The 288,358-nt window shown below is 38.6% G+C and overlaps 1 protein-coding gene across 1 annotated transcript; it reads left to right on the forward strand.

Moving 5' to 3' along the window:
* The first annotated feature begins 24,555 nt into the window (after nt 1-24,555).
* TRHDE (thyrotropin releasing hormone degrading enzyme) lies at nt 24,556-237,787 on the forward strand. Its single transcript, XM_066183262.1, has 19 exons — nt 24,556-25,567; nt 31,089-31,362; nt 69,325-69,451; nt 111,588-111,742; nt 117,571-117,684; nt 129,314-129,451; nt 145,529-145,594; nt 162,267-162,332; nt 164,774-164,961; nt 184,850-184,938; nt 193,990-194,123; nt 194,222-194,277; nt 211,238-211,385; nt 213,477-213,574; nt 214,049-214,156; nt 225,429-225,596; nt 226,131-226,271; nt 232,612-232,693; nt 234,547-237,787. Exons 1-19 carry the CDS (start codon nt 24,759-24,761, stop codon nt 234,688-234,690), a joined length of 3,105 nt encoding a protein of 1,034 aa, XP_066039359.1. The 5' UTR covers nt 24,556-24,758; the 3' UTR covers nt 234,691-237,787.
* The last annotated feature ends 50,571 nt before the right edge of the window (nt 237,788-288,358 follow it).

The following is a 288,358-nucleotide window of genomic DNA, read 5'->3' on the forward strand; positions in this document are numbered from 1 at the left end:
CTTGTATTTTTCCACCTGAATGTCAATACTGAGAGATACAAAATATGTACACGGACTCATTCAGTGCACCTCTGGCAAGATTGTACTCAGTGAGGCTGGCTATCTTCACAGATAAATTAGCTGTGCATGCCTGTCTGGCACAGAAAACCTTTCTTAAACCTTTCTTCCAGTCACTGCATGACTGCGTTGTTAAATACAGAATATCTGACTGTGTAAGATGAGTTTAGCTTCAGAAGGGAGGTTTGCTTCTACCAAACTCATTCCATTCCTTAAACTACCATAAACTTGAATGGGGTGAGGGGGATGAAGAAGAAATGAAACAGTGGCTCAGTTCTTCCCTGCCTCTTCCCCTCTCCTGCACACCCAGGTTTGTGGGATGGGAACTGCACACTCTGTTCCTTGAGATTTGTTGGAGAAGCTCCATTCCCTTGGAGTTCCTACTGCTAAGTATATGCAGATTGCTTAGTTAACACGTTTCTCTAGTACTCACTGTAACTGCTCCCATACAGCAGTACCCTGCAGCTTTCTGAGAGCTCATCTTGTAAAAACTCAATGAACATCTGAGGGGACATAGCAATTTTTTGCACCTGTCAAAATTTTATTCCGTTGCCAATGCACAGCATGTCGCAGACTCATTTTCAGTGGTGGGAAGTAAAGTCTGGTTAATCTCTGAAAAGCCCAAAAATAGTTCTCAAATCATCCCAATTTAATGGGTGATTCTTATGCAAGGATAGCAATGTCTACAAATTTAAGGTAGCTGTGGATTCAACAGAGATACAGGGGTTTTTGTGTCACAATTTAGTGAAGCATAAAGATATGCATATACAGCAGGTTTTAAATTTCAGTTGAAACATCAAATTGCCATGCGACATCCACATGACTTTGTCACAATGTTTAGTGGGAAACACTTAGGGCAAAATATAACCCTCTCCGCTAAATACATGTCAGAGAGAAATATTCATGTCTTTCAGTATGGCTATAGAGGCAAACTGGAGTTAAGGAAAAACAACATTTTTAATAGAAGTATTTATTTTTGGGTAGATTTTTTAATGAAATATTTGAAAGCCCTGGAGTAAAATCGTAATTATTTACTGCAGGATTTAATTAAAACATGCTTATTTTTGGAAGAAAAAAATTACATCTGTCCTGAGATGTCAGTGCTACACTATGCAGGCAAAATAAATAAGGCAACAAAATTTTGAAGTTCCCATTTATTGTGTGCATGCTTTGAAGTACTATTTATGGGTCAAATTCAAGAAGCACTAGAGGAGATCCCTGTGGATGAGGAGTTTGTGCTGTGGGAGGGAGAAGCAAGTAACATTCACATGCGACTGACTCCTCTATCTCTCAATGCCACCTTCTTTTCTCCCATGGGGAATGGCTGGTTGATCCACATAGTCACAGAATTTCATTAAAAACCTGCAAGTTTTTATTTTCTTTCAATATAAAACCAGCAAAAAAGCCATTTCTGCCTTAGCTTAGCCATGCATTTCGCTGCCACTGGGTTAGAGGCATGCATGTGAGAGATTGGCACGGTTTGGCCCAAAACAGTTGGTGCAATAACCTGCCTATAACTTGCACTCAATTTTGGACAGATGACTTCACAGAGCTTTGGGTCAGGATTGAGGTTACCATGGGTCCGCAGAAGATTCTGTTAGAGGGAGATGGACCTCCTGATGGACTCACGTTGTAAAGGCAAATGGAAGACTGCCCACATATCCCTGACACTGCATGTCCCAAATGATAAAATATATTATCAATAAAAATAAATATAATAGTAATTAATATTGATGGACTATTATTGTAAAATGCAATATTTAACTGATAAGATGATGGAATTGGCTGGCATTTGTAAGAGATGTGGCCCTCTCAGTGACCTTACCTGTTCCAGCAATAATCTGGTGAAGTTCTCCACTGATGTCTTTAAAGTGATTGCTGGACAGAAATGTTTGTTATGCAGAAAACCCAGATATGATAGGAAAGTATATGTGTGACTCACAACTTCAAATTGATTTCATGTATCATGTGTGATGTATATCTTCCCTAGAAAATAATCATAGCATCATTTAGTTTGGAAAAGGCCTTTAGGATCCTGGCATTCAACCATCAATCCAGCACTGCCAAGTCCACCAACAAATCATGTCTTGAAGTTCCACATCTACACAGCTTGTAAATACATCCAGGTTTGGTGATTCTACCACTCCCCTGAGCAGCCTGTTCCAGTTATTGACAATCCTTTCTATCCAATCTAAATCTCTCTAAGTGCAGCTTGAAGCCATTTCCTCATGTCCTGTCATTTGTTCTCTGGGAGAAGGAACCAACCTCCACCTGGCTACAGCCTCCTTTCAGGCAGTTGTATAGAGTGATAGGGTCTCTCCTGAGCCTCCTTTCCTCCAGATTAAACCTCAATTCCCTCAGCTGCCTCTCATCAGACTTGTTCTCCAGAGTCTTCACCAGCTTTGTTGCCCTTCTCCAGACTTGCTTCAGCATGCTGATGTCCTTCTTGTAGTGAGGAATCCAAAACAATATTCAAGGTGTGGCCTCACCAGTGCCAAGTATAGGGGACAGTCACTGCCCTGGTCCTGCTGGTGTCACTATTGCTTATTCAGGCCAGGATGCCATTTGCCTTCTTGGACACCTGGGCATATGCTAGTTCATGTTCAGCTGCTGTGAACCAGTGCCCCAAGGTCCTTTTCTGCCATACAACTTCCCAGCCACTCTGCATCAAGCCTGTAGTATTGCGAATGCCACGCTGCAGGTGTGCAAAAAGCTAGTGTTTTCAAACTTTTCTGATTAAAGTGCATAACTGCAAGAGTAGGCTGTATGCATGCATGGGAAAAATGTGAAACACTGCCATCAGCTATGGGAGAGTCAGGGGTTCCCAGAACTCCTCTCTAAGTGACCCTGTTGGCTGAATACCACAAATTTCCTCCTCTGCCCCTTCCAGGTGTTTTTTCAATAATGCTGATGGAGAGAAAAGCTTTTCTTCACACAAGTGGCCTCAGTTTCCAGTAAATACTGCCCATGAGGATACCCTGAAGGGGAATCTGAAAGAAGAATCTGTTTCTACCTGTCCTTAGCTTGCACATATGTTGCTGTCTGCACCAGGTTAAGAGAGTATAAAAATGCTTCTGACAAGTCCCCTTAGGGATACCCTTAGGAATTCTTACCATGTGGAATAACTATCAGGGTGCTGGGGAGGTTGTGGGGGAATCTCAGGGACTCTGTTGAATAACTCAGGCTCCCTCAGTATTTGCACAGCTCTCTCTGTATGAAGGACTAGGATTGAAGGCGAACAAGCAGGTAGCTACGAAGAGAAAAAATGATCAAAAAACAATCTAGCCATGTCTAAACAGAGGATCCTGCAGCCAGACCTAGACAAGAAAATAAGTGATGTTGTTAAGGGTGCATGTTCCCAGAGCAGCTCCTGGCAGGTTCAGTGGGAATCATTACCTCCTTCGTGCGATGAAAATCAGGTCATTCACTGAGTGCCTGAACATGGATTTAATAGCCTCACTGTGGTGGACGTGCTTTTCCTCCAAGGAGCTTTCGGCCTTATGTTACATGTTTTGAAAAGGACACAATTCTCCCTGCCCCATCCCTAAAAAAAAAAAAAAAAAAAAAAAAAAATTAAAAAACCCAACTGCTGTAAATCAAGGAAAATTCATAACTTGCTTGAGGTATCACAGCTGTTGATTAAAGACTCAACATCTTTGGGAGCGCATTGCTGCTAGGAAGATAAAAATCTTTTTGACAAAGTTGTGACCATAAAAATTTCAAGGCTTTAGTCAACAGTTAGAGAGGATTTGCATATCCCTTATAATAAATAACAATAATAATAGCTCACATTTATACGATGCTTCCCAGATTCAAAATGTTTTACAAACATCAGCTAATTAATCTTATTGAAATACTTTCTCTTGCAATACAGTGATATACAGTCCAAAATGTATCTCATAAAGGGGGCTAATGACTCATAAAATGCAGCATTTTCCTCGCTGTGTGACTATCACTGTTTTTTTAAATGGCAAATATAAAAATCACACACCTTTATATTTATGCAGCCTATTCTTCAATTATTACATCTCTGCAGTGGCCACTGTGGTTAATTTGGGTTGGGAACGTGACTGGAATTTGGATATCCAATTGGAGTCTCTGGTATCTTCATTCTCTTCTGTGGGATTTGTTCACCTTACAGAGGGTTTGTGTCAGTCATCAGCAGCCTGACAAAACTAATGGTACCCAGCTTCTGCCCAAGGTCTGTGGGCAAAAGGGGCTGGTCAAGGGGCCAGGTCAGAGCAGGCACCAGTCTGTGGGGCAGAATGGGGGTTGCGTCCCTCTCTGCAAGGTCTGCAGAGACTATGGAGGCAGAACAGAATTGGCAGCTCTTGTAAATACTCCCTAAAGTCTTTCTTATTGTGTTTGGGAGACCTGAAAGGAATATGCACCAAATTTTCACTCCTTCTGTATCCCTTTCCTTGTATACCCCATGTCATACAATGTCTCTGAAGGACGCGGATGAAACCTGTGATGGTGCAAAGGTGTTCTTGACAGCACAGTTTTTAGCACATATTTCCTGATCAACAGTGTATTTGGTTTGCATGGCTAGGTTTTGGTAGTGGGTGTCTGCATGGTTGACTTCTGTGAGAAGCTGCCAGAAGCTTTCTCCATGTCCAGCAGAGCCAACACCAGCTGCAGGATGGACCAAGGCCAAGCACATCAGTGACATGGTAGCACCTTTGGGGTGACAGATTTAAGAAGGGAGGAAACAAAGCCTGTGCATCATCATCCAGAGGGCAGAGTGAGAAAATGTGAGAGCAAGAACCCTGCAGACACCATGGTCAGAGAAGAAGAAGGGGCAGGAAGCGCTCCAGGCACTGAAGCAGAGATACCTCTGCAGCCCGTGGTGCAGCCCATGGTGAGACAGGCTGTCACACTGTCCTCACGGAAGGTCTGCAGGGGAGCAGAGATCCACTCACAGCCCATGGAAAACCCCACAGTGGAGCAGGTGGAGGCCTGATGGAGGTGACCCAGTGGGAAGCCCATGCTGGAGAAGGGTCCTGGCAGGACCCAAGGGCCTGTGGAAAGAGGAGCTCACAATGGAGCAGGTTTGCTGGCAGGACTTGTGAAATTGTGAGGGACTCAGGCTGGAGCAGTGTGTTCCTGAAGTCAAGTCTGTGAGACGGATTCATGCCAGAGCAGTTCTTGAAGAACTCCTGCCCACAGGGAGGGCTCAGGTTGATGTCTGTGAAGGACTGTCTCCCATGGGAGGAAGCCCATGCTAGAGTAGGGGAAGAGTGTGAGGGATCCTTCCCCTGAGGAGGAAGGAGTAGAGACAATGTGTGATGGACTGACCACAGCCCCAGCTCCCTGTTTCTCTGCACCACTCATGGGGAGGAGGTAGAGAAAATGGGCAGTAAAGTTAAGCCCTGGGAGAAGGAAGGAGTTGGAGGAAGGCATTTTAAGATTTGGTTTTTATTTTCTCATTGTCCTACTTCGATTTGATCATTTATAAATTTAACTAATTTCCCCAGGTCTGTTCTGCCCATAACTGGTAAGTGATCTTTCCCTGTCCTTACCTAGACCCACAAGCCTTTGGGGTCTCTCCCCTGCCCAGCTGAAGAGGAAGGATAGAGCAGCTTTAGTGGGCACCTGACATCCAGCCAGGGTCAGTCCACCACAGACAGTCAATATTTTTGTGAGAATCCTACCAGTTAAACCATATTGTTGACATATTGATGAGAGTGGCAACAGAGTTTTTCCTGTGGTTTCCTGGGAAAAAAATCTCCTTTTCCCCAGTGCAGAGGATGTGGTTTCAAAAGCTGGAAGCATAAAATAGTGTTGTAACTAGGGATTTTCTTCCTCCATCATGTGGAGTACCTTTATTCAAAAAGATTGGGTAATTTTACAGCTTTCACCACTGCTTACTGTTTCTGACCCGAAGACAAATCTAGGCAAAAATCCACTAATATTTAAACTAACTAAAGATGGAGCTGAACTCAAGCTAACCCTTTGCACCAGAAAAATATACTACTCGCTTTTCATTCTAATATATTTTACTTTCTCTTTGACTTACTAATTACTGCCACAACTGTGGTAGCAATTTTTACAGTAAGAGTTAAGACTGATTGCATGGCTATGGGATTATTGTGCGGGATGAGATAATTTTTCAGGGCTTTTGTTTTCTCTCTCTAAAAATCTTGAAAGACTGCATTTTAGGTCTTTTAGGTCATTTAGGTGTCATAAATAACTCTTATTTATATGAATGCTGCTTTATTCCTTAGACATAATATCAGAAACATTACAGGGAATACTAAAATAGTTTACTAAGTCTACAAGGCCCATTTAAGCTGATGGAATGATACAAGGTGTCCTTAAACATTTATGCAAATCAGACTGTTGGGGCTTTTGTTTAACACAGATCCATGCTTCGTTTAAATCAGTTTGTTGACTGAAAAAAAACCTGTGGAGTTTGCTCTCCTGTCACAGGCAAGTCTTTTTGCCTGACAGTACATGAGATGATGGCATCCTAAAATCTTTTCAGCAATTTCCAGTATGTGTCTTTCAGAGCACTGGCTGTGACACTCAGTCCTGCCAGGCCCAGCCTAGCACAGATCCTCAGTCAGCTCTGAATTCAAAACCTCACCCTCCCTAAGAGCCTTGCTGTGACTTCAGGAGAGGAGCAATCATCTCCATTATGGAAAGCCTCTCTAAATCAGCACTGGGAAGAAAGGACCCGGAGGCATCCAGCCATGGCTGCCAGCTGCTGGCATGTAGCCCTAACCTGCCCCTTTCCTCCATTACTGTGTTCCACAGTCCCGCCTTCCATGGCATAGCTTTAGGTTTTCTAGCAGAAACCCTTACCTGAATAAGCAGACTTAGAGGACTTGGAACACTCCAATGGATCTGGAAATGCTTTGCCTAAACTGTGAAAGGTCACTTTGAATAAAGGGATAATTGTCCTCCCCTTGCATATTCGATGCATAAACGGTGACTCTGATGACAATATCTGCTTGCTGCTTTTTCTTTCTGTTACCACTGAAGAGCCACCATTATCATGGAAGCGTGAGGCAGGTAATCTCTGGTTTGTGCTTGGTCAGCAGGGAAGCTGAATGCTTGATGATGATGCGTGATATCAGATGCATGGAACCAGTTTTCTGCTCCAAGACTCGCTTTGTAGGATCGCCCAATAGCAGAATGTAATTTTTCTTTGGAACTTCATCAGATTTAAGCTGACAGTTGTCAACATGTGAGATGTAAATACGGAACCTTTATGGTCAAAGTTATAAAAAGTTTGTTTTTAGGCTTGAAACCAAACTTCAGGCAGTAACACATGATGCTTCAGTGAAAGGTATGTTTTTCAGATCATACCTTGCTTCTAGCAAGGTATTTTTTGTATGTTATCACCTCACATGAACAATGTTTATATCACCACTGAAACAGTATCATCATACTTACAAGAGTAAACTCTGCTTTATTTACTCATCTGAGAATAATTGTGTTTAGCTATAATTTCCAAGTAAGCCTAAAAATAAATGTTTGAGACACCTGAGTGTGAGTTTGTTTTTCTGACTATTCTTTACATTCAATATTGAGCATGGAGCTCTTCTTACATTTTTAAACTGAACCACAAGATAGATCAGACTAATATTTTACAACAATTGTAGCACGGTGTGGAATGAACAGAAATAAATAAATCAGTTGGTGAGCCACTATCATTCACTTTACATAGTAAAAACCAAATACAGCTGTCATTTCCTAACTTTCATTGAAAAGAAATTGAAAAAGTATATCATTCTTTAACCTAGCAAGGAAAGAGAGAAATGTCTAATATAATGCAGTGCACACTGCTTTTGTAATATATATATTACAAAGGGCGGGGGGAGGAAAACAGAATGAAAGCATGAGGTGACATAAAGTTGTAAAAGTAGATTATCATACCCCAGAATCATAAAAGACTCATTTGAAAGACATAGAGAATAAAGAAGAAAAAAAATCAATTAAGAGTAAGCAAAATAAATAGTAATTGTTTCTGTCTTCCTACACTGCTTTGCAGCTCCTCTATCAAGCAGATAACAGGCTAGGTGAGTGTGGGTGTTGTAAAGGTCCAATTGACTCAAACCCTCAGATTTCTGAAATAGTGTCTAACACTGAAGCATTACTTTTCAAGGATGCCAACATAATAACATAGACTTTTCATCTGGAAAGTAAAAGAAACCCACTATCATTTTTTTTCCAGCTCGGTGGATTGAAGTCACAAAAGTAGAGCAAAAAGTAAGCTCAAAGCAAGCTTTGCATGGCTCTTTTTCGGTGTGCTCAGGGACATATGAAGCTTTGGTAGCCTAGACGGATGAGCAGGGCTGCCCTCCATAAGACATCATCCTTTTCCCAAACAGCTGACCTGGGAGTCAGTCATGCTGAACACAGTTTTGATCTTCACTCCTCATTGACCAGACTAAGTACTGAACCTGGTAATTTGGTGAGCTCAACCATGTGACTAATGCTTGCCCTCCTACATCTGGCCACACCAACAAAACTAATTCCCAGAGCAAAGAAATAATGATCAATGTTTTCAGTAAGTGTCCTCCGACAAAACAGGAAGTTTTGGACCAAGCAGCTATGCAGAAAGACTTCTTAATTTATCCCTTCTACTGCTCAAAGGTGGTTCATCCCAGATTCTGTCACTTTGTGACTAATTACTACTGAAATCTGTAAGAATTTCATATTCACAGTTTTGGATTTCTAAAACAACTCTATTGAGGCTTTCCATCTTAAGGGCCCCCTGTGCTGGAGGATGATTGATGGCCAGCTGACATGTCTGGGGTGCTGAGAGCTAGTGAAATGCACACTGATGAGAAATCTGCTTACAAAGATAAAGGGGCTTTTTTGCAATTATACATAAAAAAACACTGTCCAGTTTTCCTTGGAGCAGCTGCTGGTCACACATTAATTACCCTTTAGAAAAAACCATTACCAAAGGCTAATAAGGTTTAACCCTGTTGAGGAGAAAATACTTGTCCTATAAAATATTTTTCAATAATCAAGATGTAATGACTTCCCTCAGAAAAAAATGGCAGATTCTGTATTTAGGGGAAAGTAAAGAGTTACATAGTATTCAGCTCCTTCAAAGGACCTCATGAGACACAGGACACGAATTATATTCTAATTGGTTATATCCTAATTGTGTCAGATTACACGGAGAAATAAACAAAGCCTTTTCCATGTAATATACCTGACAAGCATCTATTATAGCATTCCCCAGAAGCAATTTCCAGCAAGCCGTATTTTTGTGCACAGTCTTATTAAAAAGTAAAGGAAATTGGAGAGCATATTTGACAGATAAAATGAGAAAATTATTGGACACAGATAATCCACTCAGGTATTCAGAACAGGTGTATGAAGAACCAAATTCAAAGGCACAGGAGAGGAAATACATGAAGAGAAAAGTGAATGGTACTATAGGTTTGCTTTCTTATTCCTTAGCATTATTAACTTACATACATGCATACAGTAGCTCCAATAAGTACTGACCAAAACTGGAAACATTTTTGGTCAAATCCTTTATATAGACTAAATCTGACACAGTCTGATTCTCCCTTCTTCTCCCTCCTTCCCAAAAATATCCATTTATACATTGTACTCAGACTAAAAAGCATGCAAATTTTAACTGAATGCTAAATACAATGATCATCACAATAATATTGCTTTGTCCATAGACATATGCACATAATGTGAATAGTTTCCTGGTTTGTGAATAAAGTCATATAATAATTTTTTCACTTTAAACTGTCTGCTATTTCTTGCAGCAGTCTTGAAAAATGTACGAAATAGTTCATATTTTTCCTCAACTCTTTTTAAATGCAAAACTTAAAGTGGATGTAAGATGTACATATCTGTGCATACTTTAAATGTCACTATACTGAGTTCTATGCTATATGACTGTTCATTTTGGAACCACTGGCAAAGCTCAAACTGATTTTGAACTTTATATCTGCCATAGGAATGCGTATTAACAGAGGATGCACAAATCTGCAACTTCACATAGTGGCTACTGTGTAAGTGACAGGTCTTATATCTGCTGAGAATAGTGGCATTCAAGATTATTGTCAACAGATTGTGTTCTAAAGGATGCTTTGTTTTCATTGTATTGAGCATATTCTACCCAAGGATATATTTTTTACATAATTTCCTTAATTAATTTTTATTGAGCAAAAAGCCATTTGCAAGAAATTATTTTCAAAATTTGGCACTGGATAAAATACTCTTTTGATGATGATTATGACATTTATCTTCAGTTTGGGAAGACAGTACAAGAAGACAGCAATAAAATAAACCACAGTCTGTGGTATGCCTTAGATGTGGCATTGATTATGCAGCTGTGACTTTTCCATTGTGCCCCCGTTCCTGCCACCCAGTCAAGCTCCTGACAGTAATGATTCAGGTTCTCATTCTTATTGAGCATCCCTTTCTATTTCTGCAAAATGCTTTTGGCTTCTAAACAGGTGTAACCCTTTTTTCTGTACCTCATTAGGCACTTTGCCAAGGAGAGAAAGGCTGATTCAACTTTCCTGTCAAACCATCTCTTTTAAAGTGGCACCTTTGAAAGTGAGATCTGATATTTTGCTCATGTGTCTGGGCTCAAGTTTGGAAGGCAACAGAGCGTTCCTGGTTATCCCAGAAATAAAATTCTTAAGCTTTAAGGCTGACATTGGAACATGGGGTTTTGTTTCTGCATTTCTCACTGAAAAATATATATTGTGTTTCAAATATTTCCAGTAAATTTGACCACAGATAAATAGACCTGTCATGGTTTTCTTAAGGTGTAATTATTCACAGGAAAAAAGCTTTCAGAAGATCAATTCTGATCATTTTTGTTTGGGGAAGATTTGCTTTGGAGTAAAAGGGCTTCAGCCCATGCAGAAGCTGAAAAAAAATAGATTCTTCATGTTAATATGGTTATATCTGGTGTGTTCCACTGCCCACAGTCTACAGAGCTCCGTTTCTTGAGGAATGATGCCTTGCATGGCCTTTGTTTTGATTCTGTCAAGCTGCCTTGCCAAGTCATTTAAGATCCCTTCTGATTCAAAGACTTATTGGTGAACAAAAGGCCACCTCACTCTATTTTCATCCTTTCCAAGATAGTTTTGCTAGCAGAAGGCCTAGGCACAAATGTGCTGCATTGGAATTCTGGCCTCCAACCTGCTTGCAAGTTGGGGAAAATTTTACACCTATAAAGATCACCATTAAATGATGAATGTTAAGGCTGAGGTTATGCAACCAGCCACAATATTTAGCTGGACCACACCATGTGAAATAAATAGTGATTACATGAAACCTTTTCTAACTAGTTTTAGTTACAAAATGTGGATGCAAGTGTGGATGTGCTGAATGCACAGATAATAATTTGAAAAAGAATCACCATTTTTTTCTTGCTTTTTTTTAGTTTGTTAAATCTCTACTGTAGCTGTCATATGTCAAAGCTGTGTGTTCAACACAGGATTTCAACAATCACTTCCTGATTTCAATAATTACTTCCTAAACTAAAGTTAAGCTTATTTTGCACGTTTGATCTTAGTCTCAGTCTATTTATGCTCTTAGTTGCCTGTTTTTCCACCCAGTCAGTCCCTACACTTTGCTCCCCTCACCCTGCACTCAATCCAGCTTAGGAAACGAGATCTCCTGTGCTTTTGCTGTTGGAATTGCATGCCATATGAACAGTGACCAGCTACCTCCAGCAAAGCACTGAGGGCCTGACCAATGGGTCACAGCTGCTGCAAGGTGCCACGTTGGGAATCATCCCCTTGGCTGGTGAGGCTCTCAGCTGGGAGGCAGGAGCTGGCAGTCATCACTGCCTGGCAGTGGGCCAAGGTGGGCTGACCTCAGCTGCGGGTCAGCCCACCTTGCCTGGGTCCAAATCCCAGCTCAGCACTATGAAACAGCTTCCTTGGCTTCCAGCCTCAACCAAAAAGGATGTATGGGAACATCACACTCATCCAAGAGCATGTGCAGTTTTGTCATCATAACAACTGTACCACTATAATCTCCCTTAGACTGCTACCATACAGGCTTAAAATTAGTAATGTTTAAAAAAAAAAAAAAAAAAAAAAAGGAAGAAATTAAAAAGCTCCTGATGATGCCAGCTAATGTGCCCACCTATCCAGAAAAATAAGTTTATATATACAAGTTACAAAGAATGTTTGCAAACATTATCGTTAATGTGCACACCGTATCAACATACATTGATTTTATACACATCCTTTAATTTAAATAGCTTTGATTTTCTGTCTGGAAGACAAAAGAGAACATTAATAGCCATCGCTTACTGAATTTACAGAGTTGTGCATTAGCTCCTCTAAAATGATCTTGTGTTTGTTATGCTTTAAATATTAATATTTAAAAGAATATTACAAATGCTGCTAACCTGAGTCATGTACACATTATAGAAATAAATTGCATATTTGATGTTAATTCACCCTGTTACATCCTATCATCCTCCATAAAATAGTACACTTCCTGCAAAACTACCAATAGCAATCTCTGTGTGCCAGTTTATTACCTGTATAGATATCATTATTCCCCTGTGACAGCAAAGTCAAATTCAAGGCGTTTTTCATAAACTAGGAAAAATTATCTTTCCAGTGACATATGACACAACCTTCAACTACTAAATGAATCCAAGAAAAATTCTCTTTTGGGAAAAGACCTTGCATATAATATGTCAGCCTTAAAAATATTTCTTGAGAAAGTTAATTTGGAGAGACTTTACAACTGAGCATGTTTTCTGTTTATATTTAAACTGTACTCTGCTATGATGCATTTCAGAAACAGAACTACAGGACAAAAATTTGCTTTGCAATATTTCAGTTGTTCAAAGACTGTTAGGCCCTCGTGGCAAAATCTGAGACCTTATTGGAAATCTCACATAAAAACTGTATTTATAAATGTCATTTCATGATTTTCAGCACCGAGGTGTTCCAAGAGATTGATGCCATGATGAGGAGCCTGAGGAATGGAGACTAAAACCGAGGTGAGGTGTCTGGGGATTGACAGGGGAGTTAAAGTAGAATGAAGTGGTAGAAGCAAAAAGCATCAGCTTTGGGAAGGAGGGGAGGACAGAAGGACAATCATAAGAAGAACACATTCTTTCCAAACTCTTGCACAGATTTAACCTTTTAGCTGTTGCTAAAGATGCGTCTGTAAAGCTGACTGGTACCTGGGCTCCTTAGTGCTGGCTCATATGTGGGGTGATAACTCAGAGATGCTACTGCACCCCACAGTTACTGAGAGGGAGTAGGTACACCATGCCTGCCCACAGCCCAAGGAAGGGTTAATGGCTTTATTACCTCCCCTAGCCGAGATCAAGCTGTGGATCTAAACCAGCTGCTGTAAGAGACAGCTGCCTGGGCATTATGGAGCAGCAAATGGTGAGGCTGCAGGCTGCCCTGGAGGCTTCAGAGATACAGGCTGACAGGAGTGCTAGAAAAAGCTATGTGGAGAGAAAAACTGCCAAGCAGGGAGCTAGGAAGTTGCAACAGAAGAATGAGAGGTAGGAAAGGGTGATCTGCTGTTGCTTGCTCTAAAGCTGTCAGGAAAGAACATCTCTGGACAACCTACCTGAATGGGCTAGAGTGTTCAAAGTTAGAGTCAGGGCCCATAACTGAGATTGAAAGCCCTTGTACAGGGTCACAGGGTGGTGCTCTTATGATTGGGTAGGGTGGCATGGAATGGGGATGCTTATCTTCACTGCAAGCTTGTACAGCAGGCTTCTGCCGCCTTGGCGAGATTCAGCTGTACAATACAGCTCAGTGGTGTGCAGAGACCCTGAGGCTACTTTTGACGGCAGCACTGTGTGACAACTTTGTCGTGCTTGCTCTTGCACAGGTGATCTTGCTGAAAAACATGTTGGAGCAGTCTGAACAGCACAGTGTTTAAAGCAGCTAAATCTCTTCACCCCAGCTGGATCACAGCTCTTCCAGGTGATGGTGTGCTATATAGACCTACTGAAAATACTGCAAAAGCAGGGCTCTGGGGTTTGCTGAAACAGGGTGACACCACTAGTCTTCCCTATCCTGCAGACTTGGAAAATTAAGTTTGCCATCTGTATATTCATATAGTCTTAGAATTGGAATTTCCTGGGGTCTGGAGAACTTGCATTTCAAATAAAACCATGGGAAATTACTTATGTATGTAACTTTTCAAAAGCAAATCTAGCAGCTTCTTTAGGAAGGGAGCTACATGAAGATTGTCCCAGGAGTGGGGTGGGCAAGAAGGCTACATCCCTTCAAAACTGGTGTCTGTATTCTGTCACTGTCTGACTCAAACCTGGTTGTACATAAGCACAGCCACCAGTGAGAAGGTCAGACTGCACCCAGCTGGGGCTGAAGGGGTGTTTGGGGTGTTTGGTAGGAGACTGACCTGGCAGAAGCATAGCTCATGGAGTATGCCTATTGTTTCTGATAAAGCAGGAGCTAAAAACCCCTCATAGAAAATGGGGGTTCCATTCAATGAAGTACTTCCCAAAAATAACACAAGGACTTTCTCTATGAACAATGGTTGCAGTCCTGGGTATGCCATTATTTTTTTTCTTTAGAGTATTTGTTTTGTGCCATTACACTCATTCTCATCATTGATATTTTTTCAGAATTTCAGAATGTCAGGATTTCAAGTGTGTAAAAACGCCCCAAACATATATTCATATCTCATTTTTAAGCATGCAGCCATTTCTCAGTACAGTAAGCACAATGTTCCAACAGGCAGGATGCCAGTCTATGTCTTCTGGTGCTGGTAATTATGTAGAAGCACCTGGTAAGTGATCATAGTCTGGTGTTTGTGAAGGCTTGGGAAGGAAAATTGGGGAAAGAGTGATAAGAATAACTGATGCATGGTGGAGTCATGCAGAGATGGCTCTCTGTAGCTGTATCCTCTGTAACTGCTGAAATGTGAGCACAGGGTGAAAGCTCTCTCCCTTGCTGTGTGTCATTCTTCACTCAACCTTATTGTAACTCCTTTCCCTCCCCGTCTTCTCAGTAGAGAAGCATTTGCCCATTGTTGTTTTGCAGTGGGTGACTGTACAGCTCACAGTGAATTTTGGAACATGATCGGCTATCCCAGACGTTGCTATCTTAGTGTTTCCATGGGGTGTAGCATCCAGACACCATACAGTCATCAACAGCTCTTTTCCTCAAAGGGTTTACAGTGTAGGGAGGGGTGAAGATAGCATGCTTGGAAAATCTCCTTGAACTTCAATGCCTGCTGTGGCATATGCTTCTGTGAAGTTCCTTAGTCTCGTTCCATCTAAGAAATAGCTATATCTGATCATGGGAAATGGCATTTTCTTCTGTCTTATATTTTTTGTCACTTGTTCTCATCATATGTCTTAAGGTTGATACCAAATTTCAGTAAAACCCAAGGCAACCATTTAAAAGAACCCCTCTCCTTACCAGCAAGATTACCTGATATGTGACTGTTTGATTAAATTTAAGAGATTTTCAGGGATGACTTATTTTGCTTTATAAGCCTGTATTTAGTAAGAAAGAATGCAAAGAAGCTGACTAGATAAAAAAACAGAATCTGTCCATTTGAAGTGCTTCTAATGTGTATGCAGAACAAAATGGGGGCCTATAATGTACAAAAAAATATTTTTCTTGTAGCTTTCAAAACTGTCAGCATTAAGACAAGCAACAAAAAGGATTAATGAAAGTAACAAAAAGGGCTCTTTAAAAATTGGAAACATCAGAAACATTCTCTCTGCTCCTTTCAAGAAGACAAACTGACCATAATTCTACTGTCCACAGTCATCCAAGTAATGAATGAGCAGTGTTTGAGCTGTTCTGTAAGGTGAAGGGACAGCTGAGTCATTAGTGTTGTATTAAAGAATGCTTATTGTGTCTACACTCCAGCCAAGTTTTGATCTGAATGTCCTTTGCAGGACACATCCCCTGACACTTTTAATTTTTATATATGCTTTTTAATTTCTGTGCTTTATCACCAGAATGAAAAGCTTGTGTGTGCAAATCCACCCTGAATTTAAGCAAGTATGCTATGGATGCTGTATCTGATCATTCATCTTTTCCAAAAGTGGGATTAGGGGGAGTTTACAATTATCTAGCTTTACTTCTCTTGAAAAGGTGTTGCAAAATTAATGTCACTAACATACAAAACCATTTTTCTTGTGGCAAAAATCACACAAGCCAGAGCTTACCACTTACATTTTCAGGGTAAGTTTGATGATTATCCTTTAAATGAGCATTGATTTTTTTTTTTTCTGTAGATCCCATTATTTTCAATCCAGAGAGATTGTTCTGTCTTCTTGCATACCTATTATAAATTAATAGAAAACATTTTCACCATACATTACTGCTTTTTTTTCTTAAAAAAAGAGCTGCCTTAAACCCTTACCTAAACCTCCCCCCTTCCCCATGATGTCCTGAATGCCAGATCCAGACTATTCTTAGTGCAGGAGATATTTCTGTGCTTTTATAACTGGCTGACCCACAAGGTGGCACTAAAGAGAAAAGTGACAACTTGGCTAATAAAAAGTGAAAACCAAAGGCAAAATACCATATGCTGAATCAATATTATTTTAATTAGGAGCATAGTTCCTTTATTGTCAGTAAAATTTGATTTTGTGAAAAGCCTTAAAGCTATATAGCAGCAAGGATTGTTCATTGCCCCCATCCCACATCAAAAGTTAAGTTTTTAAAAGAATAAGCAAGACATAGGTTGTCTGCTTATCACAGCTCCAGAATCTTAAGGAAGGTCATTGTAATCAAAATGTAGTTTAATTAATTTTCTTCTCTAAGTAATAAGGAATTCAAATGAACTAAACCCTGAAAACTTCTTTTCAGTCATTAGTCATGTTGGTAAGAGATAAGACACCAGGAATTATTTATTGCCTGAAATGTGAAGGTATTTTCTACTGGAATGTTTTGATTGTTTAATTTTTGTGGTTTTGTTGTTGAGTGTTTTGGTCTTACTTTGTGAGCAAATTATTTGAAACACTGAGTTCTGTGATCACAAATGTTATACCAACAGGGGTTAAATCTTACCACTTTGATGATGAATATGAATCCTTACCAAAAACATCTTAATAGTGAAACTCTTTTTGAGATCCAAGTTTTACGTGAGTAGTTAGATTAACTCTTTTCTAACAAAAAAGTAGCAGCCATGACTGCTGTAGACTGTTCTGTAGACTGCTGATGTGAAGCTTACAGCATAATGAAAAAATTATATCTGAGTCATTTTTAGACCTTTAAAACCAGACTAGTTATAGTAATTTTCCTGAGATGCATGCCTATGGTATCAGTACTATTATGGGCGATAGGGGGCAGGAGTTTACTTGCAGAAACAAACTCAAAACAGTTCTAATGCACTAAGAAGAAAATCCTTAAAACTATTATGAAATATTTTTCTCTGAATTGAGCAGTGTTACAGAATACCTGGTAGTGGGCTCTGGGGCCCATCAAAAGATCAGATATGGTATTCGTAATATATTTTGATCCTTAAGGAAATTGCAACTTTACAACCACCCTGGAAATCAAGAGTCACTGTAGGTAGCTTGAAAGACTTGGATCTAGAATTATTACTAACTAGGATATTTTAATTTATTTTAAATGTTGGGTAAAATATCAATGCTGCTGCTGCATTTAGAATAGTTTTATCACTACAAATAGTTACTTGTTTTGTTTTTGGTTTAAGTTTTTTTTAATCAACAACTGGTATTCTACATTCAAAGACCTTGTTTGATTTGCTCACTTTACTCATTTTGTGAGGAAATTGAAGCATCTAATCCTCAGAATCCCAGTAAAATCAAACCCAGCCAAATTTTGGCTGAAAAGAGCACTGAGACAAACAATCTTGCCAACTCAGCTGAACTCCTCTTTCCTTTCATAATTTGTGCCCCCTGTTTATGACTCCCCTTCGGCACTTGCTCAATTTTAAAGGCCAACCCAAAGAAAATCATGTTCTGGCATGTACCAAAGTGCTTTCTTGGAATGAATTGTAAAATCACAGCAACCATAAAACCACTGACGTTTTTCCTTGCAGCCCTTATTCAGAGGAAGTTTGGATCAATCAGCATTTAGACTGAGGAATCTCACAGTGATTCTGTTTGTAGATGCCTGTGATTATTTTAACAGATCATTCTTTTTGAAGGATTAGGATTGTTGTGGGCTGTACTTCCCCCAGCTGTAAAATTTTGGCCGCATTTCTGAATAAAATTCCCTATTTTATGCTTATGCTGGACATTTGGCAAATCAAAGATCTCTAAGGTACTTTGATTGTGAAGATCAGTGGAGGTGATCATTCAAGACTGACATATCAATGCACATATCCTTTCTTAGGGAGTCCATAGCAGGATACAAAAGGTTACGATGGAGCCGACCAAATATATTCATATTCTCATATAATGTCTGCCGGACACAAATACGGGCCCGAGGCAGGTGATGGTGAAGCACAAGTATTCTTGCATAAGATGGGACTCTATAGATAAGCTGAATCAGGAGACCCACAAGGAAACATCCATATTTTTGCCTTCTAGAATGGAAATGGGATATTGAAAGAAACAAAAGAGCACTTTATCTTTCTAATGACTATAATGATACAAAATACACAGAACTCTGTGTTGAAATCCAGTTCCACAAGCCTGAATATTTATTTATAGAGTTTAAAGGATGAAGAGATTATCCACAGATGTTTTTAAAAATGAGGTTTAATCTAAATTTTAATGGAAGTAAACCCTTGCCTTGCCCACTACAATGTTCCTTGTATTTTTAATGAAAAAGGTTCAGTAGATAAGACACAACTGAGACATGTAAATGCTGGTTCTTAATACAATCTGGAGTTCCCACAAATAATAATTCTTTTCTCCTGAGACTAACTTCTTACTACTAATTGATTCCAATTAGCCAGTTTTAAGTGTAATTATTCAGTGGAAGAAACAAACACTATTATATCTATGCTCTACATTCCACTACTAAAAACATGGCATTACTGAACTTGTGGAATTGAAATGGTTCATGCTTGGAAAAAAGATATCTTCAAGAAACTGTGTTTAAAAATACTGAGAAAAAAAACTTTGTAAATAAGCTGGAATATACTTTAACTAAAACTTGCTAGTGGAGAATGAGGACACTTGTTTTCCTTCTTAAATTACTGCTGTAATGACGAAAAAGAAATGTAAGGAAGAAAAAGAAAAATCAGTTGCTGAGTAGATGTGGATAAATATGAAAACAGAACATCTGGGGAAAAGAATACATCTCAGGCATCCAAACTGAAAATTTAAAATATTTAGGACTCATATGAAAGTAGATACTCTTATCCTAAAACTTGAGAAAAAAACATGCTGACTTTCGAAAAATGGAAAAGTATTATGACTTTGTAGGCTAGTACTGAGCAGTTTAAAAGGGCTGGAATATAAAGGAAGTAAATTTCCCGACAAAGCGTGGCAATGGTGTGGTTTCAAGGCACAAGGTGAATGGAAAGCAGCAGGTGGTCACTGGGGCCTGGTGGTGCACAATTGCTCTATTGATGCCCCCTCTGATTCAACTCCAGAGGTGACAGGAAAGCAAGAGGTGATGATAAGAGAAAAAGGAAGGAGGGGAAGAGAATGATCAAGGTTATGAGGGAGCCTCTCTGTCCTGTGGCAAACCTCCATCTTTTCATTCCACAGGACTTTACCCACAGCACCAAGCCCCTGCCTCATGTATCTGTTCCTTTAAAAAAGAAAAGACAAAACTTGTCCAAGATAAAGCCATACCTAGACATCTGGATATCTCTAGTTATAAACTAAACATAAATAGTGCTTGCTGCCACTGAACTCAAGTAAAAAAGGTCATTTATACAGGTAACATGAGGGTGAAGGACCAGGAAACAATGGAAGAAATGCTTCTTTTCTTGGGATGTTTAAGCCAGCACAAATCACTGTGTGTCAGCTTGTTTTACAATCCAGTGTTTTCACTTTTAAAGTCTTTTCCTTAGCATTTTTCTTAGGAGCAATTTTTAAACTTAACAGAAGGTGTATTCCCCAATGCCATATGTTAAACCTGACATGTTACAGAAAATGTCTTTTGGAAAAAACAAAACAAAAGAAAACCAACTAAAAAACCACTAAAATAGGACCACTGTCCCATTCCACTCTCTTTGGCCTACTTGTAAGCATCAAGAGCACACATCTGTCCCATTAGGCAGTGTCAATTCTTTGAGGAATTAGTCATAACTGGAAAGCCAATCATGAAAGACTGATAATTTCCTCTTTGCTTCAGTGGCAACCTGCGTGCTTGGAAACAGTTATCCCCCACTTGGTCTTGTAACAGCTAGACGGAAGCTGTGTCTGTGAGGAGTGAGTAGTTCATAATGCTTTGAGAGGTCACCTTGTTGATGTTTTTTGACCAATACATTAGTAGGCTATGAAGTGTAGAACATTTTAGGACTTAAACAGGTGGGATTAAGACCTATGGGTATCCTTGACTATAAAGTACACAAGGAGAATCCAGCTATGACCAGAGAAATGCCTGACTGAGGCTGAAAGGGTCAGTGGAGCACTGACTGATGTGGGCTGATGCAGTCTTTTTTCCTCTGTAATTTTTCCCAGTATAAATTCCAGTAGATTTTGGGCTTTGCATAGAAGGACATTTTCTGAGCTTTTTTTTTTTTTTTTTTTTTTTTTTTTGAATAGTGCCAGTATGATAAAGTCTGTCTGCAAACCACTGCTATATCCAGATGAAGGATGGATCACTTGGATTAAAAAGCAGCAATAGTTAGGCAGACTCAGAAAAATGTAATGTGCCAATCCCTGGGTTGGATGAACTGTACCCAGCTGCATGATACACAATGAAGTCAGTAATTTGTAGCGCTTTTCTTCCAAGACTGTACAGCACCAGTGTGAATACTGAGAGGTGCTGTGTGCAATCTTAACATAACATAAACTACAGCTTTATGCAGGTCCCTCATCAGCTCTTTGGGAGCCAACCTATAAGCTGGTATAGAATTGGAAAATGTGCTATCTGAAGCTTATCCATGTTTCTTCTGATACTTGTCTAGGGAGGGCCATCTCCATAGAAATTCAGTTAAGGTGAGACACACTATTTTATTTTCTATGAGTACCTGAAACCCTAGGCTATAAGCTCATAAAATGAGATTGCATGCAAGATGTTGATGGCCTAGGGGAAGTTTTGAACAACAAGGAGTCATTATCAGGATCTGGCTGAAAAAATGATTCATGATCTGATGTATTTTGAAATGGTCTTTGCAGAAAGACCAAAGGAGTTGCAAGCTTCAGAGGCAACACCCACGAAATCCATGTCTATGTTTATAACTGTGGACAAGTGGAAAACCAGGAATTTTTCCTAGATGTACACACAAGTTTTTTTTAGGAGCCCCATGCCTTTGCATTTTCTTCAGCAAAATGGCTATATATAACAGTCTGTATTTGAAACTAATTGCAGAGAGTAGCATTTGAGAACAAATTACTAAGTTAAAGCCTTCTTTGACCTGTATCTGGTCAAGGTATATTTTAGAAACCTGTCATTACTAATATTAAGAAGAGGTTAATCTGGTAATGTGAAGTTTCAGAATGACGGATGAATCAAGACACATGAGCTATTTAACGCAATACCTAGCTGCACCTTCTTATTGTAAGTCTCCAGACTGACATGCCCAAAGAGGAGGGGTTGCAAACCTCTCAATGCTTTGTTTCAGCAATGATGAAATTTGGAGGTGAATCTAGACAGCCTTAATTCCCATCAGTCATGGCTGTGCCAGTTCTTGGAGTGCTATTCCAACTTGGCTTAAAAGGAATCAGCCTCATGGCTCCTTACTAGCATGCATGTTAAACCTTTTACATCCCCTCTCTCATATTGACCCTTCAATTTATAGACTAATATTGTTGAAGTGAAACTGTGTGACTGACTCCCTCAGAAGGGATTGGAAGATCTCAGCCTGGGCAGTTATGTATTTGTTATCTGTACATCAAGAATGACGTTCCTGTGCTGTCACACACACACTGTCGTACCTCCCTCTTTAAAAGTGGCAGAGTGGGTTAGCCCAACTGCCTGCTATCCACCGCTTTTCTGAGAAAGCTTCACAAAAACCTTAACCTGTGAAACTTGTAACTATCCAACTGTATTTAATTAAAAATTATTAGAAATGTTTATAAATGGGACATACTGTACCACTTTATTCCAGGTAACTTCTACTCTGGAATCACATCTTTGCCTAAACGTCTCCCAGCACTGCTGACAGAAACTAACATAACTGAAAGGGCAGTACAGAGAGAGGGAAACACTGCCTATTTTACTAATCCCTGATACTGACAGCCTGCACAGAAAATCTTAAAAGCACTCAGGCACTTCCTTTTGTGCCCACTTTTAAAGGGTTTAATGAAACATACAGAAACTGACATTTTAAACCTGTAGCTTTGGATGTTATTTTGCCATGTCAGTTTTTTTTTTTTTTTTCCAAATCACATAGCAATAGTTTTCTACCTTTCTGCATCAAACTTCAGTCAACAAATAATGAAGGCTGTTTTCAGATAAAAAAAGTGTTTCTGTTCTTTGACCTGTTCTAACAGGTGGGCAGCCAAATATCACCACAGGAAATATGTGGCAATGCTAGTTACTGAGCAAAATCTTAGTCCTCCTAGGACATACAAACACAATTAGCAAGTGTATCAACATAGTCCTAATTTAAAATTGTTCAGATTAAAAACCTTTTTTAGAGTGTGCCGTAAGATAGAAATAAAGGCTCATTTCTTTCCTGAGGCAGTAGACCTGAATACAATCCTTCTATAGGAATATATAAGGAAGCTAATAAACTCCTTATACTGAAACTGGTAATCCTTAAACTGGTTTGAGTGTCAATAAATGTTCATTTGTATTCTGCAACAGAGTGCAAAATGATGTAACACTTCTTGAAGATGTCGAAGATTCAGGACAAAGAAAGATTAGGCATTTCCTCTTGAAGTAAAATGGCTAATATATCACATTTCATGAAACTCTTCAGATTTGCTTTGCTTATGCAAGAAGTGTAGGACTTGATTTTTATTTTTTGTTCTTTTTCTTCACTATGGAAAGTAAGGCCTTTATTCTGCGAATTGTTATGTATGCATTTAACTTGATGTACAGCATATATTCCCATAGATTCCACAGGACTGAATGCCAAAGATAGACACATCTGTGACTGCTTACAAGATTGGAGCTAAAGAGCTTCAAAAAAGAAAATGAACAGAGATAGTTTTTGAAGTATGCAAGCAAAATAAAGGGAACAGAGACGCTTTCAGACATTGATCTAGATCCTTGCTGTATATATTAATTCTGTGTGTTTGCAGATCCTATGTAGAAAAGTTCGGGCACAGGTAGAAAAAGTAGGCTGATTCGGTTTTCCAGACAGGGGTTCACTCCTAGGGGTACTCAAGCCAAGTGTTGCTGTATTATCGCAGGCAGCATTTAACAATCACCTCTTTAAATCCCTCCAGCTGAGGAGTGGGGGTTCAGCACCGGCAGGAAGGAGAGTAAGAGAGAGTCCTGGGGCCGCGGAGTAACGGCAGGGGGATTTCTGAAAGTACCAGCCAACGCTTACTGCGCGATTTTTTTTTCTGGGCATATTAATCCTATCGATTTAAGTAGGAGTATTTATCCTTTTCTGAGCTCCATCCTCACGTTAGTATGACAGCACTATTGTCGTTCAAGCACGTAGTCGGCGGTTCTTTATTAAGTCTCTATAAATATGACACAGTAAGGGCATTCAGTATTTACGTGGAGAGCACACGCATTCGTGTGTAATCCCGGGCAGTCCTGCGGCTCGGAGCCTTTGCAGCCTCCCCACTCCCGGCGAACCCGGCCCTCGCCCTCCGCCCGCCCCAGCCGGGGCTCCCGCCGCCGCCTCAGCGACCTCCCCCGGAGCCGCCGCGTGTGACACACCGGAGAAGAGCCTCCCTCGTCCCCGCGTCGCCCCCGCCCGCTCCCCCGGGGCGCCGCCGTCACCGCCGGCAGCCGGAGCAGCCGCTGAAGCCGAGGGGCGGCGGGGCTTGCCCGCCTCTCCCCCCTTTCCATCCTTTCCCTTCCCTTCCCTCGCCTCTCCCCGGTGCCTATATATAGCCGCCTCTGCTAGAGCCAGCCGGGAGATTGCTCTGTACCTGCAGGAGACAGGAAAGAGAAAATAAGAGGAACGACTCTCCGAAGCCTGACCCGCTACCAGTAAGAGGAGGTGGGGCCCGGCCCGCGCCGCTGTCCGGTGCCACAGCCCCCGGTGCCGGGCGAGCCCCGCGGGGACGGGCCGACCTGCGCGCCGGCGCCCCGGGGGCGCGCATGGCTCAGGCGCTGCCGGGGCCGGGCAAGGAGCCCGACCCCGGCCCCGGCGACTCGGGACGCGGGGCAAAGAGAGCTCCCTGCGGACGGCGGCGCTAGCGGGGGGGTCGGGGCGGCAGAGCCCTCCCCCTTGGCGCCGAGGTGCGCTCGGCGGCATGTGCTGAAGTGCCCCGCAGAAGCCACACAAGTTGCCTGCGCGGCGTGGCCCGGCGGCCGGACGGCGGGGAGCGCCCGCCGCCTCTTGACTGACCCGACCCGACCTCGTCCCGTTCCCCTCCCCGAGGGCTGCTGCTCCCCCGCGGGGCTCCCGGCGGCCAGGGTGATGCGGCTCGTCGGGAAGTGAGAGACGGTGCGTCCCACGCGGGCCGAGGGCCCCCCTGCCTCGGAGTCTCCCATGCTTTCGGGGCCCCCTCGGGTGGCGGCGGCCCCGCGGGAGGCGGGGGCGGCGCTGCCGTGATGGCCCTGGAGGAGAAGCGCCCGCCCGTCACCCCCATGATGATCGAGGAGGAGGCCGCCTTGCGGAACGGCAGCCGGGGGCTGCCGCCGGGACCCTGGGCCGAGGCGGCGGGGCCAAGACCCCGCACCACGGAGCGGCACATCGCCGTGCACAAGCGCCTGGTGCTGGGCTTCGCCGTCTCCATCCTAGCGCTTCTGGCGGTGACCATGATCGCCGTGCTGCTCACCGTCCGCTTCGAGGAGTGCGGCGGCGCCGCCGCCGACGGTCCGCCGCGGGCCGGCGGCAACGGGAGCCTCTCGGGGGCAGCCCGGCAGCCGCCCGGTGCGGGGCAGCCCCCCGGCAGGCCGGAGGAGGAGGCGCGGGGCGGGGAAGCGGCGGAGGAAGAGGAGGAGGAGGAGGAGGAGGAGTGGCAGCGGCGGCGGGAGCTGCCGCCCTGGGCCCGGCCGCGGCTGCCGCGGCACCTGCGGCCGCTGCATTACAACCTGATGCTGTGCGCCTTCATGGAGAACTTCACCTTCAGCGGGGAGGTTAACGTGCAGCTGGAGGTGCGGAACGCCAGCCGCTACATCGTGCTGCACGCCCACCGTATGCACATCGAGGCGGTCCGTGTGGCCGAGGACAAGCTGGCCGGCGGTGTGCGGGTGGCCCGCACCTTCTTCTATCCCCAGACCCAGGTGTTCGTCGTGGTCCTCAACCGCAGCCTGGAAGTGCAGAGAAGTTACAACCTTAAGATCATCTACAGCGCCCTCATCGAGAACGAGCTGCTGGGCTTCTTCCGCAGCTCCTACGTCCTTCACGGCGAGCGAAGGTAGCGGAGGGGCCGAGTCGCTTCAAACGCAACTCGGTCCGAAGTTGGCGGCCCCCGCGCCGAACTTCGGGTAGGGCGGCGCTAGGACCCGGCGGCCGCCGCGCCGCCAGGCGGGTGATGCCGCGGGCTCCGCGCTGCCCGGCCCCGGCGGTCCCGCCGAAGGCTGCGGGTCTCGGCCGGCTGCCCGGGGAGGGGGCTACGGCAGGGGGAGCGGCCGGCCGGCTGGTAAGCGCGGACCAGGCCTCGCATCCCCCGCCACCTCTGTCTGGACATCTCTGTAGGGCTCGGCTGTCAGGGCAGAGATGCGGAGGTTCTCGGGGACCGCGAACCCTTTCCCGCTCCAAGCCACCGGCCGGTGTCGTGAGACAGCCGTGAGAGCGGCTGGTGGGCGGCCGAGGCTGAGGCACTAGGCGGGAGCGAGCGTGGCGGGCGGAGCTGCCTCGGGCTGCGGGGCGGTCCGGGCTGGGGCCGTGCGGGAGGCCGGGCCGGGGTTAGCCGGGGCCGCCGGCAGGTGAGCGGAGCGCTCCGCCTGCGCGCCCCGCCTGGGCGGGGAGGGCTGCGGGGAGCGGGCGGCGGGCCGGGAGATGCCCCAGCGCAGCTTGGGGACGGACGGGTGCAAGGAGCAAACTTGCAAGGGTGGCACCCGTGAAGCAGACCGTCCGCTCGGTCCTTGTCAGGGCAGGCCCGGAGCGGAGACTCCGGGTCTGTTTCACACAGGCTCTGTGTCCGGCTGCCGCGTGCCCTTGTGTGACAGAGCCATGTCAGGTTACAAATAGCAGCGTGTGGGGCAGCGAGACTTCTGTTTTGTTTTTATTCTATTAGGTAAAGCAGAAACCTGGTGGGATGCGTTTTCACATAAGTTGAATACGTTTACGCTTGCTGCAGCTGGGTCGCTGAAGATTTACACCCTGTGACCGCGCAAAACCTGATACGTTTGCGGGCAGAGCGAGATTCAGTCTTGATCTGTATTTACTCATGTGGTTAAAGCCCCTTGGGTCCCCCTCGAGGCCCCTGTTGCAGGCAACCCTTGTAGGCAGGGTTACTGTGGAGGATCCCGTTTAGCTAGATACAGAGGCTTTATTTTTAAAGAAGGTGTTTTCTAACAACATTGAGGCTTTGTAATGGAAAAGAAGGTGGGATAGACTTCTTGATAGTTCTGGCATGGTTTATAATGGTAGAATTGGATTCTTTTTAACCTGTTCTTTCTTGAAATATCTGTGCTGTGACAGGTTTTCTTTTCCTGAATCTTACTGTTTTAGATTGTGAAAACAATCTTAAGTGAAACAAAGATTTTATAGTTGGAAGAACTGGGCAAAAATATTAAGACATGAAAAGCATCCTCACCAACTGAATTAAGTCAAATTAAGTCAATTTTCATTACTGTGATTACTGACAATTTAAGAAAGCCTGATATGAGGACTGCAAGCAGGATCAAAGTTAAGTTCTTGGAATTTGTCATCACAGTGAAATAAAAAGGAAATTTGAAAAAAGCACAGTTGTAAGAAAAGGTGCGGATAAAACACCTTTTTTCGTGGTTGACTGAATGTTTGGGGTAATTGGAAGTTCTTACAGACCTGTGTTGAAATGGGCAGATCAGAAAACAAAATACCGTTAACAGCAGGGGGTATAATTCACTTTACAAATCTGAGAAGTTATTTAAGCTGTTATTATTCTCGTGTACTTTGACTCTGTGTAGGAATAATTGAACTGTCAAATAGGTGTGGCAGTGACATTTCTCCAGAGTTACTGTACTACACTTCAATACCAATCCCCTAGTTAAGATTTAGAAACCATCACCAACAAAAAAAGGTCTATTCACTGTTTCAGTCATCAGGATAGTTTAAGACACAGAGTGGAAGGCAATGGTGAAATGTTTTTCTCAGTGCTCTGTGTGTAACTTTTCAGACATAAATTACTTTGTTTTTAATACGTTTAAGTATAGTGATGGGCAGAATACTTACCTTACGTAAGGTAGCCTTGCTGTATTGAAATCAGTGGCATGTTTTTCCTTTACACCAGCTCACATATTTCTGTCAGTAAAACATTTTTAAAGCTGTAGTCATTGCATGGTTGTAGTTTCCGGTATTAAAGAGAAAAAGTGTTTTTTTCCTTTTCAACTGTCACAGGCTTAATGACTCACTATAGTGTAAAGTGAATAATACCCGTTCTAAATCAGGGGACTTTTTTGATCAGAGAGTGCTCTTACAGTAACAATTTGCATTCTGATTAATAACCCATTTTTTAAAATATGATACAAATAGCAATTTTTAGTCCTCAAACATGGCCAGCTTCTGTTATGATAGACAGACTTGCACGCTCTAGGAGACCTTGCTGTTCCAGCAGGGCTTTGATTTTTTGACACCTTTTGTTCAATTAAAATACAGCAGCCTCATTGGAGTAGTACTTGCTGTAAAAGGGTCTAAACCATCATTTTTCAGTTTTGTTGTACATGAGGAGCCGATAACTCTGCTGTGAGGTGTCACAAACATACCAATGCTTTCACTTTATGATTTTTTCCCCCTAAAGTTAGTTCCTCTGGCCTTCACAGGTGAATGTTGTAAATCAGCCTGAAATGTAAAGGCTGCGTAAAAGTATTTATTTTCTGACTGAAATCTTTCCTATGGTACTTGAAATGTATAATCCAGGTGATATGCTACAAATTTACTTTGCATTATGTGCTAGAATTTGCTGACAGTAATCAACAGAAATACAATACAGAGCTACTGTAGAGTACTGTATGAGTATGCAGGCGTAATATGAATGAACCTTAAACTTTGGCGTAAGTTAAAAGGAAAAAGATCTTCTATCACGCAGACAAAACAAAGACATATTCTTTAGTCTTGTAAAAACTAAGATGTCAAAATTGATAAGGTTGTTGAGGAAACACGTCTTCCTTTAATAGACAAGATGCAATTAAAACATCTGCAAGTTTCTGCCATGGGTATTCTGAGAAGACAGACTGTGAGCCTGTCATTCCCTCAAGTACAGCTTTTTATGGTGATATTTTTGGGAACAGGAGATAAAAGTGTTGGTATCCAGAGAGGTATGTAAAGGGAAGGATGAAACAGTCAACCTGTCCCTTCACTTTTGGCATGCTGTAGAAGTCTGCTTGTTTTACTTGAACACAGAGTGAAATAGATAAACAGAGACAATGTTTTGGGTTTAGCTTGTTTGTTTTCTTTAAAACTAAATGGTTAGGTTTTTTTAAGCAGTTTTAAGATTTTGTTTGTTTTGCTTCATGGCACAACAAGCAATTCGTTCGATAGTAATGCACATGTTATAAATATCACTATTATTGGTATTTGATGTATTTTTAGTATGAAATATTGACTGCCCTGTGTTTGCCCAGTTATGCCTATGTGGATATATCTGTCTATCTGTGAAACCACAGAAGATGAAGAGTTTACCAGGGTTTATTAGCTGGGGATGAAGGGATTGTTTCAGTGGCCTAATATGTAATAAAAGATGACTGATAAGATCTCTGAGAAGTGGGCTGAAGATGTGGAGAGGGGACAAGGGGAAGCTTCCTTATTTAGAGTATCACAGTATGACCAGTATTTCCTAAGTATGTGTTTACATGTGTGTTGGAGCTCATGAAAATTAATTGCAGAGGAAAGTTCATCATTCTTGCTTTATTAATAACAGGCCAGTACGGTTTTCCATGCTCACTTGAAGCTTCTGTTGATGTCTGTAGCAGTTTAGAATGTGCCTAGATTGCAGAATCAGGTCCACTTGAAATACTTTGCATATAAATTAAGTTGCTTTGGTTCATTTAATTGGCTGATTTGCCTTTGTTGCCGTGGTGCAAATCCACTGATAATACGGGATTCTTTTTGGATTAACACTGGGATATCTGGCACCAATTTTTTACCTTAGATTTAGCAACCTTATCCAAAATGATGGTTTTAATAATCCATGATTTCTAATGAAACAAGACAAATATAATGAATTCCTTCACTAATTTTCAGCCAAAAAAGGCTTTTTATTTTAGAAAAAAGACTGGTAGTAACTGCTCCAGTGGAGGAAAATTTTTTAAAGTTTTTAAAAAGTCATCCTTATTTGCAAGAGGTGATAATTCACTGGAAAATATATATCTAGCTCTGTCATGCGCTATAGCAGGAAAAAGGTGTAACATTTCAATAAACTTATTTCTTCATTGCCTCCAAGATATGTGTAAAATCCAAAAAGTTTTAGAAGAAGTTAATTAGAGACTTTATTTTCCCTATGGGCTACGTATGTTTTTTGTTCCATCAGTGTTAGTGTCATATTGCAGATTAATGGTTATAGAACGACTAATAATAGGTGCCACCATTTTCATTACATCAAAGATATCCACCCATCCTTTTCCCTCAGAGGAATAACAGATGATTAGTCAGCCTCTAAAATTTTCATAAAGGTTTGCCTGGTATCTAAAACTGCACAGTTTTTTCCACAGATGAATCCTTGGAAAGTAAGACATGAATCAATACCATTCAAAAAGCCTACATACATGCTACCTTCACATTTAATTGGTTGGCCCATGGTAATTTTCTCGTTCTACATGTCTCCAGAAGGTACTCTTACCAAACTCCATAATTCAACCTTTTAAGTGTAGCTTCTTGTTTCTGCAAAAAGATCATGGGTTTTCTCCAAATGTGTAAATATAAGTCTCCATCTCGAAAGCTTTCTATTCTGTGTCTGGATCAAAATTTATTTAGTTCCAATGAAAACAGCTACAGGTTTTATTGTCAAGCTAAAGCCTTCCCATTCTTCCCATATGTGCTTAATAGATACCTTTACCTCCTTCAGAGATGTTTTCAGAATTTGACCCATTAACTGAGAACATGGATTTGCTCTCTGTAAAATACACCAAAAAAGAAAGGCACATGTAGAAGAATGGTGAAATACTTTGTGGTGGTTTAATCGTTTGCTAGCATTTGTGATTCTGCAAAGCTCACGGAATGTTTTTTTTTTTGGATGTGCACAGACACAGCAGTGCTATATAGTACTGTATCCCAGACCTACATGCAGCTGGTAGAGAAGTAATCAGCAGTGGAAAACAATGACCCTCCTGAGTGCACTGTGTGGCTGTGAGTTCTCATGCCCCAAGAAAGGTAAAGCGCCCTGTCAGTGTTTCAGGGCAGAGTGAATTCCCTGAAGGCTGTTAAACCCTGGTTTGAACTGAGTGTGCTTATTTTACGTTGTATAACCAACAGTGGCTCCCTTTTTTCCCCACATATTGATGAACAATACTGCTAGAACCTGAAGTTTGATGCAAGGTGAGGGTTGATTTATTTAACGTCAGTGTGGTGTCTACAAATTTGTAAGAAATTTGTGGACTATGAATTTGTATCTATTGCATTGCACTAGAGGTAGTAAGAAAATGGTCAAGCAGTGTTCAAACACTGTGTATTTTGTACAGCTGTAATTTTTTCCTCCTTTAAACCACAATGGTCAAGCAGTGTCTTATTCGGTATGTCTATGAATCAAGTGCTAGGCACAGTTAGTAATCAATTTTTATTTTTGTTTCCTGCTTTTCTAGGTTTCTTGGTGTTACGCAGTTTTCTCCTACTCATGCCAGAAAAGCCTTTCCTTGCTTTGACGAGCCTATCTACAAGGCCACGTTCAAAATCAGCATCAGACATCAAGCGACTTACTTATCTTTGTCCAACATGCCAGTTGAAACTTCTGTTTTTGAAGAAGATGGTTGGGTTACAGATCACTTTTCACAGACCCCTCTCATGTCCACCTATTACCTGGCTTGGGCAGTGTGCAATTTTACATACCGGGAAACTGTCACCAAGAGTGGAGTAGTTGTAAGTATCTCTAATGTACCAAATCCATTTCATTATCTTGAAAACCCTCACTTTTTGTAAAGGGATTGTACCAGCAAATGCTTAAAATATTTTCTTGATTAGTATTTTTAAAATTTGCTGATCTGTTTAATGATTATGTGTATTATTTGGGACCTTTCCTGGAGGTTTGTCTGACGTTTTTGGTTGTCATGTGCCTTTTCTAAATGGTTAGCTTAGTCGGTGTAGTTATCTGATGAAATTTTAAACTGACAGACATGCTGTTAAACTACACTTTGGTTTTCTTGGGAAGTTTTTTCTTGTTTTCCTGTACCCTTTTCATTACCAGTGTTCATGAGATTATTAAAGCGGTAATACTGGTAAGATTTCCAGTCTCCTTCCTTTGATACTGGTGTGTCCCTTGGTGTGCTGTATGCTGGCTCAGGAGGCTGATACAGTAATTTCTCTCTTAGATCTTTCACTCAGGAGCAGGACTTTGCAACCTATCCACTTCTTGAGGTTGATGGAAGCCCTCAGTTTCTGGAGCTGGTTTTTGCAAGTATGGCATGATTCCAGGAGTAAAGCCTTGAAAAAAAACCAAGAGAGAAAATCCTTTATTTATGTCAGTTTTGGTTTTGTGTACAAATATCAAGCTCTGAACTATGTAACAAGCCAAAACATACATGAGAAATGCCGTCAACTTAATAGAATATTTCACAGCACTGTCGTCTTGATTTTTCAGGTGAACATACAGAGAAGCCCTTCCTACTTGTTAGTGTGAATAGCAAAGCAGAGCTGGTTCTGGAAGTAGAGGACTAGATAACAGTTTGAGCTGTGAACCTGAGCAAAGGGGTGTTTTTACCTTATACTTTGGCAAATGCCATGTGATTTTGTGCTGTAGCCTGGGGGCACGAGGAAGGGCTGCAGACTGCTCATATCAGGAAATATCCCCTTAAACGCTTTGAGTCAGTGTAAGCATTGTGCTGCAGTGGAGGGAGCTGATCCGCCTTCTCAGAGCCAAAGGTATTCTTGGCCTTCCTGGTGCCAGCCATCAGCTCTGTTACCGCCATATGATCTGGCTGAAAACTGACCTGAAAAATAACTGAAAATGTGGTAAGTTTTCAGCCAAAACAGTTCACTGATCTGACTTTTTGTGCTACTGGCAGAGTCCTAGCATGGATTTGAGGCTTTGCTGATGGAAGGTAGACCCAGGACAGCACTGGCATATCTCATTTAAGCCATCCTGAAGGGATCAACAAATAAGTCTTTTTTTTTTTTTACTGGAACAGCTGGGTAGGACACTGGAGACCATTCTTCATCCCTTTTATACCATGACCAGCAGACTGTGACACTATTCTTTGGCACCACACGAGGAGGAAATATGACTAGGAAGTGGTTGTCCTGAGGTGCTTTAACCTATAATGATATGGGAACTGCTGAGACCTATGTAATAGTCATAGGATCATAGAACAGTTTGGGTTGACAGGGACCGTAAAGACCACCTAGTTCTGAATCCCCCTGCCACAGGCAAATGCGCCTTCCACTAGACCAAGTTGCTCAAAACCCGTATCCACCCTGGCCTTGAGCACTTTCAGGGATGGGTCATCCACAGCTTTTCTGAGCAAACAGTTCCAGTGTATCACCACCCTTGCAGTAAAGAATTTCTTCATAACACCTAATCTAAACCTGCCCACTTGTTTTGAAACTGTTACTCCCTGTCCTGTCACTATTATTGGCATAATCAGTTATTTGAAACGTGGGGGATGGACCTCAGGACCATCAGTTTGAAACACGCAACCTACTTCTTTAGCTAATTTTCTCGTAGTATTGTTTAGAGCTCATATCCTGTAGATGTTTGCTGCTTGAATATATTCTATGCCTTGAAAAGAGAGGCCCACTTCAGTCTTGTCAAACACTTTATGCTGTTCTTGTGTTTCCCAAAACTGTTCTCAAGACTTTCTATTTACCTGGAATCTGAAGAAAAAAACCCAAGTATTCTTTTGTTAGAAATTTGTGGTTATAAAGAGCCTTATAGTTATGCTTGAGTCTGTTGGTTCAGCACATGTAGGAGATACATGTATATCCCTTCCACCAGCTTGACAGTACCACTGTACAGAACTTTGCCAACCATTATGAAAATTAGTAGGTTAATCTTTGTGAAAACTTGGAAGACCAAAATCCTATATAGATTGAGATTGTCTCTATCCCATGAAATTGTTTGGTTAGTCTAGAGGTTTAGCTCTTGTTTTTTTTTTTTTAATAAAGCCCTTACAACAGAGGTATATTAACGCCCAGGAATACTGAAATAATTTGCACTGGGTTAAATATATCTTACTATTTTTCAGTTCCATTTGGGATCTGATCATCTTTTATCATGGTTCAGTTTTGTTGAAAGAGTGTCTTTTAAGGTATGAACTCATGGCAAGTACTTCAGTTCAGAGCTGCATTCTTTCAGATGAATTGCTGAGGTAATCCATCATTTTGAGTCTCTTATATTGCAGTGCCAGGAGTTCATGGACACTACTGAGTGAATTTGAAATTATCTGAATCCTTGCACACAAAATTTCAAATTTCTTGGTTTCCTTCAAAGCCACTTTTTACTAAAATATAGTTACCCTCATATCCATGACAGTTAACTTAAATACATAATAAGTTTGCTTCTAAAAATGAATGGATTTTCATGAAAATTACCCAAACCTTCAGCTGAAGCATCTTGTTAGGCTGTTTCTTATATTGGTCAATCTTCATTTTAATTAATGCAGTGTATATTATATTTGTTTGTGGACACCTAAAATACTCCAGCTTGCATATAGTTTTGCTTTTCTTTTGACACTTCCACAAACTTGGTTTTTGTTCACAAAACATTTTGGGGGCAGTGGGCTGTCCCTTCAAATTTTGACAGCATGCTAATGATTATAATCTCACTTCTCTTCCAGCTGACCAGTATTAATAAAGTGCTGTGGTCAAAGGTGGATAAACTCTGAGGAACAGAAGTAGCTATAAGATGAAAAGCAGATTTTTTCCCTCAAAATTGCTTAAATGTTAACTGTTCATTTTTTCTCAAAGAATGCCACTGACCTCAAAAATTAGTTTAAACCTAAGAATGACATTCAATACAAGTCAAGTTTTAAATAGGAACTGCCTTTTGGAAAGCTTAGGTAGCCAGTCAAAATACTTATGTGGCTATAGAGTATATAATTCTTGCATGAAGGTGTTTTGTATTTCATACACTAAAATTAATTGGGAAAACGGAATTAAGACAAGCAGTTCTTTTTTGGGAGCATCCTATAGTGGATGTGAACCATTATCACATCCATAACTCTTTAGTCCATATGGGTCTGATCCAAATCCCTTCCAGATCAGGTAATGTAAAAGCAGAGCTGACGTTTTATGTATTACAAGTATATAATGTTATTCAGGTTCAGCTGGGGTTGCAGGAAATCACTGCATCTGCCTTTGTCTTTAGGCAGGGACTTTATTCCTGTGGGAAGGACAGTGGTGCAGTTATCTATGCTGCTATGGACTAGGGAGCAATGTAGTTCTGCCACGGTGGTGCCCCAGGTAATGCTGTTTTGAAGGGAGGAGGGGTGCCCTTGCAGGCAGGCTTAGCTGATCAGTGTATGGCTCTGCTAGCAGTTGTACCAGCTGCAGCTGGGGAAAATCATGGGATCTGTATACTGTCATCTTTGAACAGTACAATAATCCAGAAAACTCCACTTACCTCCACATGCTTTCTTGCTTCTAGTTTTATGTTGCTTTTCCTAATCATGCATCATATGTTCTTTGTCAATAATTCCTAAAAGCAAAATATTGCTCGTTGGATTATGTTGTCTGTCACATCATCTCTGTGTCTCTTTCCTTCGTTGTTGCCTTTATTTGTGCTTTCAATCCACCAGGCCTTTTCCTACTATTGCTTTATTTTTTTCCCTGCTTGGATTAGTGCTTCTATTCTCCAAACCCTCTGTTTCTCATTCCTTTGTCAGGTGAACATGGAAAACTTGCTATTTCCTGCATGGCTTTTCAGTGTCTCTTAAGTTATTTTAATTCATTTTTTTCCCTGTAAATTCTTTCTCTTTTTGAGTTAGTGGAAGGAGGGAGTACATAGTGTATCAGTGGAGATGCTTGTGTTGCTGGAAAAGATGTTTCTGGGAGATTCATCTTCTACTATTCTTCCTTTTTGCTGTGGATGGGATGTGGAGATAGGTATGGAAATAAAATGCCAACTGGCAGTGCTAAAGTGTTTTTCTTGTCAGGGGGAGTATCTGCTAAAAACAGAAAAAGCAAGTGTATGGAAGGGAGTGAAGTCAGGAGGAATTGTGGGTGCAGGGGTTAAAGAGACAAGTGCAGACAGTACCAGAGCAGATGGGAACGAGCAGCTGTGAAGGAAAATGGCTATCTAGCTGTGTGGTGGTGAGTGGGAGGAGAAATGCTGAAAGAAGGCAGTACCCAAAGGGGAATTTTGCGTGGTTTCACTTTTCCAACCCCTGCTTCTATTTCAAAGTGGTGGCAGCACCTTTTGCAGGACTGGCAGTGTTTGCGTGACAACAGCTGGGACAACTGCTCAGGGTAGGACCTCTGTTGTCTGACTGAACCAATGCGCATTCCATTTTGAAGAGACCTTTATGACGAGGTGTGTCTTGGTTTCAGCTGTATTAAAAGTTATTGTAGTGCCATCGATGCTGAGTACTTTGTCATGATACAGACGCCTTAAGGCTAAGAAAGGTCTTAACTAATTATACCAGAATAAAGTCAACCTTTACTGGGTTTCTTGTTTTGGTATTTATCTAAGATGTAATTAATGTTCACAAGCTTTACAGTACATTTAAGTCTTACCCTCGCCAATGAGGAGCAGCTCTAATAAACTGGCTAAGGGAAAGTAAGATAATTGCTGTTTCTGTAGTGCTTTCTGGCTTGCAGAGAGCCTGCATAAAGGTCTTGGCATTGAATTCTCTCAGGCATGTGCTTGGGGAGCTCAGTCAGTCAGTTATGTTTGGCTTAATGTAACTAAAAAAAGTATAGTAGTCTCAAAAATGGCATCCATGTAGTAGTGGTTGCTTGATTCTGCGCAAGTGAAAAAATTATTTTTGTCCAGGAAGAGCTAATGAGCAGAGTCATGTAAGCAGATCTGGGTCAGAATCAGTAGATGTCCAGCAGCTCATGTTGGTTTACTTCCAGCATGGGACCATGGTTTTATTCACATCCTTAAGACAAGGTGATTGGATATAGTACAGTGCTTCCAGCTGGACAGCTGTCTTGGGCATTTCCTTGTCTGAAGTGTGGTGATCAGTCTGAGGAGACTAAAGTGCTGACTTTCAGTAATAATCTAAGAAAAAGAAAAAAAAACCCCATGTTGAACAGCAGAATAACTTTTTTCACAGTGAGTTTTGTCATTTGTTAGTTGCTAGAAAAAACTGAAAATATCAGTCTTGTTTAAAATAACTACGCACTGACTATGCAGTTCGGCCAGTAACTTTTACATAATTATTTTGTATTTGAAAAATGTATTAATATTTTTATCGAATAGCGAGAATGACCTCAAGACTAAGCAATTTCTGTCAGTTAATGACTACCTGGGTTAAGGCCTGAGGCTCTTCCTTAGGACCTCTCTTCAGCTGATGGTAGTAACTGCCAGCAAAGTCTCTTCATCAGTTATTATTTATTAATCGGTATTGAAGCAATTATACATGAGATAATTCTTTGTGGGTGAGCATATTGGTTACAGCAGAATGGTTTTGCTATCAAAAGTAGAACTGGTCTTCAATTAAAATTTTCTTCCTCTGGAACCTGAATTTAAGTCCAGCTCCAGAGTTCTGCACTACTTTTGAAGTCCTGCAAAGTAACTTTTGTTAGCCCATCACTGACCACTGGGAGGCCACACGTTTATCTGATAAACAGGTAACAGCTAACACAGGAAGTACCAGGCATATTTCTAAAGCCTAGTATGATGCAGACTTGTACTGTTTAATCTTTATATGTCTGTGAATCTTATAATGGTACACATTTGTTTTTGCTTTTTATTACTAATGTCCCAGACTTGCCTTCTTCAGAACAGCTTTCATCGAACAGTTAAAAATAAAATGCATGTTAGGTAGAGTGTATTGGGAAGTATGCAATTACATTGAGCTTGAAAAGCACACATGGTTATAGATAGGTGTGTTTGTGCTTTCTTTTTTGTGTGTGAAATTTTCTCTGTAGTAACAACAGGCTTGTTCTGAAACTATCTTTTACTCAGTTCAGTGCTTACTACTGTGAATTATTTTAAGTGGGAAGCTGTGTTATAATACAATAGGAATCCAAAGAAATTGTAGCGTTTTCAGATTCTCCGCATCAATATTTACCCGTTCTGTTTCAGATTTGTATATTGAAAGTAACTTCTAGTTTATTAATTTTTAAATAGTGTAGCTACAAATCATGCTACAAACAAACAGAAACCTATGTAATCAGCATCCACGCTAAACTGAATATGCCAGGGAATTTGTTAAAAACATAAATTGCAAACTTGCACTCCATTGTTATTGATTTCTGGTTGAATTTGCAAGTTGAATGCACTGGGAAAACACTGTACATCTATTGTGCTTACTGCTTTAAAAATTACTCTCCATCAGCACTTGTAGTACATGCTGTATTTAAATGTGATATTTGTTTTACTAATGTCAATGCCCAGGTGCACTCTGCAAATAATGCTATTGAATTGAAAGACTTGAGTTTGCAAGCATTGTTTTGTTTTGTTTTAGGCTAGGAAGATCACCTGTAAGTATCTGGGGGCAGTGGTGTACTTCGTATGTAGTAGCAAGAAGACTGTCAAAAAGCACAAATCAGTTTCTTAATTTGTGGCTGTTTTGTAGGTTTATGGCTTGCTGAAATTACAGTGAGGAGAGAGAGGCAGCACGATTCCTGGCCTGATGGTTGTCAGAACAGCTTCCTAATCGTAGTCATGTACATTCAAGAGCAGTTCAGCCTGTAGCTGCTTCATTTGGGGTCTCTGCTGGCTAATGTAAGAAAAGAAAGGTCTGAGACTTAGCATTTCCCACTCCTTCCCTGCCGTTTGCCCAGAGGAGAGCAAAGTGCCTGCAGTTTCTCCTGCTTCCCACATTATGAGCAAGGAAAGGAGGGAGATAGAAGAGACTCTATTTCCCTTCCCTTTCATGTGCTAATGAGCATATGCTTAGTAGTATGTGCTATGACAATGCAACTCATAGTCAAGACTGAACACTTGAGCTGCACTCTGCGTTTTGCACTATGTTGTTTCATGTCTCCTTATGCTTCTTATGTTGTGCTGTCATACTCGACTTCATTAACTCGTTCGTTTATCCTTGGCATCAACATGAATTCTGCTTTCTGACATCCAAGGAAGTAGCAGGAGTCTATTAGTGTGTTTCTGTAAGAGTCATGCTTTTGCTATAAAAGTAAAAACGATGTGCCAAATAATCTGTAGGAGGTATCTCACTCCAGAACAACGTAAAGGTGAACACATTCCTGCACCAGCCTGAACATCTGTCAGTCAAGCCAGTGCTTTCCTGCGTACCTACTGTAGTAACTCTGCTCTATTGCAGTGAAAATGGATTACAGACTTAGTTGACATCTAGCTGAGTGGCAGATACAGTATTTGTTGATGGAGAAGAGTGATGTGTGCTTTTATATATTTATGGACCAGTGTCTCCTCCTGGGTTTAGGTAAATTTTAATCGTATTTTTCTTACAGGAACAAGAAATTTAGCCTGTTTGTTCCCAGTTTTTATAGCCAGTGGTGGGAAAGTAACCACTCATTTTGGAGATTCATGCGTGTTGCTAGTCCAAGCCATCCTTTTTGGGGACAGTCAGTCAGGTGTCTGTACTGTTCACCTTTTAGGCCTGTTTTTGTGTTGGAAAACCTGCACAAATGCCGCCTTATTTTTGCCTTTGTCCCACTATTTTTTGCTGCCTGGAGGTTTATAGTATTTACCCCCATTTGTACTGGTAGAATATCTTGCCAATTTGATTTTCTTCTAAGGTATTATAGGTTTGACAGATCACTTTTGCTCTTCCGGTGAGGTACTTTCACACTTTGGTATCTTTTTTGAAAGTTTTTGTTAATCAGGTGCTGGAATAGAATGAGAAGCTGGAAAGCAGTGCTGTGGAAAGAACCTTGGGGGTCCTGGTTGATGTCAAATTGAACATGAGTCAGCAGTGCCCTGGCAGCCAGGAAAGGCCAAGCCTGTCGTGGCCAGCTGGGCAAGGGAGCGAATTGTCCTTGTCTTGCTCTGCTCTGCACTGAGGCAGCCTCACCTCAAGTCCTGGGGGCAGTTTTGGCTGCCACAATATAAAACAGATATTAAACTTTTAGAGAGTGTCCAAAGAAGAGCTGTGAGGATGGTGAAGGGCCTTGAGGGGAAGCCTTGTGAGGAGTGGCTGACATCACTTGGTCTGTTCAGCCTGGAGAAGAGACTGAGGAGAGACCTCATTTTATCTTCAACATTATCATGAAGGGTAGCAGAGAGGAAGGTACTGATCTCTTCACTCTCATGACCAGTGACAGGACTCGAGGAAATGACATGAAGCCGAGTCAGGGAGATTTAGGTTGGATATCTGGAAAAAGTTTTTTCCCTGAAGTGTGCTTGAACACTGCAACAGGCTCCCCAGGGTCACAGCACCAAACCTGACAAGAGTTCAAGAAGCATTTTTACATTGCTTTCAGGTACTTGGAGTGATTCTTGGGGATGGTGCTGTGCAGGGCCAGGAGCTGGACTCAGTGATTCTGTGGGATCCCTTCCAACTCAGCATATTCTGTAACTTTGTAAATATGCTTTTCCAGGGTCTAGCCTCCATGGCTTCACATGTCCTTTCCTGCTACTCTCCAGGGGTGTTGTTTGCACAGGACGAACTGCAGCAGTGGAAATAGCGAGGCTGATTGACTGCCTTGCAGGCAATGCTCTCATTCTCAAGTTTATTCCATCTCGTAGTGATTGCTGTGACTGTCCAACTGCTCGAGCTGGGCACGTGGCCCCATCCCCTGGCACGCCTCTCATGCGCTGGGGTGGGGACAGGTGCCAGAGAACCAGCTCTGTTGGCATGGTTCCACTGAATGGTACCCCTAGGAGATCCTCTGCTGCTCCTGCCTGGCAGCTTTCTGGCTGCTGCATGCTGTTGAGACCTAGCAAGAGCAGTTAGAAATGAGAACTGAGCGTGTTATCTTTGTATTTGGAGCAGCATAATTTGAAAGCAGATTATGTTTCTCTTTGAAGGGTAAATGACCTAAAGTTTATTAAAAAAAGTTGTCCCACAGTGGATTATCATGAAAAATGTTTAGCAATGCATTTTGTTTCACAGCATGCAGTGGCGCTGTGTGGCAATGTGGGACAGAACAAGAAAACTTACATAAATAAAAAAAATATTTTATTTATTTGAAATGACTGAGTGGGGAAGGGGATAAAAGCAAAAGGTGGTTATTAGCATTTACCTCTGGGGGTACCCACACTTTTTTCCCTCTCACCTCCTTTTCCCAAGCATGGTGATAGGTTGGTAGTCACAGCAGCTTGGAACCTCAGTTAAGGGTTCATATCCTCAGGACGGCAAGTAATGCCTCAGTTAATAAAGGTGTAAAAGGAAATAAAAGGCGGAGGAAATAAAAGCTGGAGGAGAAAGAAGGGAAATGGATTCCTATAGAATAATTTCAAAGAAAGTATACCTACTGAGTCATTTGCATACCACATGCATTTCTTGTAGCTCTTCAGTCCCCTGGCTAAGTAAATCACAGACCATTGCTGAACAATAATATCATGCTGTGTTTTGTTTTACTGAAAAGTGTTTCTATATATTTGAAATTTGATAATGTTGTTTTAAGTTCATTCTTGCACTTTAAATACCATGGGAAAAAGGGAAACTTTATACCTGATTTATATATTATTTATATATGATTTATACCTGATGAGAAAGCTTGATAGTTTTAGTTTTTTTGTCTGATAGATGGGTGTCTTTTTCAGACAGAAGTCCAAATCTGTATGTGGCAATGCCAGTGAGTGATGAGATGTACTGCTTAATTCAAACTCATATATATGAATGCATATGCATTCATAAATACTTAAATTTTTGGCTACTGCTACATCAGAGATGACATACTTTTTTTTTTTATTTTTTTTTTTTTTCCCCTCTCACAAGACTAAAGGAATAATTCTTCTCATTCTTCTCTCAATTTCTTACTGAAATTCTACTAACGGTGTTTGGGGGATAGAAAAGGAGTGATGCCCAAACTTGCTTTTCTTTTCATCATTAACCTTTGCTTTTTATTCCTGAGTTATTCTGTATGTTTAACACATTAAATACACAGCTCTGAAGTAAAAGAACAGAGTGATCACAGGGAATATCTGATTTATTTCAGTCCACAGTACTTTTATTATGCAACCTTTCTGCAATAGGTGCCAGCAGAGGTAGGAGTAGCATTCTGCCCTTCTTTGGAAGTCTCCTATCATGCCATGCTCAGGTTGTATTCAATCTTCATTGTGATCTCTTACTGTAACTATAAAACGTGGAGTGGTCATTTGCACTTGTGTTCTATTTTACTTCCTCTGGGACTCTTGAATGTTTATTCTTGAGCCAAGATCATTAGGTCTGCAGTGGAAATTTAAACAGTTAATATGAGCCATTCTAAAACAGCATTGCAGTCACCTGCGGACCCTGATGATCACTTTAGAAAAAGTTTTAATGGGCTGAAGATTAGGAAATACACTGTATTAACTTTCTTACTTAAGAATATTACTTCTCTTGTGAACAGCATAACAATGATTATATTAAAGTTAATAGCTCCCAAGAGAGCAGAAAGATGAATGCCTTGGGAATATGTGTCCTGATGTAGAAACAGGAAGTTTGAAACTTTTCTTTGTGTCTCTGTATTGCTTGGCTTGTGATGATCCACAGAAGACCTGTCATTCACAGTTGCTGAGGCAAGAACTGTATAGTCTGCCAAGGGAGCTTACATTAACTTCCATCCACAGGAAACATGTGAGGCATACAGAGGGGATTGGATGGTAGCTTAAGAATTAAGAACCTAGCGTAAACCTTTCCAAAATAGTGATGTGTAAAGCATAAGGAAGCTTGAGAAAGTGAAAGGGGATGAAGAAGGTCATCTCTTGGAAAACTTGGGACTCCTTGCTATGAAACAACTTCGAAATGCTGAACTAGCTTGGAACATGAGAGCTGCCTGAGCAGCAGAAAAAGTTCAGCGAAAGCATAATTTAGGTATGGAAATGAAGATAAGTAATTTACATGGTTACAATAGGGCATATTATAACGTTTGTCTTTACTACAAAATACTTTGATGAATCACACAGGACTAGGAATGATTATACTACCATGAAGTATTGTGAGGATAAAAAGGATCTGTGAATCATAGTGCAGCTGGTAGTGTAGAGTTGCCTGGCTTCACAGTTCTGTTATTCAGGGTTGATGGCTAAGAAGAAATATCCTGAGTGCTTTTTTGTATGTACATTTGTGCTTTAGCAGCATTTGAAGTATTTAAATACATTTAATTATACATTCTGTTCCGTAACTGATCTCACCAGTACAATGACACCTTGCAATACCTACATGAGGAAGTCCGGAAAAGAACAAAACTGATTTCCCAGCAGAATCTATCTGCTCCGAAAGATACTTCCTCTTAAATGCAGACATGATTTACTGATGCTGGGATGTTCTCATTCAGTTGAGCTGGTGTTGCAATTGCAATTACAAGTTGAAGTGCTTTTCCGTATTTTTTGAGTTCTGTCGCTTGACTTTGGACAAGCTCTGCTCTAACATCCTCTAACCACAGATTTTAATGTAATTTTCTTTCTTTTTTGGTGACTGCTTTGTGGCTTCTAGTCACTTCAGACTCACTGTCTTTTAGATCCAAGGAATTGTGTGTTTTCCATTCCTCAGACTAAGTTCAAATGGTGCTGGTGAAACATAGATTGCATTTTACTGTTTTGAGTAAAGCAGTGTAGCTGAAAGCTGCTACTGAACAGTTTTGTGTTGTTCCTTCCTCTCCCTGGCCTGCACACTTTGCTGTATCATTTCTGTCAAATCTAGTGACCTGTGGTTGGGCAGTGAGCCTGTAATTATCCAGTGGGAGACAAAAAAAATTTAATGACCTTTTGACTGAACCATCTTGTCCAATATGTGGATAGTCTGTGGATCTAATTTGAGAGGAGAAGGAAATGCACAACTGTCCTTTTTAGTGATATGCCATCATAAATCTGGAGAAAGAACAGTATAAAACTCTGTGAAGATATTTTGCCACTCTTGATGACTCGTGGAGGTGCCATTGAGAAATATGACTAACCATAACTCTAACTTTGTGGAGCATCCCTCTAACCATGAGTCTTTCACATCCAAGCTGCTGTCATCATTGCCCAGGTGGAGATGTTAATGCCAGTGTTTGGTATGTGTTAATTACAAGCAGGATCCTTCAGAAGAGTGAGATGTTACCATTTCTTTATCTGTACATCATCTTGATTATTAAGAACCTGTTATCATTTATTTTCTGGAGTCTAACTGTGTTGGTCACTACAGTTGAAGGAAAATGTCCTATTATCCACAAGGAAGGGGCACTGTTTAAGGGACTCACAGCCAGAGCTGGTCTTTGACTCGTGTTAGTTTACACTGATTTTTTTTTTCCCCAGTATTTACTAAAAAGCGCAACATATCTAATGTAAGAACAGACAGAGGAAAATATTTTCCTATGTCCTATATGGAGACCAGTTTAGAGAAGACAATCAGTGGAGTATTACTCCTAAACTCTAGTTTGTCAGTGACTCTGACCTGGAGTTGCACATGGGCCACTGGCTTAATAGCTGCCAAAGGACCTGCTCTGTGAATGTACATTATCTGGACTGGAAGCTGTTGCACTTCACACTGACATTTGGTGGCAACAAGATCTGTGTTTTACTTACATGTCTCATTTACTTAATGCATTGATTCCACATTTTCATTGTCTTCTCTCTCTTTTTTCTGTGATGATCAGTGACTGACTGTTCTCTATTTGCTGTGTGCCAGTCCTGAGTCTATAGATAGTTTAGCTGTCCTTTTTCAGAATTCAGAAGTACTTAATCTCTCTTTGCATGGGATTCACTTCCCATCTCTTCTTATTCTTATCACCTTTCTCTGTGCATTTTAAGTTCTACAGTGCCTGTTTGAAACACTGAACAAGAGAGAGGGGTGGTGCCACAACTGCCTACAGTGCTCAGAGTTTATATGCTTGAGTTTGTTCTGTGGCATAATAATTTTTTGCGTTTTTTTCTTTCCTTAATCTGTTGTAACTTAGTGTTTGCCTGTTGAATATTTTTTGAGCACTGAGCTGATAATTTCAGAGAGCTGGCCACAGAGCTTCCCAGGAACTCTTCTCTGAGTTATAGCTAATGTAGACTACTAATCTGTATGCATAGTTGGGGTTATGTTTTTCTGTTAACATTTCTTCACACTGACTGATGTTAGTGCATATGACTGTTCTGAATAATTCTGTATAGACTGGATACTTTTCTGCTTATTTGTCCACATTGGTTCTGGATACATTCCTTGTTGCTTATCCCTGCTGGTGTGGCAGGGTTTGTGACACTCAGAAGAATTCATGACTGACAAGAAGATGGCAGTTGATTCTTCTGTTTTGTGGCAGGGAACTTTTATGGAAGGTGACTAAAATGTCTTGCTGAAAATGATGCTGATTATGTGGTAATATATACGCCTAATCAGGTGAATAGAGAACATAAAGGTTGTTGTTGTTAGAAGTCATGGGTAATTATGGTTCAGGTCGCTGTTATGTAAGAAGTCAAACATTAATAGTTGCAGTTGTTGTGCTGAGATTAACCAACAGCTTCAACTCTTCTGAGTGCATTTTAGCCTGTGTATCAGGAGTGTTCAGGAGTATTCTGAATCCTTCTTAAGGTTCTATTAAGTTTGCTAGACAGACTGCCATTGCCTGACAGCAGAGGTACAGATACCATCTTGTGTACAGACATGCACAGCATAGAGACCTTTGGGATCTGAAATGCAACTGAAGTGTCTGCTTTGTGAAGCATCAGGTAGAGTGTTTCAACTGTAATTCTGTTTGATTTGTTTTTTTAACAAATTTTCATTCCACTTTATTTCAAGAGGGATGTATTGTCTCTCATGACATTAAATACTTAGGTTTTGTTTTGGTGACAAACAGGGTTACAGCAATCCTGATTCAATACTAACAAACCAATAATGGCAAGTTCAGCTGGTGAGTTGATAGTTGTCGGTAGTATGCGCCTGATGAGATGCTAACGTGTAAAGGATAAGTACCATCAGGCTAGGAAGATTTTTTTCTTTATATTGCCATTTTTCCTGATTTTTATGGAGTGCTAGCAATCTAAAAATATAACAAGTTGAATGAAAAAAAAAAGTTAAAAAATCATGGCTCTGGTATGTGGAAAACTGGTTTTTAAAAATTACTTGTTTTATGATTTGTTTAAATATCCAAGGCTACAGTGACAGGAGTATACTTTCTGTTTTTAATGGGAAAGATATTAGAACTATGAGTGAAACATCATTAATTGTTTGAAAGTCTGTCTGTTCTAGAGAAGAACCACCCAATTAAGTTTTTAACTGATCTTTATATACCCGGACAATGCCAAATATACAGCTTCTTTGGAAACCCCAAAATGGAAAAAGTTGGACCTTCTGTACCTGAACTTTAATCTGAAAGAGGTTGTCTGTGGTTTTGTGCCATTTTCTGCTCATCAGCATTCAGCAACACTGCAGGATAGAGGAAAAGTACAGAAGCATACGGAAAAGATAAAAGGAGACTGGGAGCAGAAAAGATAAATGACTCTGCTGTCAGTGCAGTATAATGAAAATCAAATCAGTGCTTGGCAATGCACAATTGCCCAGTATGGCTAACTGCAGACAGTGTTTTGAATAAAGTACATACCTTTTGTATTTTATTCTTGTATTTATATAAAGAAAAATTACTTTGTTATTAGTTGATTTCAGGGGAAAGAGATGTCCTGATTCTGTAAAATCCTGAGAATGAGTGTGACTTAGATATTTAGTGCCTCTTTAGTGATTGGCTTTTCCAATAATGAAATTTTTTTGTTGCCAAGGTAAAGCCTGTTTCAGCCACTCTTACATTGTTTGAGCAGGGTATAGAAAGGATTCTGCATATATGATACATTCATCTTAAAAGTGTAAAGGAATTATTTGCTTGATAATGCATACATAAGATATGTAGGAGTTAATGAGCTGCTAGGTTGTGTTTCAGTGTGCTCACTGCTGCTCACAGTCCTTGCTGGCCTGGCAGGCATTGGCTGGATAGCATTGTCCAGTGTGGCTCCAATCTAGAGACTGTGTTGCTGCCATCTTCCACCAGCTCTGTCAACTCTGTTGATGGTCATGACTGTAGGTGATGATTCCCAGTGGGGCCAGCTAACCACGCTCTGTGATTTTATACCTTTGTGTTGGTACTTTCTTCTTGATTCGTTGACCTGATGATGATATCTCAGTAGTCTTAAACTCTGTAACTTTCTGTACTGACAACAGTGTGTAGCTGTTGTTATCTCCACCCAGGCTTCCTTTAAACTCTGTTTCAGTAGTTATACAGCTAGGCAGTATCAGAGATGGACCTGGGCATGCAGGCAGCTGAACTTCTGGGTGGTGAAAGCAGAGCTGTCACTGAGGGTTGTAGATTGTAGTGGTGGTATCTACATTGAAAGTAAAAGTAGTAATAGTAAAAAAAAAAAAAAAAAAAAAAAAAAAAAATTTGCAAACTTACCAATTTCATTTTAGCAAAAAAAAAAAAAAAGAAAAAAAAAAGAAAAAAAAGTATATTTTCTGTTTTATTTCCAAAAAAATTTTTCAAGTTATTATGCATTAGCACAGTGCTGTACTGTTTGTAGTAAACTCACAATGGAAATGGAAGTTGTTTTGGGATATGCCTACACTGGAATCAAAACACAAAAAGGAATCCACAACAGCTCTGAAAGACTTCTGCAAACTTGCATTTTGTTCCCAGTTGGGTCTGAGAATGCATTTTTAATGAAATCTTGAACATCTGCAAACTGTTTGCAAGCTGGAATTTTCTTCTTGAATTCCACAGCTGACTGTGGAATCACAGACTCTGTAATCATGAATGCTGTGTCTCCACAGTACCTATAGTACTGTGTATAAAGTATAATACTGTTTGCAGTATAGTAATATAATAATCATAATAATAGCAATAATGAAATCCCTTCCCTCCCAGTTAAAATTCAACATTCTGGATAGCATTTCATACTAGTATAATGTGCTACTAGCTGTTTATGATGACTCAAAATTACTTCAAATGGCCTCTAAACACCTTGTGCAGCTGAAAATACATTTGTTTTCTGGGTTGTTCTTCTCCAGCTTCTTAATTTCAGTAAATGAATCTTGGAATCCACAAGTGTACAGGAAACTTCTGAACCAGAGCTCGTTTTTAGATTAGATTGCAATATACAAACCTATTGGGAACTGTGGTTTTGTGTCCACAGAATGATCTTAATTTGTTGCTAACTCTTATCACAGGAGTTAAATGAGTCAGAAATTTTCTCATCCATTCCTTTACTTTCTAAATATTTGTGTTGATATTAATTGTTGTAAGTTTTGAGTCCTTGAATATGTTCATATGAATGCAGTGCAATATACAGCTAGGAAAGCTGCTGTTACTTAAACGTGTAGGGCTAGATAATATATCCACTCAGGTCAGGTCTAGAAATTCCACTGATTTAATTGGAGAGACTGTGTAATTGTGGTGGTGCAGTGTAAAGTGGGACTGAATGCCCTGCAGATCAACTATTAAAACATTGCAGCATTCAATGCAGACAAACCCTTATATTTGTCTTTGCTTTCTTATCTCAGTTTTCTTCTGAAGCTGCAGGACCAAAATGGCAGGAAGTGTTGTCACATTTCTTCTTTACTGTGCTTACCGGTTTTCTTATGTGAGCAACCTTGTAAATCGATCCACTTCCATAATTCCCAGGCCTTCAGTGATCTAGAATTTGGAGTTTGTTCCCAAATGTCTGCACTTTCCTGAGTGTGATGAAGATGCTTTGGTTTTTGTGAGCTCAGAGGCCACCACCTATTAAACTGTTTTTTTAACATTCATAGAGCTTTCAGGATGCCTATTGCTCAAGAGTGTGAAAAGCCCTTAGCCATCTCAGCACAAATGACAGTAAAAATCAACATTCAATCAAGAGTAATTTCTCAGAGTCTTGAGTGTGCTTTGCAGAACGTGCATCATCAGTGAAACTTGGGTTAGAGAAGATCATTGGAGTGGCCTTTGCTGCTACTTAGGGGTCTGTGTTACAGTGTCCAGATACAGAAAATAATGGAGAAGAATGTGGAGAATGATACCTGTTCAGCTGACTTACAGCTATTGCACAGCTCATACTTGACCTCATTCCTGTGTTGGCATAAAATGAATGAAGCTCATTTGCTCTTTTTAGGGAGTGATGAGTAGTCCTCAGTGGAGTACAGTGCAGGTACAAGCATGAGGATCCCTTAATGGGATCTGGAATGGAAAGTGGGATAGCATTGTCAGCAGAGCATCGTGTCCCAGGTCATTTGCTGTGTTGCAGGTCAAGATTTCTTAGGTCAAGACACGGTTCTGCCTCTGCCATACACGTCTCTGAGTGGTGCTGGATGACAACGCACAGCGATGCTGGTGTGCCTGCCAGCTCCTCTGTGCTATGCCTGCTCTTGAGAGGAGCTCTCCTCACAAGCAAGGTCAATTGAAGTTGCTGAAGTTGCTCTCATCTCTGTGCGTCTTCTCTTCAAAAGCTTACCATTTTATGAGCTCACCACCTACAGGCCTGCAGTGATCTTGTGTTAGTTTGGGTTTCTTTCTTTTGTGGGTGAATGAGACCCTTCCATTCTGTTAGGGGAAAAAAACAGAGGTGGAGTTTTCCAATAACTGTTTAACATAATTTGTGACTATTGACCTTTCCTATTTTGTTTTTTTCATGAGCAAGCTGGGCAGTGGTAAAGTGCAGTACAAATCAGTAGACCTGTTTGAATTTGTAAGCGTAATGCACGGAGGTGCATGGGCTGGATAGCATTTGGGAGGCCCTGAAGTACAGCAGCTGAAGTTGCCTGTCTCATAGCCTTAATCCCTTGGGTTGGGTTAATGAGATTGACTGATTCTTGAACCAGGGAACATTTTAAGCTTTGGCCTTCCATTTAAGAATGAGTCAGTCAGTGCTGTGAGCATGCAATCCAGCAGCAGTACTTCTCCCTGGGATTTCTTTCTTATTCCCTCATCTTTTTTTTCCCCTTGCTCTACCTAATAGAAAATGGCAGCTTTGAACACTCTCATGGGAAAAGTATAGTAGATATTTTAGAGGCAGTAGCCTCTACTTGAGAGCTTTAGGGAAAACTGGCAACCGAATATTAGTCAATGATATTTATACAAATGTTTTTCATGGAAGCTTCTGGTAGCAGTTTCCTACACTTCATAGACTGATCTGAAGGCTCTCAAATTTTTATTAGTTTAATTTTCTCAGCCTAACTTCTTTAGTCTGCTTTTGTTCTTACTAGTCTTCTCACATCTGCGTGGTGTGGCAGTTTGTTTCTTGTGGAAATCAAATTTTCAAGCTTAGGGATTCCAGTCTTCTTAGATATTTTGTTGCACATATTAAGAATACAGGAACTGTGGGACAGATCTTGTATTTCTTTGTCCTGCCAAGAACACTCAAACACTAGAAACTTTGGGGAAAAGGGCTATTTGACATGCTGTTTTGATATGTTAAACTTAGAGGAACCTTCCTTGCAAAGTCCCGTTTTATCCTTTCCAGTGCTTTTATCCTATGGAAGCTTCCAAAAATTTTTGCATTTGTTTGGTGTCTATTTGCTAAAGTGTACAAATGCTGTAGCTGCCCATGCACTGTTGATATTGTTGCAGTAATTGTTCTCAGGGATGGTTAATCTGCAGATCCTCCAGTTGCAGACACAGGTTATGCTGTGGGTGGAGATACGACAAGAGCAAATAAAGGCTGCCATTTTAAAGGTTTACCTTGCACTGTGTGGTCAGGCTGTGTCTCATGAGAGGGAAGGCTATCTTAGACTCTAAGAAAATGTTAAAAAGAGAGCGACTAATGAAGGTGTTATATTGATGTGAATGTCAGCTGAAAGCTAAGCAAGGGAATAGTTTTCTTCATCAGCTAGAAAAAAGGGAAGGACTGTTAAAACCACAGTGATCTGCTCCACTGTCAGCAAAGAAACATATTTGTGCAGTCCATTTTATTATGCTAGGAACTGAAGTAATGATGGTGGTAAAAATGTTTTTGTATTCCTATTTCCCCAACTGACATGCTATTTAAGACTTAAACCTTTAGTGCAAGTTCAGTTTTGCCTGTGATATGATCACTGTGCTTGATACTGAGTGTCAGAAAATTTTCTCCTCTTTCCATCTTCTCATAATCCATTGGACCATGTTGTTGCTTTGTGCTAGTTAGCTTCCTGGGAAAGGAATTGCCTTGACTTTTTGGTAAGAAAGGGTTTCTTATAATTGATCCGGTCTTAACACACTATTTTAACCTGATGCTAACCAGCACATTGATATGAATGGGGGGGTCAGCACTCAGCAAATTGTTTTGTTTTAGGAAACTTGTATGACAGTCATCCAGACCTAGTTTAACCTCAGCTGCTTGGCTGTTTGGATGTAAACCAGATATGGTGTTTGAGCTGTGACTGATGAGGAAGGGCAAGCAAATTGGCCTTTTCCATAGGCATGCAGAGGACGTTGCTGATTAATTCACATCTTCCAGACGGGAAATATGTCCTGAGTAGTGGAAGTTTTAAGGTGAGGAGTGTAATTTGAATGGTAAAATGTGCAAAAATATTTTTCATAGTCATCTGAGCATTTCATATATTGGAAGGGATTTGATAAATAACCCTGCAGTTAAACATTTTATAGTATTTTAATTCAAACAGTTCACATGTTACATTAATGTGTATTTTGTAGACTAAAACCAGCATACTTCAGTCATCACATTTACTTGCTTTAGTCATTAAGTGTCAGAGTACTTAAATTTTTCAGCTTCTTTTATCTTAAGGTGCAGGAACTTCAGTTTGGTACTTAATTGTATCTCCTGGCTAGTGGTCAGGTAGTGAATCACTTTGTTTCCTGTCTGTGGCCTTGATCTTTCTCAGATGGGAGTCCTGACGCGGGAATAATGTTCTGCTTGATTCAGCCCTCTTATTTTGTTTTCTCTATTTATAATCGCAATTTGCCTTTGAACTTTTTATTTTTTTGGTTTTCATGTTTTACACTGAGATTGATGTTCTCAGAAGGGGGCTGAAATCCTTCCAGTTGGAGATGTTAATGATAGATAACTACCTTTCTCCTAATTTGCCCATGGTTTTATCAGAGGTGTTTGAGAGCAAAAGCGTTTAAATATTATTAGTGCATTTAGGTTTTTTTGTTTATTTTTGTATTGTTCTGTCAATTTGGAGATTTACAGAAAAGATTTGAAACGTTAGTTGAGAGTGAGAACCAGAGCTCTTAATGAAGTTTTTGATTACATTTTAGTGTGTGTTCATACAAAAATTTTGATTTCTTTATTCCCTATTTCATGGTTTATGGTTTTTGTTTTCACTGGCCGAATTGCTTGTCTCTTTGCTTCTTTTAGCCTGAAGGAGCTCTCACTGTTAATATGGTTGTTGCTCTTATTGATGAAACCTGTTTTTGGTTGTGTTATGGCTTTTGTACCAGTCAGAGCACAAAATTTCCCATGTGCATATTTTTCTCTCTCCTAAGGGCTAGGTACAATTTTTCACAAAATCTCCAGCTCAATCCAGCACAGTGCAGACTTTGCAAAGTGCTGTTTCCTCAATGCCTAAAAGTTCTAAAGGATACTTTAAAATTTAGCACCCTATAGCTCTAATCTGTTTTCCTTGCACACAGTTTTTCTATTAAGTTTACATGTGCCTCACAAGATACTTTGCTGTGTTTCTCTTGCTTATTGCTGCTGTTAAAAAGCGTTGCATTGAGTAAATGCTCGAGTTCGCAGGTGAGCTGTGCTTCTGCTTTGCTTTTCTTGTGATTGCTTTTTGTCAGTGGTTCCCTTCATTTACCACAGCTTATTTTTTTTTCCCTAATACTGGTCAAGATTACTTCAAACATACGATGAGTAGGGTGAAATGTATGTCTGCCAGACTTGAGTTTCCACTATGGTTGTGCAGAATCTGTGTGGAACAGGAGAGTACTGACATGCCCTTGCATTCCATTCGTCTTTGATATATCCTGTACAGTCTGTCTCTGTCTCCTCCCAGCTTTTTTTGTTATGCTCTGGACAAGTACAGCACTTTACTCAGTAGCTGTTTTGTAGGGGACCACTATCTTGACATCTCTTAACATAATTACTTTTAAGTGAATGATAAAATAACCATTGCCTTTAAACAAACCTAAATAAGTCTCAGCATGGTAGCCACTTGAGAAAAGTTGTTATGGGAGTGGGATGGTTACTCTTAGACATGAGTTAATGTGGGGAATTTCAGTGTTCAGAATGCTTCTAAGTTAAGCAATTTCAGGGATTCAGGTCTACAGTTTGGAATGAAGTTCAGGTTTGGTTTTTGATAAAACGTGTTGTGACTGAGTAACCTAAAAACAGGATTTAAATTTTTTTTTTTTTTAATTTGTGATGGAAAAGGTGGTGTTTTTTAGAAAATGCATTTTGGGAATAGTAATTTGTTGATTTATGACGAAAAGATGATTCATCAGTTTGAGGAAGTGATATTCAAGTTCTATTTCTGGCTCTTTCTTAGACTTTCTTCCTGATATTAAGCTCATCTTTCTGTAACTTTCATTTATAAAATAGAGATGATAACAGTTCATTTTCCCCATGTTTTTGCCTGTTACTCTTTAGTCAGAAAGACTGACAATAACAAACACCTCTTACTTCTATTTATGTAGTTGACTAAGCACAGGGGGATTGTGCTGTCACATTGACAGTCTCTAAGCAATGCCAAAATATAAATAAGCAGTTATGGTGTTTTCATATTATCATTTGAAATGAAATTACTCTATGGTAACATCTGTGTGCTTGTGCCAAAGCAGTCTCTAGCCAGGTGAAACTGGGCATTCTATAGTGCTGCTGAACATTGTAGGCCGCTTGTTAGCACTCTCTTTAAACTTGTGTGCTTCTTAAACTCTTATTTTTTAACCAAGAGTAGATGAAGTTATTTATGAATGATGTGTGATATGAATGCTTTGACCATAAAATAGGGAATAAATAGTACAAGAGAATTAAATCCAATCCCAGACCAACCAAAGGAAATCAAAATTGGTGTTAACCATTGGGATATAGCTACTGCAGATACTTTTTTCTGGAGGAAAAAGCCATTCTCACATTATCTTACCACTGGGGTTGTGATACAGAACTTTTATGTGTAATAGGTAAAAAATGTAAATCTTTGTGCCTTGTTACTTGAAACTATGTTGATTTTTCACCACCTACAAAGGACTGGAAGGAGCTTTGAGCACTGTGAACCTTAACAATTTAGACACTGAATTCCCTACAACAGCACTTTGGAAGAACTTTAGTCTTGCTCTTAGGTTAAAGTTCTCTAATAACTCATGTTTATCTGTAACCAGGCTGTCATGATCCTCTCTTCTCTCCACAAATGTTTTCTCTTGCTGTTTCTAGCACTGAACTCATGGTGGCCAGGTGAGGAAGCTGGGCTACCTGGACACGACCCACCTGGTGTAGTTAGCTGACTCATCTGGCTGGCGGGTTGCTGTGAGGGGAGATGAACTCCAGTGCTGATGTAATAGAAGAGTTGAGCCCAAATGACTGAGTATGTGGTGGTGAGATTGTGGCAGTCTTAGTTGGCTGAAATGTCTTTGAAATGGTGTCTGTAATTACATTTGTTCTACATTAGTTGTTAACATGTTCACTTTCTGTCCCTGAGCCATTTCAACAAGATGATAGAGATCCTGAGTACTCTAAATTAATCTTAATGGCACTGTGGTCAGTGACATAGCCAGTATTTTATTGTATGCCAGTTGAGCACTGGTTGGATATATATGTGAGTCCAGCTCATTAACTTTCCAAAGTATTTTATGATCTCAAGTTAGAAAATGCAGCATGTCTGCATGACGGTTTTGCCTCCTGTTAGAATATATGTTTGCACCTTTGGCTGGAGTAATTGCATTTGTTTTGGTTCAGGTGAGGAATTGATGAGGCAACTAGATGCTTGTCCCATGCAGTTGTGTTCATTTAGAAAGGGGCTGCACTAAACTATTCCCCCTCTTTCACAACTCTGAAAATACCTGGCAATCTTTTTCCTTAATATTCCTCATTTGCCTACTGTCACCTGGAAACCAGAAGTGGCTCTCACTTCTTTCTCCTTCAGGGTCATACTACAAGTTTTTGTCCAGGAATATCAATTATTTCTGTTCAAAGCCTCTTTCCCTTTTTGCGCAACAATGTTCAGGCCCCCCAATACTTGCATTGAGTTTCCTGAGGCATCTCTCTACCACTGTAATTCCCTCAGTGACCATTTCTTTCATATAGATTTTATTTTTAGTGATGGTTTCTCTTATTTTAACTGGTCTGTTAAACGAGTCTCAAATGAAGATTCCAAAATGATGTTTTCTTACTATAAAAAAGAGTTCCGTCCAGTCTCTAGCAAAGGTGTTTCCTAAGAAAGTATCGGGTCATTGAATGCTCATTGGTTTCTGCTAACTCTAAGAAAATTCTTCAAATTCTTAAACATGTTTTGTTTTATTTATATTTGAGAAAGATTCAATGCAGTGCTGTGTGTGACTGCTCAGTTGGGAGTAAAATAATCTTTTAAAGGTGATCTGTGTCTTTGGTATTCAGGAAGCACATTTCATTACCATGCAGTCTTTTTTGAGTATTGCCCATGATGAGTAATGAATAGGAGATTGAAACAAGGCATTCTTCTGTAATTTCCTCCCATTATCACATCTAACTATGTTCACTACAGCAGAATTGATATTTCAAGACAGCTACCTCTCTCTCTCCTTTACTTATCAATGTTGTAAAATTTATTGCATTTGCACCACACAGAACTTGTGGAGGTTTGTGCACGTGTGTAACAATTCATACACATTCTTAGTGGAATCTGGCCTGTAGCTTGTTTGTGTGTGTAATGAACTGTTATTAATTTTGAAGTTATCACATTTAAAAACCCATTTGAAATGCAGTGTTTTGTTTGCAGAAGTGGTCCAGGGAGTTCACAGCTGAGGCTGTTGGATCCAGACATATGTCTGCTATGTAAATGTGTGATGTGACCAAACCTTATCTCTGTAACAATAGTAAAAGCAATACTTGTGCCTCAAATACTCAGTGAGCACAATAATGATAAAAGATTTCAGATTATCAAGTAAATTGAAGCATTTAAGTACAGACGCAATCCATGTGTTTTTTATCTGAGCGTGTCAGTGCTGAAGTCGCTGCAGATGAAATAAAGAGCAAAACACTTTTTAGTCACCTTTTATGAAATTTGTAAGTGCTGATCTGTTGAAATGTTAGGACCTTCTGTACATATAACGTGTAAAGGTATGTTTGAGGTTAAACACTTACTTAAAATTAAACTAACGCACAAAGCCCTTTCTGAAAGGAGATTTGTAAATCATTTTAAGGTGCCAGATGTACCAGTGCTGGGCAGAGCCTGTGGTTATAGTCACACAGAGGACTGGAGCTTGCCTCCCAAGAATAGTGCTTTATGTGGAGTCTGCTGGCTTTGAGGAAGGGATTAAAGAACAGACATTATTCCCAGGATGGCTTTGCTGACACCAGTTGATGAGCAGAAACATCTGTTTCATAATGGGGAAGCACTCCAAGCTGCTTTAAAACACCTGACAAAGTTACTTTTAATTCTGTGTGAACTAGGTGGGAGGGATAACTATCCTTAATTGTGAAGTGTATTCCTGTGTTGATACAAGGTTACTTAATCCATGCTTGCCTGAGAGAACAAGATTTATGGTTGTCACCAGATTTACCCTCAATTTCCATACCTTCTGTGTGTTCAGACTTAAGTACGTGTAGCAAAATGGATCAAAGACAGAAGAGAGGAGAAGGGGACATCTAGACATTAGCAAAACAGGTATATGGCAGCCTTGCAACATTAGCTATGTTTGCTTGGAGAGATGCTGTAATAGCAGGGAGCTAAATGAAAGCAAGGCTCAGGTCTCTTTTTGTTCCACATGCCTATGTGATGTGACAGTGTTCAGGGATGGGAAAGGCTCTCCATGCATGTGGGTGCCTTTGGGAGTGGTTTTGTGGGGTGAGATGGTTGGCAATATCTGTGATACAGATGGTGTCATCCAAGGGTTAGGATTATATATGCCTCTTCTCGCTTTGTCAGCCTTAAAGCTGACCTTGTTGTACCTGATTCTGTGACAGACATACAGCAATGGTTACCACTGTGTAAATCCTGCATCAGGCTGTTTTCAAGATTCAGAGAGCCATTTTCTTCACAACACTTGAGATAGAAACGTGAGATCCAGTCCTGCTTCTCATGATCTGAACTATCAGTGGCCATGACCAAAGCACAGCGCTTTATTTAAGGAACTCTTTTATTTTCTTTTTTTTTTTTTTTGCTGTGCAACTGACTAACAAGGACTGCTTGAGTGGTGATCTGGAAACATGGACTGTACGCATGCTAGATGCTGTTGGAGAAGGTTGCCTTGGTAGAAGTGTCCCTAGCCTAGTGGCGGGACCAGCAGTGATCTTCTACAGATCACTGTAACAATCCAAGTGATAGTTTTAGACTGACATTTACAATGGCTCCAGAATGTCTGAAAACCCCTGTAGTTAACAGGAGTCATTCAGTTGAAGTCAGTGGATGTTGTTTTAGGCCTTTAGAGCCTGATGATCCATCTACTTTCACAAGCCTTTCCTTGCTAAAATAGAGGTCCACTTCATTTCCTTGGAGCAGGATTTTTCATCCAGTGAGCTGTGATTCCCCCCAGGGCATGAGGGAAGACAGTGATGGCGATTGCAGTGGTCTTAAGACGTAGAAACATTAGATGCCTTGCAGAATGAATGCAGACTGTTATGGAGGATTATTGCAATCAGTGAACTTTACTATAACAATAAACAAAATAATACAAATGTGAAAATGAATATGAATCAAGGTGATACTCCCCTAAAAACATAACACCACTGCAAGAACAAAGGTTTCAAAGGGGCTACATACATGAAATAGAAAGTGACAGAGAATAATGTCTTCAAAAGCAGACTTCAAATGTAGAAGTGCATATTTAATTCTAAAGTAAGAGGTGGGCTCTGGTGTATGGCATGCTTCAGGCATGCAAACTTATTACTGTAATATCCTGATTTCTGCCTGGTTGTCAAATTCCTTAATTCTCTGGGAAAGCAGGTTGGCCAGCTTTTGGCAAAGGTTTTTAGTATCTTCAAGTGCCCGAGGAAGAACATTGTGCAGTGCTCTCTGGTCTTCCTCTATCTTTAGTCAAATTCTGTAGTGGAGAGGGTTGGACCACAGTCTTTTTGCAATTAGACACATGTAAATAATGGCTTTTTCCTTTTTATTGCCGTGATCAAAATGCTGAATGTATTCCATGTTCTTCCTACCTGCAGAACTGTACAAACCCTTTGGTTTGACCCGTAGTATTTCACGTAATGAGAAAAAATTATATCAGGTTTTTCCTTACCATTCTTCATCCGTTTAATCCTTCTCTCCTTTTCACTTTCATTTTAATGGGAAAAAAAAAAAGAAGTAGCGATTCAAATTTCAAAATAGAACAGTTCTGCTTCTTTTAAATCTGTTCCTCTGATTTTTATGTGGTGAACTTATCACTAGTCTTTGGTACAATGGAAACAATCTTGGTGAACATACTATTCTCTAGAAATTAAGGGGTGTGTTGCTGTCTAGAGATGTACGTGTCAGAATTTTACCGTTGTACCTTGTACATAGTTGCTAATTCACATTTTTTTAAGCACTCTGAAGTAACAAGACTAGAAAAGCTCTCTTTTTTTTTTTCAAGTGCTAGCTTTCTTTTTGATGGATAATTTTTACCTGCTGTAGATAAGAATATCATGCTCTGTAGTTAATAACCTGACTTCAGTTAGATGAGATTTGTTTTAAATATGTTGCACATTTCTTAGCGTTTGTCATGACTCTCTATAGGAAACAGTTCTTATTTTACAACCACATTTATCTATTCTGGCAACCTGGTATTACAAATATTTTAAAAATTTCTTTGACTTATTTTATGTAGCAAATGCTGAAATACTGAGACAGACTAGATAAAATGTTGCAATATTTACAAATTGTTTGTAAAACTATGCTGTTTTACACAGCAGATGCTTTTAACTAACCCTAGAGGAGTAGGCTGCTGATCACTTAAAACAAGTGCATGGAATTTACCATACACGTTTCAGGAATATTTTAGTGTTTTTTCTGATGATGCTGCGAAAATAATTCTAAGAACTTGAGTAAGGTTACTAATATTTTTTAAATAATCCTTCACAATGATTTTTTGGAAATACTGTTTCCAAAATATTGGAATACTCTATTTTTATGAGTGTGGCTGAGTATTGAGTTTATTTAAAGTTCTTATGAAACTAATCAGGGCCTCTGGAAGGCAAACAAGGGGAAAAAACTCACATTTTGCCCACTTTAGAAAAGAATGAGAAAATATATGTTGCAGAGATTTTATTTAGAATGTCTAATAACCTTCAGAGTTACTAACAAGTGTCTTACAAGGAGGAGGTCTGGGTTGTAGGGTTGCAGGCTCAAACCTAGTTTCTCAAATTTGTGATAGGAAGAAGACAGTCAGTTTCGTTCCATTTGGGGGAGAAATGAGAGAGCTGGATTTTTCTTTTTCAAAGTCAAAACTCCGGCTGAAAAATTGGTAGTGGCTGCAAATATATATGTAAAGGAGCTAAGAAACCCCCCCAGACTTTAGGTTAACTGTGTAAACTTTGTTATATTCATAGGTATTATTACAGTGTCTTTACAAATATGATTCCTCATAACATTTTTCTGATATTTTTTCACGAAGGTACACAGGGAACTGTACTACATCAGAACACCAGCAGTGTGCTGTTAATATACCTGTTGTCCAAACAGAACCTACTGTATTAATTCCAAGATGTGGAAAGTGCTTGGTGCAGGTTGTTAAGTGGTCACAAGGATGAATGCCTGCTTCAAATTCCCTCCCTGCCCATGCCACCAGAGTTTCTGTGGGATGCCAAGTAAATCACATAAACTGACAGAGTGTCTTGGTTTAGGAAGACAGGTATCTGCTAGGTAAAATTACTATTAGAGGCTCTTTGGCAAAGATTTGGGAAACAGGAATAGCAGTTTTTTACTAGTATGTAATACAAAGCAAACAAACACAAAAAAAACTTCTCCCCCTACCAAACAACTACAGCATTAATGACAAACGACAACAGCACCAAGAACTTTGAGGGCTTTGTTTCACAAAACCCAGGGCAGTTTGGTTTTGGTGTCTTTGCAGGATCTTCAGAGCACTAAGCTGGAACAGTGGAAAAGTCTTGGGCTGGTCGCTGGGATGGCAGGGTGTCTCGGCAGGCAGGGGCAGGATGTTCCGGCAGCGCAGGGAGTGCAGGGTCACGCTGCAGCAAGAGGAGCAGTGCCGAAGAAGTTCGAAGGCGAGGCAGAAAAGCGACTCAGCTTCTGCTCGGCGTGCTTTGTGGCGGCTGAGATCTTCGAGGAGCGGCCGACACGCGTCTTTCGAACGCCGGAAGCAGAAAAGCACGCAGCTGCCTCAAGCTGTGTTTTTTATTTGCGTTATCTCTCTTTTCTACTTTTTGTTCATTTCTTTGTTTTAGCCAAGCACTCTTAAGTATCTAACACCTGGTCTTCTTGGCAACTCATGGGGAAAAAATTCTCCAGAGAAAGAAGGAACAAACCCAACTTTCAACATTATCTACCTCGAATTTTTTTCTCATACAAACATATTACATTGAGTTTTAACTATTAAAAAATACATATATATATATGCAAATATGGATGCAGTTACATTGTCATGGATAGTTTATTCTAAAACAAGGTCTCTTTGAGGTATGCATTGGGTTTCTCTATTCTTTTGCATTACTCACCAGGTGCAACCTGGTCTTTGAGCGAAGACAACTCCACGGATGGGATTGTCTTTACTGGAGGCAGGATTAATCTAAACAGTTTTTCTTAGTATACTTTTCATGTGTACTACTGGAACTTTATTTCTGTTTGTTTTTTGCAAGGGCTTAGATTGGGCAGGACCTGCTCGGTTGGTGGAACTTTGAGTGTTCACCAACCAGGTGGCTTTTGCTAAATTAGTATCTTAATTCTTAAAGGTTCCCCCACCCAGTGCTTTCAAGGTAGTTTTAAGCAGGCTATTGCATTGTTCAACTTTCTTGGCTGCTGGTGCATGATAAGGAATATGGTACACTTACTCAATGCTATGTTTTTTAGCTCAGGTGCTTATAAGACTATTTTTGAAATGAGTTTTATTGTCCGACTCGATTTTTTTAGGGGTGCCATGTCTCTACAGGACTTGTTTTTCTAGGCTCAGGATGGTGTTCCGGGCAGTAGCATGAGGCACAGGGTAGGTCTCTAACTATTTAGTGGTGGCTTCTACTATGGTTAGCACATAACGCTTGCTCTGGCGGGTTTGGGGAAGGGTGATGTAGTTAATTTGCTAGGCTTTTTCATATTTATATTTGGACTACTGCTCACTATACTATAAGGGCTTTACTCGCTTGGCTTGCTTGATTGCAGCACATGTCTCACAGTCATGGATAACTTGAGAAATACTGTCTATGGTTAAATCTACTTCTCGGTCTCGGGCTTACTTATAGGTGGCATTTTTGCTTTGATGACCCGAGGCATCATGGGCCTATCGGGCTAGGAACAACTCTTTTTTGTGTTGCCAATTTAAATCTATTTTTGACACTTCTATTTTGGCAGCTTGATTTACTTGCTTGTTGTTTTGGTGTTTTTTATTAGCTCGACTCTTGGGAACATGGGTATCTATATGGCGGACTTTCACAGGCAGCTTCTCTACACGAGTGGCAACGTTTTTTTATTTATCAGCAGCCCAGATTGGTTTTCTTCTACGCTGCCAGTTGGCTTTTTTTTACTTTTTTAGCTAGCCCCACAGAGCATTGGCTACCATCTACGAATTAGTGTAGAGGTAGAGCTTTGGCCACTTCTTTTTTTCAGCAATGTCAAGGGCTAATTGAACAGCTTTGAGTTCAGCAAGCTGACTTGATCTTTTGTTTTTTTCAGTGGCTTCTGCAACTTGTCGTGTGGGGCTCCATACGGCTGCTTTTCACTTATGGTTCATTTCTACGATGCGACAGGAACTATCAGTGAAAAGAGCGTAGTGTGTTTTTTTTGCTGGCAATTGGTTGTATGGAGGAGCTTCTTTAGCTCGTGTCACTTGTACTTGCTCTTTTTCGTCCGTGAAACCGAAGTTTTCTCTTTCTGGTTAGTTTGTAATTATCTTTAAAATTCTAGGGCGATTTGGGTTTCTAATACGGGCACGCTGTGTGATGAGGGCAGTCTATTTGCTTCATGTGGCATCGGTGGCATGGTGCGTGGAGGGAGCCTTTTTTTTAAACATCTACTTTAGCACTGGTAGTCGGGGTGCCAAGAGGAGTTGTGCTTTTGTGCTAATCACTTCTGAGGCGGCTTGAACTTTTTTATAGGCGGCTAAGATCTTCTTTTCTGTGGGAGTGTAGTTGGCTTCAGATCTTTTGTAACTTCGACTCTAGAATCTTAGTGGTCGGTTTCGGGTCTCTCTTGGCACTTTCTGCCAAAGGCTTTAGGACAAACTGTTGTTCTCGGCTGTAGAATAAAGCACATTCTTCACATTTGGTCCCGTCCTGACTGGGCTAAGGGCTACTGCATGAGCAATTTTCTGCTTGATCTGGGCAAAGGCTTGTTGCTGTTCAGGGCTCCAGTGGAAATTGTTTTTCTTGCGGGTAACTAGGTAGAGAGGGCTCACGATCTGACTGTACTCAGGAATGTGCATCCTTCAAAAACTTATGGCTCTTAGGAAAGCTTGTGTTTCCTTTTTGCTGGTCGGTGGAGACATTGCTGTGATCTTATCAATGACTTCAGTGGGGATTTGCTGCTGTTTATTTTGCCACTTTACTCTCAGGAATTGGATCTTTTTGGCAGGTTTCTTGACTTTGCTCTTTTTGATGGCAAACTCGGCTTTCAGCAAAATTTGGATGATTTTCTCTCCTTTTTCGAACACTTCAGCTGCAGTCTTTCTTTACACAATGATGTCATCAATGTACTGTAGATGTTTTGGAGCCTCACCTTTCTCCAGTGCAGCCTGGATTAGCTCATGGCAGATGGTGGGGCTGTGTTTCCACCCCTGGGGCAGCCGGTTCTAGGTGTACTGCACGCTCTTTTAGGTGAAAGCAAACTGAGGCCTGCATTCTGCGGCCAGAGGAATGGAGAAAAATGCATTGGCAATGTCAATAGTGGCATACTACTTCGCTGCCTTGGACTCTAGCTCGTACTGAAGTTCCAGCATGTCTGGCACAGCAGCGCTCAGCGGTGGAGTCACTTTATTCAATGCACGATAGTCTACAGTCAGTTTCTATTCTCTATCAGACTTGCGCACAGGCCAGATGGGGCTGTTGAAGGGTGAGTGGGTTTTGCTGACCACCTTTTGGCTTTCTAGCTCACGGATCATTTTGTGGATGGGGATCACGGCGTCTCGATTTGTCCGATACTGCCGACGGTGCACTGTTGAGGTGGCAACAGGTACTTGTTGTTCTTCTACTTTCAGGAGTCTCACTGCAGATGGGTTCTTTGATAGTCCCGGCAAGGTGTTCAACTGCTTAATGTTTTCTGTCTCTACAGCAGCTATTCCAAAAGTCCATTTGAGTCTTTTAGGGTCTTTATAATATCCATTCCTGAGGAAGTTTATGCCCAGAATACATGGAGCCTCTGGGCCGGTTACAATCGGAAGTTTCTGCCACTCTTTCTCGGTTAGGCTCACTTCGGCTTCAACTAGAGTCAGTTCTTGTGATCTCTTTGTCACTCTGGCAATGGAAATTGGTTCTGCCTTCACATGTCCTGATGGCATTAGAGTACACTGCGACCCAGTATTTACTAAAGCTTCATATTTTTGTGGCTCTGATGTGCCAGGCCATTGAATTCACACAGTCTAAAAAACTCGATTTTTTCGTGCCTCTTCTTGGCTAGAGGCAGGGCTCTTCTAGCACTGGTTATTATTCTCTTCTTGGACGTACATGGTAGAGGTTCCTTCGAGGGAATCTGACACAGCATTCCCACCTCTGTAATACTTGGCAGCTTGCTCATGGGAGGTTGAGGCTACTTTCATTTTAGTGGAACTTCCTCTGTTAGCGTTTTTTTCTTTGAGCTCACGTACCCGTGCTGCCAGGACAGAAGTAGGTTTCCCATGCCACGCTTCCATGTCCTCCCCATGGTTTCTCAGATAAAACCACAGGTTAGCTCGAGGGGTGTACCCTCTCTCTCTTGCTGGGGAATGTTGGGCTCTGATTCTGGGGCTTGTGACTCGCACTGGTGTTACATGGGAACTGTTTCTTCTCATCTCTTCTCTCATTTCCTTTATCTCTTCTTTGAGTTCTTTCACCACTGCAGAGACATGAGCCTGCATTGGGCCACTGATCATATTTTCATAATTTCTGAGCTTGTTGGCAACAGAACCCACTGTCTCTCGGTTATTTTCGGCATTAATTGTTGCGATGAATGTGGCGTATTGGGATGGTCTATGAGTTGCCAGATTTCACAACATGTGCCCTGTGCATTTAACCTTGTCGGGGTCATTATCATGCTGTCTGGTCTTCTCAAAAAGTACTTCTAATACTGCCACTTTTTTTAACTGTTGGATTTTTTCCTCAAGGGTCTTCCATCGCATTTTATTGTTGTGCTCTTGCATTTTGTCTCTGTGGACAAATCTTTCTCTCACACTCATTAGAAGTCGTTCTCAAAGGGGAAGGGGCTTTTGCTCTCTTACAAATACCTGATTTATACTTGAGTCTTGGGTCAAGGGTTTCAAATTTTTTGCTTCAGCACTATCTAGTTGCACACTTGTACTCATAAGGTCTCAGACTCGAAGTAGCCAGGCTGTATAAGCTTCACGTCTTCGTCGTGCAATATCTTTTTGCAGATTACGTAGACTTTCATATGTCAGGGACTCAGTGATGATCTCAACCTGTGGCTCTTCTGTGGGCTGTGAGGACTCTCCTTTTTTACCCTTAGTATTAGGATCTGACGATTTCACTTTACACTTCTTTGTTTCCACAGGGGCGACTGCTGCTGGTTGTGGCTGCCTTTGTGGTTCAGCTGGAACCTGGACAGTTGTAACATCTGTGGGTTCCACTGCTGCACCATCAGTCTCTGCTTTTTCGGGGCAGGGGGAGGGTTTTTCATGAGCTGGAGAAATGTACTCTTTCAGCATCTGGCTCATCTCATGTATCTCTTTTACCAGAGCCTCAACTCAATCCGGGTGGGTTTTTTCTGAGGCAGGCTGTGGGGCAGAGTCAGGCTCTGGGGTATCATCTCTATTCTGTGGGGTAGGTATCAGGGTGGTTATCCAGGTCAATCTTCCTTTATCTCTGAATGCTAAACAGAATACGCATATTAGCAGCACCAGCTATTGTATGATATCATTAGCATTCAGAGAGGATTTAAACTCTTCAAAAACTGGTGGGGCAGACTCAAAGAGATGGGTAAAGGGTTGGGAAAAAGAAACTTCCCCCGGTGTCATTTCTTCACAGTAGGTACTATTGTTAAAGTAACTCCAAAAACACACAGTTAGTGTACGATAGCTCTGAATCCATGTGCTTGCCTTCCAGAGGAAATTAAAAATCTATGAGTTCTTCACCTTATTAAGCCATAAAATAAACTGGATGACAGTCACAGTAGCTTTAGTTATAGGGCTCATGTTTAGATAAGGGCCTGCAAATGGAAGGAATACAGCCACAACCACATGCCACTCAAACCAGGCTAAGTTAGACTACATGATGCAGCCTAATGAGGTTTTTATATTTAACGCACACAAAAGAAAGTACTAGGTTAGTTAAGAACTGCTATTTCTCTTCTCTCTTCTTTTCTTAGTGCCCTCAAGCCTCACGTTGGGCGCCAAAATCTGTCTTGGTTTAGGAAGACAGGTATCTGCTAGGTAAAATTACTATCAGAGGCTCTTTGGCAAAGATTTGGGAAACAGGAATAGCAGTTCTTTACTAGTATGTAATACAAAGCAAACAAACACAAAAAAAACTTCCCCCCCCACCAAACAACTACAGCATTAATGACAAACGACAACAGCACCAAGAACCTTGAGGGCTTTGTTTCACAAAACCCAGGGCAGTTTGGTTTCGGTGTCCCTGCAGGATCCTCAGAGCACTAAGCTGGAACAGTGGAAAAGTCTTGGGCTGGTCGCTGGGATGGCAGGGTGTCCCGGCAGGCAGGGGCAGGATGTTCCGGCAGCGCAGGGAGTGCAGGGTCACGCTGCAGCAAGAGGAGCAGCGCCGAAGAAGTTCGAAGGCGAGGCAGAAAAGCGACTCAGCTTCTGCTCGGCGTGCTTTGTGGCGGCTGAGATCCTCGAGGAGCGGCCGACACGCGTCTCCCGAACGCCGGAAGCAGAAAAGCACGCAGCTGCCTCAAGCTGTGTCTTTTACTTGCGTTATCTCTCCCTTCCACCTTTTGTCCATCTCTTTGTTTCAGCCAAGCACTCTTAAGTATCCAACACCCGGTCCCCTTGGCAACTCATGGGGAAAAAATTCCCCAGAGAAAGAAGGAACAAACCCAACCCCCAACACAGAGTCTCATTTAGTCATTAATCATGTGTTACTGATTTTGTGAATGCCCAAACTAAGGCACCTGTGGCCAAAACTTCTATAAAGTGTTCACCACTGCAGTAAGATATGATGGGAACAGTGCTGTAAGTATGTGCAATAAAACTGTTAAATAGACTTGACATTGAGAGGTGTCAAGATAGGCACCCAGAATTACTCTTTGTCTCTCTTTGGTCTCCACTTTGTTCCATGAAAATAATAGTCTAACCTAATCTTACAAAGATTATGAAGAAGAGCATTAATAATATTTGCAGGGCAGTAGGTGCCATTGTGGTGAGTGATGAATTATGCACTTACACCAGAAACCTGTTTGTCTTTTGTAGGAGAACATGTAGTGCTTTTAGTTATATATTTAGGCCTGACCCTGCAGAAGACTTTGGTTTTTCTCTTACTTAAATTACTGTAAAATCAATTCATAGTACAGTGGTCAAAGAGCCTGTGGGAAAGTATATAATAATTGGGCATTATTATTGAGTCCAGTGCAGTTTTAAAGTAACACTACCTACATGCCTTTTGAAATGAAAGTAGTAAACAAGCAAATTATTCTGAACAAATTCCATGTCTGAATCATCATTCTGTTTTATTTATTTAAGTTCCTCTTTGGAGCTGAATATTAAAACTTTATTACTTTTGAATGATAATCTTCTCATAAACTAAGGAAATCTTATAGTTTCCATTTGATTGATTTGGAAGTAAGGTATGGTCAAAGTAAGCCCATACATGTTAAAAAAATATCTGTGTGTGAAAGTTGGGGGCTTCAGTTTCAAACTTACAGGTCCCAGCCTTTAGACTGAACTCTAGACCAAGCTTCTCACATTGTGAATGGCACCTCAGACAGAATATGTCATCCAAAGCAACTAGCCAGGTAGGCAGGGTGTCACAGACTGTGGTAGCCCTCTGCTAACCAAGAGGGAGTTTCTGAGGCTGGGATAGGTGTGTCTAAGGTTCTCCATACATTTCATGCTTAGTGGTCACTGGATGAAAGGCAGAAGCAAGACCCAGTGTTCGAAGATGGTTGACTGCTTTGACAATATCTGTTGCCTCACAGCTCCTGAGAGACCTGGGCAGAGGCACTGGTAGGTTCTGCACTGTGTTTCAGCTTGGGGGTGATCTTGGTGTGAGTGATGGAGGCTTGGCAGTCCAGAGCTGTTCTGGGCAGGCAGAGAGGCACACAGGGAAACTTTACGGGCAAAATAGAACCACATTCAGCATTAGGCAGGAGACAAATGAGAGTTTGCAGCATTGCAGCTTTTGTACTTTGGCTCCATCTCAGATACCATTAAATGCCTTTTCTATATTTGCCTGGAGACAGTCATTGTAATGCAATAAGGTGAACCTTGATTTTTCTTCTGTATGCCAATTATTTTCTTCCCTTCCGTTGTCCACTTTCTTATTATGGACAGAGTTGGCCACTGTCAAATTAAATGATTTTTTGCATACTTGGTTGACTGACTCTTTTTCTCCCTAATTTGCTGATACAGTCAACTGTGCCAGTAAAGCAATTATGCAGAATTGTGTATAAAGGTTTAATGATACAAAACAGTGTTCATCACAAATCTAATTGTGATTCTTAATATCCTTCCATAAACTCTGTGGTTAATACCTATTTTGTTAAAACCTTTATTTAGTTTGGTAGGTAAGGGAACATTTAATGTACCTGTCATTGTTAACTTTGAAAGGAAGCAATAAATAAATATAGTGATTTGGAGGAGTTCAGATAACGATCTGTGTGCTTTCAGGCAGTGATGATAAGAAGTCTGCATTATTACATACCTCATCAGGTTATGTGTTTTACATTATCAATGATAACTATGTATGGTGCCCCGAGTCTAATATAACACAAAGATTAAATACGAAGATGGACATTGTAATGAAGCAAATAATGTGTCTCCATACTGAAACCCAAGAGACAGTGGGTTAAAAGAGAATTGACAGGTACACTGTTCTTAGGCTTGATATCTGGTTTCCACTTGGATAACTGAACTGGTTCAGGGAAAGAGCAGTAAAGCAATACTTGGTAATACTTTCACTGAAGCCAAAAATCACACTGGCTTTTCTTAATCCAGAATAGAGCATTTAGAAACATTTCAAAGCTGGTATTTCTCCTTCATGTTTGCATTGGTGTTTTCTGATTTCTGCACTACTGCTTTCCTTGGAACCCTGGCTGGGATTTAATCCTACCACAGAGAGTACTGGTGAGTCGGATATTATTAGGATTGACATTTAGTAGAGTCTCATTTACGTCAGGTCATTATGTACTGCAGGGAGAGACCTTCTGCCACAGTCACTAGGGACAAAGCACACGCTGCTTCCGTCAGGCAGGGTATGAGGAGGGAGACCGAAAAGTGGTTCTCCTTTCTGTCCCCTTCTTGGTTAGCAGTTCTAGACTCTGTCACCTTTGCATGAAGGAAGCACTACAGGCTGTAAGGACAAGGAAGAGGTAATAACCTAGCAGTGCTTTCTGCTGCCTCGCTAAACAGGGTCACACTTGGATGCTGAATTATGAAGGTGAGTTCTGTTCACTTGGTTCACTCCAGGTATTGAAATGTGTGAGCTGTGTTATACTGAACAGAGCAGTCTGTGGCTTATATAAACAGCTTTAATTTATTGCTTTCTGAAAACAGAGGCCTGAAGCAGTCATGGAGGTTTTCAGGAATGTTAATTGTTTGTGTACATGAATGAGCTTAGAAATGGTCGTCTTTGCAGTCTTCCCATAGCTCATCGAGGGTGTCACTGCCTGAGAAAAGAAAAAAGAACGATTATTTTTTTTCTTCACAGTCTACTAATATTTTCAGAGCTTGATATAATGTGCCTTTAACAAACCATGAACTTCCCTCCTACTGAGTCCTGCCTACATTCAGTGTAGGCAGAGAACCATTATACTAATCCACTCTTCCATCATATCTCTAGCAAACACATGTATTTTCTTCGAATATTTATTTTGATACAAGGAGTGCAAGTTTTTTATTTGGCAGTACAAATAAGCGGGAGATTGTGACTTCTGAACTTTGTAACTTTAACTGTGGTAGTTCTGGTTTTCAGCTATGTTATGATTTGGCAAATGTATGACAATCATATTTGACTTTAAGGGAATAATTCTGCCACCTCATAGCAACCTTAGAGTAATTCATTCACCTCTGCAGGTAGGATAGGTTTAAAAGGCAGATGCTGAATTGGACTTCTGCTTTGTTTTTTAACAGGTACGGTTATATGCAAGGCCTGATGCAATCCGAAGAGGATCAGGGGACTATGCTCTAAATATTACACGGAGACTCATTGAGTTTTATGAAGATTATTTTAAAGTGCCCTATTCCCTGCCGAAATTAGGTAAGATTTCCCAAAGAATGTGAAGTTAACCCAGAAATGAGAGATTAAGCCAGCTATTTTAAAGGATTGCTATGTATTGGATTTCAAGTTAAATATTTGGGTTAATTTAGAAGGATCAGTAAGTAAGAAATTTTTCTTTGTGGAGGAAGGGAAGCCAAACTATACTTTCTCCAGCCTGGAACTGAAAGGAACAGGAAGTAGTCAGTATTTGCATTTGTGAGACAATGGGTAGAGAACCTTTCACTGATAAGTGGGCTGGATTTTTCTTGTTTTTTTTGATGTTGTCTGTTTTGGTCCTTACTCTTATGAGATAGCCATTGGAAGATGTTTGATCTGTGGTACTTGTACTTTGGTGCCTCAGCGTTAAATGGAGAACAGAAGTGAAAATATTTGTGGAAACTGGCAGACTTTAGCAGTGCGAGACTCTGGGCTTGTTTTTTCGTTTTTGTTTTTATGGCTTATTAATGATGATTAGTAGACAAGCCTTTTGTCTTGTCGTTTATTGAAAAAATTGCTGTGAATTTGTTCTACTGTGACCTAAATGTAAATCCCATTAAAATTTCTATTATTTTTTAAAAATAGTTTCTTCTCATCCTCCCTTTCACCACAATCAGTTGGTCTCCTACTAATTTAAATACTTTCCACAGTATTACACCCTCCCTCCTTTGGAGCATGTTTGATAAAGATTCCAAAAAGCCTATTGCTCAGCAGCAGGAAGAGAGCATGTATTTGATCAGAAGTGTTAGAGCTGGAACCACAGGTGATCCTCCCAGGAAGTCAAGGTTTATTTCATTAAATCCCTTGCCTGCTGAGTAGGTTTATTGGACTTACAGCTAATGGTGTAGGAGATAGATAATGTAATTGATGTTTCTAGACGAGAGTATTGCATGAATATTTTTTTAAGTATGTTGTGGCATTTATTTCTTGGTGTCTTTTAATAGCAGGTTACAGGCAGTGTTCTGAAGAGAAATATGCAGATGGGTTAAACAAACATATGGCATATTCAAGTATACACAAACTTCCTGTGTATACTTTCATGTATGTTTTCAAGTGTGTTAATGATGTTTTGTAAAGGAAGTTCTAGGCTTACAGGGGCCAAAAATTTAGAGGGGAAAAAGTAATCAAGAACTTGTTGAATAGAAAAGATGAACATAGAACAGTTTCGGTTGAAAGGGATCTTAAAGATCATCTAAACATCCAAACATCATTACTTCAGGTAGTTTATTGAGAATGCCAGCTGGCAGCAGTGGTAGTAACTGTACCTGCTTCAGAGTATCTTTCATTTCACATTGTAACATATGGTCTTTAAACCCAACATGCTATATCCATTGTCATTGTGCTGTGGCATATCTTTTAAAAAAATCTCATTGTAAGTGAGTATATTCCAGTTTAGATCTTTTTGGAATAGAATGGGAGGAATAATCACAAGTAAAACTGTATTTTTTCATCAAATATTTCCAGTAAAATTGTTAGTAGGAAATACTGCATGAAGACTTTAGCCATTCAGTAGTGATACTATGAAACTAATTACTATAGAGAATAATTTTTTATAATATAGTAAGGTTGAATTTATCTAACATAAGGATAGGAAGAAAAATTTCTAAACTCAGTGATGTAAATATTTTTTAAAATTTTATTTGCATATAAATACAGGTATATTTGTTCCAGTTTGTCCAAACACCAATGTGTTTAAGCGTGTGCTGGTCTTTAACCTGAAAGAACACTGAATTTTTTATTGCTGTTTTAAACTCGGAAAAAATTTCAAAGGTTAGAGGGTTTGTCACAGTAGTCTGATGGGTGAATAGGACTAAAAATGATAGTACTCTAATCTGTCTATGATGGGGATTTTTCAATAGTATTGAAGAATTTCCCAAATGAAAAGAAAAAACAGCATAAGCACTGGAAAAAGTATGTGCATCAGGTAGATGTGTTGATACTGAAAATGCTCCTGGTCTCTCCAAAAGCTTAAGACTCACCTAGTTTAGTGCTGTCAGCACTGAGAAGGATTGAGTACTTTATTAAGGTTTTAAGAAAAATGAGCATGTTTTCTTCAGCGGGGCATTTCAGAAGTTTTTAATTTCACGTCTAAATGTGAAAGTGGGAGTGAAAAATGGAGAATGTACTTTGGAAAACTTTTTAATGTCAACAGTTTTATAGAAAATGTTCTGTTTCAAACATAGGGGTTTTTTTTTAAAAAAAGTTTCTTGTAGTTTGCAGTTCTAACAAGAAACTTAACTGAATGTAATGATTTTGGTTGAAAGCACAATTTATGTTTACAAAATAATTTTGTTGAACTGCTGACCAGTTGACTATGTAGGTGCTGTACTGGCTATTGAGTGAGACATTTTTTGTGTCAGTGGTGTCCATGGGGCTCTCTGTGTGTGTTAGAGTTGGAACTGCAAGTGATTTTCCCTGGACAAGGGACCTGCCACCCTTGGCAAAGCACATTGTCATCTGTGTGATCATCCATTTGAACCTTCTGTATGGTAGTAGTGTCTGAGGATATTTAGGTTCTTTAGATATGTTGCTGTATCAGAAAGATCTGTGTTCATTTGTTCACATCTGAGTCATAGAGGTCCACTTCCAAGGCATTTGAAACTAGTGCTCCTTACTTGAGTTTGTAATACATCAGCCAGTGTTCTCTACAGGAACCAATTCCTCCTGTTGTTCTTGGCTACCTGACTGGTAGTGACCAGGCTTTCTTGCCATGCTTACAAGCAATCAGATGGCTGTGACTGAGATTTTTTTTGCATCTTATATGGTCTGTACTGCCTTCTGAATACACTGGAGAAGTAGGTCTGTTTTCCAGTTGATGTGAATTCTGACAATGAATGTGGATTGGGAATTTCTTTAACTGGAATAAAGAATTTCCACTGTTAAAAGTTTCATTTAGCATGTAGATCTCTTCTTTTTTTTCCTACCTCATACTCTGAACTGGAAGGTGCTTGTGTAAGGTTTCAAACCAATATTTTTTATATGAATTTCATTTATGAAGTACAGATCGTGTCTCTTAAAAAAACCTAGGTTTTTCCAAGACTATAATATTATCATTGTAAACATTAGTTAAAGTGATGGGTAGATAGATTATTGAATTTTATTTAATCTAAAAATGATATGCAGAAGGGTTTTTAAGTATATTCCTATGGCTAGTGAATACAAAATATTTCTGTATTTATATCACATAGTTATTTGTAATCCTGTTTGCACTACACAAAAACCTGCTTTGTATGCACAGAGGTTTTTCTTATGAGGGTTTTTGAGACTGGAAAGGTCTTGAATTTTTCCTGCTGAAGCCCTGACCAGTTGCTGTTTTGAAGTGCAGAGAGTGTAGAAACTTAAAAAGAAAAAAAAAACAAAAACAAAAACAAACAGAAAAGCCACCTTAAAAGAGAGGCTTCGAACATCAGAGTAAAAGTCACACTATGGGCAATGAAAAGGTAATCAAGCCCTCTTGCCATGTGGACAGCTGTGATTCTTTAGTTGTAAATGGTTTGAAGTGCATGGACTGACTGGTTTTTCCAACCAAGACTCCATGGCATGTGGGGTCACATGTGAGCAGAGTGACAGAATCCTCACCGTGCTGGTCACACTGCTTTTGATACAGCCCAGATTGGCTCCTGTCCAGCCTCTCCTCCACCCACACCCCTAAGTGAAATATATTTTCAGACTTCTTTCTTTCAGACCTCTGTTCCATTCCTTGATGGTTGACAGTGAATATTTTGGTGAGAGAGACCTGCTGCTGCCTGGTGCAGGGTGAGTCATTGCAGGCCCAGAGAAAAAGTGTTGAGATGCTGTTGTTCTGTTAGCCAGGTGACTTGCTGTGAGCACTGGTGATTAACTGTTCATTTTGATTTAAGTGCTTTACTGTTAGCTTGACTCTTGGACATGCTCCTAACCTATTCATTGCAATGTTGCCTTCTGCCCTGCTTGATCTTCCATCATCTCCATCAGCAGTTCTTGTGCTACTGCTTTCTTCCCCTTCATTGGTCCTTCCATCTGTCTCTGCTTCTCCTTGTAGGGTAAACCTCCATGTTGCTCCCTGCATTCACTGCTTAAGTTATGCTAAAATTTTCACAGTTCAACCCTCATGCATTCTCTCTAGCAAGTGAGGCTTCCTGCCACCTGTCCAGCTCTGAACTGAAATTACTGCACAACACAAAGCAAGATAGCTTGTTTTTTCTTCTCTGTCTATAAAATTAGAGCATTAATTAGTATTTCTGGAATGGAGAAGGATGGGAGAGCAGTCACCAAGAACTTGATTCATGTGCCTAAACATAATTAACGGATATTGTTAAATGCCATGGGATATCGTGAGAACTCTTAACTACTGTCCTGCTGGTTTTCAGATGAGATTCTGTTGCGCCATGGCTTGCCCATACCTATAAATCCAGTTTCACATGGATTTATTGTTTTTTAGTAGCTTTGAACATCCTTGTTGGGGCTATCACCCATGTTTAGGCAGCAGAATTGAAGCCTGCTATTTCCTTTGATGAACGACTTGAATAATGCTTCTGCACACAGAGGACTCTTTGTTGAAACAGGTCCTTCCTAGAAATTGTGTCACTCCTTCCCTTTGTGGTTTTGGCATGCAAGGGCTTTTTCTTTGTTTTTGTTTCTGTTTTGTTTCTGTTTTGTTTCTGTTTTGTTTCTGTTTTGTTTCTGTTTTGTTTCTGTTTTGTTTCTGTTTTGTTTCTGTTTTGTTTCTGTTTTGTTTCTGTTTTGTTTTGGTTTTTGTTTTTTAATTTTTAAGCTGTGAGCACTTCAAAACAGAAACTGGTCAGGACACCAGGGGGAAAAATTCCAGCTCCAGTCATAGGGAAAGCAATGTATTTTCTCAGAACAATGCTTTGATATAGAAAAGGAACTGTGAATTACTAAACTGAAACCACATAGGAAATCAATCCATAGTAAGATATTAACAAGGAAGGGGAAAAATAGTCATCACTTAGGACTTACTCTAACTTCATTGCTCTAAACTATTTCAAGTGCTAAAGCAATTATTTCCATTAGTGAGTTTAATACGGCTCACAGTGGCATTCTAACAGGTTTTGGAAGTTTGATAAGGAGTGCCTGATCTCTCTCTGTTTCATTCACATGGCAAGTCAGATATTGTTTGCAGGAGATGGGAAGAGTTACGTATAGGAATAAAGTAGCCTTATATAGAATAAAGATGAATGGGCCCTGGTGGAAATAACCCCCTTCGGAATGGAATGTTTTCATTATGTTGTGATTTCCCTTCCCTCTTAACTGTGGCATGAATAGAATCCATAACTCTCAGATAAGGAAAGTGTTCAGACAGGAGTATTACTGAGTTGCCAGTAGCAATTCAGTTGGCCCATAGTAAAAAGAAGGTGACAAAGTCTGATAGTGTCCCCACTGGCTACTTGGCTGAATCAGCTTGGCTTTTAAATGAGTAATTAAAAAAAAAAAATTAAAGAAAAAAGAAAAATAAGAAAAAAAAAACACCTGAGAGTGATGCTGTTATGAGAGGGTAATAGGATGTGGGATTGTGGGAGATTCCCTGGAAATGTCAGGGCTGTTTTTGAGCCAGGAGAATCCTTCATCTGAATGTAAATAGATTTTTCCCAGTCTGCTCTTCAGTATGTCATTTGAGCAATTAGTACCGGTATTGAAGTGGGTGCACTGAATTTCAACGGTGTCTATTCTTAGTTCACTACTTTGTGAGAAACACAGATGCCTTCAGAAAATGATGCATTTTATCATGAGTTAGGAGAAATAAATCTTGGCCAAGAATTTACCAGTAAAGGTATCTCTTTTGACTACTCAGAGAGGAAGCTGATCTGGATAGTTTAAACTTGATCTCTGATTTTTAGGTAGATAAAAGACAAGGTAAATACTTCTGTAGGATTTATAGAATGGGTTAAGATCTTTGGCAGACAGAGAAACCCCATGGAAATGATGAGAATCACCAGAAAACTGTGTGAACTTCTACCTGGTATAAGATAGTTAAATGCATAAAAGCACATTAATTCAAAATGCTTCTTTACATGCTGTGGCTGAAGTAGTTTTCATTATAGTTCCTTTCACTTGCCCGAGCAGAGCTTTCATACCTGATTGACCATGTCCAGCTTTTGAACTAATTTTATTTTTAAGAGAGGCTACAGAATTTTAATAACCTGTTAGATTAGAGTCAAGAGGGTTCATCAGAGACTGATCAGCAGCTGAGACCTTTTATACCAGCAACTGTAGCTTTATTTTAAAGGAGCGTGTGTAGGAAAAGCTTAGGCCTTTGGTCCACATTGAACTTCATGTTTGTATAGGCATTATGAACAGTAGTTTTAATTACAGGATACGGTTTATATATCATTAGGATACTGTGAGAGTTACTTTCTGTACATGGTATGACACTATGACAATTACCATGCAAAGCTCAGAGCTACATGGCAGAAAAACAAATACAGAAGGGTTTGGAAAAAAGATAAATTATATCACTGAGGATACTATGGTAGATTTAGATGGTGCTCAAGAAAAAGGGAATGTAAATCCTTGGGCAATGTGTAGCAAGATTAGATTGCAGTAAAATGTGCTAAACCATGAATTTTTTTCTTTTGAAAATTGTACCTATGGCATTTAGTATGAATGAAGTATGTAATGCAGTTGAACTATATCAATTAGAGTACCAAGGAGAAAGTAATTGCCTTTCTCTCAGAATTGAGGTAGAAACCTGATACCTTCTATATATAAAGTATGACAGAAGTATTACATAATCGACTCAAGTATGTTGTTTTACGGTGGAAAAGGAAATGGCTGTTGTTGACCTAATGAAACCTTATGCAGTCTTATACGCTGGGCATTATTTAAACAGCACCTTCAAGAGAACTGTATCTAGAAGCAAGGCTAATGGAATAGCATGTAATGGAGTAACGTGTTCATAATGACAGTATTTCAGTAAATATTAAAGTTTACTCCTGACTTGCTTGATTATCTGTAGTTTTGGTTCATAGTTGTATGACAAACTTTAAATAATTTCAAGTTCAATTAATGGAGGTTCTGGTTTTTATTTAACCATGCAGCTTCAAATGGAAGGAGGGTAAACTATGATACTATGGTGACTCCTGTATTTTTTGCCTTGACATGAGAAGTAGAGGATGTCCTGAAGAGTGAAACTCAGCAAAATCAAAGTATTCTGCTGGTGAGAGGAAAAAAAGGCAGATTATAGGACTGTACACATCAAACACTGACACAGGTCACTCAGACTTTTTTGTTTAACATGTGCAGTTTGAGTACAGGTCAATTCTATTTTTTTAAAGGATTTTTGGTGTGAGTTGATTGAGACAGGTAGTTTCACATACTTCAGTAGCAGCAGTGGCAGCAACATCTTCCACTAATATTTTCTTATTCAGCATTGTGGTTTTTGGCCTCCCACATTTGATTTGAAAAGTGAAGATAACCCAGTTTCAAGCCGGACTGAGAAACAAGTTCAAATGAGTCTAAGAGGGACTGTAAATCAATAAAGTGGAATCTTTTTTCCATTCCTGTCTAAAAGCATGTTCTGTACCAGTTTTAGCCCTGCCTAGTGTTGTGCTTGCTGGACCCTATAGTTGCTGTGTTGGATCTCAGCCCTGGAAGAGGTAATGTCATGATGATGTTCAGAGTCTTATTTCAGAAGCACAATTTTATGTAGCCTGAAAGTCGTACTATAGCCTATTTCCTTTGTCAAGACAGCAAGAAAGCCTTAAAAGACATTTTTCCTGCATCTCTCCCTCAGTGGAGGCATTTAGAGCTGTTAGGGTTTGCGTAACTCCTTGCCTTCCTTCTCTTAGGGTAAGCCTGCTGTTTGAAGAGTTAGCAAACTGATTTAGGATGCTTAATGGCAGTTTCAGAGCTAATCTGAACCTTCTGCCACTAATTCAAAGTCTCTGAATGACGATTTCCCTGCAGAAAGACTAAAAGGGGATTTTATGACTTGCATTGTGTTTTTCCTTTTGCATGGGTAGCAATTGTTATCATAGCAATTTCAAAAATCCTGCCATCAGTTTCTTGCTGATCATTAGGACCTTTAGAAGTATGTGAATTTATTTATTTTTCATATCAGAATCATTGCTAAAAGTAAGGGAGAAGAAGAACAATTGGGTTTTGGTTTTTTGTTTTCTTTTTTTTTTTCCTCTGCAGCACTGTAGAAGTGTTCCTGTTAACTCTCCATGTTTTCAGTTTTAGAAGGATTGTGCTCCTTTGGGGTAGTTTATTACACTCTCCAGATGGTGTTGCGACAAAGTTTGTTTTCCATTAGATGCTGATTTGAGGGCAGCAAATATATTACATTGTGAAACAGAAGTTTCACTAGGCAGAACTGATGATAAAGCACTTTGCCCACTGCCTCACTTAAACTGATTTGTATTTGGCTTTGCTTATTTTCTTATGCTTGTTTTGAAATATGCATGTATGTGTGTTAAAATGTTACTTATTCACGAGATCATGACAACTCCATAATTGTCCCTACTATGAACATTCTTCTTCACTATGAACCTTGTGCCATAAAGAAAATAAATGGGGGGAGTACACACACACACACACACACACACACACACACACACACACTCAAAATAATCTAATTAATACTCTTCCTAGTAAATTTAAAAGGTATGCATTACTGGCGCAAGTAAGAGTTAGAAAAAAGTTACCACTTACTGAAAATATTCTGAGTATTAGAAACAGTTAAAAATTTTTATGTAGATGTGTAAAAATGTGCTTTCACATCTTACTTCTATACTGTAAAAAACCCTGTAGATACAGATGTAAAGGAGATACATTTTCATTTATCAGCACAGAGCACGCAAAGTTTCTTTCAAGAGATTATGATAGTGTCTTGAAAAGATCATAACACATTAAAGTGGGACTTAAGTAGGCCAGAGATTTCTGTTCATACAAAAGATGTGAGAAAGTGTATAGCTACTGAGCTGAATAAACCTATTGCTGCTGGCTAGATTCTGCTGGCTTAGTTATAAACCTTCCACCTGTACTAGCTAGTGTCTGTAAGCTACTGAAATTCAAAGGGATGTATGTGCTCACCTTCTATTGCTTTTGCTAAGGATACTGTAACTGAAAAATATCCTAACACAATGAGTTATGCTACCTTTGCAGTTCCATGCCTGAAGCAACTTCATTTTTACATTATGGAAACCAATGATTTTAAATGTAACAATGAAAATATTAAGATGGCTGAACAACTTTAATTTAAACAAGGGAATTACTGTTGTGCATTTCCCCCTCGCCCCACCTTGCTTCCTGTGTGCTGGCAAGCTTCTTAAAATGGTAGATGGACATTGAAAGAACCACTTAATTGAAATTCTGTGGAGATCTCTGGTAGGTAGTGCTAAACTTGCTTTCCCTGATCTCTCTTGTTGCATTTGAATTCTCCTTTTCTTTTCTTCTAATTTATTTAAATGCCGTCTGCTTGTGTATTTAAACCGTAACATTTCCAGATTCAGGATCAGTTCTGTGAAGACTGCGATTTCTGTCGCTCTCTCTGATTCTTATCAGTAACACTTCTAACAAAGCTGTCCTCATGAAGATGTATATTTGTCATAGTGATAGCACACTTCAGGAAGTGTATTAAGCTAAAACAACTCCCACTGTTCAACTAAAAAATATGTTCCTTGTCATATGCTACTGCTCACCGAAATTAAACTTAGGCAACATTTTAGTCTAGAAAAATCCATTTGCTTTTTCTTCCTTGGCACTGCTGCATGTTGTTCTGCTTTTGTAAGTTACTGGACAGTTGAATCCTAAAGTGGGTGGGAGAAGAAGGGAAAGGGGACAGGTGCACAAAAGAGCTTAGAAATGTATTCTGGAGACCCTTGTCATAAGTTTCTGCATCTGTTGCTGGGGGGCTTAGATAAATCTTTAGAAACTGTTTCCAAATGGTCCCTGAGTTTGTGGCTTTGTAATTGATCTTGAGCTGTGCAACAATAAGGAACTTATTGGTGGAATGGATCATGCCAAAAGACCTCTTGATATGTATTTTATTCAGCAGAGGCTTTGATCTGTCACCACCACTATGACACTAGGTTTCCTTTTGAAGTCATGTTGTAAAAGCACAGGTAATTTGACAGAACTTTAATTACTCGTGGCTCTTAATGATGTGACTCCCAAACAGTAGCAGAGGTCAGTGGTTGAATTCCTCATAGGAAATTATGTGAGAGGTTTCCATGGTTGTTATAGTACCTAAGCACACTCTAATCTCTATTTACATGTAATGCATTTGCAAATGGAGAAACACCACAGTTCTATTGTCCTATTTAGATGCTCAGCTGAAAGCCAAAGAGTGCTAAGAGGTGAGGGCAGGCACATGTTTCGCTGGTCAGATGTGTATAAAATGTTCAGTTGTCAGACAGAATTTGAGTAAGCATTGAGACAGTAGGCAGCTGGAACTTGCATCCTTTCATGGTTAAGTATTGATGATTCATGTGAGGGACATACAGGTGACTGCAATATTTCCCACTTTAAAGTTGGGCTGAGAAGTGTTCTTCCTAGGGTGCTAATTCTCAGATGTGGAGATACATAAAGCTTCACAAAACTGTCAGCCTTACTTAGATACGAAGAAGAATGCTTTATATGTCTTTTCACTGGTAATGTGAAAATTAATTCCTAGGCATCTTTTCTCTGTATTCTTGAAATGTTTAAAGCTTTGCTTCTCTCTTAAGGTAATCACAGACAATTGAATTTTAAGAAGAAGCAGACTGTTACTCAGTAACAAATAGATGCATTAGAAATGCAGTTTTGTGCTTCATGCCATATCTCCAGGATTTTTCTGTAGAAACTACAACAGTTTCCAAGTGATTTAAAGGGTCCAAATTTTACAAGTTGTGATTGATAACACAATGATCTTATGTAGCTCTTATTAAGCCTTCCAAAGACAAGAATGTTGCTAAGTGATACTGAAGGATATTTGAAATTGCTCTAAGTCTTTCAGAGTAATAGTGAACCGACAGCTGTCCGTAATGCTTATATTGTATTTGGGGACAGCTGGATGGAAGTCCAGCCCAGAAAAATTCACTGCTTTATCATTCTCAGTCTGTTTCTTAAAAAAAAAAAAAAGAAAAAAAAAAAGAAAAAAAAAAAAGAAAAAAAAAGCTTGCTCTTTGTAATCAAAATACAATTGCTGTGTGACAGCTTTGATGTGGAGTATAAAATGGTCAATCTTAGTACACAGCTGAAGAATAATGTTTCAATGATGAAGTGCAGAAAAATAACATTACAAGTGAGTAAAATGTAATTTTAAAGATTAAAAGCAAATCTTCGTACAAGTAATTCTAACCTCTTGAAATTTAACATATACGTGTCTGTGAATGTTCCTTTAATATTAATCTGTCTATCCAACCATATATCCTGGCTGTACTTTATGATGGTAAGCCTATAAAGACTAAGGACACATATCTATAGATAAAATTCCTGTCAGCAGATGCCAGACTTTTGTGGAGGCTCTCCCAAACTGTAGTTCCCACCTTTCTGCTGTCATATATAACAGGTGTAAGTCGGATCATGGAACCAGGAAGTGCGCACCGTGGGATAAGGAATCTGGGAACAGAGAGTCTTACAAGCATGAGATGACTGGAAATGTGGATAATGAGAAGATTGGGTGTGCTGGTTTTTGCTGGTGTAGAATTAATTTTCTTTTGGTGGCTGGTGTGAGGCTGTGTTTTATATTTGTGCTAAAAACAGTGTTCAGAACACAGGGATGTTTCTGTTGTTGCTGGGCAGGGCTTATACGGAGCCAAGGCCTTTTCTGCTTTTCATGCTGCCACACTCATGAGGAGACTGGGGGTGCCTGGGAAGCTGGGAGGAGACACACCCAGAACGTGTCACCCAGACTGACCAAAGGGGTATTCCAGACCATCTGACATCATCTTCCTCTGTGACAAGGAGGAAGGGGGTGTTGTTTGGAGTGATGGTGTTATCATCCCTAGTCACTGTTATACCTGATGGGGCTCTCCTGGAGATGGCTGAACATCTGCCTGCCCACGGGAAGTGATGAGTGCATTCCTTGTTGTGCTTTGCTTTTGTGCACAGCTTCTGCTTTCCCTAATAAACTGTCTTTATCTCAACACACAAATTTTCCAGCTTTTATTTCTCTGATTCTCTCCCTGATACCACTGGTGGGGGGAGTGAGCTGCTCTCTGGTGCTTGGCTGCTTGGGATTAAAGCACAACATTGTGGCAGTTTTCAGGCTCTTATCTGTGGGTCCCATGGAGAAGATGGGTCCTGTTCACTGGATATGGAGCTAGTTGTCCCTCATTTCAGAAGTCTCCTGACCTTTTTTCTAGTTGCCTCCTCCACTTGCAGATCATCACTGCAGTTCTTTTTCACCAGACCCAAGAAAGATCAGGCAAGCAGACTGTCCTACATGCAGTTTTATTAGACATTAACTTTAGTGGTGTAAAGTAGTTTTCTTCCCTTTGATTTTTTTTTGAAGTTATTTTTAACCATCTCTTTCCAGAGAACTGTTTGTCAGGCTGGTCCCACAGATCAGCTGCACTGCTGAGAAGCTGCGGCTGGCTGGGCTTTCCAGAACTTCTTAAGTCAGGTCTGCTGCCAGTATGCATGAAACTATAGCCCTGGAAGATTATAGTTTCAGATGGTACAGCAGTGTAAAGCTAAGTGTAATTCCAAAATAACTTAAAACATTCTAGTGTATGTTGTGTGTGTTATCAAAATCAGGGACCTCAGCATCAGAAAGCCCCTGACTACTGTCAGCAAAATAAAAATGGCAGAGTCAACCCATCTAGAGAGAAAGAATTGTCTTATACTCTACCACTAGCAGCTCATTTCCATTCTGCAAGTAGTCTATGAGTAAAAGTTGACAGACACAGAAGCTGTAAAATTGTTTTCCGTCAATATTCATATTTAGGAGGAGGGCTCCTATAGAGAGGTAATAGGACTAGAGATAATATAAATGTCTCTCTTCATATCAAAACTTTTGATTTCACAAGCAAGCTATTTCATATTTTGGAAGGTAATTCCATGCAGAACCAGTCTTTTGACAGCATACTCTTTGATCTGTTAGACTGGTGAACTTCACTGAAACTCATTTTAACACTCCCAGATGGGAATTTGCCTTCACTGCACATCCAGGATCAAGGCATTTTGACCTAGGGATTATGAAGTCCGGGTGACACAGTATTATTCCATCTTTGTGTGAAGATGGAAAGTTCCTGATAATGTTACTACCGGTTTATGGTATTAAAATGCAGAACCACTCAAGTATATTTAAAAGCTTTTTTGAATGTCTTTATCCATCTATCATCACCTACAAGGGATAATGCCTTTCTTCAAGTTGCTAAAACCTCACTTGTGATGCAGATCTGTATAGAACTGAATGTAGATAAACACGCACATGTGGGTGGGGTCTCTTCAGTAAGACATCTTTCCTTTATCCTAATACTCTAGCACCTTGTTCTTCCTTAAACTAAGTATGCTAGTGAAAGAGGTGTCATAGAAAGATGTGTCATTGTAAATTTTCATTTGTTGCTGTTGTTCCCTCAGTACGTGTTTATGATTTTTTTTGTCAGTAGCTCTGTGTCTCATGCTCTGAAGGAGAAATTGCACGAGTGCATTCATCTCATACTCAGCTCCTTCTTTTCCAATGGCTGACTTTTCTAGAGGTGTGTGTGTCGCATCCCAGTAAAGGCATCTTCTTCATCCTCTCACAAATCTGTAATGGGGGCACATTGTCAAAAGCATAGGCCGTGCCGCATTTCTTTCAGCATGAATAGGTTGTATTTTTGGTCTAATCTATATTACAAAGTTGCGCCTGTAAAGATTCTTTCTTTCTTTCTTGTCTTAGCAGATTTAGTGAAAAATGAAACAGCAGATGCACACATTGGATTTTATAATAAAGAAATATTAGAACCTTGGCTTACAGTTTTCTTTATGCTGATCACTGAGTTTCACTTCAAAATCTAATCATAATATTTTCTCATTTTTGCTGTCTTGGGGAGGATTGACTGTATAGTCTGAGTGCTGAGTGTCATTATTATAGTGCTAATTGCTTTTTATCCTGTTCTGGTCTTTCTGTGTGTGCCATTTTAGGATGGCAGTGCCCCTGAGTCAAACTGTTTTCTCATTTGTACATTACACTTCTTTGTGGTGTACTGTGTTTCCCAGACTCAGTTAGCAGGAAGCTGAAGCTGAATCCTGTACCAGGTTTAAAAATTATGTGTGCCCAAAATATAGTGAAATTTTAATGGGTTTTAGCAGCATACTAAGATTTGTATTGTTTAAAAAGAGTTTTTTCAGTAGCAGTTAAAATAGGGAAAAAGTAGTTTTTCATCTCTTCCTTTATTTATCTCACCTGAAGTCACACTTTATGACATTTGGGATTATGGATTTACTTGGACTTTATCTCTAAAGTTTGGTTTGCGAAGTGGACTGTACAGTTGAATCTGTGCATGCTAGTGTCTCTACTCTGCTGTGCTAACTTCTGCATCTCTGCCAACGTGATTGTGAAGGCAGTGTAGTTGTAGTACTTAACAATGTATAAATAACCTGTTGTTTACGTTCGCTGCTCTTGACATTATTTTTGTGTCCACTGGAGCTGTTCTAACATTAAGCCCATCTCTCCATCTTTAAACTCTATTACAGCAGTCCTTGCTTGACATCTTCCTTTCATGTTTTTATACATTGTGATGAGCATTGAGATGGCAAATCCCAGGTGCTGTTAGACTAGAAATTCAGTATGTGGTTGGACAGCTGCCAGGAGCTGGGATGCGTTGCAGATTTGAGAATCAGTATGAACTGCCGGACTTTACATGTCAGCTACCAACTGGTTGTCCTTGGTACTCAGTGTGCATACTTGATTTATGTTTTAAACGGGATGGCTACAAAATATACACTTAAAGGAAGATGATTTCAGGCATGAAGATAGTGTCATGTCTGCTTGATCTTAAAAGGTGATGCCTCATTTAGGCCTTGAGTTTATCATAAATCTGATTTGGAGTGTTTTTAGTCAAGACATTTTATTCAATTGGATCAGACTTTATTGTCTTCCTTTATGCTTCTTTTAGATGTTTATGTAATTAACAAAAGTTAATTTCTTTTCCTGTCTTGTTTACTGTCCAAAGCAAAAATATAGCACAATTTTAGAAGATGAGATCGGGGAGCTTTTGTAGGCTGTATTTATGTAGACAAAAAATTCTTCAAAACAGGAGTTTTGAATATACAATAAAGCTAAAGTATATGATCAGTGCTTAAATTTCCCATTACTGCATACAAAAACTAAGTGAAACATTTTGAGATCAGAGTACTTTAAATTTTTTTTGTACTCATCACTATTGGATAGTGTACCGTGCTACTAATAGCAGATCTGTGTTTTGTGGGCTGATGGGCTGTAGTCCCATCAGCTATCATCAATCAAACATGGCTGGGCATGACCAGACTTTGTATGGAGGCAGTCTTGTTGGGAAAACAGTCTTTTAATTCAGTTGATGTTCTGCTTCTGACCAACTAAATTGTTCTTTTGCAATAGCGTGAAATAAACCCCAAAAAATTCTTCACCATGTCCGTGCCTTAAAATAGCTGCCCATTTGGTGAGGTATAAATATAGATAGTGAAATTTGGTGAAATTTCTCCATAGTGTAAATTGTGTTTGTGTGTCAATGATTCTCCCACAACTAAAACCCCATTAAGCCAAAACCACTTCAGAATAATAAGTGAAGTGATTAGGTCAACACTGAAGTGCTATAAAATCTGTGATCACTCATTATCCAAACTAAATTCTTTAGTTCAGATAAAATATAATTTGTAGTTTTACTTTTTCTTCAATGAAATACTATTGTCAGATGCCCAGAATTTCTGAATGTTGTCTCTTGAATATATATAGAGCATAGAAAATGAAATGAAAGTCTTGTGTTGTCCTGTCAATGTCAGAATAAATTACATGCTATATATATTTTCATATGGTGATGGGTAAGGCTGGAACAATATCTTTGTGACCAGAAATATTTGACCTTATGAAGTACAATGGCTATGAGTTTGCAGGTATTGTAAGAAAATTAGATTTATAAAAAGATTGACAGTGTTACTAAACGCAGGATTTTCTGGAATAGGCAACATTAGAGTGTAGAGTGATATCCAAACATGTTAAAAACATTCCCACCAAATAATAATTGGAAAAAAAATCTTGCATTTTTTGGTTAAAAATAATGCTATTAGTTTTTATTTTTACAATAGCAGTAGCCTGTAAGAGTTTTGGAAGAAAGATAGTTTTAAAATGTATGCAGTGGGGTTTTTTTAGTCCTGTTGACTGGCTTGCCCTCAATGGACATAGAAAATAGCTATTTTTTTTCAGTAAGAACATAATAGAAGAGGAAGAGTTGTACAGCCCTATGGATTCAAATGAATAATTTAGCAATGGAGATTTCAATCCAGGAACTATTTTAACAAGTTCATTTTTGAATTTAAGTACGTGATTATTTTTTGCTGACTCAACCTAACATGTTTAAGTACCTCATTGCCGTGAGCTTTGAAACACAGAACTGAGAGATGCTAACAGGTGATTTGTATCTGTAGTGGTGGTAAATGTACAGAATGTTTGGTAGCTAACAGGTGTCAATATCTATGTGCTTACAGAAGAAATGTTTAAAATTCATATAATAAAATGAAGAAAAAGTTGAACTAGATGCAATACATACTTTTACTTGCAAAAGACTTTGCTTTTGAACAAACGTGTAAACTGACCTTTGCAGCGTTGAATGTGCTGAGGTTTATGATTCATAAGAGTGGAAAACAACTCAGGTGGTAAGCAGTGGTTTGCAATTGGCTACAGTAAGCTTTCATGGCAAAAATATGACCAGTACTTAGAACAAATTTTAAAACACCTTTTTCCTGACACCTGGTTGCAGATGAAACTATTTTTCAAATTTCCTTCAGGAAAGAGGAATTTTGTAGAATATTTCACTTAGTGGAAGGTTCTTCAGACAAAGTTACTTTCATTTGTGTTTGATGGAATTTTTGATACAGATTTTCAGTCCTAGATTTTCAGTTGTGAGTAATCCTTTCCTCTCAAATTTGTAGCTGGTTTCCTGCATTGCCTGTGTGACAAGTAAACTGCAAATTATATTAAAATGCATGTACAGTTCATAAAAAGGTGTTCTTCTGATTGATACATCATACTGTTAAATTTCCAGGAGTACTAATGTTCATGCTGGCACATAGTACAACTAGTTGGGGTCCCCTTCTCACCTATCATCTGTCTGAGGAGTCTTTGGCTCGTTTGGATAGCACTTCAGTGTAGTATGGCTCTGTACAACACTCTGCATCAGGATTTTCCCATCCCGGAAATACAAGTATCAGTAGCAAGAATAACAGAGCAGTAAGCCTTTTCATCATCACATGGGTTTCCTAGAAATTACTGCCTTAAGGACCAACTCTTATGTTACTCAAAATGTAAATTCAAATTTAGGAGAAAAAATCAATTTGCTTTCCAGAAGAACTCTTCACTTGTGCTTTTGAATCCACGGTCTCTTTTAGAGTCCACAAAACTGGAAAGTGTTCCTTGTTGGGTCCTTTCAGACTTTATTTTGGGGTGTAATTATACCATACATTGACAGCTGCCAGAAGAGTCTGGATTATGAAGGAGCTCTACCTGTTACTGCTTGATCCTACTTCCCCCACACATGGGCCATTAAAATGGTTATTAAATATTGCTGTCAATCAGCTTGTTGAAATGACTCAGGTAAAAATAAGCTGCTAGAAAAGATTCTCCTGGACCTTGGGATCTTTTTAAAAGATAAACATTTGGTTTTAAAAGATACATGAAAGAAGAAGACACTTCACATCAAATAATTAATACCCCCCCCCCCCCCAAGTATCTTGCATATTAATATGAAGGAAAATCTCATGAAAGAGTGTCCAGAATCACTTATTCAAGTTGCAAAAGCAATGGACAGAAGTCAGCATTTCTCTGAACCAGATTTATAATTGTGTGGTTTTTTTCAGACCCCTTACTAAGAGTCAGATTTTTCCTGTGATTAGTTTGTTTTCTTTTACTTTCTGCCAACAAGCTGATATTTTATTCGCTTTCAAATGTTCTTCTGTGCATTCTTGTCATTTTTATGCCAGTGCATAAGTAGTTTGAGTAGCTAAAAATTTCTGTTTGCCTTTGCAAATGAAGCTGAATAGAGTCACTGGTTTTCAGTGTCTCTGGGATAGTATTGAAGTAGCTGGAGAGGTAAAGGGGCAGATTGTTATTGTTGCTAAGAAGTTCTTATTCAGATAAAAATTGCTCTACCTCTTTTTTTCCCCCTCTCTTTCTCTGAGATCTTTTGTCAAGCTCATGCTGACAAGACAGCAGTGAAAAAGGTTGTTGAGAAGAATAGGGCTGTAGTCCCTTGAAGAACTAGTATAGGGGGCCCTGTGCACTGACATCTAAAGATGCTATAAGCCAAGTAAATTATGTGAAAAGAGATACAATAATTTGCATTGACTTTTTACTGGCTGACAAAGCAAATTGTCTTTTCTATCATGTTGTGGAAAATTTACATTATTTGTTAAATGATTTCTAGTATAGGGTAAAAGCATCTGGAGGAAATAATCACAGAGAAAAGCCCAAGGGGTAGTCTTCAGATACAGCAAAATAATTGGAGCTTTAGCTATACAGGTTGTTTGAAGCATAATTCCATGCCCAGAGGAGCCAATGGGAGAAACCTGAAATGGTTTCCACAGATATCGATTCAAAGCTTTGTGCTGGCAGAAACAGCAAGCCAATTTCTTACAGCTCTTCTCTATGTAAAGAGCTATATTGTGCTTTTATCAAGCAATTTCGTAAACTCAGAATTTCTTCACAAGCTCTAATCCATCTCTTAATTCTAGGCTTTGGACCAAAAAATGTTCTCTGACCTTTGTTGCTTTCTTTTATGGCTAGAAACAATCTTTATTGCAAGGAAACACTACATAAATCCCTAGAAAGAAGCTGTCTCTTTATATAGGTTGTTTCCTCCTGTGTCAAAACCATGGGGCAAGATTCTCAAGACAGCAGAGTCTCTGTGGAATAGCAGAATAAATTCATATCGTTCTCTGAGTGGATCCACACTCTGGTGGGAAGTTCTGGTGGATGGGGTTCCTAAACCCCATGATATTGTTCATGTGAAGGAGGTATATTGCACCTTTGTGTTTTAGACAGTCGTGCAGCATTGAAAAAATGAGGTGCCTGGTGGACTACTGAGAGAGGGACTAGTATTTTGCTTTAAATGTTGTTAAAGACAGAATTTTGATATGTGGGGAGACCGAATGGCACATGGCAGAAAGCTTCTTCAAATTTCACTGAATCCCTGTTCACTAAAAATCTGACTCCAAGATTTAAGTTTGTAGATTGGTAGCTGTGAATTTGTATTCCTTTCTGGTCTGGAGGAGCTTGTGGATTTCTGCATGGCCTATAAGTAAATACATAAAAATCTGTCTGCAGCATAGATCTGTTGCTGATCATGTGTCCCTGTCCAGTTGTGTTGTAAACAGGCAAGACTCTCCTCACTGCTTCAGGGCAAGAGGGCTTAACTTTACATTGGGTTTCTGTAGGAGACTGCCAGCAAGGCTTCCCTTGGTTTCAGACAGATAGGCATCACTGCCTTTTCTTTCATGGCATCTCCCAGATATTCTGGCTACAGGCTGATCTGAGGAAATGAGGACAAGAATGACATTACAGCAGCATGAATATTTGGTAGCCTTTTGTGTTTGAACTGTGGGAGACAAAGCCAATGATGTGTACATCACTGCTGTTGTTGCTCAGTAATCCCACTCATTAGTGAATCAGCATTTCTAGAAGGAGATTCTTTGGTCAAGTGTTGTCTTATCTGGGGAAGTGCTGAGTCAGTGAGTTCCTCCTCCTAGCTGACAAGCTGACACTTCCCTCTGAATGCCGGGAAGTATGTTTCCTTCAGTGTGGTGTCCTTTTGAAAGACAGCAAAGAAAGGAAATGAAAAAAAGGCAAAAGTAGGGTTTACTTTGGCTATTGATATTTCACTTCTGTGGTGCTTGCATAAGCATCCCAAGCTCTCTCTCAGGGATAAGGGGACTTATTTTTTCTCCATCTTCGTTGTAGGAAATGTCAAGTGATAGAAACATGTTTTAGTCATATTTCTGTCTGCTTTCCATGTGTTTTTCCATAGCATACATGTGGTATATGTATGCTGGTTGTTTTGAGAATCAGACTCTTCAGCATCAAAGCTGTTACTTTTTGTTCTTTGCCTTAAAAAAAACATACAGAGCTGTTCTTTTGGTGTCAGGTTTCTGAAAGGGCTAAAAATGTCTTCATTTAACTCTTGCTTGGCACACAGACTGGCATCCTTCAAGTAAGTGGTCAAGAAACAAGCACAGGAAAACTGAAATTGTTATATATCTCTGAGTGCCAGTAGTTGCATTTTTCTTTCCCCAGTCTGAGATTTCTTCTAAAATGCTCTTTGACAACTGCCCCAGAAAGATAACTTGTACACATATTAGAAATATTTTCACAGTAGTAGAAATGTCTTGCAGTGGGACCACCCTGAACAGGAGAAAATGCAGGGTTTGTTAGAGCCAAGTTAAGAGAATGGATCCTGTAGTTGGGGGGACAGCCTGGAAAGGGACCTCCCGAGTTGCTGCACCCAGTCCTACTTCTGTGTTTGACAACCAGCTATATCAGCAACTCATCAAACTCCAGTTTAAATATGTCTAGAGTCTTCTGATTCCAGTATTCCTACCAGAAAATGTTCTGAACTCAGAATTTCTTGACAGAAGTGCATATCATGAAGTCTGAATTCTGGCTGTGGTGGCCAAATACTTCATTTTACACTACTTTTTGGAAAAAAAATAAAAACATTAATTTTAAAGCCTGGCATATAGAACATTAAACATACAGTTTTTTTTTTCTTCTACAGTAAATGTATGCTGACTTGGTAAAGGAAGGAGTGAGCTGTCTTTTAACAAATAGCTGTGTCCTTCTTGAACGTGATAGATTTCATTGGTCTATAAGGAGTGGGCAGTAAGCAAAATGTGTGAGGAAAGACTGAACCTAGACCTTATGTGTAATTCGTTGCTTTGAAAGAAACATTTTGACATTTTGCTATATCTTAGACCTGGAGCAGAAAGGAGAAACAAGTCAGAGAAAAAGAGTTGATTGTAATCAAGGGAAAATCTGACACTTTAGGCCTGACATGGTAACCTGTGTTCTCTTAGGACCCCTAGCTACTTCACAAAACATGAAGGATGGAAAATCTGGATGTCCTGGGTTGGGCACTTATGTTAGATGCCATTAGTGAGGTGCAGAAGTAACAGTAACTGGATTAGTTATGTTGTTTCTATTTTGTGGGATACTATCATACAGCTCTTATTTCTCTTTTTCAAGCTGTCACTTCTACATTTTTCCCAAATCCACTCAGTTTCTTTCTACTTCATGTATTGATAGGGGCCATGCCTAGCTTTACTACAGACAGTTCTTTTCCAGAGTTGGGTCTTAGAAAATCCACACTGTTTCTGGGGAGGCAGATTAATTTGTAAAACCCGGTGTTTCCAGTTCTTATCAAGGCCAGAACCTTGCAGGTCTTGTGAAAAGGAAGAGACAGATGAATAAAAGCATTCATTTACAGTAGATTATCTGAGACTTTTTGAGATATGTAAACCCTCTTGCTCTAGCACTTAATACACCTGCTGATTGACAGGGATGGAAGGGCAGAAGGAAGAAAGAGGCTAACAAATGAGAAAAACAATCAAGTTGTGCTGTAGGCTTTTTACAGCTGTTCATTCTCAGTGGTGCTACTTACTGAAGTGTTTGGGTAAAGTAAGATGCAAGAGTTACATGGTTACTGGAGGGGATGAGAGATTGTATTTTCTAATTCTGGGTGCAAAGTCAGCTTAAGATATTTTTTAGGGTATCAGTGTAGCCTTCCAGACAGGATTAACATCAGTTCATCTCAAAATTATTATCATCCCAAAGAGCCTTGTTACCACCATAGTTGCTCCCAGTAAAAAGACCCTGTTGCCTTTTGTGTGGGTCACACATGTTCCTCTGTGTATCTCTCTATAAAAATAAAGAAACCAATGTGTTTCAGTCAGTGTCAGGCTATGAATATGGAATAGTTGAGTCTTTGGTGGAATGAGTCTTATGCCATGTAGAAAATAACTTGTTGAAAGTTCACTTCTTGTCAGTCCAGGCACTGTTCGGGTGTCACCTCTCACATTAGCACTTCCAAAGCAGGATATGCCAAGGAGATAGGTGAAGATACCAGATTCCTTCCTGCCTGGATCAATGCGTACAAATAGGAGTTTTTTTCAGGCAGAAGATGTGGAAGTGAAAGAGACTGAAAAGTGAAGAATTATGTTTACAGATCTGGGTCATAGGAGAAAAAGTGTGTCTTGTTATTTGGACTCATTTCTGGTCAGGGGTGGGTGAAGGAGATAGGGTGAGAATAGCCGTTCTTAGTTGGAAAAACTACTGGTTTACTACTTAAATAACACAGTGTGGTAGAAACTTTTAAAGCTGGTTGAAATTCAAAGTTCTTCCTTCTCTTCAAATTATCGTGCTTTTTTTTTTTTTTAACTGCAAGCTGCTGTTTGTGTTTAGGACATAAGTATGTTTGCTTCACTTTAACTCAGTTTAGGGGTGATTTAAAAATAACTAGTTCACTTCAATATGCTTCCTGTTGCTTGTAATGCTCCTAAAAATGGAGTATTGGAGTACTGTATAAACTAAATATCCTGCTTCCAAATTCAAGGGCATCAAAAGAAGCTACTTCTCCTCTTAAATGGCATTGAATAGTTTTTGATTCATTGATTTGGAGAGGTGTCCTCTAGCAATAATGAGGGCAAGTCTTTGCCATGAGGTTGATAATGTGTGTTAAGTGAATGTCTGCACATCAGAGCATACAGAGTCAATCTGTGTGATTTCTGTGAGATACATATGAGAATAAGTGTAATATAATAGAAATGTGGATGTGTAGGAGAGTGAGACAGAGAAAGACAGATCTGCAGTGCTGGAACAGAGGCGGGACTCATATTGTGGAATGCCCTGGGGACCTGATTGTATCAGTTTGCATTTCCTGTTTTGCAGAGAAAACAACTATTTTCTATTTTTTAAACTGTAAATGGGAGTCTATTTTCTTTGGCTTATGGATTAGCATTGTTGACAAAGTACTCATGAGTTGCCTCCAGGTTGTTGCTGTAAGTTGAAAGCCACTGGCAATTTTGTTTGTTAGAGGATGAAACTGTTTAAGAGAAAAGAAAGAAGAAAGGAAGGGAGAAGAAACACAGGGTTTCCTAGGGGGTTGTTTTAAAGTGCTATCTCCCTGCTTTGCACCTGCTGAGAAATTAGAATTTAAGCTTGCCTGAGTTCCCTATGGCTACTTGCTGTCAGTGCCTGTTTTGGCAACCTCTGAGCAAAAAGCATGAAACAGCTTTGATTCTCTTTCTTCTCCCCTCCTTCCCATCTGTTGCTTCACTCTGGATCATGAGTTGTGCCAGCCTCCTTGTGCTGGGAGTGAGATCAAGCAGAGGCTGTTCTGTAAATGCTGACAGTGTCTGAGACCCCTATAATTGGCATTATCTGCAATGTCCCCGATATCAGCCGAGGATCAATGCACACAGAGCATGGAGCAGCACTTGGAGCTTTTGCACTGGTATGAGTGAGTTTCTGAGAAAAGAAGCCTGGTCTTGCAAGCAAGGCAGTAAGAGTATTAGTGGTCTTTGAGGCTGGTACCTCCCTGAAATCAGTTTTAGGGTTAAAGTTATGCAACCAGTGCTATGTGTTTTTCTCCAGCATATACCACTCTAGGACTAATGTCAACTAAAAGCAAAAATGTATAGAAAAGGCTGGTACATGTACACTTCAGAGTGAAGGCAGAGAAAGTATCTGAGCTTTCATTTTTTATTAACTAACCCATTTTCCACCAAAGCTGAGGCAGAACAGGTGTGGCCAATTCAAGGATCCTGCCTTTCCTGGGAACAGTGCCAGGTATGAGTGACTTGAGAGTATGGGAGATATGACACTTCCTTCATTAGCTGTATACTCATGATTTTGAAGTGTGATTATGAAATTCTTCCTGTAGCACATGAATGTAAAGGTTTTACTTCATTCTGACTGCCATTGTTGCAGAAGTGAAGGCTCCTGTCCTGGTTATAGGAGTATAGAAAGCTAGTTGGTATGCTACCTATTAAAAGTTTGTAAAGCTATGTTACATAAACCCAGCTCTCCAAATTTGGCTGTATGTTTCAGTAGTGAAGGCTGATTTTTTTTCCCCTGTTGTAACATTTCATCCTGAATTTTCTTTGTAAAGTGGGCGAAAACAGTAAGATGCCTTATTTCCTTGTTTTTAGGAGAAAAGGAGGTTAACAACAAAGAAAAGTGTATTTCACAACATTGAAATGATTTAGATGAGAATTTTTCTGAGAGGTGGAATTTAAAATTAAGCATTTCTCTCTTTCTCCCTTCTTTCTAGACTCACCTATTTTTATCCAAAACAGTTTGACTTTGAGAGTACAAAATACATTATTAAGGGAGTTTTTCACAAAGAGTTTATTAAAGAGAAGGATAAAACTGTAAGTGAATTCATGCAGAACTACAGTTCATCAAGTCCTTCAAGGGACACTACTACCTCTGATGCTCATCAGAAGTGGTAGGAGATTGGTTTGAAATAGATAGAAGAAAATACTTTTTAAGAGTCTTTAGTGAAGTGCAGGAGAGAATTTTTGATTAATTTGTTCCAATAAGGGATTGGATGGAAGTTGCCACCTTTTTATCAATTTCTAAAACCGATACTGTGGTTATAAAAATTGATAGAAGTTCAATTTTTAGTATTTTCAGGGTACACTAGCATCTTCTGTCACTGACTTTGCTGCTTTCTGTATGTTGAAATGTCACTTTTTACATATTTGTTTATCTCTGACAGTAACTGCTTGATATACTTGTGAAAGTAAAAGGAAATGAACAGTTCTTGCAGTTTCCAAAACTGTCATGCTAAAATAAATTATAAGCACAATTTGGGAAACTTGTCAGACTGTAATTAGGATTAGTTTTATTGAAGACTGTGTTGTGGTGGTTACTAAGCAAAAGATAGAACATAATTAATGACAGCCACTTCAAGTCACCTTGTATTATATGCCTTTTAACTCTTGATTTATTGGTGCAAAATTACATGAGGTGGCAGTGTGTGCCAGTTCAGCATATTTGGGTGAGCTGTTCAATCACCTCGAACATATTTCCTATTTGGTCTGGCAGACACAGCTTTGAATCAAGTGGCAAGGGAAGATCAATGTAGTCTGGAACTGTGCAGAAGAATGCTGCTTCAGGTATGTTCTAACTTGGTGTTTTTCCTGCACATTTTACTGTTTCACCAGCTCTTTGTTCATATACAGAACTTTGACGTAGTCAAGAAAAAAGACATTTCAGCAGATCTGCTCTTCTAGACACATTCTGTTGCAAGCAAGATCAGTGGTCTTGCTTCAGCCAAAGTAATAGTCAGACCCCTGCAAATTCAGTCAGTAGCATGTTGAAAACAATGTGGACCTGAACAGAGTATGAAGTCTAGGAAGTAGCAGGTTATTAGAATTTTATGTCAGTGTCGGTGTGTTGCCTTCAACCTTAGATCTGATCACAGAGATGTATAGGTATGGTTTTCTGATACACTGTGCTGGTGGGAGAGGGAGGGAAAGAAAATTACCAGACCTGCTAGAAAACAGTTGAAAGAAAAAATCTGGTCACTTTCAACTGCAGATGCCTACTTAAGAGTCATTTAGTACAGAAGAAGCCCAAAAATACCTCCCAACTGCTAGCAGTATCCTTAAAACCTTTAGTACAAAAGACAAAATCCTCAAAAGTTGCAAAGAAAACAGGGGAGACCAAGAGGTCTAAATTTTCATTGTACTTGGGAATATGTTAAGCAGAATTTCCTATATGGGCCTGGTAAGCTGAGGATGTATTACTGCACAGATAAGACCAATATAAGTATAGACCTGTACCACTGTGACCTGGGGGGAAGTTTCTGACATGTCAGTGTGAGACACCAACGGGGTGTCAGAATGGTAGGATTGCTGATTCTGCATAAGAAAGCCTGGTAAAGAGATTCTTTCTGGTCTTTGATTACATGCCCAAGGAATTACAAGATTCCTTGTATGGGATTACACCCAAAGGAATTTCAAGGATTGATGACACAAGTAATTTTCTTTCGTGGGGGTCACAGGAGATTCAGTTCTCTCTTCACTTTTTCTTTACTCCTTTCTAGCAACCAAACACAGAAAATGGCAAATGTACCTAAGGATGTGAAAGGCAGTAATCTAATATCGTTTGAAAGAAGATGAAGAGTTTTGATCAAGAGGGAGGGAAACATCATTACAGTACTAGGAGAGGAGACAAGTTAACAAAAATAATGAGCCAGAAGAGCTATGCTGAATTGACAGTGAGAGTTATGTGGAGGCCAGAATGTCTGGATTTTCAGCAGGCCAAGTCATTACAGGGATTCATGTGCCTGGAGACATGGCTCTCTTAACTGTGATTTCAGCAGTACTTTCGTGAATCAAATTGCATGCTGATGGAAGTCAGTTCTCTGACTATGGAAAAAGACTTAAAGAGCTGAAACCTCTAGGAATGACACTTTGCTAATGCCAGAAGGAGGACTGATACCCTATAGACTAAGTAGCAGAATTCTGTGATAACTTCTGTTTTGAGGGTTCCTTGTCTTTCTTCATTAGTTGCTAGAGTACATTTCTATAATTATTCATTTCTCAGTATTGCTTACAATTGCATGCAATTAATTCATTGTGCTTGGACATTTGTTTTCAATCAAAGCTGTTTTATTAAAAAAAAGTTTATTTTTTATTTCAAAATTAAACTAAAAAAGTTTATTATTTTGTTTTATTACTAAGAATAGTTAATATAAAATGATGAGAGAATGTCTGTGGAAAAAACTGAGTATCTAGAATGTTAAATACCAAATGGAAGCATGTGCTCTTCTAGATCCTAAAGTGATGATTGGGATTTTTCATCTTTTGTCTGATGCTTCTAAAGTTTTCCATTGGTTACTTCAAGTACAGAAGTTTGAAAGGACAGGTAATAATCTTGTACATCATCACTTTGTCAAGCATAGTACTCTGTTCACTGAAATTTGTATTGTCACTGCAATACTGAATCTTTACTTGTAAATTAAATAGCCGTTCTTTGTGCAGCATATAGCTGTGGCAAGGGACAAAAGTGTCTCTTAATAAATATGTGTTTCATTTTTTCTTCCTGGTGGGATAGCTGGTATTCTTGATGCCCCTAGTAATTTGTCTCTGTAGATGACCGTCTTTGGTCATCACTACCATACCTTCAAGCTGACATCAAGCTGAACTCCCAGTCAGCACAGACAGCAAGGAATGTACTGGATTATGTACGGTAATGCAAAGTACACTACCATTCCTGTTATCTTTGAAGAAGAATGCACTGTACTTACTTTAAACAGTTTTTGAAGCTTTAAAGAAGAAGAAATTTAGATTGGAATATCCATAAAGAGATAGTTACAGCTGTGGATTTTTATTCCAGCTAGCCAGAGAAGGTTCAGCACCATTGAAGGTGTTAAACAAAACTGCTCTTGCTTGTTTTAGCTCTATTTGAAATGCAAACGGGGGTGGGGGGGGGGGGTGAGTGGTGGAAATCAATGTTTACTAAAAGAGAGAGAACAAAACTGGCTTCAGGAGTAAAAGATCTTGAGAAGTATCAAAATATTAGCATGAAAAAGCAAACTACATTGGCCTCTTATAGAAATACCTGTAATGTGCCTTCCATCAAGTAAAGTCATGAGATGATGAAAGAATTCCTCCACTGATAAGATTGTTACTATTTAATTTAAACCGATAGATTTTTAATCCTTACACCAAGAAAGAATCCCTCAGTTCTCCTTTGTTTTTCTTCAGCCTCTTCTGCATCTCTCATTTGCATTCTCAGATGGCAGTAGAGTGCTAGTCTTTGATCTTTCACAAACTTAATAATTTGCTTTAAGCAAGTCCTTAGTCCTTTTCAATCTGATTTACATTTGAACCAGCATCTGATTTATATTGTTCCAGCAGTGAAAAGGGACTGGGAGCCATGTGTAAACACTGTTTCGTTCAGGCTGTTTTATAGCCTGTCTTTTAGGAGGAAAAGATTGTGTCTTCGGTGTGAAGGAGAACTTGGTTTAAAGACTTCGGAGTGTCTTTTGCATACTTCCAGTGCAGATGATTTGATGACTTGGTGTCCTGGCTTGCTAGGTTCACTACAGAACTGCAATGTTCCTCTGCATAATATTATTAAGATTTTTAAAAATGCTTCTATGGTGCATATTGAATTAGCTGTGCACTCTATGTTGATAAGAGTCAGAACAAAAAGACCTTCTAAATTGAGGGACTATTAGATTCTGATTCCTTACTAGATATTCTTTTGTGCCTTTCATTATACTGAAGATCTTGCAATTTATACTGTTTCTTCTAGTAGACATTGCAATACTTATTTTGTGCAAGTTATTCTTAGATTTTCTGTAAAGAAAAGCCTGTTTTCTCGGTCATGATCTACATCAAACATTACTGATACAGCAAAATCTTTAATTGGACTTTGACTTTTAAGAGGAATGATTGGAAATTGTTTTCTCTGTAAATAATAATGAAGCAAGATGGTATGGGAAAATTATGATTCTAACAGAGAAAAGTCATCATAATAGAAACATTTTAAATGAGACCTCTATTATCTTAATGTAAATTATTCATCGGTTATCAAATTTCGATGAGATTTGTGAACCTAACTTTGTTATGGTTCTTTAATATAACTTTAATGTTTAAATCTGTGATGCAGAGAATGGAATTCTACTCAGGGAAAGCATTCTGATTTCTGTATAATTGGAAAAGTTCATGTATTCAGTGGGCTAGTAGTACTGAGAGCAGGCATCTATCTCCATGACTTTGTAATGTTACGGTATAACATGGGGCATAAACAAGATCGTACTTGGACAAAATAGTGCTATTTCAGGAGAAGAACGTGCTACATCTGTTTTTGTATCTTTCTTGTTGCCTGATCAGGTAGGTTCTCGGCTTCTGTACCTGACAGATGCAATTGATTGTACTGAATTTATGTCTGCTTTATGTTCACTTTATTCAAACTTCTTTTTATGGCTTCTTTTGCTTGTTCAGTCTAAATGCTGTTTTTCCTTCAACATCTTTGATATTCATGTGGTCAGTCAATTCTCTGTCACTGCATTTTTTTGTATACAGTTTGCTCTCAAATACAACTGCACCATATAAGGCTGTTTTGTAGAATCATAGGATTGTTAAGGTTGGAAAAGACCTTTAAGATCATCAAATCCAACTGTTAAACTGGCACTGCTATGTTTGCCACTAAACTGTGTCCCCAAATGTCACATCTGCACAATCTTTGAACACTTCTGTGGTCGCTAATGCCATCATTTCCTTGGGCAGCCTGTTCCAAAGCTTTATGCCACTTTCAGAGAAGAATTTTTTCCTAATACCCAATCTAAACTTCCCCTGTTGCAACTCAGGACCATTTCCTCTTGTCCTGATGCATGTTACTTTGGAGAGGAGACCAATCCCCATCTGGCTACAAACTCCTTCCAGGTAGTTGTAGAGAGGAGTGAGGTTTATCCTGAGCTGTCTTTTCGTTAGAGTAAGCAATCTCAGCTCCCTCAGCTGCCTCTCATCAGACTTGTGCTCCAGACCCTTCCACAGCTCCATTGCCCTTCTCTGGACACACTCCAGTACCTGAATGTCCTTTTTGTAGTGAGGGGCCCAAAACTGGAACACATGACTTGAGGTGCAGCCCCACCAGTGCCAAGTACAGGGGGCAGTCACTGCCCTGGTCGGGCTGGCCTCACTGTTGCTCACACAGGCCAGGATGCCATTGGCCTTCTTGGCCACGCAGGCACACACTGGCTCATGTTCAGCTGCTGTGAACCAGCACCCCCAGATCCTTTTCTGTCCAGTTTCTAGCCACTCCACCCCAAGCCTGTAGCATTCCATGAGGTTATTGTGACCCAGGTGTCCGGCAAGGCACTTGGCTTTGTTGAATCTCATACTGTTGGCCGTGGCACATCGATCCAGCCTGTCCAGATCCCTCTGCAGAGCCTTCCTACCATCCTGCAGATCAACACTCCCACCCAATTTTGTGTTGTCTGCAAACTTACTGAGGGTGCACTCTATCCCCTTGTCTAGGTTGTCAATGAGGATATTAAACAGAACTGGCCCAAATACTGAGTACTGTGAAACACCACTGGTGATTGACCATTGGCTGAGGCCACCACTCCCTGAGCTTGGCCATCCAACCATTTTTTAACCCAGCGAACAGTGCATCTATCCAAGCCATGAGCAGTCAACTGATCCAGCTGAATGCTGTGGGGAATGCAGTCAAAGGCTTTACTGATGTCCATGCAGAAAACATCCACAGCCTTTTCATCATCCACTATGTAGGTCACCTTGTCAAAGGAGATCAGGTTAGTCCTGCCCTTCAATGATTTTCAAGCTATAGTTTCCCCAAGGCCTTATAAAAATCTGGAGTTCTTGGGAACTTCTCTGCAGCCATTCTGGCTACTTAAAGTTCTAAAAGGCTCAGATTACATGAACATCTAGGGTATTAAGATCTCTAATAACTGAAAAATTGCTGAAGTGAGTTATTTTAATACCTCATGAGCCTTCAGCTTGTTCAGTTCTTTATTACCCAAGCAGTGGATCGGCTTTTCCACAGCTTTTCTGTTTCTTCTAGTTCTGTGCATTGAAGATACACAAAACCTTACTGGAATAAGCCTGAGGAGGTGCAGATATGTCCTAGCAAGGTGTGTTCACTTTCTCCCTCTTTATCTTCTCAAAATATTTCTCCTGTTTTTATTCATAGTTCCTGTGACAAACATTTCCTCAGCTTCTCAGCTCTTACTGTCTGTCTCAGGAAAACTTTTCATTTCTTTGTCTTGTTTCTCAGTTTGTGTTTTTCATCTGTTTCAGCTTCATCTCTCAAACCTTCTGGTGATAATTTTCAGCTTTTCCCACTGTGTTTCTTCGTACTCTGAGACAGGATCTTTCAGTTCCCTCAGCATCGTATCTTAATTTTTTTTTCAGAAGTAATCACATCTTTCATTAGCTTAAGACAGTGTTCCTGTGGTTTTCCAAGTTACCTTCTTAGCTTTGGTCATCACTCTGCAATTTTTGAAATGCAAAATACGTGGAGAAAAAGTCTATATACTTTGTCTGCAAATCTTCTGTTGATGACAGAATCGAAAACAGTTATTTCATTTGGCCATGACAAGAGTTCTCTACTCCAGAGCAGTATTCTAAGTAAAACATGGACACTAACAGAAAAATATTTTACAGGAAATGTATTAGTAAAAGTGTACAAGATGCTGTTATCTAAAACATATTTTTAATCAGACTTTAGCATAAAATACTCTCTTTTGAACTAAGATTGTATGTTTTAGTGGATTTGTAGATTGAACAATTTGATCTTTGTTCTATTTTGCTAATTTAAATTTGAGGTAATATTCAAACTGTTTGACAAAGTCTTAAAGAATGATAAACTACTAAACTTGGAAAGATAATCTGCTAAACCCCAGGGAGCACAGAGATTGTGGTGTCTCAATCCTTAGACATATTCAAAAGCTATCTGGATGTGGTCTTAGACAACGAGCTCTTGATGGTCCTCCGTGAGCAGGGGAGTTGGGCAAGAGAGCCTCTGGAGATCCCTTCCAGTCCCAGCCATTGTGTGACTCTGTTAGAGTACTGCCCTAATGCCATGTTAAAGGTACTTCAAGAATTTAGCTTAATGGTTTTTTGTCATCCTGTTTCTGAATTGGCTCTGGGGTTACAGGTAGGTCCCTTTATCACGGTTCTTGTTGCCTTTTCAGTCTTCTATGATGTCTGTAAACAGGATTTCTCAGTAGTGTTACAGTAGTTGCTGATTAAACCTCCCCTACATCTGGCACAAATTTTGTCCCATAATCCATTATTCCAAGGAATCTCAGTATCCTATTGAATAGACATGATGATAATGCTGTTTTTGTACTCACCCTGTACATCTCAATGCACTAACAGCTCTCTGTACTTCCACTACAATACTTCCAATGTGTGTCCTTTCTGCTTTTATTTTTTTTGTGTGTGTTTTCTAATCTTTTTTGTAATCTTTCCGAAGTTGTCGAATGCTTCTTTCTGCTCTCTCTTTCTATAGGAAATGTTACTCTGTAAAACTTGGTACCCTGTCTGTGCCATCATAAGATGAATGCATAACCTTTTCAAATGGCATCTGCCTGAATTATGCATATTCATCTAACACAGGAATACCTGATATCAATGGCCTCTCAAAATACTTCCTTTTGTAGGCAGTAAAAAATGTTCCAGTTTTTCACAGGTTCCTCCTTGTGCAAAAGTAAGGGAAGATGTAGCTACTTTGTTTTCTGATTTGTTATATCCTGCAGTTGTCTTATTCTGCTCTAACGTTGAGAACAGTGAGGCTGCAGTGGGGTTCAGTTGCTGCAAGCCCACAGTGGTTCCCATAGCGGTTCATTACTGGTGTGTTGGGATTATTGGTCTCAGCAGTCAGCAGTGAGCTGTGTACATTGTATTTATTTAGATCTTTGGATAATGCAAGTAAAGATTGACAGAGAATGTAAGCTCTGGTGGAGGTTACATTAGACACTGAAAAAATGCAAATGAATTACGAAAGTAAGAGGAAAATGTTGTTATCCCCCACTGAAGTAAGAAGCTGCTTACCAGCCAGTTCAACAGGGAAGAAGTTTTTTATGTTTATCTAATAAACAGATATTTGCATATCTAAGGAAGCGAACAAGCACTGTTAAGAAAAATGGACAGGCTGTGTCTCAAAAACTGAGGAAACAGAAGGAGTCAGGATGAAAGATGTAAGTCTGTTTAGATCCCAGGAACATTTCAAAGCCTGTTGTGATTTAACTGACGAAGGAATATGAAGATCTCCGGTGGAATGGAGGAGTGCACCTGAAAATACTCAGTGAGTTCATATCTTGCAGATAAATTCTCAGACCAGAACTTATGAATAATTTTTCGATGATTGGGAAAATATGAAACATAAGGTGTGCAAAAGGACCTGAGCTGTAATTACCTCCTTGTCGGTGCCAGCTTAATATGGATGTAGATATGGATCAGTGTAGCCACATTAAACATAGATTTTGTCTGTTTGGTGGTAACTTCAGTAGGCATTCAGCAGTGTTGTCAGTTTTGAAAGTTATCGATAAAATGTATGACTGATTTTTTACCTGAATTTGGCTTAAATGTGATTTAAGGGAACTAACAAGGCATACTTAATATCAAAGTGTAGCAATACTATACCCTAGGGCATTTGTGTATCATAAAAGCACAAGGGAAACACTAATAGGAGTAAGTGTTGCTGTCATCATCTCCCTTGGCAGTATAGTCACTCTGTTGGTGGAATAGAGAGCTGTGATCCATCATCTTTTCAGAATTTCTTCCCCCACTCTGACGAGGACTGTTTGTCCAGACTGTCACTGTGTGTGCAGCTCCACATGTTCTCTGAGCTCTGGATGATTTTCTATCTTGCGTTTATTTTCTGGTGGGATATTGGATTATCAATCTTACTCCTTGTGTCAGAGATCTGACTGATCTCTGTAAACTTTGTTCTGGACTAGATGGCTCCTGTTGTTTGCCAGGCTCTGCTTTTCCTTTTTTTTGAGAAAGTCTGGAGTCTGTCCTGAAACACTTTGCCCAGGTCTGTCCCAATCTCTTCTCTTGTCAGCTCTGGTTAGTTCCTTGTCAAACTTAAGGAGTACAGTTCATTTGGTATCAGTCGCCAGCCTCTTTTTAGTATGTTGCTTTTCTTTTGTAACTTCAGATAACAAGTATTTCTTTCTAGGGTGTTCTATTTTTACAGTTTGCAGTATTCTGTTTTTGTGACAGATTTTCATGTTTGGGTTCTACTCTCTGAGTTAATTGAAACTATTAAACACTTGCAGTATGTCTGGAACAACAACTGTCAGAAATAAGGCTACTTTCTAATTACTGTCTTTCTCCTCACCAGTATCACTTGCTTCCAGGTGCAGAACAAAGCACCGTTTTCATTGCTTCCCATTGTTTTTCATACTCAGAGGAATTTTCAGCTCTGGTGAAGGTTACAGCTATTCTGCTTTTCCATCTTGCTAATTTCTTTGATTTCTTTTCATTATTTCCCCCTTCCCTCTCAGATAACCAGGTGGGGTTAAGTCTGAACCCAGATGCTTAAAAAAGACCCTCTTTATTTGGAGACGTGTTACTGCCTGCCTCTACCTAACGGAGTGTGTACTGAGTGGAGCCCACCACTCATCCCTCCTGCGGCAGGGAAGTGAAGCTTCTTGGTGGTTCAGATCTTGGTGCTGCATTTTACTGTGGGAAATGCAGGGTAACTGTGCAGAGGCATGACTTTTTTCTGTCACAGTCTTGCATACCTGCTTTTTAATTATGATTTTTTCCCCTGTCATGAGTAGCTGCACAGCACATGGTTAGCAGGCCATGCCCATGCCGATAAGTAACGGAGTTAAGTGGTAAATTCACTTAGTTAAATCTCTCTAGGAAATCTAAATGCATCAAGAAGTTCATCTTGGACTTCCGTATTCTGACCCACCAGAGTGTAACTTGAGCCTCTTGTGAATATGGATTCTGTGACAAGACTTCGTCGTTGCATCCTTAGGTATGAGTGGGAAGGAGAGAGTTTGAACTCGTATGAGGACGGAGTCCTCTGTTATTTGTGTTTCTTTAGAATTTAAGATGATGGGTTTTTATTGCGATGTCATAGAAAGATTCTAATTCTTTTATTAAAATAGTTTAATAAACAAAGTGATGAATGGATTACTATTTTTAGTGTTAAGATAGTAAAGTTCTATCCTGATCTACTTTATCAAAAGGGTTTGCATAAGAATGTAAGATAAACTCTGTTCTAGGACTTAGGATACACAGCAAGATCTAAAAACAGTATCTCAGGAGCTATCCAGTACAGTCCATTTGCATTTCTTCATCCTACTCTGGAATAGAAGATAAATAGATGCAGTCCCCACAAAAACTTTGCCTTCAGATGTAGTGAATGTGATTAGGTATATTGTAATTTTATCTCCAGGTGAAATATAAGATACTGCTAATGCTAAATAACTGCCTGTCTTTCCAAAATTCCTATTTCTACTTTGCCTGTTAAACTCTGCCCATCACCTATGAATGTGATCTCACTTTAAAGCAAACATAAAAGAGGTAAGTCTTAGTATATAGAGTGTTGTACTTAATGCAGGCATCCATCTCTTTATTACTGTGATGCAAATCAGTTTAATGTGTGCCAGATGAAAAAAACAAAATCTCATTACTACTCTTAAGTAGAATGGAGTTCTGGAGTTTCCTGTGTACCTGCACCTTGATTTTGCAGCAAAGAGAAGGAATATGGCAGTGGCACTTGATCATTTTCTTTGCAGCAGCATTCGTACTGATAGTGCTCAGTAATCAGTGTCATGTTGTTTTCAACCATAGAATCCTCATGCTCTATTAACTCTGGTGGTAGGAAAATGGCTGTTGGCAATTTTCCATCATGTCAGTGCTCTTAGTATTTACGCTAGAAACAGTATTTATGAAGGCAACAAAAGTATTTCTTGTTTTTTCCTCTCGCCAGATATTTCGGTGTTGAGAGTTGGAATGTGTTTTCTCTCTTTGTCTATTGTTTATTTGCTGTAGAGGATGCATATACAGTACTACCCCTTTTACCCGGAGTAACAGAAACCTGAGCTCTTTTCAGTCTGTGTCCTGGTTTGACCCATACAGCTCCCTATTTGAATTCCCACCTAAGGCTGAAACTGAGAAAAAAAGTTTGTATTTATAAAGAAACTTTGTGAAAGATTTTTTTTTCCTTGTTTAATACTGTGCAGCAATTCTTAATGATCTGTCCAGATATTATTTTAAAAGAAAGGCATTGTTCCTATGCAGATCAATACAACATAGATGATGCACAATTCATCCTCAGTGGGCGATTGCATTCATTTTTCATTTTAACATTGAATCATTTGATATACTTTGAAATAACAAAGCAGTGATCTATGGACTGGGGGTATCAAAACTGAAAGAAATTTAATAATATGCATGTCAAATAATATCAACAGATTTCTATTTTATTTTCTTAAACTATAAACTAGCTATCACCCAATGTCAAGGCTCAGTTGCTTAAAAACATAACAAAGTTTTTTTTTTCTGTGTTTCTGCATATATTCCCTCTCCTTACCCTCCCCAGCTTTCTGTCCCACATTTTTTTTTCTTCTTGGATCCTTTAATCTTCATGTTGCATGAAACATCTGCTATATGAATCAAACACTCTGAGAATCCATCCATTGTTTATGTCAGTTAATGCTAAGTAATACTTTGTACAGCAATAAGAAGCGATAAAACACCCAGCAATAAACTGCTGTGTGGTAGTGATTTCTCCTCAGGGTCTGCAACAAGCCATTGGATTTGACCGGAATAATGGCAGACAATTTGAGACCTTTGCATTAACTCTGCAGGCCAGCATCTGTGTGGGTTGTTAAGTCTCAAGCTTACAGAAGGGTAGTGGTGCCGTAGTCCTGGAGATAAAAACTGATGGGCACCAGAATAAGCATTTGCCTGAACCGGAACGTTAATTGAAGATTTCCTGTGGGGCTGTCATCCAGGTTATTTATGGCTTCTGTGCATTTGAATACTCTACATGTACTGAGATAAGACAGAAGAATACTATTAAATTTAAAGACAGCTAATTTAGGGTATTTAGCTCCTAACTGCCGAAAGGGAAATACTGAGTTGATTTAGTTTTCAAGAAACACGCCCTTACTGTTTTCTGAAAATAAGGTTTTTCAAAGTGTCTCAAGGCAAACATTGGCTTGAGAGAGCTTTTTCCAGCCCTGGGATGTTTGGGTTTTTTGGTGTGTCATCCCATTGTGTCGCTCCCCTGCCTGCCTCCTCCCTTCCCCCCATATCTTTTTAAGGGCATGAAAGTATATAAAGAAGTCACTTGGTTTTTCAGAACAGGCTTCTCTGGCATATACTAATCAAACAGTGCACAAAAGAAAAAAAAATCAGCAGCTAATTTAGATATTTCTTATAAGTACCATTATCAGTAGTTCTTTATCAGTAGAAAATTTGGATATTTCTTACAATAACTACTGTTTGACTTCATGTTTTTTAATGAGTTCTGTCACTTTTTGTATTTGGCTTGTTCCTTAAAATCTGCATAAATCGCAAAATGGTATTGTGCTACAGAAAAGCATCTTCTACTTAGTAAAACAAATTACTTTGATTAAGGAATCTGAGTGGCAGAAATATACACCCTTCTGGTAAACATTTTTTTTTTCTATTGGTACAGTAGCATTCATTTAGGAAATTGCACAAGGCCTTTAGAGAGATTTAATAAAGCTATTGATTGCATTATGCAGTACTAGGAAAGGGCAAAAAACATACTTATGGCATGACTTAAATAAACTGATACTAGTCCATGCTTCCTCTTATTTTGCTGAATTGGTTTTCAGAAAAGTGGAAATCCTGGGAGCAAGATATCTGCACCAATATCTTGAAGAAAGCTTCTGAAGAAATGAATGAAAATAACATTGTGAGAGGCACATAGATAAATTCAAATTATTTTTGTAATGTCATTTTTGTAATAAAAATAGGGATTATAAGGGAAAAACATGGAGTTCATGGAGTGAACAGTTTTTCCCTGCATGCCTCCTGGGTTTGTTAAGGAAAACGTGTAAAGATGCTTGACAGAAAATTCTTATCTCTCACTCTATGTTCTCATTTACAACTTGCAGTGTTTCAGGGGTCTCACATATTTATTTGGAAGATTTCTCATGTATGCTAACAGAAAATTTGCAGAATTAATTCATACATCTTGGGTTTTTCTTCCCCTTACTGCTTTTTAACTTCCTCCATGAGTATTAGAAATTTAATACTGTCATATATTCTGGAGTATCTAGCCCTTAGTTACATTACAACCAGTAGCTAAAACAAATAAGATTGCAGTACCTAATGTTAATAGATGTGGATGTCTGTTGATGTTTATTCACACACTCATATTTATATGTATAGTGTGGATGTGTGCACGCTATACCAATATCCCTGTCCAACTTCAAATGGGGGTGGTTAAATATAGTGGAATCACAGTGATGGAGAAGATGCTTTCATGTTTGCAAAAGAGTAGGATGGTAAAGGGGGGGAAAAGGCCCCACAAATTAATGCTACTCTGCTTGAGAGAGCTGGATCATTTTGCATTTAATCCTTTTCTGTTCTAACCTTGCTCTCATTTAAAGTAAAGGTGATGCTCCCAGTTTGTGCTTTGGGGAATATAATGGTTTTTAAAGGAACCTAGAAGACACCATGACTGAATGGCAAAGATTGAAAAACAGTATCATTTGCAATTTGTACAGATACTAAGTTCACAGATATAAAGACCCCATCAAATGTGTATTTGCTTTGTGGCCAACTTAGGTGTGAAATTGCTGATTTCTATTTTGCACTAGGATGATAACTTGCTGATAATGTCAGAGGATTATATTTTGGTGTAGGCTCACATAATTATGCTGCCTTAATTAAATGTTTGGAAATAAAAGAAGCTGTTGAGCTATATACAATTTTTGTAACTTAATTTCTTTTTTCACGGAAGTCACACAGAAATAGATTTTTTAAAAATCCAAATGCTGTCCTTGTATTCAAGTAATTGTACCAGTATAGCATGTAAATGTGAAGCTCCAACACATTTTTGTCCTGTGATTTTATTTTAGCCATATAATTTTTACTTGTTGGTCATGAATTTAGTCTCTGTGAAGGCCAGGAGGTGGAAACCCTTTATTATTCCAGCACTACACGGGACTCTGCACTGCTGTATCAGGAAATCTCAAGTAACAGTTTTATGACGCATGAGGATATTATTCTCTGCAAGCAATAACACACATTTCTATTTCCCCAGCAATATCCACATAATCAAACATTCAGAAGTGCTTTACAAAGAATTTAATTAAATAGTGTACAGAGTGACTGAATGCAGCATGTACACAGGCTGTTATATATTCAGTAGTTCCCATTTTGCAGTTAGTGCAGAACAGTTTCATGCAGTAATATGTGTGAATGATATTTCCATCAAAATGTGTGTTATCACTCCTCCTTTTGTACCTTGAAAATGCCACTAAAACCTTAACAGATGTCACCTCCAGGATCACAGGATACCTTCCTCAGGGCTCTAATGGTGTGATAAACAGGGAAATACAAATTTTCATGTTGGGACTTGAACATCACACATTGTTCCTCTGAAATCAAATGTTTATTACTCCCCAGAGAAAGATATAGATTATTGTGTCTTTTACCACAAAAGTAGACGTGTTTGGAATTTTATTTAAAGGTAGTAGAAATTTTTGAAGCCATCGAATACCAGCCACTGAAAAATTAACATTGAGAGTTGGATATTCAGAATTTAGATGTGGACAATAAGTAGCAAATCATTTTGTGATGATGCATATTTTCACAGACCATTCTGTCAGTCAGTGGAGATTAAGAAATTCTCTTTGGCATTAAAGTGTAGTATGTCAGACCCTGTGCTGGAAAATGGTAGTGTGCTCATATTCACTCAACATTATTGGTATGCTCATGTCACCTGCAGGGATTAACATTCTGGAAACTCAGAGGGTTATCGAATGTTTTGTTTTCTCTCTTCAGAAAAGCCCTTTCAGCAATAGCCGGTGTGTGAAAGGACTTTTCAGGCTTGCAGAGAAATGGGGCTGTGTTGGATGAATGTGATTTAAAATATCTCTCTGTGGTTGCCTATCTGCAAGGCAGTTATCTGTCCATCAGATTGGAAGGTTTTATTGGTGTGTCAGTCCTGTAAAGTATCAGTCCAAACCAGCAAAGCAATACCAACGACACAAATAGTGAAAGACAGTCTATAATTAGCCTGTAAGTATGTTTAGTGTGAGACCTCACCCTTGTTTCCCAGTTCCACAAGAGTTATTCCAGTTTATTACTGGATGACCTGACAAAATCTATCCATTTTTTACTGGAAAGAAAGACCAAAAACTACAAATGAACCCAAAGGAGAATAAAGAGATGAAAGGAACAGTGAAAAATAGGGTCCTGGTCTTACTTTTGTGCTAGTTCTGTGTTTGAAGGGAAATGCTGAAAACTCTATTTGGGTAGATAAGAACAGTATTCATCTTCTGAAGACACCTTCTGGTGGAAAGTTTAATTGGTGTAGAAGCTATGGCTTTCTTTACAGAGTTGAGAATGGGGGAGATCCCTATTTAATGTTAATGAAAACTTGCTGTTAACTTCAGTGATTCCACTTGGTAATGTTTGTGTCTTTTTTTTTTTTTTCTCCATCCATATTCCTTCTTTGTATAGCAGACAGGGGCTTTTCATTTTGCATGTCATTTGTAACAAATTGCAGTTATTCTAAAAAAGTCATATCTTTCAAGCTTCAACTGAAGAAGAAAAGGAAAGCATATAGTTTTGAATTTACTCACATGCCTAATCTTGAACACCATGTTTTGGATTTTTAGTTTATTTTCTTTAATTAAGCTCATATTCTAGTGTTTGCTTATCTATAAAATATTTATTCTTTAGCATTTGAAGTGTGTCTCTGTGATTTGAATATTTTCTGCACGTATTTGGAAGCAGCTGCTAGACTTGCCTTGAATTCACTAGGTGGCTGGTATTTTTATGCTTCTTGAAGCAGGCTCTTTTTAGGAATGCCAGAATATACCCAAATTCTCATTTCCCAGTACTTCAGTGGCAACTTCCCATGAATCTTGGAGTAGAGCTCCTGCAGTCTGTTTGTTCTCCAAGCCAATTCCATTACATGCATTGGCAAGCCAAAACAGACAAACGTAGGAGAGGTGTCAGTGCTATAATACAATTTAGAGTATTATGTAGAATAATTAGGTCAGAATTTCTCTTGATCATGTTAGGAAGTCACCCAGTGGAGGACCACCTAGACGGACTTGTGATAGCTGCCAATGAACTAGTTTTGGAAGCAGAAGTGGTAGAGGGAAATGAGAGAGGAGTGTGGCAGCCAGGCTAATTAATTGAGAAGTCAGTCTAATTAGTTTGACTGGAGGGAGCACCATGCTGATGTCACACTGTAGCTTCCAAAATTCTGTCTGATTTATACATGGGTTGTACTGGGCTTCTTATAGTCAAAGGAAGTTGTTTCTGGGCTCTTTCAGATTTTTTTGCTGTGAAGCAGAATTGTGTATTGGTTCATTCCCTATGGAAATTTACTGTAATTTTAGATTTCTTTCCAGACTGGGAGTCAATCTAGTTCCTTTTCAGTCTTCTGCAATAAGATTTTTCTAAGACGTGTTCTAGTATTGAGTTGTTCAACCTCATGCCTCTGGGAGAGATTCCTTTGTGCTTTTTTTTTTTTTCACTTGTTGAAAGATCGCCCTATCTTGTTCCTAATATTTTCTCACTTACTGAATACAAAGTGAGAATGTTTTCTCACTTGCTGAATACAAAGTGAGAAATACAAGTTTGAATACAAAACAGAAGTAAAGTTCCTTAAGTTGCATATGGTTCCATTGTGTCAGCTGGCAGGGCTGAGAGGTGGGTGTCAGCAGTCTTGCTTGCAGAGGATGTGTGCTAGCAACAGTGCACACTGGAAGATGCCTTGTTTAGTAAGAACTGGGGATTCTGAACAGTTTGCCATTTTTCTTGTTGTTATGAAACAGTATTTCTTCAGTGCACCCCTAAACATTGGTCATTACATACAGTTTGATGTGTAAGATGTTCATAAAGGAGTTGCTTTAATGAAAAGATAAAAAAATACTTGTAGTATCTGTGTTAATGTGCTGATATGGTATAATATCAAACCCAGAAGTAAATCAACAAGGTGCTGTAAATAAGCTGGATTCTGTATAGAAAGCTTCATTAGAAATGCTAAGTACTATGTTACATCAATGCCGTGGTAGTAATTTGTGAGCAGATAGTGGCATAAGATAAAAATGAATATTAATGTTTCCTAAGAAATACTACTAGAGAGCATTTTGGGGTTTTTTATTTGGTTGTGGGTTGTTTTGGTTTTTTAATTTTTTTTTCCCCATGTATGTTATTTAAAATGCTTTTATTGATGATTTATGGTCCTTCTTATAGTAGATCTTCAGCACAGTAGCTTCCGCAAGGAGTTAACATATATGTTTCCTATTTCTAGATCTGTTGGCTGTGCCTAAGCATCCATATGCTGCTATGGAAAACTGGGGACTGAGTGTTTTCGTGGAGCAAAGGATACTGCTAGATCCAAGCATTTCTTCTATTTTATATCTACTGGATGTCACCATGGTCATTGTACATGAACTATGTCATCAGGTATTAAAGCTGTTCACGTATTTGATCTTAATGTCAGAAAACATGTGCTCCTTTTCAGAACTGAAAATGAATTTGTATTGTACACATGGATGGTTGTGATTTCTATTGTAACGGGAATCCATATAACATGGAGATCTGTAAGACACATCCCTACAATACAGAAACTGTGAAGACTCAAAATGGGGTTAGAAGAGAAAATCGGTAGCAATGAACAGCTTCCCTGTCTTCTGTAGTAGCATATTCTGTGTGTCAGTGTATTTGTTATGGGTATGTAGAATAAACATGTTGATAGCAGATTCATGCTGAGTTTCACATTCATGTCAAAAAATGTTTTGACTGAAGTCAATTCTTTGTCTTGTGTCATATATGCACATATCCATTCTTTTTCCTCTCAGTTTTTTTCCCAATTTGATGTTGACCCACTCTGTTCACTAGTAGTGGATAAGTGAATCTTTATGTGTATAGAAACTATTGTGTCAATAAGAAAACTTAAAATAAAGAACCCACATTACAATTTATTTTATGTTTTTCCCATCTTCTTATCTCAAACTAAACACATTACAACTGTTAGTAATATTGAATTGAAGGCAAATGTTATGAAGAAATTTGCTACAGGGGCAGGAAATGCTTTCTTACACTCATAAGAGGCATAATCATAGCCTTCAGGTTAAGATGAATGAAATCCTACTGTGTAATCACCATGGCTTACATCTGTGACTTTACACAGTATTCTTTAAAGGCAATGCAAATTCTTAACACTTTCAGCAAATAAAAAGTACCGTGTAAAAACGAGGCATTGTAATGGCATTCTGCCAGATGAACCTGAAAATAATGTTTGGTTCGTGTTTGTATTTCACATTAAATCGATCGATGAATATGAAGTCTTCAACTAAAACATGAAATTTTATTTGAAAGTTACTGCTGGCTTGATCTTGATACTATTATCTATGTGATTTTTCTATAAGCTCTTCACTGTGCAGTATAACAGAGTAGTATCCAGTTCAGTTAGAAAAACTACTGTGCCTTTAGGAATCGTGTGGAAAACATACACTAGGTCATCAAGTCCCAGCTCCTGTGAATATCAGATTTTTCCATGTGATGTGTTTGTAGTGCTGGGTTCAGTGCTCCTGATTACAGGGTTATATGGCTTCCCTTAAAACCTTTTGATTAAATCTGATAGTAAGTAACTTTCTCCTAGTGATCAGCTTAAGTCTTGGTTTTTCTGAAGGAGTTTCATTACTTCCAGTTATTCTTTGCACTGCTGTGATAATTTCCTTTGCTTCCAGGGCAATTTGTACTTCAGATGTGAGCAATTATCACATCATTAACTCACCAAGTTTGTTTATTTGATTCTTACAGACACTGAAGCCTTTTTACGTTGGTCTGGGAATTTTAGAGGATCATGAAGTGGGCAAAATCTATAGCAGAATTTATTTTAGGGTAGAAATATGATTATAAAGTGCATTTAAGTGACCTTATAATTGCAGATGAGGAGGTTTACTTGTTGATATCACTGCCAGTGCTGTTTGCTTAATTAAAAGCAACTTCCTCTATTCCTGTTGCTGCTGTTTCTGTTGCACTGCCATGCAGATTAGGTCTTTGCTCAGCTGCTTCACCGGACAGCTAGATAAGATAGAAAAAATTCAAGTTAAAGAAATGTTATTTCTACTTTTTGGGTGCAGAATTGAGTCACACCAAATATGGATTATTCACCTGCAAATAAAGTTTAAAGGGAGAAATAGTCAAAAAATATAACCTAAAAATCACTGTCTAGCACCTCCGTCACAATGTCGTTATTTACCCCTTTTTTCTACCTTCACCTTACGATACTCAGGAACCTGTCAAGGAACTCTAAACGATACTATTTAAGCTGAAAATGTACTGAACTGAGACCAAGTTGGGTCCAGGATCTCTCGCCTCTTCTGTTTAATTGTTATTTGTTCACTGCATTTTTCATCGTCTTTTGCTGTGCATCATATCACCTGTTAGCCTGTGGTGACAGATGAATATTCTTCCCCTTCACTCATTCTTACACATAGAATAATAGAAATTAACCAAAATCTCTCTGGTGCAAGCGAAATTAGAATCCACAATTTCTGCATCTCCAGTTGTACTTTTTAGTTAGTTATTTATTTATTTCTAGATTTCAAGGAAGGGGAAGTGGAACTCTTCCAAAATATTTTTTTTTTTTAGAGAATGGTGTCATTGTCCAGTTTCCCTGACTTTAAACCCATGACTTCAAGATTTATGGAACATATCTGAGCATGTAGTAAACTGATCTGTATGAGAGCCCTGTTACTTAGAGTAACACCAATTACTTTGCTAATGTTGTTTCCAAGATTAGAGAAATCAGATTAATATTAAAAATACAGATTATTGCCTTTAGATTTGACTGTTTAAAAATCATTATTACCAAGCCTGCTCTGTATTAATGCTTGCTTGGCACAGTGCTCAGGACAGATAAAAAATGAGAGACAGCACTGCGAAAGGACAAATTCAGTATTTGCTAAAATAGAAGTAAGAATCGTGTAAGAAAGGATTTCATGTCCAGTTTCTTCATGGCTGACTTTTCATGTTTGACCAGGTATTTTAGGTACCTGTTTTAGGATAGATGCATAAAAGTTACTTTGGTAGTTTTGGTTCAGTAATTTTGTAGGGTCTCTTTTTTGATACTTCATGTTGAGTGTTTTTTCAGGATTTTTTTTTAATAAAGAAAAAATTGATCACAGGAGTGTTTTGGCATAAAAGCTTGTTCTCTGAGCTCCAAACCATGAGCTGGTCAAAACACATGTATTTCTACCAGCTTAGTTTGATAGCTTGAAATAATTACCATAGTTTATTAAAATAATTCTGTTAAGGTAGTAGTTGGTTTTATTTGCATATCATAGATCAGTTCCACCTATAGCCTTTGAAGAAAGAGTCATTTGAATTTATGCATCATGGTTTTTTGTGGTAGTTTTCCTACCTGAGCACAAAACTTGGTGTGACAGATTGAGTTACAGAGGCATGAAAGCAGAAAGAAAATTAAAAACTTCTAAATCAACATTTTAAAAAATAATCTGAAAAAAAACCCCCATATAAGAAAGAGCGTCCTTTCAGTGTATCTGTAAATTAAGTACTTTTTGCATATCAGGTTGAACATAATACCTTAGGGAGATGAGAAATTTATGTGATCAATACATTTCAAAATGAAGTGATGGTCTTCACTCCAGGCAGATAGAGCCTATAGTCAAATACAGAAATAAATAAATAATTACTTAAAGAGATTAAATGCTTTACTTCCAGTTTTCCTTTGAGACATGTAACACCTAGGAAGATAATAGCACCTTTCTGTGGGAAAATTTGTCTTTCTTGCTTACAGCCTCTGGGTACTGCTCTGTCTCTGACATCCATAACTCTCTCTGAATTGTTCAAAAGTAGTTAAGCAAATTTGTTACATTTTCGTATTGATATCACATCCTGGTTTAATGCCTTTAAAACATTTCATCCTTTAGGTGAATAATTAAACAAATGGTTTTAATTGTATCATTAATAAATTAACCCAGAAAACTCACAGAGGAGTAGAAGAAATTCTCTTTTGTAGCACCATAAATTAATGTTACTAATTCAAATTACAGGATGAGGTATTATGAATTTTACAAAATTCATTTTTTTTTAAGTCTCTCTGGCTAGTCATAGTTCAAAATGACAATTTTACCACTGGTTTCATATTTGTTCAGTAGTACTCCTGCAATTCAGGAAATGAACTCTGTGCAGTTATGTTTAGTCATTAGAAATCATTTAAGCAACCTATTCTAGTATGAATTTAACTTCCATACTTCTTGGTGTATGAAAGTTATATTCATTTTATTGTTTCAAATTCTGAAAATGCATAAGCTATAGGAATATATTTCCAGCATTTTTTTGTCTTTTCAGTTAAATGTTCTTAAGATCAGGATCTTTGTTTAGTAGCCCTACAGAGAGTTAATTTATTGATAGCCTTCAACTATATTATGCATACTCAGTGTGCAATAAGTTTAGTTTCACATAGTGTATAAATATGACTTCTGTAAACCTCATCTTTTCCCTCTAAATTCTCAAGCTGATTTTCGGTGACATTCACTGCCATGTTTTTCATTTTTTCCATTCGAATTCTGTTTGCTGAACCTTATGTGGCCGTCTGGTAAGCTTCCAGCTAGTCTGGTCTTTGCTGCATGTCTGTTCTTTGAAGCTCTAGTGTTCACGTCACTACTGATCCTCACCACAGCATTGATCCTTCTGTGGTGTCATTCTCACTCCACAAAGACATGCACAGAAGTGACATCTTTCAGTCAGGTCCCAGACAAAGCCTTCAAACAAGCCAGCTGTCGTGAGATCAAACTGCTTATGGGCCAACTCTGCTTTCATTCATTCCTGACTCTCATTACAGTTCAGCATCAATTCCTCTGCTCTGACCTGAGTCTTTCCCTCTAGAATACTTAATTGCTTCTCCCTCTCTGTATTTTTAGAGCTTGTTTACACATGAAAGCACAAAATTATCTCTGTTGATTATAACTAATTTTTATAAATATTAAGAGCTGGCAGATAATGTTGCTTTAACAAAGTTTTGGTATTTGTTTGGTAGAAGAGAGGCTACAGAGAGTAAGTAATAGGTTTTCATAATACTGTCGGTGTTTCTCTTCTTACCACTGGTGTAACTTTATTTGGGTTACACATTACAATCATTTAAATCATTTAAGTAATCATTTAAACAGGCTCATCCATCAGCAGATGAATATATGACATCTGATTTCTTATGAATTCTTGTCCTTGCCTGTCTTCCAACGATCATCCCAGCTCTGTGTAAAATCCCTTTGACACCTACACGTCCTGTACTGTGAGATTTGTGTCTTCTGAGATCTTAGCGAGCAAAGTATGTTAATGGTTGTGTTCTTGCCTTGCCCTCAGCTCAGACCCTTCTCCTCTTTTCAGTTGATGATCTTTATTTACTTGTGGAGTTTATGGAGTTTAGTTATCCTTGAGATTTCTGTCCTTGCTAAATTAGATTGAAGTCAGTGGGGATGTTGAGGAATTATCTGGAGGAAATGGGAAAAGCAGGCAGCTCAAGTAGAGTTCCTTTGCATGTGCACAGGTGGGCTGTGCCATTTCAGGTACCTCTGCTTCTGGTTGCTGTTTGTGAAGGCTGCAGATGTCCTTTACGTCATGTATGAAATTTCCTAGGCCTTCGTGGGTATCTCACATAGCCTATTATCTTCTCTAAATGGCATCAACTACCTGCTTTTAGGCATCTGAGTCCTACCCAGAGAGCTGGCATTATTGTGTAAGGCTGCTTCCTTAAGAAACCTGTCAAGGAGAGGAGCATCAGTAGTATTGTATATTCTTAGTGGGCAGAGAGTGGGGAGAAAGAAATACTAAAATTTAGGTCTAGGGTGAAGAATGTGTTCCCATTCTCACATATATGTTTTTCAATATTCACACATCATGAAGTTTCCATGTAATGGATCCGACTACTTGAGTTAAAAGCCTTTTTCTGTCTAGTGTGTATGTTAGTCTGTTAAACGTAGGTGAGCATCTACTTCCGAGAACTACAGTTGACACTGTGAATACTGTCCTCAATATTTCTTTTGCTCCTCTTCTTCTTTTCTAGTGTTTTACTTCATTAACTTGTGCATCCTGTAATGTTGAATTAATTAGCACCGGAAAAATACAGTTAGTGAGTTTCAGTGCATGGTAAATACTACTGTTTTATTAATATGTGGGCAGACTGTGTTTGTCTAGGTGAAATATATGCAAACATGGTTTCCTAAAGGTTGTTAAGGTTGTTCATTTGAACCTTTTTGTTTTTCCAGTGGTTTGGTGACCTTGTGACTCCAGTTTGGTGGGAGGATGTGTGGTTGAAAGAAGGTTTTGCTCACTATTTTGAATTTGTTGGGACAGACTATCTCTACCCAGGGTGGAACATGGTAAGTCAGTTCTATTTTGTAATGTGGAGACTCCACCTAAAAGTTGCTTTGCTGTTAGACTCCTGCTTCTGTTATGGACAGGAACTCCTGAAAAATACTGAATGATGCATGCAAGGATCAGATGTTGAATGAAGCAAAATCACTAGGTGTGAAATAATTTGACAGCATTCCAAAAGTGTAATCTGCAATTTACTGCAAAAGGAATAATGTCATGTCTGTTGTAACTCAGCATTAAAATAGCTACTGTCTCTCTGCTTAGAAATATTTTGGATTAAAGCAGTTATGATTTAACATGGACTATTTTTTAAAACATTGAGAACATTGAATTTTATCCATAAGATAAATTGGAAAGAAATGTTTTGCTAAAACATTCTATAAAACTGAGCATATTTTTTCTTACCGTATTCTGTTCTCTCCCTAAATATGCTCTTTTTATCTTCCTGGTACTGTTTGGGTGTGTAGAGTAAATCTAAATTAACATGGGTTACATAAATTGAGATTTTGTGTTTTGGTATGGTTTCTAGCCATACACAGTTGGACATGCTTTTTCAACCAGTGTGCAAATACTGGAGCTCTCTGAGGGAACAGGGAATTCCATGCTGAGACATTATTTTGGAGTCCTTCTGTTATGCCATATTGTACCTAGATAGGTCACAATTTATATGAATTGCTGTAGTCTAGCTGTATTATAAATATTAGTAAAATAAGGGAGATGAGACTTCAGTACAAGGAAATAAAATAGGAGACCACGTTGAAGTTTCCTATAGAGATTTTTATTGTCCATTGAAGGCATGTTTATGTTTGCTAACCTTTTGTGCATATAAATGTTTAATTATGTGGCAGAATAATTGCTATAGATCATGATTGTCTGACAGAGATTTCTTGGGGCCTTTTGCTTATTTTTGGGATTTTTGCTTAAACTCTTAAAAACTAATGTCTGATCTTTTTTTTCTTCCATTTCTGTGTGCTTTCTTGAGTATACGTATCCCATTAACTTTTGTGTGCCATAAAATGAAGATGCTATAATTATGAGTTAAAGCTAATTTTAAAAAAATAATTGTATACAGGTTACTCTTGAGTTAGTTATGCTTCTTGTGAAATTTGAATTCTTTGTAGTATTTTAGTTTTTTTTCTTTCAGGCGTCAATTTTGGTTTATAATTGCATTATGAAAAGGAAAACAAATCTTTATTTGAACTGACAACTGTCTTGCATAGGTAGGCTTTTTGGGTTTGCCTGGCTTTGGCTTTATTAAAACTCATTCTATTCATCTTTATAAAGAACACAACCTGAATTACAATATAATGATTCTAATTATGAATGCAATGAAATCTGGCAGGCCTTTGTGATTTTCGCATAGTGAAGTGTCATAGATGACAACATTTATACACAGAATTTTATCTTCAAATCATCAGTCATTTGTTCCTCACATAATCAGCCTAACAAATTCAGAATAACTTTGCTTTAGAAGTCATTTGGAATATAGTATACTTGCTTGAAATTTCTGTGGAATGAATATAATGTTCACTGTTATGCAAATAACATGCCCATCATCTGAAATCTTGGCATCTTAGCAGAATACAAGCAAGAAGAGTGGATTGAACAAGGGATGGCAGTTAGACTGGGAAATCAGGAATGCGCTGCATAAATTAGAATGAACTACAGTAATATTGCCGTGCCTGAAAGCGCATTAATCTGTCAAGTTTTTCCTTAAATTAAGAAGAAGAGAGACATAAACTGCTCCTGAGGCTTTGGATATCTTTGGGCTTTGATATAAAAATGACCATGTTGACATATTTAAATGATTAGAAAATGAGATGAAACTCATAATGGTTTAAACATGCTTTGTTCTTTTGCACGTAAGAGTAGGAATCAGTACTGTCATGTTTCAGCATGTTTATTTCATAGATTGTAGGAGGAGGAAGCAAAAGTTACAGTTACTGAAATTTGGCTTGCTGGAAATTTTGTTACTGTTATAAAATGCATTTGCAGTTTGAACATATTGACTGACATTTGTAAATTTAAAAAAATTGAAGTTTTATGTATAAAATTTAATTTTCTGTTTTTCAGAAGAGAAGGATGAAGTACAAGTTGCAAAAACAAGAACTACAAACCTTATTTTCTGTCATGATGGCCAAACAGTGCAATATTCCAGCATTCTGGAATTTTGTCAGTAGTAATTCATACCTCTTAATTATAAATAAAAACCATGTATGTTACCACAGCTCTTTGTGTCAGGAAAATAATGATAAACCAAAATCCTCTTTATTTCTAAAGAATTGGGAAAGTTATATAGCAAACTTCGTTCCCTTGAAGTTCTGCAATGTTAACCTTGAATGTTTGCTGAAGAAGCCCATGGATTAAAATGTCAAAATCAGCTTATTTTTAGCTTACTCAAGACTTTTTTGTCACATTCTTTTTTGGAGAAATGTAGAAGCAGAAGACTGGTAGTCCATTCCAGAAAAAGGACTTTTGTTTGAAAATATAACTTGGGCAATACGTATACATCTGAAAAAATGAGACCTATCCACAACTTCCTCTCTAAGTTGTTGGATATTTTTGGGCTACAGGCATTAAGCGTTCACCCTTGGGGCTTATAAACCACTAAAGTTTTGATGTGACTTCTCTGAAGGTGCTTCTTTTTTAGAAGAGCTGAGCTTTTTTCAGTCTCCATCTTATCTGGCATTCACAGCCTTGGTATGGCTGAACCTGAGGCTCTTGAGAAGAGCTGTCTGTTAGACATATTCATGCCATTGTTACTTAAACCAACAGCACCATGTTCTGCACAAAACGGGGATCCATGATTTTTGTCTGAAACCCATTTATTGGCTTTTCCTTCTTCTCTAGGTTCTTTGGTTTTCATAAATATTTCTTTCCCCTGCCATTTTTGACTTTATCAGTTTTTCTTCAATTGTTTCATAGACTCTTTTACAGCAGGAAAGATCAATGGGTAACAATGCCAGTTGCAATGGAGCAGCAACACTTCATTGCGTATTCCAACATGTCTGGGATTTGTGTTGTCCAGAAGGCAGAATTTACTGCCATACTTCATCATGCTTTTATAATCTTAATGGTAAAGGAAATCTAGTCCATATTAAGCCTTTGCTGTCCTGTCTCCTGGAGGAGAGCAGACTGAGGGGGGACCTCACAGCAGTCTGCAACTTCCTCGTGAGGAGACGAGGAGGGGCAGGCACTGATCTCTTCTCTGTGATGCCCAATGACCTGAGGGAATGGCCTTAAGGTTGTGTCAGGAGAGGTTTAGGTTGGGTATTGGAAAAAATTTCTTCACCCAGAGGGTGTTTGGGTGCTGGAACACTTTCCCCAGGGAAGTGGTCACAGCCTGTCTGAGATGAAGAACTGTTTGGACAATGATCTTGGCCACATGATGTGACTCTTAATGATGGTCCTGTCCAGGCCCAGGAGCTGGACTCAGTGGTCCTTGTGGGTCCCTTCCAATCCAGCATATTCTGTGATTAAAATTTTGGGTGAATAACAGAATGAAGAGGCATTCTGATGGAGGTGTCTGTTATCCATTGCAGTTAATGTAAAATACATCAGAACTTTCCCAAGGAAGGGAATGAAATTTTGCTGGTTTTAAAACAAGAAGATGAGCTTTCTGTGATGAGATCCTTTATGGTTATCTCACTGTCTTAATATCGTTTTTCAAAGCTAAATCACTTCAGATTAAAGCTAGATATTCTCATTTCCTTCCTTTAGCTAAAAAAAGTCCCTGCATGTTGCTTTGTACCTTGTGAAGGTGAAGCTGCGTTTTATTTTGCAGGAAAGCTCTCTCTGCTATACAGTGATTAGACATTTGCCATGGGAAGGAATTCACAGTTCTTCCCATTCCAGCCTTTTGCCTGGCCTGCCCCCCAAATTAAGAGTTTTTGGAAATTCTTATTCTGAAATGCCTCAACTTCTTAGTGCTAGATCTCATTCTTAAAGGTCTGGGAAGTGTAAAGAGTTGTTTCTGTGTTATCAGGATGATTAAAAAAAAAAAAAAAAAACCTGTTTTTGCAAGGTGTTCCTGAGATCAGAGAATTTTCCTTGGTCATGTGTGCTCCGAATAGTCATCTGCATGTGAATTCCCTAGCTGTTGCTATTTCATGACTTAGAAAAAGATGAGATTTCTGTATTAGAGGCTTACCATATGGTTGTCTCTCCATGCCATCAAAAAGCAACCGCAGCTGGATGTGAGTTCTTGAGCTGTAAGATCTTATGACCGATACAAAGTAATCTCACCTCTGTGGAAGGGGCCTTTGCTGGTTTTAGGATCAGAGAAAAGAGAAAATTACAGTGGGAAACTACATGCTGGTAATTTCCCCTTCAGAGCTCTGTCTTTTCTCGTCTACTGTGCTCATCTTCCTCCTTTCGGAGGCCTGTTTGCAGCTGTATATTCCATCTTCCTCTTGGCTTGTTTCTCTCATATCCCGAAGTCCTTTGCATGTGGCTTTTTAAAGGAAGGAATTCAGCTGAGGCTTGCAGATCCAGTAATTCATTGGCTGATCTTTTCCGTCCGTATTTTCTGGTAGAAGGAACCATCATGTTTGTCCTTGAATGTCTCTGGTATTGGGGTAGATTTTGAAGGCTATGACAGCAGGAATTACTGGCATGTAATTTGCCCTTACATCCATCAAATGAGCATCAAATACTTTAGCAGTCAGTACCTGGCTTGGTGCTGAGAAAGCATTTCACAGAGCCCAGCTGCCTTCTCCCTTTTCTTTATTATATAAAAGTTAGCTTTGCTGACAACTTTACTGGCTGAGTCAAGGTGTAGCACATCAGCAATAGCTTTGAATCCTATGTCTTCTTGATCCATTAATGCCTTGGGTTAGGATTTCCCTCTTTCTTACTTGCTTGCTACTTTTTTAATTAGGGATGGTCACATGTGCCAGAATTTTTCTTAGTATTAAATTAAAAACTTTGTACCTGTATAGAAGGGTATCTTACCTCCTTCCTTAAATGAGCATTGCTTCCTTTACATGATTAGGTTCCACAGTCTGGACAATCCTGCCATTACTACAGACAGTTGAAAATAATAACGAGGTTGCATCTCAACATGTCTGTATTATAATAAGTAAGAAATAGATAAATGATTTTAGCTGCCCATATTTCTCATTGACTCTGTTGGAATAATGAGTGAATTCAGCCACTAGACACATGCATGTCTTTAATGAGCTTTGCCTCACATGCCTCCTAATGCATTTGCCTCCATCAGTAAAGGTTTCTAAGGCATTGTTTGACTCATACAAAACCCAGAAAATCATTATAAGTTTTGAAGTAGACTTAAGATATGGACCTTTTTTGATTTATTTCATTATTATTTTGGCCTTTCAGACCTGAGCTATAGCCTGCTTGATCCTTCTAACCCAACATAAATATCATGCTGGCTCAGCATTGAGGGAGATTCAGCCTCTCGTTTTTTTAAACTACTTTCATCTTTTCTTTTTTGGTTAAAGGCTCCCCATGCTGGTGTAAAGTAAGCCTTTAATTAATACCACATGGAGTGTTTTTCCTCCAGTAACTGCCCAGTGAAGTCAATCCTTGTAGAATTTTGTGTTTTAACTCAACTATGGGGGAAGCTTTCAGTGTAAAATTAACTAGAATCTCATGTATAATTGACTTTGGCAGGAAAAAAAGAGATTGTAAAGGTAAGGTGCAAGATCTTCTATTTCCTAATTACTAGCTCTTTTTAAGTATACCAGGTAAGAAATCATTATACTAAATTTTGCTTACAACTAAGAAAAATATTTCTTCCTAAATACAGGTTTGTGTTTTTTTAATGCTCTTTCAAAGTAGATTAATATAGTGAAATTTTTACTTTAAGCAGTTAACTCATAACAGTTAGAGATCAGACATAAGTGAATATCAACATTTAGATGAAACATTTTTTCAAGAAATTAAGTACAGGTTTGGAGAATGTCAGTGTCTCTTCTAGCTTCGTGTCATTTTCTGCTCATCTTGAGACAGCAGTTCAAATGACATTATGATGAGTGCTTTGAAGTCATGTGAGTTCAAACCTTCTGAGTTCAGGGTTCAGATGAAGCTTTAGTTTCAGAAAAAAAACTTCACTCAGCTAGCTGAATTCACATAATTTTGAATCAGTAGGCAATTCATTAAAGATGAGATACAAACTTTGCAGCAACTTTTGCCTCAAAGTAAGGACTCATTACAGGGTTGCCGTGTTGAAACAAGAATATGCATTTCATCAGAAACTATGGTTGAGATGGGAAATTCAATAGAAAAGTTAAGTTGTATTTTTGAGGGCATTCTTAACTGAAAGACCGCTTCTCAAATTTTCAGCAATCCTGAATGTGCTACCACCTTATTTTTAAGTAGCGGCAGTGTGCAGTTACTTGGAGCACAAAGTGGTAAGTAATTTTTGGTGTGTCTGCAAAACATGTTTGGTTCCTTCAGGACTTGCTGAATCTTATCACTTTCAGGTTGAAGCACAGTCTAGGTGTGCAATACCTGAAAAGTATTTTCATGGATGGTAACCTCTGACAGTTGTTGCTGGAAGTTGACTCAGTATACCAATCACATCATAAATCCACTTTTCATTTAAGTCTTATTTACTGTTTCTTGAATGGAGGTGATTTTCCTTTACAGATTTCGTCTGTGGTGTTTGAATTAGAGGATAAGCTTCATACTCTGTTGCCTAGTATTTTAAAATGCTCTGAAGACAAATGCATGAGGGAACCTCTCTGTTCATCTGTTTGCTTCGTGACTTTTTCAGTGAAGGCAACTACATACATGGTGGCAAAAAATGATCTTGGAGAGTGAAAGTGGCCTTTTTTTATGAAGGGCTAGTGGTCAGTATGTGTTGTTTCCTTCGTTAATGCTCTGTTTTTGTACTGCATCCTCTCATTCTGTTGGTATGCGTTTGGCATAATTCCTCTGGTGTACAACCAAATCAAAGCTCTATCTAGTAAACAGAGTGGAGAAATGAAACAGAAATTGAAGTAGCTGGCAGAATTGCTTAAGAACTCCAAATCAGCTATCCATCTGCTTGGCAATATAAGCAGGTGGTCATGATTGAAAAGAAAATACATATCTAATTCTCCTTCCCAATACTTAAACCTGCTGGTGTCTTCCTTAACTATAAACTCCTAGGACATCTACATTCTTTTATAACAATAAAAGTTGTCAGTCAGTCTGAAAATGTCTCAGTAAATTTTGCAAGATCTTTGACAGAAAATGCAGAAAGGAGGATTATGAAGGTAGATATGGAACTGTGACATGTTTGCCGCTGATCAATGTAGAATGTGCAAATTATACACATAATTGAAGCACACATCAGAGATGTAAATTAAAAAAAAAAGTTTGTGAATTACTCAATGTATTTGCAAAAGATTACTCTTGCAAAGCGAGAGAGAAACATTGCTTTCATTTGCAAGTACTCAGGAGACTTCCTGTACTATGACAACTTAGGATTTGTAACCATGTAGACAGAAAGAACTTGATTTTGGCTCTCAGTGGACCTTATCTGGCCTTAATGTATTTTACCAAACCTTAGACTTCCTCGTAGGTTATATTCTTCTGGTTTGTTAAGCTTCATCCTGCAATATATTTTGTTAGAACTCAACTGCTGGTACTGTATATGCTGGTGTTCTTCAATTGCTTCCAAAATTTGCTCCTATTTCTTTTTCCTTAGGGTGTACTTTCCCTGTAAACCCAAATAATTGTGTCTTGCAAATGCTTGTTCTCTTAGGCATGAAAGATCACTTATCTTTTTTGTATTCTTGATGGCTAGTAAAGCTCTTGTGGAGACAGTATTTTCAGAAAATTTGTCAGGAAAGTAATTTGCAGATTTGCACACCAATGTTAAGCTTTATTCATGTAGATTTCGCAGTCCATAAAGTGTTCAAATGGCTGTCCCAGAACAAAGGCAATGCCTTTAATATTGAGGCCTTTGATCTCTTTTGCGTACTAATTATCAGTTTGGGCTTTCATTATGCTGCGTCTTTAATTCCTTCTTTTTCTTTCATTTTAGTTCTTTTCCCTGGTATTTCTTATTAATTTTTAGAAATTATTTTTATGTGACTGTCTTTAAGTATTACATTACTGTCATGTTAACTTTTACATTATACCTCAATGTGATATTGCAAAATGACCAGCAGCAACCCCTCTCCATTACATCATTGTTACCTTGTTATACACAACAATTTTTTCTTGAAGGTAAGTGCTTCTTGAAAGTACAGTCTTTTTTGCCAAAAATCTTATTTTGCAATTTCTTTCTTTCCATTTAGAGATAGACTAGTTAAATGTTGGGCACGCTGGTGGAGATTTATGCATGAAGACTGATCACTATCTCTCTTTTTCCCAAGAAGAAGGTGAATTTGACTGTTTGCTAAGGAGGAGACAGCACAGAAAAAAGACAAGTCTAGGAAAATCTTGTGCAAAGCAGAGAAGGTCTTTCTGGTCTCTCATGAAGAGACAAATACTTCAATCTAGTGACCACAGACATTTGTGAATAATCAGAAAATATAGATATTTTAAAGACATGTTCCTCTGATAACAGCACTTCAGTCCCTGCACCTGGAAGCTTTCTAAAGAATGAGAGCCACCAGAAATAATTGTCATGTGTTTTATTTTCAACACAGGTCTGGTGCTTCAGACTTTGACTATACACAGTTCAAGGAAAGCTATGAGGAGAAGAGATGAAGTGTTGGAATTCCAAGTGCACAGTAGGAACATAGGGAGTAGAAGAGATTCCTTCCTCTTTGTCTTTAGAGTGAGGCACAAATCTGTGTGGAAGCAGCTCTGTCCTTATTTCAGACTCACCTTGTGCTGCTTTGATACCCTTCCTGCTCAGTGCCCTGGCCCTGTATTAGCGTTGCACTTGCATGTGGCTACTGAAACTTTCCAAGCAAGGCTGCAAGACTCACCTGAAGCCCTCTTTTCCTCGCAGGTGGATCACAGTCTTGGCTTTTTTCTTGCAGTTGTACTCCCTCAAGGAAGGGTCGTCTTGAAGAGCATTTTGTCATTGTTTCAATGTGTAGCTGCAAACCTGACACCTATCATGTTGCCAGCTTGCTGGTCTCATTAACCACATTCCAAGATTGATTTCCTTTACAATTTCTGTCCTGAGTGTTTCTTTACTCCTGTAGGTGTCAGTTAAAACAGATCAATTCCACTGTATGCATAGAGTAAAATAACTAGGGAACAGAAAGCCCTTCTTCCATCAATATAAGCAGTTTGGTCACACATACTGACCTTTTCCCCTTAATGTGATCTTAGGACTTCAAGAGCTGAAGTAGTGTTTTGTCAACATAATTAAGGCAGTTTTAGTTTCTTTCTGCACCTCTGCTTCTTGTTGCCTCTTCAATCTGCAGGCCGCTTGTCAACCAGCATCTGTGCCTCCCTTGAGTTATATTTGAGCCTCCTCTAATCTACTCTCTGGGGCTTTATGCTAAAGGGAAAGACTGGGAATGTTATGGAAATCCTTTTAGTTCAATAAATTAAGCTTTTTAGGTCAAAAGCCTTCTTAATTTTCACTAAGCTGTAGGTTTGAATTTTTGGAGGCATGCTGACCATTCCATTTGTATCCCAGTGTGACAGTCCTCTGTAAATTTCAAGGAAAACTTTTCATCTGTGGTAACTTGAATGAACGATCATGAATATCAAGTTCTACTTTTCAGTCCTTCAGGACATGACCGAGGAAACAAACAGAAAACCAAAATGTAGCCTGCTCTTTTTTTATGTTCCGTAGTTTTTTTCTTACAACTTCACTTTATGTTTTCCATGTGCTGATTTTCTTGATTCTGGTTCTATATTTAAGGTATTAATTTTTGATTCTTCAAGGTCCTTTTAATGAATTAATTCCAAACAGTAACAATCCACTCACACAACTGTTTGTCTTCTGGGATTCAAACCTGAATTTGGAGACAGGTCTGTGTGTTCACATCTGTGTGTGTTACATATCATGCATTTGATGAAACTGGGGCTTTGTTACTGACTGATAGAGAGAGAATGTGAGTGAAGTGTAACCAAAATATCTACAATTTTTACACCTCAGCAATTTCACCCCTGAGTAGGACTGTCATGATAATTGTTTCTCTACACTTTTTTCCCATTAAAAAAGGACAGCTACTAACTGCTTATGCCTGAGAAAATTTGGAAATTAACAATGATATGAAAAAGACATTACTTTTTGTTTTACAAACCTTACCTCAAGCAGCCAGATGAGAACAGTAAGAGCGTGTAGGTAATTGGCTTTCCTGCACCCTGTGTTTTTAATTGCCTGGATATGCAGTCAGCTCAAGGTACATTTCTTGTGCTCTAATGAATTTTAACATAAAGGTTTAATTCTAGGTAGATCAGCATTGGAAGAGCTTTTCAGCTGTCTTATAAAAATAATTTAAAGTAACACATTGATACCAAAACCTTGCCACCCAAGAAATTAAACATAGAATTTATTATGTAATTGTGTGCGTATTTTATCCAAGGACATCAAGGTGGCTTTTGAAGAACAATGCAGCATTCCCCAGAGTTTCTTTATATCATGGCAGTAGGTTGACATTGATTTAGGAATTGTTATAACTTAGATAAAGTTTGAGATATGTCATTTCAGGTGAAAAGGCGTATTTAAACCTTATGTAATTTTTAATTTACTCTTTACATTTATTTATGACTTGAAAAAGCAAGTAAAGAAAGCTCTTCTTTCCTGACACAGTGTTTTGGATGAAATACATCTAAATGAATGGAATATGAGAAGTTTAAGGGCATGTCATTTCTCAGCTGAAAAAGCCTCACCTGGTTTTACTGTAAAAATGAGTGCAGGACAATGCATAGAGTGTACATGAACATTTCATTAATGTTGCTGCCAGAGTAAATAGGCAGCAATTTTGAAATACCTCTGCTAACCATATTTATAGAAGGTATTGAGAAGAAATGCTTATGTTGGATGGTGTTTGGGTTTGTACCTGCCTCTGATGTAGCTGTGACTTTGACTATGTCATTTAACTACATGCAGCTCTATTCCCACTCGTGAAGAGAGATGATAACGATTTCCTTCAGATGGTAGCTACGAAGTCTGTAGATGGCTCAAGCTCTGGAGGAGGAAGGACTTCTATACTATAGTTATGAAAGACAGCACAAGCATCTGCTGCTCACTGCTGTGACCTCTCTTCATTGTCGTGTCCCACCCTGAACTGCTATGTGAATTTGTCACTAAGAGCCAAGTAACTTAAACTTCACTAAATAAAAAAGTAGTAATTGTATTTAGCCGTCTTTGTCAAAAATTTTTGTACCTGCATATGCAATGAGCTCAAGGACTTGTAGCATCTATTTTTATGATTGAAGATTCTGCCAGTTTGCCTCTCTCCCCACCCCTTTTAAGCGTGTACGAGTGAGTAGTCATAATCAGAATTCCAGTCCGCACATATGGATGCATTTTGGTTCCATTAATGCTCTTTAATTTCAGTCAAGTTTCATTGCAGCAAAGGATCTCAAGTTTGAGTCTATTCCAAACACCTGTTCAACATTGTAGGAGGTCATAGTGGTTTACATTCAAAGCAGGTCTGTTTTTAGTCAGCTGGAATAGTAGTCAACTGCCTCTGGTAACTGTGCATCATTTCTAAATTTCTGTAAATACGTATTTGTGATTCTACTACATATGCTGTATTTCAGGAAAAGCAGAGATTTCTGACAGATGTCCTACATGAAGTGATGTTGCTGGATGGGTTGGCCAGTTCACATCCAGTATCCCAGGAAGTGCAGCAAGCCTCAGACATCGACAGGGTGTTTGACTGGATTGCCTATAAAAAGGTGAGACTAACTAAGCTTATCTATATGATACAGATTTGTCAGTAGCTATAAGATCGTGTTCCATCTGTAAAAGAAATACCCTTGTAAAACTATGTATGGAAAACTAATCTCTGTGGAATGCATTTGGAGTATTCTACAGTGATTATAGCCAATTACATTCAACATAGCAAGTGTTACTAAATGTTATAAATAAACTTGGGAAGCTGTCAGAATTCAGTAAGATGATTTAGGGCTTTTTATTACTCTTTATTTTGTGACAGGGTCTGACTTGTGTTAGATGCTTTAAAAAAACAGAAGGATATGTAGTTTTTATCCTATTGAAACTCTCTAGAAAACTTACCGAGGCCTAAATTTAAATGTAAAGCTTTTTCTATGCATGAGAGTTTTTCTGTCAGCTGGTGAAAATTCTGAAGTCATTGCTGAACAGTGAGAGTGGAGAAACTGCCTTCTGGTGGGGTGAAGGAATATGTATTCAAGCAATTTTTAATTGCGTTTCAATGATTAGAAAGTCTTTTGGCCGGTTTCTGGATTCAACAGCTTCTGTGCAGGAGTGAGAGGGTTTCCCCTCCTCCATAACATGACTGGGCTTGCTGTTAGCATGTGGCCTGAAAGCTGGTGTTTCCCATCATACCACATGTTTATTCTCTACTACAGGCTATGACATATTAAACTGTGCCTGAGTATCATGGCCAGTGTGTTTCCTACGTGACACAGTGGCCGCTGCCTGGAGCCTTCCTGTACAGGAGCTCTCGGATGATGATTCAGTTGCAAGAGTCTTTTGACGGTGGCCTTTGTGTCTAATAATCTTTTCTTTGGCATCATTTTCTGCCTAACAGCAGACTGTAGCAAGGCAGCATAGAGCTGACTTGATGACTGAACCTCCAGTTTATCCAGTGCTCATTCTGGGCTGAAAAAGAGGTCTTATCCTTTCTTGTAGTCACGAGTTATTCCTAGACTGCAAAAACTTGGTCCTCTTCCATGAAAGGATCATACACCTTTAAGGATGGGCAAATGAGAGTGTGTGTGGGGGGGTATATGTGACCATGTAATAGGTACCTGTGATGTAATATAAAAACACAGAATACCTATGAAAATATTTTAAAATGCTGCAGTTGCTCAAGAGCCCAAGTAAAATTTTCAAAAATCCCTTACCTGTCTTGGAAAATATTGCTCTAGGTCAATTAAGCTATAACAGCCAGCAGCTTTCAGCATACTGAATATTCTTGTTTAAATCTTTCAGTCATATGCTTTCTGGTGATAGCTAGACCTCGGTAAGTTCAGAGGCTTATCTCACATGAGTATCTTCATATTTCAATCTACTTATTTTTTCTAATTTATACAGTAATAGTACTATTTTATAGTTAATCCTAGTACATGACAATTTTATGAACACTCTGCAACCATCAAGTAATTTTCATTTACATTGAAATGACAGATAGGACAATAGGACACATCTGTGTACTGATAGCTGTTTTATTCAGGCTAATAGAATCAGTCTGTTTATTGTGGAAATTACAGTACAATCTTTGTCTTGTATCTATCTGTGTAAATGCTCCTTTTTTCAGTGTAGTAGTGGCCATGCCCAGTGGATACAGCAGCATCTCTCCACTTAGCTGCTCTGGTGGCCAGTTCTCCTGAGTCTTAGGTGACATTGGACGTGTTCATATCAGGGTACGATCCTGTAAATTTTGAGCCCAGTTACCAGATCTAACAAACCTCAGGGAATGGAATTTTTTTCCTGTCTCGTAATGGTCTGTCTGCTATTCTCTGTAATTGTTCATCCTTTTGGTTTAAGATACAAGCTTAATTGTTTAATAGGAAGCATACAAATTTAATTAACAGCATACAAGCCTATTGTTTAATCAGAAGAAACTTTCCTGACTGACTTTGTAGCTGTTCTTTTCACTGTTTCTTACACCTTTTTTGAAACACCTGACACTGTTCCTTCTGAGGATAAATTAGAGCAAATTCCACATATCTGACATCTTACATTGTTTCTTTCCTACAAAATCTTGTATGCATGCATGCATTGCTGACACTGAAAATCAGCTATGGAAATAAGCTCATTTATTAGATATTCAGAATGGAGCCTATTCTTCTAGCTCTCTAGTGTCTTCCAATATAAATACTGTGAATAGTATGTCAATAAAATCTAAACTTTAAAATTACACTTAAGGCTTTCACCTGGTCAGGTGTGTCAGTAAAATCCAAACTGTAAAATTACACTGAAGGCTTTCCTGTGGTCAGGTGTGTGCTCAAATATTTTCAGGTGCCACAAAGCCCTTGACACACAATGAGCCCTGCTGGAGGGAAGTTATTACTGGTATTTCTGGGATGACTTTTTGGTTGTCTTTGGTTGAGTGACTTTTTAAATTGCTGTAAAATACTAAGCTGTCAGGAATTTTAATAAAATATTTTTAAACAGTTTGCCACTATGTGCAGTATGTGTTCTCTACATTTTTTTTTTTTTTTTCATTGTCTTCTAACTTTTTTTTTTTTAATGTCCGTCTTGTGCTCCTTGAGCCCTTGGATTGCCCATGTGATCTCTATTCTGTCTTCACAATTTTCTACATGATATTGAAATGATGAAACTTTCTCCCATATAACTTTTTTTCAGTGAAATGACAGTCATAGAATGTCATTGTTATTTCATTGTCTTTACTGTCATCAGGATGGCATAAATCAGACACCATGAAAGTACCCATCTCTGCTAGACACTCAGCTGTCATTCTAAAGACATGCCTTTCTCTACGCACCTCAGAAATGACCATTGAAAATGTGCTATTTAATTGCCTCCGAGTTGAATGTATTTTTCATTTCCACTTTCTCATCCTTGGTGATTGCATGTGTGAAGAAATCCATGACATAAACCTCTGAAGAATGGCATTCAGGTAATCCCACAAGCAGAGTGAAATAGACACTACAGCCTGGCAGCACACAATATTTTTCCACTGAAACAGTTGAGGGTAAAGTTTACTTCTTTGAAAAGCATCATGCTAGTCATTCTTCAGGATAGAAGCATGTCATCCTCCACTAGAGTCACAAATAAGTAGAGAAAAATGAGAAGTCGTGATAGTTCATTAATAAACAGTACTGGTAGATGATTCAAGGCTCTCAAGTTGCATCCGAGAGTGCATGTGTCTTCCTAGTGCAGCTGGAAGTGAGATAGTGTCCTCCCACGATGACGGGAAAAGTGGTTATATCCCAAGTGCAGTAGAAAATATAGCCTGTTGAACACAAGAGTAGAACTGAGAATTGTTAAATCAAAGCAAAAAGCGTGACAGCCTTTCCACACCAGAAATAACTGACAGCAGGAATCGTAGCCCTGGAGAGCTGCAGCATCAGAGGAGGAGAGAGTGCAGCAAGAATAACATAAGGAGCAACAATCAGCATGGAACAACCAGCTCTAAGAAAATGGAGAAATAAGGCAGCTGCATCTCAAAGGGAGCAGCCAGACCCAGAGCAACCTGAGGGAGAGCCATCTCAGGCAGAGCTAAAGGAGTCATAGCCCTAGATGAGCAACCACAGCCAGATAAGAGAAGGGATGAAAGGATGTGCAGAGAGCCAGATATCTGAAGTCGTTTCTGTCAGCCTGCTGTGTGCTTTGAAGTGTGCTGGTTGAAGATTCTGGCAGCAATCAGTGCAGGCTAGACCATTATGATGGAATGTAGCAATGTAAGTATTCCCAAAAGAATATGCCTTGGCAAGTGACAAACACTAATCAAAACAAGGAGAAGAGGATGACTGGAATAGTCCCTCCCTGTAAGCTAAATTAACCTCAGCAGTGAGATCAGTTACTGGCCTTGACTTTGTAATGCAAACAATTAATTGTTTCCTAAACCCTTGTATGTATAACTTCCTTTTCTTATGTATAACTTCCTTTTCTTTTTTAACTCTATGCTACATGTTTCAAATTTCCTTTTTCTGCTTTCAGTGTCAAGTGATGGAAGGAAAATTTATTTCTGATGTTAATAGAGGGAAACCATGCTTCCTGCTTCTCCTCAAAAGCAACATTCTGCATTAGGAGATCTGTTCAGCTAAAACTTTACACAAAGAAAAATGCACCTCTTGCTTGCATTCTGGCAAAGGAGAATTTAAGAAATAGAAAGCGGTGGCTTGCTCACCCTTTTGAGTGTAATTCTCTTTGAAAATTTACAGTGTAGCATGTTCTGCAAGAATGTGGGAGAATAGGAAGGCTAATGCAGTCACTGGAAAGGCTCTCTAAAAGCTTCATTCATTTACACTTCTGTTCCTCAGGCACTGGGAAGCACATTCACACTGAAATAACAAAATAAAGTCAGACCAAGACAAAACCCCCAAACCATCACCCCATATTTTGTTCAGGATTAGTAGTTCATAAGAAAGCTAATTCACGAGTGCAATGAAATTGTGATGATGCGCATCTATGAAGTGACAGAAGAGTGAGAGTAGCTCATTAACAATGAAAGCAATACTAGATAGATAAATCCTTATAAATTGTAAAATAGGTTGTAATTTTTCTTTTAGTTGAATTGACAGCATAAAGTGGTATCAGACTAATTGAAAGTCTTACAATAGAGAGGGCTTTGGAATGCACTTGCTTGCCATGGTGTAAAGGGAGAGCTTTTTGTTCTCCCTAATTTAGCTGTACTGTTGTCTGTGTGTGCCATTAAGTCATAAGGGTGCACATTGTGGGATGCTGATTTTTCTTCCATGACTTGTGAGTGCAACAGGTCAGTGCCCAGACTGCAGAAGGTGCTTTCAGGAGCTGTTTGTTCCTAATGCATTGTAACAGAGGAAGTATCTTGTAATGAAAATAATGTCCTTCTGTTTCCATAAAAAGGATATAAGTTGTTACTTCTCCCAGTATGAAAGTCATTGAAATGCAGTCAGTGATATTGATAGGTTCAAGTTCAGAGCAGCCCCAAGAGTGCCTGTCCTAAATTTTGGAGGCTGTCCCGGTTCAGATGGTGGGTGCCAATGCCTACAGCTAGTCAGGTGCTTCAAGATACTTAAAATACTTCTCTTAACTCATCTTTGTACCATCCTCACTCAAGCAGGAGCAGGACGTTGTTAACCCTTTACACTGGTTAGTTTATGCTGGGTATTATTTTCTGAAGAAGAAGCATGGAAACTACAGTGTGCGGCATATAAGCAGCTGCACATGAGCAGTGTTTCAGGAGTGTTATGTTCCACGTGCCAGGGACAACTGCATATGGGTTTGACTGGAAATAATAAAGATGGAGCACAAATGTTAATAAAAGCACTTTATTTTAAAGAAGAACTCATTAGACTAGACTGCTCCATCAAGGTAGAGTTGTCGGGAAGACATGACCTGTGTTGGTACAGGCCTTCGGCCTGTTTCGCATGGAAAGGCTTTGGCAAATGGCAGCTCCCCAGGGCTGGAGGAGATCATCGAAGCAGAAATGGCAGCAGTGGGTCTAGACACTGTGTCCTACCATCCTTTCTTCCCCAACAGGAAGCCATTAGAAGGAGCAAAATAGTGCATCTTTGTCTCAGATGTATTCATGGCTTAAAATTGAGCATTCATAGCGACATAGAGGTACTTGCACTTGTACTTGCACCTGACATGCACTTGCCTTTTCTGCCTCTTTGTTTCTGCTTTGTAATGATAATTTTCAGCAAAGGGCAAAGCAGAAAGTTACAGGTATTTTTTTTTTTCCTGAAGGAGTCCAAAAAAACAATGCTGGTGCACAGGCAAGGGCTGATTTTGCTGATACACATCCTGGTTTAGATCAATAACAGAAGAGCAACAGTTACAAGTGTTAAAGTAACTTGGAAGAAATTGTAAGAATTAGAAATAGAAAATAAATTTCAGTTAATGAAATAGAGTAAAAGGAACAAAAAACATGACATAAGAATATGGTCAATATTTTTATCAGGATATGATCCTGTAAGATTTCTATTCAAAAGAGGTCTCTCTGGAAAAAACTCTGGCACACTGTTTCATTGTTTTTGCTGTTCTTTTTAAAGGTATGCTTAAGTACCAAATAACTTATGAAGCTTAAAGGAGGTATTTAAAAGGGGAAATTAGAATGACAGGTTTAGTTATAGATAGTTGCAAATCAGTCTTAGGCAAATGGATGGAGATTCTTATATGGTATTTATTGAACTAAAAAAGAATATTAAGTTTTCTTGAATATTTTCATATAAAGGCAGTTAATAAAAAAGTTTAAAAAGTTCCTTTGTCCTTGTCACTAGTGTCAGAACGTGTAAGAGGGATTTTGGTGGTGAGGCCAAGTAAAACTCCTGTTGTAAGTTAAGTCACGATAGCATTTTATCTAGGTAGTGGATAACATTATAGTATTCAAGGAAAATGATGTGACAATATCCAGCTGAAGAATATGATTATTTATGGTCATATACCCCTGAATTTTCTTCTATGTGTCATGTTCCTAAAATTTGCAGTGGAATTTATGTCTAAGAAAATCATTTCACCAAAGCCATCTTACTATCTGACCATTTTGGTATTATCCAGCCCTAGAACAACTGTGTTTGTCAGAATAGAAATTGATTATGATTTCCAAGTGAAAAGCTCTCCTTGAATATAATGTTGCTTTTTAAGTGATGTTTTGGCAACAGATAAATGGCCTTTCATTCTGTAAAAAAACCTAAGGTAAGGTGCCTTTGTGCATCTTTGAGGATTTAATAAATACATAACAAGTTTGTAGGTATATTTGTTGAGGTGAAAAATACTGGTTTACCCATGCTGCAAATAAAGTTTTAAAAACCATGTAAGTTTATTTTCTTCATTAAAATAAATCCTGGCTTTATTGCTGAATATTAACAGCGTGTTAATTTGTGAGTGTGCACTGCTTGATAAGCAAATAGCATTGGAAATTCTGTTTCTTAAAAAAGTATAGAAGATTAATTAAATGATTTTTTTCTAGTCTATATCATTAAAATCAAGTAGGGATGGTTTTGTTTGAGCTCCTTTAAACACGTATAATCCCTTTATTTTTAAAAATTGTTGCCAAGTGCAAGGAAACCACTCAGAGCCACAATCAGCCAAGTACATAGATGTTCAACTTTTTATGTGTAGGCTGTGGAATTTATTTGCGTTTCTTGTGTGCTTAAGGTACTTCAGTGCCTTCATTACTGAATGATTGCCTGGGTGAAGACCCTCATGATTGTCTCATATTGTGACATTTGGTACCAGTATGCTGCATGATCTGCATATACCTATCTCTTTCTCTGCTTCTTTCCATGGCTTTTATGTGGGTTATCCAAAGACAAAGCCTCTAGGAATTAATTTAAGCATTTTACATTTCTGTCACAGGGAGGAAATCATAGGCATATGTTTACTCATTTAAACAAGTATGTTCTGTTACCCTAATCAAATAAGGAAGCATTTGCACTTACCAAATTCACTTGCATTAAGCTTCATTTTTTTCTTGTAATATTTGGAGGTGCCATTGGAGAATACAGAAAATAGCTACGCTGTTGTATTACAGTGCTCAGTTTCTGAAAATGAAGGAGGAATTTAGTGCTGGTGACTCATGATACAATCTAATTAATTCCCTGAAAAGAATTTCTCAGTGGGTACTTATGCAGTTCTCAGAGATGAGATAGTTTTGATAGAGACAGCTGAAGAATTCCAGAGAAGCCTTTGCAATTATCTCTGCTCTTACAACTTGATAGAAGTACTTTAGCAAAGGTCTCTCTGGAGCCTGCAACAGGATCATGTTGTAACTGATGTCATGAATAGGACACTCTTGTTTCATAATTGTCAGAGTAAGGCCACATAAGATAAAAGACTCTTCAGATGATAAAGGTAGAAAAGTAAAATACATTTCAGCATACCCTTCTGAGTGGGAGCTGAGGAATGGCTGGACTTCTGTCTTTGTGAGAAAATGAAAAAAAGGAGAGTATACAGTGAATATGTTTGCTTAAGGAAACGCAGCTGAAGTGCAATATCTGTGTTTGAACGTGGTTACCCAGTGTTCAGTTGCTCATATGGGAGAATTCAGTAAATTCAGTGCACTGCATGTAGTGTATCAGCAGATCAGTTAACCAAGTTTTTAAATAATTCATTTACATACATATGCCTCTGTCTAGGTTTAAGCAAATTCTGCAGATGTGACTTAGTCAAAACATACTTCTTTTCTGTTAAATTTCTCCAAGATTCAACATATTTAATTTTGGTGGTTTTTTAAAAATTTTATGTTATTCTTTTTTAAATGTCACATTTTTGCTACATGTTTGATGTACATTATTATTTTGCTTTAATTCATGCTGCGTTTTTCCCAATAAGCTAAATTTCATGGGGTATCCAGCTGTGGTTGCTTAGTACCAACAAAGGATGGTTGTTTTGAAAAACGTGACTTGGATATTACTTTTTGGCTAGTGTCCGCATTACAAAATTAAAGTGCAAATATACATTCTTTGTATAAGTGCTTGGTAACATGCTCCTCTAATATTTGAAATGAACTTAGACTCACAGAATTATCCCAGATTTTGAGAAATAAAGAATAATGTATGAATTCAAGAAATTTAAGCTGAAATTAAATGATACTCACTTACTTAAAAGCCCATTTAATTGTGGATATCCTTAGGCTTCCATTTGACAGAGAACTCTAAAAATATGTTCAGCATTTAAAAGAAAAAACCACAACCTGTATACTGCTTTTATTACATTCACAGTTCTAAAAGAAAATCCTTCTTTGTATGTTGCAGGCGCAACATACAAAGAAAAGATAAGTTTCAACCAGTACTTAAAACACATTAACCGAAAACTGGAAGTTCTTCTGTGTTCTTAGGTGATTCTGGTGAGGTATTGTATGCCTTACTTGACTGTATGCAACAGGTATGGCTCTGGCTTATCTAGGGAGGGCCCTATCATGGTCAAAGTGTAAAAGGGGGACTGAGATTTTTAAGGATCTACCAGGGGAGTGCAATGAATTTTTTTTGTGTTGGACTTCCCTGCTGAAGAACGGGTTAATTCCCATGCTCAGTTTATTCTTTGTAACAGGTTGCAGAAACCGTCAATTTGAGGTAGGTGTGTGGGAAACAGTAGCTGAAGGAACTGTTGTTAGGAAGTCTGCAGATCTGAGTGGCATCCACCTGCACCTTCTGAGGGCAACCAGATATAGAGCTGCAGAACTTCTGGCAGTGGGATGTAGACCATCCTGGCAAATAGTTGCTGTGCCAGAGAATTGCTTGGGCTGGTGAGTTTGTTGTCCTTCTCCATTGAGATGGGGATGCTCTAGGGTATAAAGGATAAGATAACTGAGCATGTGGATTAATATGCTGATCTTGCCTGGTCATCACTGCTGCAAAGGGGATTTTGTTCTTGCTATCCAGCTGGAGTTTCTTGAGGGGAGAGTGAGTAGACAATGGATTTCAAAAAGGTTTTTGACAAGGCACATCACCAGTAGCTCACTGGAAATCATTTAAGGAGAGAATTATGTAATGTGGGTGTACTGTGTCTGATCAATTAAAAAACATCAGTACTAGTATACATCAGGTATGTACTAGTATATTGATTCTCATCTTAAATTAGGAGGTCTTTATGAAAGAATGATGCCTTTGTCTGTGCCTGTATGTGGTCTGAGTCTTGTTCTAATCAGTGAAAAGGAAGCTGATTATTAGAACTTACTATTGATAACAATAGCTCTAATAGTATGAATAAAATTAATTGTAATTGAGGCAGAGGATAGAGTAATTCACATTTCTCCTAGCTAGAGAGAACGTAACCTTAATCGTGAATTGCAGGTTTGTCAGCACAAAGAAACATAACTGTAGGCCTTCTGTTTGTGTCCCATTGTATTTGAAAAACAAGTGGTCTTATTACATATTAATCAAGACTGATTTTGAACTGACTACTGTGCAGTAAAAGAAAATTAATAGATTACCTGTATTTAGTGCTGGTTTCGGTTTTGTTTATTTAATGAGATGAAGAAGCAGAATTGGTGGGTGGAGGTTTTGTGGAAAATTGAGGTATTAAATTTCTGTTTTAGAACCTCAGTTATATAATTTTTTTCTGGTAGTTCAGTGTTCCCCTCCTTAGCATCTCACTCCCTGCTTATACCTTGGATACCATGATATCCTGGTTTTTCTTTCCAGGATCCTTCCTGATTTTAGTTTTCATGTCACAAGAGTAATTTTCTGAACTAAATCAGACAGCTTTAATTCCTAAAGAGGGGTGGCAAGGTGGACATTCAGTGGAGATAAATTGAGGTTTGTGTAATTACTGTGATTGATACTTGGTGTTACGCGACATAAATTGATAGGTAAGCCTGCAAGATGCTGTATCGACCTTTGCAAACTTGAAGAGGTGTTTTTCCACTGTTTTCATATTTTTTTAATGTTATTTTGTAATTTACAGGGTAAAATATCTTCAGAGAAATTGCTGTCATCTCACTTGAGATGTTCACCATGTAGGCACCTGCAACTGAGTAGCCAGTCCCCCATCTCCCTGTGCCATCAGTGAAGATAAACAGGCACCTTTAGAGTGAAATTCATCTGTCCTATTTTAGATGCACGTCTTTGGATGAACCAGGATGAACTGAAGTGCTTGCTTCCTATGCCTTTAAAGGAGGTCTAGGCAGCTGCCTCAGCTGTGTACAACTGAGTAAGCATCGTTTAGCTGCAATGTAGGCATTTACACTCAGATGAATCTCAATCCTATGGTTAAAACAAAAACAGAAAAGCACACTAAAGCACAACTAAAAAGAAAAAGAAGTTGATATTGCAGGAAAAAAATGAAAAATTCTGTGGGAAGGAGGATGGAAGAGCTGTGTATTTTCCAGGTCAGCCGATTATGATCTCTTTTCATTCCCCCACTCTAATGCATTTACAGAACAATCAATTATTTTGCCTTTACAAAAAGTCAGCTGTAGTTCATGGTTTCTGTTTTGTGTTGCTGACATTTTTCTCTCATGAGAACTTTTTAGAATAATGACATCATTTTTGGTTCTTCAGAGAATAATACTGAAGGAGTTTCTAGCTTATTTGTATCTCTTCACATATGGCCTCTTGCCCCTGCCTCTTGGCTTCTGCATAACCCTATGTGCAGGTTTGCTGGCTTTTATATGGTTCCCTTCCCTGCAACTGCTTCACCAGTTCTTTATTTCAAGTGCACTTCTTTGCTGTCTGTTCAATATAGAGCGTCTACCTTCAGCTAAGGTAGCAAAGCACTCTGCCCTCTCTCCCGGGCCTTCTGTTGAGTACCTACCCTTGCTAGTCTTATGTAAAAGTATGGCATGTAGAATAAAGCAAGATTTTTGTAATTTGACTGTATATACAAAAGGATCTGTACCAGTTCTGTACCTCCACAATTCCGGAGTTCCCCCAGAGTGGGGAATCAGTCTCTGTATGGCCTTTTTGGACAGTGCAGTTGAATTCATCTCACTGCACTTTAGATGTCTGTGGCAGAGATGGCTACATATGAGCTAGTTACTCAGGCCTGCTTTTGGAGTGAATTACAAGAGATGGGTGTTTTTAGAGTACAATTCCCCCAGTCTGAGGTTTACTATAAGATTAGATAAAGTGCATCCAGAGGTGACTCATAAAGCCCATTGACCATAAGGGAAGTCTAAACAACTAAAGTGATTATAGTCACAGGTGCTACAGATAACTGCATTGAATCAAGTGTATCACTTCCTGTGTGTCTCTGAAGCAGTACTGTGTTGTAGCAGTAGCAGTCATGTTTTTGCGGCTTCATACATAAGACTTAATTTGTTTCCAGTTAAACAAAATTCCATTTGGTAATATCTTCTGTATTAAAAAATTTTTACAAGATGCAAGTTGCAAGTGAAAAAACTAATTATGGAATTCAAGTGTAATAAAATTGAGACATTCAATAAATCATAGAATTAAATTGACTTACAGTAATTGTGATCTGTAGTGACATAAGAGGATCAAGATGTAAAGAGTGGGTCTTCAAAAATTAGTTAAAACTAATTTAGGATCAAGGATGCAATCACATTATTTTATGTTGGCATGGAGAGAATGAGACTGCATGGAGAGAATTAGACTGCATACCTTAGCTCAGCTCTGCATTTTGTAGATTTCAAAGACATGTTCATTTTGCATACAAAGGAATTCTACTCCTCTAGTTTTGGTTATGGATTGTCCTTACATGTTGTGAGTGTACAAGTTTCTTCAGGGGAAGAAAGTGCATAAAATTACATCCCTTCAGGCAGTGTTGGCTCCTGTCCATGAACAAGCCTTTTCTCAAGAGCACTTTGCAAAAAAGAGCTGTATGCACCTAATTTCCATGAAGTAGCCAACATATTCTACTTTCCTTTCCTATAGCAGTGGAGTCACAATGCTGAGGCTGAGAAAGCTTCAACTGTATCATAGAATACATGAGGAGTGAGCTAGGTGATCTTTGGCAAGTGATTTCACTAGGGTATGCCACAGTTTCCTTTTTATTTGCAGAATATTGGCATTGATCTTAGAGAGCACTTGTGAGATCTGCTAATGAGCAGTGCTTCACTAAACCCAGGTAGTGCCATTAATGATTGTATGAATAACTAGTGTATTTGTCTGGGTAGACATATTAAGATAGGGTACAATGGCTTAAGGCAATCCAGATTTTACACTGACAGGAACTAGGTCTGTTTTTTGAATAGGAAAAAGCTGCTTTCCACTAGACCTCTTAAACCGATGTGCTTTACCTCTTGACAAGGTACTGAGTCATCCACTGCCTGGAGGAAGGCACTTATATCATCAATAAACAGTCATTCTGCCCAGTAGGAGAGGCAAGTTCGCTTCTCTAGACAGCCTGTGTTGTTCCTCTGCTGGACAGAGGTTGGCAGAGCAGAAGTGGCTCTCAGATTGAAGTGGGGAGCAGGCTCCGTGTGTGTCGGTGTTCACAGAGTGGTGCTGATTGCTTCCAAAGGACATCTCCTGCAGCAGGACAGATTTGTTGGGATTTTTCTGTAGGTTTAGGTCTAGAAGAGAGGCTTTCAGAAGGTATGGCAGCATAAGTCCTGTGGACTTCACCTAGTTTTCTGCTTTCCAGGCTGATAGGCAGTGGGAATGTCAGAATTTTGGTCCATTCAGATGACCCCAAAGCTATGTATTCAGTTTTTCCTGTAACTGAATTTATTGCCCATACCTTCCTCACCTCCCATGACCATCTGTTTAGGGTCATCTTCCAAGCTCCTCCTTTTAGTAAGTCACTCTTCTTTAGGCCAGTTACTCTCCAGACCTCTTACTTTTTATCCTCCTGCCTGCAAACCTGTTTTGCCTCCTCCCTAGTCAGAGTGCTAGTGTTTGCTGCCTTATCCTGCTCTGCTTCCCAGAGCTGTAAACATGTCGAGAGCTTCTTCTCATCTTATGAATGTATAATTTCTTATGAATGTATCATTTTTCTCTGTTCTGCCCACTCTCAAAAGTTCAGGAAAGGTGAAATGAGTGGTTTCCTCCCATTTCTTTTCCCTCCACCCCAAGGGCTCCATTTGCTCCTATTTATTCTCCCATCTCTCCAAGACACTTCTTCCCCTCTTAAAGCTCTCTTGCTTTTTGAATACATTCCCTTCCTGAAACAAGTCAAGAAACAAGCATTTGTTTTCCCTGAGTGGGGAAGATGGCAGAACTGTGACAAACTTATTGTTCTGCAAGCTATAAGTAGGGTTTCTGGGTTTCCTGAAGGTAATTATTTGATAGAAAGTCTTCTAAAATCACTGTGAAGAGATCTGTCTTGAGAGAATAGTCCTGCCTTGTGCCTTGACTCTCCATTGAGTCTTTGCTAGCCATTTTATTTTGTTTGCTGTATAATGGCCAGCCATAGTCCATCCAACATGTGTCTAAATGTTACCTGTGAGGGGAATTCTATAATTTCTTTACGTGTGTATGATAGTTCTTGGTCTCTGGATAGAAGAAAAGACTCTATGGGCAAGATTACATGGAACTATTTGCTTGCTTACTTTTTACAGAAACTAGTAGAGTCAAGGTGCTTATATAAATATGTCTTTTGTTGCTATGTGAAATTTAAACTATGAGAAAGAAACCAGGGCATCCTGGAATACTAAATAGTGAGTAGGAAAAGGGATGTGTGATGAATGGAAAAATGTCTTCTTGATGAGGATTTTGTCTGATAGGTTTTGTAGGTTTTTTGTTACTGCTACAGATGTTTGGGATTGCCCTGCCCAAATTACTTACAGAATAAATAGGATTTATATATTTATGAGATTTTTAAAAGATCTTCTGTTTATCTGCTTAAATAGATTTCTCTGCTGTTTATCTGCTTAAATGTCTCTGAGAACTTTACTCATTCTGTTTCTCTAGTAATATAAGGGCAATAATATTTCCTGACCTATGGTCTTGTCTGCTCAGTAATAATCTGTTTTGAAAGGCATTATTTCCTATTCTGCTATGTGTTCCAGATATGATTTGTCTTCCAGTAAGATTATATAAAACCATAACAACATATCCTGGCGTTAATAATGCAAACACCATGTTTTGGTTTATTCACTGTTCAATTCCTAAAAGCAGCTCAGTTACTCTGCAACCTATATAGTATTTGTTGTTGCTGCCTATCTTAAGGACTTGTGTTTTCTTGCAATTTACTAATAATTTATAAATATTTTTTATTTGTGTCATTATTTCAAGTGTTGTTTGTTACAGATTATCCATTCAGTACTTAAAAATAGTCGCTGTATAAAAAAGTCAGTGGAATGTGTGTAAAATGATCTAAAAATTGGACAACAGTTATATTTCAAAACTACCCTGAACTTTAATTTAGCAGGAAAAGACATAAAGTCTTGTTTTGAAATCTGAAGCTAGATAAATTCAGGTAAGTGAAACTAGATACCTTCCAGTTAGTAAAATGTGTGTAGTTTCATTGTGAGAGTAAATACTAATTGTGGCACATGGTATAGTACTCTGAAACATTATTCTGATCTTGAATTTTATAAAATAGAAAGAGAAACCATAGGGGTTTTTTTTTTGTCTAAATTACAGTTTGATCTTTATTAATGCAGAATAAATGCTGTAATAGTCCTTTTGGCTTTAGAATCTGTAAATTTTTGAACCTATGTAATGTTGCTCTTTTTTTTTATTATTTGCTAATTGAGTGTTAACCTAATTCCTGGACCTTCATCTCTAGATAAGGTGGTTGAATTCCAGCATCATGTTTTCTTAAAGCCTTTGCAATCATAAGTGTCCTCCCTCTTGTATGGTGATTCAGTACTAAGTATAACATTTAAATATTAGGATTGGAAGACTGATTGACTTGAAATTATATTGTAAAGTGCATATTGTAGTTAAATGGTCACATCAGATCTGCAAAGTTATTTCTGCTTGGAATAGAGCACTTGTGCAGAGGGAAAATACACAGCAATTGTGTTTCTGAGAGTGAGTGAGGAAACACAAAAAGGATGCTTAAAAAAAGCTACTCTTGCAAGTATCTGTCTGTTTCTTGCAGTAAGTACTGAGAATTAGAATCACCTGTCTTTTAGAGCTCTATGCTTTGCCTGAAGGAGAAGAGGGTAAGAACTGCTGTAAGTAGAGAAAGAGTGCTATACAAGTATTTACCTCTCTGCAGGACAGTCTGTAAAACAACCTGACTATTATTAAGTCAAATATATATATCCACATCTTACAAAATTCTAATGGGAATTATTCACTTTTAGTCATCAGATCTTGAAGGCTTTTACAAAGGGAAGTAGTATTGCTGAATCCTGATGTACAATAGTGTAGTGAAGATGAACATATTATGAATAATCACTGAAGTAGAATTTGCAATTGACACTATTTCTTTGCTCTCATTTAAAACTGGGCATTTCTGTTGTGTGCATAGAAGGATTGGGGTCAGCCACCTGTGGAACTGACATGTGCATGCTGCAGCAGTGGGGAGAATATGTTGTTTGACCTGTGCCTTATTCAATATATGGGGGAGGTTATTAACAGTATCACTTTGCCTCCTCACTTTTCCTAGCAAGAGTTTGCATAATCTTCTTTCTTTCTCTCTCTCTCTTTTTTTCATTCTAGCAAAAATAAAGATTGTATTAGCTATTAGGTTTTGGGGATATTAGTGTTGGGTGGAAATGCCTGCTTCTGAGTGTTTTTATTGTATTATATTGGCATTCAAAACTGGTAACTTTGTTTCTCTATTATTTCCCATAGGGTGCAGCTCTGATTAGAATGTTGGCTAACTTTATGGGTCACTCTGTGTTTCAAATGGGCTTACAAGTAAGTAAAGGCATTTCCATCTTTGGGTAGATGTGTATTTCTAGCAGTTTCTCTTGCTGTCTCCTTTTTGTTTTTAGGCTACATTTGCATCAATTTGTGGAAAATTTTCTTTTCTGGATGTAAAAGGGCTATCTGAGGTACCGCCATGTCCCTGAAGCTGAATTTGATTGAAGATGCAATTTCATCTATATTTCTTGATGTATGAAGTGATTGCACTTTAACTGGCACACAGTTTTGTGTAGAGTGCCACATAAAACCACTTTATCCATGTGAGAACTATGTGAAGGACTAGCTGAAAAAGTAGCTACTTCTCTTCACCTGTATTTGACTGCTGTTGTAACAAATAATAACAATATAAGCCAGCTGGAAAATAAACAGCCCTAAAATGAATAATGCTTTTCAGATAAATATTTTTGCCATCCCTTCCTGCACAGCAAAATCCTTGAGCTTTATTTTTACCTTTAATAAGCATGGAGTGTTCTCTGCCTTAATGTTGTTTTGAAAACTCTGTCTTCTAAAAGAAATTTAAAGAGGTAACATTTCTATACAAAGAGAAAGAAATTCAACATGCTGATTACCAAGGATGAACTCCTTTCAGCAATAATTCAGCACAAATTAGTGTTTCGTAAACTATTTAAAAACAAACAAGCCAAAGCATAAAAAACAATGCAATTCCCTCTATTCCATTGGAATCTGCTTGAGTAAATCATGTTACAGGCAGCTGTGATTGATGAATTATGTATGATGCAGCCTGGTACTTAGAAGTGTCCTTTAAAGTAAATTGATGTTCACCTGAAATACAATTATGCTAAGTTAGAAGGAGCAATCAATCTTATCTGTTCTTAGTAAGCTTTTCATTTTGAAATTTAAATAAACTACGTCTAGGATCAGGTCATTTTTTAACAGAATAATTCTACCTCTAACCAAAATAAATTGGAAGATAAAATATAAAACAAAAATTAAATGAGTGCATTGGTCATGTCAGAGAGTTGTTTTCCATGCAAAGGCAATGAAAGGAAACTTGCTGAGGAGATGCAGCTTTTTGGAGAGTTGATAGTACTTTCAGGGTTTGTAGCATAACTTACTCATGGGACCCAACTTGATCATTTGCTTAGTTGTAACACCAGGTCAGATCAATTAGATAAATTTCTCATCCAGATGAGAACTCTTTTAATCAGAAGTTTCCTTCATAAAATCTTGCGTAAATCAAGGGTAAAACCATCATGTCGTTTAAGACAGTAAGACTTCTGTCCTTAGTCCAGCAAACTCCATATTCCAGCCAGAAACTTTTGTCTGGACAGATCCATTCACAGAGGAATTTAGTAGCGCTGTTTCCCAGTGGAGGGTTTTAGAAAGGAAGTTTTAGTGTGCAGATCTTAAACCCTTTTTTTCTGTTTTCTTCTGTGTTTGCCTGAGAAATGACAGCAAGCAAGTTGTCCTGAAATAGACTGAGAAAAAAGTTCAGATCAAAGAATAGCTATGCAGGGATTAATCATAATTACCATAAAGTTGTAATGGAGCTTTAGTTTTTGATTTAAATGGTTTCCTATTATTTCTGCTTTTCAGTGGTTTGGCTCTAAATAGAAACCATTCTGTTTGCTAATGAAAGTCTATGAAAAATCTAACTGTGAAAATCTGACTAGTGCAAGTCTTGGCATCAGTTCAGTAGGAAGATGATTATTTTAACTAAAACCAGTTTAAAATCCAGATAGAGATTTTTCACGTGTATGTCTTCAAGCTGAACAAAAATAAAACAAAGTTCGTAAGTTTTTCATAAGCTGCAAATGATACAGTTGGAAATATCTGTCAATCATTTAATTCTTTCTATTTTGCAAATCTAACAAAATACTGTTCCTGCACTGTACATTTGGGAGGCTATAGCTTTGCTGATGATAAGGGAAACTGGAGGACTAATTTACCCTTTCTGTCATGCACTGGTTTAGGCATTTTAGCTCTTTAGCTTGGTAGCATCACTTGGGTTTTTGAATTATGTTGCGTTGAATCCTATTTTAATATGGAATTCTAATACTCAACTAAATGTCTCTTCTTCAGAATAGCAAGATTGAATATTACTACTATTTATAAATCTTTTCAAATGACGGATATTTTGAAAATGCACTTGATGGTTCATTCCTCCTGTGTTATTCTAATGGCTTGCTGAGTAACTGAGTTCTAAAAGACCTCCACAGCCAGTTTTTCCAGCAGAATGCTGTGGGGAATGGTGGCAAAGGCTTTAGTAAAGTCTAGGTAGACAAAATCCAGAGCCTTTCCCTCATCCACAAAGTAGGTCATAGAAGGGGGTCAGGTTGGTCCAACAGGACCTTTCTTACAGCATACTGACTGGGCCTGACGCCCTGGTTGTCTTGCATCTGCCATGGGATGGCACTCAAGACAATCTGCTCTGTGACCTTCCCTGGCACTGAGGTCAGGCTGACAGGCCTGTCATTCCTCAGATCATCCTTCCAACCCTTCGTGTAAATGGGTGTCACATTGCTAACCTCTGGTTGTCTGGGACCTATCCAGTTAGCCATAACTACTGGTAAATGATGGAAAGTGACTTGGTGAGCTCCCTCAATACCATTGGATGGATCCTGTTAACTTCCACCCACTCCAGGACCCTTCTGTACTGTTACCTCTTCACCCTATTATATTTCTAGTATTGCAATTCCTCTTAGTGTATTTGCTATTCCTATTAGTGTATTAGCTATGTCCTACAAAGTGTTGAAAAGGTGATAAAAAAGAGTAATTCCAAAGTCTTATTAAAATAGCATAAACCAAAATGAGTAGTTCTTTATTTTTGTTTGCACTGTTTGTGGTTTCATCAAAATCAAGGCATGATTCATCATCTTATTAGGAGCTAAAGAATTAGAGCTTTTATATAGGTGATGCTACAACAGATAAGGTAAACTTTGGGTTAAGCAGAGGAAAAAGCAAGGTTTTGAGCAAGAAGCAAATAGGAGTGCTACCTTTTTTGTCAATTTCCTGTTTTTTCTTACTCACCTGGCATGTGGACTTCTTGAAGAGCAGGTTGAGACAGCTTGGGAGTGAAAAATTCCTTATTTGTCAAAGAAAACAATCAATTGTATTAAAAAGAAGAGAGAAGTTGATGGAGGAGAATGAGGCTCTTTGGTGGATATTCTTTACCAATAAATATGAAGGAAATGTACAAGTGTGCATGTGATCTGTAACAGTTCAGCAAACTCTTCTGTTAAGGAGTCTTCAAAGAAGTAGAATTCTGGTAGAAATGCTCATTTTTACAGTGGAGATGTCTTTGTAGAGATTCAAATCTGTCAAGAATAACTGGCCTGTTCCTATGATGGTAAATATACTTGAAAGGCCATTTGATTATGGTGTGGCAGTTCCACAATAAAGCTGCACCCAAGAGACTAGTGAAGGTGTGATTTTTGAAAAGCCCTTCAAAGATATGATGTCTTGAATCATATGACATTTCAAAGAGGAGATTTTGTTACAGACAGAACATTCTCACTGTAGCATTCCATAGACAAAAGCAAAAGAGAATGTATTTCTATTGGCTGTAATGAATAATTGAATAGTGACAGTAGTAGCCGCAGCTGGTAGCACTTGCATATGAGAAAGTTACAGCTATTATTTTTGTAGAAAATGTCTAATAAATTCTTCCTTCTCACAGTAGGTGATTTCTATCTTTATTATAAAGTTCTGGCATCTTTCATGATGTGCAGTTTCTTACGCTCCAGGAAAATTCAAGACGTGCGCATCACTGAATGCCAGTACTCTTCTTACAAAATGGTGTTACTCTTCAGTCAAAAAGCTATTAATCAGGTAAGAAGGCGGTTAGAGTACGAAGAGGCTTGGTCAGCACCACTTGCTCTGATTATGTTTCTGAACTGCACAGATTGATAGAGGTAGAAGGCCTAAGTTTGCCTTATCATTCAGTCATCACTCAGGGTAGTAATGTAAAATATGATACTAGGTCTGTGTGAGATTTTCTTCTATAGGCTGTTGTTTCAACTCTGTGCTTGAAATAGATGGTTTCTTACACATCTGGTGTCACTGGATTGCATTTTTGGGAAGATTTTACTGCTTTCTGACAATGCATCTCTCTTCAAGTAATCAGTGCTTGGTTTTTATTTTTTTCAAATTAAATAGAAAGAAAAGTACCAGTGATTTGAATGTCTGGAAGATTTGTTTAAAAAGGCATCTCCAGTGCTGTAATGAGATATTTCTGCACTGGTTTATTTAAGTTTTCTTATATTTGGTTTGATTATTTTGGAGCCTCATTCTCTATTACTGTACGTTTGACAACACTGCATTTCATTTGCTGTGTGACAGCTCATTGATCACATAGATCTGTATCCTTTTGAACTTCCCTTGCTGCTGTGTATGTGTTCATCACTCACTCTGATTTAGTGCATCATCAGCACTTTGAATTAGTTACCATAAGAATCTCTGCTTCTGTGATAAATTAACTACTTTTTAGACTTCACATTGTACATTTGGAAGAATTTTCATACAGTGCTCTGGATATATACTGTGTCTTTTGGTGCTGTAGAGTGGCCACTGTATTGAAACAAATTAGTCAGCCTTTCACAGGAGCTGTCAGGGGAAGTGTGATGTTCAGGCTATTAAATACAGCAAAGTTCAGATTTCAGTCGCTTCCTAGTATCATACTGCTGGCTACTTAAACTTCCTTTCATCTGTACTGCTTTTTCCTGCTTTTTAGACACCTACAATGTGCATGAAATAGTAATTCATGAAATATTTTCATCTATTTCCATGGTATTATATGATAATCTGTTTTTTACATAGTGTATTAAACAGTGTACTTATTTAATACCTATTTATTACATCTTTATTACCAATTCATAACAGTTAGTTGTTTGCTGTGTTTTATGAGACATCATTAGAGACTTCTTTTCAAGAGTTTTCTGTAAAAACATAAAAAATCTGCAAAGACAAAAAAATCAGGCATCTTAGGATCAAGGTCAGTGAAGCAGTGAACTGTGATGCTGCCTTCAGATCAACAATGCACATGAGACTACCTGGAGTCTTCCTTTACTCAGTCAGAGGATGTAACTTTTGCCATCCAGGAGGATCATCTTTACAGCTGGAGTACCTCTGGTGCACCTGGTGCATTTACTAGATGCTGAGTAAAGTATTTTTCATCTGATTCTGTACCCACCTCCTCTGGTTTAGAAGAGCAGTGTACGACCTTGGTGAACATCAAAGTACCACCATGGATGTTTGGCAATTAACTGTCTGAGTTAGTTTGCTACCAATCCCTTTATCTGAGAATTGTCAACTGGAGAACTTGAGCATGTTAAAGGGAGGACTTAAGAAATGATAGGAAATCTCATAGAAACTGACCATCACTGTTTTCTACACTGCATATCATATGAGATTGTTAGCATCTTTCACCTTTTTTGCCCCCTCAGCATTTCTTTTGCTTCTCATTTACATCACTCTGGATTTTAGTTTACATTTGTTTAAGGAATTCAGCATTATGGGCTGAATTCCTGTATCTTCTTCCACCTTGACTTACACAGGTGAGTAAAAGACAGTAGGTCAGTTTCTTGCATAAGAAACTTCTATAAGTTGTCATGTCACAGTATTTTTTTCCTTTGAAAGTGTTAAAGATGTATAGCATAGTGAGGGCCAAACTTGGGTATTAGTCCAAAAATGGAAATTCTTCCTCTTACTCTGAAAGTATTTGAGTATACTGTGTGTAGCAAAATGCTAATGCTTAAAGGAAAATATTGTTTGAAGTTGCATAATTTAAATGTAGTTTTTGAGAAATGCTAAAGTTAATTTTATTTTTCCTTTTTTTTTTTTTTTCTTCTGTGTGTGCACCTTTACCAGTTTTTTTTGATTACGCAAGTACCCAGTGTTTTCTACATAGGACAATGTCTGATTCAGTACACAAGGTGGACCATGCTAACTGAACTGTTCTTCTGTTCAGTAGTTTCATGTACTTTTCATTTGCTTTGTAGCCCAGTTCTTAACTGCTACATTCAATTTTCTTAAATGTCACCCAGTGTGGTATCAGAGTGCATCACCAACAGTTGATGCAGAGGACATAAACCTCACAGGGCATGGTGATAGGGTGGAGATCTAGGCACAGAGAAACTGAAGTTAAAATTTACATAGGTGAAGTATGCAAAACTCCCATGTGTCTTAGCACTTAGGGAACAGAAGAGTTTATGTATTCAAAGCACAGCTTCCATTGGCATCACTGTCAGCTGTGTGGCTGCTCAGCCTGTGAAGACACCAAGGTGGGCCTCCAGAAAATGTTGATCATTCAACTTATATTTCTTTAAAGAAATTAATGAGAATGGAGTGCCTGTACATCTGAGGGGAAATTGGACCAATGTGAGTAAAATGAAAGAGTCATGACATTTGGATATCTATTTTGAAACCCAAGAAGATACTCCATTAAAATATTTAGCATTACAAACCACTTCTGATATTCAGAACAGATGTCGCATCAGGTTCAGTCATGGAGTCCAGCTTTGCTACAAATGAGACCAGAGTGCTGTCCTGGTGTGCAACAGAGTGAGGGTATTTGGCTTATCTGCAGTTCTACAGTTTGTTACCTTCTTGAGAGCAGAACATTGGCTGAACATAATGCTCCCACAGTTTTATCAGCCACACATCATGTGTGCTGGTGGTTTTTGCCCCAAATAACATTGGTGCTCTGCAAAGGGAGATTATTCCTGAAATGGTGCGTTAGCAGAATATTCCTGTTTGGTGATGTTAACTCCTTTCCATTCCTTCTGTTCTGCTTTGTGTTCCTGGAGGATTTGGACCAGAAAGTTTTCTTCCCCACCTGTTGGGGGTTGCCTGGAGGAGGGAGGCATGAGCTCTTTCCTCTCTGCCTCAGGGCCTGAGTCTCCCTCTAAGGCTAAGCAGCTGTGAGCTGTCGGTGCAGGGAGACAGGGTCTCTATAGCTGTTGGGTTATCTAAAAGTGATCAGTGCTAGGAAAAAGCATTTTCCTGAAACAAGATCACTTTCCTTCTGACCTTAAGAACTCTGCTCCAGTGCATGGGGACAGCAGAGGAAGGGACACACTGATAAAAAAGGTAAAATGTGATATTTTTCAGTACTTTCTGGTGTTGACTGAAATTTTGGAGAAGAATTCAATCTAAGATGGACTCTTTGAAGATAGGATTTCAGTTCAAACAGTTACACTTTGCCCACATTGAAGGTCACAGCAAGGAAATATAAAATGTGGTGAGGGTAGGTGCTGCTGAACCTCAATACTGAGCAGTGTCCCCAATGCCTAGGTTCACAGCAAGGTTATGGATGGTGTTGACTTCATTAGGAGGAAGTTTTGCTGTTCTTTTGCTCTACGGCTAAAGCTTTTTACAAAAAGAAAAGCAATTAGTATACACACTGTGTATAAACACAGTTTGTTTTCTTGGAACAGCATTGCCCTTTATGGCAATGTTAGTCATTTTCAGATACTGCATAGCTATTCTCTTGGTGTGCCTTCAGTGAGCTTCTTTTTGTTGCATTTGAAATTCAGTTATGACTGTTTTCTCCTTCATTTTTATTATAAGAATTATTAAGAGGAAGAGTGATAGGTATGAATTCCTAGATAATGTCAGCAGGCTCAGCAGCTATTTACAAAAATGTTTTCTTTTGGAATAAAATTGCACTGTTTTCCTGATAGCAGCTCAGTTCCAACCATACCTCTGTTGCTATGAGGCAGCTCAGTGGATTTTACAGGGCACTGGAAGTGAAACATTTTGTGTATGATTTTGCTGCTCTTATCCAGTCAGAATTTCCCTTAGCTCTTAAGAAGTCAGTGGGGATATTTTCAGAACAAATACTGCAGGATTGAACTCCTGGTTAACACATTATATACATTGGAAATCAATCAATCAATCAGTCAATCAATCAGTCAATCAATCAACCAATCTATCTTCAGTCTAGTGGAGGAAATTCAGGGAAAAAATATCCTGAATCCATGCTGGACAAAACACACTTTTGTGAAAACTTTCTCCTTTTCCATCCCTTTCTTCTCTTCCTTCTCCCTTTTTCTCTTCCCCTTCCTCTTCCTTTTCCTTTCCCTACATGCATTTAAAGCTAAATTACTATAGCTAGGTTGACACACATATCGCCAGATGTACGGGCTAATGATTTTTAAGGTGTCTTCATTTCACAAAATGAAAAAAAAAAGGTGCAGCTCTAGGGGCTGAATTGTATGAAGGTGTTTTGCACAATGAGAAACATTTGCTCATTGGTACAAACAACAACTTATAAATCAGTGCTTCACTATTGCTACCTCTCTATCTGTTATTCACTGTTGTCATACAAGGGTTGCAGGTCTTTATGATCTAGACACAGTGGCATGCTTGCAGTAAGTTTTCTTGATTGGTTTATGGACACCTTTTCATGATAAGTAGCAATAATTTCTTTCAAAGTCTGGTGTTTACATAGAGAAAATTGTTACAGAAAAGTAAAGCAGAGATTTTTTTGCCTGGTTAGCAATTCTTGGGCATAGTTCAAGTAAATGCAGAGGAATGAGCAGCCAACCTGTCACAATTATCAGGTGCCATCTAAGTATCTCTGGAAAACTTTCCATCTTTTTTTTTTTTGTGTGTGTGCACTAAGAATATATTCATTGAGCAATGTGTGGTTTTAGATAAAGTGCATTTTACAGCCAGACAAGACAGAATTAAATGAATGTACAAATTCAAATATATGCAGTTCAGTTTCAGAGAGTGCTTTATTTCTGTAGGATTTTTCCTTAGTTGAATAGTTTAGTACCACTACGAAATAGTGCATCAAATACATTTTTCTTTAAAGCCAAGCTTTATATACTAGCAGGTTTCTCACTGCACAGCAGATACCATCAGACTCTGCAATGCACTTACTTTGCAATCCTTCTAATTGTTCCTTTTAGACTTTGCTTGCAAACTACTTTGCCACCACACTGCAGCTGCTGCTGTGTTTCAAAATGGAACTTCCCTCGTCTTTAAATTAATAGCTTAAAGGTGAAGTTGAATTTTGTGAGGGAAATAAACATCTCAATTTAATATTTCTAAAATTTTAATGAGGATTCTCAGAAAAGTAAGTTATATTTCAAAGTAGCTGGAAATTTGCCTGAATACAGATTTTTATTTGGTTTTAGATGCCCCATTTCCATTGGGTAATAAGAGTTGCACTACAGAAGATTATTAATTGAAAATTGAGTTCCTTATAGGCATTTGAAGTTTTTCTTCTTTTGTATTGGAATGAAAACGAAGGGCCATGTCGATTTTAGTTGGCTTATTTCTAATTTACAGTCCTGGTTTCTTATCAACAAGCAGTGGGTAGAGTGAAGAAAGCAGTCCCATTGATTTAATGATGGCTCTTGCTTGCTTGCTTTTACTGGTTTCTCCTGTATCTCAGCCTGCATATAACAGGACACTGATCCTGTCTGGATCCTCTAAATGAATGTTATACTTCTAATACCATGGATGAGATACTCTCAACATTGCCCTAATTTTTCTCCTGCAAAATCAATGCTGGAACTCCCATTGGCCCATATAATGCCAGAAATGTCAGTTCTGCTGATCTGATTACTGTTAGCATCAATTGGGAGTATAATGAATTACAAAGGAAAAAGGACAAAGTAAAATGCTATAATTATGTGGCCGATTCAGCATCATTGGCTCCAGAGAAAATTAAGATTTATTTTCATGTGTGGTTCCAGTTTCACTCTTTCTGATTAGTAGTTACAGCTTGCTGTTTAGACATAATGATTTAATTGCAGATATGACATGTTGACTGGATATTTTCCAGTTGCTGCTGGTTTGTCAGCATTATATCACTGTTGTACATGAAAAAAGTCTAAATGTACCTTTTGGAAATTAAGGGGTAGAATTTCAGCTGGTGTACAGTGATAGGATTCCACTGAGTTCCTTCCCTAGGATTTTATGTGTTGACTGAGGTTGTAACCCCAAGAGAAGGCAACGTACAGCTGAAGTGAATTTTTGTACGATGGCTTTGAAGTATGTTGCACACCTTTCAGGCTTTTTTAAACTTCTTTTTACTATTTGTGAGTTTGAACTAGAGGCTAGCTAAGAAGCTCCTGGTAGTAGACATTTTAAACAGGGTTACACAAAAGTTCATTCAAAACAGCAGAAGGTGGGAATTATAATTGGATTAGTTAAACCTCATGGTAGCCCCATGTGGACACTTTAAAAACTGGAGTTAAATGTTATTTCCCTTTCTTAGATTTATGATAGTGTTTTTATTATAATTTGAAGTTTCTGAGTTTAGTCTACTTCAGTTCTGAATGCAGTGTCCACACATAATTTCTAATGAATGTTAACTAATTCACTTAAAAATTAGCTTATTGATGAGAAATGACACTACCAACCATTACTTAAACATTTGAAAAAACATTTGATCATCGCATTTAGAGAAATGCACTTAAAAATAAAATTTTTTGTTCTACTTAAATGTAATGCACTGATTGTCCTTCTCTTAGCTGTAGTCTGAAATCACCACTGTCTATCTTTCTGTCCAGTCTCTTTCATAATACTTGGCACATGCTTGGACAGGACACTGGTTTAGGTAACCACTGTTCTGTTTTCCTCAATGCTATCTCCAGCTGCTTTTTCCTCTCCATTCATGGCCACTCAACACCACTTCATTTATACCAGTGGAGGGGTTTGGAGTCCTCCGTGGTAAACTTGATCAAGGAAGAAAGGATGTCCTCAGTGGGGAATGTTAGATTCACTCCTATACAGACCTTTTCAGAGGTCTAGACTGCAAAGTAGCATCACAAACAGGGGAATGGGTCCAAGGTACAGCAAAGGTTGTGGGACGTGCTTAGTCTGGCTGTACCACCAAAGGATCATCAAACTGTAGCTGAAGGCAGGTAGAGGAATGCATCTGATACTCTGACTATAACAGATGTGATAATTTTAAAAATAGGTAAGGACTATCTACATAGTCAGGCCTGCTATCTGCAGGCATTACCTTATACTCCTTATGTGCTTGCTATAATCAATGTAACTTTGATTCCTACTTTTTGTTATTGTAAGTTGAAATGCTTTTTTAGTTAGTTAAATACTTGACCTTTGAGTAACTTTATTTTTTGTAGGAAGAACACATTTTATTGCAGTAATAGATTAAAGTATAGGAAGAAAATCAACGTTTTTGATCCTCTGGTAGAAACTGCAATGAAAATATATTCTATGACTCTAGTGTATTCTCTATGTTGAGAGTTTCTTACTAGACTGCCTGAAAGCAGTTTGGGGCACTTCTAGTAAAACAATGTAGAAAGTGAACCACTTGTTTGGCTTACTTGTCCAGAAAAAACCTGTTTCCAGTTTCTTTCTTAGATGGCATTGGAGTAGTGCTTTGACAACTGGTCTAATAACAGCTGTTCTTTCAGTTTGGAGGTAGCTCTGCAGCTTGACTCACTGGTACAAATTAATTCTTGACACAAATAGAGTTAACTCCCAACTAATTTGCCTTACACAGTGTTGACTGTGACCAGTAAGGTGATTTAAGTAATTTACCTACTCCTTACTTTGTTACTTGTCTGACTGCCCAGACAGGAGGGTGGTCACTTCTCTTCCTTATGGCTGTTTCTTCAGGATTAGTCTGTTGTACAGCTGAAAAATACTGCAAATCTAGTTGGCTATTTTAGCTTTTCTGTTCAATAGTCTTCCTCTCTTATGGGAATCTTTGCAGTTTTGTAGCTAGCTCGTGGTAGTCCTTTACCGGTGGTTCTCACTCCCTCTTGTTTGCTGCTCACCTTTGCAAACATATGCACTACCCTCTGACCCTTGCCCAAGCTTTATTATTTGAATGTTAGACAATGTTAAGATAATATGTGATAGCAGATTTGATGTTAGCAGTGTGAAGGAAGGGAGGAGAAAGGGGCATGTTATAGTCCAAGAGTCAGCATCTGTCACATAGTGTCTGGTGGCTTAAGATTAAGTATATGAATTTCTAGGAAAACAAACACACTGGATTTGATACCTGGAGCCTTAGAGCATGATTTCTACCTGAACTAAATGTTTTATTTGTAGCGTTAAATCTTCGGTGATATACAGCAGTCATGTATAAAACCATTGAACAAGAACATATTGTAGGCCAAAGGGAGGAGAGTGTGCACTGAGGAGTAGGAATGAAAAAAAACAGAAGGTAGGTAGAGGCAAGTCTGCTTTTCCTGAGCCTTGAGAAAGGAGAAACATAGCCACAAGAATTGGAGATGAAAATAGTTTGCTACTTTTTTCTCCTTCACATAGTCGAATTTTCCAGTTATCTTTAGAAGAATGAAGTTATTCAATATCATTCTGTTTCAGATCTCAGCACCACCCATGTAAGTCCGGAACTGTTCCTTCAGCTGTGCAATCAGCTTCATACAGGCTAACTGAGAAAGGGGTTTAGTCCTAGATTTGATATTTTGGTTTCTGTTTATAGATGTAAAATCTCCCCTGAAAGTAAGACACGTGTTTGGAGACTTATTCCTCCTCTACAGTTGCTTGACCTTTTGGTATTTATCAGTCACAACTTTTGTTAGTTGTGAGCATTATCATGTCTGGATAGTGGGGTAGTTAATTTATTTTGAAACCATGAGGCTTAGTTACTAGGTAATATTGCAAGGAAATGAAAGACTGTTCCCTTTTAAATAATCTCCTTTTCTTAAAAAAATCCAATACAATAAAAAGTCTGAAAGCTTAATCAATGCAGAATTACTAAAACCATCTTTCAAAATCTTTTAGGATTTTTCACTGTTCCTACTGCTGTTCAAGCTACCTTCTCCAGTTTTCAAAACATTTCAAAAGCATTGAGCCTTTTAATTATCTTTTGCAGGGGAGATTAAGATTACTGTTTGATAACACATTACACTGTAGTCTAAATCTGTTGGGATTTTGGGAAGGATCTTATGTTTTGGTTGTGCTCTAAATGGACTTTGTTTTCATGGTATCACAGAGTCAGGATATTTATTTGTATATTTATTTAATGTTAATACTTGCTAAGGCATGTTAGAAAACTGCATTGTCTGATTAATTTTTTATTGATAGTGGAGAATGTATCACATTCCATTATTATTTTTGGCAAAGAGTGGCTTCATGTTTTAATGTGAAAATATTGGGAACGATATTACGAGAGGATGTGTGCTGAAAATGTAAACCCAAATGATTACTTCTGGATGTGTGTTTTTGATTTTCATGTTGAGTGACAGTGCCCTAGGGTCTGCGAACTCTTCCTACCTTCTTCATGACAATGAAAAACTTTAGAGGCAGCATTACAGTGAAGGAGACTGGAAGAGTTGTAGAAGAGCACTCTTGAGTTGTTAAAGAGATTTGCATGCCATCTTTTGTGCTTGCATACACTGTAGGGTTATAGATGACAGGAAGGTGGCTAATGCATATCTTCATGCTCCAGCATACTCCAGTCAATGGAACAGCTTTTGTCTGTGATAGACTTGCAAGTTTATGATGGGAAGCAGCCTTGCAGCCAGATGGTTTTGGGCATATGTGTTTTTGAATAAGTGGCTTTAAGTCACTTTGCCTCCTTTGGAGCTGTGCTGAGCACAGCTTAGATTCAGACAGCTGTGTTTTCAGTGTCATCCTCCTTTTCTGTTTTGTGGCTTGCATCTCTCTTCTGTTTGCTTTGTTTTTTCTACTGAATGTACAGGCTAAGGGCAGCTAATACTCCTGCCCTGGAGAATTACAGTGAATGAGAGCATGTTTTCTGCCCCTGTGCAAGCTGCTTAAGACTTATATATGAGTCCCCAGGAGGAAAAATGAATTATATTCCTGCTTGTTCCATCCTTAGAATAGACAAGCAGGGTATGTATAGATCTTTGGCTCCTATTTTACTACTTCCTGATATGTATTTGATGCTGATATGTCTTACCCTTTTAAAGCTGAATGCCTGTCAGTGGAAGAGGAAGTGAGGGTCACCGTCTGGTAATGAAAGTTCAGGCAGGGTCAAAAACTATCCAAACTACCTTTGGAGTCACCCAGGTGAGGTGGTGGTATAACTCTGCAGCAGAGCTGGGAGTGGTTGGGTCTGACAGAGTTCTCAGTATAAAACCTGTAAAAGCCCTGGGGTGGATGCACATTCCATAAAGATCTGTGTAAACATGAGTGGCCTGGGCAGAGTGAAGTGGGGAACAGTAATGCAGTGTGTCTTCTAATGCCAGAAGTAGGAAGCAGCAGATGAAACCAGTGGACAGGCAGGGATTTGGAACAGGTATCACACAACAGATCACTGAAGTGGGAGATGCTTTTTCATAAGGTTTTGCAAATGCTGACTTGAATAGGTTCAGAAAGCAACCAGCCAAATTCACAGAAGATAGCATAAAATGCAAGGATACTAATCTGCTTAGGATTTCTTGTGCTGTGAAGTGCTGGATGATGGAAGAGCACTTGCGGGAGGTACCACTGTATGCTTTTCTAGTTTTATCCTGTTTCCAGGTGTCTGCTGCTGTTTATTGTTGAAAACAATATATGAGAGTTGGAATGAGAGGATATTTTATGGAACCTGGTTCAGAAGCCTTTTGCTCTTGTGCCTTTGGAAAGCACACTCAGATTTGAGATGGCAGTATGGGTTTACTACTGAAAGTCTATGTTGATACATGCTGTCACTTAGGACTGCTTTTTGTTCATGTGTTTGATAGCACTCCTAGTTTTATGCTGTGTTTATGCTCTTGATGCAATTTTCATGAAATAATGACAAAATTGACGATTATGTTTTATGGTACAAGGATCGTACCAAGATGTTGTATTTCTTATTGTATACTCTTATTTCATGGTAAAGGTTAGGATTCTTTTTGTTTTTCCTTGTGAGATAAACATGTTAGATTGGAGGATAATAAATTTTTAACTGAGCGACAAGCCACATTTAAACCTCCCAATCTTTGTATTGGAAGGAAAAAAATCAAATAACCAAACCCAAAAGAGGAGGGCAAAAGCATTTAATCTCTCTAGAGTCTTTCTGAACACAAAATATGAAAGTCAAATATAATGTCTAATGGTAGACTGATAAACAGGAGTATTGCCTGGGTGAAGTTCTCAAGTGTTCCATCCATTTTCTTTTCTCTGTAATGATTCTAAATGCATCTCTCAGAAGGACCAATACATGCAGCATTTTCTAGTAGTGCTTAAAATGTGGATCGTATATCTGTTGTTATTTATTTACCTTGTCCCACTTTTGTTTATTGCTATTTTAGCTTTCTAATTTGCAATTCAGCTTCTTTAGCTTTGGAAGCTATTGAATGTTTCACTGTGCCTTAAATGATTCTGTATTTTTAGACAAAATGGAGGCACAGTGTGCTTGCTATAGGAGCAGCCTATAAAATGTCTTTTTTCTGAGTTTGTCTCATGACATTGTTAAGACTCAGCACTGCATTTACAGAGTCAGTGTTCTCATTTAGCCTTCCTAGTCTGTGATTAAATGGGAGTTGTTGCTTGTTTTACTATAAGTTGGCTGACAAAAGCTTAATCTGTCACAGGTGCTACAATTTGTGTATCAGAAAATGTGCTTTCCAAATACTAATTATTCCCAAAGTATCTTACTTCACACAAAGCACAGATAACACAGTCAGCAAATTTGTCCCAGTTTTATCATTGTGCAGTAAATTAGGGTTTGTCTTCTACCATTGTGTAAGTGTAGATGGTTGAAATTCAATTGTAGAAGAACCAGTTGATGTACAAAGTCTGATCTGTTTTTTTCACTTAATTCTCCCAATCAAATGCTTGAAATGTGTGTTATTCAAATAATCACTGCTGAATTTCACTTCTGTAACTGAATGAGCTGTTGTCAAGGAACATGGGGTGGTGGGAAACAACAGTGTTGTCTCTCCAGAAGTCATTTTAAAAAGGAAGTATTTTGTGCTTGAAAGACTTAGACCCAAGCTGGTAATATGCTTAAACTATTAATTTGGGTAGTTATTTTAATATGATGGAAGCTTATTGGAAATTGTCTTTCTGGTTGTTGTGGGAGAAGAATGGACCTTCAGTTACTGAAACTGTGGCAGAACAAGAGAAAGCATTCAGTTTATAATCTCCTCAGACTGAGTCACAGATGGCATGAAAATACACTTGTATGTCCCTGTGTACAAGAATGGAGTTGGATTCCTGTTGCATGTCCTCCACTGCTCCCTGTTGTGGCGAGCCTTTGTGATCACCTGTTACAACCCTAGTTGCCAGGATGATGTATTTTGACACTGAAGGGCCAGGATCTCCCTAGATAAGAGTCTGGAGTTCAGATGGACTATTGCTCAGTTAAATCTTCTGTAATGAATCCAACTGTCATCCGAGTGAACAAATTTTTGACACTAGACAAAGCAGAATGACCTGCTAAAATAGCAACTGGAACTGTGTTTCAGCAGCTTCTCCTTTCATTGCCAAGAATTACCTAGGAACCTTTCCCAAGATTAGACGTGTATTCTAAATATATATATATTAAAGATATTTACCTTACAGAATGACTTTCTCTGAAAAGGAAGAGCATTGAATGTTGTAAATGAAATTTCAGCAACAATTTTTTCATTGCAAAATAGCTTAAGAAAGTGTTTATTTATTCCCTTAGGATGGACATATTGTATATTTCCAGATTTCTAACAAATGCAAACATTGATGTGATTTAACTTCTAACAGCAGTGATGCACAGCTCTAGTTGTTTGGCTTGTGTATTGTAATACTGATTTTTATTTTTATTTTGTTTCTCTAGGACTACTTAACCATTCACAAGTATGGCAATGCAGCCAGAAATGATCTCTGGAACACACTGTCAAAGGTAAAATGCTTTAATCTATTGCACTGAGGGAGAAACAGGAATCTGTGATGGTGTTTTTCCTGGTGAGATCAGGAGTAAATAGTGCATATTGAGATCTTTGAACCACAGAGCAAATATAAAAACTGATGCAAAGAAATTCCATTTGAGTTAACCTAGTGGCAATATTAAAAATATGAGTTCTGGAGCATTTCTGTTCTTTGCTATGTTGGAATATGCTGCATGTGCTGTGTCACTGATATGCAGTGAAAGACTTAATGGAATCTTTCACTGACCTCTGTGGCAGCACACTGAGATCCATAAGCTGGAAAGCACATGGAAGTGCCGAGCTTTGGCGCTTCCATCCACGTGTGTTTGTGATTTTGTATGCAGTTAAGATTTTTGTGAAGGACAAACCTATTGAAACTTCAAGGTATGGTGTAAACTGAGAACTATTTACTGTGACATTTGGCATGCTGCAGAGATCTCTATTACTATATCCAGGCTTGGCTTGAGTTCTAGAGCCTGGTCTAGGGCTCCACATTGGCTATAACTTCTGTAAGATGAGCAAAGCATGCCTGAATTTCTCCCCTGTGGGACTAGTCTGAGCTAGTCTGCATCTTCCCCAGAAACAAAGACCGAGTGGAGAGCAATGTGAAGTACAGTCAGAAAGTTTTGGCACAAGTAGCAGTTCAAGCTATACAAAGCATGGCAATCTAGTTGTAACTATTGACACCAAAGCTAGGATTCAGCTGGAGGTCAAGACATCTAGACAAGCAGGTACATACATGTAAACTAGGTGTCCAAAATCTTATTGTTCTCACTGAGTCTTCAGTTGTCAACTCACAGTCTTCTAACAGCTTGTACCTTACTCTATCCTCCCTGGCTTCTAGCTGCCACATTAGAAGCACATCTGTTGTAGGTATGCTGGTTCTGAAAGAATGTGTTGAATATTTTAGGATGTGTCATTTGACACTAGTGAATAGGAACCACTGGAGTCCCAGAAATCTAGTCAATGTAGTCAGCAGAGCATGGAGAGTAATTCAGTTGGCTAGCCACTACATGATTATTTTATAATAGGCCTGAACCACTGTCTGTTGACTAGAGACTTGAGATAGTTGTTCAAATATAGGCAACTAGTGTCAGATTTGATGCAGTAGGATGTTTAAGGCATTCAGGTGTGTCTAACCAATTTAGCATAAGATATATGGGGAAATCTGTGCTCTTCTGGAGTGGCAGGTAAAGGTCAAATAACATTAGTCACCTACATGTGGGCAACTGAACCAAGTCCTATGTCTGTACTGACTGCTAATGAGAGTTGGACAAGTAACATACAGTCAGCCTTTTAAATCTAGGTCTTAATCTGTAGTTGAATGTCACTGCAGGAAACTTTCTTGCCTTCCTCTGTTAAAGCCTCTGGGACAGTTCTGGGCAATGGGAGGTTGGAGGAATGAATGTTGTCTTGAAAGAACAGCAGAATCCACAGCTTCAGTAGGGAAAAAATGAGACTGTATTCTGGTCTATAACCACTATAGCTATCCTGTATGCTCATATCTACTGTTGCACCTAATAATTCTGTTTGTATCAATTGTAAATGCATTTGCTGCCAGTCCCTTTGTTCCTAATGCAGTGCCACTGCAGCTTCAGTTCTGAAGACATCTTCTGCTTGTATTCATCAGAAGTTGCTCAGTCTGTGATCTTGGACTGTTTGACAGCTAGGAGCATGTTGCTGAAGAACAGATGATGCCCCATGCTCCTCATATGCAGTCTCATCTCCCATGATGCTGTAGTATCTCTTTGTGTTTCAGATGAAAATCCACTTGTAAAAGAGCGTTTTTACTGACATATGGAATCAAATATGAACACATTAATTCTCCATGTGTTGTGACAGGTGCAGTTTATGAAGCAGCAGGGGATATCTCAGTATACATAGCCTCACTTTGGACATAAGGGACAGTATTTTCAAATAACTAGTCATTTTGATTTTCAGAACAGAAAAGCTCTGTACTTTTAGAAATTAGGGCCCTTCAAGTATGCCTTATTGTAAGCGCCTAGATTAACTAACACTGTCTTTTTTAACCTTAGCTGGTTAAGAATAGCGACCTAGTTTTTCTGTGGCTTGTTAAAATCCTGTAAAGCAGGTTATTTCTTCTGTTACAGCAGAAGTACTTGAATGATGTGGAAAACATGACTTTCTGACTGTCACTCTCCTCTCTGTTAATATTACTCAGCATTTATTTTTAAGATACACAGAGCCTTAAATTCAGTTATGTAGTATGTGTGTACCGGGTATAAGAGTATGTGTGTGTGTATCTGCATACATGTGTGATGGTTATTTTACCCTCCAAAACCATGATCAAACCAAAACCAAAAGGGGACAAAAAAGAAAAAAAAAAGGAAGAAAGAAGGTTTTACATGTAGATACTGCTTCTGTGTATTGAAACTTCTCTTTTTTTTTTTTCAAGGCTTTAAAAAGAGTTGGAAAATCTGTAAATATCCAGGAGGTAATGGATCAGTGGACACTACAGATGGGTTATCCTGTTATCACTATCTTGGGAAATGAAACTACAGACAACATCATAGTCATCTCCCAAGAGCGTTTTGTTTATGATAGTGATACTAAACCCAAGGATCCTGCCCGTGGGGACAACAGGTACTTATATTTCTCAATTGCTATCTTTCAAGATGCTGTAGTTAAGTAAGTGCTTTATGTGTGTATTTTTATGAAAATGGCTTGTTTAGAAATCTGAGCTTTGCTTGGGATCATTAGCATGTGGTGATGCTTTAATTTGACCTGTAGTAAAGTTGAGTCTAATTAAAAGAATTGGAAAAAAACCATGCCCATTTGCATCTTGACAGTTCTCTGTGGCAGTGTCTTGCATCACTCATCTATTTCCTCCCCTTTTCTCTTGATTTTGTCACACTCCATGAAGTAATTTGGAATGTGACTGGAAGGTCTGATAGTTCTTAAGAAATTCTTTGGAGTGGACCTCTGAATGCTGATACATTGAGTAGGCAGATACAAATATATGTCAGCTACAGACCTCACTTGACTTGAGAAGCAGTCAGGAGCTGGACTGGACTTATGTACAAGGCAGAGGGTTCCAGCTCTTTCATTTTTGGAGCCAGCTGAACTGGTCCTATGGAAACTGTTACACTGGCTGAAATCAGCATCTCTGTCTCTACCCCTTTTCCATTTATTAGATTGTTTTGTTCCTGCTCTCTGCTGATTCTATATGCTTCCTTCATCCCAGAGACAAGCTGACATTCCTGGCTGTTCCCGGGGAATCCTCATTGTTTCAAACAGTTTTGACATCGTATTTTAAAGCCAAGAATAGCTGTTGCTAGCTGATGCTAGAGAATTTCAAGATGGCCTTTGAAGTTTCTATATTGACCTGTTCATGCTCAGCGTGAAAGAAGGCACACTAGTAACCTGGAATATTTTGTGTTTGTCCAGTAGATTTAAATTGTTAAAAAATAAAAACTTAATACAAAATGTTGATTGACATATCCAGAGCTTGTAGAATATTCCTGTTTAGAAAGGCCTAAAATGATAGTAACATTTACTGGAAAGTGTTTAGAAGTTCATTATCTTTTTTTAGAACATGAATACTTTGGAACTCAAACATGACACAGAGTAAATAGGTGTTTTTCTGGCTGTATTGGAACAACCTAACAGGTTATTAAGCATCTGTCTAAATTCTGGGCTGAAATTAGTTCCTTTGTGAAAAAGAGATTAAACAACTGAATGTGGACTGTTGGAAGTGTTCATGACTCACAGCTCAGTGCAGCAGGAAAGAGATTCTCCCTTCCTATCTTGAAATTTTGTTTTGTAATAGTATATATTTGTGTAATGTAATGTGAGTGGATTTTACTACTCAGAAAAACAGCAATTATTAGCTTTTTGATTGACTAAAACAGGCATGTTAAGCCTTCTAAGTATTGTAGAAACTTTTAAAAATAGATTTTCTAGGTATTCAGTATTGATTGACGTAACTGCTGCCATAAATTATGAGTAAAGACTACTGGGTATGTACATGATACCAGGATGATATGGTGGGTTGACCCTGGCTGGATGCCAGGTGCCCACCAAAGCTGCTCTATCACCACCCACCTCAGCCGAGCTGGGGAGAGAAAATATAATTAAAGACTCGTGAGTTGAGATAAGGACAAGGAGAGATGACTCACCAGGTACCATCATGGGAAAAACAGAATCAACTTAGAGGGGGTGAGGGGGGACATTATTACCAATCAAATCACAGAAAGAAACTGCATAAATAAACAAAAATCTTAAAACAATTTCCCTGCACCTCTCCCTTTTTCCAGGCTTAACTTCACTCCTGATTTTCTCTACCTTGTTCTGCCCAGCAGTGCAAGGGAACAAAAATAGAGCCAGTGGTCAGGTCATCACATGTCTCTGCTGCTCCTTCCTCCTCAGATGAAGGCTTTTGCTACAGCATGGGGTCTCTTCCACAGAAGACAGTCCTCCACAAACTGCTCCATCATGAGTCTTTCCCACTGGCTGCCGTTCTTCACAAACTGCTCCAGTGTGGGTTCCTCCTTCAGGGTGCAGTCCTTCAGGAACAGGTTGCTCCGGTGTGGGTCTCTTGTGGGGTCACAAGTCCTGCCAGGGCCCTGCTCCAGCACAGGTTTCCCACAGGGCCACAGCCCCCTTCAGGCCTCCACCTGTTCCAGTGTGGGGTCCTCAGAGGCTGCAGTTGGATCTCTGTTCCTCCATGGACCTCCACGGACTGGAGGGTCCCATCCTGCCTCACCATGGGCTGCACAACGGGCTGCAGGGGAATCTCTGCTCCAGTGCCTGGAGCGCTTCCTGCCCCTCCTTCTGCACCAAGATTAGTGTCTGCAGGGCTGTTTCTCTTGCATATTTTCCTTTCTCCAGCTGCTCTTTCCCAGCAGTTTTTTCCCCATGTTACCTCAGAAGTGCTACCCCAGTGACTGATGGGGTAGCTGTGGGTCTCTCATGGGGTTGGCATTGGCTTTGCGGAACATGGGGGGAAGCTTCTGTCAGCTTCTCACAGAAGCCACTCCTGTAACACACCAAAACCTAGTCATGCAAACCCAGTACATGTGAGAATTAGACTAAGTTTTATTTTCATACATGACATTAATTTGTAAATCAAACTGTATGTTGTCATAGGTGGAATGGCCAGGGTAACACCACCAGGGCAAATTCTCAAACGCTTATGACGTTTTGTCCATAGATTTTATTACAATTCTTGTTTCTAAACATTGGAAATAAGATTTAGTGCTAGAGAGAGCTCAGCAAAAGATATTAATGTGAACCCTGCCAGGAATTTAGTATCCTAACAGGCAGTAGCATATATATATATGTATCTCCTTTGGCAGGTCTATTCCCCCTTTGAATTGTTTTTTTTCTATGCTTCCATTTCCTTTTAAGCACAAACCAGAAAGAAACCCCTTGCTCAAGGAAAGCTTTACAGATGAGTTGTTTACTGTAGCCAGTTAGCAGACGGAGCTAATTGGCCACTTCCCAGTTGAAGTTATTTGAAATCTATGTTACATAAGTATAAATACCAAAGAACAGGAACTATATACATTTAGCGAAAGGTGAAACTTACCTATGCCATTCACCTTTCAAAAATCATCCATCAACTTACATTAAAGCCCTATGGCTTAGTTGTGAATTGGTATCTGAGTGTTATAACACTGACCACGCAATTCGTTTGTGCACTGCCCACAGGCACATGTGGCTGGGTATGCACAATGACCATGTGTCAAAAATGTCCTTTCATACCATCAAATTAAGTAAAAAACAAGGTTGAGATACTGAAAATATATTTAATCTTTTAGTTGGTAGTGACCTAGATATTTTTCAGTTGTTTGGCTTTTTTATTTATTTTTTTTCCACTGCTGAAGTGACTGTTGCTTCAGTTATTGTGAAAGCAGTAGACAGGGAAAATGGCATTAGTGTGTGGTCATTTGATAGTTCGGGATGCATTACTCTACCTTACTCTGTCTTGGTTTTTAAAATTGAAAGAGCTGAACTTTGTATGACATGACACAATTTTTCTACAGGTTCACCAAGGAGGGTAGTAGCATTGTTGTGCAGTGCAGTGTTCTGGATGTTCTGTGGATGGCTTTGGTCAGGAAGTTGGCAAGGGTTTGCTGATGCCTACTGATGAGATATATATATATATGTATCTCATGAGCATGCAGGCTTTGGGGGTGTTACAGATCAGTGGCCTAATTCACAGTCCAATAAAGTTGGTGCTTACCTCCCCTGCATGACCCGTGAATTTAGGCGTTGGACTCATGTCTCCCTGGGGAGCCGTAATCGGCACTGTAAATAACGGAGAGCAAATGGTATTTATGCCACATCTGAGGCCATGCTCTTGCAGGGCAGGCAGCATTGGCTTCCTTAGGGTAGTTTATCTATGGATTAATCGTGATGATCATTCTAAACACCATAAGAAGTAGATCTGTACAAAACACAGAAAAATGGTCAGGTCCAGGCATTTCCAGGAGTTTATCATCTAAACAGACAACACAGTACACACTGGAGAGCTCCAGGGGAGGCTCTTAAAGCATCCATCTACCCTGTAGTCTTTCGTTTTCCAGAGGTGGGGCTGTAGTTTGGTATGGCACAGCCATAAATGTCAATTCTATTGCCTTCAAAATGATGAGGAGTTTAAATTTTTGGTTCAGATGCTGTCTAGGCAAATTTAACTTTGCGTTACTGTAGAAAGAGTCACTTCAGAGTAGGTCTTTCAAATGTATCTACTGCATAAGAAATGTAAATAAAGAGGCAACCGAGTATTTTGGAACCATTCTGGTTTTATAAAATGTCTGTGCTTTGCTTTATGCTGTGTATTTATGCAGCAATTAACTGTTAAAAATGAAATGTGATGCTGCATATTTAATTTTTAACTCTGAAGCCATGTAGAGGAGGACAGAAGCAGCAAGCAGATTTTCTAAGTGATAAACGATAAAAGTGAAAATTGTTGATACTTTTGGCAGTGGTTGATGCCTAGTTCATTACTATAAGTGTCTTTAATTTTTCTACAGAAGAAAAGGATTACACATTTTCCAATCTCCTGCATATTTGCGCTCCTTATCATTATACCTGTAGAAGAATGTGTTTCAAGAGCCATTCATCTACAAAGTCTGATTTATTTCTGTGCATACAATCGACTGTATGGCTTACTATAAGCTCTAACATTTGGACTGAAATTATAGAAGGTGTACAATTTCACTTTGTAAACTGAACATAGATTTTGCTTGACACTTATGCTTTCACATGATCCATAGTTCTTACTTTATGAGAAAGTAAAACTAACACTGTTTCTAGAAACATCATTCCTTAGAAGGGCCAAAATCCCCAGCTTTGATTTGAGTGCCAGAGCCTGGGGTTGGTATAATGTTTCAGTAGCAATTTCAGCTTATGCAAGCAAAACTTTGAAACTCCTATTATAACTGTATAATTCATATTCTATCCCCGTATAACAACCCTTTAGTTAAGTGTGGTTTTGGTCCTGGACTCCTATATACCCCTGTGAGAATTGATTACGCCCTTACTTTATAAGGCTCTAGGAGAGAAGGTGATATTCCATCTGACAGGGTTCAGTGGGTTTCCCTGCTTACAGAAAGTGATGATTTTAAGGCACTAGTCTCATCCATCATTATAAAACCGCTCACAGACATGACAAAAAATCTTATGAAAAATAATCTGTGGTCTAGACAATAAACTAACCAGTTTTGATGAAATCTGTAAACCTTTTATATACTATATTGAAAAGCAGACCAAAGCTTTCTAGTTGTGGGTGTGTTTTGCCCTCTAAAACTATACAGAGCTTGTCTCTGTAAAAGTGGAAAATAACCTTTCCAGTGTTATCAAAATAATTAAGTTAATGTTCCTGGGATAATATTCATTTATACAGTGCTCTTATCATGCATGCAGTTTCCATAGCTAATCTTTGCTTGTTCATGATAATATCCTAAAGGGGAATGTCCTGCTTGGCACTGAACACAGCTAGCTGCGAGGAAAGAGAAAAGCAGGAAGATGAACAGATTGGGATATGGACAGGATATGCATACATGCTGTAGTGTGGTAATCCTCAGTGCCTTTCTCTGTATAGCTGAACTGGGGAAAATTCAGTTGCACAGTGCAAGCCATGGACATGACCGCAAAACCAGAGCTGTGCAGACCCATGGGTCTAACACCCTGTAGTAACTGCAACAGCTGAAGGGCTTTGTACAGAGGGCTGCAGAGCTGCTCATCAGTCACTCCACTTCAAGATAAATGATTGACTGCAGAATTTATTTCCCTTCAAGTCTCTTCTGAATTTCCTAGACAAAGCTCCTTTATTTATTCAGGCTTTTAAGAAAAAGGGCTGTGCTTGTCCCTTTACTGATAATGATTTGCATAGTAAAAGCATTGCTGTGTTTGGATATTGCCATGCGTATTCTCACAGAGTTATATAGCATTATTACTTGAGCAGCGATGGGGAACTTACTCTGTCCACTTACCATCTAAGGAGCTGGTTATACACAAACCAAAATGTTAGGAGCACATGGGGAATGCTGATAAATATCTTTGCTATGTTCTTAGAGCAATTGTGGATTAATGTAGCATATGTAGTATTAATTATGTAATAAAAAGGACCATAATATGGACAAATATTGTTCCATAGACTGAGGAAAGAGGGCTAACAAAACAGAAGTAGAAAACAAAGTGCTCATTTACCTCCCTGTCTCTGAGAAATGTCCTCTCATCTTCCATTTTCTCAGGTCCTTTGAGTGTTTTCTTGTTATGCCTTTCATCTTTACTATACCTGAAACATTGCACCTGTATCAGTGTTTCTACCAGAAACAGCTATTGTGTTGTTACCTAGGGAGTATTTGTGATACCCCTAGTTCATCTGGAGTGACCTAAATGTCTGTATATCAGCTGTAATAATGATGAAGGGATCAGGCTCCAGGAAAGGAGGGTAACAGTGTATTAGGCACAGAGGAAATGGAATTAACAGAAATGAGATGAAAATCCCAAGAGGCCTTAGTGGATGACAGAGCTGTGTGTGAACACTGCCAGATATTGATTTAACCATTTTTTTAAGCTGGTCAAGCAGGGACTTGAAAATACTTGTTCTTTCAGAAGAGCAGGAAAGCGTGGGGTGCTCCTTCCCTTGAAACGCACACTGGAGTAGAGGCCAGCTCTATGACACCAATAGGTCTTGTCCTTTGATGTGTGTAAGGACAGTCCTTAACCCCAGCAACCTGAGAGAGGCCAGTGCTGTGCTGAGTGCTACTTGTCCATAGGAACAGGCACAGGGGCTGCCTCTGTCAGTGACCTGGAGCAAACCTGCCTGCCTTGGGCATGTGGTGGAACAGTGCCTTTGCTGTGTTCGCTAGCCCAGCCCTTGTGCTGTGCCCTCCCTGTTGCAATAGGGTTTTTTCTTTTCTGTAAAAGCCACTAGAATGTCCTGGGCTTTTTGTCTTGCTTTTTCATTTTTAGATGCTTTTCTGATTGTTGCATTTAAAAAAAAAATTGAATAGGAAATACTCTTAAAATCTCTTCCGGTACATATCTGTGCTAGTGTCTCGAGCAAGATTTTGCTACTAGCAAAGACGACAGAAATGCCAATTATATTTTAACACTTAATTTTCAAAACCGTTTCACAGCCTCGATTTGCAAGAAGCCCTCCTCACTGGGAAACTTCCAGGATGCTCTGGTGTGCAGTATATAAGCAACTTTCAGTGTTAGAATTTGCAGAATGCTAAAAAAGACAAAGTTAGTTTATTGTGTCGTTGCTTCCTGTGTGGTGGCAGCACTTGTATCCTGATAGAAGTTAGGGTGACAGAAAAGCTGCTGTTGTATTTTATTGTCACTGCAGAATGTGCCACTTTCCTCATCTTATTTGCTAACATTAACTCTCAGGAATTGCTAGATACCCAGTCTAGTTAATTGACTCACATTAATTAAATCAATTTCATGCTGAGGAAAGGAGCATGTACTTGAGGGCAGTGCTGTGTTTTAATATAGAGTGAAGTCTCTGTGAGATGAAGAGGAGAATAAGGACAGCAGTGCTCATGGGGAGCTGCTTAACATGCAGTGGGTAGGAGAGGCAACGGGGCATGGCAGGTTGCAGGCATGAACTGGAGTTGGAGCATTAATGTTGTGTAGCTGGAATAAGCAAAAATGGAGTACCAGGGAACTGGGAAAGGGGTTTAAAGTGAGGGCTTTAGTGAGGGAAACACCAGATTGGGGAAGGCCCAGATAGCATTTGGCAGAGACAAGTTTTATAGAGGGGATGAGGGTGAATAAATGTCATATTTCATTGGCTTTGGAAAAATCAGAGATGTGAGCTCCCCACTGTAGACCAGAGGACAAAACTTCTGACATGCTCCATTTTTTATGTCTTCTTCCTCCTGCTTTTGAAAGTTGCTGATAACGGCTTTCTTTTCTTATCCCTTTGCATGAGCCTTTACACTCAATAGTTGAATCTTGGGTTTTATGGAGAAGATACTTTGGTGGGGGACTCTTAGAAAGTTTATTGAGGAAAGAGAAAGCAGCATAGGAATTATGTTTTAAACTTGCTTAAATTCACAGTATTCAAAGGATAAATCAGAACTGAGCACTGGAATATGCTGAAAAGTATTTGGTACTAAGTCTCTGAGAACATATTGGAAGATTGTAAACATAGCTAGACTGCTGCTCTTTTATTCCTGTGGATCCTTCTCAGTCCGTAACACATCCTTACGCTCTGCTCAGAGAAATCTCAGATCTGTGTTCTAGTCAAGGGGTCATGCTTATGGGTAAGGGACAACACAGACATGGACTTCACATGATCAGCACCTCGAGTGCAATTCTGCCAGGGTGTTTTGCACTGGTGCAAAGCAGAACAGAGGATGTTGGAGAGATTAAGAGCCTTTATTGCAGGGCTAAGAGGCAGCTGTTAGGACAGACACTTAACACTGCTAAAGCTTCTTTGTATCCATCTTTGATTCAGCGCCCAAAGTTGCTTGTCATTTTTGAAACTGAAGCCTTTTGTGTTTTAGTGTAAAAGGTTCTGCTAGGCAGGGAGGAGACAGCATGTGCTGACAAAGAATTTGTAGTATTTGTTCTTTGCCCACATCATTTTTCTAAATTTGGTAAGGTATGCTGCTAGCCCTGGCACTGAAATGAGTGAGTTTTAGATAGCTTCACAATATTGATAACCACCTCATTTATAATTTAACTTTGGATGAAATATTTAGCTAATATTACACAGAATTTTATAGAAGGTTTATTAATGAGATCATTACATTAGTTATGCTATATTATGTTATTATCAGACAGTGCTTTTTTTCTCTCAAATTTGGTACTTTAATTCAGATATACTTATTTAAATTACCTTGTGTCTACCCTTAAAAACAAAAGGATAATGAAGTTTAGACAGGATGGCCAAAGACATACAGCTGTTTTCTAACAGAATGTGCAGACTGTCATCTTAAGGCAGATCCACAGTGCAGAGCCACACATGAGCTCTTTCATGTTACGGCTGCTGCTACAGCAATGAATCTTTTTTTATGTCTGGAACTTTGTGTTGTTGTTACATTGGTAAGGGCATTATATTTTGCATAAGACACCTGGAAAATGTAATTTTTCCCCTTTCCTTTCTCTGCTCTAGGATTTACTTATTGCCAAAAATTATTTCAAAGATTCTTGCAAAATCCAGGAGTAATTAGGACTATGGCAGAGTAAAGGAAAACCACAAAATCTGCGTCTTTAATACATTGCAGTTAAACATGTTAATCGCTGTTATGACTACAGATGAATTATAGTGTCAATTATTGTTTTAAAATATGTGCCTCTAAAATTCATTCCTCTAAAATACATTCCAGCAATCCTGTACTGACATTGAAGGTATTTTCTCTATATATCTTTGTATTTAAGTCCTTATACAGAAAAAACCCTAAACAGTCCATGATCCGTTGTGTAAATAGTTGTTTCTAGAAGCGGCTGTCAACCTTTCATTTGGACTATACCAATATGATTGCCTTTTTAAATATGTTTCTAAATGAAAGCATATAGAATAGACAAATATATAAAATTAGCAGCTGTACTGAGGCAGATCTGCAAATAAAGAAGCTTAAAATCAGAAGCAAATCATCCTAGATGTGCTAGCCTCTTTCAAGACTAGAATATAATCTTCCTAGTCACTCTTGTGTAATTTTAAATATTTCTTCAAACTATAAAGATTATTCACGGTTTCCTTCATGTGTGCAACTTAGTGTAATTTGTGTTCAAAATTAAGATAGGTTCACAATTCCAAATACCTTCCAAATCCCATAGTTTCCCCTCTGAAACACATATTACCTGTATTCAAGTGCCCATCCAATCAAAGCCTCAGACAAAGTAGATGAATCTTAGTAGTTAGGAGGCAAGAATGCTCTACAAGTTGATTTCTGTACATTGATGAGACATCTTCTAAGTTCACTTCTATTAAAAACTTGAAATACTCTTCAAAATCTGACACCTCAGGTGTGAAAGCCCATTCAGAGCCGCCAGGTAGTGAAGCCATTATCTGCCTGGCAGTGCCTGTCACAACCTGGTCCTGTTGGGTTGTTCTGGACTGAAAAATGATAGGTTGGTCTGACTGAAAAATCTAATCATGTCCATAGTTTGGGGCATTAGGGAGGAAGAAGAGAAGAACTGATACAAAAGCTGAGGTAAGTTTTGACGTGTTTGGCTTAGATGGTAACAAGAAGACCAATAATTTCTGAGTACTAATGCATGCCTCACTTGGAATTTTGTTACCTGCTTACACAATACTGTGTGCATATTAGATTGCACCCTACCTTCACTATATCTGGACTTTTGACTGAAAAAATTACTGTCTGTATTACAGCCAGATAGACCTCCTTAGAGACAATGCTGAAACACTATCTTTAATTCACAGAATGCATCAAAGTCCACCAAAGTTTTGTAAAGGAGCATGAAACTCCTCTGCCCAGTATAATGTAGAATAATCTTAGAATAAGCATTATCACAACCACAGCCTTTTTCTCCAGTCTTTTTTTGGTTGCTCATGTAGGCAGTGTTATTAATGTGGTGGGGGTTTTTTTGTTTGTTTATTTGTTTGTTTTTGTCTTAGCTTACCTTTTTATGGTTGACCAATCTGTTAGTCTTGGATGAGGGCAGAACCCCTGTAGCCCCAGAATCCCAGTGTCAGCACTATTCCTTTCCTCATTTTGCTTAAACCCAGCAAACTGTGGAACCTACAATTAATATGGTGTGTGTCACATTTACTGTGCCCTGCTGTTTCTTTTCTGCACTGCATAGTGTTGCAGTCAGAAATTGTCTATCTGTAGGATTTTTGTCTGATTCAGACATCAGGAGGCCCTCTCCTGTTTATACAACTAAAGTGTTGTCCTTTCTGGATTCAAGTTAGCTGACTGCAACCTGTTCCTTGATAAAAAAGTCTGATGTCTGCTTTTTCATCCCCCTATATAGGGATATTCAATTTAATCAGTTACCATACCAGTGTTTCTCATGTGTTTTCCACTGTTGTTTGTATTAAACTCCTTGTTCTCACTTTAAACTCAGGAATTAAGGTCACACTGGGCATATGCAGGTAACCAGTGAATACCTCAAGCTGTGTTCAGGGGATCTCAGTTATTTCAAATTGTTCTTTTTTAATCCATTTTTCATTTCTATTTGTCTTTGCTACAAAGTTAGTGAAATCTTCCCTTCCTATCTGCCATCTTCCATGCTCACAGGGTACAAGGAATCCCTTGACACCCTGTCTGAGTGTAGGAGGTGTAATAATTGTGAAAGAGGGAATAACATCTTCCGTTGTGTTATGCCTCTGGGTACAGCCTACAATCACTTTACTGGCATGTCTTAAATCTAATGAAATCTCTGTGTTCTTCAGTCTTGTGAGAATGATATTCACAACATGAATATATTGTCAGCTCCTCATCCATTAAACAGAACTAACACTCTTGTAGAATTGCACTTAATAAAAATGTGTGATTTCCTGTGATACTCACATGAGCTTCCCCTGGAACCTGAATTACTCCTTACTGAATGAGATACTATACTATATAATAACCTGGGAAAATCTCTTTGATGCTTTTAAATTATCTTTCCCAACACAATCTTTCTAGAAAGTGTGGCTTACAAAATTGTATCCTGCTGAGTTCTGCTTCTTGTATAATCTTTTTCTGTAGTAGGAAGCTGTGAAGCTGTTCTGCTGTTCAACAGCTTTCACTCATTTTCCACTGACCACCTTACATGTATTTGTGCTCTCAAGCCTAGGATTAAATTCTTCCAGGTATCACTGCAACAAGGCTCGTGATTTTATAGATCAGTTGAATACACTTTCAGGTTTTCTGTTAACAATTTATCTTTGAGCCTTCACTATCTTAACATTCAAAATTCAGTGAAAACAAAGGCTTTCTTTTGGCTTGTGTTGTGGTTTGACCTCAGCCAGCATCTAAGCTCTCTGCAGCCACTCGCTCTCTCCCTGCATTGGGATGGGGGAGAGAATTGGAGAAGTGAGAAAACTCATTGCTTGAGACAAAACCACCTTAAGAGGGAAAGCAAAAGCTGTGTGCACAAGCAAAGCAAAACAAGGATTTTAGTCATCACTTTCCATGAGCAGGGAGGTTTTCAGCAATCTCCGGGAATGCCAGACTGCATCATGCTTAAGAGTTATTTGGGAAGACAAATGCGGTGATGCCCCCTCTTCCTCCTTCTTCCCCCAGCTTTATATACTGAGCATGAAGTCACATCGTATGGAACATTTCTTGTGTCACTTGGGGTCTCTTGTCCCGGCTGTGCCTCCTCCCAGCTTCTTGTGCACCCCAAACCTCCTTGCTGGTAGGTTGGGGTGAGAGGCAGGAAAGGCCTTGGTGCTGTGTCAGTACTGCTCAGCAATAGCTAAAACATCCCTTTGTTATCAAAACTGTTTTCAGCAACAGTCAGAAAAATAATCCCATACCAGCTACTAAGAAGTAGTAGCCCAAACCTTGCTAATCTTGCTAAAAGAAACTGTACTTGTCTGGGCAAGAAAAGTGAGAGATCTCTACTGTCTGCCCTCTATACTGATTTAATATCCATATATCACACAATCCTTTACTTAATTCATTATCAGCTTTCTGTGCCTTTTAATTTATAATGAGTATTAAGGCCATTTTCCAGAAACATCTGCAGCCATCCATCCAAATGCTTCTTTTACTTGCCACTACTTGTGTATGTCTCTGGAGATCAGCCAGGTATTCAACTGAAGTAAAAATACAAATCTTTAAATCTTAGTTTTTGTTCTGTACGATTTACTTGCTTTCAAAAGGTCAGATTTTCTCATTACTTTGCCTCTGTGTTTTTTTGTGTGTGTAATCCAAGCACATGAGTTCATGCAGATGACTCATAGCAATACATTCCCGTGATAAGAAATGCTAATGTCAGCATCCTAACCTGTTCAGGGAATCACCAGGGCCACACTGGGAAAGTGTTACCTTCTCAGACACAGTGCTGCTCAGCTGAGCACATGTGTTTATGTATGAGACATCAGCATTTCAATATGGAGAGAGCTGGGAATGGGAAACTAATGCCAAGGAGTCCTTGCTGCCTGTTTCTCATCTTCAGCCACTCTGGATGTACCAGGTTGTTATCTTTAATTGAAGAGACAGAGTTAGCATTTTGGGTATTAAGTTCTGGTGGTTAAAATAGAGAGATAGGTGTCTTAATCAGTTTTACTCTTCGATTTTCTTTTTTGTGCTTTTTATTCTTGAACTATTTTTATGCCTCACCTTATCTCTGTGTTAAATAACTTTAATCATATCCCTCAGTGGTACGAGGTCTTAGATTGTTACGTTCTCAAAATACTTCACAAAGATTAGTAAGTGTTACCAATGAACAAGAAATGGATTCCCATCCCACAGAAATTTTCAACATATCAAAACATTTCCCTGCACTGAATCAAGACAAAAATCAAAGCAAAAATCGGGGAAATTTTGGTTTAGAACATTCATTTCAATTCTGTAATTTAACAGCCTTACATTTCAGTTTCAGTCATTTTAACTTCTCCCTGCAATTTTTTGAAGCAGCAAACTGAAAGTTCTTATTTAAAACAGTAGTTGTAAAATTTTGCAGCAGTGCCTTTTTAAAATACTGTATTTGAAAATCTGTGCTGAAGCCTTTTTTTTCTTAGAAGTACCTTGGTTTTGAAAATTGGCCTTTTTCACTTAAAAATGAAAAAGTTTCATAGGTAAACCCGCATTTAATTAAGGAAGGTTTCTTTGTCAACACTGAGTGGATGGAGAGGCCCATTTAGTTGCTTGCATGTGTGACTGGTGCCAGTCAAGGTGTCATCAGGTATCTTACTTTGCCTTGTGCTGCCACTACACAGGCGAGACAATCCTTCTGGTCTTACAAACCATAGCAGATGTCTCAAATACCCTATGACAGCTCATTTGCCATCACCTTGAATAACTGAATTTATGCCAGAGAAACTGAGTAATGGAAGAGTGATGGTTGGGATTTCACCAGTGCCAACTGATTTCTGTTCTTCCAGCCTGAGATAACTCACAATTCCGTTTCTCAGCCTACTGAGGTATTTGAAAGTACACACAGCTTTTGGTGTTAAGCTTTCCTGAAAGTAATTCTGTAGGAGCTTTGCAGTGGGAGAGATTAGGAAAAAAGGCAGATGGCAAATCATTTGCCTCAATTGACTTGATTGATTTTGTGTGATGCCACTGAATATAGAGCCTGTATATCCTCCTTTGATACCATGTTCTACCTACAGTGAAAATTGTTTTCCTGTGCTCTGATCACGTTAGAGCAGAAGGCTTTATCTCCCAAAGTCTCTTCCCACCTAAATAATTCTATGATTCACATTTATGATTGCCACTACACTTTAAATTAATTATCCTTATTATATTCTGCTAAGAGGCAAATCACTTAATTTGCTTTTGTGTAAAGCCTTTTAATTTTGTCCCTCGTTCTTCTGTTGTTAGATGTACTAAAAAAAAAAAGAAAGGATTTTTTTTTCCTTAAATCTGTACATTGTTCTGTTCTTCTGCCTTGCCATAGTTCTCCTCCTTTGATTTCCTGGCTAAGTATATAATCAAAGACTATTAATAGATGTCTTCTAAATCCAGATGTATGTAGCTTCTTGTAATTTAACTGGGTTTTTATGTGGTTTTTGAGATCCAGCTTTCCCCTTAAGTATTCCTAAACAAATTAATCTGTACCAGGATAAGAGAGAAGAATTGTTCAGAAATATAAGCAAAAAGTGAAAAATTAGATGGTTGAATTTCTTAGTGGAAAGTCATAGACCATGAGATTCTTGAGAAACCTGCACTGGATGTGTTCTCCTATTCAGCCATGAAATAAAGGGTGTGGAAGAGTTCGGTGTCAAGAGTTTTCTGGTAATAGGAGTTTTGTGAGTGCAATAAAAACAAACATTACTTACCAAGATGACAGAAGTATTCCTTAGTGCTAGTTGACATGGTAATAAAAAGACAGATGGAGCTTAATGTTGATAATGAGGTGATACATGTGGGGAAATCAGTTCTAACTCATATACCCAGTGGTAGGTTCTGAAGAAAGTATTTTCTCTCAGGAAAGAGATCTTGGACCTGTGCTGTGGTAGGTAATGTTCTGTAAACATCAGTTCACTGTCCAGACACAGTCAAGCAAGTAAATAGAGCAGTAGGGATTAGTAGAAAAGGAGCATTTAGAAAAGTCTAAAGAGTGTAGAAGAGAAAAGAATTATGCCACTTTTAATCCATGGTAGATATGCCTTTAAAGCACTGAAGCAAGGCTTGGTTTTCTAACCTGAAATAATAAGTAGAAAAAATACAGAGGTGGACAATAAGAAGGATTAAGTACACTTTCTGTGTAAAGAACAGCAGGATAGATTAGAAATCTTTAACCCAGAGGTCTGTAAAAGCAGGAAAAAAAGAGGAGTGTGGTTGTTCACTTTTTGTGCCATTCAAATGTAGGTAAGCTGAATTCTTCAGTGGTACTTTAGTTACAGATGTTCTGTCACTTTATGTGAAGCAGTCACATTGCTTGTATATGTGTGTAATGCAGGATAATAAGCCTTTGAATATTGAGCATATACCTTCATTGTTCTGTAAGTAATGACTAGGAATAGCTCAACCTCTTTGTTTGGTTTTGAATTCAGGGGGGAAGGGAGAAATGCCACTGGAAGAATGTGGTATTCACTGCCAGGAGTATTTGGAAACTTGGTACATCATGGTTACTGGGAAGATGAATCTTGAAAATGTATGGATTTACATGCCAGCAAAAACATTTCGCATTCATTAATATGAAAAAGTAGTTAAAAAGGTGTGCAAAATCTGAAATGCCAGGAACCTTACATTTTCACTTTTAATTACCTGAGATCTTTATTTTGTAAGCAGAGGAAATAAAACTACTGCCCTTTTTCTGGCTTTGCATAGCTCTTTGCAAAGAAGCCACTGAAAACCCAACATTACTACAATATTACTACTCATCAGAGGCAAAAGTGTGCGGCATCATGTTTGTTTAATGTTTTGTGGTCTCAGGATTTGCCCACAAAGGGATCCCAGTTCTTTCTTGCTTAAAATCAAGTTGCAGCCAAGTAATCATCACCAATATGATAATTTTCCAAGTGAATATACTAATATTGCCTACCTATTAATTATGTAATGCTCAAGAAAAAAAAATCTTTATAATCCACAGAGAGCATAATTAGTTTGCTTTTAGTATTGCATTAGTTAGCTTCTAGTATTGCATGTACCTTGGCTGATGCACAATTCTGATACTTCGTGAAACAAGTTCTTCTGATTAATCTTTAAGCTGAATGAACATGCTTCAGTATTATGCATTGATACGGTGCTACAAAAAAATCCACCTATGCATTCCCTTTAATTGTGCATTATCCTGTCAACCTAAGTTTAACTATTTCACATGAGCAGTTTCTCACTTGTAAGTCAGCAATAATTTATTTATACTACCTTTCAACAAGATTCCCCTTTCCTTACATTTCTTGAAGATTGAACACGTTATGTTCAGCACAGTTCATGTTAACGTGTCTGTTCTAGTTTTAGGTGTCTCTCCTCCTCAGCTTCAGAGATTTTTTTTTTTTTAAATTCCTGAAATAGCCTTTAGTTTTTCCACAATAAGAGGTTTGCCTTTAGCTCCCCATCAAAATGATCAGGTTCGATTGTGGAGGGCATTATGTGGGACACCTGTGCAGCTGAGCAGCATCTGAGGCAGACTGAACACACAGTTCATTAGCACCATTTCACCCAGGGGCTGAGTGTGCTATCTGTACAGGCATCTGAGTCCTGCAGACATAATCTTGACAGTAAGAGGACTAAATGGGTTGTTTCAAGTCTTGCTGCCCTGGTCACTGGGCCCTCAAGGCTAGATTCTTACTGTTACTGGAACTGGTTTGTCACAGCAGGCAGCAGATGGCCAGGTGGAACAGGATGCTTTTTTTCCCAATTAGATACATACTGAGAGCATGCTTGTGGTGCTCTCAACATATAAAGAATAAATAAAAGGTCTGCACTACTCTCAGACAAAGCAGGAGGAAAGCAGGACAGTGGGCCCTTTTTTTCCTCTTTGCTCTAAAGTAGAAGACTCCTGATAGAAAAGTGAAAGAAAACTTTGCTTCTTTCTAGTCACACCTGGAGAACACAGTCCCTACAGATTATTCAGAGACAATGAATGGAAGATGCCTTTTTGGAAGGTGAGCCAGATGCATTTCCCTTGCATGCACAGAAGTTAGCTACAGCTTCTTCTGCAACAGCAGCAAGAAGTTTCTCTGAGAATGAGGAGGAATGGAAGGAGAAAACAGATGAACAGAGAAAACAGCAGCAGTACAGTTGGAAAAATGTGGTTTTCTCTAGATGTCTACTAAAAGGACACCTGTGGTTCCTCTGGGAAACCACTAACCAAGAGGGTGAGATTTGGGGGTTCTGGAAAGCACCAAGAATGTTGGGGGTCTGTTATAGTGGGGAGATAAAAGTTAAATTTTCCAGTACCAATATTCCCAACTAAATCCCATATGTTTTCTGGTGGGTGGGTTTTGTGACACTTATTCTGCAGCCAGATTGCCTTTCAGAGAAGGATCTGTCTTTACTTCAGTAGGATTTACCTTAATTGCAGGCAATATAAAATATTTTAAGGTAGCATAAAATTCTTCTCTGTATAGAGATTACAATGTACAGAATACCTTTCTGTGAAGTTTCTTCTCAAAATAATGGGTGTCCATGTGTATGTTCATACGTGAATATTTGTGAGTGTGTATATATGTGCTTAAATCAGCTACACAGGCAGCTTGCAGTATCTTTTATTTTGCAGTTTAGCTTTTTCAGTAGGAGTTGAAGTGTCATAAAAATACCATGCAAATGCAGTTTTAAATTTTTTTCAGATACCTGTGTTCCTGTTCTTTCAAATAAAGTAGAAACTCTATGCTAGATTTTGCCTTATTTTTCTCAATCATAGTTTGCTAGGATCTTTGTCATTTTGGAGAACCAAGTATTTAAAACTGGGTATGTTTCTAAAGGTGACGTATTTCCTAGGAGGGTTTTATGGACAGACCCTAAAATACTGGTGTGTATCTAGTAAGGTATAAGGGATTTAGGGGAGTAGTGAATATAATTTGGTGCATTACTTCACAGCATCTCCTGACTGCCCTCACCTGTTGAACCCAGGAGTTACTGCTTCTGTAGCTAAAGCAGCAGGACACAGTACACACTTGCATCTCATTACTCCAGTCAAGAGTCCAGAATATTAGTTAAGCCAAAAATGAACGTAACTTTGTGTGAAGACCCTGGTTTGGGAACTGGAGAAGCTAGTGGATCAATGGACATCCTTTTCTGCTGATTGTGCTGTGGAGTGTGATAAGGTCCAGCACAAGGAGTGGGCAGACTGATAAAGTGATTAGAATCTTCAAATGACACAGCGTAATTATCCAAGAAGTGTCTGCCAGAGCATGTGCTTATGTAGAATTTATCTTAAGTGCAGGGGTAGAGCTAATTATTTTCCCAGGGTGTCATAGTACCAACATTCAGAGAACCTAAAATCACATGGAAACTTTTTTCTTCTTTCATATGGCAATAAATGCCATGTTTTATTTCCAGTGTCACTGATAGCTCTTTCAGCTGTGTGGTTGTCCTAGTATTTCCCCATCTTTGCTGAATCACTGCTGTATGGACTAAGTTTTTCCCTGCACAAGGTTCTGTTCTAAGCAGTGTGTATTCCTGTGTGTGCTGGGGGCTCTTTGCAGGTGGGTGGGGAGCTGTGAGCCAAGTGTGGTGGCAGGGCAGGGCTCTGTCCCTCCCCCAGCCTCCAAGTCATGCCAGCAAGGCAACCCTTGGAAGCCAGCCGATGTTGACTGTGGCACATTTGGGTGGTGTTTGTAATTCAATGGAGCAGGCTTCTGTGTAAGTGGAAAGGAGCAAGCCTAATTTTTTCTTCAGTTCCGTGGGCTAGTTTTGAAATGCTGTGTACTAGCAGGAGAGAACTGGCCCGCGCTCATCTTTGCACTATTTTAATGCAATCAGTCTAAAATGATATTCTTACTTGTATGAAAGTGGTACTATATGGTGATATCTGGGTTGGGGCCAGTCTGTTGCCATGCTGCCTTGCTTAACTGCACACGTACTCCCAGTGACTGCCTACCTAAGGACCACCTGTAAGGCACCTAAGGCAAAGGAACCACCTGTACCATCACTGAGTGCTTTCCCTTTAATGATTTACCAAATGATATGGCAGGCCTATGAGGGAAATGTCTGCTTTTTCACTGACTGGTGAAATGCTACTTTTGAGAGTTAAGAAGTAGAGGTGATGATGAAGACATGAAGGAAATAATCCCTTCCATCTGTTCTTAAAAATATTCACTTCATACAGTCAATTTCTGTTTATTGAGATAAAGATGTTATTTATAACATTTACTTCAAATGAGAAACAATTTGTAATACCCTGTAGGGAAGATGGAGTCTAATTATACCAGTGTATCACCAAACCCACATGCAGTGTGTTTTGTCCCGTTTGCATTTGCGTAGGTGGTCATAAATGGTGCCAAGAAGTGGAGATCTGTCCCATTCATTTTGTTTTTATAAAACAGCAGCAGTTAAATGCTGTAGCTTTTTAAGAAGTTTCTAGAAGAGTATGGTATTTTTAAACTTTGAAGTCCCTATAAATCAAAGCATGTCCTATGTGGAGGTTTTTTCTAAGTAAATGTAAAGTGTTCTTCTTTTAATAAAAAAAACATTATTTCCTCTTTTGTGAAGTATTTTCTTAAACTAGGAAAAGTTTTGTTAAAAAATCCTCATATGATGATAATGTGTGAAAAAATGTAAAATATAATTTAGGTTGGGGTTTTTTTAATAAATTATTTTTCTTTGTTTTATTGTTAATGCAAATTCATTGCAAAGTCAAAGTAACTTGTTAGAATCCACAGATCTTTACACTGCTACTGAGATGTGTTTTAATTTCTTTGACATGATCCCTGATTGCTGTGAGAAGAATCAGTTCAGTATTTTTGTTCTTAGATTCCCCCTCCTTTGTCTTGCAGCTACTTGTGGCAGATTCCATTAACAATTGCAGTAGGAAATACGAGCCACATCTCATCAGAGGCAATTATATGGGTGTCTAACAAATCAGGTAAAAATAAACTTTCCTCCCAGTGGAATCTCATAAAGCATACTTGTGTTTTCCTCAAATGTATCTTTGGAATTGATCCTAGATAATTGTTTAGTTGCTCTGCACCCAGTTTTAACTGCTTAAAATGAATTGCAAAAAAGGCAGAGCTGGGAAGGGAGGGAGGAGGAATGAAGGATGAGAAACTATGTAGATTTATAATACTGCAGAATTTAGAGAGTACAATGTAAAGTATTTACAAAGAAATGTAAAGTGCTTAGTATTTTATATTTGGCAAGACATATCAAATCATTGATAAACGCAATTCACTTTATTGATTGGTGAAAGTTAAATGTAATATTGTATAATTAAGCAGATATTTTGAGTATAATTTAGTACATGTAGAATTCTAGCATTTTTAACTCAGTCCATAGTGTGAACCAGGCCTGAGAAATAGTTGCTGTCATTAAAATTGTCCTTTTTGATCTATCAAAAGTATTTGTTCTCTCTATTAGATAACTATATGCTGGACCTCAAAAGTGCATTGTTCTGCTTACTACTTACTTTCTTCCTCCTCAGTTCCTGCATGATCATAACGGTAATAGTTATTGTTTGGAGGAGAGTGCTATATACCAATGGCTTTTTATCACCTAAGAAAGGAAGCTCACCACAGAAATTTCATGAAATATTTATCTATTTCCTTAGCACTTCATGCTACATTGTCCAATAGTTTTGGACTAGAGTTGAAGAGAGTGAGGGAAGACACATGGAGACTTGAAAAGAATATTACTATATAGAAGGGAAAAGAAAGATGCATGCAACCCCTTGACACGTGGGCTGTAGAGGGAGAGCTGACCCTCTCTTGTATAATTAGAAAGGCATAGCGATTTCCTTCTAATAGAAGATTAATAGGAGAGAGAGGAGTCAAACCTGTATGAGAAGTTTTTTTTCTCTTTTGTAAGTTGCTAAAATATATTAGTCACATAGGGCTTAGCAGCCAGAAGGGCTGGAAATGAATGGTGTGTGGTCAGTAGAAATCTGAGTACCCCAGCTTCCTAGTGGTATGAAGTATATGTTTCCTGCCCAGATCATTTGCATCCTATGAGAAAGTAACATGTTTTATGCTGCTCCCATGATAGAATGATCTAGAAATGTGCCTGCAACCAGAGCAATTTTTGTACTTGGTAAACATAATCTCATCAAAGCATACAGGTACTGCCTCATTTTTCAGAAACTTTGTGCTTTGGCCGTACTTTTTAACATTAACAGTTACAAAAAGCTTCAAGACCTGTTTGCACTTGCAGAGTCTGCCTTAATGACCTGCTCTACTTTTGTCCTTTAGGGCTCGACTGAACTCTCATTGAAGTTATTAGAAAGGTTCCCACTGTCTTCAGAGCGAGTTGATCATCCCATCTCATTAGGTTGCACATGCATGCCTCCCTCCCTTCACTCCCACCTTCAAAGTTCAGTATATTACTATTATCTACATAGATGCTTCCTCATTGCCTTTTACTTGCAGAGAGCTGTGGAGGAACAAGTCCATAAAACTGCTACCCACTCTTTTAAGATCTACTGCTCCTATTGGAATGCCTTCAAGAAATCAACAAATTAATGATGGCTAGTGTGAGCAATTATTTTGGGCTGGCTACTTTATAGAAATTAAAGAGGAACCTTTCTGAGTCATCAGTCTCATGTGTAGCAGATCAATGACACTGTGATCTATTGTCATTATCCTTGTTCTTCTTCACTACTTTCACTCACTCATTCACTTGCTGTGCCTCATTGAAAATGAGACTGTAAACTTGTGACTACAGCAAGAATGTCCTCTTGCTTCTAGTTTCTCTGGTCTAGCTCAGATGAAGAATTCCTCAACACAGAAATGTCAGTAAGAACATGCCTGAAGGTATGCTACTATGTATTGAGGCTGGTATACGTGATTTTGTGATATTCCTGAGAGTTTTTCTGCAGCTGGTATGTTTGTTTTATGGGGATGAGGGAGGCATTCTCAGACTCCAAAGGACAATTTCCAGGTTTGATTCTTGTGGACTGGAAGAATCTTGAAGACTTTCTGTTGTATAGAGGACAGTTTCAGTACTGTCCCAGTGGGTAGTCTTGGAAAAAGTCTGCAAGCTGGAGGTGAAACAAACTGCTCCAGAGGATATTTGGAAGACTGGAAGTGGTCACATTGTTCTTCAAGTGAGTGTAATTAAATGCAGATCCTCAAATCAACTTTGGAGTAAATGCTGTTCATGAGGATGGTTTCTGTGTGCTTTTTAGGAAAGAGTTGGCAATTCCTTCGTGTTGACTAAACTATTGTGCTGAAGGAGCTTCCAGTGTGACTGGAAGAGTGGATAGGAACTAATTAACCAAAGAGCTATGAACAGTGAGAGAATGAACAAGCTAATGAACAAGCTCTGTTGCTTGTTACTGTGGTGTGTTTACCTTGGCTGGACACCAGGCACCCACCGAAGTCACTCTATCATTCCCCTCTGAAAGTGGACGGAGAGAAAGAATGTAACAAAGTTCTCATGGGTCTGGGATAAGGTCTGAGTTAGAGATCCCTCACCTCTCAGAAAAACAGGCTCAAAATGGGAGCAGGATAATGAGAAGTAAAAGCAGATCTTAAAATGCCTTCCCCCCATCCCCAGCCTTCCCTGTTTCCCAGCTCTGTCTCTTCTCCCCTAGCAGTGCAGGAAGAAGGGATTGGGGGTTATGGTCAGTTCATCACACATTGTTTCTCCCACTGCTCTGGGAGAGGAGTCTTCCCCAGCTCCAACATGGGGTCCCTCCCTCAAAGTCACAGCCTCCTCTCAGGAATCCACCTGCTCTGGTGTGGGTCTCCTCCATGGGCTGCAAGTGGATCTCTGCATCCTTGTGGTTCTCCTTGGGCTGCAGAGGCACAGCTGCCTACCATGGTCTGCACCATGGGCTGAAGAGGAATCTCAGCTCTGGTGCCTGGAGCACCTCCTGCCCATCCTTCTGCACTGACCTTGGTGTCTGCAGGGTTGTTCCTCTCACATGGTCTCACCCTGCTCTTCTCTGGCCACAAATATGTCTGAGCTTTATTTTCCCCTTCTTCTTAAATATGTTATCACAGTGGCATTGCTACCAATTCCAGTCGGCCCAGCCTTGGCCAGTGACATGTCTGTCTTTGACCCAGCTGGTGTTGGCTCTGCTGGACACGGGAAAAGCTTCTGGCAGCTTCTCACAGAAGCTGTTTCTCTAGCCTCCCCTCTGCTACCAAACCTGACCATGCAAACCCAACAGAGTCATTATTACTGATCACACACCTAATTTCAGCTGCCAACTGGGAAAAAGGTTCAAGTTGATGACTACTGCTGTGGTATCTTGGCATATCACTTATTTCTTCCAATAAAATTAACCTTGTTGGTGGGTAATCTGAGAGAAATGAAACCACAGCAGTTTTGAAATAGCTACATACAGAAATACATCAAAAAATGTTCCGTTGTTTTTGGTGGTATTTCAGATAACAATACCCATCAGGAGAAAACCCAGTGCCTTGCCCTAGCTCACCAAGAATGGTTACTTGCTGATGTAAGAGTCTTTTCCTTCATGTACATCCAGAAAGACAAAGAGAATTGTTGATTTTTGCATCCTCCCTGCTATCGTGTGTGTGACCTCATCATGGTATTTTCATGAACCAGGGCTGCTCTCCAGCTTTGTGAGAGCAGCATGAATTCAGGATGACTGAGTTGCTGCTCTGTCCTCATCTTGTCTGTCCTTGGCGACATGCCAGAGATGGTGAGCATGCAGATCACTGGTTGTTCAATATGCTGAACAGGATCAGTTCAGATAACTGCATGTCACCACAATTGCTGGCAACGGTGCTTGATCTGTCCATTCTTCACAGCACTGAAGTGAAGGAACACACTGGAAATTACAGCTACGCGGTGTCTTTTTAATTGTAATTCATTGTCCTTTGCAGGATATCCTGTAGGGACAACAGTGCCAGGCCCTGGCAACTTGTTTGACAAGGTGCCTAATATCCAAGATGTTTAAAATCTAATACAGCTCTTCCCACCTGTTTGCTGAAAGTATGTAAGCATAGTTTTGAAAGCTTTTTATTTTGCAAGTGTTTCTGCCAGTCTCTCTTCTCCTTACCCAGTGAACCATAGCATTTATGTAACTGTATTCCTACTCATCAGTTCATATACCAGCCAGATGATGGTCCCTTTACTGGGTTCAGTTTGTCTGGTGTGTGAAATAGAGCTGTCTCATTTGCTCTGAGTGCTGCACAAACAGGTCACCACCACCTTTTCCCTGTTCACTCCCCGTGGCCATGGATGAGGCTGTTCTGCTTCAAGTGACTGTAAACCAGTCCCAAAGGAAACATCTTGTGCCAAACCTTCCTGTCCATGCTGAGGTCAGAAACATCATGCTAAAATGGCTGCAGTGCTCTTTGTGCCCCAGTCCCGAATGATAAATTTTGCTGGCATTGTGGAAATCATTGGTGTTACAAACTTCTGCTCTGTCATATTCCAGGGCTTGTTTCTGTTTCTCCTAGATAAGTTGCCTCTTTTGTGGTTGCTGTAATGATCTGTGAACATGTATTCACAGTGTTTTGGGATCAGCCCAAAATCAGCAGTGGGTAGAAAGCCAAGAACCAGCTTTGAACCCATTCCATCCCTCTGACCGCTAAGCAGGGCTTGTGGGAATGTGTTGGTGATTGCTGATGAAGGTGTACTAGGTGTGGAAGCACAGGCTTACCTGTGCATGTTTCTGCAAATCCAGAACTGACCTCAAGTGAGGAGGTTGAGCTAGCATCCACTTCGAATAGGTGAGTAGGGCTTTGGAAAAAGGGATACTTGCTGTTCCCTGAGAATCACTGATCTGGTGCTCAGTCTTCAAGTAGGAAACATCTCCAATGCAACTCAGCAAGTGCTGCTGATCTTGCTGACACAGTTTTAGTCTGCCTTCCTGCCCTTTCCATCCCCACCTCCTGTTCACTAGCTGAGCTGTTATGTTCCAGGGAAATACTCCTTTGGTAGACCTCCCTACCTCAGTTAAAGTGACTGCTGTTCTGATGGCTCCTAATATCTCCTCAGTATTGCCATGAGATGGAGGAAAGCAAGTTCAACAGGGTGATTCCTTTCCAACAGTAAGTCCCAATTTACTTTGCCACCTCCTACAAGATAATCTCTACTTTAAGCCACTCAACAGTCAGATTCTCCTCCAGGAAGTGTTTTGTAGAAGACAGATGCTTCTGAGCTGGGGTTTGCTGGCTGCCCGCTGGGGAGCCAGGCATTAGTTGCAGCTTTAGAAAAATACCATTTCTTTTCTTTTCGGAAACTCAGCTGCCAAGATTTACCTGTGTTCCTTCCAGACTCCACTCTTTTATCTTTCAAAAGCAGGAAGAGGGGAAGCACTGTGAAGAAAGATCAATATACAGGTCCCGCTTTGAGCTTCAGCCAGCCATAGTGAGAACCAGGGATACAGGACTTAAAATCCTGTGTAATTTTGACAGAAGAAGTCAGAATCATTCCCCTTATTCTAACAACTGAGTGAAGATCCTAGCAGAAAACTGCTGCTTACATTGTGTATCACCTTAGATATTAGCAGTTTCATCATATAAGAATATTAATGGATGGAAGGGTAGTCTGAAGAAAGAATTATGTGAGATGGAACATGATCGTATTTCCTGATGTGCTCCATTTATTGTGCTAATCTCTATACCAAAATGTTTTCTTTCAGCATGGAGCTATGGCAACATGGCAAGTCAGATAAAAATTTTTCTTCTGGCTTGTCTTCTCCCTGTATGAAAAGTTCTTGCAAGAGGATTTGCAGAATTTAGTTAAAGCAAGTATAAATTATTGTGAAATTCCTCATGGAACACTTTTTTGTCAGAAAAATTTCGCTTGCTGTTGTTGTCAAGAAATTGTGCTACACTTGTGCAGTTATTTTTGCAGCAAAATGGAGTCAGTTCCCCCAGTAGGGATTCTACTAGCATAAACCAATTTCTAGTATGCTAGGGGCTGTATGAAGTGAAGAGTTAAAATAACAACTGTGAGTCTGATGACTTGAAATGGTACTGAAACTGTGTTTGGTCCATGGTTTTGGCAGTACTCTCTTGAAGAAGGGTGCCCTTCTCCCAGACCTGCCTCACATGCTGATTTTGATGGAATTGAAGTTGCTGGGATAGCTCAGAACTTCAAGGTACATGCACCAGCTGGAGGGATTATCTCACACTTTGAGAGCAGACAGACTGGGAACGAGACACTAACTGATTTTTTTACTTCAAAACAAATGTCATAAATTTTAACTGTTTCCTCCTAAATGTTTCCTGTGTGTATACGGCAAAACTAGAAGTTTTACAGCAGTGTTATTTTCTGAGACATCTGAAACATGACCATGGAAAAACACTTTCTGATGGAAGGAGATTAAAAAAATTCCCTTTGCTCTTGAATACAATAGGATATGTACTTTAGATTGAGTTTTGAGAGGTGAAGTAAAATCTTCAAAGATAGATTTCATTCCAAATGAAATCTCTGTTGTTGTTTAGAAAGTCACAAATGGTTTAATGTAGGGTTAAATACTGTGTTGCTACCTTTTCGCTAACTGTAATACCTTTAATGGGAAGCTAATAAATGTGTTTGTGGTAAGTGGAAACATTACCCAGGTGTACAGAAATGTTTAGTGCCTGTAATTACCAAAAGAAATAATTTCTTTTATAGGAAAGCATGAGAATTGACAGATACAAATATCAAATTCTACTAAATTATATAGAACTATATGAAGCTCATGTATCAGGCAGTCCCTTAAAATAGCCACCTCTTTATGTGAGCTGGGGAGGTGTGAAAGATGCCTGTCCTTCATTTCAGGAGAAGGTCAATGCATGAGTGGTCTTATTGAAAAATAATAGCAAGAGGTTATGGTTGTATTTAAACTGACTGAAACAGCAATAACGCCATCATGCTTTGAAAAGATACTGTCCTCCTTTATAGAGATATGTATTGGGGGTGTTGCACAGCTGTTACATGTGAAATTGCTTATTCTGAACTTGTCATATTTGACTGGCAAGTATCATTCAATACTCTGTTGAAGCATAAGTAATTTCCTCACTTTAGAGGTGAAAATGTAATACAAATGCTCAAAGAAGAAAAGGTGTGTGTATTTTTAAATTATACATGATTTTGAAAATTTCCATTTAATGTATTTATCTACCCTGATAATGTTTAATATGTGCTGATAGCCTATTTGGTATGCCTTTATGTAGCATTGTAGAGGTGCAAAGATTAACCAGTTACAAGTAGCTGCTTTCTGGACTGGTGGCATTTAAAGGTTAGTTTGCAACCAAAGAGCATGGGCAGAAAGCTGTACTGCATTAAGATGGTATAAGGTTACAAAGAAACAGGATTCAAGTCTTCTCTAAATGGGATGGAACAATGGGCTGGTTCTGACTTGGACCCGATGAAAAAAAGGATTTAAACAGAGGAGCAAGTCTAAGAGGGTTTGCTTAGGACTGGTCTGTACAGCCCCTTGTGGAAGAAAGGACTCACAAGTGTTAGAGCCTTGTTCCAAATCAGATTGTGTGGCAAAAGCAGCTTAGGTGCTTTGGCAGTATGAACACCTGGGAAGTCCACAGAGTTGTGGGACTCAATTCAGATTTTCTCAGTCCTATTTCTTCAGGATATGTGTCTGGTTGGTCCTTTACCACAGATAAAAGAGAAATAACAATTGAATTGAACAGGCATCAACTGCATTATTCTGGGCTTAATATTTTTAATAAGCATATTTTTCAGATATTTTAATGGTTTCAGAACTACCTAGGAGAAAAGAGGACTTTCTGTTTAGTCCTGGAGTTTTTTTATCAGAATCCATGTGCATAATGAGGGTCCATGAATTTAAACATAGAATTACGTGTTTTTATGATTTGGGTCTTGCTGATCTTTGTACTTATTACTCCTAAAGTAGTAGTTTTTTGTGGGTTTGCTGTTAGTCAAGAAAGAACCACAACTTTTATCTGTAGCCCTAATTAATTATTATTTCCTCAGAAATTACTTTTTTCATAAGAAAGACTGAAACAAATCAATTTCTGTAGTAAGCCTATGATAGTATGTGTGAATTGTAAAGATCATACTGCTAACATTTTTCCCATTTGTTACCTCCAGGGAATTCAAGCACACCAAAAAAATCCCTAATGGAAATACATTCATAGTAAATTTTATGTATTTTTTATTTAAAAAAAATGAATGAGAAGACTATTCCTTCAACAGTGTACAAACTAATTTTATTGGTTGAAAAATGTGTTTCTGAATTTTTATTGAGTTCCCATTCATAGTTATTTTGTCAAAATAATTTACTAGATTGAGGACTTCTTCCAGAGGTATTGAAGTCTGATGCTTTGTGCCATAATGAAAAAGAAGTGCATGTTCTGAGTTCAGGGCATTTCTGTTGTTGAAATTTTGAAATCCCTGTTCCTGAAAATAGTTGTGGAATGCCTGGCTGCACAAAAACAATAATAAATTTAGACTTTCAGCCCTAAAGTGATTACTTAAAACAAGGGGAAAGATGAAGAACAGGTTAGGTGATATAAGGTTAATTGGTCTGGCTTTAAAGAGTAGGCTCTCAGTGCTTAGGAGCTAGAAGCTGTACAACTGGAAGTACTTTATTTTAAAATCCAGTGTAAAAACTTAATCAAATACATGCAGAAAGACTTAAGAATCAATTCTTCTAATCACAAGTTTACTCTTCTCTCTATAGCACATCCATTGAATTTTTTGAGTTAAAATTGTAGAAAACTATTTAAGTGTGGCCAGAATAAGGGTACCAGACTTAAAGTGGGTACCTCTTATAAAAAAAAAATATTTGCCAGGAAAGAAAAAGCACACTTGAGGTTCTGTGTGGATAAAAGGTTCCCATGGGAATGTCAGTTGGCATCTCTCTACATCAGAAGAGACAAAGGAAATTATTAATCAAAAATAGTGTTTTTGTTAGTCTTTGAATTAATTTTACTGCCTTCACATATATTTAGAAAAGGGAAAATGTAACAGATGGATCTTTAGAATATTTAAGTTTAAAACCAAGACCCCTTCCCTTCTTCTTCTTCGTTTCCAGAACACCACAGAATTCCTGCTTTGGAAGAGGCAAGTTGGTTGCTGGGGAACATCAACCAGACTGGCTACTTTAGAGTTAATTATGATATTAGGAATTGGAGGCTGCTAATTAATCAGCTAACAAGGAACCATGAGGTAAGCTCCTCTTCTCATTCCTAAAATCTGCTTTCATAGATGAATCTTCACTGTTTCATCACCCTAAATGGTTCAATTTTTGTGCTTGCCCCTCACAGGTTATCTCTGTCAGTAATCGAGCAGGCTTGATTGATGATGCATTCAATCTAGCCAGGTATGTTTTCCCGAAGATCATCTATCCTCATACACATCGCTGCAATAACTCATGCAACCATTAACTCAGCAGTTGAGTGTGTTTCAAAGTTAAGCGTGTTTTAAACACACTTCAGTTCCCCTCCCCTGATTTTTTTTTTCTACAGCACATAAACATGGTCTGTAGCACATTCACTACTCTTGATCAATAATTGCCGTAGGGTATTTCCGAGTCTGAAGAGATTTGATCAATTTTGCAGGAAGTTCAATTTAACACTTTGCAGATAAATAATCTCTTTCCTCTTTCTCTAATGAGTGAGCGTTTTTTCTTCCATTTCTCCTGGTTGTCCCACCTCTCCTTTCTTTTACCACTGATCCTTGTGCTGTATTTAATTTGAAATGGAAGGCACCTTCAAGCTTCAGTAATTTTTTTGCTCTAACTTGCACTGTTATATAATTTTTCCAGTATCTTTCTTTTCTTATCATCTGCTAGAACAGACTTTTTTTTCCTCTGTGGTGCTTTTCAAGTGTAATGGAACGGCAGTTCCATTGAGCATTTCTGGAATTTATCCAACATTTTGTGTTTTATTATGATGAGAGTTAATAATTAACACGTACAGTGCTGGTTAGGTACTGCCTTCTTTACAAATGGCGGCAATCGATTGGTCCCCATTTTGAAATCCAATCTGTTGATAGTGAAAGTGTAAAATGAGAGGAAAATAGTGGAACATTTGTAACTTTTTTGATTTTTGAGGTACCTGGGAACATAGCATTAGTATAGGGTTTTAATTGCATAATAACAGATTTAATTGCAAAATTGCAAATAATGTGATTTTACTTGCGCTGCCTGTCAAAGGAAGCATGAAAAGAATTCCTGATACTTCTGTCTTTACATTTAACTACAAATGATCACTGGAGGTGTTTGGGCTACAGTCACAGTGTCACAACTCAGTGATGTTCTAGCATCACTGCAGTAAAACACAGTTGTGTGCCCTACCACTCTGTTCCTGCTACTAACATAAAGTAGTGATTAGCCCTTACTTAACAGTCTAGAGATGTATTACGGAAGGAGGTATCATGGAGAGAGGTGTATCAATTTGCTTTGGCACTGCCCTTCATTCTTGCTTTGTAACATCTTCCCATTGGAAACAGTAAAAAACTAGAAATAGGTCATTACATCAGACTTCAGTGGATTGTGATTTGTCTACTCTCTGACTACAAGAATATTGCAGATTATTCAAAAATATCTAGACTATTAGAACTATCAAATGTTTAGTACGGTCATAATCTGCTCCAATTTTACTTGATTTTCACACCTCAGAGAAGCAGCGTACAGTTACACAGAGCCAGTATGTCACCTTCTTTTTCCATGCACTGAATGCAGTCAGATGTGGCTAGACTTCTCTGAAAATCTAGGTCTTGAAAAAAGCTGTTTCTTAAGCCAGTTTTTGTAGGTGAGTGTTTTTCTTCTGAGTCAGTATTGAGCCAGTGCCCTAGGATGTCTTGTTCATAGAGTATTAAGTTGAGGTCTTGATTAAATACCCAACCTGCATTGTCTGGCCAAGTTTTGTCCACCTAAAAACCACTCAAAAGATTACATGAGTAATGCATTCCCCACTAATTTCTGAAGTACTTTAATGGGGAAACTTGGGGATACTAGATACGGCACCTTTTTCAGAGGTAACTATACTAGAGCCTTGTGAAATCTTTCACAAGATTTCACATTATATAAACTTGACTTTGTTTTGGTAATGGTGGTCTGCAGCAGACTGCTGCTGCATTTGATCTTCATGCACTGTGGAAAAAAGTAGTGGAGCTATAAATGTATGTGCATCAATGGATATCACTTAAGAGGAAATATTCTTCTAATAGAGATACGTTTCCAGAGTCCTGTCAGTAGTGTTACCTTGAGTGTGTGCCTCATAAGCCAGTCTGATTGGAGGAAGGATCTGTTTGCAAACAGTAGATTTATGGTCTGTAGTTCAAGAGTAGCAATAAGACGTGTGGACCTGGCTAAACTTGCCATGTAGGGTATACTTCTTGTTGATCTTTGTTACGTTACTAATCTATCATCTTCCTATTAAAAAAAACCCAAAACCCAAACTATTTCAGTGATGCTGAAGTTATTCTGATTGGCTGGCTGACAGTGTAGTAACTTGCTAGGAGAAGCCTGGGTTTTTTTTCATTTTCATTCCCCTTCTCCCAAATAAAAAAAAGGATCAGGAATAGGCCTAATACTTGCTATGTTCCTTTATGATGAATAGAACTAGGAAGGCATTAAGAGACTCTTAGCAGTGTGTTGAGGGCTGGCCTTGATGTTAAAGCATCAGAGCTTCTTGGAATAAGAAAGCAGTTGGAAAAACTCTTGCCAGGATAGGCAATGGGAGTTGAATCCTGATGCTGCAGGGTGGTGAAGCTTCTCCTGCTGTGTCTAGTGCTTTGATGTGACACAGCAGTGTTCCTAAAACAAGCTTTGAGGGCTATCAGAGTAACACAGACACTTCCAATTTTCTGAAGAGGTCACTGTTCAAAAGGCCACCATCAGCATAAAAGCAGCTTAGCTTTCTCTTCCTTGGCTGCAAGGCACACTGCAGAAAGTTGCCCCATTTTATTTTGTAGCAGTACCATTGTTGGGTGTTATCTGCCTCAGGGGTGCTGTGCTGGTTCAGCCTTGTGCCGGATGCACAGGGGGCATTTCTCCCTGCCTGTATGACATTACGGGATGGGGAGATTAAACGTGTACACTGACTGTGACGTGAGAGAAAGTGAGTAACCTTATTGACCAGAAATAGAAGTAACAATTGGTAGTTCAGAACTGATTTCTGAGAAGACTGGCTGTTTTTAACAGTAATTCAGTCTCAGTTTTGGTCCCTAGTTGCAGTGATGTGTTTTCTTCTTGTCTCCAACTATAAACATGCATGTTTTGAGAGAGGGAAGAGAACTGTAGAATACGTACTTTAAATCTAATCCCTAGCTATTATTTTTAGTGCTAAAATAATGCAAAAATTAAAACGTAATTTCTTAAATTCATGCTGGTCCTTTCAAAAATTGATTCTAATGTAAACAGTCCTTTTTAATGTACTGCGGAGACTGTATTTCTTCAAAATGCTGTCCTTCTTAGAAACTTCTGAAGTACGTCCTAGTGTGATCTTGAACTTGATACAGATAATACTAAAAGGTTTTGACTCAGTTTTTACCCTATTATAATATTGTCTGTCCTAAAATGATTATTTCTATGTTGTTATGCTGCTAATTGATTTTGTTTATGGAATGAGTGCAGCTCTTCTTTTTAGTAAAATTAAATAATATTTAGATCTGGAGAAAAATGAAAGAAAGTGCTCATATAAATTGTTTTGGAATGGCACATCTTATTTTTTTAAGGTGTGTTTGATTTCATTCCTCTGAAGTGTTTATTATTCTTTTACGGTCCAACATAGTGATTTCTTGAAAATAAACAACATAAATGAATTGATACTACCAAAGAATATTTTAAGCTCTATAGCTTTTAATTTGTTTTTTTTTTTTTTGTCCATTTTATATGAAAATACATTCCTTCACCTTCCTTCTTGCTGTATTTTGATTGATGTAACATCAAGGAGAGTTGAAAAACAACAACAGAGAGTGGAATAATAACAAAAGAATGTTACAACTTGTTTGTTTTTCAGATTTTTAAGCCTAATTCTTGGCTGTAGTGCATGGACATACCCTTAAGATCTGAAAAGCTGTAGCCTTGGCAGAACACACCTTATGGCAACTCAAGTCTCATGTTCTTGAGCAAGAATAGCACCTTGACACTCCCTCTTCCCCTCTTCTTAAAGATTCTTTATCTTTTTGTTTGTATGAGGTTTCAGTGGAATTTAAAAATATGTTGGTTCTTGTAAATTATACTAGTAAATGTTGACTGAAAAAGCCCAGAAGCCAAGAGAACACAAACAGAAGTGTGGTTCTCTTCTAAGCTTAAAAAGAGCAGAGGGCAGATCAGGTAGCTCCAATAAGCTGTGTCGCAGTAAATAACAAAATCACACTTTTTCATCGAAGTGTGAGTAATGTTGTCAACTTCTTACATCTTTCTCTTTCCTTAGGATAAGGGGTCAGTTAGTGACTATGTGAGGTGGGATGCCTCCCAATTTGCTTTAGGCATCCCATACGTAGACCTGTAAATCTGGCATTCTCACCTTGTAGTGCACTGACAGTTAATGGAGAGAAACATGCACCTGACCTCTCAAAACCACTTAACCACATAAGATAAATGACTCACTTAATGTTAGGAATGTTGTGTCACCCCTGGTTCTTCCTTGATGGGCTCTAAATCTTCATAAAAGATTTTCCTCATTTAACTGGTTGATGTAATCTAGTATTATGTGAAAGAAATACATCTGTTTTATGTTTAATGTTAACCAGTGTTGAATCAGATGTGACTGTGATTGCTGTCATCTGAAATAACTATTGTTTCCAGTTCTGTAAGCCCTGAATCACCGCTTCATGGCGGTGTCGTTGATAATTGTTCTTAGGCTCCAAGGATGGATGACTGTGTTGGAGTGCTGTCCATTTCATGCTGGACACATGCTGTAGTGGTTTCACGTTCGCCGAATTCTGTTTTGCCAAATTTAGTGTAGCTGTTTGAGTGTCTACTCTCTTTTCCCTCTGGGAGAGAGGATTTGGGAGAAAAAGGTGAACCAGGCCCAACTTAAGGTAAACAGATAGTTTTATTAACACACACTAAGAAAAAAAAAGGAAAAAAACCAAATGAAACTTCTAAACCAATCCTTTCTCCTACCACAAACTGTTCACTTTCCCACACAACATAGAGAGAAAACTATGATTTTCAGTCAGTTGCAACCATCTAAACATAATCTTGCATCACTTTGGGAGAGCAGTCTCTCTAGAGTTTCATGGAGACACTTGCCACAAGAAAAGGTCAGGTGGGTGTCAATGTCACAAATCTGCAATGGCCTGGAATTTTGCAGATTTGTGCAGTCCACCCATTATCAGCCTTTCCCTGGCCACTCATGGGTCTCCCAGCATATTTGGGGTACCATTTAAGAATGCTTCTTCTAGTATAAAACAAGAATTCTCTTATTCTATCTCTAAAATCGTCTCTATCTCAAAGGAATAGAGACCTCCTATTAGCCCAGGAGCCCGGGCTTCAAATCTCTTTCTCTCTAGTATCATCTTAATCTCAAAAGCTGAGACCTCCTTATTTTTACCCCAGGAGCTGGGGGCTTACTCTCTTCAAAATTCTCAATTACGTCTCAATTATATCAGTACACACAACCTTTGGCTAGAACCTGCATTCCCCCAAAATGCATTATGATATTACAAGAAACAGTCCATTTATCCATGGTTTACATCCGGAGAAGTCCTGTCAAAAGTGTCCACTTCCTCCAGCCCTTCTTCCAATAGTCTTTATGAGTTCTTTTGCTAACTTAGTCTCATGCTGTCTCTCTACGTTTTAAATCACTCTGTCTTCCATGGAGGAAAGGGTTAATGTCTTTGCCCAGAGTCTTTCTTTCTCTGGAGCCGGCTCCTGGTGTCGAATTCAAAGCTGCACTGGTGATGGTGGATGGATGGGGGGAAGCATGCTCAGGAACGCTGACAGATACCTCCCTCACCTCCCTCGGGCCAGCGGCGCCAGCAAGCCCGGCCAGGACGTGGCCCATCCAGGGCCTGCCCCTCCCCGCTGCCGGCTGCCACAGCCCCTGGTGTGGGGCCAGCACTGCCCATCTGCAGGATCTGCAGCCTCCCCTTCCCCCCGTCGGCAGCGGAGGGCAGGGGGAAAAGAGACACAGCCGGCCCGGGCCACTGCTCCCGGGGCAGCGGCCCTGGAGGCCTGGCCGGGCCTGGCCTCGACTGCCTGGGGTGGGCAGCGGGGCCTGGACTGGGCCTCTGACTTGTGATGTGATGTTAACTTCTGGCCAGCCGGAAGAGCAAAAGGGCCGAGCCACCTGGGATCCTCTGATTTAAGCCTGGATTCTCCAGAGGCGTAACTAACTCTTTAATTGGTCAGCCAAGCTGTCAACGTCTGCTATAACTTCCTTAGAATAAAAACCCCTCACATCTGTGCTAAACTACCACACAGACACAGATTTGGGGCAGATTGAACTATTGTCTCTTCAAAAGAAGCTTGCCCCTGTAGGCTTCACAAATATGGAGAGCTGTATCAGAAATGAGCAACAAGAAAAAATTGTACCTTCAAAATTTTCTGTGAACTAGGTGGCTTCCATGCTGTAGGTGGCCTTCATAAGCATTTCTCTTTACCGGAATTTCCTACGTCAGACCAAAACCAGGGTCCTGGTGCAAATAGAAATATGTTGAGTTATGATGATTGTTTTCCTGCTGTAAAACAATTCTTCGTGGCTTGTTTCTTTCCTAACTCTGAGTTCTGCTGACTCCATAAAACCCAAGGTTGAGGGCAATGGAAAAGGCAGTACCAACCTACTTTTCAATGTATAAATCCAAATTATCTCCCTTGACACAAATTTATCTTTAACAGCTGGTGCATTTGACTCCAAGATTGATTCCAGAAGTAAAATACTGAAGTAAGCTAATGCTGACTCCAGATCACTTTCTCACCAACTTGTAGAGAGGAATTAATTTAAAAAGTAAGTCTTGCTTAATCAAGAATAGCCTTTTGGATCTGGAAAATCATGTCTTTAGAACCCCCTATGTTATTGTTCCTTAAAAAATTAATTCCTGTCTATGGAGTCTTGACACTGGGGCAAAAAACCCATTTTGTCCATTCAGCTACCTGAGGCAGCACCACCCCACATAATGATAAGCTGTTCATATTTCTGGGAACTGAGAGTTATCTTCTAACTAAGCCTGTAGTTCATATACTTCCATATAAAATCCAGAATTGTTGCTGCTAAATTGGAAAAATGTTTTCTTGAAATGTCTGGTGGAAATACATGCGTAGCAAAACTAAACTATGGAGTTGAAATGATCTTCATTGCTGTTTTCCTTCACAGATTTCCTTGTAGCATTTGAAGTCTTCCAACATATGTGGGCTAATTGGTTCCATGTTCCACTTTTGTTTGGGTTACTTCAAGTCCTGTTCAGTGTAATATTGGGAGAAATCAAGAGATTTGAGGGCACATGTGAAATGCTGGGTCTGGATGATAAGTAGGTGACAAAGGTAGAAATTCTCAGCACAATTAATGTACTTCAGTATGCTTCAAAATTTCAACTGCCACATTCAGGGCTGTTGACTTTGTTTTGTTGGCCTATTCAGAAAGAGTCATAGAGGATCCATTTAAATTAGTAAACTGCAGTTTGACTTTAGCCTTTGTTTTTACTCCTGATTGCATTTTCTAATAGTTCAACTCAGAAGAAAACGAGATGTGTTATGCAGCGCCCTTAATTAGTGCCTCTGAGTACCAGATGAGGGAGTGAGTATTAGATCAATACTTTGTATCACGCTTGATTAATAGTGGTATAGATTTACTGTTTTAATAAATGAGGCCTCTTCTGAGTTATTTCAGCAGGTGCCATAGTAACTCCCATTCACTGTCAGGAGAATTTTGGTGATGGTTCACTAGCGATTGATTTAGATATGGTTTCCTACAGAAGTTGTTTGGTTTTTTTTGACATAAACACTCTCTCAGTGGGCCAAAGTAGCTGTGCTTTTTTAGAGAAAATAGTAAATTACAATTATTTTAAGGTAGCCATCATTCATTTCATATGCTGCACGTCAGTCCCTATATTCTGTGACATATCACTGCATTGGTATGTGTTTTATGTGGAGATAAATATTTCAGGTAACATTTGCACGTGTTCATAACAGGAGGAATCAAAGCAATTCCTGCAACTAAGCACACTAAAAGTCAATTCTGATTTTGTAGTATGTATCACTTGTGCATCTGATCCTGTTACATAGCTAAAGGCAGTAAAACTAATTGCACACCACATTCCAGGGAAGTGTTGGTGCTGTGAGAGCATCTTGAAAGATAGAAATACCTGCTGAGAGCCAGGGAAGAAGTTGAAGACTCTTCAGCATGTACGAAAAACCTGTGGATCTGACTGCGAAGTGTTTAATGCAGAGGGAAGGTCTTGGTCTAGTCATATCCGAGTAAAATTTGTCTAAATTATTTCTGGTACTTCTGACTAATTATAGCAGTAATTGTTTTATCCTGTAAACTACATTAACTCTATTCTTAGCCAAACCCAGAATAAACTGCCAGGAAGACTTGACTCTGGTTTCAAGGGTGTGGCATAATTATTTCTAGCTAATGGTTGTTAACTCATTGTCTTTTTACCACATAATCTTAGTCTCATAGTTCAAGCTGGTCTCTGAAGTCAGCTTGGTATGGATGTATCCTTGTTGCAGTGCAGCTGACCAGGGGCTGCTGTGTAATGAGAGGGGAAGGGAACAGTCTCTGAAATTTGTTTTGGGTGCATTAATTGAACCAGGTCTAAATTAAGCTTCAAAAAGTACTTGAGTTTGAGGTTAAACAAGAAGAGGAGTTCATGAGTAAAGCTTGCTGAAGGCTTCTTTGCAACTTCAAGTACTGGAAACAGAGCTAAGAGCTGCAAATATGGCTTGAGGAATCTGTGTTGTGGGACAGGGGGGAGTCTTTGTACAGCCTCAAAGCCTGTGACATTCTTTGGGGGCCCTATCCTCTCATAGCAAGCATACATCCATTCCCTGGGACTTCATCTCATTTACATAGCCCTTTTTCTTCCACACAGCTGCCTGATCAGCCCTAGTCTCTACCTCCTTCAACCGTTCTCTCAAAACAAGCAGCTTTTTTGACCCCTTACCCCAGAACCTGATTACTTTCCTTTCTGTGTGTCTGACAGGACTAATATGGAGAGCAAAAGATCCTTCTGCTATATTGGTTAAGGTAGCAAAAACCAGCCACTCTGAGAAGCTGGAGGTGCTGATCTAAACACCTTGGCTTTTCTAGCTTCAGCAAAGGGTATATGAATGAAGACATAAACCGACTTTTCTAGTCATAAAAGGCAATACTGATGCCTCACTAACATAAAGAAAGAAGTCTGCTACCACAGGCTACTCACTGCTTTTCCTGATGTTTTGACCTGACGTTACCATTGCTTCTCAGAAATGATCCTACTTTTTGAGCTTATCTGATTGCTGTTGAGCAGGATTGCTGTCCAGAGGAGATCTGGTCTTTGTCCATGTATGCTCTTTCTGCTGGAATATTGTAATTGATTAGCTTCTTCCAATCTGGCTAGAAATGTGTTTCTCTCTACCCAGGAATCAAGCAGTAAATGACAGGAAGGACTGTGTTATGGCTAAGGCACAGGGACTGAAGAAACCTGGCATGCTGTATCTGCTGTAGCCTTCCTAGGTGATCTTAGTAAAATCACTGAAATTGTTGGTGTCTTCTTCCTCTCTGTGAAATGGAGATAAGAGAATAGGTGAGGGTTTAAGAGAATTTCAGAGAATCTTTTTATTATAAGTATGTTTATTGGGAATTGCCTTTAGAAAAGGAACATCCAATTCTGTAGATATTCTGGCAAACAAAATTTGGATTGTACATGTATGTTCTCAAGATCAGAGTTCTTTGCTATCCAAATGTAGTTTCTAGCTTTTAAACACAACTTTCACTTGGCTGACTGATATGCAAATTATAAACATTAGACCAGGCAAACAGGGAGTGAAGAAGAAGTGTTGTGGATAATAATAAACTTACTCAATTTTGATTCTGCTGAAACATGCTCTCAATAGATACCATCACCTGTTGACAACTTAATGAATAGAAGAACTGTTTCATTCTACCCTTCCCAACAAAAATCACCAAGAAAGAAAATAACACTTAATAATAATTGAGTCATCTGAAATGGATGTCTATTAGCCTCTGAAATACATTTGAATTCCTTTACTTAATTTAACTCTGTGAATGACATACTTCTCAAAAATCATGGTTTCATAATGATGGAAAACATGACATACCTTACTGCATAACCTTAATTTTTAGCAGTAAGATTATTCCTTTTCTTCTTGTATTACTTCTTTTTAATTAATTTTCCTTTCATATGGGGAAGAAGAGGAAAGAAGAGAGTGTGAGCTACAGTTTGAAGGGGTTTTTTTACAAGCACAGAGGGGTTTAGATTTGAGGTTTTCTTCTGTTTTCAACAGAGATGAGTAATTCAAATTAATGTTACTCTTTGCTTATGTGGCAACTCTCAAACAGTGCAAAATAATTTAAGCCACATAATACTCTAATAATTACATTGAATTTGAACTATTCTTTGTAGGATGCTTCAAATGCTCTTGTGTGGAGTTGAATGTCACTTGAAGAGTCCTTAAATATTTTGCATGTAAGAAAACATAATAAAAAGCAGACTTCACTTAAAAACTGTCTTACTCTCTGAATCTTTTAACGTTGGAGAGATTGAATGCTAGATAAATGTAGTTCTTAAAATGATCTTGTAAGCCAAAACTTGCTGTTGTATTCGTCAAAGGGCACATTTGCATTCCTCCCCTGTTTACATGGGAGTCCATAGCTGGTACAGATCATAATGCCTCCATCAAGTCACGTCAGCATCTTAGAAAAATAAAGTCCTTACATGGTCTTTACATAAAATCGGCCCAATCCTGGAAGGGAAGGATGAGGTAGATTATTCTCTGGTACTGGAGATCACAGGGCCTTTTTTACAGATTGTCCATTAGTTTTCTATGGTAACACATTCTGTCTGCAACTTCTGTGGTTGAACATGGATGCCAGTCATCCTAAGTTTTTAATTATTTGCTTCTAGCCTTGCAGGAGTTAAAGGGGAAATCTGTGACTACAAGAGTTAATTTGCCAGTTTTATGGGTCACCTTCCCCAAAACTATTTTTGACGTGTCAGGGTTCAACATTTATGTTTTTACTCAGCTATCAAGGAATTGCCGTTAAAGGGCTGTGGGAAAGAATATCCTAACTACACTGGTAGAGACACCAGTCCTTGATAGGTCCTGAAAAAATGAAAAAGGCGGATGCAGTTATATGTGGATGTTTATTGGTGCCAAGTTTCTCCATGAGTTATTCTAATCCACACACTTAAGGTAAAAGAATGAATCAATTGTTAAAAATCCTAACTTACTTTAAACTGTCTCTGGTAATTAATGAGTATAGTCTAATTTTCATATATTGCACATGCACAGAAACAGAACTGATGTTATTCTGAGTTGCGCATCTGTGTTCTGAGGAGCTGCATTTTACCCCTTCAAAATTACCCAGACAAAAAGCTACTCGTGTTTTACACATTTCTAAGAAACAGACGAAGCAGGGTAGGTTTTAAACCAGCAGCAAGTAAATCACCTCATTTCCATTGTTTCTGTAATGCAGACCAATTTGCTGCCAGCTTGGATTTTCTAATTTTGATTTAAACACATGACTTATAATGCCTTTGTTGGGTGGTGGGACTAAAGGATTTATGGTGCCCTTGTATGTGGGACTCTCATCACTGTACGGCAACCCTGTCATTTTTGTGACAGAATCTGTTTGACTGGTGCTGGATTTATGATAGAGATAATTCAGAACAGAGTAATAATTTTCCCTTGGCAATTACACTACCATTTGGTACTTTGTCCCTAAGGGGAAAATGAATGTGCTGGGATCTGTCCATAAGTTCAGTGGCTCAGTGTAAAGAACAAATCAAGGTCAGAATGCAGTTGAATACACACTGATGTTTCATAATATAATCTAGATCCTCTGCTTTCATCTGACTCATTAAAAGCTCATGCAATTTAAAGATTATTTTTGATTGCCGTGAGATTTTTATTGGGAATTCTTTGTGAGGGATATTTCATTACCATGTTCAGTACTTTCTTTTTCTGTTCATTGCCTCTTTTCTCTGTAGCAATGGCCACTGTAGCAGCTTCTTCAGTGTAAGCAGGATAGTACCTTGCTAAGCGTTGATACTTATGATATTATATGATATGATATCATAAACCACATAATACTTATGTATTATAACTTCTGGAAAATCATTTTCCACCTCTGTCCTTTCATAAAAATGATAGATCATGTTTTCAATACAGTTCATCAGCAGTCTCCTTCGGCATGAAAAACCTTCAGAACCAGGATGTGTGTCTAGAGGTAATTTGTCTCATAACTAAACCAGATCGTTTTACCAGTCCACATTCTTGTTCTGTTCTCCCCTTCACTTTAGTATACAACTGTGAAATCAGGAACACAGATAAGAAGACACCACTCATGTGGTGCTGTGTTTCTAACACATGCTCTCGTGTGTAGGGGTGGCTGCAGAATGATTGACATGGTCATAAAGTGATGGGTTCGGACAGTTACGTAAAAATTGGTAAAGCAATGAGGCATCTCAAATGTGATCTTTTTGGTTAAATTTTGCTTTTGTAGTCATGTGTTTCAAATGACTCCGTATGGCTTAGAGAGGGCTTGTAGAGGCTGTTTTAAGTCTTTGCTGCTTTCTGTATGACTCGTGATGTCAACACAAAACTCTCTAATCTGAAAGACTATAAAGAGGAATGTCTACTTTTTGTAGTTTATAGTGAAGATATGTAAAGAACAGATCATTTTATATATAACATGAAAAGGATCTGTTGGTACTCTTCTATTAATACTTACAGGGCAAAAGATCAGAGTTATGATATTCTTATCTCCTCTTGGCAGAGCAGTACTGAAATAGTAGTGTTCCTAGGATATCCATTGGTAAAGGCCTATATAAACAAAACAAATTTCTGTTAGGAATGGTGCTGGTATGAATCTGCTTTGGGTAGGGAGACACTAGATGAGTTCTTAAGGCTCTTTTAATTCCAGATACTATAGATGAAGTTTCATAAACTTTTTAACCTTGTCCTTGAGAAATGTTTTAGCTGAACATCAGGATGCTTTCAGCCACTGTTTATGTGTCAACACTGTGTAATTTAACTGTTTTATCTGTTATGATACTTGCCAAAACTATTCCAGGTTCCTCTGAAGAATTTTTTATGGAAGAGATACATGCTTGCTAAGATTCTCAGGTGGCTGCTGGAGACATACCTAGAGAAAACTGTGCCTGTTTCAGACTAGACATAAGGTTGGACATCACAGTATTTCTGTGGTGTTTATGCTTATTACCTGGTTTCAGTATAGCTCATAATCAGTTCTTCCCCTAGTGACAGACAATATTTCAATTTTCCTCCAAGATGGCTAGGCTAGAAAAGAACCTTGTCTCTTAGCCCTGACTCTCATGTATTTGGACTTTGACAGGCAATATCTGATAGTAATTTTGCTGGACTTAAAGATAGCAATATGATTGATGGCTAAAAAGACACAAGAAAAATACATATTTCTGTCACTGACCTTGAAAGAGAGAGTAATAAGTCAAGCTGCATGTGTTGAGTATGTACTAAACATACTTTCTGTAGTACCTTTAAGTGAACATTTCTGGGCAATTATATGACAGGGAAATTATTTTTCAGTTTTGCTTTTGATGGGAAGGTTGCTACTTTTAGTTTTCTTATTATTGTTAGGATAATTGTGAAACATTTCTGTTCAACATTTCCACAGATCTGTTTTTCAACAGCGTTCACAGAGATACTCAGACTCATTCTCTTTCCTCATTTTGGTTATTGTCCTACCCATAAGTGCTTTTGCTGGCCAGATCGTATCTAACCATCTTTGAACCCAGTTCTTCCAGGCTAGTGAAGGAGAATCCTAGAGTCCTGCTAGCACAATTTTTCTGCTTTGCCACTGTTCAAGTCAGCTCAGTGCATCTTGCTGAATACAGTATTCCCTGGGAAAGAGGTGTCTTGAAATCACTCTTAGCACTGGACAAGCTTTTAGTGTAAACTAAAATAGTGTGATTGTACTAAAATACAGAAGTTAATAAACCAGTTGTGCTTTGTGAAGATGCAGAATATTAGAGCATAGGTCACCACACAGTCACACTGCTTTACTGAGGTTCTGTCTTCTGCTGACCTGGTTGTCATAATGGTCATGCTACCTCCTGGGGCACTTCACACAGGTCCTAGATCTGTGATCTGGATTTTAGGACTTCTTATGCATTTTATGGTTCATGTCTTTTGTGGTTTAGGGTGAGAGTTTCTCCTTGTATCCTATTTTCTCAACTATGAATGTAAAAAATTAGCAGCCTTAGTGTTTGACCTTACCCTTGCTAAAATATATATATATATATATATGTATGTATGTATATAAGGGTATTAAAACTGTAGTATATAGTTAATAATTTATAACATAAACATTGTATGCCAAATTTAATGCAAAAAGGTGAAACAATAAATGTACTTACTACCTCTTGACAGAAGCTATTTAATGCCAAATAGTCTAGGACTGCAGTGTATTTGGAGTAAAAAAGTTTGTAAACATGGCTTAGCAACTAGGATAAAAGATTAGGGCTATCATGATTTTCTGTGGACAACCATGAAATAAAATAGTGTAAAATATTGAGAAAATTCTGCCAAGGTAGGGTTCCTGAAGCACTTAGAAGTTCCCAAAACTTCTTAAAGTTTCCTTCCGGAAAGTTGCTGTCTTAACTGCTACTGAAGAGGATTTGAGATATGTCTCTGCTTGAGTTCTCTCAGAGGTTCCATCTTAGCATCTGTACTGTCCAGCATGTGCTGACAGAAGAGTTTAATATAAATTGTAGCAACCATATCCACTTTTCCTCTAAACCATGTTGTCATTTATATAAAAAGGACAAGCTTCTCCCTTCATCCCCAAGAATCCTTCATCTCCCTTCATCCTCGAGAATCTCCCTTCATCCCCATCCCTTCTCTTGGGATGGATTGGTTGCTGTGTGGTTGAGGGGATGATTCTGATGATACTGAGCTTAAGCTCTTTCTAGGGTCATACCCAGAAAGAGAAGGAGGGTCAGGAGTAAACAGGAAAAAAAATGTAACTTTGCCACAATCTGTTTGTGTAAGTTGCACAATACTGTTAGCCAAACAATAGGAAGCTCTGAGCTCAGGAATAAGAGATTGATCTCCGAGTTCACTTCTTACGATTCCTTATGGAGAAGTTAAGCTTAAGAAGAAATAATCTGTTTGTTTTGCAGTGTTGATTTCCTTTTTGCATTCAGTATAGGTAGATTTAATTTCAAAACATGAACTTAAATGTCCATTAATGCAGCTATAGTAAACATTAATCTGTTTATTCCTTGAGTAGCATGTTTCCTAGAGCTATTCCTCTTGTTCCTTACTCCACACTTTTTCATGTCAATCAAATTATCAGTAAAAATAATCACAAATTCTCTTAGAAACTAATTATACATATGCAACTTTAAGCTAGTTTACCTATTTGCTGACATCATCTCCAAGATTTTTAACTGCAGTCAGTCCAGCATGCTTCTGGGTCCATTTATTGTGTTTAGAAATCTTTACAAAGTGTTAAGGCGTAGAACTCATATTAACGATAGTCCGCTGCTTCAGAAACAAGACCTATTAAATGGAGTAACCTTCTGTCTTCAGATGCATTGGACTTTGTCCACTGCCTACTCTAAAAGCTTGACCACTTCCATTTCATATCTGCTCAGTTCCTCAGTTGGCACAGTGAGTTCCCCAAGTGATCTTGTTTTTCGTGCTTGAGTACGTTCTGGAACCAAAGTTGAAAACCGAACTAATAAAATGTGGACAAAAATGACATGAAGCAGACTGGAGGGTGGGATAGATGCTTTTGAAATCTGTTGCATGAACTCACTTCTTTCCTGAGAACATGAAGGGAACAGAGTGTAATTCTTCCAATAGAGAGTTTAAAAAATGAAGGCCTGCATGATGTGATGCACATAGCAAGGAAACAAATTATTTCAAGCAGTGAGGCAGTTTTTACATGTTACTACAGCACAGATAAAATTTTATATTAACAAGTATGCAATGGTTAATTTCTGTACTAATGTGTGTAATTTTGTTTGCTATATGTTTGCTTTTCTTCCACATTGATGGAAATTAAAGGAACATTTGCCATGAAGGAGAAAAACTATTCTGTGAAGCTATATCATACTGTAGGCTATTAAATCGAACTTTGTGGAATCTACTTTGCTGATTTTAACTGTTCAATGAAAAGGGAATTGTTATCTCCTGTCTAGGCAGATAGTTAACTCCTTCTGGATTTAAACACCTGCATCAGGAGAAGAGTAGACAATGTGTTTCTGGAAAGTTCACACCCACAGGGTTGTGCTTTGTTTCTGCAATCTGGATAGCTAAGAAAAAGTGCTATTCTGAAAAAGAAAGTGAAAGCAAAAGCTAAAGCTTGGCATTTTTTGTATTTGCTTTTTAAAGTAACTTTCAAATGCTTATGTCTGTATTGCATTTTACATGTTATGCTATTATTTCAGAACCCTTCCTGTACTCCCCCTACACTTTGTCCCATGCAGGGGGAGGTCTTGTATGATTGCAAAAAACGGGACAAAATTTTAGCTGGTTGATTTATAAACACCTGAAAAAAATCCATTATTTATGTGCAAAATGCTGTAGCATCCTGAACCAAAGTTATGTCACTGGATAAGTCCTTCCAAAGTGGTTTAAGGTGGATAGAAGACAAGACAGTTGTAAAGGAGAGAGAAAAGAGTGAAGAGAGTAACTGTAAAACTAAAGCTTCTTCTTCAGCATTAGTTTTTTCAATTGCTGATGGTCATTAGAAATATTTTCTCAAGAAAAAAATGCCTTGGGTTGTTGATTTTATGCAGACAGCTTTCTATCTTAAAAATCAACACCTTTCTTTTGTTTTGGATATTTTATGATTTTTTTTCCCCCCTTGAAGACAGTTCTTCATTCGTGTTTTTAATAGCCACAGGAGTCCGTTCAAAGTAGGAATATCTTGTCTGGTTTTCTTTCATGTGTGTTCATGCCTTACTTCATCAAGTCAGTATGCTTCGATGTATTGGGAGAGACTGCATGTTGCTGTTTTTTTATAAAGTTGATTTTTATGTCATTGAAGTGTGATGAGTTGATCATGTTTTTCTGCATTTTAATTTCATTTGGGGAAAAAAATAACTTGTTTATGCACCATTGTGAATATCTTCTGAAAACCTATTTAATACTAACTTCTTTTATTGTGCAGAGCTGGTTATTTGCCTCAGAATATTCCTTTAGAGATTATGAGGTACCTTTCAGAGGAAAAAGATTTCCTGCCTTGGCATGCTGCCAGCCGAGCTCTTTATCCTCTAGATAAATTGTTGGACCGTACAGAAAACTACAATATCTTCAATGTAAGAGATACAGTCTTCCTCTCTTTCTTCTTCTAGTTCTTCCTTTCTTTCTTCTCCTCACTCTCTCCATCTGTCTGTCCTTCCTGCTGTTCTTCCTTTTGCCTCTTACTCTCTCATATTATTGCCAAGATTTTAACTGTTCCCCAGTCAGATCCTGTAAATGACCTAGGGATATTAACTTTCTTCCTAATTACTCTTTATTTAAACATGGCAATTATCAAGCTTTGGTTCATTTGCATTTGAACAGTGATAACTGTTGTTTGAGGCATATATGACTAGAAGAAGGAAAGGTAATTATCCCTCATGTAAAATGTTATGACAAATAAAGTGTTTCACTTAAAAGAGTCAAAGTATCATATTGCCAGATTTTCTCTTTTGAGGAGCCCCATGGTGATGTTTAGGTGGGTGCCCAAGATCAGCAAGAACAGAAAATACAGGCACAACTGAAAAGAATTCATGCAACTGAAGCAAAGATTTGTAGTCATTATTTCATCCTAAAACCCATGGTGAATTCAATGCAGTTACCTTAATTAACAAGAATTAGATACCGTTGAGTCAAAAACCCATTCATAATTGTGTCCAAAGGGACAGCAGTAATAGCTCGCAGTAGATAATTAACATAGACATGGCAAATATTTTAACATGTACCTATAGCTAAACTGAAGTATAGTTTATGAAGTACACAGGATTTGACTGCAGCTAGTGACAATTACAAACTCTTGGGGTTTTTATTCACTATGAATTTTATGTAGTCTACATATTTGCAACAGCCAGCATACGGTAACTTTATGTAATGTTGTAAAGCCTTCAAATGAAGGAGCTTTTTAAAGCCTGAAATGCTTAAGGATGCTTATTTCTTCTTAAATGTATGAATATTTGTTTGTGTGTATGTAACCATAGACACCATGCTCAGAGAGGAGAAAGTTAGAAGTGACTGCGTGTATATATGTAGAAGTTAATACAGATATAGATATTTAGATATATAGATACACAGATACACACACACAGAGTTACCTGGTGACATGGAAAATTATTTTTGTAGAACATATACTAAGGCTTACATACAAACTAAAGCCATAATGTAAAATGCAGTTGAAATAAATTGCATATTTAGTCTGTTGTTAATTGCAAATAAAAATTCTTATGAGTCTGCCATTGCTCTTTCACTTTTAAACATGGTTGTGCAAAGAAAGCACTATTTTAATAAAAAAAAATCAGTAAAATTCACAGCCAGGTTATGTTTTATTACTACTGATGGGAGTTTTGAAAGCTGGGGTGATAGCAGAGGGACTTTTTATTCACATAACAACATGTCTGCTAGAGAAAGCTGCAGTATGAATCTTTTGTGTTGAGATATATACATGCCTATGTATCTGTAATAATATAATAGATGCTCTCCTATGCAGTTCTGTATATCTGAGTTCTCTTTTCCAAATTGGTGAATTTAACTGGAAAAAAAAATTACTCTGAATACAATGACAGTGGTTTTCTTCAAAACTGGTCAGAATATGTAAATATGTCCTCTGTCAAAAAAGTAGAAGTCACTAAAATGTATCTTGTGCTTGTTTTGTTCCTTAAGCACACCAGGAGCCTAGACTTAAAGCACAGTGTCACAAAGTGTGTAAAGGATATTTGCAGCCACATTGTTATGTATTCTGAAGTCAATTGACTGTACCCATATAATTTTTTTGCCATGGCTATGGATATTATAACAGTGTTCTTTTAAAAGTGAACATACATGGTGTAGTCAAGATTGGCCACAAAGTAGAAATCAAGCTATTGACACTCTTGTAATTTTTCAGCTGTGCATTTTGAGTTCAAAGCAACATGTAATAAACTTTTGAAATTCTTGGATTTTATAACAATATATTGTCTTATGCTAGGCATCTAATCAAGTAGCTTATCTAGAGACTGCTTCTTACTATAGCAGTGAAGGAAGTTTATAAGTGGAAAAACAGCTTTGCTAAGTCTCTGGAATTGGACATTATTTTAGGGTACAAAGAGAGACCAGACTCACTAGTCAGCCGTATTTAAATTTCAAGTAAAATAAATGATTTTTAACATTAAATATACTTTTCTTTTTCTCCTCAGGAGTATATTTTAAGACAAGTGGCATCAATGTATCTGAAGCTTGGATGGCCAACAAACAATTTAAACAAATCACTTGTTCAAGCATCCTACCAACATGAGTACTGTTATATTTATTTTTTTATTGTTTATTAGTGAAATATAATTACATAGAGGCACCCTCCTAAAATTTTGTCACGTTTAGCATAAATCAGTGATAATTTATCTCTGTCACCCTTCTCTTTTTTCCTTTCTGGGTTGCAGGGAGAGCAGAAAGATGCTGTGAGATGAATTCTTTCTTAAGTTGGGAGGACATTATTTCCTAAGTCCTAACTTAATATCTGACTGCACTGGATTTCTAAGAAATTGTACTCATGTGACCACAAAGGTTGGGAAGAGTGCCTAAGTGTAAATGGGGGCTGGTTTTGATCCATGACCTTTAGTTGTTGCAGGCTTTAAACTGGCACTGAGATTTGTAAAGCCAGATTGTCTTTGATATGTTGCCCAACTACTGGTTGCTGTCACTGTTATAAGAAGTAGTTTTTTGTAAACATCAAACACATTTGTTAATGTCCATATTTCTTTAATTTGGACAGAGAGTTGCGTCGGGAAGTCATCATGTTGGCCTGCAGCTTTGGGAACAAACACTGTCACCAGCAGGCTGCAACGTTAATCTCTGACTGGATTTCTAGCAATAGGAACCGGTAAGTGGAGCTGAAATGTGTATCTCACATTTCTCCTACTGAGAGGCAGTGCAGCTCTTCCTTGCCTGCCTGCCCTGTCTGCTGTGCCCTCTTTTGCAAAGGGGTTTTTTTTTTTTACAGGAGGAAACAGAGGTTGCTGGCTGTCATTTGAAAATGTCTTTGGGGTTTCAGAATGAATTATTTGACTTTGCATATACGAGTGAGTGGAGGGGATTCTGCCCACTCCTGATAAATTGCTGTTGGATAATTCTGTGCAAGAAGATGAAAAGATGGGTTTTAAAGATGGGCTTAAAGAGAGATGAGTGAACACCATGTTGCCAGACAAACATGAAACCTTTGTTGGGGTAAAAGAGCAGAAGGTGCTAAACGTATAAAGAAGTGAGAGAGGTGAGAGCAAGAAGGACTGAGAAGGAAGGATATATGTCGGAGGGAAATGTTACAAGGTATTTAAGGGTGAAGAATTAAATATTAATATGATTCAGGAATACATGGAAAAGCTTTTGTAAGGTTTCAGAGAGCAGGTAATATTAGAGCTGATGCCTTGAGCATTAGCAGCACTGTAGTGGTTTGGCAGCAAATATGTAAGTTAGGCTGTCAAGACACAGGTTTATTCAGCTGAGGCAAAGGAACATGAGCCATGGATAGTGTATGAAGTTTATGTTTTAAAGGAAAGCATCTAAGAAACACGAAATAACTGAAATTTCAAATATTCAGGTATGTAGTGATCTATGGACAATGAGATGAGTGCAGAGTATAGGTTAAGACCACTATTTCTTTAGAAAGAACAGTGGATTTTCTGATTATGTGAAATATTTGCACTGTACACATTTGTACGTGGCATGATATTTTGGTTTAGAAGAGAATATTTTTTTTTCAAATACAAAAGAAGAAGATAAGAGAAACAGTCTCTCATTTTTAGTCACAGTCTTGTATTAGCTCAGCAAAAGGATTGGATCTGTCTAGCCATACAAACAAGCAGGTATTTTCACAGATTTCTTGGACTTATCGGTGTTTGTTTGCAATTAATTTATCTCTGTCTCTCTTTGTAGTCTTTAAAAATCCTTTGCAGGCATGCCCAGTTTCATAAGTATCCAAGCGTCTTCTAAAACCATCCATGAAGAGAAATTACTTTTATACATGACTTTGAAACTTTGGGAAAAAAATAGCTTGAAACTATTACTATGTGTCTTTAAGTAAATGTGTGTGAGATGGAGGCTTTTCTTGTGTAAGGTGATACCAGATATATTTACTATGAAATATATCCCCCAGGGTTTTATGTGAATTCTTATCATAAGCAGCAACAATCAGTATGAAGCTATTTAAAGAGGCAGTTAAAGAGAAAGAATCATTGGAAACAGTCTGCAAAAGTAATTTACTTAGATATTCATTTGCCAAATTAGTTAATCAAACCTAGCATTGCCTATTAGCATGCACAGCAGTAGATTATTCAGTGTTAAAAAAGCTGTCACCCTGCAAAGCTACCTGCCTGTGTCTTTCCAATAGGATTAAGAAAGGAGGAATCAGAAAAGAAAAACATAACAAAACACAAGCTTGTTGCTTTACTAACAGTAGCAAGAGAGAAAAGGAATAAATTTAAGGAGCTGTCTGAAGATTCATCTTAGCCTTTCAATGGGGCCATTTTTGGTAGCAGAAGATTGTGGTTGCCAGCATATGATGAGTATTATGATAAAAGCACAACAGCAGGGCAGAGGAGAATAGCTACTAAGTTAAAGCAATGTGCTTCTCAGAGGAGCTGCACAGTTTTGAAAAATGGCTGCAGCAACTAATGTAATTACAGAATAGAGATCGACAGCTGATAAATAGGGGTACAACTGGCAAGGAAGATAGAGACACACTTTCATATATTTTTTTAAGATTGTAGGATTTGTTCAGTCCCCCTCCAGAATTTCCCAGTTTTCTCAGAGCAGTCTCACATCCTGAATGTAACTAATATATGATCAAAACTCATTTCCTATCTACTTACATTGAAACAATATTACAAAGACTACTAGTAAGAGCAGCTCAGTAAACATAAAATCAGTTTGTGTTTCACAATACAGCATTTGTAGGGTGGGGCAGTGTTCTGTTGGGAATGTTCAGGTCCTGTTGAATCAGAGCTACCCTATAGCACCTTTACTCAGTTTAAGCTAATTCAGACTGAAACCTGAAAGTGGAGCAAGGGCTCTTTTGCCTGCTTTTTTACCAAGAAACCAATGAATCCACAATCAGAATTTAATTAGCATAGTGTTTGAGTCATGCTTCTGCCTCTTTTAGCACTTCAGAGACAATAACCTGCTCGAGTGCAAAGGGCAAGCAGATAAGTACAAGATATATGCAGAGAGCAGATCTAAGAGGTGCCATTTTGTATTCTTTCTCATCAATCAAGTGCTTGCTGAGTTTGATGCCCTTAACAGCTATTTGTGAATTTGCTGCAAACAACCTCCTCAGAACCTGTAAGATTCCCTCAGAGCTTGTTTCCTCCCAAAGAAGGGGAAACTCGTGCTGCTCCTCTGTCTCCAGACTTCTCTGACAACTGGTGAGAAAAGTTGGTGACAGATACAGAAACTCTGGATATCCTTGCCTATTCCATTCCTTATCAGCAATTACTGTAAACGTTCTTGGGTTTGCCATTCCCTCTTCTGAAACAGAACCATGTAATTGACTGATCACTGCAGAAAGACTGGTTTTGGTGGGTTTGCATAGCCAGAGCACAAAAACAGAATTCCAGAGAGCTCAGAGATATTTTTTATATAGATATAATTTAAGTGTCACTGTGACAGTAAAAATAAAGGCTAATTTGCAACTTTTCCACCCATCCCCTCCCAGAAACTTTATTCTGGAAGATGACACAAACTTTTCAAAGCAGTAGAGACAATGGAATAAGGTTTGTGCCTCAAGATTTTAATCAACTGAAAATTAAGTCAGTATTAAATTAAAATGTGATATTGAATACCACGTAAGTGCACACTCAGTAAATCATATAAGGGAGGTTTTTGATTCCCTGGAAGTTACTGCAGTTAAAGTTGAAATAAATATAGCAGAGAATGTGCTATAAATAATACTGAAGAAATGCTAGCATTCATAACTTCCTTAGCCACATCTTTAATCTATGACTTTTTAGATGTTCTTTTGAAACATTTTTTCTGTTTTACTTGTAGTATTTAATTTTGGATAGAGCGTTGGGTAGTACAGTAACATCTAACTCTGTTTTACTGGCATATGCTTACAATTGCTGTGGTGTTTAGTAATTACATTTAATCTGGTAGGTCCAGAAATGAATTACCATCTACTCTTCCCAATGAGAAAGTGAAGTAATCATGATATCAGATACTGTTTGTATTTAGTAATTATATACTCTTTACTGTGCAAATAATTTGCCACTGTTCACCAAGTAAAATAATGGTCATTCTCAGCACAAGGCCAGAGGTCCTCTTTGTATTTCCAGTACTGTTTGAAAAAGCCATTAGATTTCCAAGTATAGTGCTGCAGATTTTCTTCTGAAATTAGTGAAAACACCAAACTTATATGTGATCTTCAACACTCGCCTCTATGCGTGAAAGTGGAAGTCAGCTGAAAGTGGAAAGTCAGCTGAGAGGCTGTGAAGATTTGAATTTCTAAAGTGACTTAGGTATTGCTTCATTTTTGAATGCCTGGCTCACAGGGCAGAATCAGATGCTCAGAGGTACGCTTCCTACAGGGGGATTTGGGGGCTATAAAAATGCAGCTGGCAGCAGCCACTGTGCTGTGAAGTGTGAAGAGCCTCTTAACGTGAGATTCTGAAGTGGGTGGGCCCTCTTAGGGTCCAGCACTACAGGGAGTAGGAAAGATACCTGTATCAAATTATATATATGTAAATGGCAATCATAGAGTATGTGGTCCTTGCAAAAGATGCCTTTCAATATTGTCGCTAAAGCAGGAAAAGGATTGCTCCTTTTCTTTTCCAACACAGCTGACAGAGAAGCTGCTCTTCAGTAGCATTACAAACAGTTGTGCTGAGATTCCAGCAGTTTGCTGTCCTTCAGTTTAATACCTCAGCCCTGTAACTGCCACTGCAGAAAGCATGCTTGATGATGTGTCTACAATGTGCTTAGGACTGTATTAAGGTGCTGCAACATGCTTTCCTCCTCTAGGTTCAGCTCAGCCATTTGCTTATTTTATTAGCAAGAGAAATGATACAGGTCTCCAGTCTAAAGATGAGAGAGCGTTCATCTGAGGGAAAAGGTGCTTCAGTACCTGAAATACCAGAAATACTTAGTGTGCAAGGGGCTTTAGGTGGTATTGCTCATGACCGCTTTTTCAGGACAAAATGCATTGGAAAAAAAAGAAGCATACCTGAAGAAGAAATTTGTTTTTACAAGGAGCAAACCAAACACATAGCTTCAGAGGCAGAAGAGGCTGTAAGGAGACATCTTGTTTTGCTTGTTTAGGAATTGATATCCATGCAGTTGTTCAAAAGGTCATGATTTCTTTCTATTGAAGATCTGAAGTTAGACCTCAGAGTAGATCTTGCAGTGTTTTAATCAATGAATTTAAATAATTTTACTCTTTTTAAATGGTTGATTGCTTGAAGGGCTGTGTTTACTTCTGACTTGATGGTGATATTAAAACAATCATTTTCACTCTCTTAAATTGGGATATATGCTGCTCCTGTACTGGAACAATGGAAACTCTTGAAAATTTCGTGTTGGTGTTCACAGGAATACAAACAGAGTAGAAAACATAACCATTTTGAAATTTCCCTTGTTGTTTGAGGATGTAAAGTTACTGGGATTCAGTCAACAGCAGAATGTTGTACAAGAGAAGCTACTGTTGGCTGAAAATAAAGATGTTTACTTCTACTTTCATTTAACTGAGCACATCCCTGTGAAGCTTTCGTGTATGAAGAAATACATTATTCACACTCCTTCACCACAGCCTTGTGGTTCAGCCTAAAAAATTAACAAAATTACCATTCAATGCCTGCCTGAGCTTAATAATCAGCCTTGTTGTAACCCCTTTAACCTTCACTGCATCTCTTCTGAAAGAAAAACATGTTTCTAAGAGGATTAGCGTTTTCAGACTTCTTGCCTTGGATAGGTTGCATAAACATGTATTTCTGAAGTTCAGGAAAGAATGCATGGAGAGCTGCAATATGTAAAATCCTGACAGGCAATAATGGGGTAATACTCAAATACACATGATGACTTGAAGCATAACTTACCCATAGACATGAGCATGTTTTTGCAGACATCTCTGTGGGTGCAGGCACAGTTATCTTCCAGCTGCTCTTACCACACATCAGCTACAGGTTGCCACGCATACATTTCTGCTGGCAAAGTTTTCTGTGGATGTATGCTTGCTTGGGGCAAAGTTAAAAAGAATGATGTAAACATGAATATGTGAGAGAGCTGCTTTGATTTGAGATAGCTGATATTGCCTTCATCAGAAAAAGGAGTACTTGTACTCTGATTCTGTTGGTAGAGCTGTGGTGATGCCATTCTGCTGACATGCAGCACTAAACAGTGGGAGATGATAGTATTGCATCAGACACAGTCATGTGCAGGTGTTCTGTGAGCTGTTACTGGACCTGTTGGAAGATCCCAGCTAGTCATAGCTCCTTTGCTCTGATTTTTAGAAATGTTACCATTGCTATTTATTGCCATTGTTACCATGGAAACAAACTACCTTAATTAATTGCCCTAATACCCCTAGAAAACTTAGAGTAAACGTGTTTCACTGATGCTGAGTCATATCACTTTGGGGTGATTTTAGCTTTAATACAGTTTTTTACTATTTCTACTATTAATCTTGTGTCACAAGCACTCTGATCAGTTTTGATAATATTTGCAGTGGGGAGTGCAGACTGCTGCACTGAACTAGGCTAAGCCAGCATCCATTCTGTAACCCATGAAGTTTGCATTTGTCTGTCTTTGTGAAGGAGGAGTAGAGACTGATGGACAATTCTGAATGCAAATACAAATATTTCAAAATTGTTCCTGTCTTATCATCCAGATTGTTCCGAGAAATTTTAGAGTGCTGAGATGGGGGCCATGCCACAGGACCAGTGGCAGCTTCAGAGAAGTCCTGTCTTAGCCTCAGATTTTAGCAACAGTTTCAGTTTTAGAAATCATTTTGGCCTGCAAGTACTAAGGATGGAAAATCAGGTCTATTTTAATAAAATGAATTATTTATTAAACAGAAAGGCAATAACAGACAAAAGATCTTAATCAGAGTTACTTATTACACAGTATAAAACTAGAAGGAACTACTAGTAGATTACAGCATGATATAAGCCAGTGCATGACATCAAGGTACCTATATTAAAGCTAGCAAAAGAAATAGTATTGATAAGGAGTCAAATGTAACTTAGCACCAAAATGATGACAATGTATACAGATTCCTTCACTCAATCCCTATGGGAGTAACCGGGAAGCAAGCATCCCTACTCATGGGAAAAACTCCACACATTTCCATGGAATGTGTAGAGGATTTCTGCTTTGTGAGAATTTGGTGTAGTTTTTATAGGTTGTAAAGTGAGGTGTCTGTCAGTGAGAAATCCAGCTTATCTGCCAGATCTCACGTCAACATTAAGATGCTTATTGGCAGTTGGGAGATGCCAGACCAGTGTTAACTCTGTGGTGCCAAAAGAACTCACTAAAAGACAGCTATTCCTGTTTCAGTTATCTGACTGGTTTACAAGCAACAGATAAGCTCTTGTGGGAGGCAGGATGCCCTGCTACAGGCCAGAGATCACTGGAGAGAATAAAAGAGAATAAGAGATGAACTTTGCTGTTCTATGTGTGGGTTTCAAGTCAGAATACATTTGTGCGTTTACATTACAAATTAACCACTTTTGGTTACTGAGTAATGAAATCAGGGTCTTACATCTCTGCACACTAATACTAAATAACCTCATCTGATCTTTTAAAGAGTAATAATGTAGATATGGACTTTTTCAGTGACTTCTGTTTGCTATTTCACTTCTGTCATGCTGCTGTGATGGTTAGGAACATTGGTTAATTCTTTGTAATTTTAAGAAAGGTGTAAATAATGAAGTAAATGTCTTCTATCACGTAATTTGAAGGGCAGTGATAACCAGCAAGCCAGATTTGTGAGTCGTGAACGTCCACACATTTCATGTAGATTTTGTGTTTCCTCTACAAAGGAATGATGGATTCATGTCCATCCACCTGCCTGTGCAGTGTGCTTACTTGGCTGCACCTTTAACAACTCAGTGGAAATGCCACCATAAAAAAAATTACAGGTGTGTATAGGAGTGTGTTGCATGTCTGTAAACAAAACTCCCTGTAGATCTGAGGGAGTAGTAAGTAACAAATTACCATTCGTTAATTGAAGTAATTTCAATGAAGTCCGGCTTGGGTGATAGAAAATCAAAAGTTTTTCCGAACAAGCATTTTTTTATTTCTTTTTCTTAATGCTTTATTTCTATATCTAATTACTTGTGATAGATAATTTTATTTCTGTGTTTCACATGGACATAGTAGTGCTAATGTCTTGCAACAACTTAGAAATGTACTTAAGTTTAACCGCCTACATAAGTATCTGTGAGAACATGGCCAACAGGTTAATTACTTTTGTTAGTTTCTTGGAAGACACGCTGGGTTCTTTCAAGGGATTGATGCCTAGCAGCTATATTTGGAAAATGTTAGCAGCAAACATGAAAAAATGAGAGTTATTTTAATTTTTTTCATGCATGAGTGTCTGATAAATGTAAAAAATTAAAGTGAATCCCTTTTTCTGTGTTTGCAACCCCTGGAAGCTTTAATTACTGAAAAAAATCAAGCATAGCTGTTCATGCATTTTGAAATGTTTCTGGAGCTTTGCCAGCTAATGTGAGCCAATGTTGCTGAAGTGATTTGCTAATTAATAGGTTGTTAAAACATTTGAGTAGACTCTTGCACTCAAGTCAATAAAACTTAAGGAGGAAGAAAACACTGTTGAGTGCATGAGTTAATCAAGGACTTAGCACTCTGAAAGACCATCTGAGTCTAAATAGAGAGAGGAGTTCATCTTGTAAAAGTTAAAACTGGGCATTATGGGGTAGCTGGTTCAGGCATTGTTTTTACCTTCTGACTTCTTTGTGTTACTGCAGTAAAATGACCCTATATGTAGTGATTATAGATTAGCAGTAATTAATTTGAAATCCTTAGAATTTAGATAGATTAGTCTCCAGTTTTCTCATTCAGGGACGATCTCTCCACAACTTTGCAAAACAATTGATCAGAAATTACCGTATTTTTGTTGAAAAAACTGTCCAGAATGGACGAAGGCATATCTACTCAGGGATCAGTGCCATGAAGAAGTACTCATCACCCAGTCATTAAAATCAGTGTTGAAGAGCTTGACTATGCTGGTTGCGTATTCACTTGTGGGGGATCTGCAATAGGAATGGGAAGGAGCAATAGCAGTAACCATCACTTGAGGGATGATGTATTCTCTGCCAGCCTCTGTCAGACCCATGTGATACCTGTAACTTGGGATCACAGGACAGGGACTGTGCATAGCTTTGCTGTAGACACCTTGAGTAGCCACATCCTCAGTTAATGTCCCCTGAATCTGAGGTGGGACAGGTGGCTGAATGTCGAGCCTATCACAGCTCTGTGCCTCAGTTTTCAAGGGGAAGTTCTGCCCTCTCTCTTTAGGCTGGGTACGTGCTATGGCAGAGGATCATTCCCTCCTCTTTCTGCACAAAAAGCAGCATGACTCCTGGAGTTTGTTATAGAGAATGGGAGTATAAAATTTGGGATTGAAGATATTGAAAATAAGGTGTATGGTGCTCTTCTTTATAATAGAATCTGTATTACAGATCTGCCAGCAAAGTACTAGTACTTCATTCTTGTTTCTTATCTGTGCCTTGTAACCTATCAAACAAGATGATAAATATAGTCATCAGGAAAAATAGGCTTAAGTTATACGTTAAATTGTTGCAAAAATAAGAATAATGTTCTTGATTAATTTTCTTTGTCAGATAGTACCCTAAATGGTATTGAAACTTGTTACTTAATCAAGGAACTGTCTAAACTGTGTGCATTTGCATTTTAAAAAATTAGAACACAATTTCCCCAGAAGATAAATAATTATGGTCCAATTTTATAAGTGTGTCTTCAATTGTTAGAACATACTTTAAATAGGAGCAAATATGTATCAATTAATTATGACTTAAAACATTATTCTTAACTCATTGTAAAGCTTTATAATTCACTCTTGAAAAAAAGAAATCCCTGTAAAAGCACAGCGTGATTTTAATTAATTTTTTTCTAACTGTTTAATTTTTAACTTTTTCTCCCAAACTGTTTAATTTTTAAATGAACTCAGCTAGCTACATATTTCATTCTCACCATTGTATCTCCAATGCAAGAAAACTAAAGTTAAATAAATTGGATCAGTATTCAAATTAAATTAATTTAAAGTGATGGTCTTAAATATTTATTTTTATTCTTCTAAAGTATCCATCAATCATATTAGCTCTTTAAAAATGAGAGCAGCCTTGAAGGCACAGATGAGGTTTCACTGACAACAGGATGTGTTCTGCAGTGTTACAACCTATGCAGTACCAAAATAATAGTAATTTTATCCAGTTGTTTCAGTTAATACAAGGGGCAAACATCCACATGCTGATCTAGTGCCTTGAAACTGCAATTTTCCAGGAACCTATAATCTTAAAAAAACCTCTAGACTGGAGAGATTTCAGATATTTGGATAATGATAGAATACGTGCCCAAAATGACTGGATGAGTGAGAAAGCAAAAATCCCCACAAATGGACACAATTCAATTAGAGGACTCTCTTGTAGGGGCAGTAGTTAAAGAGAAATTACTTTCGGGATATTCGCATTTTCGTAAGCAATTTTCATCTCCACAAGAGGAACCCCCTGTCTTCAGTGCTGATTACAAGCCTCTCACAGGAGTAGTTTGTAGTGTTGCATAGCTGTACATTTTGTAATTTCTGAAGGTAAGCCTTTTAAAGGCAGTATTTGTGTTCAATGTCTTGGTTTGTAGGGGCTGATTTTTTTCACATTATCGTAATTACTTAACTTATAGGTACAGACCTAAAGCCTTCTCTGGAGCAGTTGATTGGACGATATTGATTAGATCTACTGCAGCACTGCCAGTGTACTACTCCTGATTTGGTGACAGTAGAGTTTTCTTTGCAAGGAAAAGAGTGACATGTAGGATATGGTCATGGGATCAGCTCCATCACTTGTTTCAAGAGCTCCTTCCTTCCCAGAGATGCAAATGATTCTGTGCTTACTGACTACACTGATGCTAAAATTGCTAGTGTTGGCCCTTAGAATGTAAAAAATGGACTGGCTGGGAAAGCCCATTGAATTTTTATGTTTACTGTAAATTTTGAAAAATGCAAGCATCACAAGTGAGGACTGCTATCCATTCGGGGGTTAGACATCCACTTCTAGGTACATCTGCTGCCGTGTTTGTACTAGCCAAACACAGAGTGACAGTTCTTCCAGCCCACAGTTCTTATCTGAATTAATGGGACAATGGTACAAATGTTTCAGCTTCTGTGCTTGTATAGGAAACATAAGCAAGGGAAGAAATTGAAAGCCCAGCTGAGACCTTTTTAGAAAAAAACTACATGTGCACATACTGTACTAGTCTGCATTTGGTCATTTAACTGTAGTTTGAGTTGATATTAATTTAGCAGTAGTCACAGTTCTCAACCATCTTGTGGCACAGCTGATTTTGTACTGGTATTATATGCTGAAAAAAAAAAAAGAGCAGATCATTCTGGTTTTTTCACTCCTGCCAATATCATATTTAAGTGTCATTGTAACAGCACATCCTTTTTTACCTATATGTTACTATATGAAGATGAAACACTTTACAGCACAAGCAAGGAGTTTCTGGCTGCTCAGGTTCTGTTGTAAAACAGTGCAAAGGACAAGAAGAGCAGATTTGGCCTAGAGCCCAGCAACAGAGTGATAAGATCCTATACTAATTTGGAGAGCTTATGTTACCTGTAAGGTTATGTGGCACATTATGAGTTGATGAACTACATGACTATATTTTATAATCTCCTGACAATGTGACAGCTTTATGAAGAGAACGGCAAGCATGTTTCTACCCTTTACAAGGCCCATTATGATGGCCTGGAAGATGCTTGGGGCAATAAAGAGATACAAATGTTATTTAAAAAAACCCCTGAAATATTACTGTTGGACAATAATTTTGAAGTCTCAGAAATGATCCTTCTTTGTATCCAGTATCAGGAGGCTGCTTATTTACCACAACGCTATTACTGATTTCTTTTGTAGAATCCCTCTTAATGTGAGAGACATTGTCTACTGTACAGGAGTTTCACTGATGGATGAAGATGTGTGGGAGTTCATTTGGATGAAATTTCATTCTACCACAGCAGTATCTGAGAAGAAAATACTATTAGAAGCCTTAACTTGCAGTGATGACAGAAACTTGCTCAACAGGTAAAAAATACTTTATATTTGAATCTGTTACTTCAGATATCAGAATAATCACTTCAACAGTTACGGCTCGTCACTTGAGCTTTCATCTAAAGGAAGGAAATTTGCTTTTCAAGTACTGGTTTACTGTATGTTTAAACCCGCTTACACTTTTTTTCAATGCATATGAAAATTGACATGTACTATCTTTTCAATTTCAGATTTTCCTTTGTTCATTGGAAATGTTTTAAATCCTGTAATAATTATTGGTATTTTTTTGTTACCATGTCTTTTATTTACCATGTCTTGACCAGTCTGATTTAAAGATTTTATAAAAGTGCACATGTAAATCTGCAATCACCTTTTTTTGAAATCTTTTTACATCAAGATTTTTCTAATTCATAGATGTGTCCAGTCTTTGGAATCACAGAACTAAACCACTGAACTCACTTGGAAGCTTAAACAATTCAGCAATGATTTTTTTTCCTAAGAGTTTTCTGAGGGACTCGTGTTAGACAATGTGTTCATGAAACTAAATGTTCTTGTTTTATCCCCTAGACTATTGAATTTGTCTCTCAACTCAGAAGTTGTCCTGGATCAGGATGCAATTGATGTGATAATCCACGTAGCCCGAAATCCACATGGAAGGGATCTTGCTTGGAAGTTTTTCAGAGAAAAATGGAAAATACTAAATGCTAGGTAAAGATAAAAATTCTTATCTTGATATAATTGGTGTAAGTATTGTATAGGTGTGTATTTATGTAAGTTCCTGAATCTAATCCATTCTCTTTTAGTCCATAAATGGGGATGTCTCTAAATATGGAATACCTGTATATGAGTCATAAATGCATTTATTCTTGGATTATCACACACACATAGAGACATTTGTCTCTTAGCAATCATCTGTATATATATTAGTGTATTGTGTCTGTGCTTACGATACTGAATTCTATCTCTATGTCAAGTGCTGCAGTTCTGTTTTTACATAGACAAAAAATGGCCGTTCCCAAAGGAATTTTTCTGATTTAAAGTCTGATAGAAAAAAATAATCTTTTCAAAAATATTATTTCAGCTGTGGAAAAAATGCACATTTTGAAACCTTTCCATTTTCAAAAAGATGTTAATATAGTGTCTGTGTTTCAGGTGAGTTTCAAGTAATAGAGGAGCAACATTTTGAATTAAAAAATAGATTAACAGAAAGGAGACAAAGTTGCTCCTTATACCTGCTTCTCTTTCTCTTTGGAAGTGCCACATGCTCCTTTTCTGAAGCCCAGACAACATTTTAAAATCCTTTTTGAAGAATATTTTTTATTAATTCAATGAATGACAAATTTCTGTAGTTCTTTAGGGGCAGCCTGAGGGCCTGAAAGATTGCACAGCAGCCATCTGATACTGACAGATTAAAAAGGACTACAACTTGGTTGAGGTTCAGATTCTCAAAGGCGGGTGTCCAGGATTTTAAGGTGTCCATGCCAGGTCACACCTTTGGTGTTGGCAGGAAAGACATTGCAGATCTGTTCCCATTCTGGACTTGCAAGGAGCAACCATTGTACTACCGAATATTTGAAATGCTATATTTAAGATGCCGTACTTAAGCAACTACATCCCAGTGGCCGATGAATACAGGTGCAAACTTCATATAGATTTCACAGCATCAAAATAGAGTCAAAGAAACTGAGACACTGAGTTTTAGTTTTCCTAAAAATTCATAAAGTTGTTTGTGCTGTTTTGGATAATGCTTTATAGTATAGTGGGATTTTAGAAGAAGTCTGTCTAGGAAAATAGGTTTGAGCTGGAATTGGTTTTGGAAATTTATATTGCAGGAGCATACTTTTGAAAGCCATTTCCAAAAAAACTACAAGAATTCTGAAGAGTTTTAAAATTAAGAAATACCTGCTTTTGGTGTGATTATTCAAGGAACTGGACTTTTGCTCAGAAAACGGATGGCAAATGTCTTACTATTATGCAATCCATTGCAGATAGAAAACAATTTTTCAGGTTCCTTCAGGGGTTTATCCAGAGTTTAGGCATAAAGCCATCATTATCTGTATTGTTACAAACAAATATGCTGTAGCTGTGTCCTGCTTTAGTAAGTATGTTTATCTGAAAACCTGGCTAACACCTGTGATTTTAGATGTGGTCAACATTTAGCAGTGTATACAAATAGAAAATATTTAACAAACTATGCCACATGCCAAATCTTTTGGGTGTTATAATTTTAAATAGAATTTGGATTGTATTTATTTCGCTTGCTTGGAATGCATCACTGTGCAATCTAAATTCATGACAATCAGTAAGGCCTCATGAAAGACCTGTTATTGTTCTTTTTTTAAATGAGAGAATAACAGTTTGTCTTTTTGGTCAACACTGTCTTTGTGTTACCTTCATTTAGTTTGATCTCCAAACACAAGTCAGAGCCACCAAAAAGATTGTAGCAGTTGATTTTTCTAAAAGTGACATCCAGTTGAGTTTCTGTTGATCACCAAAAGATTCAGTGCAGTGGAATAGTTAATGCAAGCTGCACATATGTGTTAAATATTGAAAATAATATTGTTTTATAATCATAGATTAGAACCTTTTAGATGAGACTTTGAGAGAGTAGAATCAGTCTAATTAATACCTTTCCCCTTAACTGTTCAGTGAAACAGTGGCACGATAGCATGCAAGGTCCTACACCTTGGTCTTGGCAATCCCAGGCACACCCACAGGTTGGGCAGAGAAGTGATTTGAGAGCAGCCCTGCAGAGAAGGGCTTGGAGGTGATGGTTGATGAAAAACTCAACATGATCTGCAATGTGCACTCACAGCCCTGAAGGCCAATCCTGGTCTGCATCCAAAGTCAGCAGGTCAAGCTAGGGGATTCTCCCCTCTACTCTGCTCTGGTGAGACCCCACCTGGAGAGCTGTGAACAGGTCAACTGTCCCCAGAGCATGAAGGACATGGAACTGTTTCAGCAAGTCCAGAGGAAGGCCATAAAGTTGGGAAGAGGACTGGAGCACTACCCCTACAAAGAAAGATAGGCTGAGGAACTTGGGGCTGTTCAGTCCAGAGAAGAGAAGGTTGCATGGAGACCTGATAGCAACATTCCAGTATCTGAAGGGACCTACCATGAAGCCAGAGGGGGGGAGTCTTCCTCAGGAATTGTAGTGATAGGACAAGGAGGAATGGGTACAAATGGAAGAAATAGGAAAGATATTAGGAAGAAATTTTTTACTGTGAGGATAGTGAGACACTGGAACTGGTTGTCCAGGGAGGTTGTGGATACCCCATCCCTTGGCAGGGTTCAAAGCCAGGTTGGATAAGGCCTTGAGCAACCTGGTCTAGCAGGAGGTGTCCCTGCACATGGAGGGGTGGGGGTTGGGACTGGATGATCTGTAAGGTTCATTCTAATCCCTAATGTTCTATGATTCTATGATTAGGCTTCCAATTTCAGCTCACCACACTACTGAATTTTTAAAGTATAAGCTTTGTTGTGGAATTATGCTTCAAGAAGACCATGCATGTCTTGAAGCAAGTGCCAAGGAAAGTCACAAAGATAAGACCGCTGGAGTATCTGACCTGTGAAGACAGGCTGGGAGAGTTTGGAATGTACAGCGTGGGGAAGAGAAGACTGGGGGGACCTCGTTACACCTTTCAGTACCGAAAGGGTCCTTACAGGAAAGCTGAAGAGTGACTTTTTACAAGGGCATGTAGTGATAAGACAAAGGGAACAGGCTACAAACTGAAGGAGGGTGGATTTAGATTAGATAATAGGAAGAATTCTTTTGCTGTGAGGGTGGTGTGGTGTTGTTGGGTAGGACTTTGGGCAACCTGGTCTGGGGAAAAGTGTCCCTGCCCATAGCAGGGGGATTGGAACTGGTTGATATTTCCAACCCCAACCATTCTAAGATTCTATGGTGCAAGTAGACTTTCTCCCAAGGCATCCTTTTTCTACAATTATAATTGATTATTTAATTTGATTCAAAATTAAAATACTTTGTATGGGACATTAACTTAATAAGGTGATGACTCAGTGGTATTTTCCATTTTATTTAGTATAAAAAGTGTTGATGTTTCAGATAGTAAAGTGAAATAGATCAGGGGGATTAAATTATAACTATTTCTTCTTACTTCTAAACATAGCATGTCATGGAGTTAGAACAAAATGTTGTTAATCCTTCATGTTTTTACAGCATGCTTGTATTTGCATTGTCCAGAACATATTGATGATGTATAAAATCTTCAAAGTCACTCATATCATTTACATCAGTGACTTAAAAACTGAAATGCCTAACATGTCTTTAGTAAGAAATCTGTGGGACTAAGACTGCTACAACTTTGAAAAAGAGAATTGAAAATATTATGCTCGACTTCATGCTACCTGAGTGTGCACTACCTTGTTTCCTAATGCATTTTCATCCTGTGAGCACGTATCTGTGTGAGAAAATTTAATCCATCAGCTGCCTATAAGAATTCCTTCATTCTCAAGTGCTGAATCATTTGTCAGCATTTGGGAACCTGACAGTATTTGGGAAGGCATTTATATCTGTCGAAAGTAAATGGACTATGCTGCCTCTAGAAATTGCACAAGTGCAAAGCCTGTGCAAATGTGGGGCACTGGAGGGTTTACATCAGCAGAAGGAAAGTGCAGTGGAGAGTCTGTGTCTCCAGAATGCTTCCAGGAAGTTCAGGCATGTAAGGCCCTGGTTCTGGTGTGCTGCTGTCCATCCTGTGAAGGGTGAGAAGACTGACACTTGTAAGACAAAACACTTTTCCTGTTTATTCTTATGTTTCACACCTGCATGAAACTGTTTTAGAAGGTGACTCATCTGACTTTTTTGCCAGCAGAGCTTCCATAGAAATTGCTGTAAATGGCTGACTTTTTTACCAAGTATACATAATGGGCACAGGTAGGCATGAAGGTATCATTTTTAGTGGAAGGAATTCTGTTACTTCTTGTTTGCACTGCGGTGTCTACAGTGGACTGTAAGAAAAATAAAATCCCTGCAGCTGTTTTTCTGAGGTTGCTTGTCTTAAGTGGATTGGTAACCTTGTCAAAATATCCCATCAAGAGGAACTTCCAGTTTTCCAAACAGTCAATTATGTCTGAGACTGTAATAATATAGGGCTTTGTTAGAGAGCCTAAACGTGCTTAAAGTACCATGAAATCCCTACTTCCCATAGTTTGCCTCTGGATGTCTATATATTCCAGTGTGACTGAAATTTTGGGAAAAGAGATGTACTTGCTGAAATAGCCATGAACAATTCATTCATTAGTGGTCAGGGAGTAGGGTTTTTGATACCTCTAACAGCATTTCTCCTCATAAGAGCTCAAGATAGCAAGCACTATAGCATAAACCTTCCCTAAAACAGAATCTTCTCAAAGAGATCCTAGTTCTCTTCCTTCCTCATCTTTCTATACCTATTGCTTTGGCTGTCCTTCTTCTTTTTCTTTCTCCACTTTGAAAGAACTGTGGCTTAGAGTACCTAAGCATTTAAGGGTAATCAATTTGGGATTAACAGAAGCAGAACAGAAAGCTGTGACTGTGCCAGTTCATTTCACTTTGAATTTTGAACTCTTTCTATAAATCAGTCTGTAAAAGTGGACGATGAATTGAATTATTCCCCCAGATGAACATAATTTCAGTTAAGTCTATTGGTAGTACTTACACATGTCTGACAGGAGATCTGGATTCCCTATCTTAAAACCAGTCATGTTCAGATTAGCTCGATACTGCTTTGGACACACATGCAGACATAGATAAGGATAATGATTTGTCAAGTGCCTTTTACTATGCTGAATGACATCTAACTTGACTTACTTCTGGTTTCCAACGGAACTATACTCTTCATGCTGGAGACTGAAAAAATCCCAAGCCCCAGAACAAAAAACCCCACAAACTATTCCAACATGAAATGTAAAACTTAAGGAGTGATCTGGTCAGTAGTGATGTAGTGCTTAATTTGGAGGATTGAAAAAAATAAACTTGTGGAAAAACAAGTGAACAGCAGGATTTGAATGTTTGAAAGCAACTGCCTGCCAAACGTCATTGCTGATTGTTTCTGCATATCCTTTAGATATTCCTTGCCCAAGCTTTCAAATTTTCATTCCAGGTTGGTTCTTTGAAATGCTACATTGTGGTCCAGGGGATTATTTTAGTAGTATTATTCCTATCAGCAGTATTTATTTTAATTATCATGTGCTGGAACAAGAAAATTTGATTCAGCTCAGTTTTTCAAAGGCCACTTGTAACATAGATGAGGTGGATGAATACAAAATGCAGAGAACGCTGCAGCACATCAAAAAAGTCTGATTTAATGATACAACTTGAAGGGTTCCTCAGAATAATTCTCCATAGTTGCTGCTCTGCTCCTTCATTGGCACCTGTATTTTGAGCTGTATTTTATGGAATCACAGAATAAGCTGAGTTGGAAGGGATCCACAAGGATCATTGAGTCCAGCTCCTGGCCCTGCACAGCACCATTCCCAAGAGTCACATATGCCCAAGAGCAATGTCCAAACATTTCTTCAACTCAGACAGGCCTGGGGCTGTGACCACTTCGCTGGGGAGCCTGTTCCAGTGCCCAACCACACTCTGGGTGAAGAACCTTTTCCTGATATCCAACCTAAAACCTCCCCTGACACAAATACAGGCCATTCCCTCAGGTCATTGGGCATCACAGAGAAGAGATCAATGCCTGCCCTGCTCTTCCCCTCATGAGGAAGTTGTAGACTGCCATGAGGTCCCCCCTCAGTCTCCTTTGTTCCCTTAAGTGTGAGGTGGTTTGGTCCTCTCCTCCTCTGGAGCACTCATCTGTGCCTTAAGTAAAACACATTCTGCTTAACAGCATCTGACTTAATAATTACAAGCATTTCAGCCTAGAAGGTCTCAGTCCAGGTTTTTATTCTGAAATACCAGTACCCAGTTCCAGTGCTATTCCCTTGATCGCCCAAAATCAGTCCTGTACCTTCTTTCATGCTTACAGAAGATTACTTTCTAATTTTCAGTTGACCTGGCTCTTGCAGTAACTCTCTGTGCATCTTCTTTTTTCCCATGCAGGTATGGAGAAGCGTTATTTATGAATTCAAAGCTTGTCAGTGGGGTCACGGAATTCCTCAATACTGAAGGAGAATTAAGAGAGGTAATTTTTAAATTACTTCTGTCATGTGAGGCTTTGTCCATAGTGAGCAGGACAGGAACAATAATGTGATTGTCCAGAAGCTCTGTTCTCTCTGCTGCAGTCAAAGGCCCAAATGCCTGTGCAGCACCAACCTGTTGGGCAGCACAAGGATGAGGAGCAGATTGCAAAAGCACACAAGTGTGTTGAGGTGTCAGGAGGGGGATTGTGCAGGTAGTTGTTCGTGCTTAGCTGGATATGAAGGTTTGTCTTTTTCTCTTCACTATTGGTTGAGAAACTGAAGATGAGATGTTTCATCTTCATTAGTTTATGCTGTAGAGGACAGGCCTCGAAAACATCAATGTTGAAAGTAGAAGCTGCCAATGTGTTCTCTGTTTTTCTCACAGTATTTTCCATGTGAGAAAATCTGCTAACTGAATATGCTGGCCAAATGGCTCCACAATAATTTGTACTTCTATTTAGATGGGAAAGATTTCTCATTTTGACTTAGCATGTGTCCTGACTGACGTAGTTGTGCAGATGTGCTACACCCTGTTTAGCACCTACTCAATGCTGCTCCAAATGGATACAACGATTCTTATGCAGTACAACCACCATTACATGAACTCTGATTGAGCTCTGATTTGGATGCAACCATTTGTGTGCACTCAAGTCTAGTGGCCTCAGTAACTTAGGAAGGAGCCACAGGTGGTTTCCTCTTCCCTGGGGGGAATGATGCTGTAGGTTAGATTTGAGTATCTGCCCTGCACAAGGAAGCCTTCTGTACTCTTATTTTCTAACTTCATAATAGGATTGGTAAGCTGCCTGGTTATATTTCCCTAAAAGAAACTGGTATTGTAAACTTTTTGGTATAAAAAGTACAGCAATTAAGTAAAGTCTGATTTTGATAGTTTCCAATCCCTTTCATGCTTTAAACTGTGATGGGAACGAGATAGTTGCAGAATCAACCTTTTCAGTTTTGAGCCCAGGCACAGAGTTGTTGCTGGAAGTCAGAGTTTGGAAACTGAAGTGAATTTGATGTTTCTGAGAAAAAAAAATTAACTAGTTATTCATAAGTGTTGGTAAAACTATCTAATTTTGTACAAATCAACATAACCTGCAATCTATTGTGCAAATCAGCTTTGCAATTCTTACTTGAAAAGAACAACAGTAATTGAAAACCCACCAGTGCCTTTGGTTATAATAATCCAGGTGCTGGTGCTATACTTTGAGTATACACAAGAACAGAGCAAGAGCCTTTTCAGTCTGCAGAAAAAAAAGATCAAAGTTTTCTCATAAGGGAAGGAGTATGTTTCAGGCATTCAAAGATTGTCAAATGCATGCCTGCTTGCTGTTTTGCCGTTCTCTTCTCACTGTAACCATCTCTTCCTTTTTTCAGCAACTGACCTGTGTTATATAACCAAAAGGGATCTGCACATCAAAATAAAATTAATGTGTTTTGGAGCTTGATAAAACCAAAGGGCATTAGGGCTGCCTTCCACTGATATTTGCATATAAACCTTAATTAGAAGCAATTCCAGTGCTCCCAGTTTGGTTTCTTAGGTACAAATAAAAGTTTAGAGCATCCATCTACACAGTGCAGCAGTTGAGCTACAGGAGGGAAGGAGGTAATTATATTAATGTGATCCAGCACTGACATATCTATATCTTCCAGTGCAATGTGAAGCAACTGCATCACATTTAATTGACAGTTTGCTGTCTTAATATATTTCCTATTAAATCTTTCTACCTGATATTGCATTTACTTCTAAATTGATTGTAGAAGTTTTTCCTGAATGACTGACTTATCTGTGTGCTCTGGAAATATTTACTGTCTCTTATTGCTGCAAATTTAACCTGTTAACTTGTATTTCCAGCTAAAGAACTTTATAAAGAGTTACGAAGGGGGCGCTGCTGTCTCCTTCTCTCGCGCTGTGGAAACAGTGGAAGCCAATGTGCGGTGGCAAAGGCTTTATAAGGAAGAACTGTTCCAGTGGCTAAGAAAATCCTTGACACAGTAATCTGTCTTTTTAGCCAATCATTTAACATGACTCATTGCAAGAGGAAGAGAAGACGTTTTAAAAGTGTTCAACATGAAAATCATGCAGACAAGGTCAGATTGCAGGAATAAGGTTTTTTGTTTTATTGTTTTCTTCATTGTGGATTTTTCTTTTTACACTGAACTCTTGTGAAATTGTCAAGAAGATTTTCAGAAGAGAAGATCATGAATGCTTGTGAAACCCAGTCCTCGATGTACACAACCAAACATGATATTAAGTGGTGCATGTAAATGTCGGAAAAAAACAAACAAAAAAAATCCTTCAAAGACTATTTTGTGCATGCTTGTACTGTCTCTGCCTGTATTTTAGCATGCTTATGTATAACAGCCACATTTTGTATGTGAGTTCTGGTTACATCAAAGTTGGGCATTATACAAAGCACAAAGACTCTATGACAATCACTATTTCAATCAACAAAAGGAAAGCAAGGAAAAGCAATTGCAGAAGGCTTCCAGCTTGGGGTGGTATGAGATGTAAAATCAACTTTCCCACTTGCTGCCAGTTTTTTTACCACTCAGATGGTGTCTTAATGATTACAAAGATGCCAGCTTAATTTTTGAGTTACCAGTTGTATCTGCAGTCTCTATATTCCTATATTTGAGTAAGCAGAAGAGTGAGAGAGGATAAAGAGAAAAGGGCCAGGAGCAGGGTTAGAGAAAGAAAATGAGAAGGACATCATTGCATTATAATCATATACATTTGTTCACTACTGATCAGTGAAACAGTGTAGTTTCAACTGTGAATGTGTGCTGGGGCAGGAGTTTTGCATTGATATCACAGAATCCATGAACCAGCTCTTCTCAGCTGCTTTACAAGGCACTGATACAACGGATCAGCCAGGCCAACCAGCCTGTGCAGTAGTAGGTTTTGTAGCTTGCAGTGCTCAAGTATTATAAATAAACATAAGATTCAAATGGAAATTAGGAGAAAGGGAGAATATCTTGCATGCAAAGACTTAAAATTACCCAAGAGGGCTGTCTTGCATGTTGTAGACCAGTCTCTATAGTGATTTATTATGATAGACAGGTCAGATTCTCTATATGGGCGATACTTGTGCAAATGTGGAATGTACTATTTATGCCATCATTGAAAAGTGAAATATGGAGAAAGGGAGATGTACATATGTTTATTTGTACTGAATAATACTGAGAACATGGTTTTCTTTCTGTTCCCTTCTACTTCACGTAGACTATTGTTCATGAATGATCTTTTTCTTAATCATGTTTGTCTTTTCTCAATCCTTAATCTGGAAGATCAGTGACACAGAGGAATTGTACAATGAGTATTTGCACTCTGGTGGTAAATGCTGAGGATGAAACTGGTGGGGGCCAAATACTGTCTTAATGTCTACACTGCGGAGGAAAAAGCCACAAGAATACAGTTTTCAGGAGTCAGATTGCAGTGGCTTCAGAGGCAGAATGTAGATGTGGGGCAGTGTTTCTTTATCCCGTCCCAGCCTATCCCAACGATCTGACCACATCATGGCTGTGTACATTGGGAACACGTGGCCCACCAAAATAGAGAGCAGGCGTTCTATCTGGTTGTTGCCCTCACACGGCGTGGGAGTTACCAACATGCTTTAACACTTGCAGTTGCTTCTCCCCAGTAAATTGTGAATTGAAACATTAGTGTGAAAAGAACTAAACCCAAGCATCTTCAGGTATTTTCAGAGTTGTGTGGAGACAGTATTGTTTTCTGGGCTCTCATTCCCAAGGGATTCTCCTCAAAAACTAGCAGACCCATCCCATAACTTAGCTGTTGTACCGATCTTGAGGCTGTCATTGTGTGCCCTTTACTTTAGGAGGGTGTTGTTTGTGAACTGGGTTCATGAAATCCTTGTGTGGGCAACTTTCCAGCTGTTTGGTGCTTTGTAGCACATTAGCTTGACTCATGTATAACCAAAAGAAAAGGGAATTCTGTGCTCTTGTACTGTTGACTCTTTGCCTTATAGTAAGCCCTAAACCTTTGTGCTGTGTTGCAGTGCTAGTGAACCTGCAGCCCAGAGACATTATCGTGTCGAAGCTGAGCGAAATCCTCCTCCTCCTTTGTATTTTACCTACCTCACAGGGGTGTTGTGAGGCTTGACTAATGTTAGCAAAGCACTTGAATATCTTCTTATGAAAGGCATTTAAAAGTGAAAAGTATTATTTTATGCAGTTGACCAAACTCAACCTCAATGCCAGCATGTAGCATCACATTTTTAATTTCTACTGAGAAAAATCACATGCAGACCTTTTTTATAATAAAAAAGCAATCCAAATACTATTTAATATAAGCTCTACCCTGTAATGAAGGCCAAAATTGTGATATCCAAAGAGTGTGCAGAAAGCCAAGCCCTCAAATATGAATTGCTTGGAGGACTTCAGAAAACAGAAGAGTGCGAAATGGTCTGTCCCTTTACAATTTTATTCAGTATTGTCTTTGAGGACTTTTCCAGAACCACAGATTAAACCATATACCTTGCAATATGGACATAAAAATTTCTGGTCTTCCCACTGATTACAGTATATTCTAAAGTCAAAAGTTCATTACAGCCTGTGTGTTTTGCAGAGTGCGCAGAAATTTCCACTCTTGCTCATTTGGATTGAAGTTCTTGCACATTTAGCTGGTGTTGGATGTAAATTCATATTTTAGTGGCCTTGAGCAACTGGTCTACCACAGATATCAAGCCCCAAATGTATATATTATACTTACCCACTGATGTGTTGCTTGTAATTGTTGTATTCTAATAATGTTAGTATTATTGCTCTAAGGGTTGAACTGGCCTTTCCATTATAATTCTCTATTACTTTATTTTTTATGTTTTGTGTTTTGCTCTTTCACACTTAATCAGGATTAAATTTAATGGATTAAATCTAAAAAACCCATAACTGTTTTCTGCAATATTCAAACACCCTATATTTTATTATATGTCTTTAGAAACCTTTTTTAAAGAAGTTTCATACAGCTGTGTGTTAAAGTATAGTTGATTCCTCATGGAAAGTTCTAATACAATCTGCTTAGAAAAATCTATTTATCATATTGATTTTCTTTCTCTTTTACCAGTCCTTTTCTTCCCTTGTCCATATCTAAAGATGGTCCTCATTTTTATGATTTGGATTGTGATTAGGAAGCCAAGTACTCCATACTTCTCAGCATTTTCTAATCTAGTGTTTAATTTTGTCCTTTATAGTGAGAGGAGATCATGCAAAATATAAATGCAGTGTGGACGTAGACATGGGTGTCGTTTACACAGGTTTGATGGTAGAATCTCTAATCAGCCTTTGTATGACTCAGGATCCTTTGCAGTTATTAATTGATATGGCTTCCCAAATCATATAGGAAGACATATGAATAGACATGATTCTATGCCAGCATAAGGAAATAGCTATTTTATTTTTTTTAACATTGTTCACTACAAGTATCTGGCCTATAACTTTGTAGCTGGTAGAATTATTCATGTATCCACTGCTAATAGCTGTTAAAATGGTAGTAGCTACTAATTGTGACGAGGGCAGAACACTGTGAAAAGATTCCTCTGAAATGACATGTCATTTCTGCTATTACTGGGAGTACTTGGACATTCATTAGGATTAAAAAAACCCTTCATGTGTTCTCAAGTGCATCTAAATTTGTGACCTTTGATTATCTTTTCAGTGAAAATAGCAAGAATTCTGGTTGGAAACTAAAGGTGAATTTTGTGTAGTTTTTGGACTGTTGTAGATATTTCACTGGTCTTTAGAGTGCCAAAGGAAATACGCCCTGGTGCAGAAGGATGCTTTCACAGCAAAGATCCTGAACCATACAATTAATTCTTCAGTAGTAACTAATAAAAAAATGAAAGGTGGGTGTGTGTCTGTGTGTGTGTGTGTGTAAAATCCTCCACAGAGATACTTTTCCCACAAAAATCTAATTATTTGGATAGAATAAAGCAAAACTAATTTTGCTATTTGCAGGGGAGGGTGCCTTTGTTTAGATACCTGCATAATAAGGGTTTGGTTTTCCACATGATCATAAATAATACTGAAAATAGACTTTGAGTCAAATGTACAATTTTCTCTTTGAGGAAAATGGATGTGGGTTTGAAAACTGCTAATGTATATAATCAGCTTAGCACCACTCTTGCTATGAGTACTCACTATATCAGGCTGCCTGCCCTAAGCAGGATATGTAGCCACAGTGTCAGTATGAGCATGGAGGAGTAAAAGGACCATCCAGCTGTGGAGCAGCCTGAAGAGAGTCTGTGTGCCCAGCTATGGATGGAGCACTCAGAAAACTGCTGGCTGTATCACCTGCCACTGCTGCCAGACCACCTGGGTTAGGAAAGCAGTTGGGAGCCACTGAAATGCAGAAAGGCTCCATCCAACTTTCTTTCAGCTGTATGGGAAAGACAAAAGGCCCTTTGGCTGAGTATTGGTTGTGGGTGATCTTCAGAGATGAATGTCATTGCCTTGTGCTAGCAGAAAGCAAAGGTCCAGCTAGTGAACCTGCGCTGCTCAGGAAAAAACATAAGCCCTGAGCTCTGGCCACCCCTGCTGAAAAGCACAATATTTGTAAAGGTCTAGAATATTATAGTGTCCCTTCTTCAGAAGTGTTTTCGAACGGTCAAATATTTAAGTATCAAGTTTATATAGGAACAGACACTCTTTTTCTTTATGATGTTTTTTGTTTGTATTTGAAAATGTACCAGGAATTTCTTGGGCTTTTTTCTGACAGGTGGGTTGTAAAGATGTACTACAAATTATTTGTGGTAATAACTCCAGTAATAGTAGCAATTGTACTCATACCATAAAAACCAAAATAACCAAACAAAACCAACCAAACAAAAAGTCAGATGCCTGCATAAACCAATGTGGTACCAGTGACTGTGCAACACTCTTTTTGCATACAAAAATGTAAAAAATTGGCCACTTTGTTTCTCATGTGACTGTGCAAGGTTCTGCTGATCCTAATACCAGTTCTGAAACCCAGTGAAACCACTCTGACTTGAGGAAGTAGTCCATGCTGATGATTAATTTGTTTTCAGTGGGAGGGAAGGGGAGAAAGGATTTTTCACCAAAGTAAGGCCACATGCCCTCATTGGGAAGAATTTTGAAATCAAGTGTATTTTGAAGCATACGGCAAACTTAGTTCTGTCTTGTGTCCATGCTGACAGTGGAAGGGCATTCTGAGCTTGACCGCAGAATATGGTAACACAGTTGAGGCTGCAATTTAAAAGACATATGGATCCAGTTTCATTGAGATGTGTTTAAGGAGAATCACCCCCATGAGAAGCGCTATGAATCAGACCAAATGTAATTTCTCAGAAGAAAAGGCCTTTATATTTGGCTGATTTGTAACTAGTGAAGTGTGACCTTGCCAAACAGTATTTCAGAATGCTTTGCTTATTTAATGTGTACCATTTCCTAAGAATATCAAAGCAATATTGGTAGAGAACACAGGTGAGCAGCTTTGTGAGAGCAGAGGGGCTGTGCTGCAGGAGGCAGTCATGAGTTGGAGGCTTTTGCCAGAGTGCCTCAGCCTTTTCTGGACAGTGTCACTTGGATTTGCTTGATCAGGATAGCCATGGTACAATGGACCAGGACAGCAGCCAAGACGCAGTCTCAGTTCTTTGTGATACGTTTCACTCCACTTAATAGGTTGGTTTCTGTAACTTCAAAACAATCTGCAGCCAAACTGGTGGAGCTTGTGTGGCCGCAGAGCCTCTGTTGGTGCCCAGTGAGGTAGAACTGTTGAAGTGACTGATGTGAATTCCAGCTGAGGATCTACCCCATTGCTCCCAAAACAGCCCTGGAGGTGGCAGCTTGGCTGCTGTACAGGATGTTTTGTGTATTTGTATCTAGGTTTCAGTAGCACATATTGGATGACAAATGTTTTTTTGTTTTCCTTTGGCTTTTCATTAGAATAATACTTTGTGATTGGTTCTAATGTGATAAAGCTTTATAATTTTTTTTTGAGAACTGTAGAATACTGTGCTGTGAAGAGTGTGGCTACTACCCTCTCTTTTTCCTGCAAATAATAGATTTCAGCAGAGATGGACTTTCCTGGACTTAGACACTCTGTGAAGAAAAAACAAACTCTGACAGTTTTTAATGGAAAAATCATTGTAATTATTGTATAACTACCCTGTATAAAGACAGCTTTATTATATGTGTAAATGTAATTTTGCTATGTTGTTGTTATGTTTGAGAGACAATAGGCTTTGGTGTGGGTGAAACATACAGCCTTATAAAAACAGAGATTGTATCTCCCTGTGTGATGTTTTACTGAAAGGTGTTCAGTTCTGTATTTTTGCAGAAGATAAACTGGTTCTCTGAAAGCTAACTACACATACTTCAATTACATAAATGGATTATATTGTTGAAAATAAAGGATTGATGATAAATTTCATTATTTTTCCAAAAGACTCCACATGTAAGATCGTCTGACACCTTAAGTAGAAAGAAATCATCCTGCAGCTGTTAATGCTGGTTATAATGGATGAGTCCCTCTGTTAATTCTATCTCAAACTTAGATTAATTCTGAATACTGTAATTAGAAGAGCATATTTTCCCATCAGTTCTCAAACCTGTACTCTTTGGAATTCAGGCTTTTGTCATGCAAGAGGTGTCATGTAAACTGACTCTGTTTAGATGCAGTTCACCAATGTTTTCACATAAATGTCTGTTCGCCAGATCAGAATGCCATTTTCATATAGAGAAAATATAGATGATTGCATAATAACACATTTCTCTTTCTATGTACCATGTGTACGTGCATGTATAGCTTCTAGTTCTGGACATTTTGCTTTGAAAAATTATTCATTGGTTATTTGTATATATAGATCTTACTCAAACAGTTTCAACTCAGCAAAACAGTTGGATGTAAGGCAGGATGTGAGACTGTGTTGACCAAGACACAACCATATATATAAATCTGTAGGCAGTCCCTATCTGTGGGATTAATCACACACTTCAAGTTATTGTATATTCACTGTAAACTCCTGCATATGACTGAACTAGTATTTCTGGAAAGAGATTTAGGTTGAAACCTGTTTCTACACAGGTTTCAGATGCAGAATATGGTGATATGTTTTTGCTGAATTTAAAATCACAGTTTTATATAGAGCTGACTACTCTCTCTGCTTTTTTTTTTTTTCTTCTTTTTTTCACAGAAAAGGATATATTTTGCATATAGAAGGGAGATGTTTACTGATTCTCAGTATATCTAAAATGTCACATTGAACGAAGTTTTTAATTTATTGTTTGGAGCATTCTAGGCTTTTTAAATAAAAGCAGAATTATTCTTTCAATGCTATATAGTGAATATAGAACTAATCAGAAATTGAAACCATTAGCCAAATAAAATATATGAATTTCTGAAAACAGTGTTTTCTGTTACATGTCTTAAAAAATGATTACATATGGGACCACTGTGTGTTCAACTTAAAATTTTTATTCCACTCTAAGGACTGACTAAATGGATTTTTTTTTTAAGAGAAACTTGATCTTCTGTATTTTAAGCAAAACAAATTTGAATTTTGTCTCTGATAATAAAATTTTGTATAGTAATGTGTAATTCATCATTGTCTTAATTTTCTGATGTGGAGACATGGCTAAGATAAATAATGCCCAACCTTTTGATTGTGTTCCCATTTCGTTGACATAACAGTTTAATAACTGAGCAGATATGCTGACGTTTTACAATGAAAACCATGCAAGATAAGGCATTTTTTGACATCAGGAATTTTTCAAAACATTGAAGTGCTGGGACTAGTAGAAAGCAGAGAACCAAAGAAAATACAAAATCTGGGCTTCGAGATATTCTTAAGCACTTCAAGACTAACAGGACTAAGAGTGGAGAAAAGAGCAAAGTCTCTTGTGCTTTTCTAATTATGTAAATTTTGAATAAACAAAAAGATCTTTTCATTGGAAAAAGTGATTTCAACTAGAATGCAGTTCAAATTACTTTTTAATAGAGTCCTTGAATCCAGACTATTATTTTCCTTTTTTTAAAGAACAGTTTTCAGTAACAATGAGATGTGAAATATGTGCAATTATTTACCCATTGGATACAATCATGTTCCCACTGAAGTCAATTGGAGCTTTGACATTGACATCACTGGGAGTAAAAGCCAGCCCTGTATTTTTCAAAATACAGCTTTCAATGCCAGAATGCCTGTTTTTTCTTTAGCAATAAAAATGTTTTGTTTTGTATTGCACATCTTAGTCTGCTGAAAAGCTGAAGGGAATTTTTAAGGTTCTGATTTTGCAAAGCACAACAGGCGGCTTTGATGCTTGGAACGGAAGTAAGCAGAGCTGAGGCCTAAATTAGTATGTTTATAGTACCCTACCTTTAAACACTTCACTGGGGCTATTCTTGCCCCACTATACTGGAGCTAGAATTTTGACCGTTCAATATGCATATGTTAGCAGAGGAAGTAAACCTTTCATACTTCTTTTCTTTCCCTGTGTTCAGGTCTGGGTGAGGAGTTCAGCGGGCCTAAGGAATTGGCTTAGGGGCCAACAGAGAGCTTTCACATTAAGATGAGACAGTGGAATGCAAGATGAAATGAGAGGGTAGGATATACTCCCCCCAGAAGGGTCTTTGCCCCTCCCTTTTCTGATACATGTCTCTCTCCATAAGTGTTGAATAAGCTGAGACAAATGGGCATGACCAACTTGGAAACATCCCTGGAAGGATGTGAGGAAAGAGAAATGGCACTTCCCTCTGAAATCCCATTGGCAGCACATCTCCTAATCAAACAGAAAGAACTTGCTTGTTTCTTTCCCAGTGTGGCCACTGCAATCAGCAGCACTTCAGTCTTGGCTGAGCTGCTTTCAAGTTGAACATTTTCATACAAGACCAAATGAAGAGCTGTTTATTTGCTCTCAGTTCAGTGTCTTCAGTAAAAGCAGAACTTTAAAGGGACCCATTTTCTTTGAAAGCTTCTCAGCTGAGCTGCAGGGTGTAGGAGGAAAAGATGCTAGAGCCTTTCAGTTGTAAATTAGTAAATTTGCTATCTCAGTGACAGAAAATCAGCTTTTGCTGACTAATTTGCTGCTTCCTCCTATTTGTAGCAAAAACATCTAGTTCCTTTAAGCAGCACCTTCAGTATGGAAGCAACCACTCAAGAGTCATGCTGCTATCAGAGGCACTCTGCTGCATATTGCTAGGAAAGTGGAAAGTAACAATTCAGGGAGCTGATGACAGTTCCAGCTTTTCTGAGAATTGAGCACATAAACCCCATGTTAGGGAAACAGTATTGAGAATGACATGACTGAGGCTATCTTACAGATGGGATGGGAAAATGAGCACAAAGATTATTTGTGAGGAAAGTGTAATGAAGGTAAGGCTGAAATTATGTGAAATAATGAGGGTGTGCTTGGGAAATTAAAGCTTCATTATGCTGAAACTTAGTCTTCGAGTTAGCAGCCACATTCACTATGGCCAAAATCTAATTAAAGTGAAAAAAAATCCTGAATAGTAAAAGGAGACACACTGCACCTACTAGTGGTTATTGTTTGCTTCATGGGGCTGATACCAAACTACAGAAACTCCTCTCTACTGTTTGAATGAGCCCACACTCCTCCTCTCTCTGTGTCAGTTTGTCCAAAGCTAACCCATTAGAATCTAGACTAATGGTGCAAGGCTCAGTGAGAAGTGCATCAGCAGGGTCATGGTGAGACTGGATCCTCATGGCACACATTCCATATGTCACCTCCTGCCCTGTCTGACATGGTCCTGTAGCTCTGCTTCTCAGGCCACAGCAACTGTAGGAACAGCAGGGAGAGCCCGGGTGTGATTAGTAAGGTTTTGCCTTTGTATCACCTTGCCTTTTAGAAATAATAAGAGGGCTGCAGTGAAGAAACTGGGGCAGAAGGATCTAAGGGCCTTGGTCTTCCATGGTGCTAACCTTCATGCCCTGGACCACCAAAGTGCCTCACTCCCTGCTGAACTGCTAGGGCTGAGCAGCAGCATTAGGGCTCAAACCCTAGTATAGCATTTTCATTATATAGTGTATTGAACCTAGAGTTAATTACTCATTGTACTGCTAGAGCATTATTTTTAGCAGGCATCATTTTGCTTACTGAACTTTTTCAGGAGTCATTTTGTCTGTTCTACTTACCATCATTTTTGACCTGCTCGTTGCAGAAGGTGAGGAGAAAGAGGGAGAGGATAATAAGATGCTATTACATGACATGTCTATTAAAGTAATTCATTTCATGTGGCGCAGAGCTGTTGCCAATGATAAATGCATGTTCCTGGTACAATTATGAGATGTACCTTGAATTTTTCAACAATAAAACTGTCAAAAGGTTGCAATAGGCACAAGCACAAATGTGAATCTGGCCCTTAAAAAGATGAAATAGCTCACAAGTGATTTTAAGAAATGCTACCGTTTTCAGAGATGCACTTTTAGATCCATTAACTCTTTACAGTTAATACCAAAAGTGTAGATTGTTTCTGCTGTACAGACATAGATGTAACACATCTCTTTCTCATCCTACTCCTCTGCTTGGCTAATTGATATGTTTTAAATACATTTCTATGGAGGTTACAATAATGATGTAATAATAGAAGTCTTTGCAAAAAATCAGCATGTATTTCCATATCTGTATATAGGTGGAAATCAGAGCAGTTCTATCCATTTAAAATGCTTATAAGGTTTATGTGGTTGGTATCTAAAGTCGATTAACCCTAGCAGGTAAGTAACCCCAGAGACAGATGCCTTGCTCCAAAGGATAACATGTTGGCGTGGAGAGCAGAGGCAGTTTGAGGAGGTTCCTGATTGTTATCTGAAGATCCGTGCAACTATAAAGAACAAGCAGAGCAAGATCCCAACCTAAAAGAGGACAAAAAAAAGACAAAAAGACAAAAAAAAGGCAAGTGAGGAAAATAAAAAAGCTAAGACAAAAAAGCAAGAACTGGGTCTGTGGCTGGGAAAAGCTTACAGAGAAGGCACTTAGAACTAAATTCTGAGTAAAAAGACTAAAATTTATCTGCAGAGGGTTATTTCACACCAACAGGTCCAGTTAATGATAATCTCCAGTAGAACCACCATGATAAGAGAAAGCTGAGTATTTTCACTGGACAAGATTAATGAAACATGCACTTTAAAGTATTCCTCCTGCAGTTACCATCAGCTGTAAGATGTTATTTCTGCTTAAGAGAAATGCTAGTTGACAGTCACAGCTAAATGTGAAGGATTTGAGAAACGGTAAAAGATCCAGACTTCCATAGTGCCTTTTTGTGCCTGGTTTAGGCTGGTGAGCCAGAAGCCTTGGTTAGGATTTCACCCAGTGTACTCTGCAGCTGCAGATTTTTCCCTTCAGTTTTAAACCAATTAAGCCATAAACTGTACCATGTATCCACAGTGCTTGTACCATATTAAAATATATGAACTGCTTAGGGGGAGCTCTTGCTTGAACTAAGATTAGTTCACACAATTCAGTAGGAGATAAATGGGTGACTCAGGATTTTTTTTTGTTCTTTTTCGAACTTCTTATTGTAGAGCATATTTTCCAGTAACTCTTAGTTCAACCTGGGAAAAATAGTCAGATGAATAAAAAACTAAGGACAAAATACCAGGATCATGGTTCATAAAATCTCTGCATCTGTCTGTATATAATTCATTCTTCTGTGACCTTGCCTAATATAAAAACTTCAAAGGCATGGTTGGGGTTTGCATTTTGCTATTTTTGTGTGCACAATAAATTAACATGGGTAAATATTTAGATTCTGCATGGAATTTCTATGGAGGCTACCTAGTCAAAATTACACACATAGCGAGTAGGAAAATGAAAGTCATATTTTTTAAAATAACGTGTGCAGATGTAATTGCAATTTTAAAAGCATTTCACTTACATTCAGCAATCATACTTTGTAAGTGGATGTAAAATGGTGCTAAATATTTTAAGTGTCTAAATAATTTGTCTAGGCTTATAAAAGGACAGAATTCTACTACTTCCTCCCTACATATTTTAAACTTGCAGCTTCTGATACAGAGCCTACATTTGTGAAATTGGTGTAAATAATGAGATTTGCTAAAATGAAGGAATTAAGGGAAATGCATCATGTTAATTTGCTTTACAAAGTTGAGCAAACTAAGTGCAGGTATGTACAGACAAGGCAATAAACTCAAATGAACAGAGCTGACTCACTTTCAGTTGGTCAAGATTGAGTTTGTCTTCCTAATAAGTCAATATACTGACTTTGCATCGAGCTAGCAACTTCTAATTTATATCAGAGCTGGTGGCAGAAGACTGGTATCTAGTGGTCTGAAAGCACAGCACAGCTGGGACTTCCATGTGTCCTCGAAGTAATGATTCAATTAATGTACTATCCAGTCCTATTTTGGCAGAGCTTGAGAGGTTTGAACAGCTGAGACAATGCAGTGCAATGTACTACTTCCAAAGAGCTGGTTCCTACGGTGTGTGTCAGACTTGCTAAGTTGAGTTGTCTACTAGATAGATCGGCCTGCATCTGAGCTGGTTGTTGAGGATCCCTTAGTCAACATGATGAAAAAAAACAACCAATCTCAAAATATGCAACTAATGTAGTAAGGTGGATAGAAATGCTGAATAGAATAAATTTTGGTAGTAGGATAATGAACGTAGGAAATGTTAAGGCGTAACCTGAAGTGAAAGATGAGCTTGAGGGAAAAACGAATGCCATTTACTGTAAATTAAATTAATAATTGAAGCCCGACTCAGGGGGTTGGACAGAACCTAAATGTAATAAAACAGCCAACAAGCTAAGGGAGCCTCAGCAGGACTTTTGGTTTTTTTTTCATAGAGCTCTGTCACTTGTGTTAGATAGGAAGCAATATATCCCAATCAAAACATGTTTGAAGACAGACACTGTCTGTTCTGACAGATGACAATCCTCTGGAGTGGATAATTGCTGTGGAGTTGAAAAATCGATTCTTTGTTTAAATCTGATTTAAACCCAGATTCATTTTTCCACACCATTATGTGAGAGACTCGTTTTTGTTCACTTAATTAGTATGCATTTAGGATTTGACTGTTTATTGATGATGTTACTCAAGAATAGACATGGAGTAGTGCTTTTGGCTAAACCTAGAGTAACTGCAGGAGTGCTCCAAGGGCAGAGAGCAGATGCAGCCACTGAGCAAAGCTCTAGCTTACTTAATTCATGAATAATATAATTTTTTTCACGTGTCTTTGATGCCATAGTAGGGAAGATGTTGTCTGATATGGAAAATCCTTTATATTGTAGAGGTCTTTTCAGTTTGTGATGTCTTGTGTCATAAAACAGAAGTAGGTAATGTTTAAGCACTATGTTGTGGTAAACATAATGATTTCTTTTCAGTGCAGCCAAGTGGTAGTAAATTATGGGAAAGGAAAGGAAAGGAAAGGAAAGGAAAGGAAAGGAAAGGAAAGGAAAGGAAAGGAAAGGAAAGGAAAGGAAAGGAAAGGAAAGGAAAGGAAAGGAAAGGAAAGGAAAGGAAAGGAAAGGAAAGGAAAGGAAAGGAAAGGAAAGGAAAGGAAAGGAAAGGAAAGGAAAGGAAAGGAAAGGAAAGGAAAGGAAAGGAAGAGAGAAAGAGAGAGAGAGGAAGAAAGAAAAGAAAGAAAAAAGAAAAAAAAGGAAGGAAGGAAGGAAGGAAGGAAGGAAGGAAGGAAGGAAGGAAGGAAGGAAGGAAGGAAGGAAGGAAGGAAGGAAGGAAGGAAGGAAGGAAGGAAGGAAAGGAAGGAAGGAAGGAAGGAAGGAAGGAAGGAAGGAAGGAAGGAAGGAAGGAAGGAAGGAAGGAAGGAAGGAAGGAAGGAAGGAAGGGAGGAAGGAAGGAAGGAAGGAAGGGAGGAAAGAAGGAAGGGAGGAAGGGAGGAAGGGAGGAAAGGAGGAAAGGAGGAAAGGAGGAAAGAAGGAAAGAAAGAAAGAAAGAGAAAGAAAGAGAAAGAAAGAAAGAAAGAAAGAAAGAAAAAGAAAGAAAGAAAGAAAGAAAGAAAGAAAGAAAGAAAGAAAGAAAGAAAGAAAGAAAGAAAGAAAGAAAGAAAGAAAGATTGTAGGAATATAAAACAAATAAAAGAAATTCTCATGATTGTGAATAAAGGCATTGGACTTAGCATACAGCTTTCTTCTGGTACAGGAAAAGGGCACCAGACAACTGAGTACTTACTGAAGAAAGATACTGAGAGAGAAGTATGGAAGTGGAACAGTGCAGTGTCAATATTCTGGAAATTACGTTTAAAGATAAATTATTGCCTTTGACCAAGCAGAAAGCAGCTTTAGGCTGCATAGCCTCTACGTATATTTCAAACCATTGGAACGTGGTAGACAAGTGAAAGAATAGAAATGGAACAATTATTACCTACTACTGGCCTTCAGAAAATTGGGGGTGGCAATACACAACAATCAGGTATACTTAGGAAGGCAGAGTGTTGCCCTTTAATAACTTGAATATTGATCATTTGGTTGTTAAATAAAAAGTGTTGGGGAAAAAGGCATTTCAGAAGTTGGGGAGGATAATGAATGTAAGAGCATTAAGTAACATGAATTTACCAAGTGTAGGTCTTGCATGATAAACTGAATGATTGCTCTTTGTCGATAAAATTGTGAGATTATTGGATGAATTCAGACCAGTAGCTATCAGTTATTTGACAGCAGCTTCCCAAATTAATTCAAATTTACCAGGAAACAAACTTGTTCACATGCAGTGAAGTTGTCTGAAAAACTGTTAACCAAAGATAATGAGGAGTGGCAATCGGTAAGACTTGGATGAGATATCTAGAGGATGTCTGGGTTTGCTCTAGTTTTAATATCTTCATTAATGATTTCTCAGAAAGGAAGGAAAAAAGCAGCCTCTTAATGACATGTACAGTGTGAGGGACTTGTTAACAACTGTGAAATAGGGAAAATTTATGATACCCTAAGTAAAGAATTTTATAATGGACAGGAAAGATTCACCTCTAATTTCAGGCTAATTCTCCTGGGAAGAGTTCATTTGCAAACTCAGTTACTTCGTTATTCAGTAGAATGGAGAAACCTAAATAGTATCACAGCAACACAGTCTAGAGGAACTGTCAGAGCAAAGGAAGTGCAAGTTTGTGTAGTGGCTTGAAAGCAAAACTAGTGAGAGGCTTTAAGTTAGAAATGGAATTTTTTAGGAAGGAAAAAGAAGTAAAATAAAATAAATGTAATAGTACAGAAGACTACCGACAGAGTCAGAATACAACTTGAGCAGGGGGGTGGAAGCAGTTTAGATGAGGTGGTCTTGTTGAAGCAGTGATCTCGTAGAAAGATCTGGTAGCTCTTGTCCTCTAGGAATCCAGTGGATAAAGGCTCCCTGTGCTGTCCCAAATCCCAGATTATATCCAGGTGGGAATGTTTGACTCCTCCTCCTGGGTGGAGCATCTCACACTAGGATGGTATCTTTCTATGAGTTTTGCAGTGGGTCCTTGATGGCCCATTAAACAGAGATAGCTCCTAAAGGGAGTTACCTGTGAGTCCTGCAGCAAGGCACTGATGGACCATTAATGGAAGATAGTCTGGAGGGAGGGGGCAAGGGAAACACTGCCCCACCTGGTTTCAACAGCTCATGACGATGGTGATAGAATACATGCTTTGGGCACATCTTACACTGCAATCCAGGACAGTTTTCGATGAAGTTGTAGTAGCCAAATGAGCAAGTACCATTATGGGATCACACTGTAAAGCATAATTTCACTGGGCAAGGAATCTTTGTCTACCAATTTTAGTCTGACTACAGTTGGATTTAGTTTTTCATTCTCAGAAAAAAAATTGAGAAATAGCAATGAATTCAGGATGAGAAATAAAAAAAGATTTAAAGACATGGTAATTGATTCCTCCAATTAGATATCCCAGCTTGTTAAAGAAATTCAGTCCTTGGCAAAGAGATTGTGAAGATAGAATGTGTTTATATATTTATTAGTAGGTATAAGAAAACTTAGAAAATTTTAAATGAAAGACCAATCACTAAAAGCCTATGAATAACTTAAACGCAGTAAAGGAGAGGAAGATCCTACGATTATTTCTGAAGACAAGAAGAATCCTAATACCTATAGGAAGAGTATTTGCAGGGTTATCTTGAAGTACTTTGATAATTTATGTGTTTAATGTCGCAGTTTGGGACACAAAAGAATGAGGCAGGCAGCAGGGAGGTCAACAGGAAAGTTCTATCTTTAATTTTCTGACTCCATCTTATATACAATTCTTTCAGAAGGCACAAGATTGGCTACATAGGTTGCCACCTCTTTAACCTCATTGGTGAAGACCACCATCAGTCACTTTTCTCCTCCCAGAGAAGAAAAATGTAAAAAAAAGATAAATTCTAAAAATATACATTGTTTTCTTGAAGCTGGGTGAGAACAAAATACAAACACTGAAAAGCAGGCAAAGTTAGGGCGACAGTTTAATATTTGGATCCTTACATCAGCTATTATAACATGGGCCTTAAGAGTCAATAAGAAGGGCAAGGGGGAATTGCCCATAGCTTTGCTGTTGCAAATTTCATAGAATGGATGGAATAATGGGATGAAGGCAGAAAAAAGACTGCCAGACCCAGGTGAGTGGTCTCCCTGCTATTGCCTCACCAGTCTAAAAAACATTACAAAAGGTGAATTGAAATCAATAGTGGGTCAGATTTACTGCCCAGTCACATCTTTAAATTTCTCCATCTGCTGCCACTTTGTGTCTTTAAAAGATGGTTGAAGAGCATCAACCACCTTCACTTGCTAGCTAAAAGGTGCGTAGATTGACATCTGCCACTGGAAATGGATTGTATCTGCCTGCCACTGGCAGAGTTGCAAAGACCATGCTGTCCTTACTGGGAGCTGCAAGAAGCACGGGGAACAGAAGGATCTGGGCTTACTGTACCTGCTATCAGAGCCTGAGATTAGCCCATGATCAGTCTTTGCACAGTGATTGCCAGAAGGGATAGCTTTGGGGTGAGTAAGTATTGATAAGAGAATATAAAGATTATAATTTAATTTTAATTTATTTCTATCTTTACCTTTTTATGTGTGTGTGATTGTGGCTATTCCTTGAAACACTCTTACATGACTTTGCTTTCTAAACCTCAGAGTCTCCAAGGAACAAATTACAGCAGCGCTCAGAACTTCATCCCATTGGTAATTGAAAGCACTTTGAGCATCTTAAAAATGAGATCTTGATGCATAGATAAATGTGGTGACACATTACAATATTGCCCTCTGAAAGTGTGCAAGATATTCCTGGCTTGCTGCATATTACATAACATAGCCATTAAATGCAGATTATCTTTCAAAGGAGAGGCAGAGATTAATGAGTCAAACAAAAATGATGAATTAAATGAGCCTGATCAGACACACTTGCAAAATTAGCTAGCAAAGAGTTCTATAGAAACAAGAAATATTAGGGCTAGATTGCTCAAACACAATTTTAAGAAGAGTGGCAATGCATATAAACATACATTATCATATTTTAGTATTCTTATTATATTCTTTTAATTTTCCTGTCAAATGCATAATGCGAGGACATTGTTGGTGTTACACCACAAAGAGATCTTTGGGCAAGAAAAAAGGTGACTACTTTATCCTAAATTGAATACTGAGACTCTGCTGGATTCTGACCCTGCACTGGTTCTTTCTCCAATGGGGCTGGAGTCTTCAGTGGGATTCTATGCAAATCCAGAAAAGTCTTCCCTTGCAGTCAGGCCAGAGGAGAGCTATAAATCAAAGCCACTGATTTGCTCTTTGTCTTTAGGCAAATCATTTATTCCTAGCAGAATGCAAGTCATTTAGCCTTTGCATAATAGCACTTTACCCCCAAGGGATATTGGGAGATCTGTGTTGTTGAAAGGTGGGAAAAAGTTCAGAGAGTCTTTGGTAGAAGTTGGTCTGTGAATTCAAATTCTTCTTGTTTTAACATGCTGTGATGGGCAGGATTTGATATGTACCACTCTTAACGGCCATTTCCCACTCATATCTGCTAAGATTTCCTTGTGTCTTGGCAAAGCTGTCACTGATGCAGTTGTTATCCAGCTGTCACTGATACTGCCCTTGAAACAGAGGGTTAACACCTCCCCAGGCTCTTTATGTCCATGCAAAGTGCTCTCCAAAAGGACACACTCAGTGCAACAGGGACACAACTGGTCCTTGAAGCATTTCATGGCATCCCCAGATTTTTGAGTCACATTAGCTGACACAGTGCAGTACTGTGGTCCTTCCAGTCCAGCTCACAGCCTGACTCTGCCTGTTTTGGTTTTTTTACCACTCCTCTGTAATTGGTTTTTCAGCTTAAGGACTGCACTATTCAAAAGGACTGAGTGGCTGGTACTCTTTTCTCTCCCACAGGTACAAACTGCTCCATTGTCCCAGTCTCACTGATTAACACAGTTAAGTTAAGCAGCAATTTAAACTTACCTGTAATTGTTCTGTTTCAAAACTAAAGGAGGGATTTTGTGCTGGAAATCTTAGGTATTTTCTCCAAATCCATCAGTAGGTTGAATGAAAAAATTTACAAACTCTACTCAGTGGAGACTGCCAAGATGCCTTCCTGACACTACTTCAGTTACCATAACATCTGATAATTGGCTATGAGGTTCAGTGACACTCCTTCGGTCAGGGAAATCAAGACTTTGGCTCCACCAGGCTGAATATCTTTATTTAATTTATGTAAATCTCTAAAATCAGTCAAATTCCCAGTGTAAGTTCCTGGAACGCCATCCGTCACCATCATGATATCTTTATCAGTTGATGCTAATGCTGCTGTTTCTAACTTGAAAGCTAAGAGAAGGTGTAAAAACTGATGGATAGATGAATAGCTGCTACCCTGGAGATTCCTTATTCATGATGGAGTTGGGGCTGACGGGTGTGTGGTGAGTGAACTCAATAACATCCTGACTGTGTTTGTAATTATATTCCCTATATTTATTTTTGCAATAATTCAGTGTTTAGCATTAATGCTTCAAAATATTGTTGTAAAAGATCTGTGATCTAAAACACTCTATCCAGGTCTTGAACAAAAAGTAATATATTTTCTGAGAACGGGCAATAGAAATCACTACAAAATGAAAATAACTCACAGGCTTGATCACTGGCAGAGGCATTAGCCTTGGAGAATGTAACTAGCAAAAAGAGGATCATACAAGATCTATGTGTGGATGTGCTGACTGCGGTACAGTTTAATTGACTTGGATGGTTGACCTTCCCAGATACCTTCTAATGTGAGGGATTTTCATTGTGCCTTACAAGGAAGATGGAGAGGACGCTGAGCAATGTCTCTGGAAGAGTCAAAGCAGGTAAAAAGTGCTGCCACTGCCGTTTCCATGTGCTGGCAGAGGCCTGAAAAAAGAAGTTTTAGCTGCAGGTAGGCTGCGATGTGGGGGAGCTCATGCCCAGTAGCCTGAGAGAGGCACAGGGCACCAACCAGGCTGTGAGAGAAGATGGAATTGAAAAGCTTTAGTCCCATCCTTCTCAAGGCTCTTCTTCCTCTCTCCTTCCAGCAGTACCTGCCCTCAGTTCCTGCTGCTGACTGGTTAGCCTTTGGCTGTGTGTGCAGACAAAGAAGCTGATATCTTTCATTGACACAGGGTGCTGTAGGGAGTTGGGCTTGCTACTGGCTCTGTCTGCACACTGCATTCCCGGCCTTAGGGCTGGACACCCCTGCAATTTGCCAGATAACTCAGTGAAAAAGGTGGCAGAGGTATATTTCTACCACTTATTTCTGCAAATAAGTTAACCTTTTTTTTCTGGTTCACCTTAGCTTATAGTAATTTTCTGGCACTTTCATCTGTTACTCACACAATTTTTGGCACTGGTGATTCCCAGGAGTTAATTGTTCCCTACAGCAACCTGAGAGAAAAACCAGTATAATTTTGGGAGACACCTAAAAACATCTGTGTACATTTTCCCTTGGGAAAGATGGAGAAAAAGAAATTCAATGGCAGAGAGGCTCTTCCAGAGTTGTGGTGCTCTTTTTCAAGCCAGAGTGCCTTGACAAAGCAGCAGTAATTTCTGTGGTTAGTGATCTCATGGGAAGAGCAGTGCCGCCTGATCAGAGAAACACTTCAAAGCACTATCAAAATTATGATAATTCCCTCATTTAAAAACTCTTTCTGGCTTCTTATCAAAGTGTATGCTTACACTGTAGCTACACAAGTGTTATTATAGATAGCTTTAAGCTAACTATGTCACTTTCATAACAGAGCAAATAAGCAGATACTTTTCTGCATGCTGCCTTGGAACCGATGATCTTCAGACGGCTCACAGGCAGTTTTCACATGATGTTTGCAATCTTTAGCTCATATTTCTAGAATAATCTAGTCTAGCTTCATGCTGTTGTAATTTTCAAGTTCTTAATTGAATCCTTCTTGTTCCAGAGCCTCCAGGGAAGACTCATGGCTACAAATTACTCTCCATGAGGACTCACATGCAAATATTATCATTTCCATTAGTGCCACCTCCGCTTCAGGGTAAATTCAAAGATTTGTTCTTGGGGCTAATCTTCAAGCACACTCGTTCACCTTTTGTGAAGTGCAGAAAAGCCCTAGGCCATATTTTCCCTTTGAAAGACCAAGTGAGCCCATTGGATATTTATAGCCTACATCAACAAACACCTGGTGAAGACCCTGTGTTGCAGTCCAAACTTCCCGAAGGGAGGTAGATGTCATCATAGCTGGTGACTTATTGCCTCTTCAAGTGAGGATGATATTATGACTGCAGTAATTAAAATGTTCCCAGTGATCGGCATTATCAGACAGAACCAATTCACCAAAAGAATATTATCTGCCTCCAAGAGTAATATTTTAGAATATTTAGTCACAAGCAACACAGAGAGCAATTGTCTTTTAAGCCAAGATAGCATAGTAAAAGTTAATATAGTCATTTTTCTTACGTCGTAAGCAGGCACATTTAGCAACGGAAGGCTATCATTTTCTATCAAATAACTTTGATCAAGAATAATGACTTTCCTTCAAGCTCCCATGTTTCTTAGGATCTCCATACTTTCTGTAAAAACCAAGGTTTTAATTATATTCTTCTTCCCTAGAGAAGGGCTTTTATGAAAAAAAATCTTAAGCCTTGCAGCACTTCAGCATTATACCCTTACTTCCTTATATTAGTGTAATTAAACAAGTTGATTTCACAGAGCCTGTGGGCATATTTTTTATTATATATTTCAGGGACTCCAGGATCAGATCCTGCAGAGTTCTTTACACAGGAGTCTCAATGTACTCTCTCTTCTTTCTTTGTCCATATATTGGGACCCTAAGTTTTCCAAGGGAGTGCTCTACTTGCATTTTGTTGGGCAAAACCATCATGATATTCAAAAGAATGTGTTAGGCTTGTCCTACTTCTTTCCCAAAGAAATTAATTGTAAATTTCTCTTTATTCTCTGGACGAAGAGTTACACAAAACCACTATCATCTAACTTGTGAATTCTGAGCAGCCTGCTCAATCAATATCTGTGAAATGATCAGTCCTAACAATGAATTGTAGTCAAAATAAGTGGTAAGCCTAAAATGTAACATTTTTGATTACTAGACATTTAATCAATCAAAGAAAACAGTGAGGCAAAATAATGAGTGATTGAAGTACTGCACATGAATCATTTTAATAATCTAATTAAGCTGAAAGTAATAACACAGTCTTTGTCAAGCTTGTCTGCAAGAAAAATTCTACCATGCTGAACCTCAAGAATCAAATTTCACGTTCTCCATCACATGGTGCAGAAGAAATCAGATGAGATAAATTACAACCTGAAGTGCCAAAGGAAGGCACTTGTGGGATAAATGTACCTCCATATTGTCAAAATATAGCAATGCACATTTTTTCCATCACATTAAAATGCATAGCATAGGAAAAAAGGTGTCAGCTGGCAGAATTAGATTTCAGGGATCAACTACTTTAAGAAGAGACAGAATTTGAGCTGCAGTGTGCCACATTTTGAGTGGTCTGAGTCCTGACAGGAGAGAATACAAACGCAGTCAGCTGCAGTTGCAATATATTCCACTGCTGGTAGGATAACAGAGCGAGAATAAGCAAAGTGTTTCAGAACTTCAGGTAGAAGTGTGAATGCATTGCAAATATTTATCATCATGTTATAAAATGAGTTATTTTTTCATAGAAGTGGGAAAAAATACTTGAACCAAAGGAAAATGAAGGTTGAATTCTGGCATCTTGGCTCATAAAAGGATTGCTATCCTTATATTTTGTCCATTCTATGTTGTAGAAAATTACTTATGGTAAAGCAAAACTGAAGTAGTGTCTTTTCAGGCTGGAGTGCCAAAGAGTTGTTCATCACGGGGACATAAACAAGGGAGAACAATAATTTGGTTCAGAATTGCATCACATGAAGTACAGGGTGTTAAAATGTGACACAGTGAGTCACTGGCTAAGGCTGACAAGTTGTGTGGTGTGGGTGTGTGTGTGTGGGGTGTGTTAGGAGCAGCAGTTCTGTACGGAGAGACTGGACCTTTGCAGCAGGAAATTTGTTTCTGAGTAGCTCAGGTCTCCTCCCATGGACTAAATGTGTGTTAGCTGCTGAAGTTCATCTTCTGGCTCAGTTTCCTCCAGAAGGAATCCAGTGAAAGCTTTCCCATATGAATCAAAGAGAAATAGAGTTTTGGCAAATGATGGGAAATTCTCTTGAAAGGGCTCTCGTCATAAGCTGCTTTCAAATACATCAGCTTTGAAAAATTAAAGCCATAGAAGGCACAACATATTACCTATGATATTAGAGCACAAAACCATTCTGTCACTGATCTTATTCATAGTTACCAAAACAAGAATAACACAAATGAAAAGTTATCTTCAAATTTACAGATCTAAATCTATACAGGATAAGTAATCACATAACCCCCCCTAAAACAGATAATGAAAAAAGCTTCTTAAAATCTATTTTGATTTTATATAATGAGAAAATTTATTATCAAACTTTGATTTTTTAGTATGACTGTGCACTGTGAAGTTGCTTAGCTCACTTATGCAAATGGGGACAATAAGAATAGTATATTTGAATTAGTCATCCAGCCTTTTCATGGTTAAAGAAAAGTAGAGTGTTGTTCATCTGATTGTAATGTGAATATCTACATTAGGTCAGGGGGTCATATATGTTTATATGTTTCACCTGTGTGAAAAGACTGGATAACCAGGAAGGTACAGAACAGATGAATACAGGCATATGAGGGGAGATTAGTATCAGTTACAATATCCTAAGTGTTCAGAATATAATTGAATCTTACCTTGATTAATCATAAATGTTTTACATAGGCATTACTTGGTGTAAACATAATGGACTTCATGATTTTTATGTCTATGTCACCATTGATTTATACAACATCTTTTGACATTGGGTGGTATTAAACCAGTATGGAAATATTGTAGAGGGCAGAAAAATTGCATTTATGTTTGAACTAATTCAATACTGTTTTATTATTCACAGTTTTCAAATTAAACTCCAAGATCCATTTTCCCTCAGTTAAGCACTTGAAATGAGACCTGCAAAATGTCAATGACTATCTTTTTTAGCTGCTGGTCTTTTCAAGTAGTAACAAAAGTAGTGCTTGTCTTTATTTTTATATGATTAGGAATGAGATTGTTCTGAATCTTCAAGAAACAGTAATATACACACTCAAGAATTATCTCCACAATTCACTCTGGATTTGCTCCTTCACTCTCTCTGGGTCAGAAGGTGCTTTCATTCACCACCAAGAACAATCTCTATGACTGATACTTCCCTGGATGAGGGTATAGAGAAGATGAGGTCCTGAGCCCTTTTGGAGCTTTCTCATAAAGAATTCAAGAGGAAATAAATGATGTCAAGGTCAAAAGTGGCTTTTCCATGACTGTCATTAATCTTTCCAAAGATCTTACCTCTGAGGGTGATGACTCAGTTTCTGAAGCTGATGGTGTTTGAGTGCTTTGCAGAAAATCCGCACAGTTCTTCACATCTGCCATCTTCTGTGGTTGTTTTAAAATGCCTGTGTGGGACATAACTCAGTCAACAGTTCAACCTAGTTTCCAAGAAACCTTCATCTCTTGGATGATGGAGTATAACCACCTTCTATCTTCTAGGCTGTGTCCACACTGCTAAAAGCATTTGCACCAGGGAATGGCGCCTAGCTCCCAGACCAAATCACACCTATTGTTATATTCATTCTCATTGTTCTACAGACTGGGTTCATGTCTCTAGGTAGCATGCTTATGGCTCCAGAAAATAACTGCTTGCTTACTTGGTTCATTTTGTTCTCTTCAAGGAAAACATCTGGAATAATGCAAGGATTTTGTTCCAGTCTGCCAGATGCTCTCATTTTCTTTTCTATCAGGCTCCCATTAGTGTACTATGGGCCCCAGGGCATGGCAGGGAGATGCAGGAGGAGTTTGAGGGATGCAAGGCCTTATGAGCTGGTTTTTGAGGGCTGAGATAGCCAAAGCTGTCTGATCGTGCTTATGAACTGCAGGCTTTATCCCAGCCTGGCTCCTGTTCCTGAGTCACTTCACTTCAAGGAAAGAGTGACCTAAGACACAGAGATACAGTTTGTGCAAGATCAGGGGGCCTGAGAAGGAGCTGGGGAGGTAAATTATCTGACAGGTCTATAACTTCTGGCAAGGAGAAAAATGCATGAAAAGGCTGATAATTATGATAACAATTGAAGTGGATGCTTCAGAAGGACAACAGAGTTACAGCTCTAATGACAAATTATATCATCAAAGTAAGATACATGGGGTGAACTTTTGCTTTGCTTTTAAGCAGGAGGGCACAGCAAGAAGGTATGGTCTTTTATACAGAATTATAATTATGCAAAATCATGTTGCAAAGATTTCATGCCTTTACACTGGAAAAGACTGACGTAATACAGGAAAAAAAGCTGCAGGTTTTGGATAGAAGTTGTTTCTAGTTTTTGCTGGGGTTTTTTTTTGGTTTTTGTTTGTTTGTTTGATTTTGTTAGGTTTTTGTTTGGATTTTTGATTTTTTTTTTTGTGGGGGGGGTTGGGTTTGTTTTTTCATTTGTTTGTTATGTTTTGTTTTGGTTTTTTAAATAAAATATAATAGTTGTATGCATTCTAGGAGTATGGGAAGCAATTGCACCACTAAACATGAAAAAGCCCATTGATGTATTTACTTATATCACACATATTGCTGAGGGATGGGGATAACTTTGTTGTTTCTCTTCTGTATGATGCAATTAAATTTTCTTCTCTGTACAGTGCAAGCCACAAAACAGTCCTCACTGGAGACCTTGGGAAATTACTAGAATGTCAATATTTACTTTTTTTCTACCAATATGTTGCAAAGCCAAATTCTCTTTGTGTATAAGTGTGTGCATGTGTGTATTTCAAGCAATACTCTACAGTGTATAAGGGCTAATCAGCTACAGAGTTTAATATAATTTCCTAAGTGAGCAAACACTGTAAATAAAGGGTTTTTGCAAAAGATGAACTCAATCTCATTTTAAATAGAAAAAACCCCAGGATATAAAAATACATAGAATAAGACAGTGACTTTCCCCAAGGAGATGTGAAATGGAGAGACAGCAATACAGATTAGCCAGTGTTTGTAATTGTATTAGTGTAAGTATTTCTTTGCGTGTTAATGAGAGGCTAAGAAGGATGCTCTTAGAGATGTGATCCTATTTTCCCTGTAGAATGAGAAATTACGACTACAGCTCTTTAATTTGATACCCTAAGGAGGTTTGAATTTGAGTCCTCTTAGATCAGAAAAATCTTAGCATTAGTGGTGCTACATTGGTAGGAGCAAAGAGAAGCAGATAAAGCAGGGACAGGAGGGCTATGTGCTTAATTTTAATGAAATTATACATGTTGCATTAGACAAAGTAGACAGGAAAGTCCAATGTAATTTTTAAAAGATTTCCAAAGCTTATAGACTTTAATTCTTAATGAAAATATTATGCATACTACTGTTTTTCTATTTTATGGATTCAGTATACCTTTAGATAGAGAAGCACTCTTGATTAAAAGTTTTCATGTTAAAAGAAGTCTAGATACCCTTTTTCTTTCTTTTATTTGCTTTTTTTTTTCTTCATTGTGTCATCAAACATACAGATTTTGCATCTTTTCACTGCGTAGTCTTGAAACAGTATTGTGGAGGTCTTCAGCAATTTCTTTGCAAATACATCTTTTAGAGAGTGTTTGTACTTATTGCCTGTTCCAGACGTCACTGAAGTAATTGCCAAAAGTCCCACTGATTTTCCTGGACTTTAGATTAGATCCTGTATTATCTTGGAAGAGTGCTGTAGTATGAAGCCTTAAGACATATACTGTACAACTTATCTGCAGATATCAACCTGCAGATATACAGCAGGATCACACAGTCATACCATGGCAATTGAGAAGCCGTAGACTGGAACAGACTAACAAGTAAATTGAAGTGAAATTATCAGCTGAATGGTACACTTTGTCCTGAGGGAGCAGACACTTTAAAAGGACATGTTTAAAAATGGGCTTTTTAAAAATACTATGGACTGTGTGTTTATACATATATGTATGACTCTTGTGATACGTGATTTGTACTTACATAAACTCCCATGCCTGCACAAATCCTCTGCCTACCAGGCTGAAAGGTCCCTATAATTTTAGACAAATTCTTTTTAATCTGATAAAAGCATATTTTACTAAAACAATGCATTTTGAAATAGTGCCTGACTGCTTTGATGTGGAAGCTATGAAACACAGATTAGTGACCCAGGCAGGGAGAGAGTAAGATTTCATAGTCATGCCTCTTTAAATTATGAAAGACTTCTAAAAGAAGAAGTTTGGTCCCTAAAATGGTAATGGATCTGATATTCACTTTGGCTTTGGGCATAGAAGTAATGCACAGTACATAACTACTGCACAACAGCTCCTTCAGTAGGGGCCCAGAAGCTCCCCTGTCCATATGATGATGTTTGCTCTCTTCTGTGTTCCCCTTTGGCTAACAACATCCATGCAGGAAATTTTCACCAATAATCAGTGTCTTCTGAGTTAACACCTTTCTTCTCCCCAATTCTGCACAGCTTTTTTGGCCTGCAGTATATCTGCAAGGATGAGAGCTGTCTGAAGGGGTTTAGGAAGTTGGGGCTGTCCCGGCCCTTACCGTTCCTGCTCTTGTTCTTCCACCCACGGTAGCCTTGCAACACTGTTAGGCATGCTGGCACCCTCCTCTCCCTCGGCTAGCTCAATTGCCCTACTCTTTCAACCACATAAGTGGCAGCACAAGCTCTGGTGAGCAGAAGACAAGGAGCCAGAGAGCCATGAGTGCTCTTTTGCCCTTCCTTAGCCAAGTGGAAAGCCAGGAGTCCTGTACAGATCTGTGTTTGAGGAGAGCACAGCTGAGGGTGATGCAGTCCCTTTGCCAAGTGGCTCTCGCCTGAAGCACCAGCTGACTTGCCAAACCTCATCTGGATTTTTTCTGCATCTTACCTTTTCCTCTGCAGCAAGCTTTTCGATAGGGGTGGCAACAAAATTCAGAAATTGTAGTCCCCAGGGAGAAGTAATAATACAGAAGGGAGAGAAGGGGAGACAGAGAATATCTCTGTAGATGACAGACAGCTCATCTATTCCCATCTTCAGACTGGATGTCGTTGATGTCTCAATTGAACATTTTTCCAGGCTGATCTGACCTGGGAATGGGGTCTGAAGAATAAAGATGGGGCCAGGCAGCACAAGCAAGATGTGTCCAGGATTTGGGTCTGGCAGCACTTTGGCAACATGACTGTAAATGCAGCTCTTCAGTGGTCACTGCATTATATAAATTGAGAAAAAGTAGAAAAGAGAGAGAATTAATTTATCGTACAGTGGAGCAGAAAACTCACATCTGTCCTTTATACAAGCCAGTACACCCCATTTATTAATGCTGTTCTCCACACTGACAGGTCTAGGCAATTAACTTCCCTTGACTGGATTCCCTAGTGTGAGGAAGGAGACAGTATGTTTATCTTGGGAACATATTGATTTCTTTTTTAAAATTCTCAAGTAAATTGTGTAATTTTCAAGATGTTAGAGACTAGAAGATAAATGCCTGGTCACTTGCAATAATTAAGGGATGAACTTAATCCTCTAAATTCTGGGCTGAAACACCCCTTAAAATGGAAGCAAGTAAAAGGCAATTCTGGGTAAATCGAGATTTGTTTTTTTCAGTCAGCAAATTAAGGTCTAGTTTCAAAACTCCAGGCAGTTCTGTACCCCAGAAAAATGTATAAAAATTAGCCCTTCACATGTGTAAGCATTAAGAGCATCAGATTTTCTGAGATAAGGCAACCCATATGCAGTGCTCATCCGAGATTAAAATCCAGTTGCCTGAAGGCACCTATTTGAAAAAAAAAAATTTAGGTTATTTCAGTGCCCATTCTTTGTGTTTTGATGTGGAAAAATATGTAACACTAGCTTTTCTGTAAAGCGCATGCCTTTAACTTGTTAACTCTCCTTCCTCCTTCCTCAAGTCTCTCAGTATAACTCATGTCTGCTGTAGTCTAAGCTGAAAGGGAAGAAAAGGTTCAAAAATTAAGGACTGTCTAAAACTTCAAAGCAAATGGCTGTGCTCGGTACAAGAAAACTGCATGACTAAGATGCATTATTACCTCCAACATTTTAGAAAGATTTGGCCTGTTTACTGTGAGCCTCCTTATCCAGATTTTATTTACCCTGATGTTTTTCACTTTGAACAGATGGTGAATCAACCTTCCGGGTCTAAGGCTGACTGGGATTTTTGAAAAATATTTAAAATAATAAATAAAAGGATGGCTAGAGTGCATCCTTGTATGGAGGCTGTATGAGCAAATACAGAACATAGAGCACAGCTAAGATTAAATGTGGAGAAGTGGAAGCTGCATCTGTCAGGAGCAAGGAGACAGCCAAGGTGAAAGATGGCTGTTCTTGAGTATAGCACATCCGGCTCTGCCAACCATCCTGGCACTGGTGGTGCCTTGCCCTGTGGTTTGCCACTGGAAGTGGGAGTCAGAGGCTTGCCAGCAGCACTAAAATGGCATGGCATTTCTGCCCAGCTGGGGGAGCCAGGCTGATCCATGCAGGAACAGACAACTTGCAGCATGCTTGTCCAACCCCTTTGCCTTTAATCAAATTCTAGTGGCCTTTCTTTTCTCAAGAACTACTGTGGGACTTGCAATATCAAGCTCAGGAAATCTGAATTCCAAATGGCATTTGAATGAGCCTCACATGAAAGAGCTAATTTAGGATGAAAGCTAAGAGGAAGTGTTGTTCTAGAGGCTGAGATCAGCACCACAAAGAGTAAGGTCAGTCTGATGTAAAAGGCAGTAACAAAAAAAAAAATTGGAGGCAATAGCAAAGAAATAGTAAATCAAGTGGAGGCTCATAAAAAAAAATATTAGACCAACAAATGAGAATGCCTGAGTATAAAACATCAGGAAGAAACGACCTCTGAAGAAAATGTCTTGGAGATGTGAAATAAGACATAGGAAAATTAGCAGGAGGCAAGGACTGGCTAAACCAAAAGCAGAATAGAAGGAGAAAACTCAGGCATGGAAATTATCATATCTTGAAAAAGAGAAAAATGCAATTAGTGGGTGGCAACTAAAACTAGGTGTAAATTTACAAAGCTCATAATTGATGAGGGGATGCCCTGGCAGCTTCTGGGAACAGAGAGCCCCTGCATGGTCCTGCTCTATGGTGCTACAAGCCACAGCCCTTGCTGAACCCAGTGGATGTGCTGGCCCTAGACCCTGTGCATTTTCCAGGCAGCTCCTGCCGGCTAAGCTCTGTGGAATCTGGCTGGAGTTTAAAGCCAGAGTGCTGTTAGCAATCCACTGGAGTGGATGTTTCCACTGGCAGAGAACCACTGGCAATGAATCAAGGAATCAGTGAATGAAAAATAAGTACAGCCAGACATTTGATAACAAAAATATTGTCAGAGAGAATCTCCAGCTAATTTAGATCTGCCTGTTGTTGTGCTCGAGGTGTCTCTGTGTTTCAGGAGCTGGACAGAAAGCAGAAAACAAGACACACTGCTTCACCAAAGCGTAAATACACCACGGATTTTGATCTATTTCAACAAACGGCTGTTTTTGGGAAAATTTTCAGTAATCCCCACGAAGTGCTAGTGGAAACCAGAACTGGATACTGTCAAACACAGGACACTTCTCTGAGCAAGGCAAGGGATAAATATCTGTTCTGCTCAACTCTGGAGGTGATACGATTTGAGTGGGTACCCTTACTATTGGGTCAAAAATTGATACTCAGTCAGAAAATTTTTGGTGGATCCAGCTCTGGCAGTTTAGGAAGCTGCTGTCCACAGTTGTCTGTTCTGTCTCTCCATGAAAGTCTGCTGGTATAAAGACATCAAGCCATGAACTCCAGTGGCCAAGGTATGGGTTCAGTTTAATCAAACCTGATTTATAATCTCCAGTGAAGTGTCAAGTTAAGCAGTGATTAAGAAGGTCTTAAACCACCTCAGCTATTAGCTTCATTGCAAGTGAGGCAGAGCTTTCACATAGTTCTTGACCTAGTGCATATTTTAAATAATTTAAATCCATATAAAATGGAATAGCACCAACAGAAGATATTGAATAATCTTTGCAAATAGTTATCCTGAAAGAGATTTGTATAAGTATCTCATAGCAAGTGAACTACATTCATAGGGCACTCACATAAATATATGACAGCCTTGTACAAATCTCTGCACAAAATCACTAAAACCAAGAAGCCAAAAGCTAAATTTTCACACCTGCCTTGTAACAGTGGTTATTGACTGTACCAGTATTATTAGCAATTTGCAAAACATAATTAAAAGAAGATTTCTCAGTTTCTTCCTGATTCATGGCAGAAAAAAAATCTTAAAAAGGACAGAAAAATCCCCTCAATGTTCATGCAAAAATGTTTCAGGACTGGGCTAGTGTCCTATTTTAGATAGACATTCTACTGATAATCAAACTGGTTTTGTAGTGCATCTGGTTTGCTTTTTATTCTTACAGACAGATATGGCAGAAAACCTTTCCTTCTGATTGTTATTTTCCCTCCTTTGTCTTTTGTGCTTTGCTTCATTTTCCTTCTTTTCCCTATCAGTTGCTTTCTTCTCTTCAGTCATTTTTCTTCCTTCTGTTCTCTTTTCAGCAACATTTATTTCTTCTTTGCAGTGATTCCCTTTACATCACAAGAAAATCTGGAGGAAAAATGGTCAAGAAGTATTTCCTCTGCCTTACCAGAGGACACTTGCTGACATAGTGGGCCATCTCTCAAAGGGACAGAACTGGGCTCCTGAGATGCACACACTGACTGTGTCTGCTCTGCTTTTCTATTGCTATTATATGCTGTTACATTGCAACTTTTTTTCCAGGCAGCCTTGGTGTTAAGATTTGGCTTTTCCTTTCCTGCTAATCTTCTATAAAACCTTCTTAATCACTTTAAAATGTCTGTCCTTCAGTTTGTTTACATCACACTCTGGATCATCTTCCATGTGCGATGTGAGCTCCTCCAGCCTGGAGCTATCCCCTCTAGTCTGGTATCTGGCGGTGTAGATGTCCAGAGAAGACAGCTGATAGGATAACTGCCCAGTTCAAGCATGGATGAATCCACAGATTGTACTTCATTTTTTCTGAGTGTGTGTTCATTAAATAAACAAAAAATAAACTAAACAATTGTTACATTAGATCATATCCAAAATAAGAATACAGAAGATTCAGAATATGGAGCTGGGATGCAAAAGGAAGAGAAATGCCTTCACTAGTGAATAAAATGGCAAATATTAACCTTCTTGTACTTGTCCACACAGACAAATCTAGAGGAATAAGTTGTTGTAAAGGCATAAAATTGGTTGAAAAATTGCAGAATACTGTTTTTGAGATTGCTTGGATCAAATGACTTCTAAGGGATGGGTTTCTGTTGTCCTCTTTTCTTTTGTGTAGATTTTTTTAATATTTCTTTGTATTAATAGCAACTGGAGGGAAGAAAAAATATTGTCATAGCAAATGTACAGGAGGCCTAATCAGTTCAAGGATGACTAGCTTTTATTTCTTTTTCTGGTTTTAAATATTTCAGCAATAATGCAATGTATATGCGGCACTGTAGCTGCCCATCACAACAACATGTTCTTGCAAACACGGGACTGTGAAATGCAGATCAATATCACAGAGGGGCTATAATCAACATGCAGATTAATGAACAGAATTGTATGCACCAGGGAACAGTAGAAGAAAGACTAGCTGTGCAATTTAATTGCTGAGTTGCTACTAAATCTCTGCTTTCTATCAATTGCTGTTCATTATAGCTATTGATGCATAGCAGACATACTTGTTCAGAGCTGCTGGGGTTCAAGTGAATTTCAGACCTTAATGAAAAAAGGTTTGGATTATTTTCTACCTCTGAGTCTGTGACAAGATCCAAGACATTATTCCCATTTTTCTCCTTGAGTAGCATCTTCTGGTAATCCTTTTGCTCAGTAAAACTAGTAAAGCAAATTAATAGCTAAGCAGAAGCTTCCTGGAACAATTTTAAGCCTATCTGTTTCAATGTGCTTTTGAATGAAAGTTCCAACTTTCCATTAGTTCAATTAAGTGAAGTGCTATAGAAAATTAGTATAGTGTAGTGGTGGAAATGACCTCTAGTTATGTATTATTTAGCTTAGCTACCTGTAATGAAAGCTTGTTAGCTGCATCAAACTGTCTTTTTAATGCTTTCTTTGGAGCCTTTTACAGACATATGGTTCAGCAGTTCCTGAAGAGGCTGTTCTTCACTTTCACAGACTCCACTTCAGGGACACTTTCTCACAATACTCATCCTTAAATTTCCTGCTGCTTCACATAACTTCTGCTCTTCCCCATCTTTATTCACATGCCTGAGTTCTTAAAATCTTGTTCCTTTGTAGCTATACCCTTTCATGTAGATACCTTATTAAAAACTGTCCCATTCGCTTTTCCTTTTTTTTTAATTGGTTTGTTTTTTATTCTTTTTTTTTTTTTTTAAATAAAAGTAAGTACCTTGCTTTCTCCTATTGGCATTACACCATTATTAGTCACTTCTTTTCCATCCTTGTACCCTTTTTTTCTCTGCAGCTAAACCCTGTAGAAGCATGATTTTTAATTACACCTCTCTAAATTCTCTCCCAGCTCCTGGAGGAAAACTAAAGCCCCAGGATGTGATTCTTTAGCTTATTCAACAGAAAACTGCACTGAATTTTTGATGGCCATTATTGCTTATTACAAACTCATCTCCAGTTGTATGTTTACATAGCAATTTCTCAGCTCTGACATAGTTTGGATTTTTTTAACTCATTGTTTTCCAGTCCTCTTCTGCGTTGACTCACAGTATTTTTACCAGATTATCAGTCTTTACCAGATTGAAAAAAAAAAAAAGATTCATGCTGGCCCAATTTAACTGAAATTTTGGCACTGGTTTTCTAAGGCAGCTGCATGAAATAAATATATTCAGGGTGACTGTGATTTTGCTGCTTTTAACATCATTTCCCAAGTTCTCCATGACCCAACAGTAGTAGTCCAGATGTGGAATATCTGCTAACTCATTGTCTGCTCTCTTCTTCCAAATTCATGGACAACCAGTCAAACACACAGACCTTTTGCTCACTGTTTATCATTTTGTGAAGCATCTCCATCTCATTTTTATAAAATTTATATTGAAAGTACAGGTCAATATAAAACTTTCATTGAATCTTTAAACAAAGTCATTTGCCATCTTTCCTTCTTTATTATTTGGTGTCTTAAGTCCTGGCTAAAGAGGTTGTAAGAGGGTACTTCTGTCTCTTCCCATAGGGTTCCTCCCTGGCTTTCTTCCTGGCACTATTTCTGCATCAATACAAGGACTCTTATCAATATGTCTATTCCTTTGCTAGCAGGCTGAAGATGAACCTAGAGAAGAAGATTGCCTGAGACGATCCAGATTTTATTTTCCCTTTCAAGGTCATTTGGGTCATCTGAGAGTCTCTCTTGCCTCTCTCCAGTCACAGGTTTGCGAATGAGTGGAAATTCCCCAGCACTCTTCAGAGAAATCTTTGACCTTTCTGTCACAACTCCTGTCCTGGCACCCGCAAGGCAACAGGCCATCCTGCTCTCCCTAACTGGGTCACAGATGGTCCAAGCCACACTCTTCACTTACTCACTGAAGGAACATCCATGAGATAAATTAGAACAGATGTACGGTAACTTCTTCTTTTGGCATTTATACCACCCTCTGGTCTAATTAATCCTGACATTGTGACCATCGTAATGTGAACTGCATCAAAGGAATCAAACTGCAGATTGTCCTCTCCATGGCAAATATGCTGATTTTCCCTGAGAGTGAGACATGGTTTTATGTTCCTTTTTCTGTGAGACAAGTTCTTATTTTCCCCTACTATCTCTAAGCTTATAAAATGAGACAAAACACGGTGAAGTGCTTACACCTATGTTTGTTTCATTTCCCATGAATAGAAAGCAGATGCATTTAAGAAAAAATTTTGTCTACTTTCACCCATCTCTTCTGATGCAGTATTTCATATCAGAATTCTCATTTGTTTTTCTGGTAATAAGGTAGTGTGCTAACAATTTTGGGTACCTGTTAATAATATATGTGGCAGTTATACATATTTTATAGTAAAGGCTGTCTTAAAAGCTACATCCTTATAGGTAATAACCTGCTTATAAAAACACTTTCTTGAATTATTTATACTTATTTGGAACAACACAATCAACTATCTTTTTATAAGGTCAGGCAAACAAGAACCATTAATAATGTAGTAACATATTTTGGGACTAAGGTGGCTTAATATTTATTTTTTAATCACATAGGTAAGACAGTTTGCTGCAATATAACTAACCAAGCGAGACTCGTCTATAAAGCATTCTAATGTGACTACATAGGTTAATTGAAAATTACTAAAAGAATAATGTCTGAGAATGTTTTCGCATACAGGGATAATGAAAAAGATTTTTGCAAAAACCCATCTCTTTCTGTGAAAACTTTGAAAATAAGTAGCACTAACAGAAATGTTATTTTGAAAAATTTACAAAACTCTACTAAAATTTTAGGTCAATAGTGATAATGAATGCCATGATACTGAAAAAAAAATCAGAAACCTATCACAAACCAAGCCCCATGCATCATCATAGGTCTCTAAATGGACATTACCAAATGTAATAAGCCTGTTTCTTTATTGTCCTAGATACTTTTCCAATGCCTCTAATTTCTATCATGAAATGATGGAATTTTCACAGTCTCAGACAAGCATTCTTTATTGCTGTTTATATAATCCCACAAGAAGAGGGGATCATTCTGGAGCTGTTCTGTGTGACCAGTTTGGTCTCCAAGAACTTTCAGGCCACTTGCAAAATTAAGGTCTCCAAGGTCTTTGCTTTTAGTCACATCTGGAATGGACAGCACAATAAATTGCATCATTGGAAGAGTTCCATGGAAAACAGGTGGTAGCAACTTTGTCTGAATTCAGACCTGTCCTTTCTCTACCTAGTTTGGCTCTGCATTTTGAGGAACTCTGGAGAGGAACAGCCAAAAAGATAGCTGGCAATTTCTGTGTGAAAGAGAGAAGATGCTTTGAAGGGAACACTAGAATTTAGCATCTTTTGTCAGTAATAGTTTTACATTATTACCATACACCAAGAATAGGAAACAGCAGGGAGCTCTTTCTGTTACCTCACTGAGTGATTCCCAAATCCACAAATAGATTTTAATAACAGTTCATAAATGGGTCCTGAGAAAATGGTAACATTAAAACATATAAAAAGAAATTCTCCATTGGCTTCCAATTCAATGCTAAAGCCATGTGCCTTCTGGCATAAATTTAGTCTTACTTCATTTATGTCACTGAAGATAATATATAAGGAAAAAAAAAATCAGGGAAGTGATTTTAGAGAATGGATTTATATTCAGAAAATAAGACTCACAGTATCCTAATTCCCCCACCTGAGTGTTTTCTTTCTCCTTTTCGTTTTCTGTAATTGCGTCTTGCATTTAAGCCTCAGAAAGCTGTAAGGCCTGATGCACATTGCCGTATATTAGGACTCTCATTTCTTTGAAAATCTTGCAACCACAGCTTCTGGTGTATTTGTGTGTGTTGGTTTGAGAGTGTCATAAACATCTGGGAACCCGGTGTTCAAGCAAATGGGGACAAGAAAAATACTGAATGAATTTCTGAGCATCCTTTTCTTCACATTACTAGCCATCCCTGCACATGAGATACTGTCAGTTCTCAAAGAGTTATGTTAGCATTTCTGCACTGTGTTTTTCCAGGACATGAGTGAACATACTAGGCTGATTGCATGCTTGAATATGTAATACTATATTTCTTCCATTATCACTTGGTTTGTATTAGGGCAAACTGATAGCAAGAAAAAAATGGCTTATGCTGTTCTCCCTCATTGTTATTGTAAAAAAAAAAAAATAAAGGAGTATTCATGTGGATGGATTTTCAGTGTTATTCCCTTTTCTGTTTGATTTTGGTTTTGGCTGGGGTGGGTACAACCTTTTAACCAGGGACAGGTATTAATGGAGCTACTGTTCCAGAGAAAGCAGCAGTCTGTGAAGAAAGTTGCTGCCTCCCAATCAGAGACGGAAGAAAGCCCCAAATGCTCTGGTCTTTAGACTGCAACCTGGCCACAAATCTGTGTGGAAATAAATTGTTGGTGTCATTCATGTAAGAGCTGTGACAAAACTTTGATGCAGGACTTTGATTACACTGTGAGTGCAAACTGGACCTTATCTAACCCTTACTAATGCTCGTCAGATACTTCCAACCAACCCCTGCTGTGTGCTGCGCAATGGTTTCTGATTCTTTCCAGTCAATAATTTAAAGCTTTGCCAAGAATCTTCTGGCCATTGTTAGTGACTGGAAATACCAGCAGTAGTTTTTGTTAGACATTCTTAGGAACAGAAAGGAGAAAGTGCTGACAATTTGATATCAGCTGAGTCTTTTGAAAAATTCATTGCAGTGGACCAAGTGGGTTAATTTGGCCTAACATCTGGGAAAAGGTAACACTTGGGGAAATAAAAGAAGCAACTAACTAGAAATTTTAATTTTCTTTGCTTTTTTTTTTCTTCTCTGTATAGTTTTACAATTGCAATGGCAATCTTTATCATTTAATAATCACCATTATTAAAATAGCTTAACCAGAAGACTGAGATCCCTGTACCATGTATTCCAGCTACTCTGCCATTGGATGGAATCCATTTTTTTTGAAGGCACTATTAGTGTCCTGGACCAGAAATATACAAGGAATCACATTTGTAGCCTTCACATTTCTTTGGTTTTTCTCTGCTCTGCTCCCTTTCAAGCTCTGTGATGCATCAAATGAATATTCTGTTTGTTCTCTTTACTTCACACATATCAGGGTGTGTGGAAAACTTAGAACTAGTATTTGGTAGTCTACTGGTTTTGTGAGAGAAGCTTGTTAAAATAGGACTTTGGCAAATGCAAATGACTACACATTAATGCTAGATAGTCTATACTTCAAATCAGGAAACACTTTAGGCTTTAATAAATTCTTTCTTTTTTTTTTCCATAGCAGCTCGGATTTTTACTACTAATATTGTACAGCTCTCCAAATTGTTACTTGTCTGTGAGTGACCCATGAAACTGTAAGTGAACCATGTTGAAAGATGAACAAAGTGGGCCGTAAAGAAAATATTGGACTTTCAGGTCAGCAAGAATGAAACTTCCTTGCTATTGCTGTAAGTGAGTGTTTGTAATGAAGTCTATTGGCTACTTTAGATATTTAAGATCAATTCACCTCACAGTTCATTCTAATAACAATGAATAAGGGACCTCTATAAAATCTAGGACTATGATGATGCTGAAAAACTGAAGATAGTACCAGAGCCATAGCTCAACCACAGTCTTGGGGTGTGCATGGCTAAACATCTCAATGATTTTGGCAATACCCCATTGTCCTGCATTTTTTTCCTAACCCCTTTCAGAGAAGCAGAGCTAGTGCCTTTTCTAATGGTATAATGACTCTTTGGTTGTGATGCCTTTTTTTTTCCCATTCCTGTATCCTTTGGTATTCCACTCAGTGCAGATGTGAGAATGCCCAGGAGAAAAGCTCTTACTATGTGTGCATAAAACCCCTATAGGAAATAACAATAAATTAAGGGGGTGCATTTCTTTCCTTTTTATTTTTCTCTAGAGTTTAACGATCCTAATTTTTGGCTGGTTTAGCTCTGCAAGTAGTAGAAGCATCTTGTGTTCCTGTGGATTTATGTCTCTAATTCAGATTCTTGGGTGTTTAGTATCATGTTAGCTGTAATGGAATTTTTTTCTGTAAATTTAGAGCATGGATCTTCCAGTGGGGATTCATTAAAATCTGGTGGGAACTGAGTGCTTGTCTTTCCCATCATGGAGAGAATCCACACAGTCTACCTCTTCTAGCTGCTTATTCTCCTGCATCTTGCAGAGACTTAGTAATTTTTAAGGCAGTGCTTCTGATATAATGGATCTTCTTCTGTTCCAAACGTGGTGGCGATTTATCAAGAGACTCAAGCACAAACAGGGAGAGAGAGAGACAGACAAGACAGACACAATAAAATTCCTTTCTTTTGGAGGGCAAATGAAAAAATACAAATTGGAATTTTAGATGTTAATTTGTTTAGCTTCAGTGCCAAATTCTGTTTCTTAGTGTACTTTTCCTGCAGATTATAAAGCTGTTTGTACTTATTTTCTTCCTGTCAAAGCAGTTTCATGCTATAATCAAGTTCCAGCTCCCCTTCCTTTTGGCACACTCAACAAAGTGTATGGTCTAAGTCTGTCAGTTATTCCAGACCTGAGATCAACCCTGTAGTCCTAAGCATTTTTTCACATATTGTTCCACATCTTCTAGTATTTTTCACTGAAAGGACTTACCAGACACATATACACTATTCTAATAGTGTATATTCTTCAGCCTTCCCTTGTTTTGTAAGTTTATATTCTGCTTTGATCATGAATAAAATCTCTTTGAAAAAAAAAAGGAAAAGAGAAAAAGAAGTCTGAATATTTAACAGATTTTGCAAGATTTTTCAAGTCTCTAACTCTGATCCATTTGTTACAATTGCTGGTTTTAGCAGCCACTGGAGGTTTCAATTGCCTGCTGCCTCATAAAGCACTGTTTGTTGTGAATTGTTTTAAATGAACAAATGTAATAACCTAATGGACAGTAAAAAAAATTGTATTTAGAAGAATGTAATAAGTGCTCTGATCCCTCCTTTACAAGACAACAACCCAACTCTTCTATTATCTCGAATGAGATTACAAACCTGAGCTTTAGAGGTGCAACAACAAGTTGCAAGCTTATCATGTGACTATGGTGTGCCAGTGCCTGCCTACCAGCTGCTGAATGACCCTGTTGTATACTACTTTCTTCTGCACAAAGACCCTCCTAGTCTTAGAAATAATGTTTGGACATGTCTTTCATTATACCTCAGAAGAATTCCTTCATTACAATATAGTTCACATCTTGTTAATAAGTGTATTTTACAGCTGTTTATAATCTCTTTTCTTACTTTTGGGAACTAACTCTGTCGTCTTCCTTATCATTTCTTCTGCTTGTTGTAGGTTTTTTTTTTTATTGTAACACATCATATTTCAAATATTTAAAATATTTCACCCTATTTTAAATATTTCATATTTACTTTGTCTTTTTTTCTCTTGTTGAGTGACTACTACAGGACGTAATCAAAGCTGGACCTTTGAGCAACTGTCAACACCAGCTGATCTCTTAATGTCCATTCAAATCTGTGATTATTTTTAGAAGCAAACAAAACTAATCCTGAAACACCCTGGGACACAATTTATTAGAAAATTTATTTTAAATTTTTGTGTCAACTGTAAAATTTCTGGCAGAAAAGCAAGAGGTAGCAGAAGCAGAAGCTTCTCTTGTGATTTCAGATCTCAGTTGTCATTTTGGTATTTATGTGACCTTCTGTGGAAAGACCAGATGTAGTTTCATGAGGTAAAAGAAGGAAGGAATCTCCCTATTCTAAAAAATGCAGTGCATGAAGATAAATCAGCGTAAGCTCATGGTCATCTCTGTTGAGGCTTTCAAGTACAACAGGTCAGGTGGAAGGACAGAATTATGAAGACCAGCATTCTCAGCCTTCTTGGACACAAGCTCTGACCTTCCTTCAAGGGAGAAAAAAACCTTTTGAAAAGAAATTGATAGTTTATTACATAAGAAGCTACTGTTTTAATTTAAAACATAGAAAATCTCACCATTTTATTACTCCAGTTTTTCCTTAGAAAACAAAATAAATATTTCATAATCAATTAATACATATTTATGTTGCTCTTGTTGCTGCAGCACCAGCTGTTCTGGTTGCTTTTGATTTACACCTGGGCAGTTTGGCAAACTGAGGAGACCACTCTTCCTTTCCTCTGAAAAGCATGCTTATGTAGCTGTGAATCATGACTCAGGAAAATGAGGCACTCTAATAACTGTAAAAACTCTGATAACAGAACTGGACTTTTGTGTAGTGTTATGTATCTCCACTGTTATTTCTACTGACATTGACTTCTGTGGTTCAGATTTAAGGCAGCACTTCCATTAACAAGTCTTTAATTTGATTCTTTGCTGGAACTTACATAATTTTTTTAAAAAGTAACTGTATTACTTAAAGAGAAGATTTATTTTCCAACATCTAACTTATTCGCACATAATTGTTATGCATTTATTTTATTTATAGTTTCCTTACTTTGAATGGCTTACACATGGAACTTGGAAAGACACTTTCTCCTACTTTATAGTACAAAACAGTACAGTTGTCTTCTAAGTTCCATTCACAGTTACTTTTTCTAGATTTTTTTTTTCCTTTTATTTCCACCTGCTTTCCTATTGAAAGACTACAAAGGCCACATCGTGTGCAAAGGCCAGCAATGCAATAGCGGGTATAGACAGTAACTTTAACAAAAATGATGCATTTCTTTTTGACTGTTTACTTTGTTTGCCTGTTCTTGACTTTATATGTTAGGTTTTTTTGGTAACCATTACTGCTTTTTCTTTCAACATTTATTTTGCCTATTGTGATGGTGCCATATATTACTTTATAGCTACTAAATTGCAATTACGTTAGGAATGTATTTGAGGTTGAGGACATGAAGGCCATCTTTGCACCAGAAATTGCTTTCAGAGTGCTTATGTCTGTCTCAGGCATTTTATATATTACAACAGGTTTGTTGATGTAGCTAAGCTGATGCAGTTCTAGTAGCAAATGCTTTTTCTGTGTAGACAGCCTGTGCTAGGAAAGGGAGGTGTTGTGCTGTAATTTATATATTTTTTCCCGATAAAATAAACTATACTGGCAATAGCATTTTTTTTTTTCCTTTCAAACACAACTGTATAAAGCACTGGCTCAGTGCCTTAATAATCCTCTGCAAGTTATTGTACCACCACAGAATGATTATAGGTGTTCTAGAGCTGACGGAGGATCAAATACAGTGCCCTTGGAAACCCAAGCTCCCAGCAGCATGGACTGACACTTTAGTTAAAAAAATTCTTTTCTGTGGCTGAGACTTTCATGCTTAGCAATCCCCTGCCACCCCTTTATTTTTTTTTTATTTTTTTTTTTTATTTTTTTTTTTAATGGGCTAATGGCAACAGCTTCAATTATGATGCATGAAAGCAGGGTTTATATTCCTATTCTGGACGGTATAACTCAGTGTCTCAGCTTAAACTGTTTCCCACTCTAAACTGCTGTTTCAAATGTTCTGAAGTTCATAAATCTCATTGTTTTGTGGCCATGGACATGTGAATTGTGATAAAAAGCCAAAAGCTACTGAAATAAAAAAAATCTCTGCTCTGCAAAAGTACACTTTCCAATCAACACTACGGATTGCTAATATTTCTTCTGCATTACTTCTCTCTATATAAATGGTGTGAAAAGGAACAGAGGAGCATTTCACTATCTCCAATAGCCTATCTCTTAAAGCTGTGAGGTAGAGAGCTCTCTTATCTCTCATGGTCATGCAACTCCTACAGAGCTGAGTTTGGGAATGCTCATGTCCCATGGTGCAACAGAAGATGAAGAAAGGTTTTTGAAATTTTTTCTTTGGACTAAAGGAATTGATTGTGTGCAGTTCTGGTCACTGCAATATAAGAAAGACAAGCTATTAGCATCCAAAGGAGGGCAAGAGAGATGGTGAAGGGTCTTCAGGGGAAGCCATAGAGGAGAGGCTGAGGTCATTTGGTCTGCTCAGCCAAATCTCCTGAAGGAGACTGAGGGGAGACCCCATTGCAGCAACAACTTCCTCATGAGGGGAAGAGGAGGGGCAGGCACTGATCTCTTCTCTCTGGTGACCAGTGACAGGACCCCAGGGAACAGCCTGAAGTTGTGTCAGGGGAGGTTTAGGTTGGTTCTTAGGAAAAGGTTCTTCACCCAGAAGGTGTTTGGGCACTGGAATAGGCTTCTCTGGGAAGTGGTCATAGCACCAGCCTGTCTGAGTTGAAGAAGCATTTGGACAATGCTCTTGCTCCTGGTGTGATTCTTAGGAATGGTGCTGTGCAGGGCCAGGAGTTGGACTTGATGATCCTTGTGGGATCCTTCCAACTCAGTTTATTCTGTGATTCTTTGAAATATTTTCATGAAATGAAATCTATAAAAGAGAAAGGAAGTGATGATTCTGTGAAAAAAAAAATATATATATATATAATTGCTATTGTAGCCTGTTGCAACAATGGTTGCAACAATATCAAGGCTCATACATTTCCCAGAAAAAAAATTTTATAAGTCCAACATAAAGAAAATATAGTTTTATTCACTGGTATGAGCAGCCTACATCACTTTGGAAAAAAATAGTGACTTTGCCTGACTGATTCACTGTGTTGCATATTCAGGACACATATTCAAACCATCAATTCTTCCCAGGTAATTATTGGTTTCCAGATGTCTATGTTACAGTGGTCATAGGAGTGAAAATGGACTGCCCTTTACACCATTTCCCTTCTTTATGACTTTCATATCACTCTTATTTTTTGTTCTTTTAATGATCTTTTTGAGAGAAGAGAATTTGTGCCATGTAAAATGTTTAGTGTGACTAGCTTAAACCAAGATGAAAATACCTGTTTTATTTTCTACACTGTTTACTCAACTCTAGTTTCTGCTTCTTGCTAAAATTCTAGTCAGAGAGCAGAAAATCCCACTATTTTAACCTTTATTTTGAATGCTGTTAACTTGCAACTCTTCTTTTTACTTTGTCAGCCACCTTTGAGCAACAGATTAGATTCTATGTGGAGGCATAGAATATTTACAGCTCCATATTGCACAGAACCCTATTAAGCACATCTGTACCCTAATTAATCAAACGGAAGTTGCCTGTACTTGTTTTGTTTTACTTTGTACTGGTGATGCTCTTTATAGGTTTAACACAGTAAGAGAATGAGTGCAATCCTTTCTTCAGACATGGTGAAGACCAGAATCATGTCAAGTTACCACAGGTATCTAGAGTGGTGTTTTGGGAGATTAGGTAACAGCAACAAGGTCAGAGTACAACATTCTTACGTAAATATATTCAGGAGGGGAAGTTACCACAGCGGCATAATAAAGTATCAATTCAGATATTTAGGTAATGCACTATTTATATATAACATGCTATATAATAATCACAAATAATAATGTCCCTTTCATAGTCAAATTATAAATAATTTCTCCTATTATTCATCCTGTTCCCTTTTTCCTCTACCTTTTTCTCTTGTTTTCATTTTGTCCATTTGTACTGTAGGAATAATTTAAATGTCTCATAAGTACTTTTCTTGTGAAGTAGTTTCTGCAGATGCTGAAGCTTTGAAGTTCTGACTTAAATTATTCATATACCCAACTAATATTTCTTGAGACATATCACTCTGAAAACTTTCAAGTTGCAAGCACCAAAGTTTTCATGCATGCTCAAACCATGCCAGATCAATGAACAGTGGTTGGAACTTATTGGTCTGGACAATTTTTATTTTTGTATGACAATTGCTGATGAACTTCAGAAGAGTTTCCTATTTTCTTACATGGGTTATGGTCTTTTGAGAATTGGCAAGTGAGAAAGAATGGTGGGCTTTGTTCCTGAGGCAGCTCCACAGCAGACTTGAAGGTGACTTCAGACAGAGAAATGCTTCCTTGGGGTTTGAAAACTGTGTCAGAATTGGTCAGGGGTTTTTACTTGATCCTTCAGAAGTCCAGATGGGTCAGAAGTGAGTGTAAGAAACCTCAGAAAAGATGTCTCAAGCTAAATGGACAGTCTGTCAGACTTCAGGAGACTTAGCAATGGTGGGATCTTTCTGGTGTTTGAGACTACATGAGACACAAAGGGCTGTGGTGGCCTTTGTCTCTGAGATAGTTTTGATAGTTTTCAAGGTTTCCTCTCATACAAAAGTAAAATTCCTAGATGTATAATCTTCATAGAGAGAAATTTCCCAGGTTTTGCCTCTTTTTCGTATGTCCCAGTTTAAGTCAATGATTTTGGCAAATATAAAGGGAGATGTGCATAGTGCTGTCCTTGGGGGAAAGAAACTGAAATACAACCATAGCAGAGATGCAATTCAACTTGCTCAGACATATGCTCAGACCACTATTTAAAGGTCTTCTACCCTAGAGACACTGTTGCTAGATTAAACAGACCAATACTTGTCCTGTCTATCCGTGGCAGCATGGAGATCACCATGGATCATCATGGAATGCCATGGCAGTGGGACCATTGCCTCTATACTTTCAGTGTGCATTCCACAGGTTTTAGATTCTACTCACCTACCAAATTATTGCCTCTAGATTTCTGCTAGAATTTGATCCTAGTCCAAGTCTTGCTCAAGTGGACCTTTGCTACTGTCCAGTGATTGCAGCATAGCAGTTATTTAGTGATCTTTAACTTGCAAAACTGTTTTGTATCAATCTTTTGCTGTGCAGCTGGAGATGGAGATAACACCATCTTTCAGGTGCTAATTTTGAGCAGCATTGTTAAATTGCAGTCCTTCACAAACAGATGCTTTGTCCCAACCAAACAGTTCATTTTGGTACACCTACTGAAATGTATTCTGGTTACTGGTGACGTCTGTGAAGTGATGAGATGAAAACTATAACCTCAATCTGAACTTCTTATACAGTACTTTTTTTCTACCATTTTAACTAGATTTTTATAGAATTGAACAATTTTGTGATGATAATGTGCATCTGAAATTATTCAAGGCTATTAAGTATAAATATGTATAAATATTATTTCTGTCATTTTGTTGGTGGTATTAATTACTAATAGGTTTTTTTGAAGGTCATAGCTGAAGATACAAGACAAGTTGATGAGGTAATTTTTAGTTTTATTAATATTTCTGGTGACATATTCGATTTAAATTATCAAGTGACAAAGAAGTCCCAGCTATGGCATTGTACCAGGGTGTGTGGGACCTTTCCAGACAGAGCTTGTCCCAGGTAGGGCAGTTCCGCCCAGAACAGATTTGGGGCGATTTAGTTCAGGGGGTGGGAGTGAGGTACCTGTGAAAAGATGCAAAGACAAGTTCCACGAGTAATTCTTTCCCCAGACAGGGAGAGTGAGAGCAGGGGAGAGCAGCAGGTGCTGCTGAGACTTTCAAAACAAAGTTTTCCAAGCTGTTTCTAGGCCAATGCCTAGAAAAGGGCAGGGAAAGAGGTCTAAAACCAATCCACAGTAATCACAGAATTAGAGAATGGATGAGGTTCAAAGGGGCTACAGTGGGACATCTGGTCCAACCTCCCTTCTTAAGCAGGGTCAACCTGGATTACACTGGACAAGAATGAGTCCAGACCATTTTTGAATATCTCCAGTGAGGCAGACTCCACAACTTCTCTGGGCAATCTGTTCCATTGCTCAACCACCTGCACGGTAAAGAATTCAGGTGGACCTTACTGTGCATCAGTTTCTGCCCCTTGCCTCTCGTCCTGTTACTGGGCACCACAGAGAACAGCCTGGCTCCATCCTCTGACACCCTCCCTTCAGATACTGATAGCCATTGATGAGGTTCCCTCTCAGCCATCTCTTCTTGAGGCTGATCCAGCCAGCACTGTAAAATGGATGAAGTTCTGGGACATCTCTAAAATTCTTATCCTGTGTGCCTCTGACTGAATAAATCTTTTTGTTCACCATACCAAAAGGATCAACTCTGTTGGTACCTCACCCAGAATAACTGATATTCCACCAACTATGAAATCTTTTTAGGGTATAGATTTATCTCCAGTCAGGCTGTGAAGGGACCTTAGCCCAGATTCCCCTGCATTGCAGTAGATGATCTAAATACTGTTTTGTGGTACCAGTATACATCAACAAATCATCTGTTAATTGCTGTTTTCCTTATAAATTTTTTTTTGATTATTAGTAGCTTGAAAGATACCATTTAAGAAACATTGGTAAAGATGAATACTTAGTGCTAGAATCATGACATGAATAGAATGTAGTTTCTAAGTAGGTGAAAATCCTTTTGTGTAGCATACAGCTACTTTTTGAGTTGTGTTCTTCCCTGTGTTACAAAATGTGGTCTTGAAGCTCTCTGTTAAGCACAGAAATAAGAAATTTTTACTGTGCCAAGTGTTGCAGTTATGTGAGCAATGGTAAGTGGGCAGCAGCACCCCAGTACAAGGGATCCAAAGGTTCCACTGACTTTTTTTTTTTCAGAAGTGGTGTTCTTCCCAGACAGGGAAAGGCTGTGTAGTTACAGCCTCTCACGCCTGAGGTTATAGGGACCATTTCTTAGTTTCACAGTCTTAAACATTTTTAAGTACATATTGTAGAAATATGTGGATATAAAATAAATGGTCATTTAAGAATCAGAGAAATGTACTTTCTCTATGCAAACAGAGAATAATTAATTTTCAGTCACAAATACATTTGATTATTTCTGTACCACTCAAAGAAACCTTTAGCATTCATTAGGATTCCAATATTTTCTCAAAGAGATGAATCTAATAGTGGAATCACTTCACATCTAAAGATGATGTTACCAAATTGTGCTGTTGGCCATAGGATGCTGTATGTAAAGAGGAAAGAAAGAAAGAAAGAAAGAAGAAAGAAAGAAAGAAAGAAAGAAAGAAAGAAAGAAAGAAAGAAAGAAAGAAAGACTGCTCTTTTAATGACAGCTAAACTGTCTTTTTGACATCCTTCTGGTTTAATAACATTTAGTAGCTATTAATTTTTCACTGTCAGAACACATTACTCTGTATTTGTAATATTCATTTTCTAGGAGACACACATTTTAATCATCAAAGTGCTTTGAAATCAAGCACAGTAGCAAAAGCTTGGTGAAATTTAGGTACAAGATGACAAGTTAATGTTTGCTTAAGCATGGGAAAGAAACATTTAAAAAGTTGTTTGAGACTGAAGAATAAAAGGCCATTAAAAAAAATATAAGGCAAAACAATTTAAAAAAATCTACCCTACTCAGGCTGCTAAATATACAGTGGTAAAGAGAGGTGCATAGAAATTGTGACACATCTAATGTTTGCCATTATATTTTTTTGTCTGTAAGAGAATGATCACTAGCTTGTAAATACCAATTACAAGGCAGAATGAATACATTCACAAGGCATTGATATTTTATTTTCCATTAAGTTCATGACCAATAGACTATTTCCTAGGGAAAATCTATCACAAAAAGCCATACAGCAGAAATATATAATCTATGTGTGACTAAAGGTGTGTAAAGGCATAATTGAAATTCCTAATAAATAAGTCCTGTCTGATTTATAACAGTTAGAAAATAGCAACTTTGTAATTTAATATATATATAGGCATAGGTAATCGCATGTAATTGCAAAATCATACTTTCTTTCAACCCTTTTGCTACAGTATCTGTATTTTCATCAAACTTCACTCTTTATCTTTTCTCATTTCCTTTTCATTTGATTTTTGTATAATAGTTTCTTTCATGTTTGTAACAGTCTACTGGCCATCAACAGCTACAGAAGAAATCAGTGCTTTATCTAGTCTTTTCTGTATTTGATTTTTGGAACCGTTTCCTGCATTTCTGCTGTCAAAAAAACCCCCAAAAACCTGCAGAATAGTTTTTGGAAGTCATGTGACCCAATGAGATACTTCTGTCTGGCCATAATAAACAAGCAAAAATCCAAAATATATCTAAGTCAGAGCCTCATTTCATGCATCACAGTTCTATATGGAGAAGGAAGGAAATGGTGCATTTGAGAAGTTGATGCTCAGATGACACGAGAGTCTTACCCAAATACATAGATGTCATATGAGTTGCAACATAGTTTTTTCACCTGAATATTGTTTTTAATATTTTATCAAGAAGTAAAATGCAACCATGCATAATCTCAATATGTACACAAAAATTATTTCCTGTGTTACCAGGCTTTTCTGCAGTGGGTAGCATGACTCTTAGTTATATTTATTCACAGTCATTTTGCTTTTGAAAAGCCCAGTAGAGAACTTTAAATCTGATTCAGGGAATGCAAGTTCCAGTCATAGGATTAGCACCATAGTTTGCGAGGGTTTCCAAAAATAAGTAAAAGGCTTCTGGTGGGATCACCATGATTAGCTCTCTACACTCAGTGCCATAGTTTCCACTGCCAAGACTCTAAGAGGGACAATTTTATGAAGTATTTCTATCCTGGTTTGAAGAATCAGTCTGATTTACTTCCTGGAGGAAGGTGAGAACAACTTCCAGTTTTTAAAGGGAAGTTAACCACTTCCAAATCTTGATGAAGATGGAAATGTTGTCAAAATATGCAGGTATCCCTGCTTTGTAAACAAGATTTGTGTAGACCACATTTTTGGGTTTGGTGATAAAAATTTGTATATTAATTTGTAATATAGCTCCTATTGTGCTTTTACACGAGTGCCCTACTCCTGTGATGTATGTGCTGTGAACTAGCAAATGCTGGCAAGTAACACACTGCTTGTCATTTCATAAGCTCATTCATTTCTTTCTTCTCTCTGACTACTGCTGTTTTATACAGCTTTTGGAATGGCTGGCTACTTCCCTGGGAGATGCTCAGTCAGAATTGGTGATAAGTGAATTTATAAAATCAGACACTATTTTTGGTGCTCAGTGTTTTGGATATGGTCAATTCTGTTTAATGAGCTCTCATGATTAGAATCTCTATTGTAATTATGTCTCCCTATTGAGATATTCCTCAGTAAAATACTGTAACAAATCTTCTGCAGCTTGTGGAAAGTTGATAATTTCTACCATGGTGACACACTTATTTCCTGGTTAGCAAGTGCATTATTTTTATCATTGTTTAAGATTTATTGCAAAGTCTTCTGATAGATATTTTAAATTCTGTAACATGTTAAAATGTGGCAAGATCTGAAGACAATTGATAGAAATTTGTGAGGAATATGATGTAAAAATTGTGAAATCAGTGTCATCACTGGCTTATTGGACTGTATGTGTACATACGTAAAACTTTCCATTTCCATTTTGTTTATATACCTTAGCAATTTTTCTGTAACACTGAAAGTACAACATCCTTGACCCTAGCCTGTTTTGTGATAATCCCAGTATTTAAAGTTGGACGTTCTCTTGATCACAGTGTTTTTGATTTGTGAAGTACTAAATGACCAAGGACTTGACCTCTGACTTGATAGCCTGAGCCATAAAAGCATTCAGATTAACAGTTTGTGGTCTCAAAAGGGAAAGGAAGGAAGCTCAGGTATCCAAAGTGTGTTCCTGTACTTCATTCTGGCACAGCTAATAGTCTTTGCAGCATCCATTGTGATTCTTCTGTCTCTCTAAACATGCCAGGAAGGTTGGTGGACTCCTTAATTTTTGGTTGGTGTGACATATTTTTAAAAATAATTTTATTTTTTTTTTATATTTGGCTCAAGAAGCAGTACTCTGTAAAGTGCATCTGAAGCATTTTTCCTTAAATGTTTATTTGCCCTTTTCAAGTATGACCAAAGTGGAGCAATCACAAATCAATGGGACCTCAAGGTTTTTGAAATAATACTGACCTATTCTTTAGGAAGAAATTTCAAAAGAAGCTTCCTTCCATCTTTATGAAAATTTTTGTGACTAGCTGTAGACTCAAACTTTTGCTTCCAAACTTCCTCTCTGTAATGAATTAATTAACTTTTAGAAATGCAAAATACTTTGCCCCAAACACACAAAAAACTATCAGCCTAAGGCATTTCATATCCCCCATGTACTGGAGTACTAATGTTCAGTACTACAACCATTTTTTGACAGAGAAAACATTTCTGCAAAGAAGAATAATGCATTGCTAAATCTTCTGATTTGTATACATATCATTGCTTGGTTTTGGTGATGGGACACTTTGTAGGAATGATGGTTAATGCATTTCTCTGGAACTACCTTCAGTGAAATGAATGCATCTCTGCTATGAATATGGACATCACATTTCTACTGGGTTGGAAATGGATCACTTTTCTGTGAGCATGAGGCAGCTGATGCACAGATATAAAAGGATTTGCTCTGGCTCTGGGTGTATGACCCTTGAAAAATATCGCCTCTTACTAGGACTATCCATTTTTATTGATCTCATCTTTAAATATATTTCATGGCAAAACCAGCAACACCTAAGGTCTGGAAAATTGTCTGTGAAACCAACCACACTGTCACCTAGGAATTGTTGGAGTAGTGGCTCAGCCCATGACACCCTCAGGCTGGGCTCTGGGCTCTGCTCCCCATGAGCATCACAGTCTTTTGCTGGTGAACTGCCTTCAGTCTGATGAGAACTGTGTGGCTTGTGGAGAAATGGGACACACAGGGATGTCTGAGAGAGCTTCTCTGCTTTTAGGACTTTATTTTGTTAAAAGTAATCCATTTCCATGGAAACAAAGCCATTTGATTCAATTAGTCAAAATACTGTTTATAATAAATATAGTTTTGATGGAGGTGTTTTTTACATAGCTGTAATTAAGAACGCAGTAATGCTGAGTGTAACTACATGTTCAGGTTAGATATGAACACAGACTTTGGAGAAGATTAAAATTTCCAGTGACTTTCATAATTTGCTGTCTTAGAACTGAGCAAATGTATCAGGATACTGATACATCAGGAACCTCATTAAAGCTTGATCTTGCTGTCACTTCAGTGGGAACAAGATTGGACCCCAGCTAAACGTCTAAGATTACTGTTACCTAGCTTAAATTAATTAACTATCTTCTACCTTCCAGCAGCAGCTGCTGTTAGCAATTTAATTTCATTTTCTGAATTGAAATTACAGTAATGGTAAAGCATTTAACTTTGTCTCTTTTATATGTCACTATTTTTGAATCTAAAAGGAATATGCTTCTGGCATTTACTATCTTTCCTTTATTACAAGTCTGTCTGCCTTTCATTACATTTTCATTTTTCTTATGGTGACTATTTTTCATATTTATCACAGTGGTTAAAATTGTATCTGTCACAATCAACAATCATATAAATTCCTGAAATGTTTATTGATCTGTAAGCAACAGGTACAATAAATTAAAAAAATGTTGTTTGTCAAAGGACAGGAATTCATTCAGGCATCTTGGACATAGGCAAAATGCTCTTACTGTGGTTCAGAATGTTAATTTATCGTGCAGTAAATCTTTTGCTTAACTTGTCAGTATTAATTATATGCAATGACTATAACTGCAGTTGTAGGAAATGGTACAACAGAAAAAAAAAAGGGGGTTTTTGAAGAACAGTTTTTAGTGTTATTAAAACAACATTAAATTACAATATTCTCAGTACTAATAGATTCCAAAAATAAAAAGAGTATAAATCCATAAACTATCTTATTGACTAAAAAAGAAACTTATTTCTTTGCTCATTTAGTTTCTTGTTTCAGATTTTAACTTTTCATCTTCTGTGTTTGAGATTTGAAGGAGAGTAAATACAGCTTTTCACCCATTCTAAAATCACTGTTGACTATGTTCATAGTCAACACAGACTTGGTTTCACTTTAAACTGTACTGAAAATTCATTTCCAAAAAATAGTCAAGGTCAATTCTTCTTGGCAAATGTTCCTTCCAGAGTCATGCAATTATCCTGCTGCCTTGCTTTCTTAGGAAATCCTAATTATCCAAGGTCCGTAGAGCACACATAACCAGCCTATTAAGGTGTATTTCAGTTTCCTGTAAACTCTATCCCAATAAACCATTTTTATTTTAACTAGAGAGCTATATAGATGTCCAAACCTCGTGTGTTTGTGAGGAAGGAGGGGGCTGAAGCTGTGACTGACCTAGCGTGACTTTGTTCCTCTTCATTGACTCAGTGTCTCTCATTTCACCACAAAGTCTTCCTTGTCTCAACAGCTGAGATTCCTGACAAAGCTGAGACCTGTGTTTCCTTGCCACTGGCTGCTTGGCAAGGAATGCTCACTGCTCCAGTGACTCACTCCCATATCCCTAAATGGCTGGGAAGTTCATTGCTCTATAGTTGTGGAGAATCAGAGGAGGAGATGGAGGAGAAGGTACACAGCTCAGTGCTTAGAGTGCTATTTCACGACTGCAGAGATCTAGAGTAAATCTCTGAGTACCAGCACGTCCAGTTGGGTGACAGTCGTGGAAATACCTATTACATCTCTCTATTCCCCTAGCTGATGACAAAATTGCTTGTGGCAATTCACTACTGTTCACAAAACAAGAGAGAAACAAGTTTCCATGCTGAAATGTTCAAGGAGAGGAGCAAACAGCTCACATCACCTGTGAACAAACAGCTGATGGGAAGGCAGGGCAGTGACAAAATGAACTGTTCCAAAGGAACCCACAGAGAAGAGAGCCAATTTCTGCTTATACTGCATATATCAAAGTGGCTGCAGCAGTAGCATACAAGTGAGGTGTCACTCACTGCTCTTTGCTGCTTGATGAGGACATGGTCTCCCTGTTCTTCAAATGCTGCTTGATATTTTCATTCAAAGGGATAACATGAGGCAATTCTTGGATATAGGGTCACCTATGGTACAGGGCTGCATCATTGCTCTATACTTTCTGATTTTTGTTAAGTAGAGATGTGCACTGCTGCACTGCTGTGCTGTATTAAAAAAATGATATTCACTATTTAAATAGACATTGTACAGAGTACAAAGCGCTGATTATTTTAACATGCAAAATGAAGTTTCCATGTTGTCGCCATTCCTTATTTTTGCAAAAATGTCATCAGAGAGAAGGTGTCTTGGGGAAAAGAGCAGAGCCTGTGAAAGCGGTTTGTGACTACCTCATTGTTCAATGTCAACAGCTTTTATTTTTTCTCAGCCTGTTCAGACAGTGACTGAGAAAATTGGTCCAGGACATTCCCTTGGGCCCTGAGTGCAAGTGGCATGACAAGTACTATGCTGATAACTCATTTTTCCTAAAGCAAGAGGATTTTATCCAAACTGCTTACTGGGAACAGTTTGGGGCTACTAATGTCTTGTCTGGGAAAACACTGGTTTCAGGAAAGACTAGTGAATTCTGTGTCAAGAAGGGTCCTCAACAGCAAAATGATATTGGCATTTGCAGGGCAATAACTGGGGCTGTGTCCTGGCCAGTTGGCTCACTAGAAGCACAGAAACATATTCTGAGATGGAAGGAACCTACATGGATCATCAAGTCCAACTCTTGAGCAAATGGCCCATATGGGAACCAAACCCACAAGCTTGGCATTATTAGCACCATGCTCTGACCAACTGAGCTAGAACAGGTCTTGATGTGCCCAAAATGGGTGAAGAGGAGTTAGGAGGATGAAGGAGCAGTGCAATAAACCTGTGAGATTCAAATTACTATTTGGAGGTAGGGAATAGGTAAAGTTGTTGTTTTCTGTCTTGTAAGTAAGCTACTTAAGACCTTTATCTTAGACCACTAACCCTCTTGGAGCCTTACAAATCTGAAAATAATG

Source organism: Chamaea fasciata, unplaced genomic scaffold (genome assembly GCF_029207755.1).
Source record: "Chamaea fasciata isolate MVZ Bird 193981 ecotype frontalis unplaced genomic scaffold, bChaFas1.0.hap1 SCAF_5, whole genome shotgun sequence".
NCBI classification, from domain to species: Eukaryota; Metazoa; Chordata; class Aves; order Passeriformes; family Sylviidae; genus Chamaea; species Chamaea fasciata.

Coding starts and splice junctions, on each gene's coding strand:
- TRHDE (XM_066183262.1), top strand. CDS start 24,759: ATGGCCCTGGAGGAGAAGCGCCCGCCCGTCACCCCCATGATGATCGAG. Junction 69,452..111,587: donor CTATTCCCTGCCGAAATTAG/GTAAGATTTCCC, acceptor TCCTATTTCTAG/ATCTGTTGGCTGTGCCTAAG. Junction 184,939..193,989: donor ATGGGTGTCTAACAAATCAG/GTAAAAATAAAC, acceptor CTTCGTTTCCAG/AACACCACAGAATTCCTGCT.